Genomic DNA, 288,358 nt, shown 5'->3' with positions numbered 1-288,358 from the left:
GTTTTCCTCCACCTGGAAGTGTGGATTTTAAAAGTGTCTCCTATTTTGATCTCATTAGTAACTTTAAAACCCGCGATCCGGGAATGACGATCAGTCGTCCTGAGTGACTCAGCTGGTGGGGGAAAATGTTCAAAGCCGTTTCAATCTCACTGCTACAGCCAGAAGTTCCCACCTGCTTCAAAAGGGCCGCAATCATACAAACTGTGTGGTCGTGAATCTTTCGGAGGGTAGGCCTCAAAATCCCTGGCCTTGGCTGCTTTTGGCGACCGAGAAGGAGGTCGAATCATTCGGACAGAGATGGCACTCAGTACTCGGTGTCAGAGAGCTGATCAGAGCTCAAAGTTTTCGGATGACTCAGAGTCAGATTGTGGTCGGGTATGGCAGGGAGAGTTTTTCTTCCTTCTCCCATCTGCGTGAGATGTGGGACATTTGAGAAACTTTGAACTTTACTGTGCTCACGGACTTCTTCATCAAGTTATGGTATTGTTGCACTGTTGTAACTATATGTTATAATTATGTGGTTTTGTCAGTTTTTTCAGTCTTGGTTTGTCCTGTGTTTTGTGATATCACACCAGAGGAAATAATGTATCATTTCTTAATGCATGCATTACTAAATGACAATAAAAGAGGACTACGTGTCTTCATAATCATAACCAAGAGCAGGGTGAGCTGCCATAACAATGACCATCCAGTAGCACTCACATCTACAGTGATGAAATACTTTGAGAGGTTGGTTATGGCTAGAATTAAATACCATCTCAGCAAGGACCTGAACCTACTACAATTTGCTCATCGCCACAATAGGTCTGCGGTGGATACGATCTCATAGGCTCTTTACATGGCCTTGGACCACCTGGATGCTGTTTATTGACTACAGCTCAGCATTTAACACCATCATTCCTACAGTCCTGATCGAAAAGCTCTAGAACCTGGGCCCCTGTACCTCCCACTGCAACAGGATTCTCGACTTCCTAACAGGAAGACCCCAATCTGAGCAGATTGGAAATAACATCTCCATCTCGCTGACGGTTAACAGGCACACCTCAGGGATGTGTACTTAGTCCACTGCTCTACTCTCTCTACACCCGCGATTGTGTGGCTAGGCATGGCTCAAATGCCATCTATAAATTTGCTGATGATACAACTAATGTTGGCAGAATTTCAGATGGTGTTGAGAGGGTGTACAGAAGCAAGATTTATCAGCTCGTTGAGTGGTGTCACAACAACAACAACCTTGCAGTCATCAGTAAGACCAAAGAACCAATTGTGGACTTCAGAAAGGGTAAGACGAGGAACACATACCAGTCCTCAAAGGGATCAGAAGTGGACAGAGTGAGCAATTCCAAGTTCCAGGGTGTCAATATCTAAGGACACATCCTGGGCCAACATATCAATGCAGCTACAAAGGCACGATAATGGCTATATTTCATAAGGAGTTTGAGGTTTGGATGCGTTACCAAAGGCACTCACAAATTTCTACAGACGTACCGTGGAGAGCATTTTAACTGGTTTTGTCACCGTCTGGTGTAGGGGAGCTACTGCACAGGATCGAAACAACCTGCATAGCATTGTAAGCTAAGTGAGTTCCATCATGGGCAAAGGTCTCAGTGGTATCCAGGACATCTTCATAGAGCAATGCTTCACAAAGACAGCGTCCATCATCAAGGATCCCCACCATTCAGGACATGCTCTCTTCATACAGTTACCATCCGTAAGGAGGTTACAAAAGCATGAAGCAACACTCATCGATTCAGGAACAGCTTCTTCCCCTCTGCCGTCCAATTTCTGTATGGACGCTGAACCCATAAACACTACCTCACTACTTTTTAATTTCTATTTTACACTACTTATTTAACCATTTCATATATATTGTAATTCATGTTTTTTCTATTATGTATTGCATTGTACTGCTGCAACAAAGACAACAAATTCCACAACAGATGCTGTTGATATTAAACCTGATTCTGATTCCAAAGGACTGCCTCAGAAGGAGCAGCAACAAGATTAAGTTCACTTGTGTAAAAAATATCAGAAATAATTAACCAGGGGAGCTTAATTTACCCCTGTAATGCAAGGCTGCTCCCTGCTGTAATCATTGTAATCAATCCCATAGTACTCAGTGGGATTATGAAGGAGAGAGGTGCATATCCACAAAGAGGATTTCAGTGAAAAGTCAATTACCACACTAAGCCTTTAAAATCATGACACCCACCCCCCACTTTTGGCTCTTCTAGGGACATCTGAGGTGGTTCAATAATATGGCAGGCATCAGTCAATCCTCAAGGGTGTCATTGATTGGGTGGGGGGGGGAGGTATGGAAGGAGTAGTGGGAATGAGCTCCCTATCTGTTAAATGCTCTCAAAGGCATGTGTCTCAAACAGCCTCTGACAACCAAGTCCAGCTCCTGGCCTTCACCCTTGGCCTAGCTACTAGGCCTGACAGAACCATTTCTACAGAAAGAAGAGGGCAAAGGCAGGCTACTGGCACCTTAAAACCAGTTGCTCTGGACAGATGGTGCCCGTCAGCTGTGGTTGGCAGCTCAGCTCGGAGAAGAAACACTAATCTGAAACCTTGGTTACCTTGTGGCTACACCCTCTCATGGGGGAGGCTTCAGGAGTTAACCCTGAGGAAAATTCAAGAGCTGGAGTCACTATGGTAGTCCTACATTGAGTGTGACGCTGACTGACAACTCCTGAGACATCACTGGTGGCTAACTGTATCAGTCTTGACTGTTCCTTTAGCTTCATCAGCTCTGTAGGAGAGGGGGAGCCTGCTGCATGGGCAATGGTTTGCTCTCCATGTCGTGCTTCCATGACTTGCATATACAGCTAGGATGCCACATCCATGGTCAACCTCACTGGAGTGTCAAAGTTTTCCATTTGCAACTGTGCTGAGTGTTCATCTAGTCAAATTAAATATAAATTTTAAAAAGTGAACTAGCACATCTTTATATTAGCAACGCAGCTTGGTAAATAAGCAGCTATTTCTTGCTGTGATGAGATTTTTGGAAAGAGAACTATTCCCTTATTGCCAAATTATAGCAAAAAATACTTAAAATGATCAAATATCATGCAGTCATAGCAGTGGTGTGGTGATTCTCCACATTTCCCTTTACAGTACTACTGGAACTTCAAAGCTTGGAAAAAAAACACTGAAGAAAAGATTGGATTTGGAGGCAGAGCGATAGAGCACAAAAAACAGGCCCTTCAGCCCACCAAGTCTGTGTCAAACATCCACCACCCATCTGCACTAATCCCACACCATTCTCAATTTATTCTCATTAACTCTCCTCAAATCTTCCACTCCCCTAACTCTCCATCCTCCTCCTTGGTGAATACTGATGAAAAGTATTAATTTAGGATCCCACTCATATCCCCTGGCTGTCAAGAATGCATGTTGCTTCATAAGAGCTCCAAGATGTTCCTACGCGTGAAAAGTCTAGAACTAGGTGTCACAGTTTAAAAACAAACAAACAAAAAAAAACAAAACAGACTTCAGAGATGTAAACCTGGATCCATCTGCACGAAGCATTTTTAACCTTGATGTTACTTCTACTTTCAATTCAAACAAAATACTTTATTATATGCAAGAATAAGACAAACTCCAACATTAACATGTGACATTCCAGTTTCTAGGCTTCCACAAGATAATTCTGATAATTATACTTAACCCTTCAGTTAACAGATTTTAAAAAAATCAGATCTTTCCTTGATGACTCACTAACACTTGTGCATAATCACTCCATAAGCAAATTGCATAAAACACATGTATAAAATCACTTCTAAGAGCAGATTTGAATACCCCGAAATAAATCACAGTTCTCCAGGGACACCAGACATTTAAAATTAACTCTTGGAATGGTACTTCAAATGAACGTATTGTGCGTATATTTAAGCACAGATGCATTGTGTTCAATATCATGGGGAGAATTGTTTGCTTGGACTCCATTAACTCCGATTAATACATGTTTGTGAACATTTATATTAACAATGAAATAATTATCAGATTATTTAAGATTGCATGTGGGCATTTAATGCATTTTAACAGCTGCTCGATTCTTACTTGCATTCACTTATGTGGTGTATAGTTTACCAGCATGACCCACAGAGTACATGCTGACCATCAACACCAGTTCCATTTTATTCCCCCCACAGTCGATCAGTTTCCACCACACACCCTCATACGAGAGGCAGTATAAAGCAGACAATTACCTACCAACTTTGGGACGTGGGAAGCATCTGGAGCACCTGGGGAAACCCCACACAGTCAAAGGGCATTGATGTTGGCCGTGGACAGTGTTCTCAGCAGTTCTTTTCAATTTCTGCTTCTCTTATACAGGGAAAAGTTCATATTTGAAAGCAGAGGAGCAGGTTGGCCTTTCAATTAAATGCAGAAGAACCTGTGGCAACAATACACGGCAGAAAATTCCCTGCCCTACACCTTCAGTTCTACCCTGCATGGGACTGAGAACAAATTTTGATGTATAACCACCAAGCTCTGCAGAACATGCACACGTATTCTAATGTGATTGTTTTTGGAGGGAATTTTTAAACAGATATCACTCTCCATACAACACGCATCAAAGTTGCTGGTGAACGCAGCAGGCCAGGCAGCATCTCTAGGAAGAGGTGCAGTCGACGTTCAGGCCGAGACCCTTCGTCAGGACTGCACCTCTTCCTGGAGATGCTGCCTGGCCTGCTGCGTCCACCAGCAACTTTGATGTGTGTTGCTTGAATTTCCAGCATCTGCAGAATTCCTGTTGTTCACTCTCCATACATTTTTTTAAGATTATGAGGACACTCAGTCCTCTTTTATTATTATTTAGAAGTGCATGCATTAAGAAATGATATAATGTTCCTCCAGAGTGATATCACAAAAAAAAAGGACAAACCAAAGACTAACACTGACAAGACCACATAATTATAACATATAGTTACAGCAGAGCAAAACAATACCATAATTTGATAAAGAGCAGACCATGGGCACAGTAAAAAAAAGTCTCAAATTTCCGATTGACTCCCGATAGCAGGCGCCAAAAGGGAGAACTCTCCCTGCCATAAACCTCCAGGCACCGACAACTGCCGATGCAAAGGAAGTACCCGACCACAGCCGACTCTGAGTCCATCCGAAAACGTCGAGCCTCCGACTAGCCCCTCCGACACAGCCTCTCTGAGCACCATCCTCTGCCAAGCGCTTCGACCCTGTCCCGGCTGCTGAGCAACAAGCAAGTCGATGCCTTCTCCTCTGGAGATTCTGGATTACACAGTAGCAGCGGCAGCGAAGCAGGCATTTCAGAAGTTTCTCCAGATGTTCCTCCGTGCTCTCATGTCTGTCTCCATCAAATCAGGATTGTGCATGGCACCCTACTTGACAGATAACAGATATCATTCATCGGATATCACGCCACCATCTTCTCCTCCTCCTATTTAATAGTCCAATCAAATTATAGCAAAATGTTAATACATTGGAAACATTTGGAGGCTTACCAGACTAATACCTGGGATGGGCCAGTAATCTTTTGAGGAAGATCAGATTGACTAGGTTTATAGCTGTTGGAACTTTAAAAGAGGGCATTTGATTTAAACATGCAAAAATCCCAAAGGGTCTTGACAGGGCTGATACAGAGAGGACATGTCCTCTCATGGGAGAACCTAAAAGGGTTCACAGTTTAAAAAGAGGTCACCAACAGACAAGATGAAAAATATTTTCTCTCACTGGGTTATGAATCATTCAAACTCTCTTCAAAGGGCAGTGAAACAACCTTTGAATGGCTTTAAAGACAGAGGTAGACAGATTGCTAATGAAGATATGAAATGTTGCCACCAGTAGACAGGAACACCAAGATGAAGTTAGTCAGACTTTAAAGGGGAGAGCAGACTCAAGGGGTTGAAAGTACTCATTTCCATGACGTGTATGTTCAAATGTGAAAACTGGTTCATAATTTGCTATTGTTTCATCAACTGAGACCAGATACATTATGCCAATGAACATTTAGAATTGAAGCTCCATCTGCACTCTTTACTGGGTCAGAAGAACTGTGCATTATATCATGACACTTACATCCTATCAGAATATATCAGAGTAAAAATGTTGGTTAGCTGATCTCAGAGAAATTTTAATCCCAGAAATTACATCAATTACATCAGGGGAGGGGAGGAGAAGATGGCAGCGCAACACAGCACGCGCGGCCGCACCGAAATGATATCGTATTTATAAGTAGGTACCATGCACAATCCTGATTTGATGGAGGCAGACGTGAGAAGCACGGAGGAACATCTGGAGAAACTTCTGAAATGCCCGGTTTGCTGCAGCTGCTACTGTGTGATCGGGAATCTCCGGAGGGGAAGGCCCCAAATCCTCGACTTTGCCTGTTGCCTGTTGCCGGGGCCGGGGTCGAAGCACTTGGCAGAGATGGTACTCGGTGTTGGACAGCTGGTCGGAGGCTTGAGGTTTTCGGACGGACTCAAGAGTCGGCTGTGGTCGGGTGCTTCCAGGGTGCTGCATCGGCAAGTTTGCGGTGCTGGAAGCTCATGGCAGGGAGAGTTTTTCTTCCTTCTACCATCTGCGTGAGATGATGGAACTTTCGAGAGACTTTGAGACTTTTTTTTACCGTGCCCGTGGTCTGTTCTTTATCAAATTATGGTATTGCTTTGCCCTGTTGTAACTATATGTTATAATTATGTTGTTTTTGTCAGTTTTTCAGTCTTGGTTTGTCTTCTGTTTCTGTGATATCATTCTGGAAGAACATTGTATCATTTCTTAATGCATGCATTACTAAATGGCAAGATGACTGCGTGTCCTCATAATCTAATCTAATTCAATTCCATTTTCCTTTTTCCCAGCATATTGATACTAATAGACAAAGACAGTGATCTGCAGCACAGAAATAGGCCCTTCAGCCCAATTGATCCAAAGGTGCCTACCTGAACTAGTCTCATTTACCACCTGCATTTGGCCAATATCCATCTAAACCTTTCTTATATTATCAAGGGAAGTGATAAAACTACACACAAATATCTCAAACAAGATGCTGGAAATCCAAGCAACACACACAAAATGCTGGAGGAACTCAGCAGGCCAGGCTGCATCTATGGAAAAGAGTACAGTCAACATTTCGGGCCGAAACATCAACTGTACTCTTCCTAGATGCTGCCTGGCCTTCTGAGTTCCTCCAGCATTTTGTGTGTGTTGCACAAAAGAGCTCATGCTGTCACAGCTGACTAGGTAACTTCTTTAGTTTTAACTTCCTTCACGCAGAATAGCGGTGAACCCCATTGCAGAGAAAAGTCACTCAAAATTTCAGGAAAAAATCTAACAAGGCTTTACTGGATGATGTTGGAAATGGAAGCAACGTTTTCAGTGCTTTCGTGGCTATCTCAGGATATTCAGCCTTGACTTTGATCCAGAATGCCGGCAGAGATGTTATGTCAAACATACTTTTCAGCCCACCGTCATTTGCAAGCTCAAGGAGTTGATCTTCTTCCCGTGCTGACATGGATGACGCGTGGGTAATACCCTCGTGTGTGTTCAAATTCCAACAGTGGGCATGACAGGGAATGAGGAAAGGTGCAGCTGACTCATATCGTTTCGTATCGCCAAATCACATCGTTTCCTCATTTGGGGACCACTCTTAGCACGAAGAGAGACCAATCATGATGCACGCTCTCCCTCTCCCTCTCCCTCTCAAAAAATTGATTTCCAGGATATTGTATATAATTTCCGGGCGTCAGGGAGCCACTATCGATACGCGGGAGACTCCGAAACTTCCGGGAGAGGTGGGATGTCTGCCATGCCACCAGGGTCTCAGTCTTTTTCCTGTACTCTGGAGAACAGCCCACAGTGGTGGTGTCATCTGAAACTTGCAGATGGAGTTAAGAGTAGAATCTGTCCACGAGTCGTGAGTGTAAAAGTACTAAAGAAGGGAGTTTGAGGACGCAATCTCATGGGGCAGCAGTTTTGAGAATAATCACAGTGGATATGGTGCTGCCTGTCCTTCCTGTTTACAACCCATTGGTCAGGAAGTCTCGGATCCACGGAGGTGTTGACTCCCCAGACTAGGAGCTTGGAGGTGGGCTTGTTTGGAAATATAGTATTTAAGGTGGGCCTACAGTCATTAAATAGGAATCTGATGTAGGTGTCTTTCTCATCCAGATATTCCAGAAATGAGAGCAGGGCCAGGGAGATGGCATCTGCCAAAGGTCTATTTCCATGCTGGGCTAACTGCAGTGAGTCAATATTGTCTAGGAGGTTGGAGCTGATGCGTGCCATGAACAGCCCCTTGAAGCACTTCATGATAATGGATGTCATAGAATCATACAAAGGTACAGCACAGAAGCAGGCCCTTCAGCCCATCTAGTCCATGCTAAAACCATTAAAACTGCCTACTCCCATTGACCTGCACTGGGACCGTAGCCCTCCATACCCCTACCACCCATGTACCTATCCAAACTTCTCTTAAACATAGAAATCAAGCTCACACACCCCACTTGTGTGAGCTCTATGTCAGAGACACCAGGTGGTAGTCATTAAGGGACAATATCTCAATTTTCAGAAGCACTGCGAGACACGCAACCCACATCCAGTAAGTAATCAGATGGCATCTTGTTCATCCAGGTCTATCTACAAGACCAAGGACACAGAAAACAGATTCATGGACAGGTTCCCAACCTGGCATCCATAGCATAAAGAGAGGTTGGGAACCCCTTGTTTAGAGAGATATGGGTCAAATGTAGGCAATAGCTCTAGCTTGGAAAGGCACCATTGTCGGTTTAGATGAGTTGGACTGACAGACCTGCTTCATGCCGCATAACTCTATAAATAGCAATGCAAGATCTCCCCTGAATGAATTACAAGACCAAAGTACTAGTCTGCATTGTGCCCCTTGGTTTCTCATGTTAGAGGCAAATGCCTCGTCTCTTCTCCCAAACAAAATTTCCAATGAAGCCCTTGCCAACTGTTATTCCCCAGGTAGCTCTTTGAGTTGTTTCTAGCCATGATTGAGTTACAGTGCAGGCATTGGCCATTCAGTAAACTCTGCTTGTATCATGGCTTTTCATAAGAAAGGAGTTACTTACAGGCTGTTTACAAACTAGACTTAATAACCTCTAAAGTAGGCTATTTAACAACTAAAGTGGCCAAAGTCTGTTATGAACTCCCCAATTCCCTTTAGTGTGAACCAGACTGAGCTTTTAACTGAGGCATTTTGTAAATAAGATACAGTATTTTGGAAACTGAGTCTCAGCTAGTTGTTCAGATTCACAAATCTATCAAGATTTATCACATTCCCTGCAGTTTCAGTATACACATTCTGCTTTGAACTTATGATCACACTGTCAAAAGCAAAATACTACAGATGCTGAAAACCTGAAGTCTGATTTTCTAGTTTTATTTCACAATCACACTATTCCCAGTGTTATAAACAGGGCATACATTACAAATAATCTTACAAGTACCCTTAGGCAGTGTATAAACAGGACACATTTTACAATCAATCAAACTGTTACCAATCACTTGAACAGCATTAAGTACTGTCTTCCTGTCCCTACTGAACTTGCTATTCCTTTCAGTTGGAACAACATTCTGAACAAATTGGACACTGCTGATAAAAATACTGCACTGAGTTTTTGGAATTACCCTATCAGCTGCCTTAGTGTTACTTAGGATTGCCCGACAGCCTGATATCTCAGAGCTATTACAAACATAGAATATGTTTTTGAAAATCATAACAACTCTAGCGATATAATCACAAGCTTCAATCATCACAGCAAAAGTTGTACACAGAATGAGGATTAGTCTCAGTCACTGCTGGATATTTCAAACCAAAGGGAGGCATCTAGCTGATCTCTCTGTGTCCTGCTCACTGTATTAACAAACAGTTGTGTTGGTGTATGGATAACCACACCCTCTCCTGGTCACTGTATTAACATATAGTGTGTTGGTGTATAGATAACCACACTCTCTCCTGGGCACTGTATTAACAAACAGTTGTGTTGGTGTATGGATAACCACACCCTCTCCTGGTCACTGTATTAACATATAGTGTGTTGGTGTATGGATAACCACACTCTCTCCTGGGCACTGTATTGACGGACGATGTGTTGCTGTACAATTGATCTCACCTCCTGGTCACAGTATTAACTGTTGGTATATAGTTAATCTTGCCTTCTTAATGGATGATGTGTTTGTGTACAGATGATCACACTGTGTTTCGGTCTCTGTATTCACAGACGATGTGTTGGTGTACAGATGATCACACAGTCTCCTATTCTCTGTATTCACAGACGATGTGTTGGTGTACAGATGATCACTCTGTGTCCTGGTCTCTGTATTCACAGACGATGTGTTGGTGTACAGATGATCACACTGTGTCCTGGTCTCTGTATTCACAGACAATGTGTTTGTGTACAGATGATCACACTGTCTCCTATTCTCTGTATTCACAGACGATATGTTGGTGTACAGATAATCTCACTGTCTCCTATTCTCTGTATTCACAGACGATGTGTTTGTGTACAGATGATCACACTGTCTCCTATTCTCTGTATTCACAGACGATGTGTTTGTGTACAGATGATCACACTGTGTCCCAGTCTCTGTATTCACAGACGATATGTTGGTGTACAGATGATCACACTGTGTCCCGGTCTCTGTGTTCACAGACGATGTGTTTGTGTACAGATGATCACACTGTGTCCTGGTCTCTGTATTCACAGACGATGGGTTTGTGTACAGATGATCACACTGTGTCCGGGTCTCTGTGTTGAGAGACGATGTGTTGGTGTACAGGTGATCTCACTGTGTCCTGGTCTCCACAGACGATGTGTTGGTGTACAAATAATCTCACTGTCTCCTATTCTCTGTATTCACAGACAATGTGTTTGTGTACAGATGATCACACTATGTCCCGGTCTCTGTATTCACAGACGATATGTTGGTGTACAGATGATCACACTATGTCCCGGTCTCTGTATTCACAGACGATGTGTTGGTGTACAGATAATCTCACTGTCTCCTATTCTCTGTATTCACAGACAATGTGTTTGTGTACAGATGATCACACTATGTCCCGGTCTCTGTATTCACAGACGATATGTTGGTGTACAGATGATCACACTGTCTCCTATTCTCTGTATTCACAGACGATGTGTTGGTGTACAGATGATCTCACTGTGTCCTGGTCTCTGTATTCACAGACGATGTGTTTGTGTACAGATGATCACACTGTTTCCTATTCTCTGTATTCACAGTTGTACAGTTGATCCAACCACCTTCTGATTGCTGTGTGAGCTGATAAACAGATTCCAGGAATGTATGGAATCGATCTTCCTGCTTGCAGTCACTGTAATAAACAGACAGTACGTGATCACACTCCTCTCTTTGTATAACTGCATAAATTTAAAAAGACTGCATTTGTATAAAAAAGCCAACACTGATGCCAATGACTGTGACACATGCTGCAGCTTAGAATCAGATGTAATCACTTTTATTTTTAGATTTCATAAACAACAGGCTCAGATTTCAAAGATGGCCATCTTAACTAACAACTTTAAAATAGTCTTCATTAATTAGTTATTTGATATACACATGAAATTGTTCTCTAAAGGACTGTAGAAGCCCCTCCAGCTCAAAGCTTTAATACAGGAGACGGTGCATTGCAAGTCACTGAACTGATCATTAACCGTTCTATTTTTTTCAGAGTTTAAAATAGGTGCTACTGAGAAGTTGCCTTGGGACATGGCCAACTCGTCCCCTGCACAGCTGTTTCACCTAGTCTGCTCACTCAACTGCCCGTGTGTTGTAGGGCCGCAGCTTGCTAGCAGATCTGTTGGAGGATGAGGAGGTGGGCCACAGAGACAGAGAGGAAGGGAATGGAGGTGGAGAAGCAGGAAGGTGCAACCAAGAGCCAAAAGTCAAAGGCTTCTTTCGAGAGGGTGTCCATGGACCTTCTCCGCCATAGGATTGGCAGGTATAGTATAAGTCGTAATAGTCACTTTGCTCGGCAAGCAACAGTTCTGTGAGGCAGAGGGGGGGGGGCAGGGGAAGTGTCTTCTGGACATGGTTCACTTCTTTGGATCTTCTAGACCTTCTGTGGAATGACGAGCTTTGTGAATCAAAGCTCTCTGATCCAACCAGCAAGTCAATGCCACCTTAAACTAGAGGATTGATATTGGGGGAGGGGAACTGTGCCAAATTGAAGTAATCAGAACTTCAGAGTCAGCAGTTTATGAGATTTTTGAGAAGTCAGGACTCGTGGACACTTAACTCTGGAGCATCCGTGTGGCATTGTACCAGAGGGGGTTGATTGACAACTAACTGCAGAGTTTGTTTACTCATAGTAGTTACCCCCAAAATTAGAACAGAATGAATTTTAACATAAATGGAAGCAGGAGTAAGCCATTCCGGCCAAGCTACAGCAGAAAACAAGTGCTGAGCTGCCGAGTCCTTCCAGCAGTCTGCTCGTCGCTCCTGGTCCCATCATCTGCAGTTTCTGGTCCACACTGCTTCACCTTTCACACAGAGACACCAGGCCAACAATTAACCTGGTTCATCTTAGCTGAACATCCTTTTTGGGTAGGAACAGGCACAGATCCTTCCAAATTACCATCCGTCCAAACGAGATGGGAATATCTGTATTGGTGATGGGATGAGGACAACGGGTGAAGGTGTGTCCTTTGGAAGGATATCTATCCCCTTATAACTTCAGGAGATTTGTTGTTTTCAAGAAAGGCCTCGAACAAAGGAGGTAGTGTTGGGATGGTTCAATGTTTGTATGTAAAAAGTTTCACCACCAAAACAGAGGATTTGAAGATTTAAAACAAAAAACAGAAAATATTGGAAATACTCAGCACGACAGGCCACAGCTGTGGGAAGAGGAAGAAAATTAAAGTTTCAGATCAAAGACTCTTCATCAGAACTAGGAAGGAGACAAATGAAGTGTTAAACAGGGAGAATGGGAGAGGGGGGAATGTCTCCGATAAGACTGTCTGATCTGCCTTCTGCTGCAGAAGGTTTTAGATTATGAGGACACGCAGTCCTCGTTTATTGTCATTTAGTAATGCATGCAGTAAGAAATGATACAATGTTCCTCCAGTAGATATCACAGGAACATATCCGTGAAATTCGTGCAGCGCGGCAGATTTAAAAGGGCAGACATCCTGCTTCGGGTTTGATTCGAAGAAGGAGTCTGAGAGTCTGAGTGGGAGTGCCGAGAAAGACATTTTTGAAATTTTCGTTATTTTTTTTCTCCAACGGCGTTCTGAGAGGCGGGACTGCGCAGGCATGTGACGTCGGGCTGTGCAGTGCGGCAGATTTAAAAGAAACAGAGCCTCATAGAGTGGGCAGCGTAGTTTGCGGGCTGCGGAGTGAGCCGGGAGCAGAGTGAAGACTTAAGGGCTTCGGCTCAACGGGCTTAGGCGGAAACAGGCGAGGAAGGTTTGGCATTCATTTTCTGTTGTTATTTGAGGAGAGGGGCAGTATGAGTGTGAGGGCAGTTTGCTGTTCTCGGTGTCGGATGTGGGAGGCCCTGGAGTCTCCAAGCCTCCCGGATGTCTACATCTGCGCCAAGTGCATCGAGATGCAGCTCCTAAGGGACCGCGTTACGGAACTGGAGCTGCAGCTCGATGACCTTCGTCTGGTCAGGGAGAGTGAGGAGGTGATAGAGAGGAGTTGCAGGCCGGGGCCACGGGAGGCAGACAAGTGGGTCACGGTTAGGAGGGGGAAGGGGAAAAGTCAGGTAATAGGGAGTACCCCGGTGGCTGTGCCCCTTAACAACAGGTACTCCTGTTTGAGTACTGTTGGGAGGGACAGCTTACCCGGGGGAAGCGACAGTGGCCATGCCTCCGGCACAGAGTCTGGCCCTGTAGCTCAGAAGGGTAGGGCAAGGAAGAGGAGGGCAGTTGTGATAGGGGACTCAATAGTAAGGGGGTCAGATAGGCGATTCTGTGGACGCAGTCCAGAGACCCGGATGGTAGTTTGCCTCCCTGGTGCCAGGGTCCGGGATATTTCTGATCGAGTCCAAGATATCCTGAAGCGGGAGGGTGAGGAGCCAGAGGTCGTGGTACATATAGGTACTAATGACATAGGTAGGAAAAGGGATGAGGTCCTGAAAGGAGAATATAGGGAGCTAGGAAGGGAGTTGAGAAAAAGGACCGCAAAGGTAGTAATCTTGGGATTACTGCCTGTGCCACGCGACAGTAAGAGTAGGAATGCGATGAGGTGGAGGATAAATGCGTGGCTGAGGGATTGGAGCAGGGGGCAGGGATTCAAGTTTTTGGATCATTGGGACCTCTTTTGGCGCAGGCGTGACCTGTACAAAAAGGACGGGTTACACTTGAATCCTAGGCAGCGGGGTCTACTGAGGTGACTTTAAACTAGAATGGTTGGGGGGTGGGAATCAAATTAAAGAGGCTAGGCGTGAGGAGGTTAGTTCACAACAGGGGGATGGGAACCAGTGCAGAGAGACAGAGGGGTGTAAAGTGAGGGTAGAAACAAAAAGTACCATGGAGAAAAGTAAAAGTGGCAGGCCGGCAAATCCAGGGCAAGCATTAAAAAGGGCCACTTTTCAGCATAATTGTATAAGGGCTAAGAGAGTTGTAAAAGAGCGCCTAAAGGCTTTGTGTGTCAATGCAAGGAGCATTCGTAATAAGGTGGATGAATTGAAAGTGCAGATTGTTATTAATGATTATGATATAGTTGGGATCACAGAGACATGGCTCCAGGGTGACCAGGGATGGGAGCTCAACGTTCAGGGATATTCAATATTCAGGAGGGATAGACATGAAGGAAGGGGAGGTGGGGTGGCGTTGCTGGTTAAAGAAGAGATTAACACAATAGAAAGGAAGGACATAAGCCGGGAAGATGTGGAATCGATATGGGTAGAGCTGCATAACACTAAGGGGCAGAAAACACTGGTGGGAGTTGTGTACAGGCCACCTAACACTAGTAGTGAGGTCGGAGATGGTATTAAACAGGAAATTAGAAATGTGTGCAATAAAGGAACAGCAGTTATAATGGGTGACTTCAATCTATATGTAGATTGGGTGAACCAAATTGGTAAAGGTGCTGAGGAAGAAGATTTCTTGGAATGCATGCGGGATGGTTTTTTGAACCAACATGTCGAGGAACCAACTAGAGAGCAGGCTATTCTGGACTGGGTTTTGAGCAATGAGGAAGGGTTAATTAGCAATCTTGTCGTGAGAGGCCCCTTGGGTAAGAGTGACCATAATATGGTGGAATTCTTCATTAAGATGGAGAGTGACATAGTTAATTCAGAAACAAAGGTTCAGAATTTAAAGAGGGGTAACTTTGAAGGTATAAGACGTGAATTAGCTAAGATAGACTGGCAAATGACACTTAAAGGATTGACGGTGGATATGCAATGGCAAGCATTTAAAGGTTGCATGGATGAACTACAACAATTGTTCATCCTAGTTTGGCAAAAGAATAAATCAAGGAAGGTAGTGCACCCGTGGCTGACAAGAGAAATTAGGGATAGTATCAATTCCAAAGAAGAAGCATACAAATTAGCCAGAGAAAGTGGCTCACCTGAGGACTGGGAGAAACTCAGAGTTCAGCAGAGGAGGACAAAGGGCTTAATTAGGAAGGGGAAAAAAAGATTATGAGAGAAAACTGGCAGGGAACATAAAAACGGACTGTAAAAGCTTTTATAGATATGTAAAAAGGAAAAGACTGGTAAAGACAAATGTAGGTCCCCTGCAGACAGGAACAGGTGAATTGATTATGGGGAGCAAGGACATGGCAGACCAATTGAATAATTACTTTGGTTCTGTCTTCACTAAGGAGGACATAAATAATCTTCCAGAGATAGTAGGGGACAGAGGGTCCAGTGAGATGGAGGAACTGAGCGAAATACATGTTAGTAGGAAAGTGGTGTTAGGTAAATTGAAGGGATTGAAGGCAGATAAATCCCCAGGGCCAGATGGTCTGCATCCTAGAGTGCTTAGGGAAGTAGCCCAAGAAATAGTGGATGCATTAGTGATAATTTTTCAAAACTCGTTAGATTCTGGACTAGTTACTGAGGATTGGAGGGTGGCTAATGTAACTCCACTTTTTAAAAAAGGAGGGAGAGAGAAACCGGGGAATTATAGACCGGTTAGCCTAACGTCGGTGGTGGGGAAACTGCTGGAGTCAGTTATCAAGGATGTGATAACAGCACATTTGGAAAGCGGTGAAATGATCGGACAAAGTCAGCATGGATTTGTGAAAGGAAAATCATGTCTGACGAACTTCATAGAATTTTTTGAGGATGTAACTAGTAGAGTGGATAGGGGAGAACCAGTGGATGTGGTATATTTGGATTTTCAAAAGGCTTTTGACAAGGTCCCACACAGGAGATTAGTGCGCAAACTTAAAGCACACGGTATTGGGGGTAAGGTATTGGTGTGGGTGGAGAATTGGTTAGCAGACAGGAAGCAGAGAGTGGGAATAAACGGGACCTTTTCAGAATGGCAGGCAGTGACTAGTGGGGTACCGCAAGGCTCAGTGCTGGGACCCCAGTTGTTTACAAGATATATTAATGACTTGGATGAGGGAATTAAATGCAGCATCTCCAAGTTTGCGGATGACACGAAGCTGGGTGGCAGCATTAGCTGTGAGGAGGATGCTAAGAGGATGCAGGGTGACTTGGATAGGTTGGGTGAGTGGGCAAATTCATGGCAGATGCAATTTAATGTGGATAAATGTGAAGTTATCCACTTTGGTGGCAAAAATAGGAAAACAGATTATTATCTGAATGGTGGCCGATTAGGAAAAGGGGAGGTGCAACGAGACCTGGGTGTCATTATACACCAGTCATTGAAAGTGGGCATGCAGGTACAGCAGGTGGTGAAAAAGGCGAAGGGTATGCTGGCATTTATAGCGAGAGGATTCGAGTACAGGAGCAGGGAGGTACTACTGCAGTTGTACAAGGCCTTGGTGAGACCACACCTGGAGTATTGTGTGCAGTTTTGGTCCCCTAATCTGAGGAAAGACATCCTTGCCATAGAGAGAGTACAAAGAAGGTTCACCAGATTGATTCCTGGGATGGCAGGACTTTCATATGAAGAAAGACTGGATGAACTGGGCTTGTACTCGTTGGAATTTAGAAGATTGAGGGGGGATCTGATTGAAACGTATAAGATCCTAAAGGGATTGGACAGGCTAGATGCAGGAAGATTGTTCCCGATGTTGGGGAAGTCCAGAACGAGGGGTCACAGTTTGAGGATAGAGGGGAAGCCTTTTAGGACCGAGATTAGGAAAAACTTCTTCACACAGAGAGTGGTGAATCTGTGGAATTCTCTGCCACAGGAAACAGTTGAGGCCAGTTCATTGGCTATATTTAAGAGGGAGTTAGATATGGCCCTTGTGGCTACGGGGGTCAGGGGGTATGGAGGGAAGGCTGGGGCAGGGTTCTGAGTTGGATGATCAGCCATGATCATAATAAATGGCGGTGCAAGCTCGAGGGGCCGAATGGCCTACTCCTGCACCTATTTTCTATGTTTCTATATCACAGACCAAGACTAAAAAACTGACAAAAACCACATAATTACAACATATAGTTACAACAGTGCAAAACAATACTGTAATTTGATAAAGAACAGACCATGGGCACGGTAAAAAAAGTGTCAAGGTCTCGAAAGTCCCATCATCTCACGCAGACGGTAGAAGTAGGAAGAAAACTCTCCCCGCCATGACCCTCCAGCGCTGCAAACTTGCCGATGCAGCACCCTGGAAGCACCCGACCACAGCCGACTCTGAGTCCGTCCGAAAACTTCGAGCCTCTGACCAGCCCTCCGACACCGAGCACCATTTCTGCCGAGCGCTTTGACCCCAGCCCTGGCAGCCAACAACAGGCAAGGCTGAGGATTCGGGGCCTTCCCCCCCCCCCACCGAGATTCTCGCACAGTAGCAGTGGCAGCGAAGCGGGCATTTCAGAAATTTCTCCAGGTGTTCCTTCACGCTTCTCACATCTGTCTCCATCAAATCAGGATTGTGCACGGCCTCCTACTTCACAGATACCGATATCATTCATCAGAGAGGCCGCGCATGCTGCGTCGCGCCGCCAGTTTCTCCTCTCCCAGGGAATGCAGTGGGAAGACACACATGAGAACATTTTACAGGTACAGTATGTATTCTCTATTACAGAGAAAATCAAGTTGAGTTTATGCACGAGTACATGTCTGCCCAGGTGTAATAGCAATGCAGCATCACAGATGCATATAATCATACAGTGACCATTCACAAAAAACACAGTAAATTAAACACAACTTTTACAAGAAAACAACACTAAAGTCATTTTAGTGCAAAATGGTCAGTCATCATAGTGTTGCTAGACTGTAATGATTAGGGGTTTTGCTGGTTGGTTGAAGAGCTAAATGATTGAAGAGATGTAACTGCTCCTGAACCTTATTAACATTGCCAGCATTTATTTGTCCATTCCTATCTGCCACTGAACAGAAGAAGTTATGAGTCAACCAAGTTGGGAGATTAAACATGATAGATTACCTAGCAACACACACAAAATGCTGGAGGAACTCAGCAGGCTAGGCAGCATCGATGGAAAAAAGAACAGTTGAGGCTTTGGGCCGAGACCCTTTATCAGGACTGGAGGAAAAAAGATGAGTAGATTTAAAAGGTGGGGGGAGGAGAGAAAGAAGCACCAGGTGAAAGGTGAAAGCAGGAGGGGGAGGGGTGAAGTAAAGAGCTGGGAAGGTGATTGGTGAAAGAGATACAGGAGTGGAGAAGGGGAAGTCCAATAGGAGAGAACAGAAGGCCATGGAAGAAAGAAAAGGGGAAGAAGCACCAGAGGGAGGTGATAGACAGGTAAGGAGATAAGCTGAGGGAGGGAAAAGGGAATAGTGAAGGAGAGGGGTGGGGGCATTACCGGAAGTTCGAGAAATCAATGTTCATGCCATCAGTTGGAGGCTACCCAGGCAGAATATAAGGAGTTGTTCCCTTAACATGAGTGTGGCCTCATCATGACAGTAGAGGCCATGGACAGACACATTGTAATGGGAATGAGAAGAGGAATTGAAATGGGTGGCCACTGGGAGATCCCACTTCTTCTGGCAGAATGAGCATAGTTGCTCGGCAAAGTCTCCCAATCTACGTTGGGTCTCACTGATGTACAGAAGGCCACACTGGGAGCACCAAACACAGGATATGACTAAAAGATGAAGTCTTGCCTCACCTGGAAGGACTGTTTGGGACCCTGAATGATAGTGAGGGAGGAGGTGTAGGGGCAGGGTAGAACCTGCTTGCTTGCAAGGATAAGTACCACAAGGAAGATCAGTGGGGAGAGACAAATGGACAAGGGAGTGGTGTAGGGAGCAATCCCTGCAGAAAGCAGGAAGAGTGGGGGGGGGAAATGATGTGCTTGGTGGTGGGATCCCGTTGGAGATGGGGGAAGTTCCAGAGAATTATGTGCTGGATGCGGAGGCTGGTGGTGTGGTAGGTGAGGACAAGAGGAACCCTATCTCTGGTAGGGTGGCGGGAGGTTGAGGGTGAGGGCAGACATGCGCAAAAAGGAAGAGATGCGGTTGAGGGCAGTGTTGATGGCGGAGGAAGGGAAGCTCATTTCTTTCAAAAAGGAGGACATCTCCCTCATTCTGGAATGAAAAAGCCTCGTCCTGAGAGCAGAGACAGAGGAATTGAGAGAAAGGAATGGTGTTTTTACAAGTAACGGGATGGGAAGAGGTGTAATCTGGGTAGCTGTGGGAGTCTGTGGGTTTATAATAGACATCAGTAGATAAGCTGTCTCCAGAAATAAAGACAGAGAGATCGAGAAAGGGGAGGGAGGTGTCAGAAATAGACCAGGTAAGTTTGAGCACAGAGTGGAAGTTGGAGGCAAAGTTGATGAAGTCGACGAGTTCGGCATGGGTACAGGAAGATACCGGTACATGCTTAACATGGACTGTTCCACATAACAGAACTTCCAGTAATATGTCCCCCTTTTCCCCCCCTCTCAATTATCTCCTTGCCTGCCCATCGCCTTCCTCTGGTGCTTCTCCCCACCCCTTATCTTTTTTCCATGACCTTCTGTTCTCTATCAGACTCCCCCTTCTCCAGCCCTGTACCAATCAACTTTCCAGCTCTTTACTTCATCCCTCCCCCTCCAGGTTTCACCTATCACCTTGTGTTTCTCTGTCCCCTCCCCCCACCTTTTAAATCTACTCCTCATCTTTTTTTCTCCAGTCCTGTCGAAGGGTCTTGGCTCAAAACGTCGACTGTATACTTTTTCCACAGATGCTGCCTGACCTGCTGAGTTCCTCCAGCATTTTGTTTGTGTTGCTTTCATTTCCAGTACCTGCAGATTTCTTTCATTTATGATAGATTACCTTCCTTGAAAGTCGATGAAAACCAGTTGGGATTTACAACAAACCAGTAGTGACTATTATTGAGATCTGCATTTTTATTTTCTTTTAATTCCAAGCCCTTATTTATTTGAAGTTGAATTCTGCAGCTGCAAATATGGGGTCCAAGCTCATGGCTTTGGTTCAATGGTCTGGACTTTGATATTACTTGGCCACGGTTCCTTAGATAAGACCTAATCAAAACAAAACAAAGATACCTTTATTGAGCAATCTGTAGACACCAAGAGACTGCAGATACTGGAATCTTAAGCAACAAACTTGCTTCCTGATACAAGGTTTCAAACTGAAACATATACAGTTCCTTTCACCACCCCCATCCCCAAAGATGTTGCCTGACTCACTGAGTTCCTCCAGCAGATTGTTTGTTGCTATTTAAGAAAGGAAAAGGGAACAGTATAGAAAGTCTTACAATGCCTGCCAGATGGAAGAAGTTCAAACAGATGATTTCATGGGTGTGTATTGTCCTTACAAATGCTTGTAGCTTTCCATAGGCAGCGAGAACTGTTGATGTCCTCCAGGGCTGGGAGCTGCATCCCGATGTTCTTCTGTGTGCTAGAGACGACCCGCTGAAGTGCTATCCTATCAGCTGCTGTACAACAGAGATACCACACAGAGATGCAGTATGATAAGATGCTCTCCATGAAGCAGCGGTAAAAGATCATCAGCATCTGTTCAGGTAGACCAACTTTCTTCAGCGTCCTCAGGAAAAACAAGTGTTGCTGTGCTTTCTTAACTATTGTTGTGGTGTTAGTGGACCATGTAAGTTCTTCTGAGATGTGTATTCCCAGAAACCTGAAGCTGGACACTCTCCACTATAGTCATAGTCATAGTCATACTTTCTCGATCCCGGGGGAAATTGGTCTTCGTTACATTTGCACCATAAATAATAAACAGTAATAGAACCATAAATAGTTAAATAGTAGTATGTAAATTTGCCAGTAAATTATGAAATAAGTCCAGGATCAGCCTATTGGCTCAGGGTGTCTGACCCTCCAAGGGAGGAGTTGTAAAGTTTGATGGCCACAGGCAGGAATGACTTCCTATGACGCTCTGTGCTGCATCTCGGTGGAATGAGTCTCTGGCTGAATGTACTCCTGTGCCCACCCAGTACATTATGTAGTGGATGGGAAACATTGACCAAGATGGCATGCAACTTAAGACAGCAGCCTCTTTTCAGACACCACCGTGAGAGAGTCCAGTTCCATCTCCACAACATCACTGGCCTTACGGATGAGTTTGTTGATTCTGTTGGTGTCTGCTACCCTCAGCCTGTTGCCCCAGCACGCAACAGCAAACATGATAGCACTGGCCACCACAGACTCTTAGAACATCCTCAGCATCGTCCGGCAGATATTAAAGGACCTCAGTCTCCTCAGGAAATAGAGACGGCTCTGACCCTTCTTGTAGACAGCCTCAGTGTTCTTTGACCAGTCCAGTTTATTGTCAATTCGTATCCCCAGGTATTTGTAATCCTCCACCATGTCCACACTGACCCCCTGGATGGAAACAGGGGTCACCGGTACCTTAGCTCTCCTCAGGTCTACCACCAGCTCCTTAGTCTTTTTCACATTAAGCTGCAGATAATTCTGCTCACACCATGTGACAAAGTTTCCAACCATAGCCCTGTACTCAGCCTCGTCTCCCTTGCTGATGCATCCAACTATGGCAGAGTTATCCGAAAACTATGTCTCCGTTAATGTAGACTGGAGCGTACTCGTCATCCCGTGACTTTCCAAAGTTGATAATTAGCTCTTTAATCTTTGCTGTATTAAGAGACAGGTTGTTCTCTGAGCACCAGCTCACTAAGTTCTGTACCTCCGCTCTGTATGCTGATTTGCTGATGGATTGATGCTGGATCCGGAGAGGGAGAATTTCTGGAAAGCCTCTGAGATGGCTTTTTGGAGCAGCTTGTGATTGAGCCTACTAGGGGATCGGAAATTCTGGATTGGGTACCACGCACAAATTGCTGGAGGAACTCAGGAGGCCAGACAGCATCTATGCAAAGGAGTATAGTAGATGTTTTTAAAAACGCAAACAACAGGAATTCTGCAGATGCTGGAAATTCAAGCAACACACATAAAAGTTGCTGGTGAACGCAGCAGGCCTGGCAGCATCTCTAGGAAGAGGTGCAGTCGACGTTTCAGGCCGAGACCCTTCATCAGGACTAACTGAAGGAAGAGTGAGTAAGGGATTTGAAAGTTGGAGGGGGAGGGGGAGATCCAAAATGATAGGAGAAGACAACAGGGGGAGGGATGGAGCCAAGAGCTGGACAGGTGATAGGCAAAAGGGATACGAGAGAGAGTCTTCCTTTTTTCAAAGAAAGGGGCTTCCCTTCCTCCACTATCAACTCTGCTCTTAAACGCATCTCCCCCATTTCACGTACATCTGCTCTCACTCCATCCTCCCGCCACCCCACTAGGAATAGGGTTCCCCTGGTCCTCACCTACCACTCCACCAGCCTCCGGGTCCAACATATTATTCTCCGTAACTTCCGCCACCTCCGACGGGATCCCACCACTAAGCACATCTTTCCCTCCCCGGCCCCCTGCATTCCGCAGGGATCGCTCCCTACGCGACTCCCTTGTCCATTCGTCCCCCACATCCCTCCCCACTGATCTCCCTCCTGGCACTTATCCGTGTAAGCGGAACAAGTGCTACACATGCCCTTACATTTCCTCCCTTACCACCATTCAGGGTCCCAAACAGTCCTTCCAGGTGAGGCGAGACTTCACCTGTGAGTCGGCTGGGGTGATATACTGCGTCCGGTGCTCCCGATGTGGCCTTTTATATATTGGCGAGACCCGACGCAGACTGGGAGACCGCTTTGCTGAACACCTACGCTCTGTCCGCCAGAGAAAGCAGGATCTCCCAGTGGCCACACATTTTAATTCCACATCCCATTCCCATTCTGACATGTCTATCCACGGCCTCCTCTACTGTAAAGATGAAGCCACACTCAGGTTGGAGGAACAACACTTTATAGTCCGTCTGGGTAGCCTCCAACCTGATGGCATGAACATCGACTTCTCTAACTTCCGCTAATGCCCCACCTCCCCCTCGTACCCCATCTGTTACTTATTTTTATACACACATTCTTTCTCTCACTCTCCTTTTTGTCCCTCTGAATATACCCCTTGCCTATCCTCTGGGTCCCCCCCCCGTCTTTCTTCCCAGACCTCCTGTCCCATGATCCTCTCGTATCCCTTTTGCCTATCACCTGTCCAGCTCTTGGCTCCATCCCTCCCCCTCCTGTCTTCTCCTATCATTTTGGATCTCCCCCTCCCCGTCCAACTTTCAAATCCCTTACTCACTCTTCCTTCAGTTAGTCCTGACAAAGGGTCTCGGCCTGAAACGTCGACTGCACTTCTTCCTAGAGATGCTGCCTGGCCTGCTGCGTTCACCAGCAACTTTTATGTGTGTTAGTAGATGTTTTGGACTGAGAACCTTCAGCAGGACTCGGCCCGAAACATCGACCGTACTCTTTTCCATAGATGCTGCATGCTGTGTGTTGCTTGGATTTCCGGCATCTGCAGATTTTCTCTTGTTTGTGATTCCGGATTGGGTGTTGTGTAATGAACCGGATATGATGAGGGAGCTTATGATGAAGGAGGACATAGATAATCTTCCAGAAATAAGGAGGACATAAATAATCTTCCAGAAATAGTAGGGGACAGAGGGTCCAGTGAGATGGAGGAACTGAGCGAAATACATGTTAGTAGGGAAGTGGTGTTGGGTAAATTGAAGGGATTAAAGGCAGATAAATCCCCAGGGCCAGATGGTCTGCATCCCAGAGTGCTTAAGGAAGTAGCCCAAGAAATAGTGGATGCATTAGTGATAATTTTTCAAAACTCGTTAGATTCTGGACTAGTTCCTGAGGATTGGAGGGTGGCTAATGTAACCCCACTTCTTAAAGAAGGAGGGAGAGAGAAACCGGGGAATTATAGACCGGTTAGCCTAACGTCGGTGGTGGGGAAACTGCTGGAGTCAGTTATCAAAGCTGTGATAACAGCACATTTGGAAAGCGGTGAAGTCATCGGACAAAGTCAGCATGGATTTGTGAAAGGAAAATCATGTCTGACGAATCTCATAGAATTTTTTGAGGATGTAACTAGTAGAGTGGATAGGGGAGAACCAGTGGATGTGGTATATTTGGATTTTCAAAAGGCTTTTGACAAGGTTCCACACAGGAGATTACTGTGCAAACTTAAAGCACATGGTATTGGGGGTAAGGTATTGGTGTGGGTGGAGAGTTGGTTAGCAGACAGGAAGCAAAGAGTGGGAATAAACGGGACCTTTTCAGAATGGCAGGCGGTGACTAGTGGGGTACCGTAAGGCTCAGTGCTGGGACCCCAGTTGTTTACAATATATATTAATGACTTGGATGAGGGAATTAAATGCAGCATCTCCAAGTTTGCGGATGACATGAAGCTGGGTGGCAGTGTTAGCTGTGAAGAGGATGCTAAGCGGATGCAGAGTGACTTGGATAGGTTGGGTGAGTGGGCAAATTCATGGCAGATGCAATTTAATGTGGATAAATGTGAAGCTATCCACTTTGGTGGCAAAAATAGGAAAACAGATTATTATCTGAATGGTGGCCGATTAGGAAAAGGGGAGGTGCAACGAGACCTGGGTGTCATTATACACCAGTCATTGAAAGTGGGCATGCAGGTACAGCTGGCGGTGAAAAAGGTGAATGGTATGTTGGCATTTATAGCGAGAGGATTCGAGTACAGGAGCAGGGAGGTACTACTGCAGTTGTACAAGGCCTTGGTGAGACCACACCTGGAGTATTGTGTGCAGTTTTGGTCCCCTAATCTGAGGAAAGACATCTTTTCCATAGAGGGAGTACAAAGAAGGTTCACCAGATTGATTCCTGGGATGGCAGGACTTTCATATGAAGAAAGACTGGATGAACTGGGCTTGTACTCGTTGGAATTTAGAAAATTGAGGGGGGATCTGATTGAAACGTATAAAATCCTAAAGGGATTGGACAGGCTAGATGCAGGAAGATTGTTCCTGATGTTGGGGAAGTCCAGAACGAGGGGGCACAGTTTGAGGATAAAGGGGAAGCCTTTTAGGACCGAGATTAGGAAAAACTTCTTCACACAGAGAGTGGTGAATCTGTGGAATTCTCTGCCACAGGAAACAGTTGAGGCCAGTTCATTGGCTATATTTAAGAGGGAGTTAGATATGGCCCTTGTGGCTACGGGGATCAAGGGGTATGGAGGGAAGGCTGGTGCAGGGTTCTGAGTTGGATGATCAGCCATGATCATAATAAATGGTGGTGCAGGCTCGAAGGGCTGAATGGCCTACTCCTGCACCTATTTTCTATGTTTCTATGTTTCTAAATGGTTCAAGTTCAAAGTAAATGTATTATCAAAGTACATATATGTCACCATATACAACCCTGAGGTTCATTTTTGACAGGCATACACAGTAAATCCAAGAAACACAATAGAATCAATGAAAGGCATTACCCAACAGGAGGGACAAACAACCAATGTTTAAAAGACAACAAACAGTGCAAATATAAAAACCAAAAAATTAATAAGCAATAAATAACAAGAACATGCAATGAAGAGTCCTTGAAAGTGAGTCCTTACGTCGTGGGAACAGTTTAGTGACAGGGCGAGTAAGGTTCAAGAGCCTAATGGTTGAGGGAAATATCTGTTCCTGAACCTGGTTGTGTGAGTGCTGAGGCTCCTGTATCTTCTTCCTGATGGCAGCAGCAAGAAGAGAACATGTCCTGGGTGGTGTGCTTTATGGTGAGAAGGGCTTTGCCTGTGATGGACTGAGCTGTATCCACTACGTTTTGTAGGAATTTTCATTCAAGGGCATTGGTGTTTCCATACCAGGCCATGATACAACCAGTCAATATACTCTCCACCACAAAGCTATAGAAATTTGTCAAAGTTTTAGATGTCATGCCGAATCTTTGCAAACTCCTCAGGAAGTAGAGGCACTGCCGTGCTTTCCTTGTAATGGCACTTAGAAAGGACAGATCCTCTGCAATGAAAACACTGAGGAATTTAAAGTTGCTGACCCTCTCCACCCCTGAAGCCCCAAAGAGGACTGGCTCATGGACCACGGTTTCTCCTTCTAAAGTCAATAACTAGCTCCTTGGTCTTGCTGACATTGAGTGAGGGGTTGTTCAATCTCCCTCCTATATGCCGATTTGTCACCACCTTTGATTCGGCCAATGACAGTTGGTCGGCAAACTTAAGTATGGCGTTAGAGATGTGCTTAGCCTCATAGCCACAAATAAGTAAAGTGATTAGAGCAGGGGGCTAAGCACACAGCCTTGTGGTGCACCTGCGCTGATGGTGGTTGTGGAGGAGATGTTGTTGCCAATCCGAACTGACTGGTGTCTGCAAGTGAGGAAATTGAGGAACCAGTTGTACAAGGAGGAATTGAGGCTTGGGTCTTTAAGTTTGTTGATTGGCTTTGAAGGAACAAGAGCACTGAACGCCAACCTGTAGCCAATAATGAGCATTCTGATGTATGCCCCTTCAACGTCCAGATGTTCTGGGGTTGAGTGAACAACCAATGTAATTGCATCTGCTGTGGACCTGTTCTGAGAGTAGGCAAATTGGAGCGGATGCAAGTCACTTCTCAGGCAGGAGTTGATATGTTTCATCACCAACTTCTCAAAACACTTCATCACTGTGGATGTCAGTGCTACTGGATGATAGTCATTGAGGCAGGTTACCACGTTCTTAAGCGTCAGTATAATTGAAGCTTGCTTGAAGCAGGTGGGTAACTCAGATTGCCAAAGTAAGGGGTTAAAGGTATCAGTAATAGGGGTCTTGGAGAATAACAAGTCACAGAGTCATACAACATGGTAACAAGTTACTTGGGGAATTTAGTCTATGCTGACCATCAACCACCTATGATATCTCCATTGACTCAATTGTATTTTCCCCACATTGCCAGCAACACTGCCTAGATTGTTCTACCACTCACCTACACCACATGGGAAGCCTACTGTGTCCAACTAATCCACAACCCACATGTCCTTTGCAAGTGGGAGAAAATAGGAGCACCTGGGACTGGTATAATGGAATGGTCAGATTAGTGAGTGTGATGTATTTGGGTTTTCAAAAGGGTTTCAGAAAGGTAAAGACTAGTAAATGGAATTAGACGACAGGGTATTTGTGGGGAAGATATTGTTGTGGATTGCAATTTGCTGAAGGACAGAAAACATGGTTGAAATAAATGAATAAATTTGATAGACTGTGACCAGTCATGTGCCACAGAGATGAGTGCTGGGGCCTAGATGATTTGGATGCAGGGAACAAGTGCAATATATCCAAGCTCGCTGGTGGTATGAAATTAGGCAGGAGTGTGGACTGTGAGGAGGATTGATGCTTTGGGAGCAATGGATAGGGTAAATGAGTGAGGGAGGGCAGGAGAAATGGAATATAATGTGGAAACGTGAGGTTTATCCACTTTGGTAGAAAGAACATGGGATAAATGATGAGAGATTGAAGGTATTAATATTCAGAAGGACCAAGGAATTCATGTACTCTTATTACTAATATGAGGTTCAGCAATCATTTAGAAAGCAGTTTAATAGGTGGGCCTTGTTGTACGAGGATCTGAGTACAGGAGTAGAGATGTCATACTCAAGTTAAATAAAGCTCTGGTGAGACTGCTCATAAAAGAGCTCACACATGGAGCTTAGATCTAGTGTAGAATCAGGTTGACTGTCAACCAAAGAATACAGTACATCTGGAATAGGGTGTACAGGTCTGGTCTCCCTACTTAATGAAAACTATCCTTGTAACAGAAAGAAAACAGCAAAGGTTCACTATATTGATCCTGGGAAAGATTAAGCACACCAGACCTACACTTCCCAGAAATTGGAAGGACGAGAGGTGATTTCATGTAACATACAACATTCTTAAGAGTAGATGTGGAATTGATATTTCCCTTGGGTAGATACCCAGGTCCAGGGTTCACATCTCAAACTAAGGAGTTGGCCAAAGCAGACAGGTGAGAAGAAATTTCCTTACTTAAGTGGATTGTTGTTGTGGAAAAACAGGTTCACAGGTTCGGTGAGTGGGGTCAGAAGACACTCACTACTAGTAAGCAGGTTAACTATTTATTTACTAGACAGAGCAGACACTAAACATTCGGTATTCAGTAACATTCAAGCTAAACTCAGTAACAGATACTTGTCTAAACTGAGCGTCCAAAGAGCAAGACAAATGGACATCAAACATACACACAGTGGCAAATACTTATCAAAAGCACCCAGGCCCTCTTTACTGCAGCACTGTCTAATGTTTCCGCGGCACCCTCATCTACCTGGTCCACAGCGACACCAGAGCGAAGGGACCGCATAGTTACTGCGCGCTAGATTTAAACCCTACCAACGCCTTGACATCATCAGCTAAATGGAAGCTTGTGGGAGGGGGCTGCAATGCTCCCTACATGGGCCAGTTCCCGCCTCCCACTGGGGGGTGGCTTTCGGTGAGAAACATTCTGTGGAATTCTCTGCCACAGGAAACAGTTGAGGCCAGTTCATTGGCTATATTTAAGAGGGAGTTAGATATGGCCCTTGTGGCTAAAGGGATCAGAGGGTATGGAGGGAAGGCTGGTACAGGGTTTTGAGTTGGATGATCAACCATGATCATACTGAATGGCGGTGCAGGCTCGAAGGGCCGAATGGCCTACTCCTGCACCTATTTTCTATGTTTCTATTCCATCTCTGGAAAGCCATTACACAGTGACAGTCAGCCTACAGGCAAGTACAACCCCTGGGAGCATCCCACTACACAATAATACCTAGAGTTATCAGCACACCAGTTGCTACCCAGTGATCCACCAGCCTCCCAATGCCCCCAAAATCGACTTCCTGACGTAGTTATGGAGCTGCCCACTACTTTGCTGATCTTAACTGACTGCTGAGCGTGATCAGCCAGCTGGGTAAATGTTTCCACACTCCTAGGGTTGTAGGTGCAGCACTCCTGACCAATCACAGGAGAGGTGGCAGATTTCTCCATCGGCACGTCGCCCGAGTTTGCAAGGCCGTCAACTCAGCTGACACTCTGGTCAGGACATCAATGGTGGAGCGCGGTGGCCGTCTCGTTGGCATCACAGAGGCCACATGCATCAGGATAGCTTGGCCACACCGTACAGGGGAAAGGCCACCATACAGGATCTTCCTGCCTCTGCGATGTGCCTCTTACCACACCAAACCTCACGGCCAGGCTACGATAAAGAAGCAGGAGCATCATCCTGCGAGAGGCCACAGGTAGGTCCGGGCGCCGCATATCCATTCGGTTCTGTTTAAACATCCGGGGAGCGCGCACATTGACGCTTTTCGGTGACGATACGGTCATCCCAGCACACTGCCCGTTCACACTCGCTGTGCCGCACTGACTGGTCGGACCTGTGCTCATTGAACTGCCTGCATCGACACTCCTTCCACTGCCCTGCTGGCAGGGGTTACCCTCAGACCTGGGACATTGGGATTAGACAAACCACAAGGAGTTAAAGCACTTACTCCGCCGGAGGTTACTGAGATTTAAGATTGATGATGAAGCGTGGTTCGGGAGGGGCAGACGCGAGTCTGTCTGTTCGGGAGCCCGAGTTGCATCAATCTCGTCCACAGCCGTTCCGACATGGGTGGCCTGAGTTGGCATCGCCTGCTAGAGCCCTTGAAGCGCGCAAACCTCCACTCGACGTCAACGATGAAATTACACACCAGACCTCTGTTTTGTAACAACTGTTCACTTGAACCTCTCCAGAAGTCTTTGGCGATTTTCCTCACAGTCAGCACAGGCCGGCGCTAATAACGATTGGATCCCAAGTACCCACTCGTCTCTCTATCCCGATCCCCAGATGGATCTTCAGAAAAGCATGAAAAAAAATCACCTCGCAAATCTACAATATGTGCAGAATACCATCCACCGATATCATAGACTTATGCTAAAGTTCGCCAAAGAGGGAACGCCTAGGGGTCCTCAACGTGAATGTATTCCTTGTTGGTCTAAAGAAAGCAATGATGAGTTTAAAACAACAGGTGACACAACTACAACTAATGATTTCCTCAAGTTGCTCCACAACGACAACCGAAGTTGATGGAAGAGAACTGCCGAAAAGGTGGACTTCACTCACTCCAGCAAACCTGCATGGACCATCCTCAAAAACTTTAGACCCCAACACAACACCAAAGTAACAATTATCCAGTCAGTGCAGACAGAGTAGCAAAATACATCAGGCAAAGAGGAATGTACCTCCCAATCATAAATTCGAAACAAGTCAAACACGAATACCAAAAACTTTACAATAGCGCTAGAAGATGATGACACACTTACATCTGCGATTGCACCTGCCGAAATTAGATCGGCCTTGCAAAGCATTAAATCAGCAAAGCCGCCGACATCGACGGTATCTATCCAGAAGTGCTGAAACATCTCGAAGAAGAGAGTACCAAGTGGCTAACTAGCGCTTTCACTGTTGTCATAACAAATGAAAAATACCCCAACACTTGGAAACGTGCCAAAGTCATTTCGATACTGAAACCCGGAAAGCCCGTGGACGACCCTGCAGGTTACCGGCCAATTTCTTTCTTCTGCTGTATTACAAACTTCTTGAGCGTATTATTTTATCTAGAATATTACCTCTGGTAGATCCTTACATACCGATTGAACAAGCTGGCTTCGGACAACACTAGAATTTCAGCGAGCAAGCTCTCGCACTCACGTCATGCTGTACATCGAATCAGGTACACACCAAAAATAAGCACAACAGCATCTCTTCCACCTCAGGCGACTGAAGAAGTTCGGCATGGGCCCCCAAATCCTCAAGACCTTCTACAGGGGCACCACTGAGAGCATCCTGACCGGCTGTATCACTGCCTGGTATGGGAACTGTACCAACCTTGATCGCTGTGCACTGCAGAGAGTGGTACAGACAGCCCAGTGCATCTGTGGATGTGAACTCCCCTCCATTGAGGACATTTACAGCAGCAGGGGCAGAAAGAAGACCTGGAAGATCATCGGGGACACCAGTCACCCCAACCATACTGTTTCAGCTGTTTCCGTCTGGCACACAGTACCACAGCATTAAAGCCAGGACCAACAGGCTACAGGGCAGCTTCTTTCTACAAGCAATTACAGACTTTTAAATTCGCAAACACGAGGAAATCTGCAGATGCTGGAAATCCAAGCAACACACACAAAATGCTGGTGAACGCAGCAGGCCAGGCAGCATCTAAAGGAAGAGGTACAGTCGACGTTTCGGGCTGAGACACTTCGGCAGGACTAACTGAAAGAAGAGATGGTAAGAGATTTGAAAGTTGCTGCCTGGCCTGCTGCGTTCCACCAGACTTTTAAATTTACACGTCTGTACATTGCGACAGAGTCATAACACAAATATTTTTACTCCCTCACGTTGTGGGACGGATGTAAAGTTTAAATAAATTCAGTTGAAATTCAAACATCACAACTGCCGTGAGCAACCACCGCTTCGCCATTCTGGGATGTAGGGTGATACAACTCTCTCCCTCCTGCTGAGTCGCTGGGTATTATAGCGGACACCCTTTTCCACCAGTAACGCCACCCATCGCGCATTCCCTACGCCCTGGTGGCCCGTGCGGTTGCTGCATCCAAAACTTCTTCGATTCCTCCTCCAATTCCACTTCTTCCACTTTTGGAGGATCCGACATTGCCAGGTTCCGGGACATCGAGGAGCAACCCAGGTCCGCCGCCCGCAGCAGCACACTCAACCCCTCTGAAAGTGTGGGTGGGGAGTCAATAACTTAATCTGTTGTTTCAGCAGGCTGTTCAGGCGCTCGATCAGCCCTGCCGCCTGTGGGTAGCATGGGACGTGAAAAACACTCAGAACGCCGGAATCAGCTCCCTCCAAAAACTAACTTGATCCATGCCTGAACTTTCTTCAGAGTTTACGCAAGTAACTGCAAAATTTAGAGCAAACAGTTATTTTCCACAGTGGAAAACGTAACACATTTCCCAAGAAACAAAGTGCGGAAAAAAGGATTGGATGGGACCCCCAACACATTCACGCAGCCACTTAAAGGCACAGCCCTCTTAAAAGATAAGAGCTCCTGCAAATTCAATTCACCGAGTAGCGAAATAATTCAGTCACCTTTTCTACTTAATTAGGATTAATTCAAACACCCTTCCAATACAGATTTAACAAACATATGAGAGACTTCGCACACACCCACTCGCCTAAGTATAGCCACATCTCACTCAACATTTCTCGAACTCAGACCATTCACACTTTATTACAGGGCAAATTATCCCTCCTTATGGGAGTGGGGCAGAGAGGCGCCACCTACCGTCCAATCTCTGCTACCGCTGAAGGACCACCGGTGCCTTTCGCAGAGCCTCCAGCAAGGGATATCGGGTAGATTGCGAGAGAACCTGCGGCAGTCGGAAGGAGCTTTAATTGGGGACGGGTTTGGAGAATGACCTTTCTCCTTGCTTGTTCTACGCTGTCACTATTCCCTTCACATGGCAGAGGGTAGGAGTGAGACTCCACCTGTCTGCCAAAAACATTACGGTTCACCCGCGGGGCTCGCCACCTCAAGGCCGCTTGTCTAATTTGCGCACCCGACAACAGGGACCTTCCCGCACATACTCTAATCCCGCCAATACTGTACTTTGATGGCGGCGTCTACAGTGCCCCCTATCGAGGGCCCCAACAAGGGCAGCACCACTAATGACCGTCCGGTGGGATGTCGCTCGGGTCCCTTCCTCCATTGTGCTCCACTCTACCCGAGACCGCAAATCCCACTGGAAGAGTGAGGGATACCTGACTTTAACCACCGCTGTCACTGCCCCATCGCGATTCATCACCCCAGTGGAAGCAGGTGGCACTCTCAGGGCGTTGTTCGTCGGTCGCCTCCTCCCACCCCTGGGACACCCAAATCCCTGTTAAACAAACTCATCCCAGCACTCCTGCATCTTAGTTCCTCGACAACCACGTGGGCATTGAGCACCCTGGTTTCTGCCTATAGCTGTCTCCCGATTCTGCCAGTTCAAGAGTGGAAATTATCTCCCTGGCGGTAATCGTCTCGACAAGAGCCGCCTTGTTATCGTTCTTAGGTCCCCCTCCCTCAGCCTGCTGCTCTTCCTCACCCTGTTCCATGGAGGCTGGGAGAGGCTTTGGGTCAGCAGACCCTAGACGGGTCCAGGACTACATGGCTACCAGTCAGGCCTGTACTGGTGCAGCTGCATAGGGGGAATATGCACACAGTTAGAGAAGGAACCACAAGTCTCTCTTCCCCATCCTCACCATTTAACCAAATGTCCCCATCCCCTACCCATGTGTCGGGGTCACATCCCCGTGACATCAGGGCTGGGACCTTAATGGGGTCTGGTTGCCAATTAGCCCTGCGGACAGCCTCTGACTGCTGCACATTCACTGGTCAACAGGCCATCTCTGTGCCCCTATCTTCTAACTTTCTGGCTCGGATCTGTGCAAACTGGGCAACCTCCCCCGTGGTAACACATCACTGGTTTAATAATGCTGTTTCATTCCTCAAACCATCTACCTCTTTCTCCTTTTGTGAAATTATCTCACACTGCTGCCTTACTGCAGCAGCCAGAAGGCATTCCACTGGCTCCCCTTGCCCTGCCTTATTAAGTACAAACCCAATGTGGTGTTCCAATTTCACCTCCTTGGAGTCCAACTTGTCTCACTATACTACGGGCGTCCTGTAGTCTGCCGGTAGTTGGCGAGACTCCCAAATCCCACACTGATGTCGGTCCACCCCGGGACTTGGCCCTCCTCATATGGAAGGAGCGCACTCTCTCCTATTTTACCTTCTAAGGATATTCATCTTCCTTTCAATCGCCAAACCCTGATACGGCGCCAATTGTGTGGGAAATCAGGTTCACAGGTTCAGTGAGTGGGGTCAGAAGACACTCACTAGCGGTAACTTGGTTAGATACTTATCTAAATTTTGCACCTGGATTAGCAGGATAAAACAGACACTAAACATACACACAGTGGCAAATACTAAATGTTCTAACTGTGTGACTGCAGCATTGTCTACCTGGTCCACACAACACAAGAACTAAACAACTGTATAGTTACTGCATGCTTGTTTTAAATGCCACTGGTACCATGATGCCATCAGGTAGTGGGAGCTACTGGGAGGGGCTGCAATGCTCCTTACACGGGCCAGTCCCTGTCTCCCACAGGGTGGTGGTTTTCAATGAACAGGTAAGTTAAGACTCTTACTGCAACAATTGTGGAAGCACTCTTGCAGAGTATATTCAAAAGAGAGACTGACAGATGTTTAGATACTAAGGAACTGTGGTATTAGTGTAAGTCTATCCCATCAGTGAGTTGCTCATTAGCAAAGGAACTGGACTTGGTGCAGGCTGTGTTGTTGCCTGCTACAGAGAGGCGTTGGAGTCAGTGCGTGAAAGCAGTGTGTAGTCCAACAGCAAATGACTGTTTAGGATGTTTGTCTTTTGATCGCAAGACCCTGTTGGACACTGGTAATGTAGAATACTGCTAGTCTGGTTCACTGATCTATTGCCGAGACTGATGGCAGGGGAGCTGAGTGGCCTCATTTGTAGCACAGACTTTGCCTTTTTCTACGGTGTCAGCCCCGCAGGAGAGTTAATGTTGGAGGCGGTGTAGCACAATGCCCACGCTGGATTTGGGGAATGTCCTTCCCCTCGGTGCTGCCCTCCAGTTTTGCTCGGTGGATGACAAGCTGGATTGCATTTGTTTATGGACTGCTGTGGGCTTGTTCTTGCCAACAACATCCATGGACTCAGCGATTGGTCTGTATTATGTTTTATCGTGTGACTATATTCCACTGCTATTTTATATGTACCTTGTGCTGTGTATGACTGTTGGTGTTGTGTTTTGCAGCTTGACCCTGGAGGACCGCTGTTTCATTTGGTTGTATTCATGGGTATTCACGTATGGTAAATCTCAATTAAAGTTGAACTTGAACTTGAAAGTGTGCTGAGTAGCAGATAAACTGTAATCTCATTGAATGACAGATCAGGCACAAGTGGCCAAGTGGCCAAATGGCCTCTTTTTGCTTCTGTTTATTATGAGGTAACTAAGGAAGGATCCATGAGAAGAACCTGAAGTTCACATCAGGGACAAAGTTGGGAACAGAGAACTACAAGTAGAAAGGTAAAGTGGACAAGCAGAAGATAAAGTGAATAGAGGGAGTCAGTTAGCAAGTTGCTCCGCATGGCCTTGTATTAAATGGTGAGGAAGGATGCACAGCAGTGATCATGGCTAAAGTTAAAACTGGTTATCTGTCCTCTTCTCTGATTATTATGAGAAAAGTAGTCAATCTCCTTTTTCAATGGTTCAGGTTTTGGGGTGATGACCAAACTACTGATTTTTTCTGTCATCTCCAAGTAGGCTGTCCATGGGAAAATTGCTCACAGCAACAGCTCCAAAACCTAAAGACACTTTCACTGATGAGAAGAACTGGGGAAGAATAATGAACCACAATGAATTGTTATGTACTCCTGGGGTTCCTGCTTGCTGTGGACTGTCACTTTAAGGCACAAGAGAGAACTGAGACTAATTTTTGGATTTCTGCTGAGAGAGAGAGGGACAGAGTCTGCCTTTACACTTTTACAGGGACACTGACTTCTGCTGTCAGCTTCTGGGTTGCCAAGGAAAGACAGAGAGAGAGGTGGAGTTATTTGATGGACAATCGATGTTATAGTTTCTCTGTAGTGTGCTTACTTTTTACAAGGACAGTTACAGACACAGAGAAACACATGCTCAGAGTCAAGATGGATTCAATCAATGAAAGGCACCAATGAGTGAGGCCCTGGTTTAAACTTTCAGTAGCCCAACAGGGGTGAGTTGAGATCGATCCTGACTAGTGATAAATGACTCTCACAAGTTTTCTGCAACTAGAACAAGTTTGCAAGAAGAAAAGAGCGGAGAGGAAAGTTTGAAACTGAAGAAACCTAATGACAAAGAGATCACTGTTTGGACTCTCTCCTAAGTAGCCCATAAGGGTGAGTTTAATTCCATTCGAATACGAAAGTGTGACTGTCAAGTGGTTAATCCACAGGAGTGGGTTCTCTGGTGAGGGGAGTACCTTTGTGAATACCACTTGTGTGTTACCCTTCTTTGGGTGTGGTAGTTCACTGAAGAAAGGCAGCCCTGTGGCAAATCACTGTTGGAGTTATTTTGTATGTCGTGGAACTGGAAAAGTGGCTATCACAGTTGTGTGTTTGGGGTACCCTACCCCAGACACACAACTGTGATAGCCACAGGTGGAAACTACCTGTGTGTGATAATCCTTGCCTGGGTTGGTAGTTTTACCACTTCAAGACAGTCCCTCAGTAATAGGCTGCTGTTGATAATAATCCATACATGGATTCTGTTGGAATATCCTGTGGCCACCACCTTGGGATGACCTATAGCGGAATTCGGGTGTGGTACCACTTGTGTTGAAAGGATATTCGTTGAAGATCACTGTCGGTGATATTTCGTGTGTGGGGTGGAACAACTTCGGAGATAAAACCTACTGCTATTGTTACTTTGTATTGCTGTCGTGGAATCTGTGGAATTTCAATGTAATTGCCTTCTCTTGACATTTACCCTGGATTACAAATACCTCTCTCTCATCACCTATTCCGTGGATGAACTGAACTTTCATACTTTACCATCTCAAGACTCTAGGCCTTGTTTCCCCCAAGCTCAATAGTTTGGGACTTATATTTGCACATATATATATATATATATATATATATATATATATATATACACACTTAACCCTGCTAACCTGTTTGATTTATCTGGTTATATATGACTGTATTATGTAGTTGCTAATAACAATAGCATTAGTTAAAAGCAATACCAGGCTAAAGGTGTTTTCCATTTCTGCTGGTTCTATAACCCGTTGAGGGGTACCTAACAGAATGTAGCAGTTCTTTAAACATGGCTGAAATGTCCAGCTTTAAGACTGACTAAAGTTGGGTGGACTATCCGTGCAGTACTGACATTATTGGGTGGGGTGACAAGTCTATCAGTCAAATTATAGTGTGACACAGCCATTAAAATTCCTTTGATACCTTCCCTCAGCAATGACCCCATTCCTGAGTTAATAACATGTCTCTCACCACATGGGGAAAACTTAATCTCAATCAACTGGAAATCAGCAATCAGATCATCCTCATAATTTACTGCATAACAGTCCACGTAACAAAAAAAATCAGTAGTTAATTGGACTGTCTCAGGAAATAAAATTATAGAATTATCATGGTGGACAATGTTCCATCACGGTCTTACAGAGAGTCTCTAATGTCAGGAGATCAGGAGATTAACAACATATAATTACTCCATCTGTTCTCAGAACCATGTTATTTTGTGGTTAGTCTGGTGGTCTCTGATCAATGGTGACTCTCAGGGAGATGATCATCAAGGCAAGGTGGTTTATGATCTTCTATCGTGCACTCTCTCATGGTAAGCGCCTGTCATGTTTCTTAAAGGTTGCTTCCAGACAAACATTGACCATTACTTATTTCTTAACAACCCAAGCCTGTGTATTGCCCAGGTGTGTGTGAAATAAGTCAAAGCACTTTCAGATACAGACCAGGATCAAAACATCAAATGCAGGGCAGTTGAGATTACACAAAAACCTTGCACAAAAAACCAAACCTTTTTATTGGAGACACAAGAGATTCTGCAGATGCTGGAAATCCTGAGAAACACACACAAAACGCTGGAGAAACTCAGCAGGTCAGGCAGCAACTATGAAGGGAAATAAACAGTTGACACTGTGTGTGTTCAACTTGTTTTACTGTCTTCAGACCAGATAGAAAAACATTAATCTAACTATGATAATCATTAGCTGACAATTAGCCATTAGGAAGTGCAACATGCATTAATGTCCTTACCAACTTTTTTTCTGAAACTAGGTGAGAACAATTGCAAATTACTTTTATTGTTCAAACTATTAATCGGGGGGGGGGGGGGCGTCACGTGATGACGTAGGATTGAGACGTGTAAATCCAGCTCTCCCGTAAAAAATAGCATTAGTTAAAAGCAATACCAGGCTAAAGGTGTTTTCCATTTCTGCTGGTTCTATAACCCGTTGAGGGGTACCTAACAGAATGTAACAGTTCTTTAAACGTGCCTGAAATGTCCAGCTTTGAGACTGACTTAAGTTGGGTGGACTATCCGTGCAGTACTGACATTATTGGGTGGGGTGGCACGTCTATCAGTCAAATTATAGTGTGACACAGCCATTAAAATTCCTTTGATACCTTCCCTCAGCAATGACCCCATTCCTGAGTTAACAACATGTCTCTCACCACAATGGGAAGTGCAACATGCATTAATGTCCTTACCAACTATTAATCGGGGGGGAGGGGGGCGTCACGTGATGACATAGGATTGAGACGGGTAAATCCAACTCTCCCGTAAAAAATCAGCAAAGTACCGTTTAAACAAAGTAAAGTTAATAAATACTTTCCGAAAACTATTAATCAGGGCAATTGTACACAAACTGAGGAGTATGTTGTTAAACCAAGTAAGTGATGTATTTCTCTTGATTTGTTCAACAAGTAAATTATCCACTATCTACACCCTAAGGAGAGGTAGCTATATTTTCTGTTTATGACACTCTGATAAGATTAACGTTGGCTTTAAATACAATTTGCACTATTTGCAAGCTTCAAATGTTAATGAGTGGCTAGAACAAGTCAACTTTTTAGAACTTTACTAATTCTTCACATGCAAAGCTAATGATACAAAAGACCTCATCTAGTTCACTCATTGTCCATGTTTCAAAAGCAACTCATTGCCTCTACACCTCTCAGCTGGCTAATCATATTAGAGGAGAGAAAAGACGAATTTGAATTTACTTAATCTTACATCCATCCCACAACGTGAGGTAGTAGAAATCTTTTCTTAATGACTCCATCATCAAGTACAGACATGTGAATTTATAAGTCCAATGGCTTGTAGAAAGAAGCTGTCCTGTTGCCTGTTGGTCCTGGCTTTTGTGCTGTGGTACCATTTGCCAGGCGGAAGCAGCTGAAACAGTTTATGGTTGCGGTGACTGGTGTCCCCAATGACCTTCCAGATGTTCTTTGTGCACCTGCTGCTGTAAATGTCCTCAGTGGAGGGAAGTTCACGTCCACAGATGTGCTGGGCTGTCCGTACCACTCTCTGCAATGCCCAGCGATCAAGGATGAAATATGAAGGAAAGTTAGCCAATAATAAAAAAGGAATTACCAAAACTATTTCCAGATATATAAAGAGTGAGAGGTGAGTGGATATTGGACAGCTGGAAAATGACACTGGAGAAGAATTAATGGAGCACAAAGAAACGGCAGACAAGCTCAATAAAAATTTTGTGTCAGTCTTCACTGTGGAAGACAACAGCAGTATGCTAGAAATTTGAGTGTCGGGGGCAGAAGTAAGTATAGAAGCTATTACTAAGGGGAAGGTCCTTGGGAAGCTGAAAGGACTGAAAATAGATAAATCAGATGGTCTACACCCCAGGGTTCTGAAAGAGGCAACTGAAGAGATTATGGATGCATTAGTAGTGATTTTTCAAGAATCACTGAATTCTGGAGTGGTTATGGAGGACTGGAAAATTGTGACTGTCACTCCATTCTTCAAGATGGGGGGGGGGGGGTAAAAGAAAGGAAATTGTAGGCCAGTTAGCCTGACTTCAGATGTTGGCAAGATGGGAAGGAGACAGAATAAAGGAAATTATAGGCCAGTTAGCCCAACTTCAGTTGTTGGTAAGATGTTGGATCTCCATTAGTAAGGATGAGATTTTGGTGTAATGGAGGCACATAGAGTTTGAAGAGATTTGTTATATCAACAAATACACTGAAAAACTTCAAGGAAAGCATTCTAACAGGCTGCATCACTGTCTGATATGGGGGGAGGGGGCTACTGCACAGGACTGAAAGAAGCTGCAGAGGGTTGTAAACTTAGTCGGCTCCATCTTGGGTACTAACCTACAAAGTACCCATGACATCTTCAAGGAGTGGTGTCTCAGAAAGGCAGCATTCATTATTAAGGATCTCCAGCACCCAGGGCATGCCCTTTTCTCACTGTTACCATCAGGTAGGAGGTACAGAAGCCTGGAGGCACACACTCAGCGATTCAGGAACAGCTTCTTCCCCTCTGCCATCCGAATCCTAAATGGACATTGAACCCATGAACACTACTGTACTTTTTAAATATGATTTCTGTTTTTGCACAATTTTTAATCTAGTCAATACATGTACACTGTAATTGATTTTCTTATTTATTATTATTATTTTCTTCTTCAGTATTATATATTGCATTGAACTGCTGCTGCTAAGTTAGCAAGTTTCACAACACATGCCGGTGACAATAAACCTGATTCTGGTTCTGATAAAAATAAGCAAAAGTCAGCATGGTTTCCTTCACAGCAAATCTTGCCTGACAAATCTGTTGGAATTCATTGATGAAATAACACAGGATAGTCAGTGGATGTTCTGTACTTGGATTTCCAGAACTCCTTCGACACGGTGCCACACATGATGCTACTAAACAAGATAAGAGTCCATGGTATTACGGGAAAGATACTGACATGGATTGAAGATTGGCTGACTGGCAGGAGACAAAGAGAGAGAATAAAGGGGTCCTGCGCTGTTTGGCTGCCCGTGTTCCGCGGGTGTTGGAGTTGCGATCACTTATTTATTTATTTGGAGATTAAGTGCAGAATAAGCCCTTCAAGCTACACTGCCAGCAACCCACTGATTTAACCCTAGTCTAATCGTGAGACAATTTACAATTAACTTATTAACTGGTATGTCTTTGGACTGTGGGAGGAAACCAGAGCACCTAACTGCTACACTACCATGGCGCCTTTTCACTTTTCACATTACTGTATATGTGTAATGCCCTGGTTAAAAACATGATTTATTTTATTTCTACTATTATGCTGTTAAGTATTTTCTTTTCTGTAAAACACAATGTGTACTGTTAATTAAGTTTTACAGTCCAGTATTTTGGTTTCTGCTAAGATTTTTTTTAAGCCTGTCGTTCCAGACATTCAGCCATTCTTGTCTGGCACGTGGTGTCAGGATTAACCGGGTCACGTTATGAATGTTCCTGACTCGACCCTTGTATTTTTTACGAGGCTGAGTGGCTAGCTCGACACTCAACCCAGCGTGGATGGAAAGCGTACTCGGGGGTGGCCCAAGCTGGAGTCGAATTCCGGAACCTTCGCTCCGGAGTCCAGCGCTGATCTCACGGTGCCACCACCCGGCCTCTGCTAAGATAAAGAGTCATTTACTCAGCTATAAGAATGTTGTGTCAGCCATTCGGGTTTTGTCTTAATGACATTGTCCAGTGGGATGCCCTGGAACATTCAAGAGAACTTGGCGGCATCAGATTTCAAAGAGCCAGCGGGTTGGTTTTGGGTCTTTTGTTGGCAGGTGTTGGAAGAAGAAGGAGGTGCAGAGAAGAACAGAAGGGAAGAGGCTCACAGAACCCCAGCCGAGGGAGGGACACTGTTGTAAGAAGTGCTTTGTGCAAACAAATGGTTCCAGAGAGGAAGTGCTAATACTCCTGAGTTAGCCAGTCTGTTCGAAATGGTCTTTGAGGGAAGTTCGAACTGTGGCTGGTGTCTTTCACACAGAACATGGGTCCAGCACCATGTAACTAAAGTGAAACACCCGACAATCCAGAAATGAGCTCCAACGTCTAGGTGCACATGTAGACTGGTTTAATTGTAGTGGTTCCTTTTTTTCTGCTACTGTTTGTTAAAGTTGAAGTACCTGTACATATACTTCCACTTTAAGTTTATGCTGGTGTAAGTTCTGTTATTTTCTAATCATAGTCATAGTCATACTTTACTTTATTGATCCCGGGGGAAATTGGTTTTCATTACAGTTGCACCATAAATAATTAAATAGTAATAAAACCATAAATAGTTAAATAGTAATGTGTAAATTATGCCAGGAAATAAGTCCAGGACCAGCCTATTGGCTCAGGGTGTCTGACCCTCCAGTGGAGGAGTTGTAAAGTTTGATGGCCACAGGCAGGAATGACACACTCTGTGTTGCATCTCGGTGGAATGAGTCTCTGGCTGAATGTACTCCTGTGCCCAACCAGTACATTATGTAGTGGATGGGAGACATTGTCCAAGATGACATGCAACTTGGACAGCAGCCTCTTTTCAGACACCACCGTCACAGGGTCCAGTTCCAACCCAACAACATCACTGGCCTTCCTGATGAATTACAACTTTGCATGGGGCAGTATTTACACAGCATTTACCATAGTTTCCGTTCCCTCAATGGAGCATTCCAACTTTCCTGTCTGGTTGAACCTGAATCATACCGACCTAGACGTGTGCTGCTTATTGATTATGGCCGTCTCACTATTACCCACGCAATACTGAGTCACATGGCTGTTAGCCAGAGCTAGCTAATGAACCTGGTTTATTATGAGCCATGGTGAGAGGGTTACATATGTCAAAGATTTGGATGATGGAATTAATGTCTTTGTGGCCAAGTTTGTGATCAATACAAAGATAGTTAGACGTGCAGTTAGTATTGCAGTGGTGGGACCCGCGTCCAGGGCTCATGACCAGCTGCTTTTCGAATTCCCAAGGAAGTGACCGAGAAGACAAGCGCGCCTTCGGGGTTCTAAGGTTTTGCAGCCCCGTGGACTCTCGCGGGAGAAAAACGGAACCTCAGGAGCAGTGGATCAGCTGCCGGAGGCTCTGTACTTGGTGAATTGAGGTCTCTCTTTTATCTCTGTCCGTGGTGGGAGGAGTTTGTTGCCGATTCTTGGGTCAAAAAACTCGGACAAAAAACTGCCACGACAGACTTTTAACACCGTAAATCAGCGAACTGTTTTGCTGTATGATTCAGAGTGCTGAACACAGGTGGATGAAAACTGCATAAACCATAAAGCTGTTATAAACATGAGATTCTGTGGATGCTGGAAATCGAGAGCAACAAAAAAACAATGCTGGAGAAACTCAGCAGGTTAGGCAGCATCTATGGAAATGAATAAACAGTTGTTGTTTCGGACTGAGACCCTTCTTCAGGACTTTAGCTAGAAGGTGATAGGTGGGCGGGAAAGGTCAAGGGCTGAGAAGAAGGAATCTGATAGGAGAGGAGAGTGGACCATGGAAGAAAGGGAAGAAGGAGGGAACCCAGGGGCAGGTGATAGGCAGGCGAGGAGAAGAAGTAAGAGGCCAGAGTGGGGAATAGAAGAACAGGAGAAAAACATTTTACTGGAAGGAGAAATTGATGTTCATGCTATAAGTTTGGAGGCTACATACCTAATCAGAATCTGAGGTGTGGCCTCATTGTGGCAAAAGAGGAGGCTATGAGCTGACATGTCAGAATGGGAATGGGGATAGGGATTAAAATGGCTGACAGGTCAGAATGGGAATGGGGATAGAGATTAAAATGGCTGACAGGTCAGAATGGGAATGGGGATAGGGATTAAAATGGCTGACATCTCAAAATGGGAATGGGGATAGGGATTAAAATGGCTGACATGTCAAAATGGGAATGGGGATAGGGATTAAAATAGCTGACATGTCAGAATGGGACATGGGGATAGGGATTAAAATGGCTGACATGTCAGAATGGGAGTGGGGATAGGGATTAAAATGGCTGACAGGTCAGAATGGGAATGGGGATAGGGATTAAAATGGTTGACATGTCAGAATGGGAATGGGGATATAGATTAAAATGGCTGACATGTCAGAATGGGAATGGGGATAGGGATTAAAATGGCTGACATGTCAGAATGGGAATGGGGATAGGGATTAAAATAGCTGACATGTCAGAATGGGAATGGGGATAGGGATTAAAATGGCTGACATGTCAGAATGGGGATAGGGATTCAAATGGCTGACAGGTCAGAATGGGAATGGGGACAGGGATTAAAATGGTTGACATGTCAGAATGGGGATAGGGATTCAAATGGCTGACAGGTCAGAATGGGAATGGGGACAGGGATTAAAATGGTTGACATGTCAGAATGGGGATAGGGATTAAAATGGCTGACAGGTCAGAATGGGAATGGGGACAGGGATTAAAATGGCTCACATGTCAAAATGGGGATAGGGATTAAAATGGTTGACAGGTCAGAATGGGAATGGGGACAGGGATTAAAATGGTTGACATGTCAGAATGGGGATAGGGATTAAAATGGCTGACAGGTCAGAATGGGAATGGGGACCGGGATTAAAATGGCTGACATGTCAGAATGGGAATGGGGACAGGGTTTAAAATGGCTGACAGGTCAGAATGGGAATGGGGACAGGGATTAAAATGGTTGGCTACCAGGAAATTTCACTTTTGGCAGATGGAGTGGAGGTGCTTGACGATCTCACCAATTTAGAGGCTGCATTGGGAGTACCAGATGTAATAGATGACCCCCAACAGATAAAGTGTTGCCTCGCCTGGAAGGACTGTTTGTGGTCCTGAATGGAGGCGAGGAAAGAGCTGTTGGCTTCCTTTCAGCAGTGGCAAACAATCCCTGGATAACAGCTGTAGTACTGAATTACTAGAGTAATCTGAATACAATTGATTGGATCAACACAATAATGAGCTAGATTTATTGAGATGATTAGTTAGCTAAATCACCTCGATCTACAGAGTTGCTTTACAATAACTGGGGCGCATAGTGTAGTGGTTATGGTGCTATGGAGAATAACGTGCACAAATTCTCCCTTGGTCCATTGGGTTTATGGCACTGTGCATTGTGTCTTGCTGAAGTTTGATTGAACTTTTGAAAGTGGAGGTAGAATACATGGAAGCACCAATGAATTCTGTATTTAACATGTCACCAGTGACGCACTCCCAGCCATGGCAGTTGGATTACGAGGTATCTATTGCTCAGTTATTTTAAGTCTGTAATATTGTTGTGTAAACCCATCGGATTCACTAATGCCCTTCAGGAGGGATATTCTTCTGCCCACATTTGCTCTGGCTGAAATGAGACTATAGTTCCTACCCACCTAGACAGACAGGTACAAGTGGTCTAGTATGACTTGCATCTCTATCAAACCACTCCTCCTAGCTCAGGAACTAAAGGCAACATCATCTCATCCAAGAGATCAAAATAGACACAGGGCTATTTCGAAACATTTTATGAAAATATTGTCACAGAGCTGGGAATCAGTTGAGTTCGCAAGTGAAATCATTGAAGATGAGTGTCTGGGAATGAAATTCTGCACAAGGCAAAGTGTACAGTTATGGCAATCAGGTGTAGTCAAGGCCAGTGTTGTCCTTGGGAGTGATGGACTGTGACTACCAGGTGTTCGATGATTGGCAGGTCATGTGGTCGAAGCCCAGGATCGAGGCAGGGTGGTCAAATTGGAAGACCGGAAGTCAGGGTCCATTGGTCAGAGCTCCAGGTCTGTGAATCTCTGCATGTCTGCTGCTGTAGTCGAAAGCTCAATGTCTGCGTGTCAGATTCTGAATCCAAATCTTAGTCCGAGCCTAAGTCTAAGCTTGTTTTGCTGTTGTTGCTTTGTCGCTTGTTATGTACTGTTTCGTTGTGATCTTTGTTGTTCTGCCGAGCATTGTCAGCATGCTGTGTTGGCACTGGAATGTGTGACAACACTTGTGAGCTTCCCCCAGCACACCCCTGGGTGTGTGTTTGTTGCTCAGATGATGCGTTTTACTGTATGTTTCAATGTACACATGATAAATAAACTTGAATCTTGAACATAGAACTACAACCCACTTTGTCTGTGCAGACCAAACTAAATGAATCTCATCTGCCTGTATATGATACATGTCCCTCCATTCCTATGTTTGTCGAAATGTCTCTTAAATGTCATTATCATGTCACTGTCCACCATGCCCAGCAACACTCTCCAGGCATTTACCACACTCAGAGTAAAACGAAAGCTTGCTCTACATACCTTCCTTAAGCGTTGCTCCTCAAACCATAAAGACAAGGCTTCTTGTATTACACATTTCTACCCTGGGAATCAGACAACCCTACTTGTGCCTCTCATGATTTCGTGAAGTTCTATCAGGTTGTCCCTCGCCCTCCAAAACCCTCCTGCAATGGGTGATCAGACTGCACACAATACTCCAAAAGTGGCCTAACCAAAGGTTTACGCAATTATAAAGTGACTTACTGACTCCTATATTCACTGCCCCAAGCAAACCATGTACCCTCTTTACCACTCTATCATTTTTGTTGCCACTTTAGGAGCTGTGGGCTTGGTCCCAAAGTTGCTCTGCCCAATGTGGACCTTGACAGATTTTTCAGTCCCTGTCACCTTGTAAATGGCAGGTGCTGATAGGGCAAATTGTGAACTGGGGACCTTGCTGAGTCAACAGGAACTTTGCCCATTTTCCACCTTCAGTTGTTTCTTATGGAGCCACAGATTTGCTGGAACAGTTGTTTCTTCAATACAATATTTTAACAATATAGTACTGGCCTAATGACATTTTGTTTCAAGTTGCAGGGACAATCTTAATAATTATCCCCTGCAATTTAAATGATCACTGTTGCTCAGCACTTAAGGGGTACAGTGAGAGGACTTTTCAATAAATCTTATACTTTCTTGATCAAGATTGAAGTCAGTGGATGGATAGAGGTGTGTCTATTTTATGTGAGATGTATCAGTAAAAGGGTGATGAATGTAGAACATGGGTCAGTGCATGTAACCATGATGTTGTGGCCATTACGGAGACTTAGCTGTCACAAGGGCAAGAATGGCTATTGAATGTTCTGGGGTTTAGATGTTTCAAATGGGACATGGAGGGGGGTAAAAGAGGTGAGGGTGTGGCTTTGCTAATCAGAGATAGTATCACAGCCGCAGAAGGGAAGGAAGTTGTAGAAGATTTGTCTACTGAGTCAGTATGGGTGGAAGACACACAATCACTCTATTGGGAGTAATCCATAGACATTGAAAGAGGTAAGAGCAGATGGTATGGAGAAGTATTTAATTGAGGGAGGGTGAATTATAATGTTATTTGGCATGAAGTTGGGAGCGCAAATTGGGAACAAATGTAATCAGGGAAATGTACAACAGAAATGTGGAGGTTGTTTAGGGAGTACTTGCTGGTGGTTCTGGATAGGTTTGTCCCATTGAGGTAGGGAAAGGATGGTCGACATCTAACTCAGAGGAGAAAAGAAGCATACTTAAGTTTTAGGAAGCAAGGATGAGGCAGGACTCTGGGGAGTTACAAGGTAGCCAAAAAGGAACTTAAGATTGGACTTAGGAGAGCTAGAAGGGGGCATGAGAACGCCTTGGTGAGTAGGATCAAGGAAAATCCTAAGGCGTTCTACACATATGTGAAGAACAGGAGAATGACTAGAGTGAGGGTAGGATCATTCAGGGAGAAGAGGAAACATGTGCCTGGAGTTGAAGAATGGAGGAGAGGTCTTTAATGAATACTTTGCTTCAGTATTCATTAGTGAGAGAGATCTTAACAATTTTAAAGACAGTGTAGAGTAGGTTGATATGCTAGAACATGTTGATGTTAAGAGACTTGAACAATTTTGAAGACAGTGTAAGTAGGCTGATATGCCAGAACACATCCATGTTAAGGAGGAGAATGTGCTGGAACCTCTGAAAAACATTAGGATGGATAAGTCGCCAGTACTGGACAGGATATGCCCTAGTATTACTAGAGGAAGCAAGGAAAGAGATTACTACTCTTTGGTGTTGATCCTTACAACTCCAGTGGCGCTTGATAAGGTTCCCCATGGTAGGCTCATTCATAAAGTCAGGATGCATGGGATCCAGGGAAACTTGGCTATGTAAGTTCAGAATTGGCTTGCCTGTAGAACACAGAGGGTTGCTGTAGATGGGGCGTTTGCTGTCTGGAGGTTGGTGTTCCACAAGGATTAGTTCTGGGACCCCTGTTCTTTGTGATTTTTATAAATGTCCTGGATGAGGAAGTGGAAGGATGAGTTAGTAAATTTGCAGATGACACAAAGGCTGGTGGTGTTATGGATAGCATAGAAGATTGTCGAGGGTTAGAATGGAACATTGATACGATGCAAAGCTGGGTTGAGAAGTGGCAGATGGAGTTCAACCTTGAAAAGTGTGATGTGAATCACTTTGGAGGGTCAAATTTGAAGCTGGAACACAGAGTTAATGGCATGATTCTTGGTCAGTAGAGGGACAGAGTGATCTTGATGTCCACATCCATAGATCCCTTGAAGTTGCTCTGCAAGTTTATAGGAAGGATGTGGAGCATTGGAAAGGGTACAGAGGAGATTTACCAGGATGTTGCCTGGTTTAGAGAGTATGCATTATGATCAGAGATTAAGGGAGCTAGGGCTTTACTCTTTGGAGAGAAGGAGGATGAGAGGAGACATGATAGAGGTGTACAAGATAATAAGAGGAATAGATAGAGTGGATAGCCAGCACCTCTTCCCCAGGGCACCACTGCTCAATACAAGAGGACATGCTTTTAAGGTAAGGGGTGAGAAGTTCAAGGGGGATATTAGAGGAAGGTTTTTTACTCAGAGAGCGGTTGGTGCGTGGAATGCACTGCCTGAGTCAGTGGTGGAGGCAGATACACTAGTGAAGTTTAAGAGACTACTAGACAGGTATATGGAGGAATTTAAGGTGGGGGCTTATATGGGAGGCAGGGTTTGAGGGTCGGCACAACATTGTGGGCCAAAGGGCCTGTACTGTGCTGTACTATTCTATGTTCAATGATTGCTAAGAAGGCATACCTTTTATTGAGTTCAAGAGCTGCAGTGTAGTGTTGCAGCTCTATAAAACCCTGGTGAGAGCACACCTAGAATATTGTGTTCAATTACGGTCACATCAATATAGGAAGGAATCTGAGTGCTAAATACACTGAGATTGCATCTGCTGTACACCTAGTGTGGTGATAGGAAAATTGCAGTAGGACCAGGTCCTTGCCTACGCAGGAGTTGATTCCGGCTATGACCAACCTCTCAAAGCACTTCATCAGAGTAGATGAGAGTGCACTAGGAGATAGTAATTGAAGCGGCTTATTTTGCTCTTCTCTGGCACTGGTATTGTCATCGCTCTTTAGAAATAGGTGGAAACAACTGTATGTAGTGGTGAGGTCCTTGAACATTCCCACCAGTTGGTTGGCACAGGTTTTCAATGTCTTACCAGGTACACCACTGGAGCCTGACGCCTTGCAAGGGTTCACTGGTTATTCTGCTTTCGGATGCATTCCAAGCACATCTTATTAATTTTTGTATGAAAGAAGGTGAAATATCATTATTATCACATTGAAAAGCCAAACCAACAAAAATAGAAAGAGGTCTGTGGGATCTGTTTTCAGGGGTTCAAAGTTCATAAGAAGTTCAAAGTAAATTTTATTATCAAAATGCATATTTGTCACCATATAAAACCCTGAGATTCATTCTCTTGTGGGCATACTGAATAAATCTACAGAATAGTAACTATAACAGGATCAATGAAAAATCAAACAGAGTTAAAGATAATGAACTGTGTAAATGCAAATATAAATAAACAGCAATAAATAACAACATGAGATGAAGAGTTTTTGAAAATTAGTTTGTTGGTTGTGGGAAACATTTCAATGATGGGGCTAGTGAAGATGAGCGTAGTTAGCCTCTTTTGTTCAAGAACCTAATGGTTGAGGGGTAGTAACTCTTCCTGAACATGGTGGCGCAAGTCCTGAGGCTCTTGTACCTTCTACCCGATGGCAGCAGCAAGAAGAAAGCATGACCTGGGTGGTGGGGCTCCCTGACCCAGGATTAGCAGAGGATGAGGATGTAAACCTATTCCTGCAGCTGTAAAGGAAACTATTGCCAACGTGCACCACAGAGCCACTCCTCTACCAGAACCAGACTGTTATAGCTTCAGTTTTCTCCTCCAATTTCCTTCATAGACTCTTCAATATTAATTAAGGTGGTATCTTAGAGTATCACCTCATAAGGATCGACTGTTGCTCAGGGAGGGGTCAAATAAGAGTTGACACGGGTTTTCCATTACTTGCCTTGCAGTTATTGGCCTATCCTTTCAGGTTTCTTTCTACTTTTCCTCGTCATATCTTGACATTAGAGCCTTTGGCAAAAGCTGCCAATATCTTTAAATTACTCGTCTTTCTCCAGAGGCTTTTAATTTAGGGTTTTCACAATGATTACTGTGATTTCAACAATCATCCAAGATCCACAATATTTAAATACAAGTATTTGAATACTGCCAGACCATTACCACCATCCTCGTTGAACTGCCATCAGTTCATAATCATGGTTTTTCACTAGTATATAGTAAATGATCCAAACATTGTCCATTTTTAAAATTGCATTTCTCTTATTTCAATTTCTAGGCTAGAAAAGACAATAAAGGAACTGACACTTCAGTATCAGAAATTGGATCAGAGTGCAAAGATTCTCATGCAGTCCTTTGACCCGCACTGTGCAAACATTGCAGAACAAACTGGACAGGATGAGATGTGGTCAATGCTGCTAGAGGAGAGGTGAGAATAAATATTAGTGAAAGCTCGTAAGGACCTTGTGATCCTGGAGATTGGGAGATTTGGGGAGGAGTTCTGGATTTTGTTTTTTTTTAAATTAAATTGGCCAATGGATATCAGAACATTAGGGAAAAAAAAGTCATTTTATTCCTATGTTACAAGAATCACCCCTTGGGATAATGATCAGGGAAGCACAGGGAGAATCTGTAATCCCCAATGAGTGCCTTTATTGTCTCAACAGATGAACATGTGAACTTACACAACCAATTACCTGTGTGCACACCTACTAAGTTTTCTTGACCTTGCATGAACTGTCAAAGATCAGAAAACATACCACCAGTTAAAAAGGAGTTTCTGCTGCTGGCCACATGTTCCTCGTGGTCCCGTTTCAAATCTTCACGTGTCTGTGGGGTCTGCAATGGTGAACCTCCTACCGAGTCATCACTGTCTTCCATGTGAAAATCTTTACTCTTATGCTCATTTCTTACCATTCAAACATTGCATTCCAATGTCATTGGCTGTAGGTCATGTGTCTGACCTTTAACACCTTTTCATTGGCTCAGCTCCAGGCCAGCACCCATTCCCAGCAGGTGACAATCAGTTGTTTATGGCTCTTCATTCTCAACTAGCAACCAGCTAGAAACACACAGGGCAAATACAGACCCCGACAGTCACAAACCAGCTTGTTATATCCAACCAAAGGACACCTCACAAATAACTTCTTGTTTGGAAATGATCCCTAGTTCAGCAGATTATCTGAGACATCATTGTGTCTCTTCATAAAATGGCAGCCTCCATCTCCCTCCTCATGGCAAGAACAAAGGCAATTGGTCTGTCTGCTTCTACCATCCTTGGTTCATTTGAATTCAGTGATTTGTACACTGTAGTTCTTTTTGGCCAAACCTTAAAACAAAAACAAAACAAAGACTTTTTGGTTCGATTCAACTGATTCCAAATGGGATTTTCAATCTAGCCAGAATCTAGATGCAATAAGTTTCACAATTAATGAATTCATGCATAATTCAAAATAAGACAACATATTAGAAACAGGAAGAGGTCAATAACTCTACTGGGTATTTTTTAAAGACCACCCAATAGTAACACGGTCATCGAGGAGCAGATAGGGGGACAGATTCTGCAATGGTGCAATAATAACATGGTTGTCGTGATTGGAGATTTTAATTTCCCCAATATTGATTGGCATCTCCCTAGAGCAAGGGGTTTAGATTGGTGGAGGGTGGAGTTTGTTAGGTGTGTTCAAAAAGGTTTCTTGACATAATATGTAGATAAGTCTTCAAGAGGAGAGGCTGTACTTGATCTGGTATTGGGAAATGAACCTGGTCAGGTGTCAGATCTCTCAGTGGGAGAGTATTTTGGAGATAGTGATCATAATTCTATCTCCTTTACCATAGCATTGGAGAGGGATAGGAGCAGACAAGTTAGAAAAGCATTTCTTTGGAGTAAGGGGAAATATGAAGCTATCAGGCAAGAACTTGGAAGAATAAATTGGGAGCAGATGTTCACAGGGAAATGTACAGCAGAACTGTGGCAAATGTTCAGGGAATATTTGTGTGGCGTTCTGCATAGTTACGTTCCAATGAGACAGGGAAAGAATGGTAGAGTACAGAAACCACGGTGTACAAAGGTAGATATAAATCTAGTCAAGAAGAAAAGAAAAGCTTACGAAAGATTCAAAAAAATAGGTAATGATAAAGATCTAGAAAATTATAAGGCTAGCAGGAAGGAGCTTAATAATGAAATTAGGAGAGCCAGAAGGGGCCATGAGAAGGCCTTGGTGGACAGGATTAAGGAAAACCCCAGGGCATTCTACAAGTATGTCAAGAGCAAGAGGATAAGACATGAGAGAATAGGACCAATCAAGTGTGACAGTGGAAAAGTGTGTATGGAACTGGAGGAGGTAGCAGAGGTACTTAATGAATACTTTGCTTCAGTATTCACTACAGAAAAGGGGCTTGGCGAATATAGGGATGACTCACAGCGGACTGAAAAGCTTGAGCATATAGATATTAAGCAAGAGGATGTGCTGGAGCTCTTGGAAAGCATCAAGTTGGATAGCTCAGCAGGACTGGATGAAAAATACCCCAGGGAGCAGGCAATAATCTTTGCATCATCAATGGGGATGGGAGAGGTTCAGGAGGATTGGAGAGTTACAGATGTTGTTCCCTTATTCAAGAAAGGGAGTAGAGATAGCCCAGGAAATCATAGGCTAGTGAGTCTTATTTCAGTGGTTGGTAAATTGACGGAGAAGATCCTGAGAGGCAGGATTTATGAACATTTGGAGAGGCATAATATGATTAGGAATAGTCAGTATGGCATTGTCAAAGACTGGTCATGCCTTACAAGCCTGATTGAATTTTTTGAGGATGTGACTAAACACCTTGATGAAGGTAGAGCAATAGATGTAGTGTATATAGATTTCAGCAAGGCATTTGATAAGGTACCCCATGTCAGGCCTATTGAGAAAGTAAGGAGGCATGTGCTAGGCCCAGGACAGATAATCCAATATGTTAATGCACAGGAGTTTAAAGCAGCCGACACTCTCCACTGCCAATTCTCCAATGTAGATGAGACAATTGTGAGACAATGGGACAATTGTGTTGAATGCCAACAGCAGCATGACGTGGGTACTTGTTGTCGAGATGGTGTAGAGCAGAATGAAGAACCATGGAAATCGCATCTGCTGTTAACATTTAGTGATGGGCAAAGTGAAGCAGATACAGGTCAGCTCTGAGGCAGGAGTTAATTTGCTCCATAACCAACCTCTTGAAGCACTTCATTACAGCTGGTGTAAGTGCAACTAGACAATAGTCATTGAGGCATATCCTCATGCTGTAATTGGACACCAGTACAATAGATGCCTTTTTGAAGTAGGTATCTCAGATTGCGTAAGTCAGAGCTCATTTCCGTAAATACTCCAGCCAGTTGGTGCACAGAGATGTTTTGTATTTGGCCAGGTACGTTATCTGGATCAGCTGACTTTCTTGGGTTCACCCTCTTGAAGGATGCCCGGACGTCAGCCTCAGAGACTGAAGTTATAGAATCATCTGGAGATGTGAACGCTCATGTGGTGTGTCATGTCATACCCTATCACAATGTGTATGAAATGTACTGAGATCATCTGGATCATTGCCACATGCTTCCTGATCTCACCTTGTAGGAAATTATATTGTGGGGGCCCTGCCACAGCATCCATCTCAGATTCCAGTTTAGTCTCAAATAAAAACAAATATCATGTAATTAAAAGTCTTGGTCCATGTGTTAAATTTGATCCTGGAAAATTGAAGATGTGAACTGATACTTTCAAACCAGTTCTTATGGCTTATTTAACAATGTTCATTACTAACATCCACCAAGATACAGCTTAACCTGTTCTTTATATTGAATAGGTTCACACAACTGGAAATCAACCTGTTCTTCAGTTATGTTGTGGATATGCTTCAGTCTTTGCATTCTCGTGTATTGGAGAAACAGCCAGGATCTTCCAGCGTTCTGCCCACTTTGTCTTCTATCTTGAAGAGGAAGGTTTGGGATAAGGAACTTGAGGCCACGTGGACAAGTGCGCTTTCAGAACTTGGTCTCACTGACTCTGATGAAAAGGCTCTGTGCACATTCTTTGTGACCTATTACAATGAGGCCGAGTATTACCCTCCTCTTGCAAGAAAGAAGTACAATCAGAACATCCAAGAGGTGTTAAAGAAAGTTGTGTCCAGCCATATTCTACACCACTGTCTCCTCCACATTGTGCAGTTGTTAGATAAAGAAAATGACACGGTGGCAACTGGGAGTCATTAAGCCACCAAGACAGCTGCACCACATCTGCTTGCATCAGAGTGAGAAGCAAGGTCCACGTACAACTGGAAGCTACCCGACATGGGAATGGCATAATTGTTCACATTCTCATGCCTACACTTTACACTAATAAAGCCTGATCCTTTGCAAAACTGACAAACATGGAAAGTACAAAATAAGGAAAAGCAAAACTTCTGCTGGAATTTTAACAAGGATTGGAAAGCGAAATAAGTTACTTTGTTTGACATGTACAGTAGATTCGCTGAAAAGTTATCGCAGTTTAATGAATCAAGGTTTCTTTTCAAATGACGCAGTAAACCCTGGGAAATTAATCTCTCGTCATTGAAATCTCTGCAAGTTTCTTCTCTTGTTTCCTAACCTAGTTGTTCACTGTGACACAGTTGGTAGCATTCTTAAATTAGAAGGAAGTAGGATTTCCACTGGCTGTATGCCACTTACTCCCTTTTGACCAACCCCTTTTTCCATGATACCTTAGTTTTATGCAAGGTTTTCTACTTCCAAACTATTATTATGTTTAATATTCTGGGTATTAAATACACATCAATTATGTAAACATTTTAGACAACTTTTGGACTGCTCTTCTCTAATCTCTTTGAAACAGATGTCATCTTGCATATTTGCTCTGTAAGTGACTGTATGGGAAACATTCACAAAGGTTTCCAGCCTTCCAAATATGATGGGATGTATTACGTGGAGTTGAAGCCCAGTAATAGACAAGCCTGACCAAAATATCAGAGACTTCCTATAGTTGTGGTTATCCACTGGGAGGGCTGATGGCATTTCTGTTAATGGTAGATCTAACAGTTCACACTTCTGAAGGTGCTGCGACAATACTTTGGTAAATCACAACACAACAATGCCTGCAACTGCTGGGAATCCAAAGCAATGCACACAGAGCTTTGGAGGAATCCAGCATCTACAGATAAGAGTGAACTTTTGAGACCTGAAGAAGGGTCTCAGCCCAAAACGTTGACTGTTTTACTCTTTTCCATAGATTCTGCCTGACCTGCTGAGCTCCCCCAGTGTTCTGTGTGTATTGCAATACTTTGATGCAGTGTTGAGGAATTGGCTCAAGTCACTGGACTGGGATCTGAACCCATGCACTTGGTTCAAATGCACAAGCATAGGTACGAATTTAAATTAGTTCACTTTTGGAAGAGTATGCAGGAGTGTCATGGACCTTATGTGTTGAATATTGTGATGGTATTGGGTTTGCTGATCACGAAGTTCTAATTCAAATGAAGACCTTAAGCCCTATAAGATGTAATTAGCCGGAGTACCCTCACCAAAGGGGGTTATACTGTAACTATTCGATCTTCAAAGACTAGTTCACTTTCCTGTTTATTCTCCTTGGCAATTTTAGCTGCCAATACCCACTATTTGAGCAACAGGACCCTCCCTCCCTGCCTAGGAGAACATATCTGCAACTATCAAAGCAGTTTAAAACACAGTTCATTTATTTTCAGTGATACACGGTTAAATCCAAACAACATTCTTTTTTTTGTAATTTATTTTTATTGAATTTCATCATCAAACAAACATTTCCATAAGATGTATTTCAGATACTGTACATATAATCATATTTGTCACAAATCTCCACATAATATTTATCTGAGGTTTACACTTATAGAAAGGAGAGGAAAGAACAATCGAAAGAAGAAAACTATGCACAGAGTAGGGAGTGATCTTTTTTTTACAACATATTCATTGACTTGTGAGAATAAAATCAGGCCTATGAGGTGTTAAGTAGTTAAACTATTTTTTCCAGTATGAATCAAATTGTTCATACTTATGATTAACAGATGCTGTTATCTTCTTCATTTTGTAAATGTCCATTGTAATTTCCATCCATACATTTAAAGTTGGGCTCTCCTGGTAAGAGTCTTTTTACCAGCCACCAGCAGTACATTCATTAAATATTTATCTCTTTTCAACCATTCTTCAGGTATATACCCAAAATATATGGTCTTACTCTCCAAGGGTATTTCACTTTTAAAGATGTCTTGTAGGGCATTATGTACCCCACTCCAATAGTCTTTGATAACGGGGCATTCCCAGAAAATATGATAATTGTTTGCATTTTGATTTCCAAGTAACATCCTTAAAACACATTTAAAACTCAAAGGATTTATATCTTATAAAAGACTTCCAAATTACAAATAATATCTAACGCAGGAAGGAATGTTTTGGAAACATGGAATGAAGCTAAAAAGACATACCCATGAATCACAGATAAACTATTCATCCATTGCAGAAATCGAAGCCAGATGAATGGATTCTAGTTCACCCTGTGTTTCTTTCATGCTTCTCAATATTCCTTGGTCTGTTCCTAATAAACCTGAACTGCTCTCTTCACTTATAGTTTCCTTGCCACTTGGGTGACTTCACACACGTTATATTCTTTCATATACCTTTTAACACAAATGGTCCAAAAGCTTCCTGGAGACACAGATCCCAGGTACCCACAATTAATGGTGTGAAGCTAACTTCCTTGAGTACATAAACCTTATTAATACACCAGTTATTGATATACTAAATGATTATCTCCATCTGGTCTGCAAGCTTCCTCGAAATACGCAACTTTGCCAGTGTTGACTGTTTTGAAATAAGCCCCATTAAATAACCCATTGTTTTATACTACACCTCTTCAGCAATAAAACAGATGCATTGGCCAACATCTTGTGCTATAAACAGTGTTGGTTTGCAAAACTGTTTTTTCCAACTTTGAGCTGATTACTATTTTCTGTTTACATTACGAAATGAAAACAGACTCCTGTTTACAACCGGAAGCTAAGCAATGAATATTAGCTGGAAATTTAACTTACAAATGTTTGGTCTTTAAAGTGGCAGCTGATGTGTTTAGAAAGCTAAGCTTGGCAAAAAAAAAAACCATCCTAGGAAGCAAATATCCGTTACAATATATTGTATGTGAAATAATAACTTCCTATCTTTTCAGGTTCTTGCTGAAAGAGGGTTATACCACTGCTTGACCCGTTTGGTACATTTCTTTGAAATGTTACGATACACTTTAAAACTCTAAGCACTTTATTAAATCAAAGTCAGTAACTCAAAAGATATTTTAAGAATATTGAACATTTTAAAACTAAGAGCCCAATAAAAATCCATTCCAGAGTGATGTTTAACTGAGCATATCTCAACTAATCTCTCCCATGTAAAGCAAGGGGGGTGGGGGGAGTGGCTGAGCCTCCTCCAACTTGGCTAAGAACTCATTCACCTGAAATCTAAGTATTGTGCACAAGACTCTACTCCCAGACTAAACTTCTTGAAGGGTACACTGCAAGAGATGCAGGCTCATTGGGCCGGAGGGGCCCATTACCATGCGATACCCAACTCTTATGTCAGAATGCTGTTCATTGACTTTAGTTCGGCATTCAATACTGTGATCCCCTCCAAGCTGATCGCCAAACTTCACCAGCTTGGAATCAGCTCATCCCTCTGCAATTGCACCTTGGACTTTCTGACTAACAGACCCCAATCAGTTAAGTTAGACAACCTCTCCTCCTCCACTCTCACCCTGATCACCGGCGTGTCTCAAGGCTGTGTGCTGAGACCTCTTCTGTACTCCCTTTTCACCTATGACTGCATTCCTGTACATGGTTCTAACTCCATAATCAAGTTCGCAGACGACACCACGGTGGTTGGCCTGATCAGAGGGGATGACAAGACAGCCTACAGGGACGAGGTCCAGCGCCTGGCCGTGTGATATGCCAACAACAACCTGGCCCTTAACACCCAGAAGACCAAGGAAATCATTGTGGACTTCAGGCATGCTAGGAGCCACACTCATGTCCCCATCTACATCAACGGAGCTGTAGTGGAGTGTGTATCAAGCTTCAAAATCCTTGGTGTCCACATTTCCAAGGATCTCACCTGGTCCCTGAACTCCTCCATCCCAATCAAAAAGGCGTGACAGTGCCCTTATTTCCTGCAGAGCATCCAGAAAGCTCACCTCTGTCCCAGGATACTGACAAACTTTTACCGCTGTACTATTGAGAGCATACTCACCAACTGCATCTCGGTGTGGTATGGCAATTGTCCCGTATCGGACCACAAAGCACTCCAGCGTGTGGTGAAAACCGCCCAGCGGATTATCGGCACCCAATTGCCCCCCATTAAGAACATCTACCATAAACGCTGCCTGGGCAGGACGGAAAGCATTATCAAGGATGCATCTCACCTTAACCATGGACTTTTTACTCTCCTCCCATCCGGTAGGTGCTACAGGAGCCTCCGCTCCTGCACCAGCAGGTACAGGAAGAGCTTCTTCCCTGAGGCTGTGACCCTGTTGAACCTCACATCACAGCGCTAAGCAGTATTGCATCCATATTGTACTGTCTCAGTACTTTCATATTTGTGTGCTGTAGCACTTCCTTTTTATTTGCAGTTATTTTGTAAATAACACTATTCTTTGCATTTCTGGTTAGATACCAACTGCATTTCATTGGCTTTGTATCTGTACTCAGCACAATGACAATAAAGTTGAATCTAATCTAATCTAATATCTTTAAACCAAATTTTAAAAAACTGCCATTCAATGGCAAGATGTATGGGCAAACTTGAAAGTTACTGTCAGTTATGCGGGGTAAATCAGAGAACGCTGCCAGAATTATAGGCATTTCTGAGTCATTTCTGTCACATCTGAGTCAGTATTTATAAAGGGATTTCAAAATAATAAACTGCCATTGAAATGTACTTCATATTTTAAATTGTAAAATTTAACCTGTGCATTTTGTATCACTGTTGAATACCATAAGACCTTAAGACATAGGCGCAGAATTAGGCCATTTGGCCCATCGAGTCTGCTCTACCAATGAATCATGGCTGATCTTTTTTCCCCTCCTCAGCCCCACTTCCTGACCTTCTCCCCGTAACCTTTGAGGCCATCCAATCAAGAACCTATCAAGCTCTGCCTTAAATATACCCAACCACCTGGCCTCCACAGCTGCCTATGGTAACAAGTTCCACATAATTCACCACTCTCTGGCAAAAGAAATTTCTCCACATCTGTATTAAATGGATGCCCCTCTATCTTGAGGCTGTACCCTCTTGTCGTAGACTCACCCACCATGGAAAACAACCTTTCCACATCTACTCTGTCTAGGCCATTCAACATTCAAAAGGTTTCAATGTGATTTCCCCTCATCCTTCTGAACTCCAGTGATTAGAGAGCTAGAGCCATCAAACATTCCTCGTATGATAACCCTTACATTCCCGGAATCATCCTTGTGAACCTCCTCTGAACCCTCTCCAACACCAACAAATTTTTTCTTAAGATGAGGAGCCCAAAACTGTTCACAATACTCAAATCGCAAACAAGAGAAAATCTGCATATGCCGGAAATCTGAGCAACATACGCATAATGCTGGAGGAACTCAGCAAGCCAAGCAACAACTATGGAAAAAAGTACAGTCGACTGTACTCTTTTCCATAGATGCTGCCTGGCCTGCTGAGTTCCTCCAGCATTTTGTGTGTGTTGATCATAATACTCAAGTTGAGGCCTCACCAGTGCCTTATAAAGCCTTAGTATCACATGCCTCTTGAAATGAATGTTAACATCGCACTGGCTTTCCTCACCACAGACTCAACCAGCAAGATAACTTTTAGGGTGTTCTGCACAAGGACTCCCAAGTCCCTTTGCATCTCAGATTTTTGGGTTTTCTACCCATTTAGAAAACAGTCTGGTCATTTATTTCTGCTACCAAAGTGCATGATCATGCACTTTCCAGCACAGTATTTCATTTGCCACTTTCTTGCCCAGTCTCCTAATCTGTCTAAGTCCTTCTGCAGCCTACCTATTTCCTCAACACTACCTGCCCCTCCACCAATCTTTGTATCATCTGCAAACTTGGCAACAAAGCCATCTATTCCATCATCTAAAGCATTTATACACAGCATAAAAAGAAGTGGTCCCAACCCTGACCCCTGTGGAACACCACTAGTCACTGGTAGCCAACCAGAAAAGGATCCTTTTATTCCCATTCACTGCTTCCTACCAATCAGCCAATGCTCTAACCAGGCCAGTAACCTTCCTGTAATACCATGGACTCTTAACCTGGTAAGCAGCCTCATGTGTCAAAGGCCACACTTCTGAAAGTCCGAATATATAACATCCACTGCATCCCCTTTATCTATCCTACTTGTAATTTCCTCAAAGAATTCCAACAGGTTCATCAGGCAAGATTTTCCTTTAAGGAAATCATGTTGAATTTGTCCTATCTTGTCCCGTGTCACCAAGTACTCCATCACCTCATCCTTACCAATTGACTCCAACATCTTCCCAACCACTGAGGTCAGGTTAAATGGTCTATAATTTCCTTTCTGCTGCCTTCCTCCTTTCCTAAAGAGTGGAGTGACATTTGCAATTTTCCAGTCCTCTGCTACAATGCCAGAGTCCAATGATTTTTGAAAGATCATTACTACTGCCTCCACAATCTCTACTGCTATCTATTTCAGAACCCTGGTGTGCAGTTCATCTGGACCAGGTGACTTTTGGATACCCTTAGGTCTTTCAGCTTTTTGAGCACCTTCTCCCTTGTACTAGTAACTGCACTCACTTCTCTTCCCTCACACCCTTCAACATCTGGTACACTGCTAGTGTCTTCCACAGTGAAAACTGATGCCAAATACTCATTTAGTTCATCTGCCATCTCCTTGGCCTCCGTTATTATTTCTCTGGCCTCATTTGCTAGCTGTCCTATATCCACTCTCTTCTCTCTTTTATTTTTTATATACTTGAAAAAGCTTTGACTATCCACTTTGATATTGTTTGCTAGCTTGCTTTCGTATTTCAACTTTTCCTTCCTAATGATTCCTTTAGTTGCTCCTTGTAGGGTTTTAAAAGCTTCCCAATTCTCTATCTTCCCATTAATTTTTGTTCTGTTGTGTGCCCTCTCTTTTGCTTTTACAATAGCTTTGACTACTATTTTGTCATTTGAGTATTTCTTTGTTTTTGGAATACATCTATCCTGCACCTTCCTCATTTTTCCCAGAAACTCACGCCATTGCTGCTCTGCTGACATCCCTGGCAGCATCTCTTTCCAATATACTTTGGCCAACTCCTCTCTCATACCACCGTAATTTCCTTTACTCCACTGAAATACTGCTACGTCAGACTTTACTTTCTCCCTATCAAATTTCAAGTTGAACTGAATCATATTGTGATCACTGCCTCTTAAGGGTTCTTTTACCTTAAGCTCCCTAGTCACCTCCAGTTCATTACATAATGCCCAATCCAGAAAAGCTCATCCCCTAGTAAGCTCAATGACAAACAGCTTCAAAAATCCATTTTTTAGGCATTCAACAAACTCACTTTCTTGAGATCCATTACCAACCTGATTTTCCAATTGACTTACATGTTAAAATCTCCCATGACTATTGTAACACTACCCTTTTGACACACTTTTTCTATTTCCCATTGTAATTTGTGGTCCCTACATCCCCATTACTGTTGGAAGACCTGTATATAACTGCCATCAAATCCTTTTACCCTTGCAGTTTCTTAACTCAACCCACAAGGATTCAATACCTTCCAATACTATGTCACATTTTTCTACTGATTTGATGCCATTCTTCACCAGTAGAGCCACACCACCCCCTCTGCCTACCTTCCTATCTCTCCAATACAACGTGTAACCTTGGACATTCAGCTCCCAACTACAACCATCCTTCAGCTACAATTCAGTGATGGCCACAACATCATACCTGACAATCTGTAATAGTGCAACAAGATCATCCACCATATTTCTTATACTCTGTGCATTGAGATATAACACTTTGTGCATTGTATTTGATACCCCTTTTGATTCTGCATTCATAATGCACTGATACTCACCCAGCTGGCTGCAGTTTTGTCCTATCACCTGCCTGCCCTTCCTGACAGTGTGTCCGCACGCTATCTATGCTTTTTTACATTCAGTCCTATCCTGAATCCCTTCACTCCGGTTCCCAACCCCCTGCCAAATTAATTTAAACTCTCCCCAACAGCTCTAACAAACCTGCCTGTGAGAATATTGGTCCCCCTCGGGTTCAGGTGCAACCCGTCACTTTTGAACAGGTCATACCTCCCCCAGAAGAGATCTCAATGAACCTAGAACCTGAAGCCCTGCCCCCTGCACCAGCTTCTCAGACACACACTAATAAGACCATAAGAGAAAGGAGCAGAAGCCGGCCATTCGGCCCATCGAGTCTGCTCTGCCATTTTATCATGAGCTGATCCATTCTCCCATTTAGTCCCACTCCCCCGCCCTCTCACCATAACCTTTGATGCCCTGGCTACTCAGATACCTATCAATCTCTGCCTTAAATACACCCAATGACTTGGCCTCCACTGCTGCCCATGGCAACAAATTCCATAGATTCACCACCCTCTGACTAAAAAAATTTCTTCGTATTTCTGTTCTGAATGGGCGCCCTTCAATCCTTAAGTCATGCCCTCTCGTACTAGACACCCCATCATGGGAAACAACTTTGCCACATCCACACTGTCCATGCCTCTCAACATTCGAAATGTTTCTATGAGGTCCCCCCTCATTCTTCTAAACTCCAAGGAATACAGTCCAAGAGCGGACAAATGTTCCTCATATGTTAAGCCTCTCATTCCCGGAATCATTCTAGTGAATCTTCTCTGTATCCTCTCCAACGTCAGCACATCCTTTCTTAAATAAGGAGACCAAAACTGCCCACAGTACTCCAAGTGAGGTCTCACCAGTGCCTTATAGAGCCTCAACATCACATCCCTGCTCCTATACTCTATTCCTCCAGAAATGAATGCCAACATTGCATTCGCCTTCTTCACCACCGACTCAGCCTGGAGGTTAACCTTAAGGGTATCCTGTACGAGGACTCCCAAGTCCCGTTGCATCTCAGAACTTTGAATTCTCTTCCCATTTAAATAATAGTCTGCCTGTTTATTTCTTCTGCCAAAGTGCATAACCATACACTTTCCAACATTGTATTTCATTTGCCACTTCTTTGCCAATTCTTCCAATCTATCCAAGTCTCTCTGCAGACTCTCCGTTTCCTCAGCACTACCGGCCCCTCCACCTATCTTCGTATCGTCAGCAAACTTAGCCACAAAGCCATCTATTCCATAATCTAAATCGTTGATGTAAAATGTAAAAAGCAGCAGCCCCAACACGGACCCCTGAGGAACACCACTGGTAACCGGCAGCCAACCCGAATAGGATCCCTTTATTCCCACTCTCTGTTTCCTGCCAATGAGCCAACGCTCTATCCATGTATGTAACTTTCCTGTAATTCCATGGGCTCCTATCTTGTTAAGTAGCCTCATGTGTGGCACCTTGTCAAAGGCCTTCTGAAAATCCAAATATACAACACCCACTGCATCTCCCTTGTCTAGCCTACTTGTAGTTTCCTCAAAAAATTGTAATAGGTTTGTCAAGCGGGATTTTCCTTTAAGGAATCCATGCTGAGTTCTGCCTATCTTGTCATATGCCTCCAGGTACTCTGTAACCTCATCCTTGACAATCAACTCCAACAACTTCCCAACCACCGATGTGAAGCTCACAGGTCTATAATTTCCTTTTTGCTTCTTTGCTCCCTTCTTAAATAGCAGAGTGACATTTGCAATCTTCCAGTCCTCTGGAACCATGCCAGAATCTATCGACTTTTGAAAGATCATCGCTAATGCCTCCGCAATCTCCACAGCTAATTCCTTCAGAACACGCGGGTGCATTCCATCTAGTCCGAGAGATTTATCTAACTTTAGACTATTCAGCTTCCTGAGTACTTTCTCTGTCGTAATTGTGACTGCGCACACTTCTCTTCCCTGCCACCCTTGAGTGTCCGGTATACTGCTGATGTCTTCCTCAGTGAAGACTGACGCAAAATACTCGTTCAGTTCCTCCGCCATCTCCTTATCTCCCATTACAATTTCTCCAGCATCATTTTCTATTGGTCCTATTTCTACTCTCACCTGTCTTTTACTCTTTATATACTTGAAAAAGCTCTTTGATATTATTTGCTAGCTTCCTTTCATAGTTCATCTTTTCCCTCTTAATGGCCTTCTTAGTTTCCTTTTGTAAACTTTTAAAAACTTCCCAATCCTCTGTCTTCCCACTAATTTTTGCTTCCTTGTATGCCCTCTCCTTTGCTTTAACTTTGGCTTTGACTTCTCTTGTCAGCCACGGTTGCATCCTTTTTCCATTCGTAAATTTCTTCTCTTTTAGAATATATCTGTCTTGCACCTTCCTCACTTCTCGCATAAACTCCAGCCACTGCTGCTCTGCCGTCCTTCTCGCCAGTGTCCCTTTCCAGTCAACTTTGGCCAGTTCCCCCCTCATGCCACTATAATTCCCTTTACTCCACTGAAATACCAACACATCAGATTTCGGCTTCTCTTTTTCAAAAATTTCATAGCGAACTCAATCATGTTATGATCACTGCCTCCTAAGTGCAGTGATAATCTGCCAGATCATTCTGTTTCTACCATCACTGGCGTGTGGCACAGGCAGCAATCCAGAAATTACTACCCTTGAATACCAGAGATTCCTTGGTGTTACAAGTGCAAGTCACATCAGGAAATGGGAAATGTACATCGCAAATAGCATTCATTCTTTCTGGAGTAGGTTTTTTAAGGTGTACAATTAATACAGTTATTTTGTCAATACGAGGATAAGCTGGAACAATGTGCACTGTAAATTAAAGTGAAGCACCTGTTCACTTCTGGTAGCTGTGCTATTAATTTATGGCCCTGCCTCAATTTCTGAAAGCAGTTTTGACTAAATAAGCAGGACACCTTTTGTACGCCTTTTTCACCATTGCTGAAGCATGCAAAACTTTTATTCATTCCACCCCTAAATACACAGGAACACCTGTGCTTCCAAGGCACATACAATTTTCTGGATGGGAATATGCGACCACTTAATCTAAGATGAAATATTATTTTTAGATGCTATCACATCAACAACAGTCATCTTCTTTTCTAAAGGCAACTGAAAACTATCTTGGGGATATTCCTGCCCCCAGGTCATGTGTTAACAGGTGCTAGCCAGCCTGTCCAGTATTTCAAGGGATGTTATGTTCACATCTCAGACTTCTACCTTTCATAGTGTTTTGCCCAGTTAAATTTCAGGAAAGCTTTGATTGGAAACTTTTTAAACCGAAATACTTCTGGAAAACCTGATAGCTCAAAGATAAATCCATCACATGAAAAGCTCTCCTGTGGAGAAACCGGTCTATAAGAGAGCAACATCCTTCAACAAGGACCCCTATCGTCCAGGCCATGCTCTTTCTGCTGCTGCCATCAGGGAGGCGGTACAGTACAGGAGCCCTAGGTCCCACACCACCAGGTTCAGGGAATTATTACCATTCAACCATCAGGCTTCTGAACCAGTGCGGTATTTTCACTCACCTCAGTACTGAACTGATTCCACGACCTATTGCACTCTGCAACCAGTGTTCTCTGTATTAAATATTTACTTATTTAGGTAAACACGAGGAATTCTGCAGATGCTGGAAATTCAAGCAACATACATCAGAGTTGCTGGTGTTATTTATTTAGGTGTTTTTTTGTAATTGTTCATTTTGCCTTCTTATAGACATTGCTTATCAATTTTTGTGAGTAGTTTGTAATTGATTCCATTTGTATTTCTTTGTTCTACGGTGACAATGATCACAGGACAGTATATGGTGACAGAGGGATAAATAGATCGACAGTTTATTGACCGCAAAGGAAATCAGTGTCACAGTAGCATTACAAGTGCACAGATATTAGAGGAGAAGTAAGAAAGAGTAGAAAATAAGTTACCTCAAACAGTGTAACAGGTGAGGGTCATTACTTCCCCGGCTGTAGGTTGACTCATTATAGAGAGAACTCATAAAATGCTCTTTGGAGCAGCGCAATTGTCTATTACTAAAAGTGCTCCTCCGTTCAGCCAAGGTGAGAAACATTGTCCAGAATTGCCAGGATTTTCGGTAGGGTCCTCTTTTATACGCACTTTGACAATAAATTTACTTTAAACTTTTGACTAAATGAAGTCAGCCACGAACCTACGAGTTCCCGACTCCAATGAGAGAGTTGGCACTACGGCACAGTCGCCGTTCGAAAAGCTGAACGGGAAGGACGCAGCGGCACTGCGCAGTCGCGCAGTACGGGAAGGACGCAGCGGCACTGCGCAGTCGCGCAGAACGGGAAGGACGCAGCGGCACTGCGCAGTCGCGCAGTACGGGAAGGACGCAGCGGCACTGCGCAGTCGCGCAGAACGGGAAGGACGCAGCGGCACTGCGCAGCCGCACACGGTTTCAGCGGGCGAGTCGGTTAACCGAAGTCCTGCGCAGCCGCATTGCGAAGTTACGCGCGCAGGCGGGGTATTTCAAAGCTATGAGGTAGAGCTCTTGAGGAGAATCGTTTGGCGCTTGCTGTGAGGGGAAAAAAATCCCTTCGCTGTCTTAAATGGAACTAGGCGTAACAGCCGCGCGTTGAATCCCACATCGGAACTACATGGAAGCCCGATCGGTCACAATGAGACACAACAAACAGGGCTGCAGCGCTGAAACGGAGGCCCGGGGCCCGCCTCCAGTCCTCAGTCTGGCCGAGTGTATCTGCCCGGTATGCCAGGAGCTGCTGGACGAGCCGGTCACGCCGCCGTGCGGCCACTCGTTCTGCCGGAGCTGCTTTCAGCAGACGGTGGAGATCAGCAATCTCAACTGTCCAATGTGCCGTCGCCGCCTCTCCAACTGGGTGCGGGCCCAGGTCCGGCGCGGCGGCCTGGTCAACACTGAGCTGGAGCAGCGCATCCGCCAGCAGTTCCCGCGGGGCCACGTCCAGGAGCCGGCCGAAGGTGAGCGGCTGTCGAAAAATTAAAAACAACGGCAATATGGGCGAAATAAATAAACTCCCTCCCCTTTCCCTCACTGTTTATTGTTTTAAAAAACTTAATACAGTACTAATAATTCAAGTCTTGTGCAGCTGATAAAAGTGCGATTATTTTAGACCCGGTGACGTGCATGAGCCAAAATTTTTCAATGGTCTTTATCTGAGGTCCTATTCGAACTACTTTGGCTTTCCCTGTTCTGATGAAAGATCTCTTGCGTAAATTGTTGTTTTCCTTACAATATAACACAGCCTGCTGTACTTTATTTCATAACTGTACTGGTGACTGTTTTATATTGTAACTTGCCATTTACGTGAAACATAATAGGGCTTTGTGTTCTATATTTGGGTTAGTATGTGCCAAGTTGTCCTCGTATTTTCGTCTTTCTCATGAATTCTCCCACTATACCCCCGTTATGGCCTCTACTTTGTTTATCTGCAATGCAGATTCTCTGAAACTGCAGCAACATATTTTGTTGTATGCATGGCAGTTTTTCCATTATATTTTTGTACATGTGACAATAACATTCCTATACTTACCACCTCATTTATCAGATTATTGTTCTGGTAGCATTTGTGTTCTACTTATCACCAACCAGCAACTTTCTCCACTTTTTACCCTCCCCTGGCTCCATCTGCTTTTTATTGCTGTCTCCATCTATCACCTACAAGAGAAAATCTGCAGATGGTGAAAATCAAAGTAACACACACAAAATGCTGGAGGAACTCAGCAGGCCAGGCAGCATCCATGGAAAAGAGTGAATTGTTGTCGTTTTGGGCTGGGACCCTTCATCAGGACTGGAAAAAAGAGATGAGAAGTCAAAGAAAGAAGGCGAGGAGAGGAAGGCGTACAAGGTGATAAGTGAAACTGGGAGAGGGGGAGGTGGTGAAGTAAGGAGCTGTGAAGTTGATTGGTGAAAGAGATAAAGAACTGCAGAAGGGGAAACCTGATGGGAGAGGACTGAAGACCATGGAAGAAAGGGGAGGAGCACCAAAGGGAGGTGGACACTCTCCAAGGCCTGTGCATCCTCTCTGATGGTGGTGTCTGAAAAAGAGGATGCTGTCCAAGTTACATGCCATCTTGGTCAATGTCTCCCATCCACTACATAATGTACTGAGTGGGCACAGGAGTACATTCAGCCAGAGACTCATTCCACCGAGATGCAACACAGCGTCATAGGAAGTCATTCCTGCCTGTGGCCATCAAACTTCACAACTCCTCCCTTGGAGGGTCAGACACCCTGAGCCAATAGGCTGGTTCTGGACTTAATTCATAATTTACTGGCACAATTTAGATATTACTATTTATGGTTCTATTACTATTTATTATTTATGGTGCAACTGTAACGAAAACCAATTTCCCCCGGGATCAATAAAGTATGACTAGGATATGAGGCCCAAAACTGCTCCTCTTTCCTCCCCCTTGAACAAAACCCCACCAAAGATCATGGCCCTCAACAATTTCTCTTGGCTCCTCCCACTTTCTGCAGACCCAAGGTGTAGCCAAGGGCATCTACACAGGCCCAGGCATGCAGGGCTCTCTTTTTCAGGTGTAGAACAGTCCACATTCCAAACCTTCACTGGTAGTGCTCCCCAATGCTTTTTGTGCTACATTGATGTCTGCATTAGTGCTACTTCCTGCAGCCATGTTGAGCTGACAATTTCATAACTTTGCTAATAAATTCCACCCTGCCCTCAAATTTACTTAGTCCATCTCTGACACCGCTGTCCCCTTTCTTGACCTCTTAAGACAGACTATCTGCTGATATGTTTTACAAACCTGCTGACTCAGTTATAGAACATAGAAAACATACAGCACAATACAGGCCCTTTGGCCCACCATGCTGTGCTGAACACGTACTTGCTTTAGAAATTACCTAGGATTACCCATAGCCCTCTATTGTTCTAAGCGCCATGTACCTATCCAGGAGCCTCTTGAGAGACCCTATTGTATCTGCCTCCACTACCGTCGCCGGCAGCCCATCCCACACGCTCACCACTCTCTGCGTTTTAAAAAAAAACACTAACCCCTGACATCTCCTCTGTACCTACTTCCAAGCACCTTAAAACTGTGCCTTCTGTCCACCTTGCCACTCGATATTCCCTATTCTCAGTTCCCCTGTCTCTGCTGCATCTGTTCTGAGGATGAGGCTTTCTGTTCTAGAAAATCTGAGATGTCCTCCTTTTTCAAAGAACGGAGTTCCCCTTCCACCACCATTGATGCTGCCTCTTATTTTCCTCTCACTTTCTCCACATCTGCCCTCACTCCATTCTTCCACTGTCATAACAGGGATAGGACTCCTCTTGTCCTTACCTACCACCTCATGAGCTTCCCTGTCCAGCAAAGACATCATTTTTATGTAATTTCTGCAATCTACAATGGGATCTGACCACTAAGCACCTCTTTCCTTCACCACCACTCTCTGCTTTCTCTAGGTATCGCTGTTTGTGACTCCCTTGTCCACTCATTCTTCCTCACCGATCTCCCTCCTGGCACTCCCTATAACCGTGACAAGTGCTACACCTGTCCCTACACCACTACCGTTCCTAAGCAGTCCTTCCAGGTGAGGCTGTCAGGATTGGGGTCGTAATTGTATGAGTACTCCTCCCCCCCCCCCCCCCCACCATGTGGCCTCCTGTACATCATTGAGTCCCAATTTAGATTGGGGGACCTTTTATTGAGCACCTTTGTGCTGTCAACTGCAAAACACAAGATTTCCTGGTGGACAGCCATTTCATTTCCAGTCCCTCTCTAACATGTCTGGCCACTTCTGCCTCTAGAGCCATAACGACGCCAAAGACTGGAGAAGCTATACCTCATACTCTATCTGTGTAGTCTCCAACCTGATCTCATGAACATAAATTTCTTTATTTTGTGGTAATTTCTTCCTCCCTTCCCCCATCCCTCCTGTCCATACTAGTATCTTGTCAAAGGCCTTCTGAAAGTCCAAATAAGCAATGTCCACTGACTCTCCTTTGTCTCTTGCCTCAAAGAATTCCAACAGGTTTGTCAGGCAAGATTTCCCCTTAAGAAAACCATGCTGACTTTGGCTTAATATATCATGTGCATCCAAATACCCGGAAACCTCATCCTTAATAATGGACTGCAACATCATCCCAACCACTGGCATCAGGCTAAATGGCCTGTAATTTCTTGTTTGTTTTTTTTTTTTTGCCTTCCTCGTTTCTTACAATTTTCTACTCGAGCACCATTGCAAAATCTAGTGATTCTTTAAAGATTACTGCTAATCTCTTCAGCAGTCTCTCTCAGAATCTGGTGTCTAGTCCATCTAGTCCAGGTCACTTTTCAGCTTCCCAAGCACTTTAGTTTTAGTGACTATATTCAATTCTGACTCCGACACTCAGATTTCTAGCATACCGGTGTCTTCCACAGTGAAGATTGATGCAAAATACTTATTAAGTTCATCTGCCATTTCTTTGTTTTCCATCACTACCTTTCCATTGTCATTTGCCTATGATCTGATATCTACTCTCACCTCTTTTACTCTTTCGGTATCCTGTTTTATTGGCAAGTTTGCCTTCATATTTCATCTTTTCTCTCCTTATTGCTTTTTAGCTGCCTTCTATTGATTTATTTAAAGCATCTCAATCCTCTGACTTCCCACTAATTTTTGCTCTGTGGTATGCCTTCTCTTTTGCATTTTTTTTTTGTTTGGTCCCTCATCAACCATGGCTGTCTCATTCTCCCTTAGAATGCTGCTGCTTTGGAATGAATTAATTCTGTATTTTCCAAATTACTCCCAGAAACTAGTTATTACTGCTGTACCATCATCCCTGCTACTTTCCCCTTACAATTAACTTTGGCCAGCTCCTTTCTTGTGCCCCGTAGTTGCCTTTACTCGACTGTAATACTGATACATCTGATTTTAGCTTGTTTTTAAACTGCAGGGTAAATTCTATAATATAAAGATCACTGCCTCCTAAAAGGTTTCGTTACTTTAAGTTTGCTCATCAGCGTGGTTCATTACACAACACTTAATCCAGAATTACCTTTTCCCTAGTGGGCTTGACTGCAAGCTGCTCTTAAAAAGCGATCTTGGAGGCATTCCACAAATTTCTTCTCTTGAAATCCAGCACCAGCCTGATAAGTTTTCCCCAATCTACCTGTGTTTTGAAATCCCCCATGATCATTGTAATGTTGCCCGCCCTCTCATTTGTAACCCACATTCTGGCTACTGATAATTCCCATCAAGGTCCTGAATTCTACCCACAAAGATTCTACAACTTCTGATCCTATGCTGCTTATTTCTGAGGATTTAAATTCTCTTTTTTTTTTTTAAACCCAACATTGCGCCCACTGCCTCTGGCCACCTGCCTGTCCTTTTGATATGATGTGTATATTTGGATGCTAAGCTCCCAGCTGTGATCTTCTTTCAACCACGACTCCGTGATGTCCCTACATCTCATATCTGCCAATTTGTAACTGTGCTACAAGATGATGTGGCTACACTAAATATTGTACCAAAGCCAAACAATACATTAAATAAGATTTGGTTTTCAGCTTGTGCTTGGATATTGGATAAATTGTCTTGTCACAGATTTTTTTTTTAAACTTAAGTTGTTGGACGATGGTCCCTGCTTGTCTTTCGAACGTGTATGACGAGTATTGTCTTGAAGTATTCCTGTTCACCTCTCTAGTAAGAAGTAACAATTATCTGTATCAATGAGTAATACAGTAGACATTACTGATCAACCTGTTGCATTTTTTTTTACAGTTAACAGATTGGGCCCACCACCTCAACTATGCAAACCTGGTGAGCTGCGCCAAGAATATGAAGAGCAGATCAGTAAGGTGAGAAGCAGGGAGTTGCTTCTTGAGTCCATTGTAATGTCTTCTGATTTTAAAAAAAATCAATAAATTTGTGTGGGTGCAATGCAATAATAGTACTCGTATGTTCTCAGTTATGCAATAATGAGAAATGAATGCTAGTGTTCATGATTGATTGTATATTAAAGACCGTTTCCACATGAGTAAATGTACTCGATTACAGCTGAAGGAAGAGCGTCGTGCTCGTGAAGAGGAGGAACACAGAGCAAGTGAGGATTTTATTCAGAAGCTTTTGGCAGAAGAACAAGAGCAGCAAATGTATCTGACACAAAAGAAGAAAGAGATGGAAGATCAACTAAAGAGAGATGAACAGCTAGCTAAGTTATTGAGTGAGGAAGTGGTAAGTAACTATTTATGGAGAAGCCTATATGTATTTATAGTTTGAACTAATTGGTCTCAATTGATTTATTACTTTTAAGGATGGAAGTGTAAGTTTTGAATGCTAGAAAAGTCTAGTACACCATGCAGCCGTTAACCTTGGAATAAATTGCTGGTTGTATATAGCTGGAAGAGAACCTAAGGTTCATGTTATGTATGCAGAATACCATTCTAAGATTCATCTTCTAATGAGCCAACAAATACAGAAAAACCATCGATGAAAGAAAAGACATCTTAGCCCTTCTCCCCCCCCCACCCACCGCATGAAAAAGAAACAAACTGACAAACCACAAATGCTCCTACCCCTTTTTTGCACAAAATCTAACAGATTGCCCACCCAGAAAATGGCAGTTAGAACACCCGCCCTGTGCTTCTGGAAGACAAACTTAATAGGTTCTCCACATGGAAAAACACCAACAAGAACACCAGACCCCAAAACCCCATACCCTCTCTCACACAAAAACTAACACAGGTGTCCCCCGTTTTTCGAACGTTGTCTTTACAACATTTCACTTTTACGAAAGACCTACATTAGTACCTGTTTTCGTTAACCGAAAGAGGATTTTCACTTTTACAAAAAAAGACGCTCGCTTTAAATTTGTGTTTACCCCGAGAAAGACTACCAGGACCATGAATCCTCGCGCGGGCAGGCGTGTGCGCATGCGTGACGTGTGAATGCGTGTACATGACGATTTTTTTTGGACAAATTGATTTTGGCTCAAACTTCCCAATTCTGTTAAGTGAAACTACACTGTACATTATTTCAGCTTTATATAGGCTGTGTATTTATCATGTCATTCCTGTTTTTACTATATGTTAAAATGTTATTTTAGGTTTTATGTGTTATTTGGTATGCTTTGGTAGGTTATTTTTTGGGTCTGGGAACACTCAAAAAATTTTCCCATATAAATTAGTGGTAATTGCTGCTTCGCTTTACGCCATTTCGGTTTACGAACAGTTTCATAGGAACGCTCTACATTCGGATAGCGGGGGAAGCCTGCATATCACAAATAAGAAAGAAAACAAAAAACTGAAGGAGACTGATATAAACTACAGTCCACACCAATAATCACATAAATTTTAGAATTTCAAAAACTTCTTCCGTCAGCATGGAGCAGAGTGACTACTTGAATTTTGTCCTTTCACGGAGAGCGTCTGCTGACCTGTGGCCTCCCATGATTTTGTGGCTCGGGTGCATAAGCACTGAATGGAAAAACTTACATAGTCTTTCAGACGGAGAAATGTCCCAAAATATTTGCCCTCCTAATTAGGTCTAAATCATCTGCTATGCTTGAACTGTACCCCTTCAGAATAACATTTCAATATGATTGCGTCTATTCTTATCAACTCATTATGGAAATCCTCCATTTTAGAAATTAAACTAGTAGCCTTAATTGCCATTGCAAGATATGCATATCCTTTCTTAGATGCTAAATCATAGCACAGTATTCCAGTGCAACAATGGAAGAATTGTTTGTGGGTAAAAGTGCTATGAACAAAGAAGGAAAATAATTGCCCTTAATTAATTTTATTTGGTGTTCTTTTTACCTTTTATACTTTGCAGAATTTGATGTATGGGACTGCTTCCAAAACCATGGGTGGATACACAAAATCTGTTTCTTCAAAGTTTAATTCATCCATCTCCAAAGGAATCAAATTGACAGCACATAACCCAAGTAATATAGAAAGTATACAAAGGCAAGTAGAGGTGTAATGGGGTTAACCCAATCACATGGATCACTTTTGCACACTTCTGATTCTTCTGTTTTAATTCAAGAGGAACTTTGGGTTCTGAATTGGGCAGCTCACTTGCTGTTGATTATGTAGTAGATGTCTGCTGTGTTTTTTTTAAACTTTGAGATTATTTATATTAAGTTTTCAATTTGTTATATAAAATAGTAAAGGCAGATGCAATGTGATTGTACAAAAAGGACAGGTTGCACTTGAATCCCGGGGGATCAGTATCTTGGCGGGGAGGTTTGCTAAGGCTATTGGGGAGAGTTTAAATGTGGAATAGGCTGCTGGCGAAGTTAGTGGAGGTGGATACGATAGGGTCTTTTAAGAGACTCCTGGACATTGTACATGGAGCTCAGAAAAATAGAGGACTATGGGTAACCCTAGGTAATTTCTAAGGTAAGGACGTGTTCGGCACAGCTTTGTGGGCCGAAGAGCAGATTTTCTATGTTTCTATGTGATGTTTTCATTGCATCTATGTAAGTATTCTTTATAAATCTAACATGCCTTTAAACAGCTGTGGTTTAAAGATCATTGAATGGGCAGTTCATATATGTGGGATTATCTTTGACTAAGAGCAATCAAAGAACAAAAATGTAATTAGGATGCCGTGCACAATTCTGATTTGATGGAAGCAGACGTGAGAGCACGGAGGAACATCTGGTGAAACTTCTGAAATGCCTGTTTCGCTGCCGCCGCTACTGTATGATCCGAAATCTCCGGAGGGGAAGGCCCGGAATCCTTTGCTTTGCCAGTTGCTTGGCGGCCAAGGTCGAAGCACTCGGCAGAGATGATGCTCGGTGTCGGAGGGCTGGTCAGAGGCTCGCAGTTTTCGGACGGACTCAGAGCTGGACTGTGGTCGGGTGCTTCCAGGATGCTGCATCGGCAAGTTTGCGGCGCTGGAAGCTCATGGCATGGAGAATTTTCTCCCTTCTACCGTCTGGGTGAGATGATGGGCTGTTGGGACTTTGAGACTTTGTTTTTTACCGTGCCCATGGTCTGCTCTTTATCAAGTTACGGTGTTGCTTTGACTGTTGTAACTATATGTTATAATTATGTGGTTTTTGTCAGTTTTAATCTTGGTCGGTCTTGTGTTTCTGTGATATCATACTGGAGGAACATTGTATCATTTCTTAATGCATGCATTACTAAATGACAATGAAACGAGGACTGAGTGTCCTCAATCTAATTATTTGGGTGCCATTTTATTTTAACCTAAGTATACATCTAATTCGATAATAAAATAATTACAGTAGTTTGCTAAGAAATTCTGATGTTATAGAAATTCACTTGAAGTACCAATTTAAGCAGATTTTCCTGGTTGTGCTATAACCAATGTGGCCTGCGTAATGCAAACAATGTTCCCTGCCAGTTCATGTTATAGAAATGTGTTTATTGATTTAGAGATACAGCTAAATGAATAAACACATTTCTGTCCCAATGAGTCCATGCTGCCCAATTACAGTCGGCCCTCCTTATCCGCGAGTTCCGCATGCGCGAATTCAACCAACTGCGAATTGGGGACGTCATGTGATGATGTAGACTTGAGACGTGGAAATCCAGCTGTCCCGTAAAAAATCAGCAAAGTACCATTTAAACGAAGAAAAGTTAATAAATAGTTTTTGAAAACTACTTATAAACTAATCATAAAATAGTCTTGACATGTCTCATAAACAGAAACAGAAGAAGACTGCCATTTTGATGACACCACGAGATGGGAAGCAAAAAGGGCCTACTACAGCGATGGAACCTCGGGCTCAGGTTGGATCTCCTTCGGAGGAGACATTTTATCCCTGGCATTGAAGAATGGGGCAATGGCAGTGGTCTCTGGGAAGAAGAAGCGGGAATTGCACATGCGTAAAGAAGTAGGCATGCGCAAATCGGTACAAGTTGAACTACAGGAACCGACTGCCACTGAAAGTGAAAGTGACTTGGAGTCAGAATTGGATTCCCCGGAGAATACAGATGAAGAAGAGGAGGAAGAAGAACAAGAAGAGATTAAAAGTAAAGGATATCGTGGAGACAAGGGAGACTTTAATGCTTGAATTAAAAAGAATAAAAATAGGTTAAAAACATGAAGATTAGGTATGATAAAGCTATGAAAGGACAGGAGAAAACGGATAAGAAACTTCAAAAGTTGGAAAGAACAATGGAGGATACCAACGATAGAGTGGAAAAGACAGAAAATGATGTTCTTGCCTGGAAAATGGAAAGAAATCGGTTGTGGGGAAAAAGTGGATGTGCTGTAAAATTTTAGTAGGCAAAATAATATTAAGATTGTTGGTCTTAAAGAAGGTATAAAGGGAGATAATCCAATAGAATTTTTTCAAAGATGGATCCCGGAAAATTTGCAAATGGAAGAGGGAGATCGGTCAATTGAAATTGAACGGGCACATAGAGCTCTAAGATCAAAACCACAACACAACCAAAATCCGCAATCAATTTTAATAAAATGTTTAAGATTTCAAGGCAAAGAAAGAATTCTACAGACAGCTGCTCAAGCTGCCAAGTATAGAAAAGGGCCATTGATGATAGAAGGGAACAAAATTTTTTTCTACCCTGACATAAGTTATGAGCTTTTGAAGAGAAGAAAGAAATTCAACCCAGTGAAAAAAGTCCTATGGGATCATGGTTATCAATTTACACTGCGCTATCCTGCAACCTTGAAGATTTTTTTGGCTGGCAGAGAAAAGAGATCTAATGATTACCGGATGGTGGAGGAGTTTGTGCGAGAATCTTTGAATATTCACCAGACACAAGAAGAAATCTAGGAGAGCGAGATGGATTAAAGATGAAGGCTGGGACAGGGAATAGACTTGGTGGATTTTTAAAGGTGGAAGAATATATAAATATATTATTAATTATATGATAGAGGGGAAGAAATGTAAAAGTTTGAGGAATATTAGTTGGGAATAGTGACATTAATTTTTTTATATATATATAATTTTTTTTGTTAGGGGGGCGCTGGAAGAAATACCAATCGCTACGGGATTCATGTGTGCAATTGTGGCGACAGCCATGACCAGCAAAATAAAGGGGGGTAATGTTGTGGTTTTTTTCACTCACAACATTAGTAGGGGGGTATTTTGTTATTTTTCTTTTCATATTTTATCTATCTTTTATTTCTTTCTGCCTGGATGACTGGGGGGAAACACATAACAACATGGTGAAGTTTAAAGGAACTATGAGAGTTGAGATGTTAAGTGATGTTTTAGATTGGAGTAATTTTGTTAAGAATAATGACTAACTTATTGAGTTTTTTGAGCTTTAATGTTAATGGGTTAACGGACCGGTGAAAAGAAAATGCATTTTAACACACATTAAGAAAATGAAGGTAGATATAGCCTTCTTGCAGGAAACACACTTAACAGAAACAGAACGTCAGAAATTAAAGAGAGACGAGGTGGGAAGTGTTGTTGCAACTTCATTTAATTCAAAAGTGAGGGGAGTAGCAATTTTGATCAATAAAACGTTACCAATTACAATACAAAATGTACTAACTGATTCTGTGGGGAGATATGTGATTATACACTGCCAATTTTTTTCTGAATTATGGACTCTCATGAATATTTATGCACCAAATGAAAATGATGCAAAATTTATACAAGAAGCCTTTTTGAATTTGGCTGATGCACATGATAAAATATTAATAGTTGGAGACTTTAACTTTTGTCTAGACCCAGTCTTAGATCAACCAAGGCTGTTACAAAATCGAAAGTAGTAAAACTAACCTTATCATCAATGAAAGATTTAAATTTGATTGCTATATGGAGAAGAATTAACCCCAAAGAAAGAGACTATTCGTTCTATTCTAATAGACATAAAACTTACTCAAGGGTAGATTTTTTCCATTATCAATGAATATTCAAGACAGTGAAAAATATGGAATATAAAGCGAGAATATTGTCAGATCATTCTCCTTTATTGATGACAATAATAATGACTGATAAGGAGATTTAATTCAATATTATTAAAACGTCAAGATTTTTGTGATTTTATGAAAAAACAGATCCAATTTTTTTTGGATACAAACTCTCATTCAGTTGATGATAAATTTGTAATATGGGATGCGATGAAAGCATATTTGAGGGGTCAGATAATAAGTTATATGTCTAAAATTAAGGAGGAATATATGGTAGAACTAGACCAATTGGAAAAAGAGATTACAAAATTAGAAAAAGAATCTCAAAGACATGTTAGAAGAAAAACGAAGACAACTTGTCAATAAGAAGTTACAATATAATACGCTTCAGACATATCGAACGGAAAAAGCAATCATGAGAACTAAGCAAAGGTATTATGAGTTAGGTGAGAGATCACACAAGATTTTTGCTTGGCAGTTGAAAACAGAACAGGCTTCCAAAACGATAAGTGCAATTAGAACAAGTGCAAATAAAATTACTTATAAAACTTCAGAAATTAATGAAACATTTAGAAGTTTCTACTCTGAATTATATCAATTGGAATCACAAAACGATGTTAATGAGCTTTTTATCACAAATAACTCTTCCAAAATTGAATTCGGAAGAACAGAAGGGATTAGATAAGCCTTTTACATTAAAAGAGGTTGAAGAAGCTTTAGGGTCACTTCAAAGTAATAAATTTCCAGGAAAGGATGGTTTTCCACCTAAATTTTAGAAAAAGTTTAAAGATTTATTAATTTCTCCTTTCTCCAGAATCTTTCTCGACGGTGATTATAATAGTATTGCCAAAAAAAGAGAGATCCTTTAAAACCAGCATCATATAGGCCTATTTCTTTGTTGAACACGGATTATAAAATAATAGCAAAAATTTTATCGAGTAGATTATCTAAATATTTACCAAAATTAATACATATGGTTCAAACAGGATTTATTTAAAATAGACAATCGGCAGACAATGTAACTCGGCTACTTAGTATAATTCATTTGGCACAAAAGAGGGAGGAAATGAGTATGATAGTAGCCTTGGATGCAGAAAAAGCATTTGATAGATTGGAATGGGATTTTTTATTTAAAGTATTAGAAAAATATGGGTTACGAGTACCTTTTATAAACTGGATTAAAACCTTAAACACTAGTCCTAACGCTAAAGTAGTGACAAATAGTCAGATTTCAACACCATTCCAGTTAAAAAGGTCAACTAGACAAGGTTGTCTATTATCACCTGCTTTATTTGTATTGGCGATAGAACCATTAGCAGAATTAATTAGAATTGATTCAGATAGTAAGGGTTTTAGAGTTAATCAGGAGGTATATAAGATTAATTTATTTGCTGATGATGTTTTAATCTATTTAACAAACCCACTGCATTCGTTATGTAAACTATCTTCTAGATTGGAAGAATATGGGGAAGTATCAGGGTATAAAAGAAATTGGGATAAAAGTGAAATCTTACCTCTTTCTGAAGGAGACTATAGTCAATATCGTTTAGCAACCCAATTTAGATGGCCGATAAATGGTATAAAGTAATTAGGTATAAGACTTGATAATGATATAAAGAATTCATATAAATTTAATTATTTACCACTATTGGAAAAAATTCAAGAAGATCTTGAAAAATGGATGATATTACCAATAACATTAGTGGGTAGAGTCAATGCTGTAAAAATGAATATATGTCCTAGATTACAGAATTATTTTCAAACACTACCAATACAACTGCCACAGAAATTTTTTCAAGAGTTAAATGTGTGAGGAAATTTCTTTGAAAAGGTTAAGATGTCAAGAATATCGTTGGAAAAATTGACATGGAAACTTGAGTTAGGAGGGTTACAACTTCCAAATTTTAAGAATTATTATAAAGCAAATCAACTTTGATGTGTGTTGCTTGAATTTCCAGCATCTGCAGAATTCCTGTTGTTTGCGTTTAGATTTATTGCATCTTTTTTTTGATGAACGAAAACCAGCATGGATTAGAATAGAATTAGATAAGATAGGAGAAAATGCACCCGAAGATTTTATATATAAATGGGAATCTAAATGGCTATGGGAAAAGAAAGAATCTCCTATATTAAAACATTTGATTGATCTATGGAATAAGATAAATGTTGATGATGAAATAAAGAAATCTTTATTAGCAAGGAGACCTTTGATTCAAAACAGACTTATTCCTTTTACAATGGATAATCAACTTTTACATAATTGGTACCAAAAAGGGATTAGATGTATAGGAGACTGTTATGAAGGAGGTATATTGATGTCATTTGAACAATTAAACATAGAAACATAGAAAATAGGTGCAGGAGTAGGCCATTTGGCCCTTCGAGCCTGCACCACCATTCAGTATGATCATGGCTGATCATCCAACTCAGAACCCTGTACCAGCCTTCCCTCCGTACCCCCGACCCCTTTAGCCACAAGGGCCATATCTAACTCCCTCTTAAATATAGCCAATGAACTGGCCTCAACTGTTTCCAGTGACAGAGAATTCCACAGATTCACCACTCTCTGTGTGAAGAAGTTTTTCCTAATCTCGGTCCTAAAAGGCTTCCCCTTTATCCTCAAGCTGTGACCCCTCGTTCTGGACTTCCCCAACATTGGGAACAATTTTCCTGCATCTAGCCTGTCCAATCCCTTTAGGATTTTATACGTTTCAATCAGATCCCCCCTCAATCTTCTAAATTCCAACGAGTATAAGCCTAGTCGATCCAGTCTTTCATCATATGAAAGTCTGCCATCCCAGGAATCAATCTGGTGAACCTTCTTTGTCCTCCCTCTATGGCAAGGATGTCTTTCCTCAGATTAGGGGACCAAAACTGCCCACATTACTCCAGGTGTGGTCTCACCAAGGCCTTGTACAACTGCAGTAGTACCTCCCTTCTGTACTTTAATCCTTTTGCTATGAATGCCAGCATACCATTCGCCTTTTTCACCGCCTGCTGTACCTGCATGCCCACTTTCAATGACTGGTGTATAATGACACCCAGGTCTCGTTGCACCTCCCCTTTTCCTAATTGGCCACCATTCAGATGATAATCTGTTTTCCTGATCTTGCCACCAAAGTGGATAACCTCACATTTATCCACATTAAATTGCATCTGCCATGAATTTGCCCACTCGCCTAACCTATCCAAGTCACCCTGCATCCTCTTAACATCCTCCTCACAGCTAACACTGCCACCCAGCTTATCGTGTCATCCGCAAACTTGGAGATGCTGCACTTAATTCCTTCATCTAAGTCATTAATATATATTGTAAACAACTGGGGTCCCAGCACTGAGCCTTGCGGTACCCCACAAGTCACTGCCTGCCATTCTGAAAAGGTCCCGTTTATTCCCACTCTTTGCTTCCTGTCTGCCAAGCAATTCTCTATCCACATCAATACCATACCCCCAATACCGTGTGCTTTAAGTTTGCACACTAATCTCCCATGTGGGACCTTGTCAAAAGCCTTTTGAAAATCCAAATATACCACATCCTCTGGTTCTCCCTTATCCACTCTACTAGTTACATCCTCAAAAAATTCTGAGAGATTCGTCAGACATGATTTTCCTTTCACAAATCCATGCTGACTTTGTCCGATGATCTCACCGCTTTCCAAATGTGCTGTTATCACATCTTTGATAACTGACTCTAGCATTTTCCCCACCACCAATGTTAGGCTAACTGGTCTATAATTCCCTGGTTTCTCTCTCCCTCCTTTTTTAAAGAGCGGGGGTTACATTAGCCGCCCTCCAACCCTCAGGAACTAGTCTAGAATCTAAAGAGTTTTGAAAAATTATCACTAATGCATCCACTATTTCTTGGGCTACTTCCTTAAGCACTCTGGGATGCAGACCATCTGGCTCTGGGGATTTATCTGCCTTTAATCCCTTCAATTTACCTAACACCACTTCCCTACTAACATATATTTCCCTCAGTTCCTTCATCTTACTGGACCCTCTGTCCCCTACTATTTCTGTAAGATTATTTATGTCCTCCTTAGTGAAGACAGAACCAAAGTAATTATTCAATTGGTCTGCCATGTCCTTGCTCCCCATAATCAATTCACCTGTTTCTGTCTGTAGGGGACCTACATTTGTCTTAACCAATCTTTTTCTTTTCACATATCTATAAAAGCTTTTACAGTCAGTTTTTATGTTCCCTGCCAGTTTTCTCTCATAATCTTTTTTCCCTTTCCTAATTAAGCCCTTTGTCCTCCTCTGCTGGACTCTGAATTTCTCCCAGTCCTCAGGTGAGCCACTTTTTCTGGCTAATTTGTATGCTTCTTCTTTGGAATTGATACTATCCCTAATTTCCCTTGTCAGCCATGGGTGCACTACCTTCCCTGATTTATTCTTTTGCCAAACTGGGATGAACAATTGTTGTAGTTCATCCATGCGATCTTTAAATGCTTGCCATTGCATATCCACCGTCAACCCTTTAAGTGTCATTTGCCAGTCTATTTTAGCTAATTCACATCTCATACCTTCAAAGTTACCCTTCTTTAAGTTCAGAACCTTTGTTTCTGAATTAACTATGTCACTCTCCATCTTAATGAAGAATTCCACCATATTATGGTCACTCTTACCCATGGGGCCTCTCACGACAAGATTGCTAATTAACCCTTCCTCATTGCTCAATACCCAGTCTAGAATAGCCGCCTCTCTAGTTGGTTCCTCAACAGGTTGGTTCAAAAAACCATCCCGCATACATTCTAAGAAATCTTCTTCCTTGGCACCTTTACCAATTTGGTTCACCCAATCTATATGTAGATTGAAGTCACCCATTAAAACTGCTGTTCCTTAATTGCACGCATTTCTAATTTCTTGTTTAATACCATCCCCAACCTCACTACTACTGTTAGGTGGCCTGTACACAACTCCCACCAGCATTTTCTGCCCCTTAGTGTTATGCAGCTCTACCCATATCGATTCCACATCCTCCTGGCTAATGTCCTTCCTTTCTATTGCGTTAATCTCCCCTCTAACCAGCAATGCTATCCCACCACCTTTTCTTTCATGTCTATCCCTCCTGAATGTTGTATATCCCTGAATGTTGAGCTCCCATCCTTGGTCACCCTGGAGCCATGTCTCTGTGATCCCAACTATATATTCATTAATAACAATCTGCACTTTTAATTCATCCACCTTGTTACGAATGCTCCTTTCATTGACACACGAAGTCTTCAGGCTCGCTTTTACAACACACTTAGCCCTTATGCAATTATGTTGAAAAGTGGCCCTTTTTGATTTTTGCCCTGGACTTGCCTGCCTGCCACTTTTACTTTTCACCTTACTACCTTATGCTTCTACCCTCATTTTACACCCCTCTGACTCTCTGCACTTGTTCTCATCTCCCTGTTGTGAACTATCCTCCTCGCTCCTAGTCTCTTTAATTTGATTCCCACCCCCCAACCATTCTAGTTTAAAGTCACCTCAGTAGCCCTTGCAAATCTCCCCGTCAGGATATTGGTCCCCCTAGGATAAATAAAGAATAAATATAAAATATCAAATAACACTTTCTTTTGTTACCTTCAATTAAGGGCTTATTTAAGAGATAAACTGGGTCAAACAATGCTTTTGCCGAAACCTAATGAAATTGAAGCTTTAATTCGAAAAGGAAAAATTTAAAAATTTATTTCTTTTATGTATAATCTGATTCAAAAACAGACACTTAAACAAGGAATCCACAAGTCAAGACAAAAATGGGAAATGGATTTGAGTATTAATATTGATGAAACAAATTGGTCAAGACTGTCTTGACAGTATGACAAATACAATAAATGTTTCAACTCAATATAATTTTTTACATCAATTATGTATTACACCGCAAAAAATAAAGAGATTAAATTCAAACTTATCTGATTAATGTTTTCGGTGTAATCTGGTCCTGTTCCAAAATTCAACCTTTTTGGATAAATTTAAGGGTTCTATTGGAACAAATTACTGGGACTCAACTTCCACATAACCCTGTATTATTTCTATTAGGTGACATTGAAGGGATAAAACCGAAACTTAAATTGAATAAATATCAGAAAGAATTTATAAAAATTGCATTGGCAGTAGCCAAGAAGGCTATTGCAGTTACTTGGAAATTGGATTCATATTTAAGTATGGATCGTTGGAATAATGAAATTTTTAGCTGTATTCCACTTGAAAAAATTACTTATAATTTAAGAGATAAATATGATACATTTTTGAATATTTGGCGCCCTTATTTACAAAAGATAGGATGGTGTATATATAGGTGCTCCGAAGATAATGATGTTGGTCCTTTGGGGAAAGAAGCAAATAAATATTAAATTTATTTTGAATCCCATGGAGCATGTGGAAACCTTCCAATATCCAGGCAGTCTTTCTTTCTTTTTTTTTCTTCTTCTTATTTCTTTCCTTTTAGGTAGGGGTATGTATCGGAGGAAAGGGTTAAGGGGAGGGTAGATATTATTCCATGTAACCAAGTTTGAAAACTCAATTAAAAAATTATATTTAAAAAAAGGCAACCGCGAATCGAGAAAACTTGGAAGTGCTCTTCCAGCACTTGTTGTTCGAGCATGTACAGACTTTTTTTTCTTGTCATTATTCCCTAAACAATGCAGTGTAACAACTCTTTTACATAGCATTTACATTGTATTAGGTATTATAAGTAATCTAGAGATGATTTAAAGTATACAGGAGGATGTGCGTAGGTTATCGTGGATCGGGGAAAAGAAACGGAAGTTCTCTTACTAAGTAAGTCGGAACAGGTACATCCAGTATTATTTAGCGTCAGTTAGTCAAACGTTTGTCTTAGTATATGTTTCAGTGCCAGGTTCAGGAACAGAAGTTCCCGAGTTCGATCCAGTGACAGAGTGCTCCTGAGCGCACTGTCCATCCGTGCCGGGTTGTTGTGGAGGATCAAAAACCCAAAACCCCAAAACCCGAATAATTAAACCACTGCGTTGCTTAGTAATAATTGTAGCTTTAATCGGGCCGATGGAGTTTCACCTCTTTCTGATCGCTTTATTATTTCTACTTCATTTTCAGTCATGATCGTGATTATTTTCGTGAGCAGAAACACTGCGGATTCAGAGCTCCGCTGCCGGGTCCTAATGCCCACCGCACTGAGACAGGTTAAATAAGGTCTGGGGTTCTGCTGGGTCCTAAGATCCACCGCACTGAGACAGGTTGAATAAGGGACTCGAGCATACGCATTTTTTGGTATCCACGAGGGGTCCCAGAACCAATCCCTCGCGGATAAGGAGGGCCAACTGTACACTTATGTGACAAATTAAACTACAAACCTGTACATCTTTGGAACTTGGAAGGAAACCCATGTGGCCACGGAGAGAATGTACAAGCTCCTTACAGACCCTCAAAACCAATTGAATCCAGGTCACTGCCACAGTAATAATGTTGCGCTAACTGATACACTACTGTGCCTTCTGTTAGACCTTGTTATAGGCAGAATGACCCGTATTACTGGATGTAAAGTCAATGGTGATAACAGTGTGATTGATATCTGCATAATTAAATTTTGACTGAATATACCCCGGACTATAGAAGGACTAAATAAGTAATACATTTTGGATGTGAATGGTTTTGAGGAGAATCTTAATGTTTTAAGGATGAATGTTGTAGGTCCAGTAATACCTTAAATGTGAAAGTTGTACAGGAGGCTAATCTTGGAAGAAATCAGATCTGTACAGGTTGTGAAGATTACTAGTTTGTGAGGATACTTGCACATGAGGGTTGAGAATTTTAAAGTAAGCTCTAATGCCCAGCATCCTTCTCCAGCATAGATTAGTGGAACATAAGTCTCAGATCAGAAAGAAGGATCCATGCTGCAAAGTTTTTTTTTGATGAATCAAAGCTAACAGAGGAGCCAAGTGAATCATGGAAATTAAGTCGAGTTAGCAAGAATATATATGGGGGTTGGCAGCATTTGTACTGAGATGGTAAGGAGCAGTCTAACGGTTTGAAGAAGTCTAATTTGCAATCAAAACGAGCACCCTAATTAACAATTGGCTTTGATTAAGATCTAAAACCCTTGCACTTTTTAAGAACATTGCTCTCCTATCACTCTTGTTCTTGTTGACCTATGTTGGTTTCCCAGTTTCCTCAATATCAAATTTTCAGTTATCATGTTCAGATTGCAAGAGATTCACAGTTGCATCCTTGCTGCTTTAATCACTATTGCCAGTTTTTGCATTCTTCAGTTCTAGATTTGTAAGCACCTCATTGTTTAATCACTTCATTGTTAGTGACAATGCCTCCAGTTGCCTACAATTAATCTTGGCATTCTGTCTTCAAATTTGTCTTATTTCCTTGGCTAAAATGGTGATTGCCCTGCCAGATTATTCCTTGAGTGCTTTGTAACAAATTTTATGAATGCTCTTAAATCCTAGTTCAAGAATGCAAATTGCGCATCTAATAAAGCTTTTTGTAAACCATTGCTTCCGTAACTACTTTAAAGTGAATGCAAATGTAAATTTGAGTTGCTTGCACCTCGGTTTTGTGTAGAAGTAATGTTTATAGCCACATTTTGTATGATTTTGGTGAACTGCACTTAATCACAGATACTGTTTCCGAAGCTGTTTGGAAAGGGTGTTTGAGACTGGTAGCTGGGATGGGCAGTGTGTGGAAAGGTTGCCAGCAAAGTCTTGTACGTAGCAGAGTTCAGACGTTGATAGGTCCTAAGGGGTCTTGACATATTGCATATTGAGTTGAGGTTTCCTGTGGAGAATTTACAACTGAAACTTAATGTCTGTTCTACATATTGAAAACTCAAAATTTGAGGTACTCAAAATTTCAGGCTGGGGGAAGAATGTAACTAGTGGAGTGTTCCAATGATTAATCCTTGGCTCTCAATTATTGACTTGCTATGTTAATGATTTGGTGGAGAGTGCAAGTAAACAAGTTTGTCAATACTGTGAATATAGATGGGAGAGCATGCTGTGAAAATGATATTTGTAGCAGGACCTGGATTGATTGGGAGAATGGGTGAAAAATTTGAGGAATGGAGTTTAGTATAGGAATCAGAAGGCATTCAATCTAAATGAGGAAATTGGAAGTACAGTAAGTGAAGTACAGAAGGTCTGAGTTTTGTGCTTGAACCTTATTGCTGGTAGGGAGGTTTAGCAAACAGGTAATAGTACATATGACAATAATAAGGCAAATTTGCTATGCTTGTGTTAAATCCTGGAGTAGGCCTGAGCATTCAGGTGGCTTGCTTCTTTTCTTTTGTTCTAGTAGTCACTGTTTTAAAATGAGGGGATACCCATTTAAGACAGATGAGAAACAACCTTTTGAAACTCAGGCTTATGGAGTTTTAGAATGCTTTATTACAAGGTAAAATCATTTTTGCTAAGCGTGTGGGTAAATGGTAATGGGCAGTCGGGTATGTAGGGTTGTGTTTATAATCAGATCAGGTTAATCTTGTTAAATAGCAGAGTAAGCTTGAGTGGTTGAGTGATCTGGTCCTAATTTGTATAGCAATTTATTTATTCCATGTTACTAAGTTCATTAACTGCCATTAGACCATGACGAGCATCAACCTAAAGTCATTGAATTGTTATCCTGAAATGTCCCCTTTTTTTTCATCCAACACAGGTATTTATCACCTACTGTGCCAAAGTATCAAACTGCTGAGATAAGTACACTGGGAAGCAATCTCACCAGTGCAGTAAGTATGAAATTGATCATTTCTGTTTTGTATTACATATACCTTGTATGTGCAGTTTAATTTTATATTAAAAGTGCCCTAACATTGCTTTAGTTAATTGCTGTTATATTTCAGGTCTGCTGCAATTGACCTCCTCCCTAGTAGTCTAGAAGAAGTTGATGAAAATGTGGGGTACTAATACAGAGATGGTCATGTGTAAATGGATGGTTAATGGTCAGTGTGGATTTGTTGGGCCAGAGGGCCTTTTTCATGTTCTAGCTCTGACTGACAACATCTCCCTTGTGCAATGATCCAGTCATTGACATTTTCTTCTTTTCTATTAGTTTTACCAGAAACACACCTCTCTGTCAAATGCTGCCTTGATGGCTTAGGCAGTTGCTCTTGTGTCTGGAATTTGGATCTTTGGTCCATGTTTGAATCTGACTGCAGTGAGGTCTGAAGCAGAATAGCTGTGGTGAAATCTAAACTGAGCATCAGTAAGCAGAATTTGAGAGCTTTGATGACTCCTTCATTATTTTGATAATTGAGAGTAGACATGTTTGGATATTAATCAGATTAGTACTTTTTTATGAATAAGACATACCTGGGTGATTCTTGTTTTCTCCTCTACTCACATTGAATACATGTCACTGATGTAACCTTACTCAGTCACCTTAGCTAGGGCTGTAGCTAGCTCTGGAATGCAGGTCTTCGGTACTATTTATCTGGTAGTTTGGCATTCTTTCCATTTCTGCACGGCATTTTTTCAGTTTGAAAACTATGGGGTATGGATTGAATTTTTGGACTTGTGTTATGGTAGAGTTTGTGGAGGAAGCCGATGTGGATCATCTATCCAGCACTTCTGGGTGAACTTGGTTGTGAATGTTTTTTCATTTTCCTTGCCAGTGAATGAGAACATCCTTGGAGCTGCCTTTCCCCTTTTTAGCCTTTTAATTGAGCTCTTTACACTGGAAGAGCAACTATTAGGAAGAAAGAAGTCTATGGGACAAAGGTTTGGAAAGTTGATGAGCAGATACAAAGGAGAGAAATGCAAATTCAGTGCTTAAATGCTTTGAGAGGTTGGTCATGACTAGACTAAACTCCTGCCTCAGCAAGGATCTGGACCCATTGCAATTTCCCTATCGCCACAATAGGTCAATGGCAGACTCAATCTCAGGCTACGTCCACACTAGACCAGATAATTTTGAAAACGCCAGTTTCACATAAAAACGATAGGCGTCCACACCAGGAGTTTTTGAAAATACCTCTGTCCACATTAAAACGGGTATTTAGGTGAATCTGCTCCTACTGGGCATGTGCAGGACACACAAAAAAAACAAGCAAAGAGGAAGCGGTGTACTTGTGCGCGCTTGTCCAGTTATAGACTAGAAAAACTTAAAAGGAAATTGCCAAACGAAAGACTTGGTGCATGTTTGTCCAGAAACATTTCCTACAGCCATAGTCTCTTCACCAATGAAAGGGACGACAGCTACAACTAAATGCAATAAGGCTTGTTACTAGGCAAAAGTGAAATTTGCTGTTACCTCATTTGTTTGCCTTTACTTTTGCCATGTCTTTGTATTATTTTGCTGTATTTAACATGTACAATAAAATGAGTTACTGGGCAAAAATTGACAATTGCATCTATTGAATGTTTGCACAAGCAATACATTAATAAAGCACCTTGTTAAATGTATAAAACATGTCTGCATCAGTGTTATCTTGTATTTCCATACAGTGTTACATTAGGCTGTTACTCATCTATTGTCAGATATTGTTGTGGTGTTGGAGGTTGTGTTCAAGAAAACAATGAAGTGCCGCGCTGCCACCGCTATTTGTTCCGGCACGTCATGACAGCGTTTTTAAAATCAGCCGGTTACCCTGTACATACTACAATGGCCAACCAGGGTTTTCAGATTTAAACACTCTGGAGTGTTTTAGAAAAGCTCCATTTTCGGGGGAGGAAAACGCTGTTTCAGTGTGGACAGAAGGTCAAAACGAAGAGAAAAAGCTTCAGTTACGGATTTATCCGGTCTAGTGTGGACGTAACCTCAGTGGCTCTCCTCACAGCTTTAGACCTCCTGGACAACACAAACACGTATGTCAGGATGCTGTTCGTCGACTATAACTGAGCATTTAATGCCATCATTCCCCCAATCCTGATTGAGAAGTTGCAGAACCTGGGCCTCTGTACCCCTCTCTGCCATTTGATCCTCAACTTCCTAACAATCTGTGCGGATTGGTGATAACATATCCTCCTTGCTGACGATCAACCCTGGTGCACCTCAGGGGTGTGTGCTTAGCCCACAGCTCTACTCTCTGTATACCCATGACTGTATGGCAAGGCATAGCTCAAATACCATCCAAAAATTTGGTGATGATACAACCACTATTGGTAGAATTTCAGATGGCGACGAGAGGCTGTACGGGAGTGAGATATGCCAACTAGTGGAGTGGTGCTGCAGCAACAACCTAACACCCAAAGTCAATAAGACGAAAGTGTGAACTTCAGGAAGGGTAAATCGAAGGAACACATACCAATCCTCATAGAAGGATCAGAAGTGAGCAGTTTCAAGTTCCTGGTTGTCAAGATCTCTGAGGATCTAACCTGGTCCCAACATATTGGTGCAGTTATAAAGAAGGCAAGACAGTAGCTTGCTTCATTAGGAGTTTGAAGAGATTTGGTATGTCAACAAATTGTCACGTACCCCGTAACGGGTTAAAGAACCAGCAGAAATGGAAAACACTTTGGAGTCCAGTATGCTATTAACTAATAATATTTATTAGTAACTATGCAATACAGTAATACAAATGTAGGTAAATCCAACAGGTTAACAATGGTTATATTTAAGTGTGGAAGTATGTATGAAAAACCGAGCTTCTTCAAGTCTAGGGGTAAATAAATAGTCTTACAACAATGAGTAAAGTTCAGTTCAGTTCATGGTGTTGAGTTGAGTAGTGATAGAGAGGGAGAGATTTGAGTCTTCAGTTGAGCTGACGCCGTCGATCTTCCCGTTGTCCTCCGAAATCCTTTAAGGTCACCAACTGTGACCACAACAGAGGGGACCGTTTTTCTGTGGTAGAGTCATCAACCCAGGCAAGGGTGGACATGTGGACAACTCCCCACCGGTCAATCCCTTTTCGTACTGCAAGAGCCACTGATCAATCCGCCTGATCGATCCTCCAAAAACCCACTTTTTCTGTGGGCACAACAAAGCTCATTCAGTGTCCAAAAACATGTGCCTGAGGTCTATATCATCTGACCTCCTATTTATCTCATGGTACCGTGTACCAGCTGTCATTCAAATAACTCCTCCTTCCTTTGACTGTGTAAGAAATGTACAAGCAGGCAAATGTCCTTGGAAGTATAAACACGCTGCCGAAAAATCATAACATCGATTGTCCATCAAATAATGCTGCCCTCGGTCATCATAGCGACTTACGAGCTGCTCGGTTCCCCCTCCCCCTGTGCCTTAAAGTGACAGTCCAAAAGTTAGTCTTCCTCTCTCTTTCAACAGCACAGTTCATAGGGGTAATTCAGGACCCCGTCACACCCCCTTCCTTCAGAGAGAGGAAAACATTTTTTTTTACTTTAAATGTAAATTAGAGTTTCAAATAATACATTTATGATCATCAGATGACAGAGCAAAAACATGTACAATTTCCAGCTTAACATTTGGATAAATAATCGGCTATAATATTGTCAGTATCTTTCACATGTTTGATTTTTAAGTCACATTCTTGCAATATCAGACTCCAATTTAACAACCTTCTATTCTTATCTTAGTTAGAAACACCAACGGATTATAATCCATGTAAACCAGAAGTGGTCTCTGGGCAACAGAGATTTTGGGGTCTCTGAACATAGACCTCAAAATGTTGTAAGGCCAGAACAAGTGCTAGTACTTCCTTTTCAACCGTTGAATAATTTTTCTGGTGCACATTAAATTTCTTTGAGAAATAAGCTACTGAGTGTTCAATGTCATCCACACCCTTCTGTAACAGTACTGCCCCAGCAGCTTCATCACTAGCGTCTGTTGCTATAGAAAATGGTTTGGAAAAATCAGGTGCTTTGAACGTCTGAAAACCATCCTGTGTTGTCATCCTGTGCTCAAATGCCCCTTTGCAAAGGTTATTCCATACAAATCTTTCACTCTTCCCCAGGAGTTTTGTTGGGGGAGAGTGATGTCAGCAAAGTTCTTACAAAACTCACGATAATACCCAACCATTCCTAAAATCCTTCCCAAAGGTTTCTTGCCTGTCGGAACAGGAGCCTCAGCAATCGCTTGAAGCTTGGCCTCGACAGGAGCCAGTTGGCCCTGGCCTACCACATAGCCCAGATATGTAACTGTGGCATGGCCAAACTCACTTTTAGCAAGGTTCACAGTAAGATTGGCCTCGGAAAGTCTGTCAAACAGTTTTTCTACCGCTGCAATATGCTCTTCCCACGTGTCATTCCAGACCACTAAATCATCAATCTAAGCTTCTGTGTTTTCTAAACCTCTAATCACAGAACTGATCATTCTTTGAAATGTCCCTGGAGCATTTTTCATCCCGAAGGGTAAAACAGTGTACTCATACAGTCTAGATGGTGTCCCAAATGCTGATATTTCTTTAGCCCTCTCTGTCAAAGGAACACCCCAGTATCCTTTTAACAAGTCAATGTTTATAAAGTATTTAGCCTTCCCCACTCTATCAATACAGTCATCCATTCTCTTTCCTTGTTCTTTCTTGTTTCTAATTGCTTGTTCAACCATTTTACTTTTCTCAAAGTTCGCTCTGCACCAATGCTGTTATATGGGCTGGGCTGAATTTACAATGATGTGATGCACTGCACCTGTGCACCGCTGTCGAACATCAGAAAATAAATCTCCATGCTTGCCAATTAGTTCTTTCACTTGTTTTTGCAGTGTAGGTCCAACTGATGGACCTTATCAGTTATATTTTTCAAAACAATGGAATTCTGACATCTTGGCGAGACTAGATTCAGTGGGTAAACATGTTTTTTCATCCCATTATCAGATTCCATGACTCCATTTTGTTCCATAACAATTCTCCCAGGTGCCATTCTAACAAACAAGTGTTTTATTTTGATACGACCATTCTGTAAACTTACCTTTGCAAGGCCACAAATCTTATTAAATCCTTTCCAGAGTTCTAAAACATAATTAAGCACACTGACACGTTTCCAAATCAGACCATAGTTCTCTGAGTAGGGTCAAAGGTCCAACTGTAACCAAACACAGGTTCCAATAGACTACACTCCAATGCCTTTTGAATCGAATCTCCAACAATAAATAAGAGGAGGGGAACCCCGTGATCCCAATTTTTCCCCTTTCTCACACAATGTTTTAATCATGCTCTTAAGAGTTGAGTTGTACAGTTGCAAGGCTCCCTTGGACTCTGTGATATGCAGATGACACCATGCGCTTAGCTTCCAATTCTCTAACTATCCCCTGGAATGTTCTCAAAGTAAAGTTACTGCCCTGGTCAAATTGAATTTCTTTGGGCAGACCTACCAGTGTGGAAAAACTTACTGAACAACTTCACCACAGTCTCGGCCTTGATGTTTTCAAAAGACACTGCTTCAGGGGACCTAGACACAGCACACATAATTGTTAACATGTACTGATACCCAGCTGCAGTTCTTGGCAATGGGCCTACACAATCCACTATGATCCTAGACAAAGGTTCACCAAAAGCAGGTATCTCACTGCAAGAGCCACTGATCGATTCTCCAAAAACACACTTTTTCTGTGGGCACAACAAAGCTCATTCAGTGTCCAAAAACATGTGCCTGAGGTCTATATCATCTAACCTCCTATTTATCACACCGTACCGAGTACCAACTGTCATGCAAATAACTCCTCCTTCCTTTGACTGTGTATGAAATGTACAAGCAGGCAAATGTCCTTGGAAATATAAACATGCTGCCGAAAAATCAAAACATCAGTTGTCCATCAAATAACACCGCCCTCGGTTACCATAGCGACTTACGAGCTGCTCGGTTCTCACCTTCTCCAAACTGACAGTCCAAAAGTTAGTGTGTGTGTGTGTCTGTCTGTCTGTCTCTCTTTCTCTCTCTTTCTCTCTCTTTCTCTCTCTTTCTCTCTCTTTCTCTCTCCCCCTCCCCCTCCCCCTCCCCCCTCCCCCCCTCCCCCCCTCCCCCCCTCCCCCCCTCCCCTCTCCCCCTCTCCCCCCCTCCCCCCCTCCCTCCCTCCCCCTCCCTCCCCCTCTCTCTCTCTTTCAAAAGCACAGTTCATAGGGGTAATTCAGGACCCCATCACAAAATACACTGAAAAACATCTATAGTTGTACAGTGGAGAGCATTCTGACAGGCTGCATCACTGTCTGTTATGGAAGGGCTACTGCACAGGACCAAAAGAAGCTGCAGAAGGTTGTAAATCTAGTCAGCTCCGTCTACAAAGTACCCAGGACATCTTCAGGGAGCAGTGTCTCAGAAAGGCAGCGTCAATTATTAAAGACCTCCAGCACCCAGGGCATGCCCTTTTCTCACTGTTACCATCAGGTAGGAGGTATAGGAGCCTGAAGGCACACACTCAGTGATTGAGAAACAGCTTCTTCCACTCTGCCATCCAATTCCTAAATGGCCATTGAAACCTTGGACACTACCTCACTTGTTTTAATATACAGTATTCCTGTTTTTTGCATGTTTTCCCAATCTTTGATTTTTGTATACTGTAATTGATTTATTATTTTATTTTTTTTCTTTTCTGTGTTATGTATTGCATTGAACTGCTGCTGCAAAGTTAACAAATTTCACATCACATGCCGGTGATAATAAACTTGATTCTGATCTGAAATTGGATAGGAAAGGCATAGTCAAGGCAGTAGACATTTGTGGAGTTGTTGGACATTGGATACTATTTCCTGGCTTGAAAAAAGCAAGACTAGGATGGATCATATAGAAGCTATTAGCAGGGTGATGACCCGTTCGCATTCTACATAGTGCTGGATCAGCTATCCAATATATTAATCAGTGACTGAGAAGTGGAGGGGGGTGGGACTGGCAATGTGAGGATGTTGTCTGAATTTGACCGGTGCGTGGACTGTTTTGTATATCTCAAAAAAGGCATTGTTAGGACCCATGTGAATTCCCATTGTCTACACCTTCCTGATTTGTAGAAACTGGTGTCCCGAGAAGTTGTTCAATGTAAGAATTATTTTAAATAGGTTGTGACAGAAGGAGCTAGTGGGACTTTCTGTGGGATGGAGGTGTAGAAAGAAGCAACGTCCATTGGTATTGCTTTTAAAGCAGGGAACATTTGTGCTGGAGTTCAATTCAGTAGCGTGAGGAGAACAAACCAACTGTTGATTTTACCCTGTGCTTTCTCCTTGTGTAATTGACTGGCTGTTCATCTACATTCATATTAAGGCTGGTTTCCCAAAAGCCTGTTCTGTTGCTCCTAGATTTTGTAGTAGTTACAATTAACACTTTGGAGTCCAGTAAAGTTTGGCTCCAAGTTCTTATTTAAAGGTGACATTTAATTTTCTTGGAGGCAAAGTACAATTTTATATTCCCAATTAGTTCCAATCTCAGCAGTTACTCAATCTGCTTTCACTTTAAAATATTTTAAATTGTATAAACTTAAAGATGGTCATGAGAAGGCAAACTCTTATGTAGTTGCTTTCATTTTTAAAGTGAATATTATCCTGTATTTGAAGATGTTTGAATAAGGGTAAATTGTTGATGTTATTTTTTTTCCTTCAGGAGAGCACAAGTGAGGGTGATGAACTAATTACAAGCAGTAGCTCTACAAAAATTCGTCTTTTTCATTGTGATAAAGATGGAGAGCCAGACTCCAGTTCACACCAGTCAGAATTGATGCAGGTCATTGAAGGAGCTCCTAATGAAGAAATCACAGATCTGCAGATGGAGTATATCAGTCAGCACAGCCCAGAATGCAGAGAAAGTGTGATGCCACAAACTTGCAGCAGTGCACAGGATGGTTCTGAAAAGTCCATGGAAAGTGTACCACTTAAAGAGTTGAAGATGAATTCAATTAATTGCAATGATGAACAGCTAGATTCCACATTTATGCCAATTTTAAATCATAGACTTGAGCACGCATGCACTAGTGCAGACTGTTGTAGTTCAGTTAATATGGACCATATAGCAGTCCAAAATTTGATACAAAATGAAGCTGCAGAAGATGAAATTTTGAGCCAAACTCCCTCTAAAATGTCAGCAGTTCTGAAAAGAAAAGTATGTAATTCCTCTGATGTTTCTACACTGACTTGTGTCATGGTTAAAAAGAGAAAAATTTGTCCCGATGTCCATGATAAACCCAGTGCGAACACTGAACTTTTCCATGACGCATTCAATCATGAGCAGCTTGCAGACTGGGAGAAACAACTTTTTGAAAAGCACAAAATGGAAGAGCAGGATCGATTGCTAGCCTTAAAAATACAGAAAGAGCTTGATAAAGAGATGCGGGCTATTAATAGAACAAGGGGAACACCTGATGCATACTTACTTCGGGCAAAGAAATTGCCTACAAGTGAGAAAAACATGCTTACAAAAAATAAAACTCCACTAGCAACAGCAAAGGGCCATCAAACTTCCAGAAGTTCAGTGAGATCACAGTCCAGAAATAAGCAAGCCATGCTCAAGAATATTTCTTCTGAACCGCGAAGACAGAAAAGTAGAATCTTGCAGGATCCAACACAATCCTGTAATAAGCAACGGGCTAAAGGTCATAGACCACTCGCCTCCATGGATGCTAACTCTGCTGCACTGATGTCTCTCAGTGAACCAAGAAATGGTAGAAAACAACAGACTATTGATGATATGTTCCAGAAATGCAACACTAAATAAGGGTTGTCGAGAATTCAGCCATCATTTTGTCCTGCCAATGTGGGTTTCCTCTGTACAGTTTAGAATTTAACATTGATTTCTTGTCTGAAACAATTTTCCTGCTTTTCTGCAGATTACATGCAGTATTTCAAGTTGCTGTTTAAAGTTCTTGGAGTTTCAAATTGGCATGATTTTGTTCACTTTTTCAGGTTGTACTTTCTCAACATTTAAGTGTTGTCAAATTCATTAAAACAGTGTTGCATCTTGTTAATAAAATGGCAAAATAAAAGTTTGACAGTTTTTTGTAAATAATAAACCATGAGAATCAGTGATTGTTTCATTACTGAACCACACCACCATACATCAGTATTGTTTCTTGTACTTGATAATTTTAAATAGCTGTAACAGCTTGGATATTTCTGTAGACTACAGAAAAGGAACTGGGCAGAAAAATGGCATTCTGGCGGTCTTAAAAACAAAAATTACTTCCCTAAAGTTGCAATGAATTACAGTAGACAATAACGTTTTCCATATTGATTCTTACTTGCACTGGAGGGTGCTGCAACTGAACATGAAAGGAAGAGAGAGCTGTATTCTCATTCATCAAGATGGTCTATTTTCTCGTTCTTTGCAAGGCTGAAGATGAGTGGTAGCTCTCTTTAGTACCATTCTGGAGCCTTGAACAGATAATTTCTGTTATTAGTGGTTTTGAATTCAGAACATGATTATTCTTTAACATCAGACCATTCCTTTCCACCTGTTCCAGTGGCCAGGATATACAAGGAAGGGAATGGTCATATTGAAGTTTGGGTGCTTGGAGGCAGTCGCCAGAAGGTGAATGTAAGGGCGATATGTGGGCATGCATGCTTTGAGTTAAGATGGTAGAATGGAAATGGTGAGGGATGTGAATGATTGGGTATGGAGGGTAAGGAATAAAGACCATCAGTTTACTTTTTTTGGGGGGACAGGTAGTCCGAATAGTTGGAAAATGGTTACCAGTGTTGGGAGCGTGCTTTTTGAAATGATCTTAAATCTTTGAAAACATTAACATTTTTAGTTTTAATAATTTAAACAGCAGATGTTGATTTCTCAAGGAAGACCTTTGTGGAATCCAGGTAACTTCATCCTCTGCCTGAAAGCGAGAAGAAACTTCCTAAGTAACCTTGTAGTCAATTTGGGAATACATAGTGACAGATCTTTGCACAGAGAAATTTAAGATGTCCTGCATTTCTCTAGTTTAAAAGAGTATTTTGCTTCTTGTAACCTTTTAAATTACTTACTGCCACATATCATTCTTTGAAATGCATCTGTAATTGCTGAAGGCAGTCAACTTTTTGGAGATCTAGCAATATGATGAAGATCAGAAAATCTGCATATTATTGAAGGATAAATATTGGGGCACAAGGGAAAGGGACTGGTACCGCTAAGGCAGTGAATGCTATTATGTCCAGTAAAATGAGAAGTTATGGGTTGGCACAATTGAGGAGAGTGTTCTACAAACCAGACAAGGTGGATGTAGTGACTACCTCATTAATGCCAACAGAGATTAGTGAATTTGCAGGGACTGAGAAAGAAAGTGGCCTCATTTAATTAAACACTTGTTTTTGGTAGGATTCAATTTGAAGAACCAGATTTCTATACCACAAACCATTATTACCATGACTGTATTTTCTTTAAACTATATCAAAATTAAATAAACCTGTTATCTGTTTTCCGCAAAGTAGAATTTGCATACTTACGGTGATTGTAATCCCCAAGAACAAAAAGAAACATAGATTAGATCATTCAACAAGATTGGTTTACCTCAACACCATTTTATTGCTCCATCCTCATCTTTCTGGATGCTTCTAACATCCAGAAATGAGCCATATTGACCAAACGGCAAGTCCATTGATTCACAAAAGACCTGCTGTAGTGACAATTTGGCTAAACATGTCTGATATTTGTGGATGGTTTGGCATTCACTGCAAGCAAGAGTAATATCATCATCATTACTTTTGATGAAAGCACAAAGATACATGGCAATTCTGTACTTGGTCTGTCCCTGCCCCCTTCTACTTTCGCTTATAAACAAAAAATTGAGGGTTGCAACATCCTAAAATATATATATTTTTTAAATCCTAAGCAAAACTAAAACTAAATGTAGCAGGTAACAGAAAGCTTGATCACTCCAGCATCATAATGCTCATGCTTTGAATCATTTTGTGGGCTACCTGCGTTCAATCAACAGCAGTGACCCTGAACTTCTGGTTGTTTGCCCCTTTAATTCAACATCCCAGTCATTCTGACTTATCTGACCGTAGCCTCTCATGTTGTTGCAAATGCACACAATGTAAGGTTGACAAACTATCGTCTTCCATTTGGACATATTGCATCTTTCAACCTCCGTATCAAACACACCAACCCAACATCACATGCACTTTTTTGTCTGTTTCCGAATTAGGTCATTTCTGCCAATCATCTACCTCTGATTGCATTTTTTGTTAGACTTGCCTTGCGTCAATTAAAGCCCTACTATTCTAATGTATAACAGGCCAAGAAACCTCTCATCCAAGAAAAAAAATATTTTGTCCTGTCCATCCATCTTTTCTACAACTTAAATTAATCAATTTTCTATTTTTCCTAGTTTTTCTGCAGATGACACCTGACCTGTGTTTCCAGTTTTCTGTTTTATTGGTGCCCCATAACTATTGTCTGCTAGAGGTGTACAATGACAGCACAGTGAACTATCTTGCTTGCCCAGCCTACTCCAATAGCATCTCCTGAGTTAGAAATCGACTGCCAGGAAAAAAATACACCATTAGCCTACAGATTCTTATCTGAATTGTAAATCATTGTAACTTTAGAAAAACATCTTAGATATATCGTTATCATCTCATCTAAATTTTGGAGCTCCCCACCCAAAAGTATAATTAACAGGGTTGCAATGGTTCAGGATGGGTGCTCATCAGCATCTTCTCAAGGGCAATTATAGACAGTAAATACTGGTCTTATCAATTATATCTGAAACAATTTTGTTTCATTCTTGTGATGAGAAGAGACTTGGGGGAGTGGCTTTTGAACGTAGAGGACACAAAATACTCTGCAGATGCTGGGGTCAAAACAATACTCACAACACGCTGGAGGAACTCAGCAGGTCAGGCAGCATCCGTGGAAACGATCAGTCAACATTTCCACTGATGCTTTCCAACCTGCTGAGTTCCTCCAGCATGTTGTGAACATAGAGGATATTGGTATTTTGAAACACAATGTGTGAAAAGATGGCAAAATGCTCATTTAAAAAAGTACTTGGATGAGCACACCACAGAAGTAGAATCCAAGAAGTAGAAGTGGAATCACATTGGAATTATTCTTTAATATTTTGTTTGCCAGCATAGCCTCAATAGAACATCATGCTGAAAATTTATTGATCATTAAATTATCACTGAATCTAAGTTACAATGCTTCACAGATGCAGCAACCTCTGGCAAAAGAAATCCTTCCTAATCTCTTTAAAGACTCGGTTCTATTATGAGGCTGTACTCTCCGGTCCTAGTCTCCCCCACTGTTCTCTCTACATCCACTCTATTTAGCTCTTTCAGTATTTGATAGGTTTCAATGAGACCCCACCTGCCCCATTCTTCAAAACTCCAGTGAGTGCAGGCCCAGAACTATCAAACTCTCTTCATACATTAAACCTTCCATTTCCAGGATCATTCTCATGAATTTCCTCTGGACTCTACATTGTTAGCAGATCTTTTCTTAGATAAAAGGGCCAAAACGGCTCACAATACTCCCAAGTGCGGTCTAATTCCTTGTAAAGCCTTTGCATTACATCCCTGCTTTTATATTCTAGTCCTCTCAAAATGAATGCTAACAATGCATTACCATATTTGCCACCTGCAAGTTAACCATCAGGGAATCCTGCATGAGGACTCCCTTTGCACCTCTGATTTCTGAATTTTTCCCCGAACTTGTACACCTAATTGTCAAATGCCAACGGTTCTATTTCCCTGTGGCGTTCTCCATAATTCTGACTGCAGTTCACATGCCAGTAGCGGCTGTTGATAATCAAGTGCTTGAGACACTGTATAATGTCGTCTCCAAACAAGAAACAGTCCATCTTGACGCACTGCAAATCATAGTTGAGGACTTCAACCAGGTTTGAAGTAAACTCCGCCCAATTACAATTAGCATATAACCTGTAGCACCAGGGGCCCGGAACACACCAGTCCACGCAAAGTTCAAAGTGCATTTATTATCTAAGTCTGTATACTTTATACAACCTTGAGACTTGTCTCCCAACAGGCAGCCACAAGACAAAGACACCTAGAAGAACCCATTTTAAAAAAAGGATACTAAGATAAGGAATGCCTACTATTCATGCCCAGACTGCATTTCAGTAAATCAAATCTCTTGGTTGTCCTGCTACCTGCATATATGCAGAAGCTAAAGAGCAAAGCTCCACAGAGATTAGGACAACAGAGATAGTTTTAGGAGGCAGTGGAGTGGCGGTGGACTGGGCTGTGTTCAAGGACTCCTGTGTGAATCTGAATGAATACACCGTGGCTGTCGTGGACTTTATTAAAGCAGTTGTAGACGATTGTGTCTCCACAAAATCATTCAGACTCTTCCCCAGCCAGAAGCCCTGGATGAACCATGAGAGATCTGCAATCTGCTGAGGGCCAGGTCAGAGGCATTCAAGTCTGGTGACCCAGAAAGTTACAAGAGGTTCAGGCACAATTTCTGGAAAGCCACCTCACAGACAACATGGTAATTCTGGACTAAACTTGAATCAACAAAGGATGGTCAACATTTGTGGCAGGGCTTGAATACTATCACCTCTTAAAACGTAAATCAAGCAACATAGGCAACAACAGAACTTCGATTCCAGATGAGCTCACTGCCTTCTATATTCACTTTGGCCATTGAAATATGGAGGAATCATCAGGAACTCCTGCAGACCCCGATGATCCTGTGATTTCAGTCTCAGAGGCCAACGTGCAAGCAGCCTTCAGGAGAGTGAACCCATGAAAAGCATCTGGCCCAGACGGGGTACCTGGCCAATTACAAAGAACTCTGCTGATCAACAGGCTGGAGTATTCATTGAGATCTTCAACCGCTCACTTCGGCAGTCTAAGGTACCACCTGCTTCAAGCAGCCTTCATTTATATAGGTGCCTAAAAAGAGTGTGGTAACCTGCCTCGTTGACTATCAAATAGTGGCACTTTTATATCCACTGTGGTGAAGCACTTTGAGAGGTTGGTGATGAAACATATCAACTCCTTCCTGAGAATTGACTTGGATCTGCTCCAATTTGCCTAGCGGAGCAACAAGTCCACAACTGATGGCATCTATTTGGCTATTCACTCAACTCTGGAACATCTGAGACAGCAAAGATGAATACATAAAGGATGCTCTTTGTCGACGATATTGTGGCCTTCAATACAATCATCCCTTCAAAATTAATCAATAAGCTTCAAGGCTTTGGCCTCAATACTTCCTTGTGCAATTGGGTACTTGATTTCCTGACTTGCAGACCCCAGTCAGTTTGAATCGGAAACAACAACTCCACAATTTTCATCAGCACAGGTGTATCACAAGGCTGTGTGCTGAGCTCCCTGCTTTACACTTGTGACTGTGTGGCTCTTCACAGCTCCAACACCATATTCAAGTTTGCAGATAACACCACTGTTGTAGGTCAAATCAAAAGGTGGTGATGAATCAGCATATAGGAGGGAGATTGAAAATCTGGCTGAGTGGTGCCAGAACAATAACCTCTTACGCAATGTCGGTAAGACCAAGGAGCTGATTTCTTCATAATTGCACTTAAGTACTGAGCCCAGGACATTCACCCCGAAATAACACCAAGTTCCCAAGTTCTCTCACTCAACTGCCTCAACTTCCTTAGGAGATTGTGAAGATTCAGCATGATATCTAAAACTTTGACAAGTTTCTATAGATATGTGGTGGAGAGTATATTGACTGGCTGCATCACAGATTGTTATGGAAACACCAATGGCCCTGAACGGGAAATCCTCAGGACTCATACCACTAGGTTCAAGAGCAGTTATTACCCCTCAGCTATCAGGTTCTTGAACCAAAGGTGATGACTTCACTCAATTTCACTTTCCCTATCATTTGAAATGTTCCCACAACCTATGGATTCACTTTCAAGGACTCTTCATCCCATGATCTCAATATTTTTCCTTATTTATTTATTCATATTTCTTTTTTGTATTTACAGTTTGTTGTCTTTTGCACACTGGTTAAACACCCAAGTTGGTGTGGTCTTTCATTGATTCTATTATGTAAAGTAAAACTTTATTATCAGAGTATATACATGACACCACATACAACCCTGGGATTCTTTTTCCTGTGGGCATACTTGGTAAATCTATAGAACAGTAACTATAAACAGGATCAATGAATAATAAATTGTACAAATGCAAATATAAATAACGAGACCATCGGTTGTGGGAATACCAGAAATAGAATAAGCGTAGTTATCCTCTTTCGTTCAAGAGCCTGATGGCTGAGGGGTAGTAATTGTTCTTGAACCCGATGGTGTGAGTCCTGAGGCTCTTGTACCTTCTACCTGATGGCAGCAGCGAGAAAAGAGTGTGAGGATCTTTGATGATGAATGCTGCTTTTCTATGGCAACGTTTCATGTAGATGTGCTCAATAGTTGGGAGGGTTTTACCTGTGATGTACTGGGCCAAATCCACTACCTTTTCTAGGATTTTCTGCTCAGAGGCATTGGTGTTCCCATACCAGGCTGTAATGCAGCCAGTCAATACACTTTCACCACACATCTGTAGAAGTTTGTCAGGGTTTTTAATGACATGCTGAATCTCCGCAGACTCCTGAGGAAGTAGAGGCGCTGCTGTGCTTTCTTTGCAATTACATTTATATGATGGGTCTAAGACAGGTCCTTTGAGATAGTGACACCCAGGGAATTTAAATTTATTGATCCTCTCCACCTCTGATCCTCTGATGAGTATTGGCTCATGGACCTCTGATTTTCTTCTCCTGAAGTCTACAATCAGTTCCTTGGTGTTGTTGAAATTGAGCGAGAGGTTGTTGTTATTACACCACTCAGCCAAATGTTTAACCTCATTTTGCACGTGTAGAGTAGAACCAAGTTTTAGAGAGAACGACGTTGGAGTGCTTTTCCCAGGTTTGGTGAGGAAGGTTTTTCGTGAGTAAATTGATCAGCGCTGGAATAGCGTGGTTGTGCAAAGTTCCTTATTGGCTTAGTATATAAAGGTCAGCCAGTGAGAACAGCGAGAAGAGTTCAAAAGGTGACAGCTATTTCTTCAGCGGTTTGAACGGGGCATGACTGAGCAAGCGCGTGGAGGTTGGCCAGTGAGAACAGCGAGAAGAGTTTAAAAAGAAGACAGATTTATAGAGCGGGCGGCGAGTAGAGGGAGACAGAGTAGGAAGGCTTTGGCTCAACAGGGCTTCGGCAATAACGGGTCGAGGCGAGGTAGGTTATCTGTGTAGAATACAGACAGGAAGAATGTGTGTGAGGCCAGTGTTCTGTGCTTGGTGTCAAATATGGGAGGTCCAGGAGACTCCCAGCCTCCCGGATGGCCACATCTGCACCAGGTATGTCGAGCTGTAGCTCCTTAGAGACTGTGTTAGGGAACTGGAGATGCAGCTCGATGACCTTCGTCTGGTCAGGGAGGGTGAGGTGGTGATAGAGAGGAGCTATAGGCAGTGGTCACACCGGGACCATGGGAGACAGTTAAGTGGGTAACAGTCAGGAGAGGGAAGGGCAAGAGGCAGATGGTAGAGAGTACTCCAGTGGCTGTCTCCCTTAACAATCAGTACTCCTGTTTGAGTACTGTTGGGGGAGACAACCTATCTGGGGGAAGCAACAGTGGCTGCGCCGCTGGCACAGAGTCTGGCCCTGTGGCTCAGAAGGGCAGGGAAAGGAAGAAGATGACAGCTGTGATAGGGGACTCTATAGTTAGGGGGTCCAACAGGCGATTCTATGGACACAGGAAAGAAACGCAGATGGTAGTTTGCTTCCCAAGTGCCAAGGTCCAAGATGTTTCTGATCGCGTCCACGATATCTTGAAGTGGGAAGGAGAACAGCCAGAGATCATGGTACATATTGGTACCAACAACATAGGTAGGAAAAGGGAGGAGATCCTGAAAACAGACTACAGGGAGTTAGGAAGGAAGTTGAGAAGCAGGACCTCAAAGGTAGTAATCTCGGAATTACTGCCTGTGCCACGTGACAGTGAGTATAGGAATAGAGTGAGGTGGAGGATAACTGTGTGGCTGAGGGATTGGAGCATGGGACAGGGATTCAGATTTCTGTTGGGGCAGGTGTGACCTGTACAAAAAGGACGGGTTGCACTTGAATCTCAGGGGGATCAATATCCTGGTGGGAATGTTTGCTAAGGCTATTGGGGAGAGCTTAAACTAAAATTGCTGGGGGATGGGAACCAAACTGAAGTGACGGAGGAAAGGGAGGTTGGCTCACAAATAGAAAAAGCTTGGAGACAGTGCAAAAGGGAGGATAGGCAGGTGGTAAAGAAGGAATGTGCTCAGACCAATGGTTTGAGATGTGTCTATTTTAATGCGAGGAGTATTATGAATAAAGTGGATGAGCTTACAGCGTGGATCAGTACTTGGAGCTATGATACTGTGGCCATTACAGAGACTTGGATGGCTCAGGAGCAGGAATGGCTACTTCAAGTGCCAGGCTTTAGATGTTTCAGAAAGGATAGGGAGGGAGGCAAAAGAGGTGGGGGCATGGCACTGTTGATCAGGGATAGAGTCACGACTGCAGAAAAGGAGGAAGTCATAGAGGAGTTGTCTGCGGAGTCTCTGTGGGTGGAAGTTAGGAATAGGAATGGGTTGATAACTCTACTGGGTGCTTTTTTATATACCACCCAATAGTAACAGGGACATCGAGGAACAGATAGGGAGACAAATTCTGCAAAGGTGTAATAATAACAGGGTGGTTGTGGTGGGATATTTTAATTTCCCAAATGTTGATTGCCATCTCCCTAGAGTGAAGGGTTTAGATGGGGTGGAGTTTGTTAGGTGTGTTCAGGAAGGTTTCTTGACACAATATGTAGATAAGCCTACAAGAAGAGAGGCTGTATTTGATCTGGTATTGGGAAATGAACCTGGTCAGGTGTCAAGGGGAAATATGAGGCTATCAGGTAGGAACTTGGAAGCATAAATTGGAAACAGATGTTCTCCGGGAACCGTAAGGAAGAAATGTGGCAAATGGTCATGGGATATTTGCGTGGCGTTCTGCTTAGGTACGTTCCAATGAGACAGAGAAAGGATGGTAGGGTACAGGAACCATGGTGTACAAAGGCTGTTGTAAATCTAGTCAAGAAGAAAAAAACTAAGTAATGATAGAGATCTAGAAGTTTATAAGGCTAGCAGGAAGGAGTTTAAGAATGAAATTAAGAGAGCCAGAAGGGGCTATGAGAAGGCCTTGGTGGGCAGGTTTAAGAAAGACCCCAAGGCATTTTACAAGTAAGTGAAGAGCAAGAGGATAAGACATGAGAGAATAGGGTCAATCAAGCGTGACAGTGGAAAAGTGTGTATGGAACGGAGGAGATGGCAGAGGTACTTAATGAATACTTTGCTTCAGTATTCACTACGGAAAAGAACCTTGGTGATTGTAGGGATAAACCTGCAGCAGACTGAAAAGTCTGAGTCCATAGGACACTCAAAACTGCCATGCAGGTTGACTCTGTGGTTAAGAAGGCGTACGGTGCATTGGCCTTCATCAACCATGGGATTGAGTTTAAGAGCGGAGAGGTAATGTTGCAGCTATATAGGACCCTGGTCAGACCCCATTTGGAGTACTGTGCTCAGTTCTGGTCACACCACTACAGGAAGGACGTGGAAACCATAGAAAGGGTGCAGAGGAGATTTACAAGGATGTTGCCTGGATTGGGGAGCATGCTTTATGAGAATAGGTTGAATGAACTCGACCTTTTCTCCTTGGAACGACGGAGCATGAGAGGTGACCTGTGTTACGTACCCCATAACTGGGTTGCCAAACCAGCAGAAGTGGATCACTCAGTTGGAGTCTGGATTACTAGAACTAAGAAAGTTTTATTAAAGAAACAAGCAACACAGTAATCGAAAGGATAATGAATGCAACAGTTCAGCAATGATAACCACACATGTACACAGAATTAAGATACCAGCATCAATCAAGCTCTATCGTTGCCTAGGGGTAAATGACCAATTTCAAAGTGACACAAATTTCAGTCCAATTTAGTTCAGTTCGCAGTAATCGTTGCCATGGCGATGGACAACGTGGGGAGAGAGAGAGAGAGAGAGAGAACGAGAACGACTGATCATTCAGACACGGCTTCCACTCACAGACTGGCGATATTGCTCACAAGCAGCTTTCCGGGCGGGTCCTTTGTGATGTCACCTGAGGTCACCGACTGTGACCCCTCCTCCAGATGCGGTCGATCCTCTGCAGTGAACCCGGCACCCAAGCGAGGGCGGACACACTCCGGGTTCCCGCTGATCGTACCTTTCCACCCTGTGCGTTTAAGGCTGATCCCCCGATCAGCCGTCCAAGAGCTTCCCACCGACTCGTGAGAGGCGCACCGCTTCCAGGGTCTCGTTACCTCGAGTGTCGTGTGTGTCCTGCCTTAGCGAACCTGTCCCCTTTTATCCCCCTGCTGGGGTATCGCCTGTCCATCACTTCAAACAGTTCAGGGTTCAAAGGGGGAGCCGCTCTAGACAATACCCAGACTGATGGCTCCTTCATTAACACCTCCAAATGCTGCTTCATTGTTCCTTATCTCTCCTTCCCCTGAGGACAGGTGGCAGACCAACTGCTGATGCCACTGGTGCTAGCCCAGGCCAGCAAACATCTTAATTTATGTGTATTCTCGTCACACCTGATAGAGGTATACAAGTTAATGAGAGGCATTGATGTGGACATACTGGCCAGCGGAGACCGCTCAGATACTCGGCTGCCCGGGACCCAGCGGAGACCAGCGGCCAGCGTGGCAGTCAACCAATGTGAACAAGTCGGAGCAATGGAAATACTAGCACCCTGCGGAAACAACACTCAATTGCACACTGATGATATCACCGATGATGACGTTGTTTGTGTGGATAGTCAGAGGCTTTTTCCCAGGGCTGAAATGGCAAGCACAAGAGGGCATAAAGGTGCTTGGAAGAAGGTACAGAGGAGATGTCAAGCTAAGTTTTTTACGCAGAGAGTGGTGAGTGTGTGGAATGGGCTGTCATCAACAGTGGTGTAGGCAGGTACAATAGGGTCTTTTAAGAGACTCCTGGATAGGTACATGGATCTTAGAAAAATAGAAGGCTATGAGTAAAGCCTAGGTAATTCTAAGGTAAGGCTGTGTTCAGCATAGCTTTGTGGGCCGAAGGGCTTGTATTGTGCTGTAGGTTTTCTCTGTTTCTATCTCCCTGCAGCATGCTGATTCGTCACAGTGGTGTCATCAGCAAACTTGTATATGGTGTTGGAGCTGTACTTAGCCACACAGCCAGATGTGTAAAACGAGTAGAGCAGGGGGCTAAGTACTCATCTAGGTGGTGCTCCTGTGCTGATGGAGAATGTGGAGGAGATGTTTTTGCTGATCTGAACTGACTGGGGTCTGCAAGTGAGGAAATCCAGGATCCAATTGCACAAGGGGGTATTGATGCCCAGGTATTGGAGTTCACTGATTAGTTTTGAGGCAGTGATGGTGCTACATGCTGAGCTGAAAATCAATAAAGAGCATCCTGATGTACACACCTCTGCTGTCCAGATGTTCCAGGGTAGAGTGAAGAGCCAATGAGAAGGCATCTGCTGTGGACCTGTTGCTCCGGTGGGCAAGTTGGAATGAATCGAAATCACCACTCAGACAGGAGTTGATGTGTTGGAACACCAGCTTCTCAAAACACAATCGCTGTGATTGTAAGGGCCAATGGGCTATAGTCATTGAGGCAGTTACCACTGTCTTCTTGGGCACTGGACCAGTATGACTGAAGTCTGCTTGAAGCAGATGGGTATCGCACACTGCCAGAGCGAGAGCCTGAAGATGACCATGAACAGACCAGCCTGTTGGTCAGTACAGGTCTTCAGTACTTGGCCAGGTATTCCATCCGGACCAAATGTTTTCATTGGTTTCACTCTCTTGAAGGCATATCCTGAAGCACATCATCTCCAGATACTGAGACCGAAGGATCATTGAGAGTCTCGGTGGTGCACGGTTGTTCCTCACTGTTCTGGTGGTCAAAGCTAGCACAGAAGGCATTGAGCTCATCTGGAAGTGAAGCTCTGCTGTCCCCTATATTGCTAGATTTAACTTTGTAGGAGTTATGGCATTCAAACCCTGACAAAGCTGTAAAGCATCCCTAATTCCAGCCTACTCCGGAATCTCCACCACCCATGAGATGGCTTTCTGGAGATCATAGCTGTACCACCTGTAGCATTCTTGTTCTCCAGATTTGAATGTCTCTAATCTGGCCCTCTGCCATTTCTGGATTTCATGGTTCATCCAAGGCTTCTGATTCTGATAAATCCTGAATGATTTTGTGGGGACACACTCATCTAATTCTATTATTTAATTTATTCAGAATGCCTGCAAGAAAATGAATCTCAGGATTGTATATGGTGACATATATATTCTTTAATAATAAATTTACTTTCAATACAGTTTACATCTGTATTCCTTCTACACTATATTCCATTTGAAACTTATTTGCCTATTCTAATTTGTCCAAATTCTCCTGCAGACTGTTTCCTCGATATTATCTGCCCCTCCACATATCTTCATTTCGTCTGCAAACATTTATAAGTTGTAACACTCAAAACACGCTGGAGGAACTCAGCAGGTGGGGCAGCATCCGTGGAAAAGATCGGTCTACATTTCGGGCCGGAACCCTTCGTCAGGACTGTAGGGGGAAGGGGCAGAGGCCCTATAAGGAAGGTGGGGGGAGGGTGGGAAGGAGAAGGCTGGTAGGTTCCAGGTGAAAAACCAGTAAGAGGAAAGATAAAGGGGTGGGGGAGGGGAGGCAGGGAGGTGATAGGCAGGAAAGGTGAAGAAAGAATGGGGGAAAACACACTGGGTAGTAGAAGGAGGCGGAACCAAGAGGGAGGTGGTAGGCAGCTGAGAGAGGGAGCAGAGTGACATAGGGATAGGGGAAGGGAGGGGGAGGGAATTACCGGAAGTTGGAGAATTCTATGTTCATACCAAGGAGCTGGAGACTACCTAGACAATATATGAGGTGTTGTTCCTCCAACCTGAGCTTAGCCTCATCATGGCAGTAGAGGAGGCCATGTATGGACATATCTGAATGGGAGTGTGAAGCAGAGTTGAATTGGGTGGCTACTGGGAGATCCTGTCTGTTTTGGCGGACGGAGCAGAGGTGCTCGACGAAGCGGTCCCCCAATCTGCGTTGGGTTTCACCGATGTAGCGAAGGCCGCACCGGGAGCACTGGATGCAATAGATGACCCCAACAGTCTCACAAGTGAAGTGTTGCCTCACCTGGAAGGACTGTTTGGGGCCCTGAGTGGTGGCAAGAGAGGAGGTGTAGGGACAGGTGTAGCACTTACGCTTACAGGGATAAGTGCCAGGTGGGAGATCCATGGGGAGGGACCGATCCCTGCGGAAGGTGGAGAGGGGTGGAGAGGGAAAGATGTGCTTAGTGGTGGGGTCCTGTTGGAGGTGGCGGAAATTGCGGAGGATAAGTTGTAACAATTTGTTGCAGGAGTGAACTACCTTTGTGGACCAAAACTTTGTCCTAAAGAGATACACAGGACTTCCATCAATGTAAAGGCCTATTCCAAATGAAATATATAACAAGAAACATTTTATTTCTAACAGCAAATCGATTGGAACCAAAGTGCTCAGTTTCTCCATTGTCCTAAGGTGCTAATTTTGACACATACACTGGTCTCGTTCCTTTTTGCCGGCGCCGATCTCTGTATTTGCATAGAATATCCTGATTGGCTTTTACTGTACGTGGACTTAATATTATAATATGGTCTGTCTGATGTCATCACGTACACGCAAATCTCCTGGCGCCAGTAAACCTTTCCTGCCTTGAAGAAACATGTCGACAGGATTCAATCCAACCGGCAGAAGTTGTGTATGCGCAGGCGCACAGCTACGCCCGCCAATGGTCCCCGAGGTCCAGCGCGCCCTGCTCACTCGCGTTCGATGGCGGTGCCGCTCGCCATTGTCCAATCGAATGCGAGCATTTGATGTCAAGGCAGAGGCGGAGGTGAGAGGTTGTGTTTGTTGGAGGGAATGCGCCTGCGTGGGCGCTCGGTGTAAGATGGCGGCGGTTGGTGATGGAACGGGGTCAACTGGGTCGGCGCTGCAAGGGTTAATTCGGCAGTTTACAGCCATTACAGGTAAAGGGCTGAAGGGCCGGCCGTACTGGCTGGAATGGGGCGTGCGGGAACGTCCAGAGTGCCCCTGCCAGAACAGTGGAGCCTGGAAGAATTGTGGGGGGCAGGAGAGAGGAGGGGTTGGCGCCTGGGCCAGGGAATAGGCCAGGTCTCCGATGTACTGCAGCTCCGAGTGTTGCTGGTGCACGGCGACGGTGTTGGAGTAGGGCAGCTGATCCTTGGGCGGGGTAAACGACTTTCAACGCATGCTCTACTTTGCATGACGACCCTTCATAGTTTTTGGTGCTCCGGTCCCTTTCCCTTACGATTTCTGGGCTTGATGTGTGAGTTTGGATTTGGTGACCACGCCCACCCTGAGTCTGGCATTGTATTTGGCAATTCTGTTATCTAAGTCTGTTGGAAAATACATGCCCCTGTTATCTTCTTTCCCTGAACCCCCATCACAACAGCCACTTGGACTTATTGTAGAGTTCTTTCTCTGTAGCTTCTATTGTGGAGTTGCGTCCTGACTCCACTTTGTGGCCAATGCCAGCCTTCCGTTTCTCAGCAATTAAAAATGCTGCAGACATGAAATCAAACAGAAAAATGAAGTTACTCTGGAGCATTTTTTGAATACCCGCTGAGTAACTCCATGAACTTTGTTCTTATTACAGCTTCTTTCTCATGTGATCTTGCCCCATTCCTCTTCCATTGGATGGATGCTGTTCACCCAAACTCTTATTCCTTGGCCCTCTGCAGAACTGATGGCCTCTTTACCTTCACGAGGCACTCTAGGCTTGAGCTCTTTTTCCTCTTTAATGCTCCAAGGCCAATGCTGGAATGGTGCCTTTGGATGCAGTGCCTATTTGGTTGACAGTCTTTGTCTACTCTTGGGTTTTGTATAGGGTTAGTGTACTGCCATCTTCCAATTCCTTACCCCTGTATGATGAGGATTCTTTCCCCCTGAATGTCCATTGTGCCATTTTGTACTGCTGCTATTTCATATTTTCTGGTTTCTCTGATCTTGTCTTTTCCCATTCTGTGACCAGTGCAATGTTGTGTCTCTGCTCTCTCCACAGCTTATTAAGGGAGTTTTTCCCCTGTTATGTGTCAGTCACCCTGTTTAATGGCTGTGGTGTTGATTTTCCTATTTTGTGGGTCTATTACAGAATAAGTACTCCGCTGCTTACTCACTATTTATTTGAAACACAGTTTATGGTTGTTTGCTCACAGCCCCTGGAGCCCTGAGTGTGATCTTAATTTAGTCTTTTGTGGTGCCCATGATGTGTTAGCTTAGTTCTGCAACTTTCTAGCTTAAAGACCAAAGTTACTGCTTCTGTAAATTTCCTGCTTGTCGCTGTAAACATTTCATTTTGGGGTGCAGCAGGTTTGTTCTGTGTATAAGTTAAACAGGCAGCAAGAGCTTGTTTTTAACATTTCCAAGTATTATGATCATCGTACTATTGCTCAACATTTCCTACACTAATACAGTGTTGAAATCCCGGGAGAACCAAACACCCAGTTCCAATGAAGACTGGATACTGGGGAAGGCATTTTTAAGCTCTAGCATTCTTATTAGACCACTCAGAAACAATTTCGTATTTAAAAGTCATTTTCTTCCCTGCTAAGAACCAGCCCTGCTGTTGGGTTTAATTGTTTTCAGTAGATACTACTGGTAAACCTTTTTCCAAAGTGATCCATGTTTCTTAACTGTAACTCTGTGCCATGAAGGTTGACACCAAATAGTAATCTAATCTTATTAATTTACAAATGATCCCATTTCATTTCTGATTTTGAAATAATGTCAAGATATTTTGTCTAAAGCTTTCTAAAAATTCAGCTGGATATTGTCAACTATTTACACTGAACCTCCAATGTGGTAATTTCAGAAAACTCAAATCAAAGTTGAGAGTCAGAGACTTTCTATCTCTCAGGCGTTGCTACGTGAAATTCAATGTGTGAATCCAGTTCACTAGAACCACCATTTCCCAAGTTCAAATTTATTGTCATGGGCATACATATAAATGTCGTGAAAATAAGCATTTTTTTTTAGCAGTAGCACATTACAAACATGAACAAACAGAAGTTACATAACAATGAATTATACATAATTTACCCAAAACAAAAAGAACATGATAGCATTAGTGCAAGTTGAGGGTAAAATAGTCAAAGTAGAATTAGGTTGGTTAAAAAAAAAACTGATGGCAGTGGGGAAGAAGCTGATGTTGAACCCTGAGGTGTGGATCCTTCATTGTTTGAGTGGCAGTAGGTTCTGGACTTGTGCCTGTGCTGTCAAAATGCAGAAATGTTGTACTCACCCTTGGATGTGGAAGGCTGAATTTGTCCAATTGCTTCATTAATATGCTCTGCTTGGAGTCTAGCAGTAGAGTCTCATCTGTGATTTCTTAATAAAAATGCCTTCTCCAGCATTACAGGCTCTGACTTTGCTGAAATTGATTTCTGGTCAAAATAATTGTTCCATGATTAAAATCTTGCTGATCCATTCAAGGTAAGATCTAAAGGCTAAAGGTTTGTCAAAATTATGATGAAAGGCAAATAAATATCCCAAGTTTCTCATTCAATTTTTTTTGTAGACAGAGTTAAGTGATAGCCCTTGGTCCTGTGTAAAATAGCCAGTGCAGATTATTGATTGTATGTTATTGGTTATACAGGTTTCCCCTGCCATCCGAAGGTAGAGCGTTCCTATGAAACGGTTCGTAAGCCGGAATGTCATAAAGTGGAAAAGCAATTACCATTTATTTATATGGGAAAAATTTGTGAGCGTTCCCAGACCCAAAAATAACCTACCAAATCATACCAAATAACACATAAAACCTAAGATAACAGTAACATATAGTAAAAACAGGAATTATATGATAAATACACAGCCCATATGAAGTAGAAATATTTTTCCACAATCATTGCCTGAACTGTTCTCCGTAGCGAAAATCTCACGCAAGCGCTTTGGGCAGAAACACGGCGCAAGCGCTCTTGGCAGAAACACTCTCTCCAGTAACCCTTAAGCTATGAAGCTGCCAAATCATACCAAATAACGCATAAAAATACACAGTCGATATAAAGTAGAAATAATATATGTACAGTGTAGTATCACTTACAGGAATCAGGAAGACAGCGCAGAGCACACTGATGATAGTGTGTTAGGCTTAGTCGTCGGAAGTTGGGGTGGTGTAGTGGCCCCCACCCTCCAGGCAGCGAACCAATACCAATCCGCGAAGCATGCAGGGGTACCACAGTGGCTGGGACGCACCCAGCACATCTTTAAGAAAAAAGCAGAAATAAACAAGCCGATTAATTAGGTGCTGCCTGGCACGTAAATGTCGGCCCAGGTCAGATCCCATTGCTGATTGCATCGCCTCTGATCTGGGCCGACATTTACGTGCCGGGCGGCACCTAGTTAATTAGCTTGTTTATTTTGGCTTTTTTCTTAAAGATGTGCTGGGTGCATCCCGGCTACCGCTTCATTCTCCGCAAATCGGTATCTGTCCGCGGCCCGGAGGTGGGACCACTGGGGTGGTGGGACACTGGGGTGTCATCTCATCTTCGATCAGGGCAGGCAGGTCATTTTCTATGTCTGCCTGCCTCGATGTCAAGGGTCGAGGTTCGTCGTCTGCAGTGGCTGATGTGGAAGGCTTGAAAAACGACAGTATGCTTGACTGCTGGCCTCGCGCATTTTTCTATCATACAGTTCTTTGTAAACCATCGTGCAAATATGCCCTAAGGCGACGAACCCTTTCAAAGTTAAAGTCGTACTTTATCATTGCAGCGAAAATCTCACGCAGTTGCTTCACGTTCAGTTCCTGGATGACTTCACTTTCAGTCTGTTCGCTACTGCATTCGGTTTCAATTGTTATCCTTTCCTCTTCCAATTGCATCAGCTCTTCATCTATCAGTTCTTGGGCATGGGATGCGAAAACCTCTTCAACATCATCTTCGTCAACTTCCCCATGCCAAACTCACTTTGTCCTTACTTCGTTCACCACGATCGAAACACTTAATTATGTCTAGTTTTACACTAAGTGTAACACCCGTACGAGCTCTGTTAGGCTTTTCCGATTCCTTAGAACTCAGCTTGCAAACGGTTGCTCAAAATAAATCGACATAAAGCACAGATGCTCACAGGCACGTGTTTAAGCAATGCTGGCTAGAATGCCGTTCTGAATCCAGGGGAGAGCGGGTGCTCGGGGCGCGCGCTGTTTTGTTCCGCGCACTGCCTTTTTCGTAACAGTGAAAACACCTTCTGTTAGCGAATACAGATAACTAATGTATGTCTTTCGTAACAGTGAGGATTCGTAAAGTGAACGTTCGGAAAGCGGGGGACACCTGTATATAGGTCTCTTTTTATAGAGAGATTATTAACATAAAGAAGAGCTTTATGTTAATCATCTCCCTGTAGAGGTCAGTCAACTCTTGAAGTAGTGCCTATTCTCAAGCAATAAAAAACTGAATTTTGTTTTTCTCATCTCATGAAGAAGACTAAATGAGTCATGTTTTGTATTGTACTATGTGCTCAATGGACCTTCGTACCTCAGTGTTTATATTTTGATATTTCTATGTACTGTGATTGTTAAATACATCAATTGCATGTTCGATATATGACTGGAGTAACTTGCACAGACTAGATTATATTCTTCTAACATGGAAATACAGATTGGTGAATTGATAGAGTACAATGCAGCAGTCATATACCTAAATTTGTTTTTGTCATTTATTGAAGTACTTCTTTATACTAACCATATAGAATGCCATTATTTTGTGTGCTGTTTATGTGCAGTGTACAGGATATGGTTGTGACTTTTCTTCATAAAAGTGTGTTTGAAATGAATAACACAGGTGACTGGGTCTGGACACATTTCCCTTAAGATAGGTTTATGAGTCATGACGTTGGTAATGTTTTTTAATCTGCTGAGTGATCTCCACAATGCTGCGGAGTGAGGGGTAGACCTTTGGCTGAATCTCCAGCTAGATTCATATCATATTTGTCAGGAGGAAATACCATTTGAATTGTGCTGTGCTGGGAACCCATGTAAAATATAGGATATGTTTTATTGAATAGTATAGTGGTGCCATTTGTGAATTTCTTGTTTATCAATAACAGTGAAGTTCTGGATATTAGAGCTATAATGCAAGGAGGTTTCTTCCACGGAGCTGAGCTCCAGCACATCTCTCTGAGGTGCTTTGTCACTTTTGCAATAAAGTAACTTTTCCTAAACTATCCTCATTAACGTGCAAGCTTTCTGCTAGACTTCAATATCAGTGTCCTGCTGTTTTGTTTTTCTTTGCCCTCGTTAGAATAAGACCAAGAGTAGTAAAGGGTGATTTCGCAGAGCTGTGTCGTTTGTGAATTAGACTGTCCAACACTATAAAAAATACTAGTCTCTGTTTTACTCTGTTTCTCTGTTTTGGTAGATTTAATATGTTGCATTGCACAATTAATCGGAAGGACACGGTGTAATGTGCATTTCAATCTTGTATTGCAGTGTTTAAAAAGCCACATTTGTTTGGAGTCAATATTAAAAAGGATACCAAAAATTTCTTCAGATATATAAAGAGTAAAAGGGAATAGATATAGGACCACTGGAAAATAATGCTGGAAGGGTAGTAATGAGGGACATGGAAATGGCAGATGAACTGAATAAGTATTTTGCATCAGTCTTCATTGTGGAAGACACTAGCAGTGTGCTGGATGTTCGAGAGTGTCAAAGGGCAGAAGTGAGTGAGGTTGCCATTACTAGGGAGAAGGTGCTTGGGAAACTGTAAGGTCTGAAAGTAGATGAAATGGATGGATTTGAAAAGAGGTGGCCAAAGAGATCTTTCAAGACTCAGTAGATTCTGGCATGGTTCTGGAGAACTGGAAAATTGCAAATGTCACTCAAAAAGGGAGAGAGGCAGAAGAAAGGAAATTATGGGCCAGCTGGTCTGACCTCAGTGGTTGGGAAGATGTTGGAATTGATTGTCAAGGATGTGGTTTCAGGGTACTTGGAGGCATATGATAAAATAGGCCAAAGTCAGCATGGCCTCCTTGAGGGAAAATCTTGCCTGACAAATCTGTTGGAATTCTTTGAGGAAATAACAAGCAGGATTGACAAAGGAGAATCAGTGGATGTTACTTGGATTTTAGGAAGGCCTTTGTCAAGGTGCCGCATGTGAGGCTGCTTAACAAGTTAGGAGCCCATGATATTACAGGAAAGATACTAGCATGGGTAGAGCATTGGCTATTTGGCAGGAGGAAAAGAGTGGGAATAAAGGGAGCCTTTTCTGATTGGCTGCTGGTGACCTCAGGTGTTATACGGGAGCCTGTCTTAGGACCACTGTTTACCTTTTATGCCAAGTAATTTGAATGATGGAGTTGATGGCTTTGTGGCCAATTTTGCGGATAACACAAAGATAGGTGAAATGGCAAGTAGTGTTGAGAAAACAGAGAGGCTACAGAAGGACTTAGCTAAATTAGAAGATTGGGCAAAAAGTGGCAGATGGAATACAGTGTCAGGAAGTGTATGGTCATGCACTTTGGTAGAAGAAATAAAAACACAGAATATTTTCTAAATGGGGGAAATTTTTTTAAAAATCTGAGGTGCAAAGGGACTTGGGAGTCCTCATGCAGGATTCTCTAAAGATTAATTTGGAGGTTGAGTTAGTGGTGAGGAAAGCAAATGCAACATTAACATTCATTTCGAGAAGATTAGAATATAAAAACAACGATGTAATGTTGAGGTTTTATAAGGCATTGGTGAGGCCTCACCTGGAGTATTGTGAGCAGATTTGGACCCCTTATCTAAGAATGAATATGCTGACATTGGAGAGTGTTCAAAGGAGGTTCACAAGAATGATTCCTTAACTTAACGGGTTACCACGTGAAGACCAAATGATGGCTCTGGGCCTGTACTCACTGGAATTCAGAAGAATGAGAGGGATCTCATTGAAACCCATTGATTGCTGAAAGGTACAGTGAAAGTAGAGAGGATGTTTCCTATGGTGGAGGAGTCTAGGACCAGAGGCCCTCAGAATAGAGGGTTATCCATTTAGAATAGAGATGAGGAGGAAATTCTCTTGCCAGAGAGTGGTGCAACTGTGGAATTTGTTGGCACAGGTGCTGTGGAAGCCAAGTCATTGGGTATATATAAGGCAGAGGTTGATAAGTTCTTGATTAGTCTGGACATGAAGGGTTAGGGGGAGAAGGCAGAGTATTTGGGTTGAGAGGGAAATGGATCAGCCAGGATGAGATGGCGGAGCAGGCTTGATAGGACAAATGGCCTAATTCTGCTTCTATATGTTATTGTATTATATTCCCCAACTCCCCGATACTCGTTCTAATATAATTTTCTGACTTGAAGAAACAATACCAGCAATGAGTTGCTAGGCAAGGAAAAGTGGTTCAAAACTTTAATTTTGACTTAATTTGAAGTGGAAAAAATTATGAAAAGTTTGCAAATTACTGATAAGAAATATGTTCAAATTAATAAGTGTTATCGACATTTCTTTTTGTCCATCCTTCCACTCTCTCTAACTTGTTTTATTTCTAATATTTCCAAATTCTGATAAAAGGTCATTGAACCACTAGATTTGTTTCCTGCTCCATAGATGTTGGTATGGCTCGCAGAGTATTACAACATAGAATGTTGCAGCACAGTACAGGCCCTTCAGCCCACGTTGTTGTGCCAACCCTTGAACCTACTTGAAGATCAATCTAACCCTACCCTCCTACATGACCATCAATTTTTCCCTGTGCCTCTAATGCCCCAAGTGTATCCCCCTCTAGAACCACTCCTGGTAGGGCATTCTACACACCCAACATTCTCTGTATCAAGAACTTACCCCTGACACCCCTCCTATACCTTTCTCTAGTCACCTTCAAATTATATGCTTGTATTTTTTCCACCCCAGGAGAAAGTATGGCTATCCATTCTATTTGTTTCTCATATGATCTTGAACATCTTTATCAGATCATATCTCATCCTTCTTCACATTCTATTTTCATATGATATGCATAAGTATTTCAAACATGTTTTCAATTCACCTCTCTACCGTTAGTTTTATTGACAGCTTTGTTATTAAACATGTGTTTACAAAGGGGCCAAGATTGAGAACTAAGCATTTCAAGATACGGGCTGGTCTGAAAAACTGAGTAGAACAGTGAAAGTGTTTGCCCGAAAGGCAGTGGTATAAGGAAGGTAGTTAGGAATGTTTTGTACTGAGTTTTGGAGGGTACACTAACACTAATTATGGGCAGACCTGAGAAAGAATCGGACACAGGTGATAGTTAAATAGCTTATAGGTCACCTAACCGTAGTGACAGCATAGTATTCCAGAAATATGTTGTTTGCAATGACAGTAATTAGTAATTGTCAATTTTCATGCTTTGACTTTGGCCAGGGAGAAATGGAAGTTATCTAAGAGATTTTCATTGAAAGTATTCAAGACAATTTCTAAAAACAAGACATTGTGGAACTAACCAGAAAAAGCTGTTTTGCATCTTGAATTGTATTTGAAAAGTGGTCAAGTAATAATCTCAGAGAAAAGAATTTTTTGCAGAAGAGAAGCTGCAACACATAATTTACCTGTTGAATTTGATAATGTCATTGGGTTTGAAAATAGAGTATTAAACTTATAGCTGGTTGCTTAAACTATGAGGAGAGTATAGGCTACTGGAGTAAAGAAATTAAAGGTTATTACAGTGGCTAATTAAAGTAATGTCTAATATTATATCAAAGAAAGGATAATGCATTTATGAAGAAGTGCAGCAAAGCTTCAAAGATTTGAAAAGGTCTTTATTAAAAAATATCAAAAACAATAGTAAGAACATTGGGAATTTCCTCAGTTCTAGTCAGTGTGGATTGGGAACATCTCCAAAATAACCATTCAGTATAGGTGCACCACATGGCTGTGTGTTTAGCCCATAGCTTTGCTTTCTTTAGACTTATGACTGTGAGGCTATGTACAGGTCCATTGGCTACACCATTGTTGGCTGAATCAAATGTGGCATATAGGAGAGGTTGAAAATCTCGCTGAAAGGTGCCATGACAACAGTTCCTCACTCAATGTCAGCAAAATCGAGGAGCTGATCATTGATTCGGAAGAAATTGGAAGTTCATGAACCAGTGCTCAGGGGATCGGAGGCGGGGAGGACCAATAACTTTAAATTCCTGTTTGTTATTATATCTGTACTGGGACCACCACATAAATGTCTTTCCAAAGAAGGTGCAGCAGCACCTCTACTTTCTCAGCAGTTTGTGCAGAATTGGCATGTTATCTAAAACTGACAAACTTCTACAGATGCACAGTGGAGAGTATCTTGACTGGCTGTATCTCATCCTACTATGAAAACACCAATGTCCAGTAAAGGAAAAGCCTACAAAAAGTAGTGAATACCCCACCATTGTGCAGATCTACAAAGAGTGCCGCTGTAAGAAACACCAAAGGACCCAGCAATGATCCCTGCGGTACACCACTAGACAGAGGGGCAACCCTCTACTACAATACTGTGGTTTCTTCCACAAAGTCAATGTCTAATCCAATTTACTATTTCCTCCTGAATGCTGAGCGGCTGAGCCTTCTCGAACAGCCTCCCTTGGGGGAACTCGTCAAATGCCTTACTAAAATCCATGTAGGCAACATCCACTGCCTTGCCTTCATCCACTTTCTTCGTAACTTCCTTGAAAACTCTTAAAATTGCTTAGACATGACCTACCATGCATGAAGCTATGCTGACTATTCTTAATCAGTCCATATCTATCCAAATTCTTGTATACCTGGTCCCTTGGAATAGCTTCTGATAACTTTCCTGCAACTGATGTCTGACTCACTGGCCTATAGTTCCTGGTTTCTGTTTAGAGCTTTTTTTAAATCAGCAGAACAACATAATCGATGCCCCAATTCTCTGGTGCCTCTCCTGTCACTAGGGATGTTTTGCATATCTCTGCTAGGGCCCCTGTAGGGCTGCCCTGATGAAGGATCTCGGCCCGAAACGTCGACTATACTCTTTTCCCTAGATACTGCTCGGCCTGCTCAGTTCCTTCAGCATTTTATGTGTGTGTTGCTTAGATTTCCAACACCTGAGATTTTCTCTTGTCTGTCCCAATCCACACTTGCCACATCATTTCTGATGCCATCAAAATTGGCCTCTTTCCAATTTAGAATTTCAGACCTATCTCTTTGCTTATTTACTTTGAAACTAATGGCATTGTGATCACTGGATGCAAAGTATTCCCCTACACGAACTGTCACCTCCCCGTGTTCCCCTTAAACATTTCATCTTTCACCCTTAATCCATGACCTCTAGTTCTAGTCTCACCCAACCTCAGTGGAAAAGCCTGCTTGCATTTACCCTATCTCTTCCCCTCATAATTTTGTATATTTCTTTCAAATCTCCCCTCATTCTCCTACCATCTAGGGAATCAAGTTCTACCCTATTCAACCTTCCCTAGAACTCAGGTCCTCAAGTCCTGACAACATCCTTGTAAATTTTGTTTGCACTTTCAATCTTATTGATATCTTTCCTGTACATAGGTGACCAGAACTGCACACAATACTCCAAGTTAGGCCTTACCAACGTCTTATGCAACTTCTGTACTAAATGTTCTGATTTATGAAGGTCAACGTGCCAAAAGCTGTAATTACCTGTGACACCACTTTCAAGGAAATTGTATTCCTAGAGCCCTCTGTTCAACTGCACCCTTCAGTGTCTTACTGCTCACAATGTAAGTCCTATCCTGGTTTGTCCTCCCAAAGTGTAACACCGCACAATTGTCTGCGTTAAATTCCATCTGCTGTTCTCAGCCCATTTTTCCAGCTGGTCCAGCTTTTCCCTACCTCAGTGAGATATACCTATCCAGAACCTTATGTGAGTGCTCCCTAAAGAATCTCCACATTTTGATCATACATTTCCCTGAGTACATCTGTTCCCAATGAACGGTTCCAAATTCCTGTCTAATAGCAGCATAATTCACCCTCCCCCAATTAAATACTTTCCCATTCCATCTGTTCCTATCCCTGTCCAAGACTATGGTAAAGGTCAGGGAGTTGTTACTGTCGCTGAAATTCTCACCCACAGAGAGACCTATCCAGGTTCATTGCATTGTACCAGACCCAGTATGGCCTCTCCTTTAGTGAACCTTCCTAAGCACACCTCACAAATTCCTGTTGTCCTAAGGAAGTGCCACACCTCACATTGCATCTCTTTACCTCCCTCCCTTTTCTTGAAATATTTAAACCTCCAGAAAATCTAGCATCTATTTCTGCTGTTGTGACAGCCAAGTCTCTGTAAGGGCCACGATGTTGTAGATCCATTTACTGCTCCGTGATCTGAGTTCATCACCCTTGTTCCTCACACTTCTTGCGTTAAAGTAAACATGTTTTAACCCATCCACTGACTGCTATTATGCCCTATTCACTGCCTGTACCTCCTCAGTGTCTCTTTCTACACATTCTATCTACACTCAGTGGCCACTTTATTAGGTACTAGAGTAGAACCTGGTGTCGTTTTTTGCTACTATAGCCCATCCACTTCAAGGTTTGTTGTGTCGTGTGTTCAGAGATGTTCTTCTACACACCACTGATGTCATGAATTCTTATTTGAGTTGCTGTTGCCTTCCTGTCAGCTTGAACCAGTCTGGCCATTCTCCTCTGAACTCCCTCATTAACAAGGCGTTTTCACCACAGAACTGCTGTTGACTGGATGATTTTTGTTTTTGCACCATTCTCTGTAAACTCTGGAGACTGTTGTATGTGAAAATCCCAGGAGATCAGCAGTTTATGAGATACTCAAACTACCCAGTCTGGCACCAACAATCATTCCATGCTTAAAATCACTTGGATCACATTTCTTCCCCATTCTTATGTTTGGTCTGAACAACAACTAAACCTCTTTACCATTTCTGTATGCTTTTACATACTGAGTTGCTGTTTGATTAGATATTTGCAATAATGACCAGGTGTGCAGATGTACCTAATAAAGTGGCCATTGAATGTACCTTTACACCTACTACCCTATCCTCTGACATGCTGGTTCTCATCCCCTGCCAGACTAGTCTAAGCCCTCCTCAACAGCTCAAGCAAACTTGCCCACAAGAATATTGGTCTCCCTTGAGTTCAATTGTATAGGTTATATCTTTTCCCTCCTCTGACAGTCATCCAGCTACCTGCCTCCTGCAACTTAGCTGTGAATGTCTAAGCACTATCCATCACCTCATTATTTTCCTGAATGCGCCATAGGTCATCTAGCTCTAGCTCCAGTTCTCTAACACAGTCTGTACGAGCTGCACCAAGATTATTATTCTCGCAGATGTAGTAATCAGGAAGACTAGAGGTCTTCCAGATCTACCACATCTTGCATGAAGAGCACTACTGGCCTAGGGCTACTCTCCACAAGTAACTGTTGCTGTCGTCTCAAGCTCTGAAGGAAGTCCCAAACAGGCCTTGCTCACTTTTTAAATCCTACCCTACTCTCCACAACCTCCAAGAAGACCACAGCTTTGTTGTTGTGTTTGGAAATTTGCATGGCTCAGTGGCCCAGAAAGCTATGTTGGCTGGAGTTAGGGCTTTGTGCTTTAGCTCTTGGTAGCGTCACCCATGCCATACAGGTCAAAGGGTAGAGGCCAGACTAAGAGTGGTAGAGTGGTCCACCATCCTCTAGTTTTGGGGGTTTAGCCCTGATAGGTAGAACGAAATTGTTATGGAACAGCAATGAAAAATCCTACACCTGAGTGCGTTGGTTTTCCTGAGTCTCCACCTGGGACTTGCATGACTAACAGTAGTGAAAACCGAGAGGAAGGTACCGATACAATGAAGGAAGCCTTAAGCACCACCAGAGAGGGAGGACCTTCATTGCTGACCTGAACAGCAGTGTCATAATAGGTAGTAAGTAAGTACTACTCTCTACAAGTAACTATCCCTGAGCCCTCGAGCTCGGTAACTCTGCACAAGAATATTGAGTGCAGTTTTGGTTAGGAGGGTGTACATATATGTCCTTCTATGCGGAAAGCTTGACTAACATGGTAATATATTTTGCTTATTTTTTGGGGGTTAGAGGATCTAGACATGACAAAGTAAGCATTTATTACTTAAATGTAATTTGTTTCCAGATGTTGGCAATGAGCTGTTACCTTGAACTGCCCCTGTCCTTCTAGTGAGTTTCAGGATTTAGACCAGATTTGTTGCATTTGATACCCGTGTCCTTGCTGGCAGACATTTACAAATTTAGGAGATGCTGTCATGGTAGCTTAGGCTACATTTTAGCACAAGATAAGTGTAGTATGCTCATGGCAGTGAAAGTGCTTCGGTGGTAGATGGGATGTCAATCAAGCAAGTTTACTCATTCAGAAAATGTTATCCATTTGCATTGTTGGAGCTGTACTCATCTAGGCAAATGAAGAGTATTCCATTAAGAGCCTGATTTATATATTTTAATGGCGGAAAGGTGGTCTGGTATCAGGAAGCAAACCACTTGCTCTGGGTTACCATGATTCTTTAGCTATAGTACCTATTTTAGCTAGTCTTACTGAATTTCTGGTGACTCCAGGATATTGATAGAGGTAGGCACTACCATGGTAATATACAAACGTTTGTAAATAAGCAGCAGTCTGAGTTGTTAAAATTTGTTGGAGGTGGTCATTACTAGGCACTTTTATGGTGTGAATGTTTTTTCTTGAGGAGCTTCAAATGGACTTCCAAATTATGTGAACATCTCTGCTTCTAATCTTATGAAAAGGTTATCATTGGTGAAAATGAATGTAGCTTGAACAGTATCCTGGAGAACTTCTGCAGCAATGAAGTTTGGCTGTGGTGATTGAAAATGGCCAGTAGCCACGGCCATTTTCCTTTGTATGAAATGTCCCAACCTTTGGATGTTTTCCCTTTCATGCTTGTTGATTTTGGTTTCAAAACACTGTCTTGATGTTAACAGCAGCCATTCTGAAACTTGGTTTTTCAATATGTTTGGACCAAGCTTGTGATAAAAATCCTCTGCTTTGGTGAAGAAATTACTGGAGAACAAGTGCTGCTTGATAGGACCTTTGAAGATGACTTGCTATGATTTGAAGTAAAGAGTGCAATAATTAGCTTGATTGCATGTGTTCTGCAATTTGTGAACAAGACGTAAACAATCCTATTGGATTGATGCCAGTGTTGTTACTGCTGGAACAATTTGGCAGTTAAGAAACATAACATGATTTTGTTTGATCCCAATGACTTTGTCATAGTTGATATATTCAACTATTTTTTTAATGTAATGTGCTGAAACACATCGATTGAACTTTTATGTTGGCGTGGATCTTCGGGGAAAGCTGAGATGGATTATCCATTTGATGCTTCTGGCTGAATATGGTCACAAATACTCCAGCATGGACTTTCATGAATATAGGTTAGAATTGTTGGGATCAGGATGTTCTTCGGTTTTGTCATTGTCCACCATGCACAGTAAAATGTAGGATTGTAGAGCTTCTATCTTATTTGTTGATTATTTTTGGCTTTAACATGGAATAAGAACTCTAGATTTCCTCTCCTGAATAGTAATGAGCCAAATAGGTATTTATGTTAATCTTGCAAACATGAGGAAATCTGCAGATGCTGGAAGTTCAAGCAACACACACAAAATGCTGGTGTAACGCAACAGGTCAGGCAGCATCTATAGGAAGAGGTACAGTCGACGTTTCGGGCTTAGACCCTTCATCAGGACTAACTGAGAATTATGCTAATCTGTCAGTTTCATAGCTATCATACCTAAAACTATTTCAGATGCCAGATTAATAGCTAAATTTAAGTTCCTCAGTTTAAATTTAGGATTGAATCTGTGCAAAGATCGTCAATCCATGTATTTGACAAAATAGTTTGGTATTATAAAAATCACTCTGTGATTTTTATAAACTACCTGGATGAGGAAGTAGAGGGATGGGTCAGTAAATTTGCTGATGACACAAAGGTTAGGGGTGTTGTGGATAGTGTGGAGGGCTGGCAGAGGTTACAACGGGACATTGATAGGATGCAAAACTGGGCTGAGAAGTGGCAGATGGAGTTCAACCTGGATAACTGAGGTGGTTTGTTTTGGTAGGTCAGATATGATGGTAAAATATAGCATTAATAGTGAGATTCTTGGCAGTGTGGAGGATCAGAGGGGTCTTGGGGTCTGAGTCCATAGGACACTCAAAGCTGCTATGCAGGATGACTCTGTGGTTAAGAAGGCATACAGAGCATTGGCCTTCATCAATCGTGGGACTGAGTTTTTAAGACTCGAGAGGTAATGTGCAGCTATATAGGGACCCTGGTCAGACCTCACTGGAGTATTGTGCTCAATTCTGGTCGCCCCACTACAGGAAGGACGTGGAAACCATAGAAAGGATACAGAGGAGATTTACAAGGATGTTGCCTGGATTGGGGAGCATGCCTTATGAGAATAGGTTGAGTGAGCTTGGCCTTTTCTCCTTGGAGTGACAGAGGATGAGAGGTGACCTGATAGATGTGTACAAGATAATGAGAGGCATTGATTGTGTGGATAGCCAGAGGCTTTTTCCCAGGGCTAAAATGGCTAGCATGAGAGGGCATAGTTTTAAGGTGCTTAGAAGTAGGTAGAGAGGAGATATCAGGGGTAAGTTTTTTCTTTCTTTTTAAATCTTTTTATTAATCTTCAAAATTATAAACTCAATAACAAAGTTGGTACAAAGAGATTGGAATAATGTTAATCAGCATATATAAAATGAATTTTAAGTAACATAGATATAAAAGACTTCCAAACTCAATGAAATTAGTCATTAAAAAAAGAAATAAAAAGAAGAAAAATATATCAACAAAAAAAAACCCAAAAGAAAAAGAGACCCCCCCCCCCAAAAAAAAAGCAAATCAGGGCTAGACCAATAGCTTGTATCAGACAGGTTCAGTAATGTCGTTAGCTCCGCTCCTCTCATCATATAATTTAAGGTTAGAAAAAAGATTCGGAAAGCTCAGATTACATCATATGAAAATGTTGCTTAAAAGGTTTCCAAGTTTCTTCAAATTTAACCGAAGGGTCAAAAATATCACTTCTAATTTTTTCTAAATTTAAACTTAATATAGTTTGAGAAAACCATTGGAATGTAGTTGGAGGATTAGTTTCCTTCCAGTTCAACAAAATAGATCTTCTCGCCATTAGAGTAACAAAAGCTATCATTTGACAGGCTAAAGAAGACAAAGATCTATGTTCTACCATTGGCAATCCAAAGATTGCTGTAATAGGATGGGGTTTTAAATCGAAGCATAGAACTGTTGAAATAATATCAAAAATGTCTTTCCAATATTTTTCCAAAAGAGGACAGGACCAAAACATATGAGTTAAAGAAGCCACTTCAGAGTGACATCTATCACAAGTAGGGTTTATATGGGACTAAAAATGAGCTAGTTTATCTTTGGACATATGAGCTCTGTGTACTACTTTAAATTGTATTAATGTATGTTTAGCACATATAGAAGAAGTACTAACTAATTGAAAATTTTTTTCCCATTTCTGTATAGGTAGGGACAGTTGAAGTTCCCTTTCCCATTCATTTTTGATTTTATCAGATATATCTGGCTGTAATTTCATAATTATATCATAAGTTATTGCTATTAATCCCTTCTGCAAAGGATTAAAACCTAAAATTTTATCAAAAATGCCAGAAGGATTTGAAGTCGGAAAGGTAGGCAACGTAGTATTTAAAAACATTTCTTATTTGTAGGTACCTAAAAAAAAAAAAAAAAAAAAAAATGGGATCTAGGCAAATCAAATTTCTCAGATAACTGCTCAAAAGACGTAAAGCAGTTATCCAGAAATACATCACGAAAACGTATTATACCTTTCGTTTTCCATATCAAAAAGGCTTGAGCCATTACTGAGGGTTGGAAAAAGAAATTAGATATAATAGGGCTTGATAACGTACATTCATTCAGGCCAAAAAATTTACGAAATTGAAACCATATTCGCAATGTATGTTTAACTATAGGGTTGAAAATTTGTTTATTCAATTTAGATAGTATAAAAGGCAGTGAAGTTCCTAAAGTGGAAGCTAAAGAAAACCCTTGTATAGAATTCAGGGTTCACCCAATATGGGCTTGGAGTTGTATTCCAATCTTGTGTCCAAAATATTAAATATCGAATATTAATTGCCCACTAGTAAAATCTTAGGATAGGCAATGCCAAACCACCCTCTTTCTTAGATTTCTGTAAGTATTTTTTACTAAATCTGGGATTTCTATTTTGCCATATATAAGAGGGAATTTTAGAGTCAATAGTATCAGAAAAAGACTTAGGAATAAAAATCGCTATTGCTTGAAATAAATATAAAAATTTGGGTAAAATAATCATTTTAATAGCATTAATACGGCCAATCAGTGATAGAGACAAAGGGGACCATTTAGTAATCAGTTGTTTAACCTGATTAATTAATGGTAAAAGGTTGAAATTGAATAGATTCTTATGTCTCTTAGTAATTTTAACTCCCAAATAAGTAAAATAGTCAGTAATCACTCTAAATGGAGAGTTTCTATAAATGGGAACCTGCATACTTAATGGAAAGAGTTCAGTCTTACCTAGGTTCAATTTATAACCAGAAAAACTACTAAACTGAGCAAGCAAAGTTAATACTGCCGGAATAGATTTTCCTGGGTTAGAAATATATAATAGTAGATCATCTGCATATAGTGATAATTTATGAGTTTCATTTCCACGGGTAATGCCAAATATATTTGGGGAGTCACGAATGGCAATAGCTAGACGTTCCAAGGCAATATCAAATAGTAACGGACTAAGAGGGCAACCCTGCCCAGTACCACGGAATAAATGAAAAAAAGGAGATCTTTGATTGTTAGTAAATACCGAGGCCAAAGGGGTAAAATATATCAGTTTAATCCTGGAAATGAATATCGGACTAAAATTAAATTTCTCAAAGGTATTGAATAAATATATCCATTCAACTCTATCAAAAGCTTTCTCAGCATCCAATGAAATAACACATTCTGGAATCTTGGGTGAAGGCGTATAAACAATATTCATTAATCTCCTAATATTAAAAAAAGAGTAACGGTTTTTAATAAATCCAGTTTGATCAGCAGAAATAATTTGGGGTAATACATTCTCCAGTCTCGTTGCCAATATTTTAGAAAAAATCTTAGAATCGACATTCAGCAGAGATATAGGCCTATAAGATGCACACTCAGTAGGATCCTTATCTTTTTTAAGAATTGGGGAAATAGAAGCTCGATAAAAAGATTGTGGTAATTTACCTATTGACACCGCATCCCTAAAAACACTACATAGCCAAGGAGTTAGTGTAGTTGAGAAAAATTTTTAAAATTCCGCTGTAAATCCATCTGGGCCAGGTGCTTTACCTGAGTTCATTGAAAAAATAGCATTCTTTATTTCCTCTACTGTAATAGGTACATCTAGTTTTGAACGTTCATTAGATGATAATCTTGGAATATTCAGTTTCTTGAAAGGATTTATTAATCTCGTAATGGTCAACTGTCAAAGTGCCATCTTGTTTACAAATCTTAAGAATCTGTCGTTTAACCGAGGCTGATTTCAATTGATTAGCTAAAAGTTGCCCAGTTTTATCACCATGTACATAAAATTGACTCTTAGTTTTGATTAATTGACTTTCAATCGAAGATGATGATAAGAGATTATGTTCCATTTGAAGTTCAGCTCTCTGCTTATAAAGTTCTTGATTAGGAGCTATAGAATATTTCTTATCAACTTCTTTAATCTTGTCCACCAGTTTAAGTATTTCCTTACTAGTTCGCTTTTTTAGTCCAGCAGTGTATGAAATAATTTGTCCACGAATATATGCTTTAAAAGTATCCCAGAGTGTCCCACTGGAAATATCATCCGTGGAATTCGTTGTAAAGAAAAACTGTAAAGAAAAAAAAAATCTGTTCATCAATAAACCTAACAAAATCTGAATCTTGAAGCAAAGTGGTATTAAATCGCCATTGTCTAGAATTAGTAGATGTATCCCTTAAGTTAATAAATAATTTCAACGGTGCATGGTCAGAAACAGCAATGGAATCATATTCGCAACCTGTAACGAAAGGAATTAATCGAGAGTCAATAAGAAAGTAGTCAATTCTTGAATAGTGCTGATGTACTTGTGAAAAAAATGAGAACTCTTTGTCATTCAGATTTAAGAATCTCCAAATTTCTGAGATTCCAGAGTCCGTCTAAAAGAGTTAATAAGGGTAGCCGATTTATATGGAAGTGCTTGATTAAACTTGGATCTATCTATCAAAGGATTTAAACAACAATTAAAATCACCACCCATAATCAGCATATAGTCATTTAAGTTAGGAAGAGATGTGAGGAGATTCTTAAAAAAATCAGGACAGTCAACATTTGGGGCATAAACATTGAGCATAGCAACATTTTTGTTGAATAGCAAGCCAGTAGTCAACAAAAATCTGCAATTAGAATCTGAAATCGTCTCATAGTGCATAAATGTAGAAACGCCTTTTACTTTAGCCTATGAATTCGCATGGTACTGTTGGCCCTTCCAGAATCTAAAGAAACGTTGATTATCCTCTTTCCGGACATGAGTTTCTTGTACAAAAATAATATGAGCATTCATCCTATGGAATACTTTAAAAATTTTCTTCTGTTTAATCAGGTGGTTTAAACCATTTGTATTCCAAGAAACTAAATTGATAGTCTTTTCCATCATAATGAGCTCGAGTATAAAGTATGTAAAGGGTTAACCAGAGTACAGACTCATGACCCTGGAAGAGGGAAAAAGGTCCAAAGAGGAGCCAGAAGTTACGACATTTCAGACATTTTGGTAGTTTTTGGTCAGCCCATTTTTAAAAAAAAATGAAAAAGGAATAAAAAGAAAAATACCACCCGCCTCCCACAAAAACCAAGAAAAAAGTCAGACAGTGGCCAATGCTAAATCTAAGACTAAACCTAACCCCATCTTTCCGGAAGGCAACCCAACAGAAATATGTTTATCAAAAAAAAGACACCACCCATATGGAAAAAAGTAAAAACTAGCTATAACAGTAAAAAAAATCTTAAAGCGATTAAAAGCATCGAATAGTTCCTTCCTACTCATATTTCAAAGAACATCAAACGTTAGATCATGTTACTATATTAATTTTTCATATATAAATGATCGGAAATGACATGAGGAACAGCAAGGATTCTGGGGAGAAGAAGAAAACAATCCATCGTTTTAAAATATAATACTTTAGTAACATTTCAAAAAGAAAACAAGCATTAAACTTATAACTAAATAACTTCCAAAAGGTATTAAGAGTAAGGTATACAGGATCACTAACAGAAAAGCCTAATATCATTTAACTATATAAAACGAACCTACACTGCCAGATCGAGAAAACCAAACCTCGAACTGTACAATCAGAGACGAGAGAAAAAAACCAAATGGTACATTAATCCTCCGCAGAGGGAGGCAGATCATCGAGAAAACTTTGGGCTTCCATCTGATTTTTAAACAGGCTACGCGAGTTATCCGACATAACCACTCACAGACGGGCTGGAAACAGTAGCGCTATTTTATAGCCCTGATGATAGAGTTCTGCCATCTGAGGTTTAAAAGCCATCTATTTTTTCAGTACGTCTTGGCTGTAGTCTTCAACAATTCTGAACTTGAATTCTCGAAATTCGATCATGCCTTTCTTCCGAGCAGCTCGGATAACTCGTTCCTTCTTGTGGACATAATGAAACTGAATAATGATCGGTCTCGGTCTGGCAGGGGTAAGTTTTTTACGCAGAGAGTGGTAAGTGCATGGAATAGGCTGTCGGCGGAGGTGGTGGAGACAGAAACGATAGGGTCTTTTAAGAGACTCCTGGATGGCGACATGGAGCTTAGAAAAATAGAGGGCTATGGGTAAAGCCTAGGTAATTCTAAGGTAGGGACATGTTCGGCACAGTTCTGTGGGCCGAATGGCCTGTATTGTGCTGTAGGTTTTCTATGTTTCTAATTTACATTAGATAACACAGAGTGACCTCATTTATATGCATAAAGCAGTGAAAGCTTGCTAGACTTTGTTGGATCTGGTGATTTCTAATCAGCAAGTTGTTTCCAGAGTCCAAGAATAGGTTGAAACCTTGTTGTTTCATGTTTGTTTATTGAAAGTTTAAAACAAAAAGACAGGCACTGAGCATGTGGCCGTAGTTACTACTAGGAGATGAGCAGGAACTAGAGAATCGAAGAGCTAAGAACAAAGATGGGATTTTTTTTGCGGAAACATACATTTATACTGAGATTAAGGAAAATACATGAGATAAGGGTTATGTATAGGAGGACACACAGGTATAGCATGTTTAACACTTGACCAATGAAAAGTGAAAGGTGATAAATCATTATGTAAAGTTATATCATTTTACCACCAGTAGGTGGAGTCTAACACCACATTGTGAAAAATACAGGTTAAAAATACAAGTTATATGTTAGTGACACTACAACTTCAGTCTTGCTAAAAGCTCATTAAGTCAATTAATACTTCATTAAAAACAAAGAACAACTGATCCCATCAACCATTCCGTTGATTCTAAATCACACATTTAGAATCATTATGTCTGAACATTCAGAGACAGGAAAAACTTGAAGTATCCATGTTACAGAGTAATCAAAAACTTCTTCAGTTGTATAATATCAAACAAAATATACATGTTCTTCAAAGCATTTATAGCATTAGTTCATGAATGGATACATCAGGCACACTTTTACAAGTTTGGATTATTCAATGGTTCAGTTTAATTTCAGAAAATATATACAGTATACATCCTGAAATCCTTACTCTTTGCAGACATCAACAAAACAGAGAGGGGAAAAAACCCAAAGAATGAATAACAGAAAAATATTAGAACCCCAAAGCCCCCCGCCACGCACAAGCAGCAGCAAAAGCATCGACCCTTCCCCTCCCTCCACTTGCTCCAGCAAAAGTATCAGCCACACCCTCCCACCACCCAGCATGCAAACAATAGCAAGCCCATAGAGAACATGATCTAGAGTCCATCAAAAATGACTGTCTATCCACACTTTGACATCTCAACCAGCCTCTCTCTCTCTCACTAACAAGGGAGAGAGATGTCGGTCCTGCCACACCGAGAAGAGAGGGCGTGTCCATCTTCCAATGGACTACTCTGAGCTGCAGATACCTGTTGAGAAGCAGGCTGAACCATTTGGGATAAATTAACACAATAATCAGCTACACCTTCTGCCATACTGTATATATCAGCCTCTCTGAGATCGAGGGCTTCCAGTAGTGACATGGTCATTCTGTTACCACTTCAAGTGGACTCAAGTTTTGTTTTCTTGCTTAGGGTTGCCTGATGTTACATAAAACCGAAGGAAGAGCTGTTGGTCTTGTGATACTTAGTCAGCTGTTGTTTAGTGATTTGCCATTCATTCTTTTGTCTTGATGACTCTGGATGATGTGTACAATGAAAAGACCATTCAATGTTCATCAGTCAACATAATCCTTGACAAACATTTCCAGTGAGATGTGTTCTTTGGTCAGAGTCAATGTGACATGGCAAACCTCATGTAGGAATATAGTCCTTAATCTTTAATCAGAGTTTTGGCTGTGTGTGGCAATAGCTTTTCTTGCTGGGATGGCTTCCACCCATCTTGAAAATTTATCCACTATTACCAGGACATCTAAATATACTTGGTACTTTGCTAAAGTAATGTTGTCCACTTGTAGATGTGAAAATCAACCAGGTGGGGCAGGAGCGCTTAGTTGAGGTTTTTCTGCTGATCTAGTGCCTGTTTTTTGGCATGTCATGCTTCTCTCAACTGTTTGTCATGCTTGCATCCTGAACTTTGGATTCCACCACCACTGGGAGAATCTGACAATCATCTTTTGCACTCCAGTGTGTCCTAGGAAATGTGTCTACTGTGCCTAATAAGGAAGAATTTCAATTGGGGCCACTAGTCTAGTGCCATATCTCCATACTCCATCATTGTTTTAACAACCCACCATTTTTCATTTAGGGCCACTTCTCTTGGTCTGAGCATTGATTTTGTGTTTCTTGATTATCTTGTATCTTCATTTATGATACAGAGTTCAACTTTGTTTGCATAGTTTCAGTTTAAGGTTTTCTTCTATTTTCTTTATGCCTTCCCATGCTGCCCTTTTTGCATTTTCGTTTGTGAATGCAATTCCACGGCTTTCCATTGTGATCCTTATGGAGTGACCTTTACATTTCAATACTGCAACTTCTGAGGTAAGTTGTATGGCTTCCGTAAGTCTTCGTATTAGTTGACCGTTCTTAATTGGAGTTCCCGTGGCTGTAAGAAATCCTGTTTGTTGCCATAATTTTCCAAAGTCATGAATGACACTGAAAGCATATCGAGAATCAGGGTAGATATTGGCTCATTTTTCTTCTGCTAGCTTACAGGTTCCAATCAAAGCTTTAAGTTCTGCCTGTTGTGCAGAGATACCAGGAGCCATGTTTCCTGAGTCCTTCATCTTCTGTGACAATAGCCCAACCAGCCATTCGCATTCCTTCCTCAATGGTTGAGGAGTCATTAGTGTACAGAATCAGATCTGGGTTCAATAAAGGCACTTCCTTACATCTTCTTGGCATGTTGTTGTTCTTGCACAGCCATAATCATCACGGTCTGCCATGTCCAATGATAACAGTGTAGCTGGATTCACTGCTCTTGTTGAATGATGATATTAGGTGTCTCAAGAACAATGGACCACTTGGACCTCTGAGTATCTATCACTAGAGAGGCCCTGTTCATAGTCAGTAGAGTATGCACTGAATGTAGACATTGAACATTCAGAGTCTGATCCAGCACAATGTTAGAAACAGCCATGACTGCCAGGTAGGTTACTTGCACTGCTGGTAGACATGACCTCCACTCTAATGCTACATTTTCCAATTTAGCAGAGTACTAACCAACAGGATGCTGTTCTCCATGTTCTTGAGTCAAAGCTGCTGTCATACAGCCACGCTTCTGTTTGACATACAGAGTCAATGGTCTTTCCTTATCAGCGATTCCTAATGCAGTGCAGTACTTAATAAAGTATTTAAAATTTGAAAAGCTTTTATCTGTTCTTCATTAAGAGTCACAGGGTCATCAGAGCGCTTGCTGTCTTTCAGCAGACTAGTGAGGGGTTGAGCAATTTCAGTATACGAATCAACCTGTGCTCTTGTAGTTGCACAAACCCAGAAGTTGCTAGACTGTTCTAGGTGGTTTTGCTGATGTAATGCCCTTTGCATGATCTTCAGTGATTTCTCATTTGCCTTGGGAAATTTTCTGTCCCAAATAAATCACTTCCTCTTGTTGCAGTTGTGCCTTGTCCAAACTTGCTTTGTGTCCCTTAAAGGCTAGATAATCAAGCAAATAAAGTACATCACGTTCATGCTTGGAGGCAATCAGGATATAAGACTTCAGATATAGGAGCAGAATTAAGCTGTTTGGCCCATTGAATCTTTCCTGCCATTTCATCCTGGCTGATCCATTTTCCCTCTCAGCCCCAATCTCCTGCCTTCTTCCCGTACCCCTTCATGTCCCAGCTTATCAAGAATCTACCAACATCTGCCTTAAATATACCCAATGATTTGGCCTCCACAGCCGCCTGTGGCTACATTGTATCATCCACATATTGTGTGATAGTCAGTACTTGGAAAGCCCCTTAGATGTTGTCTCAAGGCTCTGTGGAGTCCCTGTGGTAGCTTTTTCTACTGATATTGTTGATTATCAACTGTAAAAGCCTACCTCAGTTGACATTCAGGCGCCAGTGGTACCAACCAGAAACTATTGGCTATATGAATAACTGTAAACCACTTATATGATGGGTTCAGGGTGTTGAAGGTAGTTGGTAGATCTGCTACCAGAAAGGTTAACATCAATTGGCAATCCTGTATCCGCTGTCAGTCTCCAAGTGCCATTTGCCTTCTTGACAGGCCAGACTGGACTGATTGATGAATTATGTCTTGACAAGAATTTCTCACTCCTATAGCTGACTGACAATAGGTATGATGCCTTTTATCGATGTTATGCTTGGTACTAGGTGGCATCTTTCCAGTAAAATAACAGGATCTACTTCCAGCAGGCCACAGTCATTTTTGTCTTGTGACCATATGGGATGACTGGTTAATTCAGATTTTTCCAACCACATAAGATTCCACATAATTTTTCCTCCAGGAATTCAAGAGTGGAGTTTAAAATCAATAGGACATCCATTCCAAGAAGAGGTTGTAGGATTTTTCCCACCCAGGACTGTAATTTCTGTAGATGAGGACCAATTGGTCAACTGGTTTGCTTTTGATTAGTTAAATTCTCTGTCCTCCAACACCATATGCATATTTATGGATGTTAGTCAATGGTATGTTGCGTTTTTGGACAATAATATTGGTTATGCATGTTAGCTCCCCTCCTGTATCCAGTAAGAATTCAACATGTTCATTTCCAACTACAAACCCCATTTCCAGAAAAGTTGGGATATTTTCCAAAATGCAATAAAAACAAACATCTGTGATATGTTAATTCATGTGAACCTTTATTTAACTGACAAAAGTACAAAGAAAAGATTTTCAATAGTTTTATTGACCAACTTAATTGTATTTTGTAAACATACACAAATTTAGAATTTGATGGCTGTAACACACTCAACAAAAGTTGGGACAGAGGCATGTTTGCCATTGTGTTACATCACCTTTCCTTTTAATAACACTTTTTAATCGTTTTGGAACTGAGGATACTAATTGTAGTAGATTTGCAAATGGAAATTTTGTCCATTCTTGCTTGATATAAGACTTCAGCTGCTCAACAGTCCGTGGTCTCCGTTGTCTGATTCTCCTCTTCATGATGCGCCATACATTTTCAATAGGAGATAGATCTGGACTGGCAGCAGGCCAGTCAAGCACACACACTCTGTGTCTACAAAGCCACACTGTTGTATCCCGTGCAGAATGTGGTCTGGCATTGTCCTGCTGAAATAAGCATGGACATCCCAGGAAGAGACGTTGCCTTGATGGCAGCATATGTCTCTCTAAAATCCTAATATGTGCCTCAGAGTCAATGGTATCTTCACATACATGCAACTCACCCATGCCGTGGGCACTGATGCACCTCCATACCATCACAGATGCTGGCTTTTGCACCTTTTGCTGATAACAATCTGGATGGTCGTTCTCATCTTTGGTACGGAGAACTCGACGCCCGTTTTTTATGAAAACTAGCTGAAATGTGGACTCATCTGACCACAGCACACGGTTCCACAGTCTTTCGGTCCACCTGAGATGAGCTCGGGCCCAGAGAACTCACCGGCGTTTCTGCATAGAGTTGATGTATGACTTCCTCCTTGCGTAATACAGTTTCAAGTTGTATTTCTCGATGCAGCGACGGACTGTGTTGAGTGACAATGGTTTTCCGAAGTACTCCCGAGCCCAGGTGGCTACAATTGTCACAGTAGCATGACGGTTTCTTAGGCAGTACCGCCTGAGGGCTCGAAGATCACGCGCATTCAACAGTGGTTTCCGACCTTGCCCTTTACGCACTGAGATGTCTCTGAATTCTCTGAATCTTTTCACAATATTATGTACTGTAGATGTTGAAAGACCTAAATTCTCTGCAACATTGCATTGAGAAATGTTCCTTTTGAACTGACTAACAATTCTCTCATAAATTTTGGCACAAAGGGGTGAGCCACGACCCATCCTTGCTTGCAAAGACTGAGCCTTTGATGGACGCTACTTTTATACCCAGTCACGCTACCTCACCTGCTACCAATTAGCCTGCTTAATGTGGAGTCTTCCAAACCAGTGTTACTTGAATATTCTGTGCACTTTTCAATCTTATTTTAACTCTGTCCCAACTTTTGTTGAGTGTGTTGTAGCCGTCAAATTCTAAATTTGTGTATATTTACAAAATACAATTAAGTTGGTCAGTAAAACTATTGAAAATCTTTTCTTTGTACTTTTGTCAGTTAAATAAAGGCTCATGTGAATTAACATATCACAGATTTTTGTTTTATTGCATTTTGGAAAATATCCCAACTTTTCTGGAAATGGGGTCTGTAGTAAATTAACTTATATGCCGTCTGATTTTTTGCTCAACCATCTATTTCTTAATTGCATCCCAACCAGTGGTAAATTCTGTGTATCCTCTCCTATACCATCCTTAACTTGACATGTCAACTGCCTTATTTGCTGGGGTAAGTCGTGACATGGTTGCCAGACCAGTTACCTCACCACAGTGATCATCACTTAAGTTACCTGAGGTCTCTGTTGAGTCAGTGTTATATCCATTTTACATTTCCTAGGAGTTCCTAAGGTGCCACTATGTCTGTGTTGGCTGCATTCCAATGTAAGTGGCATCACTGTTAACACTGTCCGTTGGGTTGGCAGAAATGCCCACCAAAGGCTCCTGCTGTGAGTTGCAGCTTAGTTCCAGTCTGTTCTGCAACTCTGAACAGTGCATTTCGATACGGCTACATTTATCTTGATGCACTCTCACTCGTTTAGTTAACAAGGAGATTTGTTTGTTCGAAGTTTTACTGTCTCTATCATACTGTTACTTCAACATGTTCCACATTCTTCCTTTGCCCCCAGTTGATGAGTTAAATTATTAACTTGCTCAGTCAATTTACCATGTTCTCATTTAGTTGACACACTTGAATCTCTAACTTGGCACATTCACATTTAGTTTTGTTTATTTGACTTCCTAGTTCAGCGTGCTTAAGCTTTCTTAGCTTTATTAATACTGCTAGCGTCCAGCCAGTTTTTTAAATTTCCTGACTTTTTCTGAATCTTATTCTGTGTCTTTTCAACATCATTCATAAGACAATTTCCATTAGACTCGGCATCAACAGCACATTTCTTCTGGATTTTTTTAGTTAATGGCACAAAATTCATATACTTTATTCCAGTAAGTGCTCAGGAAATAGAGGTGCTGGTGAGCTTTCTTGGCTTTTGCATCAGCGTAGTTGGACCAGGACAAGCTATTGATGATGTTCCCTTCTTGGAATTTAACCTCTTACTCAATGTCAGCAACACTAAGGAACCGATTATTGATTTCAGGAGAAGAAAACTAGGGACCATGAGCCAGTCCTCATCAAGAGATCAGAAGTGGAGAAGGTGAGCAATTTCAAATTCCTCAGTGTTATCATTTCAAAGGACCCAGCACGCAAGTGCAATTACAAAGAAAATATGGCGGTGCCTCTATTTCTTGAGGAGTTTGCAAAGATTTGAACTGTTATCTAAAACTTTATTACCCCTCAACCATCAGGCTCCTGAACCAGAGGGGATAACTACACTCATCTTCACTTGCCCCATCACCGAATTGCTTCCAGTATGTGCTCACTTTCAAGGGCTCTTCATTTCATGTTCTCAGTATCTATTGCCTAATTCTTTATATTATTATTATTATTATTATTTCTTTATTTTGTATTTGCCCAGTTTGGTGTCTTTTGCACACTCGTTGTCCACCCTGGTGGTGGGATCTTTCATTGATTCTATGATGGTTATTGGACTTATTGAGTATACCTGCAGGAAAATAAATCTCAGGGTTGTATATGGAGACATATATAGTACTGCTCAAAAGTCTTGGGCATATACAGACTGCCTAAGACTTTTGCATAGTACTGTATTTGTTAATACAGAGTGGAGAGCGAGTTTGTAAATCTGGCGGGAGCAAAGGAGTGGCAAGGGTGGATTGCCGTAGGAGAGGTGTGGGACATGTGGCAGAGAAGGAGTGCCACAGCTTTGGGTGGCGTTGGTGCAGACACACCCAGCCCTGAGACACCAGGCAAAGTCATTTGACTCCAAACAATTGGTTTATTGATCATTACAGAGGCTTCCCGCTCTGTCCCCTCTCTTTCTCCTTTCCCAGCCGTGATTCCCCACTTTTGGCAGTAGTACAGTGCAATATATAAAATTATTATCATACTGTGCAAAAGTCTTAGGCTTCCTAACTATGTATGTGTGCCTAAGACTTTGGCACAGTACTGTATGTACTTTGATATTAAATTTACTTTGAACTTTGAAGTTTTGAACTGTGAATTTGAAGCTTTTAGCAGTATCGACCTCTTCACCATTAATGAAGACGGGAGTATGTGCACCATCCCCTTTCCTGAACTCATCCTGGCTTCTGCACCCTTTCTTTCCAGCCCCGATTATGGATCTCAACCTGAAACCTTGGCTACTTATTCTCCAAAGATGCTGTTCTTGCCTGCTGTGTTCCTCTGGCCTTTTGTGTGTGTTCAGTGACCAGCTCTTTCATTTTGCTGATCTTGAGGGAAAGGTTGTTGTCATGGCACTACATTGCTAATTACTCTTTCTCCATCCTGTACTCTGACTCATCATTATTTGAGACACGGCCTGCTACTGTGTACCATCTGCAAAGTTGTAGATGGTGTTAAGCTGAATCTAACTATCTGGTCAACAGTGTACAGGGAGTAGAGTAGGGGTCTGAGGACTCAACCTTGTGGAGCACCAGTGTTGTAAATAATTGTGGTGCAATGTTGCTGTCTATCCTACTGATAATGAACAGTCAATGTTTTGGGCTTACATCTTAATTAGGACTGGAAAGAAAGAGGGCAGAAGGCAAAATGAAAGGATTGGGGGAAGAGGAAGAGCACAAGTGAACAGGTGATTAGGTGGCCATTTTCCTGTATTAACGCATTGTTAAAATTGTATCCTTGCCAATTAATGCACAGTTCAGGACAGGTCTGTTTTGGTGGGTGACTATCACAGTTTATTCCTTATTGGGACACTGCCTTGAACTATGATCTGAGTGAACACAACTGTAATGCACTATCTATTTTACCATTCTGTGTCTGTTGCAACAGTCCCTAACAAGGTGCCCTGTTTACTAATTAATGTACAAAGCAAGTCCTCTGTGTCCTTGTAGCAGCTACATACACTACAGCTGCCTCTTTTCCCTCTCCTTAAGTCTTTCTTCCTAGCTCATGATACTGCTATGTGGTAGGTTGATCCCACTGCTGGTCAAAGTACATTTATTATCAAAGTTACATATATGTCACTCTATAGAAACATAGAAAACCTACAGCACAATAAAGGCCTTCAACCCACAATGCTGTGCCGAATGTGTACTTTAGAAATTACCTCAGGTTACCCATAGACCTTTCTAAACTCCATGTACCTATCCAGGAGTCTCTTAAAAGACGCTATTGTATTAGCCTCCACCACTGTCGCCAGCAGCCCATTCCACGCACTCACCACTCTGCGTAAAAAAAAAAACAACTTATCCTTGACATCTCCTCTGTACCTACTTCCAAACACCTTAAAAATGTGTCCTCTCATGTTAGCCATTTCAGCCCTGGGAAAAAGCCTGTGACTATCCACACGATCAATGCCTCTCATTATCTTGTATACCTCTATCAGGACACCTCTCATTCTATGTCGCTCAAAGGAGAAAAGGCCAAGTTCACTCAACCTATTCTCATGTCACATACTCAACCCTAAGGAGCCTATATGCAACCCTAAGATTAGATTAGATTATGAGGACCTGTAGTCCTCTTTTATTGTCATTTAGTAACGCATGCATTAAGAAATGATACAATGTTCCTCCAGAATGATATCACAGAAACACAAGACAAACCAAGACTAAAAAAACTGAGAAAAAACACATAATTATAACATATAGTTACAACAGTGCAAAGCAATACCATAATTTGATAAAGAACAGACCATGGGCACGGTAAAAAAAAGTCTCAAAGTCCTATCATCTCACACAGACGGTAGAAGGAAGAGAAACTCTCTTCCTGCCATGAGCTTCCAGCACCGCAAACTTGCCGATGCAGCACCCTGGAAGCACCTGACCACAGCCGACTCTTGAGTCCATCCGAAAACTTTGAGCCTCCGACCAACCCTTCGACACCGAGCACCACCTCTGCCGAGCGCTTCGACCCTGGCCCCGGCAACAGGCAATAAGCAAAGCCGAGGATTTGGGGCCTTCCACTCCAGAGATTCTTGTTCGCACAGTAGCAACGGCAACGAAGCAAGCATTTCAGAAGTTTCTCCAGATGTTCGTCCGTGCTTCTCATGTCTGTCTCCGTCAAATCAGGAATGTGCACGGTACCAATTTAACAAATACGATATCATTCCAGAACGGCTGCGTGCGCTGCGTCGCGCCATCTTCTCCCCTATTTTCTTGCGGGCATTCACAATAAAGACAGAGAAACAATGGAATCAATGAAAGACTGTACATAACAAGATGGACAACCAACCAATGTGCAAAAGATGACAAACCGTGTAAATACAAAAAGATAAAAATTATAACGAATGAATAGGCAATTAACATCTAGAACATGAGACGAAGAGTTACTGAAAGTGAGTCCATAGGTTGTGTTCAGTTCAGTGTTTGGGCGAGTGAAATTGCGTGAAGTTATCCCCTCTGGTTCAAGAGCATGATGGTCGAGGGGTAATAACTGTTTGTGAGCCTAGTGGTCTGGGCTCTGAGGCTCCTGTACCTCCTCCCTGATGGCAGCAGAGCGAAGAAAGCATACCTTGAGTGATGGAGGTTCTTTATGATAGATGCTGCTGTCCTGTGATAGAACTTCATGTAGATGTGCTCAGTGGTGGGACGGGCTTTACCTGTGATGGACTCGGCTGTATTCACTACTTTTTGTAGGCTTTTATGTTCAAGGACATTGGTGTTTCCATACCAGGCCATGATGCAAGCAGTCATTATACTCTCCACTGCACATCAATAGAAGTTGGGCAAAGTTTTAGATGATGTGGTGAATCTACGCAAACTTATAAGAAAGTAGAGATGATGCCATGCTTTCTTTGTAATGGCACTTGTATGCTGGACCCGTGACAGTTCCTCCTGTTTATTCTTCATAAGCCCAGTATTTCTGCTGTCCATAATCCATGACAGGTTCATCAGCTTTCTGAACTACTAACATTATCAGTCCCCAGTTACTCTCATCTTCCCCAAGCCACTGCCTTACTCACCCCTTAAAGTAGTGATATCTCTCCACATTACAGGCACTACTAGTGATAGTACTCATGTACCATCCAACAATTCTGGGCCATACTGTCCCATATGTTCCTCGGACATTTTGCTTTAACCAATATCTGTAAGTTTTCAGGATGTATTCTAATGAAGTTCAATCATACCGGGTATTATACCGGGTATTATCTTTTTGCTGGCATGTTCCTGCCTTTCAACTTCCTGGACCAGTATCTCCCAGTCTTCTTCATAACCTTCCTCTTTGGGTATTCCCATGACTGCTACCTAGTAAGCAATCACCTGCTGGACCTTTCTCCATTTATCTCTCAGCCTATCCAGGTCCTTCGTTGTTGTAGTTCCTCTTTCTTGCTCCTGTCTTTCTCTTTGCATGTGTTCTAATTGTTCCTTGTATCTTTCCTGCTCTATTTGCATCCCACCTAACACTTCTGTATACTGCTATTATACTTGCTGTGCCTGCCACTTATCACTCTCTTGCAAGTATCTCGGCATCTGCTAGTCTCGTGAGACCATGGATTCGCGCCTTGGAAGGTTTCCAGGGCGCAGGCCTGGGCAAGGTTGTATGGAAGACCGGCAGTTGCCCATGCTGCAAGTCTCCCCTCTCCACGACACCAGTGTTGTCCAAGGGAAGGGCACTAGGGCTGATACATCTTGGCACCGGTGTCATCGCAGAGCAATGTGTGGTTGAGTGCCTTGCTCAAGGACACAACACGCTGCCTCAGCTGTGGCTCGAACTAGCAACCTTCAGATCACTAGACCAACACCTTAATTATTTGGCCACGCGCCAACACCTCTTGCAAGTATTTCTATATTATTTCCAGTCCCAAGTACAAGGCAAAGAAGAGAAAAGGATAAAAATGTGCATTCATGAGTTCTCCCCTTTGAGCCATTGCAAAGGTTTTCTGCCGCATACACACAAACATACTCTTGTATAAACAAGTGGAATGTTCTACATTAGGGGTCGCCAACCCATCGATCGCGATCGACTGGTCGATCTTTGAGACTTTCCTGGTAGATCCGAAAAAAAAATCAAAAATAAATACACAAATACTGTTGTAATGTGAGCATTATAAAAGTAAGTAATACTAATTAGGATAATGGTAATACAGCAATATTTTCACTACAAAACTCATTGTAAAGAGAGATTGTTTCTGGGTTGCGGGGGTTTAGTTCCGTTCTTTCTGCCCAGTTCACATGTGTGTAGTTCCCCCGCCATACACCGCATTTTCAGCGTAGCCTGTGCTGCATCAAAGTGACCAATCAGATTCGATAAGAGTACAGACCGTCGCAAACATCAATATACGGCAGTGGTCCCCAACCACTGGGCCGTGAAGCATGCAGTGGTGCAGCGGTAGTTGGGATGCATACAGCACATCTTTAAGAAAAAAAGCCGAAATAAGCAAGATAATTAGGTGCCGCCCAGCACGTAAATGTCGGCCTAGATCAGAGGCGACGCAATCAGCAATTGCTTGTGATATCCTGATAGCATAGCGGAGGCTCCACGAAAGAAGGCAAAAATGTACAAATTCCATCCAGAGTGGGAAGAGGAATTTCTATTTACCTTGGTGTATGTTGTGCCACCAAACACAAGCACTGACTAAAAGAGGGAATTTGGAGCGGCACCACAACCCCAACCACCAGGAATTTAAAGACACCTATCTCTCCCCCCCCGCCCCAAGAGCGCAATTTGTGCCTGGAAAGTTGAGGAGCTGAGATCGGGTTGAAGGCCCAGCAATCGTTTTCCACAAAACATGCTGCTCAAAATAAGACTGCTATTGAAGCATCATTTCGTGTAAGTCACCTTTTGGCTGAACACAAGAAGCCTTTTACAGATGGCGATTTATTCAAGGGAGCAATGGCCATTACCACAGAGACTGTTTTTAATGACTTTACAAACAAGAACAGCATCACAACCGCAATACATAATATACCGCTTGGCTCTGCAACAGTGACAAGGAGGGTAGAAACTTAGAAAATAGGTGCAGGTGTAAGCCATTCGGCCCTTCGAACCTGCACCGCCATTTAGTACGATCATGGCTGATCATCCAACTCAGAACTCTATACCTGTCTTCTCTCCATACCCCCGATCCCTTTAGCCACAAGGGCCTTATCTAACTCCCTCTTAAATATAGCCAGTGAACTGGCCTCAACTGTTTCCTGTGGCAGAGAATTCCACAGATTCACCACTCTCTGTGTGAAGAAGTTTTTCCTCATCTCGGTCCTAAAAGGCTTCCCCTTTATCCTCAAACTGTGACCCCTCGTTCTGGACTTCCCCAACATCAGGAACAATCTAGCCTGTCCAATCCCTTTAGAATTTTATACGTATCAATCAGATCCCCCCTCAACCTTCCAAATTCCAGAGAGTATAAGCCTAGTCGATCCAGTCTTTCATCATATGAAAAGTCGCCATCCCAGGAATCAATTTGGTGAACCTTCTCTGTACCCCCTCTATGGCAAGAATGTCTTTCCTCAGATTAGGGGACCAAAACTGCACAGAATACTCTAGGTATGGTCTCACCAAGGCCTTTTACAACTGCACTAGTACCTCCCTGTTCCTATACTCAAATCCTCTTGCTATGAATGCCAGCATACCATTCGCCTTTTTCACCGCCTGCTGTACCTGCATGCCAACTTTCAATGACTGGTGTACAATGACACCTAGGTCTCGTTGCACCTCCCCTTTTCCTAATTGACCACCATTCAGATAATAATCTGTTTTCCTGATCTTGCCACCAAAGTGGATAACCTCACATTTATCCACATTAAATTGCATCTGCCATGAATTTGCCCACTCATCTAACCTATTCAAGTCACCCTGCATCCTCTTAGCATCCTCCTCACAGCTAACACTGCCGCCCAGCTTCGTGCCATCTGCAAACTTGGAGATGCTGCATTTAATTCCCTTGTCTAAGGTATTAATATATATTGTAAACAACTGGGGTCCCAGCACTGAGCCTTGTGGTACCCCACTAGTCACTGCCTGCCATTCCGAAAAGGTCCCGTTTATTCCCACTCTTTGCTTCCTGTCTGCCAACCAATTCTCTATCCACATCAATACCATACCCCCAATACCGTGTGCTTTAAGTTTGCACACTAATCTCCTGTGTGGGACCTTGTCAAAAGCTTTTGAAAATCCAAATATACCACATCCACTGGTTCTCCCTTATCCACTCTGCTCGTTACATCCTCAAAAAATTCTGAGATTCGTTTCCTTTCACAAATCCATGCTGACTTTATCCGATGATTTCACCGCTTTCTAAATGTGCTGTTATCACATCTTTGATAACTGACTCCAACATTTTCCCCACCACAGATGTCAGGCTTACCGGTCTATAATTCCCTGGTTTCTCTCTCTCTCCTTTTTTAAAAAGTGGGGTTACATTAGTCACCCTCCAATCCTCAGGAACTAATCCAGAATCTAGAAGGGTAGACCCTATCCAGAAGGGTAGAGTCATTGTCCGAGGATGTGGATATTTTTCACTACAGTTCGATGAATCCCTGGATGTAATGCAGACAGCTCAGCTTGTTGTATTTGTCAGAATGGCTTTCCAGGATTTTACAACAAAGGAGGACTTCTTCACTCTTTTGCAATTAAAGGAGAGAACGAGAGGTGAGGATATTTACAATGAGTTCAAAAAAATATGTCCGTGAAAATGACATCCCCATTCATAAACTGGTGGCAATTACTACTGATGGGGCCCCAGCAATGCGTGGTGTGTGCGTTAGTTTTATACCACTAAAAGTCAGTGCCTGCTTCGGGTCAATTTATCTATGTGAAATTGCATTTTCACAGATGAAAATTATTAAATCTAAGTACAGGAGCTGACTTACCGACAGACACCTAACTAGGGTTGCCAACTTTCTCACTCTCAAATAAGGGACAAATGTAGCAGTCAAATCCGGGGGCATTTGTGTTTACACCGAGAAAGACTACCATGACCATGAAGCCTTGCGCGGGCACCTGTGTGTGCATGCACATATGTGCCGATTTTTTACCCCACGAATCAGTTTTGGTTTAACCTTCATTATTTCTACTTTATATAGTCTGTGTATTTATCATAGAATTCCTGCTTTTACTATATGTTAGTGTTATTTTAGGTTTTATGTGTTATTTGGTATGATTTAGTAGGTTTCTGGGAATGCTCAAAAATTTTTCCATGTAAATTAATGGTAATTACTTCGACGTAAAGCATTTCAGCACAAAAGGTTTCATAGGAACGCTCTACCTTAGCAGGGGAAATACGGGACAGTTGGCAACCCTACACCTCACAGACTGTCTCAGACTGGCTGTAGTTATAAGCGAAATTTCAGGGAACTAGCAGAAGAGTATTCAGCCCCAGTCACTACACCGAGTGCAACAGTCAATTTTTATTCATTTATTTTTCATGTTGAGATAAAATTAAATAATAAAACTTAGAATTAAAGGTGTGAAGTATTGTAATATTCTTAAAGAAACACAGCTATGGCCTGTTTAATATGCTAGTTACAGTGTTTTCTTGTCTGAATTAATTTGAAAGTTTGACGAAAGTAGTTTATTTAATTCAAATACAATTAGCCCAAATAAAAGGCCTCAAATTGGAAGTACAATCTGAGCTGTTTCTTCTCTAAATGATTTAGTAGGTAGATCTTGCCTTTCACTAAGGTCGAGGTAGGGGATCTTGGGCTTATAAAGGTTGGTGACCACTACTCTACATTCTCCTGAATAAGTATGCCCACTGGCCATCTAGTGAGTCACGAATCTATCCCAGGTAAACCCCCAAATGTTGTGGCTAAATTGAGTTACACAGAAGCTGTAACTAGGAGATGGAAAACTCAATGCAACAGGTCTTCAGGAGAGGAAACTAGTTCTAGTCTCCTCACACAATGTTGTAAACATTATAAATACAGAGACTATAATAAAAGAGTAACTACAGTTTCAATGGCTATGATTGCCTACTTTAACATTTTGAATATAGACAAGTAACATTGCAACATTACATAATTTTCATAGTACTGCATCCCAAGTATGGAAAGGAGTAAACAGCCGATGTTTTGGACTGAAACCCTTCATCAGGACTGATAGATGCTGCCTGGCCTGCTGGGTTCCTCCAGCATCTTGTGTGTGTTGCTTGGATTTCCAGTATCTGCAGATTTTCTCATGTTTAAGCGTCTCTGTGAATATTGAATATAGGTGACTTGTCAAAAGCTGCTCAGCACAATCTCCAGACATCCAAAACATACCTCTTTTGTTGCAGTGTTGAGGAATGGCTCCCTGACTGTACAACTAACGTACAGTAAATGTTAAGTGACACAATTGACTTGCACTGAACTGTGCATTGACTGGCATGTAAATGGATTCTAAGAGATTCTAACCTAGCAATTATCGGCCTGTGAGTTTGATGTCAGTGGTGGGTAAATTGATGGAAAGTATTCTTAGAGATGGTATATATAATTATCTGGATAGACAGGGTCTGATTAGGAACAGTCAACATGGATTTGTGCATGGAAGGTCATGTTTGACAAATCTTACTGAATTTTTTGAAAGGTTACTAGGAAAGTTGACGGGGTAAAGCAGTGGATGTTGTCTGTATGGACTTCAGTAAGGCCCTTGACGAGGTTCCACACGGAAGGTTGGTTAGGAAGGTTCAATCGTTAGGTATTATTATTGAAGTAATAAAATGGAATCAGCAGTGGCTAGATGGGAGACACCAGAGAGTAGTGGTAGATAACTGTTTGTCAGGTTGGAGGCCAGTGTCTAATGGTGTGCCTCAGGGATCTGTACTGGGCCCAATGTTGTTTGTCAACTACATTAATGATCTGGATGATAGCGTGGTAAATTGGATGGGTAAGTATGCAGATGATACTAAGATAGGTGGCGTTGTGGATAATGAAGTAGGTTTTCAAAGCTTGAAGAGAGATTTATGCCAGTTAGAAGAGTGGGCTGAGAGATGGCAGATGGAGTTTAATGCTGATAAATGTGAGGTGCTATATTTTTGTAGGACTAATCAAAATAGGACATACATGGTAAATGGTAGGGCACTGAAGAATGCGCTAGAACAGAGGGATCTAGAAATAATGGTGCATAGTTCCCTGAAGGTGGAATCTCATGTGGATAGGATGGTGAAGAAAGCTTTTGGTATGCTGGCCTTTATAAATCAGAGCATTGAGTATAGGACTTGGGACAAGGCATTGGTAAGGCCAAATTTGGAGTATTGTGTACAGTTCTGGTCACCGAATTATAGGAAAGATGTCAACAAAATAGAGAGAGTACAGAGAAGATTTACTAAAATGTTACCTGGGTTTCATCACCTAAGTTACAGAGAAAGGTTGAACAAGTTGGGTCTTTATTCTTTGGAGCGTAGAAGATTGAGGGAGGACTTGATAGAGGTATTTAAAATTATGAGGGGGATAGATAGAGTTGACGTGGATAGGCTTTTTCCATTGAGAGTAGGGGAGATTCAGACAAGAGGACATGAGTTGAGAGTTAAAGGACAAAAGTTTAGGAGTAACATGAGGGGGAACTTCTTCACTCAGAGGGTGGTAGCTGTGTGGAACAAGCTTCCAGTAGAAGTGGTTGAGACAGGTTCGATGTTGTCATTTAAAATTAAATTGGACAGCTATATGGACAGGAAAAGAATGGAGGGTTATGGGCTGAGCGCAGGTCGGTGGGACTATGTGAGAGTAAGGGTTTGGCCCAGACTAGAAGGGCCGAGATGGCCTGTTTCCGTGCTGTAATTGTTGTATGGTTTATATGGTTATAAATGCTGTTGAGAAGGAGAAGAACTGAAAGATATTGAGATGAGATGGACTAGGAGAAGACAGTTATAGTGTAGAAACACCTGCATATTACCCTGGTGTATTATTCTATGCTGAGATGAGTACAACTGTTTCCAGTTCCTGTGTGGTAATTCCATATGTGAAACTCTTAATGCCACAAGAATGGTATTTTGTACTTTCCTCATTTTTTTGTGGTAATTATATCCTTGATGTACTGAATACTGCTGTGGCTTATGTTTACATATTTCAGAAATTCAGCTGCATTTATTTTTGGTCATATTAAATTTTCAACATTTTGTGATTTAGGTGCCAGTGAAAGTGTGGGGAAACATATATTAGAAGCATGCAGCAACAATCTGGAGATGGCTGTCACAATGTACTTGGATGGCGGTGGAATAGCTGAAGAACCCAGTACCAGTACAGCAGGGACGTCGAGTAGACTGCCTCCACAGTATGTTCTATGATTCATTTAATCTGGTAAATTTGGTTGAATTGTTTAGATTCTGGGTAGCTATTTTATGGTATTACTTTTATCCCCTTGCATGCCCCATACACAACTATGACCTCAAGAATAATATTACACATATATAATGCTTTATCATATCCTCCAGATTTGGTACGGATTACTCTATTTTTTTTTGCAGTATGGGCAAATGTGACAGCCAACCTATGGGACAGAAACCTAATGAGCCACATGTGTTCCATTTTGTTTTGCGATATTTGGTTAAGAGGGGATATAGGAACTCCAAGACTCTCAAAGTCCTATAATATTGAGCTAACTGGGTCTCAATGGAACCATTGAAAGACTACACCTCTCACAATGGTGTAAATATTGCCAGCAGATTGTGATATATAATCTGCCGTTAACCTGTATACTGAAATATTGATTTATATATTTTAACCTGCATTCAGTTTAAATGTATTCTAATTTTATCTCATGTTTAGATGTTCCAACATTAGGGAGCTGCCTGAACTTGTGATACGTAAGATAATTATAAAAGGTGTTTCATCAACTATCCTTTCAGTCTTGCATCTACTGCTGATGGACTTTCTCCCTTAATTAAATCAGAAATGATGTAGGAATGGGGGGGGAGTTAACTTTTCTGAGCACTCACTTGAGAAATCTCCGTCCACCGCCAGATCTACTACCAGCCAACTCCATTGGGGTGGGGTGGGGTGGGGTGGAGAATGTTATTGGTAAGCGGGAGGTAAGTCAGAGAAAGACTTTGGTGCCTCCTGGTCTATTGTCTTTTAAATTTGGTAGAAAGAGATGGCAATGCAGGTTTTTGATACGTTTTAAAGAAGTCTGTCTGATACCAAATCTTAATATCAGAGCAGAATTTTGCTATACTAGAGGAACATTTGTCCTCTTTCTGCATTATCGGAGACCGCAGTGAGTAGTAATATTAAACAGTTCAGGATGAAGTGATAATATGTGCAGAGAGAAGTGGTTGGAATATGCATTATTAATGTCTCTCATTCAGTGTGGAACTATTCTTAAATTCGTGTTAGTTGGTCCCAAGCCACATTAGGGCATTTTGAAGTAATTAATTACCAAAGCTTAGCAGATTATACAATAGAGTAGGAGAGGGATATTTTCTACAGTATTGACCATTAAACCTGACAGGAGTGGGGAAAAAATCAGAATTGTTAGTTCCATCAGAAACTACAAAATTGAAGGTGTTTAAGGTATTGCAGAAGAACAGACTGCTGGTTTACAGGTAGTAAACCGGTAGTTTGCAGGTAATATATAATCACATTAGTTGAGGAAGACTCAGCAAGGCCACCATGCCTATAGTTTCCTGAGGAATTAGTGACTCTCAAGATAAAGGATTATTATTGTGATGGCCTCTTTCTAAAATGTAGTAGCAGTGTCTGTAGCTGGGGTATAAATTGAGCAATGGAAGAGTGCAGTATAGAGAAATCAGTGGGGGGAACTCTAGGTTTGAGGCTGTAGGTGGAGTTGGACTAGTAGTTATTGTAGTTGAAGTGGAACAATTTGCTGAAATGAATTGAGAGATGTATTAGAGGATAAAGAGAAATGTATTGTTGGAAGATATACAGGCTGTGATGCATATAATTATGCTGCATGGAAACAGGCCCCTCAGCCACCCAGCCCACAACGGCCTCTGTGCCATCTTATAATAAAATGGCATCGGTGCAAGAATATTCTCCCAACATTCCCATCAATTTCCCCACTTTCTTCTACTAACCTATATAATAAGGGGCAATTTACTTATGAAAATCTGAGCAGAAAAACAAGAAATAGATTAACTTTGGCCTTTATTGTTTTTATCTGAATATATAAATCATTTATAAGACAAACTTGGATACAGTTGAAACGATTAAGGAATTGGGTGTTTCTTGGATGATTATCATGATCAATGCTGACTTCACACTTTGTGTTTTTAGTGTTTATGTATGGGCAGTGTAATCTTCAAATGTACACAGGAGTTAGTGGGCAAGTGTTGAAGCAGACTGCAAAACAGGTTCTGAAGATAGTGGTTTTAATGGAATTGGGCAAATCATAGAAACATTCTCCTCAGAAGTTCCTGAGCAGACTCTTTGCAACAGCCGTCATACATAGTACCATCCTTATGTACTCAAAACAAGCTCATTTCTTAAGGTTATTGGTTGTATTGGCTTCCTTTATATCTTTCAAGTGTAGTATTTCATATTCTGCCAGCTACATGGAAAGTATGTCAAAGCCATTAGAGGGGAAGGTGAAATATTTCTGTCATCAGAGGGTGGTTGGTTACTGATAACTGAATTAGAATCAGAATCAGGTTTATTATCACCGGCACATGACGTGAAATTCGTTAACTTAGCAGCAGCAGTTCAATGCAATACATAATCTCGCAAAGAGAGAAAAAAATGATAAAATAAAACAATAAATAAACGAGTAAATCAATTACGTATATCGAATAGATTTTTAAAAATGTGCAAAAACAGAAATACTGTATATAAAAAAAACGAGGTAGTGTCCAAAGCTTCAATATCCATTTAGGAATCAGATGGGCAGAGGGGAAGAAGCTGTTCCTGAATTGCTGAGTGTGTGCCTTCAGGCTTCTGTATCTCATACCTGATGATAACAGTGAGAAGGGGTCATGCCCTGGGTGCTAGAGATCCTTAATAATGGACGCTGCCTTTCTCAAACACCGCTCCCTAAAGATGTCCTGGGTACTTTGTAGGCTAGTGGCCAAGATGGAGTTGACTAGATTTACAACCTTCTGCAGCTTCTTTTGGTCTGTGCAGTAGCCCCTCCATTCCAGACAGTGATGCAGCCTGTCAGAATGCTCTCCACTGTACAACTATAGAAGTTTTTAAGTATATTTGTTGACATGCCAAATCTCTTCAAACTCCTAATAAAGTATATTTTTTAACTTGATTTGAAAAAAAGACTAGGTCAGCCTTTCATTTTCTCAAGGCAAAAGTCTTTAAAATCTAGTAATAACTTGTTAAGAATTTTTCTGAGGCTATCCTGCCCAAAAGATGGAACAAATGATTTATTATATTTAAGCTGAGGCCTGCTGATGATTTGTAAACTGCTAACTTATCTTTCTCATGTATTGTTAACTTTACAAGCTCATGCAAAATTTTTCAACACTTGTATCAAAACACATAGCTAGTTTAGATGCACAAACTTTCAAACAGCAAGCCAGTTTCACATACAACATAAAACAGTAGAACATAGTAGAGGCCCTTCAGCGTCGATCCTGTAACCTACATCAAGATCAATCTAACGCTTCCTGCTCCACTTTTCTTTCATCCAGGTACATATCTACAAGTCTCTTAAATGTCCCTAATGTATTTACCTCTGCTCCCACCCTTGGCAGCATGTTCCATGTACCTATCACTCTGTGTTTAAAAAAAAAACTCTGACCTCCCCCCCCCCCCCAAACAGCTTTCTATCCTTCCTATAATCGCTAAAAAAAAAATGAGACCCTCTGGAATTTCCTAAGGGGGAAATGGAAATTATTCCCATTTCTGCCCTGGGAAATAGGCACTGGCTGTTCACTCTATCTATGCCCTTTATCTTTACACCTCTTTTATATCATCTATCATTCTCCTTTGCTCCAAAGGGAAAAGCACTAGCTCATTCAACCTCTTCTCATACAACATGCTCTTGAATCCAGGCAGCATTCTGATAAATCTCTGCACCCTCTAGAGCCTCCACATCCTTCCTATAATGAGACAACCAGAACTGAATACTCCCAAGTATGGCCTGACCAGAGTTTTATAGAGCTGTAATATTACCTCATGGCTCTTGAACTCAAATCCCTTATTAATGAATGTCAACACACCATACACTTTCTTAATTACCCTATCAATTTGTGAGACAATGTTAAAGGATCTATGGATATGGACCCCAAGATCCTTCTGTTCCTCCATACTGCTAAGAATCATGCCGTTAACCTTGTACTTTGCTTTCAAGTTCAGCCTTGCAAAGTGTATCACTTCACACTTTCCCAGATTGAACTCTTCTCAGCCCAGCTCTGCATCCTATTATTGTCCTGTTGTAACTTATGACAGCCGCCTACATTATTCACAGCACCATGAGCCTTTGTGTCATCAGCAAACTTACTAACTCATCCTTCTACTTCCTCATCCTTGTCATTTATAAACTTCATAAAGAGCAGGGTCCTAGAACAGATCCCTGCAGAACCCCAACCTCCAGGCAGTATTCATTCCATCTACCTCCACTGCTTTCTGTGGATAAGCCAATTCTGAATCCATGCAGCTAAGTTTCCCTGGGTTCCAAGGCCTCTTGATTTTCTGAATGAGCCTACTGTGCAGAACCTTTTCAAGCACCTTTCTAAAATTTATATACACCACATACTCTGCTCTGCCTTTGTTATTTGTTTTGAAACTTCCTTGAAGGATTCATTCAGGCTCATGAGACATGAACTGCCCCTCACAAAGCTATGCTGACTATCCCTATCAGCCTATGCTTCTCCAAATGCTTGTAAATCCTGTTTCTAAGAATCTTCTCCAATAATTTGCGCAACAATGATGTTAGAGTCACTCTATAATTCCCTGGATTATTCTTATTTCATTTCTTGAACAAAGGCACCCTCCAATCTTCTAGTACCACTCTTGTAACTAGTGAGAATGCAAAGATCGTGACCAAAAATGCAGTAAATCTCTTCCATCGCTTCCCATAGTAACAGGCCCAGGAGACTTATCTTTCCTAATTTTCAAAAGTTCCAGAACATCCTCTTTCTTAATGTCAACATGTTTCAACATATTGGCCTGTTCTATATTGTCCTCACATTCTTCCAGATCCTGCTCAATGGTGAATACTGAAGCAAAGTATTCATTAAAGACTTCCCCTACTTCCCTGGCTCCAGGCACATGCTTCCTCTTTTATCTCCGGTCTGCCCTACCTTCGCTCTAGTTGGCATCCTCTTTTTCTTTCTGTTTGTGTATTACGCCTTGAGCTTTTCCTTATTTCTCCTTGCTAAGGCATTCTCGTATCCCCTTCTAGCTTTCCTAAGTCCATTCTTAAGCTTCTTTCTGGCAACCTAATTACTCAAGAGTCTTGACTGATCCTTGCTTCCTAAACCTTAAGTATGTTTCTTTCTTCCCCTTGGCTATATGTTTTATTCTTGTTAACCATGGATCCTTCACCCTACCATCCTTTCCCTGCCTCAATGGGACAAGTAGTGGTTGTCCACCTTATCAAACGATGACAGGAAACCTGTGCGGGAGAGTTTTTTTAAGTGGAAAACCATTGCATGGGGCCGTTCTACTCTCTTGACCTCAAAAGTCTGGGTCCAGTGGTACAAGTAGTCATTACAACTTGATTGCATTATATGACCTTGACTTTTGTGCCTCATCATGCTCTTCACTCTCAACAAAGTGTTGCAGAACTGCCTTTCTGGCCATTGGATCTCACTGTTGATCTCATCCGCCCAGTCCACAGGAGCTGATTTTGCATTCTATAATAGGCATGTCCCTATCTCATTAGGGTATGATGCCACCAGTTACTCTCACCTAGTTTAGCTCTGGACACCCCATACACGTCTTTCCAGAAACCCATGCAAGTTCTTCCTAAATAACTTCCACATTTTCATTGGCAACTTCCCTGAATACCTTTTCAATTTTATGCTCCTGACTTCCTGCCGAATAGCATCATAGTTCGTCCTCCCCATTTAAATAGGTTTTCATACTGTATCAGGCTATGGTAAAGGTTAAGGTTTAGCAGTCACTGTCTCCAATTGGTTCACCGACTGAGAGGTCTGTCACCTGGCAGGTTCATTGCCTAGTGCCGATCCAGTATGAACTCTCCTCTCATCTGTACATATTGTGTCAGAAATTCTTCCTGGACACACTAAACAAGTTCCTCCCCATCTAAACTTTTTACGCTAAGGAAGTGCCAGTCAATATTATGGAAGTTACAGTCATCCATGACAACAACCCTGTTATTTTTGGATCTTTCCAAAATCTGCCTCCAGATTGGCTCACCAGTGTCTTTGTTGCTATTGGGTGTGGTAGTCTATAGAATACTCTTAATAGAGTAATCGCTCCCTTCTTGTTTCTGATTTGTACCCACACTGACTCAGTACATGATTCCTCCACTTGTGATTAACAGTGCCACTTGCCCTACCCCCCACCCCTTACCTCCCTCAATATCCCTTTTGAAACGTCTAAAAACCAGAACATCGTGCGCTAGTGGCAGTCAAGTCTCTGTAAGGGCCATGTACTGATCCATGTTTGAAGTTCATCATCCTTGTTTCTGATAATTCTTGCATTAAATATTTCAAACCATCCAACTGACTGCATTTATACCCTATTCACTGCTTATCCTTCCTTGTCAACTCTACACATTGTATTACCTTCACACCAAACTCTCCATTACCCACAATTTTGTTCCACTTCCCATATTTTACCCATATCCTTGATATTTCCACCCCCCCCCCCCAAAGTATTCAACTGAGAATATTTTTAAAGGCTTCTTTGAATTTGTTTTAATTCCACCTTAACAAATGATAGATTCCCACTTCTAAGCCCTGGTTGCATAATACGATTTCAATCTTGTTGTACTTTCTTTTGCCACTTGTGTTACTGGAAAATACTTTCCTTTCAACACACACAAAATGCTGCAGGAGGTCAGGTACAGTCAACGTTTTGGGCCAAGACCCTTCATCAGGACTGGAGGGAAAAAAAGATGAGAAGTCAGAGTAAGAAGGTGGGGGAAGAAATACAAGATAGGTTAAACTGGGAAAAGGAGAGGGGTGAAGTAAAGAGCTGGGAAGTTGATTGGTGAAAGAGATAAAGGTTTGGAGAAGGGGGAATCTGATAGGAGAGGACAGAAGGCCTTGGAAGGAAGGGAAGAGAGAGGGAGTTGGTGGGCAGGTAAGGAGATAAGGTGAGAGAGGGAAATGGGAATGGGCAATAGTGAAGGGGGGGGGAGCAAATACCAGAAGTTCAATAAACTGGTGTTCATGCTGGAAAGCCTTCCATCTACTTTCTGTTAAAGGCTTGTTTGTATCATAAATAGTCAGCAGGATTCACTTTATCAAGCTCAGAAGCATTACAAAATATTTGGAGCATTGTGGTGCCACAGCTGAAAGAACTGCTTCTAACCTTCGATGCTGTCTGTGTGAAGTTCACGTGTTCTTCCTGTGACTGTCTGAGTTTCTTTCCACGTTCCTAAGCCATCAGTAGATAAGGTAATCATATACCTACTTACCCCTAGTGAATAAGTCAATGGTAGTATCTTGGAGTTGAGGTTAATATGTAGAGGATAAAGAGATATTAATAATAGTGGGTTCTTAAGAGTTGGTGTCGCTGTTGTTCCTGTGTTTGTGATTCGAACTCAAAGTAAAGAAACTCGGTAGTCAATTTCTCCAAATAGTCTAGGGTACTATCACCACAAACTTTTTCTATTCCCATATGTCTGATTTTATTTCAGTGGCCTAACTATTACAACTGATGTGAACTTTGCTTTTAGTCACTTCTGGTAAAATCTGCAACTGAAGCCACATTCTTTAAAAATGCTTTCTCATCAGTTGCAAAATGATTTGATTTTTCTAATACTCTACTGAGATCATGTAAATGGTGGTGGGGAGGAGTAGTTTGGGGGTACAATTAAATACATTTGGAATAAGAAAACTCATGATCATGCACACGTTACCTGATAATTGTGGTACTCTGCTTTCTCTAAATTGGAGAACTATTGAATTAAATCTAAAAATCTTAAAATCCTGTGATTTATCTGAATATTTAACTTTAAATGGAGATATATTTGGGAGGTCCATGAACTACTTCCACCAGTATTTGTGTTCTTGATCCTCACTCGTTGAAAGCACGCATTCTACAAGGCAAGATAATTTGTCAGTTTGATTATATGCCTTTGGTGCTAGTGCTGGCACCTAACATTCTGTTTTGCCTGTTCTTTCTAAATAGGATATCACTGTTCACCATGATTTTGAACCACTAGCTCTGTTCCTCTTTCAAAGTTATGGTTGATGTTGAGTATTTCCAACATGCAGTATTTTTTTTCAGTAATAATTTTTCTCAAGACTGATTGAATCCTTTGGGACTCATGGGCCTGTCATCCATGTTAATATGAATCCTTATTGAACTGTTTTTATCTTTTTTTAAATCTACATTTTCCCTTAATTTTGTGGTTGCTGTCACTTTCTCCTTTACAGTCATAGCTTTCCTCTTTAAATTTGAACCTGATTAGAACCCACCTCCATGCCTTCCAGTAGAATTTGTATTAGGATCTGCCTGAGTCTCCCCAATGTAACATGTGCCACTTGTTCCACTTACTTCCTCCAACCTAGCTCTCGATTCCTGATCAGGTGGAAAATTTCTAATCAAGGCAGTATTGTGAGAAAATTATTTTTATAGCACTTAAAATCAGGCAGATATCACAATGTCATTGTTATACTGTTTCAATAAAAGTAGCAGAATTGCAGTATAATAGAACTAATGATGCTCATTTCAGTCTGCATCCAACCTTTGCTGCATTTGCATCCAAGATACAGTCTAGAAGCTCATACATTACAATAGCTAGCACGTTTTTAATCATCACTTGGTGCTTAATAGCATTATACTTGCAATATGTAGCTAGGTATACCAGTTGTGGCTTCACTGAACATTTAAACTTGTTTCTTGAGAGATGAGTGTAACTTCATTCTCAGGCTCATATCCATTCACTTTGTACAATTTCAGAGATGAAGTACGAGCTCCAATTCCACAAAAGCAAGAAATTCTGGTGGAACCTGAACCATTATTTGGTGGTAAGGTGTTTCAAAGAAAACAGTTTTGTTCAGGTTGTTTATATGTTTAATAGTGTAATTGTGTGTTGCAGGCTTCCAGATCATTTGAAGGATTGAGGAAGCTTTGATGATGCAGGACAAATGTATGTGTCTCTGTCCTCAGTCCTGTTAATTCCTGGTATTTTGCTGCTACATCCTGTTAAATTGTTTGGGTGAGACAAGTAAAATTAATGATCTTGTAGTCAGGGCTCTTCTTGGAAAGTGACCACAGAATGATTGAATTTCTCATACAGATAGAGGGTATAAATAGTTTTATCTAAAAATTGTGTATTATGCCAAAACAAGTCTAACTTGAAGAGGGAGGAGTTGGCTAGGATAGACTAAGGCCCATAGGATATAGAGAGCGACAGTTGAAGAGTTTCACCAAGATTTATCATGGAGCTCAACAGAAGTATATTCCTGTTAAGAGCAAGTAGAGTAAGGGAGGGAAGAGTAGTGGTAAATTGGGAAGACTTTAAAAAGCAGCAAAGAACCACTAAGCAAGCAGTAAGGACAGGGAAGACCCAGAAAGTGCTGGAGGAACTCAGCAGGTCAGGCAGCATCTATGGAGAGGAATAAGGAGTTGATGCTTCAGGTCGAGACCCTTCATCAGGATTGGAAAGGAAGGTGAGGGGAAGCCAGAATAATAAGGTAATTGGAGAGGACAGTGGATCATGAGAGAAGGGGAAGGAGGAGGAACACCAGAGAGGGAGGTGACGGGCAGTTGAGGAGAAGAGGAGGGTAAGGGGGAGCCAGGGTGTGGGGTGGAAAAAAATAAAAGGGGGAGGTGGAGAAATTACCAGAAGTTAGAGAAATAGATGTTCATGACATCTGGTTGGAGACTACCTAGGGAGATATCCACTGTCCCCTTGTATCAGATCCCTCCTTCTTGAGCCCTTTAGCTCTTCCACCTATCACCTCCCAGTTTCTTAATTCATCTTCCCTCTCCCACCCACCAACCGTCCCCCTCACCTGGTTTCACCTTTCACCTGCTAACTTGTACTCCTTCCCCTTCCTTTCCTTATTCTGGCTTCCTCCCCATTCCTTTCCAGTCCTGATGAAGTGTCTCGGCCGAAATGTCGACTGTTTATTCCTCTCCATAGATGCTGCCTCGCCTGCTGAGTTCCTCTAGCACTTTGTGAGTGTTCCTCAAGCTTTCCAGCATCTCCAGTATCTCTTGTGTTTATAAGGAAAGGGAAAATAAATTATGTAAGTAAACTAGCACAACATATAAAAACAGATAGTAAAAGTTTTTTATAATTTTATGAAGCAGAAAAGGGTAGTTAAAGGGAACATAGATCCTTTGGAAGAAAGGGGGGAATTAATGTTGGGTTATTTGGAATGTCTGAAGCCTTGAATGGCTATTTTTTGTTGGTCAGCAGAGGATGTAACTAACATGTCAAAGAGGGATCTTATGGCTGTGATGAGAGGTGAAGAGCTTGATGCAATCACAATCACTGAAGAAGTGGTGCTGAGCAAACTAGTAGGCTTAAAGGTAGACGGGTTGACTGGTGCTGTTGGAATGCAACCCAGGGTATTGAAAGAAAGTTATAACAGAGGCGTTTTAGATCATTTATAACAGTCCTCTGGACATTGGGCAGGTCATGGCCAATTGGAAGACAGTGAATATCATGCCACTGCTTAAAAAAAGGATATAGGAAAACAGCAAGTAACTGTAGACCAATCATCTTAATGTCTGTAGTCAGGAAGATGAAACAATCATTACGGAAAAAATAGTGAGGCGTTTGGATAGAATTGATTCCATCAGGCAGACGCAGTATGGATTCAGGAAGTGCAGGTCCTGTTTGACAAATCTACTGGAGTTCTTTGAGGATATGTTGAGCACAGTGGATAGAAGAGAACGGGTAGATGTGTACTTGGACTTCCAGAAGGCATTTGATAAGGTGCAGTGTAAAAGCCATATCCATAAGATAAGGATATATGGAGTTATGGGTAACATATTAGCATGGGTAGAGGATTGGTTAACCACTAGAAGGCAGAGAGGTGGATAAATGGGCGTTTCTATGATTGTCAGTCATTGGTGAGCAGAATGCCGCAAGGGTCAGTGCTGGACCCACAACTATTTGCAAAATACATTAGATATAGATTTAGGATGGATAAAAAGAGGAACTACTTTTCCTTGAGAACAGTGAATCTATGGAATTCTCTGCACAGGTAAGCAGTAGAAGCTTCCTCATTAAATATATTTAAGACACAGGTAGATTCTTGCATAGTAGGGGAATTAAGGGTTATGGGGCAGAAAGGGAGGGCTTTCATAGTCAGATCAGTCATAATCTTATTGAATGGTGGAGCAGGCTCAACAGGCCTGATGGACTACTTTTTTATGTTCATTCTCTTAATACTTGATAAAGTTTGTATTTAACTACTACATGCCCAAATCACCATCTCAAACATCTAAAGGTTGACACCAGTCTCCCTTCTAGTTTTCATCATTTGTTGGATGCCAAGTCTACCACCTCAGCCACTCTCATCTTTGATCTCCTTCTCCACCTGCTTTCCTTCTCCTCCTCGTCCTTCGCACCCACTTCCCCTTTTGCCTCTTAGAGCTAACTTCCATGTTAATTTAAGTATGTGCTGCTTATTATAACTTGTGTATGTTGCGGTAAATTTGGTCAGCTTTGCCTTTGCACTAACTTTAAACTATTTAGCAAAGTTTTATTAAAATTAAAATTTGCAAACTGTTTTTCATACACTCTGATCATGTTTATGCATTTCGCAGCCCCCAAACGGCGGAGACCTGCACGCTCAATATTTGATGGGTTCAGAGACTTTCAGACTGAAACAAGTGAGTATTTTATTTTTGAATTTGAAGAACTCTAAAAGTGAGAAATAACTTCAACTATTGCATGCATTATTCATGATGTGGAAGTTTGCACGGGAGAAATGCACTCAGTTAAACTTAAAATGCACTTTAGAAATTTCAATGCATGCTGTTCATTACTATTTGCTTGAGTCAGTTAACTTAAAGGCAATAATATTTAAAGCTCAAACATTGTGTTGCTGTGCACTTTGTGAAGGGTCCTTAATTTGGAACTTTTTCTTTAAATTGGCTGTTTGGTACAGTCGAGAGCTACCACAAGTCCTTTAATCTGCTATGCTACTGGTCCAAATGCTTCTGTATGATCATCATTTAAAGGGTCAGATTCTATAACCTAGTGCACCAAACAGTTGTTCCTAAATTTGTGCAAGGAGTATGACCTCCCTAGTACTTTTATCACTTGCGATTTGGTTGATGAGTTGTTGTCTGTAGTTTGGATCGACATTCCTATTTAGTTCTAAATGGTGGAACTTGATTAGTTTGTTTGACATTTATTCAGCAAGCTGCAGACTCATCTCGGTATCAGAACGGGCTGCTGTATAAATCCGATGAATCTTCCTACTCTGTTCTGTTGCCCTGTGATCTTTCAATGTGTTGCTAAAATGAGATGCTTTTCAATACAGTGGATCAGCAAGAGATGGACTTGGTTGACTGACATACAACTCCTAAATCTGATGTATTTGGCTTGGCTAGGAATTTAGTTTGCAGATAGACCACAGCCATCTCAGTTGTAATCCAATTCAAGAAGAGAGCTTGGAAATGAGGTTTCATCTTTGTATTGCCTACTATTACATACTAAAGCATTGGCAGCTGAGTTTGGAGCCTTGGAGAATGGAACTGCAAAAAAAAGCCAGGATACCTTTCTACTTAACTGCTAGATCCTGATTAGCTGTTCTGTCTAACAACCAAATATGTGACATCCTTTTCTCTGCCTTCACCGACACCATGATTTTCCAAACTTGCATCTGCCCCAAATTTTTTTCCTTCCTGCTATATCTCAACACCCCAAAAATAGTTTGATTTCTTGATCCTCAATTCTAGCCTAATGTATTAGACCCACCTGCCATCACTTCGTTAAGCACCTTTGCTCTGACCACCAGAACAGCTAGGATTTCCTGGTGGAGAGAGTGAACAGCTTCAAGTTCCTCGGTGTCAAGATCTCTGAGGATCTAACCTGGTCCCAACATATCAATGTAGCTATAATGGAGGCAAGACAGTGGCTATACTTTTATTAGGAGTTTGGAGAGATTTGGCATGTCAACAAATACACTCAAAAACTTCTATAGTTGTACTGTGGAGAGCATTCTGACGGGCTGCATCACTGTCTGGTATGGAGGGGCTACTGCACAGGACCGAAAGAAGCTGCAGAAGGTTGTAAATCTAGTCAGCTCCATCTTGGGCACTAGCCTACAAAGTACCCAGGACATCTTTAGGGAGCGGCATCTGAGAAAGGCAGCATCCATTATTAAGGACCTCCAACACCCAGGGCATGCCTTTTCTCACTGTTACCATCAGGTAGGAGGTACAGAAGCCTGAAGGCACACACTCAGTGATTCAGGAACAGCTTCTTCCCCTCTGCCATCCGATTCCTGAATGGACATTGAAGCTTTGGACACTACTTCACTTTTTTTAATATACAGTATTTTTGTTTTTTGCACATTCTTTAAATCTATTCAATATACGTAATTGATTTACTTATTTATTATTATGTTTTATTTATTATTTTTTCTCTCTCACACCACACGCCAGTGATAATTAAACTGATTCTGGCCAGCCATTTTCATTCTATTTCCTATTCCCACACCAGCATGTTTGTTCATAGGCTCTTCGACTGCCAAGCTGAGACTGATGCAAAACAGCACACATTCTCCTTGTCCCCAACCTGATAGCATGGCCATCAACTTCTCTACCTTATGGTAACCATTTCTGTCTGTTTCCACATCTCCACTCCATTTTCCCTTGTCAAACTGACCCCATTATCTCTTTCGCTTCACCAGTTCCTTCCCTATATTTCCTGGTTCACTGTCCTATCAGATTCCTTCTTTACCAGCCCTTTGCCACTTGCACCTGTCGTCTCCCAGCTTCTTGGATCATTCCCACTTTCCCCTCCCCCACCTGTCCATTTACTCCCGCCCGCAACCAAAGCTACCAATTCTTCTCCACATCCACCTCCCCATCCTTTTATACTGGCTATCCCTTCTTCCTGGGGAAAGGGTCTCAGTCTGAAGCATCAGCTGTCTTTTTTCCACCTGACCCAATGAGTGTTTTTGTGTGACATTATGTCAGTGTTTGCTGTATTTCGATGTGGGAACACTAAAATTTTCCAGTGTTTTCTTTTTTGCCATTTTGAACCCAAAATTCAGTGAACAACTGAGAAAAAAAGCTTGCTTTCACTTATGTAATTGATTTAGAGGATTAACTCTCATCTCTTTTACCACTGTATATTTATTAAAGCAAATGGCTCAATGTCAACCTTTACAACTGAGCGTGGGGAGGCCCAGGCTTATTCTTGCTACTCATAATCTCATTCTTACTGTTCACAACTCCCCTCATATTTTCTCATTACACTGAGGCGTGCTGCTAGATTCTTTTCTTTGAACAGAAAATTACTCTTCCAAACTTTTTTAGCAGAATTGAGCTGCCATTTATGATTTGGATTTGACTTAAGGGTTGCTAAAATACCCAAATAGGGCTAAGCTACAATTTTGGGCCCTTTCTGCTGTTAAAACTTAAACTGGACAGCATTCCTATGTGTACAATTCAACACTGACATCAAGTTATTGCTGTTTGAGCCACTCTTACTTGCCATAAAGTAGTCTAATGCAAAAATACTGAACTTTCAAATACATTCAGTGTATGTTTGTTTTTATACAATAGGTCCTCACTAAATGTGCCAGTAAAAAATTAGAGCGTTCAAGATTTTCTTATATTCAACTTTTTCTTGCCTCAAATTTTATTTTCCTTCCTGCAGATAATTTTGTATTGATCTAAATATTATGAAACACCAATTATTCTAGTCCCACTGAGGTTGAAAAATAGGCTTGGTCAAATGTTCCAAGTGCTTGTGTGCCAGAATTTGCTTCTGTTTAACTCAAATGAACAGAATTTCATCAGTTTTGTTTAACACACATGCTGTGCTATGTAGGAATTCAGACGTGTGTCTTTGAACATCTGCTCATGTCTCCGAGGATTATTCATGAAAATTTGGTATTACTTGGTCTGCACCGGTGCCAGATCACCCGTAGAGGGCAACAGTCTGCTTTTCCTGTTTTGCAATTTGCAATGTACTTACTGAACTTTTTAGGGAAGTTTAAAGGCAATAATCTGTGAGATCAAAATTGAAGCCGTAATGTACCATACAGATATTACCTAAGTAAATAAGTGTCTTGGAATCTAAAAATCTGTAGGAGCAACCTTACAATCTTCTTTACCCTTGATTCCCTGCACTGTTATGTGCTCAGCTTTCCCTTTTCCATTCATCCTTCTGTCTATAACCTGGATGGGACGGGGGGGTGGGGTGGCGGTGGTTCTTTAATTGCTACTTTCTGAAATTGTCTCACTAATAACAAGGCCATCTGTTATGATTTGACAGCAAGGAAAGTTGAATTAATTGTTTGTGTTTCAGTGTAGAAAAATAGACTTTTCCTGCTGAACATGCAGGAAGTGTATAAGGAATCAACTAATGTTTAATGCTTATATGCATGTGTATTCTATATTCTCATCCAAAATACTGGAGCGAAAACTTTAAACCTAGGTCGTTGACTTCTTTGCACAACTTGATTTTTAAAAAAAAAATTGACTATGAAATAACTTGTTATGAAATGGCAAGAAGGTAGAAGTGATTCTTTAATTACTTGATTAAAATTCTAGTAAACCGTACCTCATGGAAGAAGTGTTTAAGGTTTTTAGAAATAAAATGGGTGAGAATGTGCTCTAAGTATTGTCAGCCAACCTGTAATATGAAAACAAAATTTATTTTTGTTGCAACTTTATAACATCAAGGTAGCCATTCTGAGTGTGAAAATACAGTGCACGCATTAATGGACTAACACTGTGTGGTGATATGTTTGCAGTCAGACAGGAGCAGGAGCTGAGAAATGGTGGTCCAGTGGACAAGAAGCTAACCACTCTGGCTGACCTCTTCAGGCCACCCATAGACCTAATGCACAAAGGCAGCTTTGAAACGGTGAGGAATTGCATGAAATTGCAAATATAAGCATGAATGGAATACTATTGTTAGAGAGCTGCAAACATTATGTTGCCCAGACTTTGTACTAGCCAATTATGATGTGATTGTCAACACCCATTCTAATAAAGGAAAAAGTCTGTCAGCAATTTCTTGAGTACAAAACATTTAGTAGTCAAAATTGTTGTCAGTTGATTCCTGCTTCACTCAGAATGTGGTTTTGAATCATCTCCATTGAAATCTGCATTAGCAAGTTTTACTGAGCATTTCAAGTAGTTATGAAATAGTTTCAACCATTTAAAAAAACTTACTAAAATATGGCGCAAGCTGTACATAAATAAAGAATGCTGTTTAATTCTGTCTTTGGCCATAAAAGGCAAGATTAAAAATGTTTGTAAAGACTTCCTATAGATGTTGCATAAGCTGTATGTAAATAAAAATTGCTGTGTAATTGTCTTTGGCCATAAAAGGTAAGATTAAAAATATTTTTAAAGACTTCCTAAAAATGTTGCATAAGCTGTTAGTAAATCATAATTAAACAGCAATTTTTTACTTGGCTGTAAAAGTGTGTATGTGTGTGTGTATATATAATTTCTTCAAATTTCCTCACATGTTATGAAACTCCACATTAACTTTTCTATCATTTGCTAATTAAGCATCTGCCTTCATACTTTGTAAAATATTTAAAGCTGTTTAAAAATTATGCATTTATTTGGATTGTACTCTTTGGGGAAAATCTTCAGCCCGATTGGCAAACTGCTTGACATCACAGTTGATGGTGATCCCTCCAGATGTGATATTTGGCTGAAGCCAATATTGGGAAAGATCATCTATGTGCCGTTATGATCGGTAAATATATGGCATCTTTCTTCAGAATGCTGCTTTGCATCTGATTGCAAAGCAGGGATAATTATTTTCATTTGTATAGTTTTCTTTTCCAATATAGTCACATAATTGATGATTCTGCTGTTGAAAGTTTGCTTAAATTGGTGCAGTCTTTCATTTTTGGCTTTTTTTGATTTTTGGGAGGGGGCGCGGGGCTCTATTAAGCACTGTTTTCAATGAGAAAGGATATTTTAGTAACTTACTCCCATTGCTTTGAAGTAAATGTCCAGTGCTGGCTAGAAGTCACGTGTGGCCTCGGCAAATGTCCAGAATTTGAAGCCTTGCTGCTTTTAATAGGGATAGCACTAACATTGTTCTATTTGAGTGATGGAATGCCACATAGTGGTATCCTACTTTTCACAGACTTAATTGTGGAAGCGTATAGAATCAGATCTTAAAGTTTTAAAAATACCTATTGTCACTATGTTTAGTCTGTTTTGTTTCTATTGCCTCATCCATACTTTCTACCTTCCCAGTTAGATTATTCCAAATATGTGTTGAACTCTGTAAAGTGGTTTAATATGTAAATTATTTTACATATTATGGTTTTGACTTTGAGTCCATTCATTCATTTAATCAAAGCAAACAATTTTGTAGTTTTTAATTTTAGTTAAATTCTTTAATGTGTAGACAATTAAATTACATTTTATTGAAAATTAGACTTGCTTACAAACCCCAGCAATGGCTTGCACTACCTGATGCAGCCCTGAGCCCCAACTGAATACCACAATACTGTCCAATGTAGATAGCCTTTAAATGCTAAACCATGGGGCAGCTTGTTGCTGCGAGGGCAGAGCAGAAAGCAGGGATTTGCATCAGCTTCCCAGCACAGAAGAGTACAACAGCAGGAAGCCTGAGTCTGTGCCATATTCTTAGTGTAGCATGTGCAGTTGCCTTTTGAAAATACAACAGTGTAAGTATCTGTGAGTGCTTTAATGATCTAGCTCTCTATGGGGTAGTGCTAAGCAGAGCACCAGTGTACTAGCACATCTTCTCATCAAGTTTTCTAGAACTACTTTCCCACCAAGCCTGCATGGTTTGCTTCATTTAAGTCCATGTCTAGTTTCTGATTTGATGGTGTGGTTCTTCAATTAAATGTAGAATTCCATCATACTTTAGTTATTTTTCTTCAAAGATTTAATTTTGTTTTAATCTACAATATGAGAGGGAGAAGGGAAAATCGGAAGTGTCAGTATTACAGTTGAACAAAGGGGACTATGGACCCATGAGGGAGGAGCTGGCCAAAGTTGACTGGAAAGATACCCTAGCAGGGATGACAGTGGAACAACAATAGCAGGTATTTCTGGGAATAATACAGAAGGTGCAGGATCAGTTCATTCTAAAGAGGAAGAAAGATTCTAAGGGGAGTAAGGGGCGACCGTGGATGACAAGGGAGGTCAAGGACAGTATAAAAATGAAAGAGAGGAAGTATAACATAGCAAGGATGAGCGGGAAGCCAGAGGATTGGGAGACTTTTAAGGAGCAACAGAAGATAACTAAAAAGGCAATACGGGGAGAAAAGGATGAGGTATGAAGGTAAGCTAGCCAAGAATATAAAGGAGGATAGTAAAAGCTGCTTTAGGTATATGAAGAGGAAAAAATTAGCTAAGACCAAAGTTGGCCCCTTGAAGACAGAAACGGGTGAAATTATTATGGGTAACAAGGAAATGGCAGACGAGCTGAACAGGTACTTTGGATCTATCTTCACTAGGGAAGACACAAACCATCTCCCACATGTAATAGTGGCCAGAGGACCTAGGGTAACGGAGGAACTGGAGGAAATTCGCATTAGGCAGAAAATGGTGTTGGGTAAACTGATGGGATTGAAGGCTGATAAACCCCCAGGGCCTGATGGTCTGCATCCCAGGGTGCTTAAGGAGGTGGCTCTAGAAATTGTGAACGCATTGGTAATCATTTTCCAATGTTCTATAGATTCAGGATAAGTTCCTGTGGATTGGAGGGTAGCTAATGTTATCCCACTTTTTAAGAAAGGAGGGAGAGAGAAAACAGGCAATTATAGACCAGTTAGTCTGACATCAGTGGTGGGGAAGATGCTGGAGTCAATCATAAAAGATGAAATGGCGGCATATTTGGATAGCAGTAGCAAGATAGGTCCGAGTCAGCATGGATTTACGAAGAGGAAATCATGCTTGACTAATCATCTGGAATTTTTTGAGGATGTAACTAAGAAACTGGACATAGGAAAGCCAGTGGATGTAATGTACCTGGACTTTCAAAAAGCCTTTGATAAAGTCCCACATAGGAGGTTAATGGGCAAAATTAGAGCATGTGGTATTAGGGGTAGGGTACTGACATGGATAGAAAATTGGTTGGCAGACAGGAAACAGAGTAGGGATTAAGGGGTCCTTTTCAGAATGGCAGGCAGTGGTGACTAGTGGGGTACTGCAAGGCTCGGTGCTGGGACCGCAGCTATTTACAATATACATTAATGATTTAGATGAAGGGATTAAAAGTAACAGAAAATTTACAGATGACACAAAGCTGGGTGACAGTGTGAAATGTGAGGAGGATGTTATGAGAATGCAGGGTGACTTGGACAGGTTGGGTGAGTGGGCAGATGCAGTTTAATGTGGATAAATGTGAGGTTATCCACTTTGGTGGCAAGAATGGGAAGGCAGATTACTACCTGAATGGTGTCAAGTTAGGAAAAGGGGAAGTACAACGAGATCTGCGTGTCCTTGTTCATCAGTCACTGAAAGTAAGAATACAGGTACAGCAGGCAGTGAAGAAAGCTAATAGCATGTTGGCCTTCATAACAAGGGGATTTGAGTATAGGAGCAAAGGGGTCCTTCTGCAGTTGTACAAGGCCCTGGTGAGACCCCACCTGGAGTATTGTGTGCAGTTTTGGTCTCCAAATTTGAGGAAGGACATTCTTGCTATGGAGGGAGTAGGTTCACTGGGTTAATTCCAGGGATGGTGGGAATGTCATATGTTGAAAGATTGGAGTGACTGAGCTTGTATACACTAGAATTTAGAAGAATAAGAGGGGATCTGATTGAAACATATAAGATTATTAAGGGATTAGATGCGCTAGAGACAGGAAACATGTTCCTGATGTTGGGGGAGTCCAGAACCAGAGGCCTTGGTTTAAGAATAAGGGGTAGACCATTTAGAACGGAGTTGAGAAAAAACTTTTTCACTCAGGGGGTTGTGGATCTGTGAAATGGTCTGCCTCAAAATGCAGTGGAGGTCAATTCTCCGGATTCTTTCAAGAAAGAGTTAGATAGAGCTCTTAAAGATAGCGGAGTGAAGCGATATGAGGAGAAGGCAGGGACAGGGTACTGATTCTGGATGATCAGCCATGATCACAGTGAATGGCAGTGCTGGCTCGAAGGGCCGAATGGCCTACTCGTGCACCTATTGTCTGTTGATTCTATTTCAGTACCCAAGCTTACTTCCAGACTAATGTCCATTTCATTTGGTCCTGTGATGTGCAGTTGGAACATGGAATGAGTATGAATGGAATTGTATCGAGCTGTTGATAAGACTTAGTCGTTACCTACATACTTTTTCTCCCCATATCATTCAGCCACAACCCTATCTCTGAAATGCCCTTTGAGAAACTGTTGCTTGTCTGTCAAGTGTGGTCCCTACTGGTTTCTTGTTGGCTCTAAATTTGCAGAATTTTGCTGAAAGTAAGTATTTTTCAACAAGTATAGGTGAAGTTTTTGCTCCTTTGTGAGAGAGTTTCAATTTAATGGCTCATCGGAGGGTCAGTAACTGACAGTTGAGGAATCCTTCAGCACCTGCACTGGAATGTCAGCTTAGAACTCATGTTCAGGCATCTGGAGTGGAACATCTACCTTATGATTCACAGGCGGGAACACATTAGGGAAATAATTTGAGACTGGAATTGATTAAAAAATGCTATGATCTACAAATGGAATAAATATGTCTGGTAACAAAAATGCTTCTGTATTTGTGTACTGAGAAGAATTAGACTTATGATGATATGGCAACTGCCATTTGTGTCTCCTCAGATTCTTGACCAAAAAAAAACAAGACTTGATTTTTTTTTATTTTTCATCTTTGTAATGAGACTTGGTAATCTTGCAGTCAACAAAAATTCAGAACTAAGTTCAAGTAAGGTAGACAGCTAAGGAAATTCAGAGAAATTTCTTCAAAGGTTGAAACAAATGGCCTGTACAATTCAGAAGGAAGCCATCGTTTTATAAAGGAAACTGGCAAGATGCCTGGTACTAGAAAAGATTGATTGTATTTAAAAGTGTATAGTGATGCCTACTGGAAAAAGGGGAATGACATGTGTTTTCCAGAAATAAATTGCTCAGCTATAAATGCTGAAGGAAACCCTTTTAAATATTATACGAAACATGAAAAGTTGGCGTTTTAAAATTGGTTTCAGTATTTTTTTTCCCTCCCAATTTGATGTTGAAAGTGGGGGCCTGAATTAAGTTACTTAAAATTTACAATTGGTACAGACTCCTTTCTACTAGACTGGATGTTATAGCAGGTTCTGGATGTGCCATTATGTAACAAAAAGCAGATTTTCATTCATTTTAATTAGCTGCCTCATGGTTTTTGGATGATCCACAAAAGGGTATGTCTTATTTCTATTTAAACCAGTCATGACCTTGTATACATCTGTTACATTTTCACTCATCTTTTGCTCAAAGAAATACGTAAGCACCATCTACAATCCAAGCTCAAAGATGAAACAAGACTTTCCCCGTTTAATTCTTTGTTTTGCATCAGTATTATCTTGAATGCTATTATATTGTCCATATCCTAGATTGCTTTCAAGATGCTTATGTTATCTCCTCTTGTGCTAAAACTGACTATTCCTCAGTGTTTGAAGTTAACCAAATCTAACTCCAGATACAATGCTGTCATAGCTGGAGGACATACGGCTGTCTTCCTGGAGAAGGTGCAAGGAAAAGCTTAATGCTTTGATTGGCTGAGGACTGATTCTGGGTGTGCGAGTAATAGTTCTAGACTCTAAATGTCAGCTAAAATGTAATGTTAACCTGATTAAGTAAACACAATTTAAGGCAGCAGTTGGTATATGAGAGAAGTCCGGGGAAAGAAATTTAATGGTATACTGTCCTTGTGCAAATTCTTACGGTTGCTTAATCATCTGGAGCGCATACATGAAGAGACGTGGTAGTGTAGCAATTAGCATGATGTTATTACAGCTCAAGGTGTCTGAGTTCAGAGTTCAATTCTGGTGTTGTCTATTAGGTGTTTGTGTGTCCTCCCCATGAACGCATGTGTTTTCTCCAGGTGCCCCGGTTTCCTCCTGCATTCCAAAGATGTATCGGATGATAGGTGAATTGGTCATAGTAAGTTGTCCTGTTATTGGGCTAAGATTAAATAGGTGGGTTGTTGACTGGCTGGCTCGTTGGGCAAGAAGGGGCTGTTCTTTATAGCTCTAAATAAATAAACAAATAAAAGTGTTTCATTGGGATGATATGATAATCAAAGATTTTTTTTATTTTTATAGGGTTTTTTGATTTATGCATCAAGTTTCAGAGACAATATTCTCAAAGTTCAATGTAAATTTATTATCAAAGTATATACCGTTGGAAAAAAATTGTTAACCCTTTGCAATTACCTGATTTTCAGCATTAATTATTCTTAAATTGTGGTATGATCTTCATCTAAGTCACAATAATAGACAACCATAATCTATCTAAACTAATAATACACAAACAATTGTATTGCTTGTCAATACTGAGTACATCATTTAAACAACCACAGTCTGGGTTCAAAAAAGTTTGTGAACCTGTGGGGTAATGCCTTGTACAAAAGCTATTTGGAATCAGGTGTTCCAACCAATGAAATGAGATTGGAGGTGTGGGTTGTAGAGGTGCCCTGCCCTAATTTAAAAAAAGGCACACAAACTCAGATTACTGATAGAGCCTAATGTTCTCAAGAAAGATCTGTTTATGCCTTGATCAAAACAACTTTCCGAGGTCCTTAGAAGAATTATAGAGATGCATGAAGCTGGAAAAGGCTACAAAAGTATTTCTAAAGACCTGAGTGTTCATCAGTCCACAGTAAGAGAAATTGTCTCCAAATGGAGGAAATTTAGTACCGTTGCTACTCTCCCTTGGAGGGGGTGTCCTGCAAAGATCACACCAAGAGTACAACATGCAGTGCTGAAGGAGGTGAAAAAGGGCCCAAGGGTAACAGAAAAAGACCTGCAGAAATCTCTAGAACTTGCTAAAATCTCTGTTCAAGTGTCCAGTATAGGAAAAACACTGAATGAGAATATCTATGCTCCAAGCCTACACTGATATCGCTTCCCAACTTCTCCTGTGCTGCATCGATGACTACATTGGTGCTGCTTCCTGCACCCATGTAGAGCTCATAGACTTCATAAACTTTGCCTCCAATTTCCACCCTGCCGTCAAATTTACCTGGTCCATTTTCTCCCCTTTCTGTCTCTGGAGCCAGCTTATATATACTGATGGTCATTATAAAACTCACATTCTCGCAGCTACCTGGACTATACCTCTTCCCATCCTGTTACTTGTAAAAACGCCATCCCCTACTCTCAGTTCCTCCATCTTCGCTACAACTGCTTTCAGGATGAGGTGTTTCATTCTAGAACTAAGAAGATGTCCTCTTTCAAAGAAAGGGGCTTCTCTTCATCCACCATCAGTGCTGCTCTCAACTGAATCTTTTCCATTTTGTGTACATCTGTCCTTACCCCATCTTCTCGTCACCCCACCAGGGACAGGGTTCCTCTTATCCTCACCTACCATCCCACCAGCCTCTGTGTCCACACATAATTCTCCATAACTTCAGCCATCTCCAGCGGGATTCCACTACCAAGCACATACCTCCCTCCCTCCCCACTTTTTGCTTTCCGCAGGGATTGCTCCCTATGCGACTCCCCTGCCCACTGATCTCCCTCCTTGCAAGCAGAGCAAGTGTTACACCTGCCCCTACACCTCCTCCCTCACTACCATTTGGAGCCCCATACAGTTTTTCCTGGTGAGGCGACACTTAACCTGTAAATCTGTTGGGGTCATCTACTGAATCTGGAGCTCTCGGTGTGACCTCTTGCATATTGGTGAGATACAATGCAGATTGGGAGACCACTTTGCTGAGCACATAAACTCCTGTTTGTTAGAAAAACATGATCTCCCAGTGGCCATTCATTTTACAAACAGTTCCACTTCCCATTCCCATTCTGACGTGATGGTCCATGGCCGCCTCTACTGTCGCGATGAGGCTGTACTCAGGATGGAGGAACACCACCTTATATTCTGTCTGGGTAGGCTCTAACCTGATGGCATTAACATCAATTTCTCAAACTTCTGGTAATTCCCCTCCGCCCCACCCACCATTCCCCATTCCTATTTCCCTCTCTCACCTATCTCCTTATCTGGCTATTACCTCCTTCTGGTGCTCCTCACCTCTTCCTTCCATGGCCTTCTGTTCTCTCCTATCAGATTCCTCCTTCTCTAGCCTTGTATCTCTTTCACCAATCAATTTCCCAACTCTTTACTTCACACTCCGCCCCTCCACCAGTTTCACCTATCACCTTGTCTTCCTCCCCTGCATCCACTTTCTTATTCTGACTCATCTTTTTTTCCAGTTCTGATGAAGGGTTTCAGCCTGAAAAGTCGACTGTAGATTTTTTCCATGGATGCTGCCTGGCCTGCTGAATTCCTCCAGCATTTTGTGTGTGTTGCTTGGATCCAGCATCTGCAGATTTTCTCCTGTTTGTGAACAAGAATGGTATTCATGGAAGGATACCATGGAGGAAGACCACTGCTCTCCAAAAAAAAAACATTGGTGCACATCTCAAGTTTGCAAAAGACCACCTGGATGTTTTCATGATGCTTCTGGGACAGTGTTCTGTGGAGAGATGAGACAAAAGTTGAACTTTTTGACAGAAGTGCACACTGCTAACACCAAAACCTCACTTCAACTGTGAAGCATGGGGCAGGAGCATCATGGTATAGGGCTGCTTTGCTCCCTTAGGGCAGCTTGCAATCATTGAGGGAACAATGAATTCAAAAGTGTGTCAAGACATTTTACGGGAGAATGTCAGGGTAGTAGACCGTCAGTTGAAGTTTATTAGAAGGTGGATGATGCAACAAGACAATAATCCAAAAGATAAGAGTAAATTAACAATAGTAGTTTAAAAAGAAGAAAAGTCAAAGTCCAGACCTTAACCCAATTGAGATGCTGTGGCATGACCAGAGATACTGTTCATGCAAGGTATCCCAGAGATATTGATGAACTGAAACAGTTTTGTTTGGAGGAATGGTCTAAAATTCCTCCTCGCCGTTGTGCAAGTTTCATCAGCAGCTACAGGAAACATTTGGTGGAGGTTATTGCTGCTAAAAGAGGCTCTACCAGTTATTAAATACAAGGGTTCGCATACTTTTTCCAACCTGGACTGTGAATGATTAAACAATGTGTTCAATAAAGACATGAAAAGAACAATTGTTTGTGTGTTATTAGTTCAGATAGACTGTGCTTGTCTATTATTGTAACTTAAAAATAAGACCACATTTTATGAATAATTAATTCAGAAAACCAGATAATTGCAAAGGGTTCACAAACTTTTTCTTGCATCTGTATATGTCACCATATGCGTGCCTGAGATGCAATTTCTTGTGCACATACTCAATAAATCCATTATAGAATAATAATCATAATAGAATTAATGAATGACCTCACCAACATGGGCATTCAACCAGTGTGAAAATACAGAAGGAAATAAATAATTTTAAGTAAATAAGCATAACTATCGAGAACATGGAGAGGAAAAGTCTTTGAAAGCAAGTCCATAGGTTGTGGGAATAGTTCAGTTGATGGGGCAAGTGAAGTTGATAGAAGTCATCCCCTTTGGTTCAAGAGCCTGATGATTGAGGGGTAATAACTGTTCCTGAGCCTGGTGATGTGAGTTCTGAGGCTCCTGTATCTTCTTGATGGCAGCAATAAGAAAGCATGATCTGGGTGGTGGGAGACCTTGATGATGGATGCTGCTTGCCTGCGACAATGCTCCATGTGCTCAATGGTGGGGATGGTTTTACCTGTGATGGAATTGGCCATATCCACCACTATTTATAGGATTTTCCATTCAAGGGCGTTGGTGTTTTCATACTAGTCCATGATGCAGCCAGTCAATATACTCTCCACGATACATCTATAGAATTTTGTCAGAGTTTTAGATGTCATGCCAAATCTTCGCAAACTCCAAAGGAAGGAAGGTCACTGCTATGCATTCTTCTTAATTGTACTTACATGCTGGGCCCTGGACTGGTCCGTCGAAATGATCACTGAGGAATGCAAAGTTGCTGACCCTCTGATGAGGACTGACTCATTGTTCCCTCCTGAAGTCAGTAATCAGCTCCACATAAAATTATCAAAGTGTACATTATTTCGGATGTGATTTATATATCATAGTAGTCTAGTTTGACCATGTATAAATCTCATTCGATAGTGATTTTTGGAAGGAAGCAACAGTTAGAAGACACTTGATCCAAGAATATCTGAATTACATTTGCAGTGTTAGAATGTGCACAACTAAAAGGGAAGAAATTCGGGAGGCTGGTAGAATAGTTCAGGACTATTCATTGCTAAATTTGCATTGATTGTATTATTGACTGTTGCACAGTATCAACCTAATTTCTGTAAGCCTTACAGAATCTTTGGTTGAATGTTCTCATGTGTGTGGTTTTGATGTCTAGTTTGTGTGCTCAAACCCAGTTTTGCTCATCTGACTCATCTTACAGAGATTGTGGACAGTACAGCTTCTCCTATTTCCCTGTCAGAATCTCACATCAGTTTGAGGCCAGTTCTTTCTTTTAGTGCGTGTGAATCAGTGGTTATTCTAAGGAACCAGAGGCAGAAATGCTGGAGACTCTGGGTGTGTCTATTTCTTTACCAGTTTGTGTAATGGTTCTACAGAATACATTTGTTTATGCATGCAAATTCCCATACGTTTTATAATTTTGCTTAATATTTATTATAAAATTACAGCATTCCATTCCTTCCTTCTTTGGACAGGCAAAAGAGTCAGGACAGTTGCAGAACAAGTGGTTGATGGTAAATATCCAGAATGTGCAAGACTTTGCCTGTCAGTGCTTGAATCGTGATGTTTGGAGCAATGAGGCAGTGAAAACCATCATTCGAGAACACTTCATCTTTTGGCAGGTACAGGGGAATGAGTGGGTCAAGGTATTACAAGCTTCAGGGAATACATTCAGTATATTCTTTCTCTTGAAATGAAAGTAACACCTCTACCATGATATCTTATACTTCACTTCCTTGAAATTGGTTCCAGTTAAAAGAATAGCATTTTTTTTTCTGTTGCTGTAATTGTTATGGCGAATAATGCTGATATTACACTTGCCTGCCTGCCTGCCTGCAAAGTTAGAATAGATATGCATGTGTGTAAAAGCTTACCTTTCATTACTTACACTTGGGAAATTAGGCATGCCCTTACATAGAGCAATGCAGCATGTGTTCAGTCCCTTTGGATAGAGTGTCCACGTCATCCGCAGTGCCACCCAGCTTGTCCCAGTTTCCTGCATTTTTTTTCTTTTTCGTTCCTATTTCAAAACCATTTGATGCCACCAGTCTTTTCACATGTGCTCCTCATGGCCCAGTTCTGCGCTATGCAGCTCAACTGCTCCTCAACTTTTCCTTCGGCACTGCTCCCCAACTTTTCCTTCGGTACATTGACGACTACATTGGTGCTGCTTCCTGCACCCATGCTGAGCTCGTCAATTTCATCGACTTTATTTCTAACTTCCACCCAGCCCTCAAATTCACTTGGTCTATCTCGGACACTTCTCTCCCCTTTCTCGATCTCTCGGTCTCCATCTCCAGAGACAGACTGTCCACTGACATCTTCTACAAGCCCACTGACTCTCATAACTACCTCAACTATACCACTTCCCACCCCGCCACATGCAAAAATGCCATTCCCTATTCCCAGTTCCTCCGTCTCCGCCGCATCTGCTCCGAGGATGAGGTTTCCAGGACATCTCAAATGTCCTCTTTCTTTAAGGATCGTGGTTTCCCTTCTGCTGTCATCAATGATGCCCTCACCCGCATCTCCTCCATTTCCCGCACTTCAGATCTCACCCCATCCTCCCGCCACCACAACAAGGGCAGAGTTCCCCTTGTCCTCACCTACCACCCCACTAGCCTCCGGATCCAGCACATTATCCTCCGCAACTTCCACCACCTTCAACAGGACCCCACCACTAAGCACATCTTTCCCTCTCCACCCCTCTCCACCTTCCGCAGGGATCGATCCCTCCATGACTCCCTGGTCCGCACATCCCTCCCCACGGATCTCCCACCTGGCATTTATCCCTGTAAGTGCAAGTGCTACACCTCCTCTCTTGCCACCGTTCAGGGCCCCAGACAGTACTTCCAAGTGAGGCAACACTTCACTTGTGAGTCTGTTGGAGCCATCTATTGAATCCAGTGCTCCCGGTCCAGCCTCCTCTACATAGGTGAAACCCGACGCAGATTGGGGGACCGCTTCATTGAGCACCTCCGCTCTGTCCGCCAAAACAGACAGGATCTCCCAGTAGCCACCCACTTCAACTCTGCTTCCCACTCTCATTCAGATATATCCATACATGGCCTCCTCTACTGCCATGATGAGGCTAAACTCAGGTTGGAGGAGCAACACCTCATATACCGTCTAGGTAGACTCCAGCCCCTTGGTTTGAACATAGAATTCTCCAACTTCCGGTAATTCCCTCCACCTCCCTTCCCCTATCCCTGTGTCACTCTGCCCCCTCCCCCAGCTGCCTACCACCTCCCTCATGGTCCCACCTCCTTCTACTACCCATTGTGTTTTCCCCTTTTCCTTCTTCACCTTTCCTGCCTATCACCTCCCTGCCTCCCTTCCCCCACCCCTTTATCTTTCCCCGTACTGGTTTTTCACCTGGAACCTACCAGCCTTCTCCTTCCCACCCTCCCCCTACCTTCTTTATAGGGCCTCTGCCCCTTCCCCCTACAGTCCTGATGAAGGGTTCTGGCCCAAAACGTCGACTCATTGTTTCCACGGATGCTGCCCGACCCGCTGAGTTCCTCCAGCGTGTTGTGAGGGTTGCTTTGACCCCAGCATCCGCAGATTATTTTGTGTTTAAGCTCAACTAGGTATATCTCTATATGCAAAATCAATCATGAATCTTAAATTTAAAAGTGTATGTTTCTATAAAGTTGCATCTTCAGACGAACAGCTGATTAAGAACAGTCCCAATCAAGATCCCTTGGATGTAAATGTTTGGAAATAAACTTTGTTGAACCTTTTAAAGCATAACTGTGTTTCAGAACACACCATTTTGACGTTCAGAATACTTCTTTAATGATAAAATACTTTTGAGATGTAATCCTGTTTGTTTTTTAAACAATTGGCAAAATTTGAACTGAAATTTACTGTGGCGTTAGTAATCTGCCTGAATCTTCAGTTTAGTAACTGCACAGTAAATTTCAGTTTACTGCACAGGATCTTCATAGCTTTTCCATTTTTGACAAGCTATAAACAATTGTGAAATATAGAAAATCTTTGACTGTCTTTTGTCCAAACTAAATTTTGATTTTTAGTCTAACGTACAGAATCTTACAATAATAACATTGACTTTACAGAAATTGAATTTTAATCTAAATTCATTTGCCTTCATATATAAGGGAGTTCCTTAGATGCATGCAAAAAATAATAATAGAGGGAAAAGGACAGCCATGGGACTGCTAGGCTTCTGCTGATTGCTATCATAAGCATGACAGCTGAATAACTTTCTCCTTTATTACAAGTAAATAATCAAACAAGTGAGCATATTGTATCATTTATGACATCACTATTCCCCAGACACTTTGCAGCCATTAAAATACAATGTGGTGTATTCACTATGGGAAGCAAATAGCCAATTTTTCACACAAACATTGATTTTATACTGATCAGATTATCAAATTTAGTGATTGGGAGATAAATAGTTGCCAAAGTAGTAGGGATAAGAACTGTGAACTCTAGGATGACTTAAGCAGATCCATAAAACTCAACAGAAAGAAGCTGGCATCTGTATACAATGCAGAACTTCCTCTGTCGTACCAGAATGTCATCCTGTGTTTCTGTGCTGGGACCTCTACTGTGGAATTTGAATGCAAAGTTTTCTCACTGTGAAGCAAGGATGCTGCTAACTTAGCCATGATCTACATTCGTTAGGTGTTGCCTTCTGTAAATTTTGTGAATACTTTCTCAGATGTTTTTGTTTGATTATTTTCACTTGCACTTTATTGCTAAGTATGTTACAGTTCAATTAGTTAATTTATCATCGTGTCAGTGGTCTTAAAATATTTGAGTCGTAGAACACTACAACACGGAAACTGGCCCTTTGGCCCATCTAGTCCACATCAAACCATTAATCTGCCTGTTCCTATTGACCTGCACCCAAACCATAGCTCTCCATAACCTCCTATTTATATACCTATTCAAATTTCTCTTAAATGTTGAAATTGAACCAGCATCCACCACTTGTGCTGTCAGCTCGTTGCACACTTTCACCACCCTCTGAGTGGAAAAAGCTCCCCCTCACGTTCCCCTTAAACTTTTCACCTTTCACCCTTAACCCATGTCCTCTAGTTCTAGTCTCACCCAACCTCAGTAATAAATGCCCTCTTGCATTTACCATACCTATGCCTCTCATAATTTTGTATACTTCTATCAAATCCCTCCTCAATCTTCTAAGTCCTAAGGAATGAAGTCGTAATCTATTCAACCTTTCCCTATAACTCAAGTCCCAGCAACATCCTTGTAAATTTTATCTGCATTTTCAATTTTATTTATATCTTTCCTTCAGGTACATGACCAAATCTGTACACAATACTTCAAATTAGATCTTGTACAATTTCAACATTACATACCAACTCCTGTACTCAACAAATCAATTTATGAACACTAATGTGCTAAAAGCTTTCTTTACACCCTATCCACCTATGATGCCACTTTCAAAGAATTAAGGATCTGTATTCCCAGATCCCTTTGTTCTATCATGCTCCTCAGTGCCCAACAGTTCACTGTGGAAGACCTGCCCTGGTTGGTACAAAGTGCAACACTTCAATTTGTCTAGGTGCAAAGGGTTCCCCTACGCAAACTTCTGTCACCAGCCCTGTCTCATTCCCTATTGGGAGATCTAGTATCGCAGTCTCTAATTGGGACTTCCACGTACTGATTAAGGAAACTTTCCTCAACACATTAGACAAATTCTTTCTTATCCAGCCCTTTTACTGTATGGGAGTCCCCATCAATATGTGGCAAGTTAAAATCACTGATCACAACCTCATGTTTCTTGCAACGGTCTGTGATCTGTCTACAAATTTGCTCCTTTAAATCCTGTGGACTATTGCGTGGTCTATAATATCCCATTAACGTGGTCATAAGTTTCTTATTCCTCAGTTCTACCCTGAAAGCCACTCTATCCTGACATTTTCCCTGGCTGGTAATGCCATTCCTCCTGCTCTATCACACCTAAAACAACAGAAACCCAGAACACTGAGCAGCCAGTCCTGTCCCTTCTGCAACCAAGTCTCGCTAATGGCTGAAATACTTCCACATGGTGATCCATGCCCTAAGCTCATCTGCCTTTCCTACAATACTCCTTGCATTGAAACACTGTATATGCAGCTTAGAACATTAGTCCCACTATGCTCTTCCTTTTGATTCCTGTCTTTGTATGCAGTCTCAACCGCGTCTTTCTCACAACCACTCCACTATCTGTTCTGGCCCTCTGGTTCCCATCCCCCTGCAACTCTAGTTTTAAACCCCCTCCCTGCAGCACTGGCAAACCTTCCTGCTAGGTTATGAGTCCCCCTCCAGTTCAGGTGCAAGCAGTCTCTTCTGTACAGGTTCCACTTTCCCTGGAAGACAGCCCAATTATCTAAAAATCTGAAGCCCTTTGTCTTGCACCTTCTCCTTAGCCACATTTTAAGCTGTATGATCTTCCTATTTCTGGCCTCACTAGTGCATGGCATGGGTAGAAATCCAGAGATCAGAACCCTGGGGGCCCTGCCCTTTAACTTATACCTAACTCCCTGAACTCATTTTGCAGTGATCTCTTCACCCTATATACTGTATATGCATTATATAATCTCTTCACCCCTCCTACCCGTGTTATTAGTACCGATGTGGACCATGTCCTCTGGCTGATCACCTTCCCACATAGGAATGCTGTGGACTCGATCAGAGATGTCCCTGACCCTGGCACCCGGAAGGCGAGATACCAGCTGGGTATCTCGTTCTCATCCACAGGACCTCCTTTCTGTTTCCCTAACCAATGAATCCCCATTGAATTACAGCTTGTCTCTTCTCCCCCCTTCCTTTCTGAGCTGCAGAGACCTGACCGCTGTAGCTTTCCTCTGCTAGGTTATCTCCCCCAACTGTATCCAAAGCAGTAAACCTGTTGCTGAGTGAAACAACCACAGGGGAACTCTGCACCTCCTGCCTATCCCCTTTCCCCCTCCTTACAGTTGCTCAGTTACCTGTGACCTGCACCTTGGTGTAACTGTCCTGTCTACCAACCCCTCATCCTCCCGAATGATCTGGGTTTTATCCAGTTCCAGCTCTGTCTTAACTCAGTCTGTTAGAAGCTGCAGCTGGATGCACTTCTTGCATGAATAGTCATCAGGGCCACTGGAAGTCTCCCTGTCTTCCCACGTCCCACAAGAGGATCATTCCACTATCCTACCTGGCATCCCCACTGTACTGTATGTGCAATAAGAGAACAGAAAGAATAAATTACAAAAATAATCTACCTACAGCCTCTGTCTCTCTTGGCTGAAGCCTTAGTGAGCCAGAGCCTCAACTGCCATTCACACAATGGCCACATCGCTTAAACCTAGCTTCTTTGTATTGGGCCTTGCCAAGTGCCTTATTATGCATGATCCAAAGTCTCCTTGGAACAGTGGCATGCAAAAATGTGCCAACTACCTCTCACTTCTTTTAAACTTGCTTTCCCTCTACACAATGCAATGTCTCCTTGGAAACTGGCACATAGTACTGACCCTGCTCCCTTCATTTAAACTCTGTCCCTTCATGCAATCCAATATCTCCTCAGAATCTATGGCAGAAAAATTTTAAAATGATTGTCCAGAACTTAAATGTTTGCTGAGCACCAAATTTCAAAGCTTTGCATTTGTAATGATTTAGTACTTTCCATTTATTTTCATTTCTTGAAACTAAATATGAGGTTTGTGATATTAATAAAAATGGAACTGAGGACAAGGCTGTGAGAAATATCTCAAAGCTTTACATTGTTTTGAAAGCATAGATTTCAAAAACACCATGAAGGTTTATACTTCCACCTGACACAATCTATGAATATTGCCAACACACATCAAAGTTGCTGGTGAATGCAGAAGGCCAGGCAGCATCTCTAGGAAGAGGTACAGTGGACGTTTTGGGCCGAGACCCTTCGTCAGGACTAACTGAAAGAAGAGCGAGTAAGAGATTTGAAAGTTGGAGGGGGAGGGGGAGATCCAAAATGATAGGAGAAGACAGGAGGGGGAGGGATGGAGCCAAGAGCTGGACAGGTGATTGGCAAAGGGGATATGAGAGGATCATGGGACAGGAGACTCAAGGAGAAAGAAAAGTGGGGGGGACCCAGAGAATGGGCAAGGGGTATAGTCAGAGGGACAGAGGGAGAAAAAGAGAGAGAGAAAGAATGTGTGTATATAAATAAATAAGGGATGGGTACGAGGGGGGTGGGGCATTAGCGGAAGTTAGAGAAGTCAATGTTCATGCCATCAGGTTGGAGGCTACCCAGACGGAACATAAGGTGTTGTACCTCCAACCTAAGTGTAGCTTCATCTTTACAGTAGAGGAGGCCGTGGATAGACATGTCAGAATGGGAATGGGATGTGCATCAGCATAAGACCATCATTCAGGTGGACATTAATTGTATACTTCATCCTTAGCAATTGAGTGAAAGTGGAACATTTCATTAACAGTTTTCATATTTAATTACCTAGTTATTCTTAAGATGGTGAGAGTGTATAAGATGATGAGAGGCAATGATCGTGTGGATAGCCAGAGGCTTTTTCCCAGGGTTGAAATGGCGAACAGGAGAGGGCACAGTTTTAAGGTGCTTGGAAGTAGGTACAGAGGGGATGTCAAAAGTAAGTTTTTCACACAGAGAGTGGTGGGTGTGTGGAATACACTACCAGCAATGGTGGTAGAGGCAGATACAATAGGGTCTTTTAAGGGACTCTTAGATAGATACGCGGAGTTTAGAAAAATAAAGGGCTATGCGGTAGGGATATTCTAGGCAGTTTCTTGAGTAGGTTACGTGGTCGGCACAATATTATGTTCTGAAGGGCCTGCAATGTGCTGTAGATTTCTATGTTCTGTGTTAAGGTGAGATTGTTCTTTACACACTGCACCTCTTTGAGAGGTGTCGTTGACATGCTGCTGTGAGCATATCACAAAAACAAAATGGAAGCCAGCAGGTACTTGAATTTACTATGCTTGTTTAACACAACAAATCAGGCTGCTTTTTTTTTAGTTTGACGACATACTCATTTACTGTTTGTTTGCAGTAATAATAATTTTACATATATTTAAAATATGTAATCTACAAGTAGCCCATGTTTTTCCTTTCTTCCTAGGTATACCATGACAGTGAAGAAGGACAGAGATATGTCCAGTTTTATCAACTTTCAGATTTCCCTTATGTGTCCATACTAGACCCCCGCACTGGTAAGCATCTTTTTAGATTTAATATTCTAAAGCGCTTTTCAAAACAGGAATTTGTGTTTTATTTGTTAACTGAGACATCTTACAGTCATATTTGCTTTGTGAGTAGAAGCACTTTGTTACTTATGATGAGAACGATGGTTTTATACCTTTTGCAAGATTTCACCTGTGTCTGTGTTGCTCTTCACAATCTCGTCACAAGAGCTCTTTAAAACCTGATGTTATAGCTTATTTTAACTTAACAATTCTTTGAATTCAGTCACAACTGTCATTTCAATCTGAACCCCTTGATGATACTTGGTACTTTGTACTAAAATGCATCATTTATGCAGGATAGAAATAAATATGCAATTTAGCAGAAATTCGAATTGCTAACATTAAGGATGCAGACAGCTCCTCTCCCCTCCTCCCACTGGGAAGGACAGATCACAGCCTGGTGCATCTAAAACCCTGCTATGTGCCTCTGATGAAGAGTAAACCTGCAACCTCAAGGACAGTGAGGAAATGGTTGGAGGAGGCTTATGAGGCGCTCCAGGGTTGTTTTGAGGTGACAGACTGGCAGGCACTCTGTGAGCCACATGGAGAGGATATTGATAGGCTCACAGAGTGCATCACTGATTACATCAACTTCTGTGTGGACTGCAATGTTCCGACAAGAACTGTCCTTTGTTTTTCAAATAACAAGCCATGGATAACAAAGGACGTTAAGGGCATCCTGAATGCTAAAAAGAGGGCATTTAGAGATGGAAATAGGGAGGAGCTGAGGGCAATACAGAGGGACCTGAAAGCCAGGATCAGGGAGGCTAAAGACAGGTATAGGAGGAAACTTGAGTGGAAACTCCAGCAGAACAACATGAGAGAGATCTGGAGTGGGATGAGGACCATCACTGGGTTCTGGCAAACTAGCATCAGAGGAGCTGAAGGCAGTGTGGACAGGGCCAACGAACTTAACCTGTTCTTTAACAGATTTGACGTTGTGGCCCCTGCCCATCCCCCACATGAGTCATCTGTTGTCAGCCCCCAACCAACACATATTCCACTCTCCCCTCCTACCCCTCCTCACAGTCCCCCATCCTCCTCTCATGACTATACCCCTCCCCCACACGAAACCACCACGGTGGGCTTCACAGCTGAACAGGTGAGAAGACAGCTGAAACGTCTCAACCCAGGCAAGGCTGCAGGACCGGATGGTGTCAGTAGCAGGGTGCTCAAAGCCTGTGCCCCTCAGCTATGTGGAGTACTTCGCCATGTCTTCAACCTGAGCCTGAGGCTCCAGAGGGTTCCTGTGCTGTGGAAGACGTCCTGCCTCGTCCCTGTGTCGAAGACACCGCGCCCCAGCAGCCTCAATGACTATAGACTGGTGGCATTGACCTCCCACATCATGAAGATCCTGGAGAGACTTGTTCTGGAGTTGCTCCGGCCTATGGTTAGGCCACACTTAGATCCCCTCCAGTTCGCCTACCAGCCCCGACTAGGAGTTGAGGATGCCATCGTCTATCTGCTAAACCGTGTCTACGCCCACCTGGACAAGCCAGCAAGCACTGTGAGGGTCATGTTTTTTGACTTCTCCAGTGCGTTCAACACCATCCTCCCTGCTCTGCTGGGGGAGAAGCTGACAGCGATGCAGGTGGATACTTTCCTGGTGTCATGGATTATTAATTACCTGATTGGCAGACCACAGTACGTGTGCTTGCAACACTGTGTGTCCGACAGAGTGATCAGCAGCACTGGGGCTCCACAGGGGACTGTCTTGTCTCCCTTTCTCTTCACCATTTACACCTCTGACTTCAACTACTGCACAGAGTCTTGTCATCTTCAGAAGTTTTCGGCTGACTCTGCCATAGTTGGATGCATCAGCAAGGGAGATGAGGCTGAGTACGGGGCTACGGTAGGAAACTTTGTCACATGATATGAGCAGAATTATCTGCAGCTTAATGTGAAAAAGACTAAGGAGCTAGTGGTAGACCTGAGGAGACCTAAGGCACCGGTGACCCCTGTTTCCATCCAGGGGGTCAGTGTGGACATGGTGGAGGATTACAAATACCTGGGGATACGAACTGACAACAAACTGGACTGGTCAAAGAACACTGAAGCTGTCTACAAGAAGGGTCAGAGCCGTCTCTATTTCCTGAGGAGACTGAGGTCCTTTAACATCTGTTGGACAATGCTGAGGATGTTCTACGAGTCTGTGGTGGCCAGTGTGATCATGTTTGCTGTTGTGTGCTGGGGCAGCAGGCTGAGGGTATCAGATACCAACAGAATCAACAAACTCATTCGTAAGGCCAGTGATGTTGTGGGGATGGAACTGGAGTCCCTGACAGTGGTGTCTGAAAAGAGGATGCTGTCCAAGTTGCATGCCATCTTGGACAATGTCTCCCATCCATTACTTAATGGACTGGGTGGGCACAGGAGTACATTCAGCCAGAGACTCATTCCACCGAGATGCAACACAGAGAGTCATAGGAAGTCATTCCTGTCTGTGGCCATCAAACTTTACAACTCCTCCCTTGGAGGGTCAGACACCCTGAGCCAATAGGCTGGTCCTGGACTTATTTCCTGGCGTGATTTACATATTACTGTTTAATTATTTTTGGTTTTATTACTATTTAATTATTTATGGTGCAACTGTAACGAAAACCAATTTCCTCCGGGATCAATAAAGTATGACTGACTAAAAAAAGAAGAGAAAATCTGCAGATGCTGGAAATCCAAACAGCGCACACAAAATGCTGGAAGAACTCAGCAGGCCAGGCAGCATCTATGGAAAAAAGTACTGTCAACGTTTTGGGCTGAGACCCTACGGCAGGACTGGAGAAAAAAAGGACAAGGAGTAGGTTTAAAAGGTGGGGCGAGGGTAGAGAGAAATACAGGTGAAAGGTGAAACTGGGAGGGGGAGGGATGAAGTAAACAGCTGGGAGGTTGATTGGTGAAAGAGATACAGGGCTGGAGAAAGGGGAATCTAATAGGAGAGGACAGAAGACCATGAAAGAAAGAAAAGGGGGAAGAAATACCAGAGGGAAGCAATGGGCAGCCAAAGAGATAAGGTGAGAGAATAGTGAAAGGAAGGATGGGGTCACATTACTGGAAGTTTGAGAAATCGATGTTCATGCCATCAGGTATGAGGCTGCTGACATAGATTACACGGTGTTGTTCCTCCAACCTGAGTGTGACGTCGTTGTGACAATAGAGGAGACCATAGATTGACATAATCGGAATGGGAAGTGGAATTAAAATAGGTGGCCACTGGGAAATCCCACTTTTTCTGGTGGATGGAGTGTAAGTGCTCAGTGAAGCAGTATCCCATTCTATTTCAGGTCTCACCAACATACAGGAGGCCACACCGAAAGCACTGACCGTGGTATGTGACCCAACAAACTTACATGTGAAGTGTTGCCTCACCTGAAAGGACTATTTGGGGCCCTGAATGGTAGTGAGGACGAGATGTAGGGGCAGGTGTAGCACTTGTTCGGCCTGCAAGGATAAGTGCCGGGGGGAGATGAATAGGGAGGGACGGATGGACAAGGGAGTCGCGTAGGGAGCAATCCTTGTGGAAAGCAGAAAGTGGGGAGGAGAGAAAGATGTGTTTGGTGGTGGAATCTTGTTGGAAATGGCGGAAGTTCCAGAGAATTGTGTGCTGGACACGGAGGCTGGGGGGTGGTAGGTGAGGACAAGCGGAACCCTATCCCTGGTAGGGTGGTGGGAGGAAGGGGTAAGAGCAGATGTGCGTGAAATAGAAGAGATGCGTTTGAGGGCGGTGTTGATGGTGGAAGAAGGGAAGCCCTTTCTTTGAAAAAGGAGGACATCTCCTTCGTTCTGGAAAGAAAAGCCTCATCCTGAGTGCAGATGTGGCAGAGGCAGAGGAATTGAGAGAAGGGGAATTACAACTAACCGGATGGGAAGCTGGAAATTCCAGGTAGCTATGAGAGTCTGTGGGTTTATAATAGACATCAGTAGATAAGCTGTCTCCAGACAGTGAGATCGAGAAAGGGGAGGGTGGTGTCGGAATTGGACCAGGTAAATGGTCTAGCTTGTTCCTGCCCCGCTGAACTCATATCTGCATACCTCGGCTCTGTTTTATCCCCCCTAGTTCAGTCTCTTCCTACTTAGATCCATGACACTTCACAGGCTCTGGATCTTTTCAATGATTTCAAGTTCCTTGGCCCCCATCATCTTATTTTCACTATGGGTGTCTAGTCCCTATACACCTCCATCCCCCACCAGGAAGGCCTTAAAGCTCTTTCTTTCTGCACAGCAGGCACAACCAGTTCCCCTCCACCCCCACTCTCCTCCATCCAGTGGAACTTGTCCTTTCTCCTTTGACTCCTCCCACTTCCTTCAAACAAAAGGTATAGCCATGGGCACCTGCATGGGTCGCAGCTATGCCTGCTTTTGTTTTTGGCTACATGCAACAGTCTGTGTTCCAAGCCTACATTGGTGTCCATATCCTCCTTTTCCTATGCTACATCAATGACTGCATTAGTTCTGATTCCTGCACCCATGCAAAGCTCATCGACTTTATCAACTTCACTGCCAGCTTCCACCCTGCCCTCTAATTTACTTGGTCTATTTCCGACACCTCCCTCCCCTTTCTTGATTTCACTGTCTCTATCTCTGGAGACAGCTTATCCACTGATGTCTATTATAAAACTAACTGACTCTCATAGCTACCTGGACTATACCTCCTCCCTTCCGGATACTTGTAAAAACACCATCCCCTTCTCTCAATTCCTCTTTCTCTGCTGCATCTGCTCTCAAGATGAAGCTTTTCTTTCCAGAATGAAGAAGTTCTCCTTTTTCAAAGAAAGGGGCTTTTCTTCTTCCACCATCAACACTGCGCTCAACTGCGTCTACCATTTCACGCATGTCTGCTGTTACCAATCCCCTCCCCATCCTCCCGCCACCCTACCAGGGATAGGATTCCTCTTATCCTTACGTATCATTCCCCAGCCTTTGCATCCAGCACTAAATTCTCCAAACTTCCGTCATCACCAACGGGGTCCCACCCTCAAGCACATTTTTAATTCCCCCACCCCCCACTTTCTGCTTTCTGCAGGGATCGCTCCCTATGCAGCTCCCTTGTTTGTTCATTCATCCCTCCCTGCTGATCTCCCTCCTGGCATACCTTTGCAAGCAGAACACGTGCTACACCTCCCCCTATACCTCCTTCCTCACCACCATTCAGGGCCCCAAACAGTCCTTCCAGGTGAGGCAACACTTCACTTGTAAGTTCGTTGGGGTTATATACCACGTCCTGTGCTCCCAGTGTGGCCTTCTGTATGTTTATGAGGCCCGATGTAGAACGGGAGACGGCTAAACTGAGACTTGTCAGGAATGTAGGTGCAGCGCTCCTGACCAATCACAGCACAGGTAGCACTTTTCTCCGAGAGCATGTAGTCCAAGGTCATCCAATTTTTGCAAGGCCAGTATCCGAATAGCCATCACTCTGATCAGTGCATCATCTGTATGCTTGAGCATGGCAGCATCTTGTTGGCCAGCATCTCCATCACAGAGGCTTGGCTTATCATTTCCTGGGACAGGCTGGCTGTACATGCGAGAAAAAGGCTGTCATCCAGAACCTTTCTCCCTCTGTGATGTGCCTCTTAGTGCACCGAACCTCCTGAGTAGTGTGCTGGTCCAGGCTGTTGAAGTGGTGTGTCTATGGTACTACATACCCCGTATAGCAGCAACCATATCATCCCATGGGAAACCATGAGTAGACCTGGGCACCACATGTTCAGTATGTACCATTTAGTTTCCAAAGAGAGCTCATCTTCACAGCACCATTTTGGCATCAACACAGTCAATCCTGGGTATTGCTCCTCACTTGCTGTGCTTCACTAAATGCTTGGACTGGTGCTCATCAAACCACCTGCACCAACAGTCCTTCCCTTCTGGGAGAGGGATTACTCTCAGGCTTTGGATTTTGGGATTAGACAAATCATAAGTAGGGAAGTACCAACCCTTCAAACACTTACTCCACTAGAGTTTACTAGTACTCAAGTTCTTTAAGGCCATTTCTATACAATTGGACAAGTTCCTCCAACAGTCCTGTTGTTTGTCAATGAGGATCGGTATCAGTGGCATCCCTTCTACAGCATGGGTTGGAGCCCTCATGCAGATTCAACTGTACAAAGTGTTGATGTGGTTTGCGTACTCATACACTAACCGTAGGAACATGTTTTGGGATCTCATACTGACGGCCATCATCCGCACTACCATCGGCATTCCACCACTTCACCACCCTATTCTGTAATGTAGGGAGACATACGTTCATTCCCTCCTGATTAGTGGCTGCCTACTTAGAGAACGATACTTGTTCCCCCGGTATCACGACCTATTGCATATTCCCTGGTCTGTACACCACAATCTCTTTCCGCTCTAGTGAGTGCTGCACCCAATCTTTCCCTGACTCCTCCTCCAACTCCACTTCTTTTGGAGGATACGACACTGGCAAATGTCGGGACATCGGGGACCCTTTTTAAGCCCACAGGTTGTCCACCACCTGCTGCAGAACACTCAGCCACCCTTGGAGGGTGTAGAGTCAATAAATTAATTTGTTGTTTCAACAGCATGTACATTCGCTCGAACAGCCCTGCTGCCTGTAGGTAGTATGGGATGTGGAACACCCACAAAATGCTGGACTCCGCAGCCCATTCCTGGACTTTGGCTACTGCAAAATTGGAGCCAGTGTCTAATTTGATCTCTCAGGGGATCCCATACATGGATGACGAGTGTTGCAAACCTTTTATTGTGCTTTCCTGGTCAGCATGGTTGCATGGCACCGACACCAGGGTCGTGGAATATGTGTGCGCAGTTATGACCACATACCGATTCTTGTTCTGTAGTGGCAGAGGCCCCACATAATCTACTTGCCGTACCTGTCCAGCTCCCATGCCCTTTCAGATGCATCTTGAGGGACCCCCTGTCCAGCATCTGGGCTTAATCTGGAGGCAGGTAGGGCCTCATCAAACATCAATGCCACCTCTTGAGCATCTGCCCATTTCCGTGTGCACCCCTTCCAAATGCCTGCTCTACTGGTGTGCCCGTACTGCTAGGCACCCGCTGTTTTTCTCTTTGGAAAATACTGTGGCTGATGATATCTGTGCTGTTCGATTGGCAGCAGCATTATATATTGCCTCTTCAGTGCCTCGAGAGGTGTGGACGTCTGCACGTTAAACAGTGATTTGGTGTTGATATGCGTCCTCCCAGATGCGTTCCCAATAAGGGTGCCCTCGGAGGGGTTGCCCCTGCACCTCCCACCATGCCAAAGAGGCGTTCACACCACCATGCCACTCACCACTGCCCAGGAGTCAGTGTAGATCCTCACAGGCCCTGTTGCCTTCTGGAAAGCTCAGCTCAGCCAATTGGCTGGATACCACCCCCCCCCACCCCAATTCGCCTTCTTGGGTAATGACCATCCTGATGTATTGTGGAAAACAGCAGCCTTTCACTGCTGTTTACCGCTCCTCCCAATGTTTGGAGCCATCAATATAAGGCCTGCACAGGCAGGCATCTCCTACTCTCCATCCAGCTAACAGGAATCGCCTGCCACTTGTATCCAACTCATCACCTGCAGCCTATGTAAATCCAGCTTTCATCCACAGCCCCTGTTTACTCATAGCACCAGCCAGCCTCAACCAGTTCCTTCAAGCCTTCAGTTACCTTGTTGCCTTGTCATGTTAAGTATCTGTTCTCTCTTTGTGGCTTGTTATTTTGCAGTTTATTAGTTAAAATATCATCTATTTCTAAATTTTATTAGTAAAATATCATCTATGTCTAAACTATCTCTACTGCTTTACTTTTGGATCATACTCCTCTACTTTTCCTGACAGGCAATAAACCAGACTTGCTGCTTCTGCTCAGTGGATTACCCCACTGTATGGGCAAGGGGTTGAGGACCTTAGCAGGGGTGTAATGGTCAAAGTTTAAGTAAATTTATCATCTAAGTACATATATGTCACCATATACAACCCTGAGATTTATTTTCTTGAGCACATACTCAATAAGGACAGTAACCGTAAAAGGATCAATGAAAGACTGCACAAACAGGGCAGACTACTGAGTGCAGAGGACAACAAACTGTGCAAATAACAAAAAGAATAGTGAATGAATTAATATTGAGAACATGAGATGGAGTCCTTGAAAGTGGCTGCATAGGTTGTGGGGGCTGTTTTGGGATAGGGCAAGTGGAGTGAAGTTATCCCCTTTGGTTCAAGAGCCTGATGGTTGAGGGGTAATAACTATCTAAATCTGGTGGTGGAAGTCCTAAAGCTCCCATGTCACCATCCTGACGGTAGCAGTGAGAAGAGAGCATGTCCTGGGAGGTGGAGATCCCTACTGATGGATGCTGCTTTCCTGTGACAGCGCCCATGTAGATGTACTCAATGGTGGGGAGGGCTTTACCCATGAAAGACTGGGCCATATTCACTACATTTTGTAGGATGTGCCATTCAAAGGCTTTGCTGTTTCCATTACCGGGCTGTGATGCATCCAGTCAATATACTCTCCACCACACATCTGTAGAATTTTGACAAAGTTTGAGTTGCCATTCTGAATCTTTGCAAGCTTCTAAGGAAATAGAGGCGCTGCCATCCTTTCTTTGTAATTGCACTTATGTGTTGGACCCAGGACAGTGATAACACTGAGGAAATTAAGGTTGCTGATCCTCTCCACCTCTGATATCTTGATGAGGACTGGCTCATGGACCTCTGGTTTCCTCCTCCTGAAGACAGTAATTAGCTCCTTGGTCTTGCTGACATTGAGCAAGAGGTTGTTGTTGTGGCACCACCAAGCCAGATTTCCAATCTCCCTCCTTTATGCTGATTCATCACCAACTTTGATTAGGCCCACGACAGTGGAGTTGTTAGCGAACTTAAGTATTGCATTGGAGCTACACTTAGCCGCACAGTCATAATTGTAAAGCGAGTAGAGCAGGGGGCTAAGCACACAGCCTTGTGGTGCACCTGTGCTGATGGAGATTGTGGAGGAGATGTTGTTGCCAATCTGAATTGACTGGGGTCTGCAAGAGAGGAAATTGTGGATCCAATTGCACAAGGAGATATTGAGGCCAAAGCCTTGAAGCTTATTGATTAGTTTTGAGGGGATGATATTATTGAATGCTGAGCTATAGTCGATAAAGGGCATCCTGATCTATGCAACTTTGCTGTCCAGATGTTCCAGGGGTGAGTGAAATGGCATCTGCTGTGGACCTATTGTGCTGGGAGAGAAATTGGAGCAGATTCAAGTCGCTTCTGAGGCAGGAATTGATATGTTTCATCCTCTGAAAACACTTCATCACAGTGGATGTAAGTGCTACTGGACAATAGTGATTGAGGCAGGTTACCAGGTTCTTCTTAGGCACCGGTACAATTGAAGCCTGCTTGAAGCAGGTGGGTACCTCAGTCTGACAAAGCAAGGGGTTAAAAATCTCAGTGAGCACTTCACCCAGTTGATCAGCACAAATCTTTAGTACTCGGCCAGGTACCCTGTCTAGGCCTTATGCTTTCTGTGGGTTCATTCTCCTGATGGGTGCTCGCACATGGGCCTCAGATACTGAAATCTCAGGATCATTGGGGGCTGTGCGAAATTGTGATGTTTTGATGGTCAAAGTGAACATCGAAGGCTAGAAGGCATTGAGCTTATCATCTGGAGGTGAAGCCCTGTTGTCACCAATGTCGCTTGACCACAACTGTGACACATCCTTTGACCTTGGAGCATCCACCACTGCTCGAATTTTCTTAGGACATTTTTGTAATTCTTTTGCGTCAAGGGTATGACCATAGTTAGTGATGTTTGGTTGAAAGAATTCACACTTGTTGCATTATTCTCCGAGCCCATAATTTTCAGATCTTTTTAACACTCTTTTGAGATTTTGGAGATGTTCCTTGTCATCCTTACTAATAACAAATGATGTTATCCAAGTAACACTGAGAGCCTGAACAACCTTGCAGCACCTGTTCCATAGCTTACTGCCAGAACACAGTTGCAGATGCTACACCAAAAATTAGACTATTATAGCGATGGCCCTTTGTGAGTGTTTGTGGTGAGAATCACTTTGGATTCTTCTTCCATCTCCATCTGTAGCTAGGCCTCAGCTAAGTCCACTTTGCTGAAATGTTTTCCTCTAGAAAGGTTTGCAGAGGTATCTTCTATCTTGGGCAGAGGGTATTGATGTACTTTCAGTATTGGACTGATGGTAACCTTAAAATCAGCACCGATCTCGATAGACCCATTTTTCTTGGCTACTGGAGCCATTGGTATTGCCCATGGACTGCACTCATCCTTGGAAAGGATTCCTTCAGCCTCCATGCAATCTAGCTCACTGGCTACTTTATCACGGATGGTACAAAGAATTGGCCGGGCTTTGCAAAACTTGGGTGTGGCACTTGATATGTTTGAGTTTTCCAATGCCATCCTTGAACACTGCTGTGACATCATCCAGTGCCTTTCTTAATTCACTTTCAGTTAACTCTATTACAGGGGATGTGGCATGCAAATACTGGATGGATCTCCAATCAAGTTGTAGTTGTCTCAACCAATCATATCCCCACAATACTGGCCCTCATGTTTTTACCACTTATAAGCCCAATGTGGCTTGTTGTTTGTTGTATTTCTCTGTTACAAATATCATTCCCACAGAAGTTATCTTTTCTCCAGTACAGTATAAGTTCTTACTTGGCTACCTGCAGGCTTCAGTTCAGTTGTCTTTGAAATGCTGTTCAAATTCATTTTGTGGAATGACTGAAACAGCCAAGCCATTGTCCAATTCCATTTTAATTAATTTGCTGTTCACTTCTGGTGTCAGCCATATTGCTGGCCTATTGTTAGTTTTCATATTATAAATCTCAATGTTGTCCAATCTAGTGTTACCCTCATCATTATCAGATCTTTTTCATCAACTTCACGTAGATTAGGGGTCTTTTTGAAACTGCAACTTGACTTTTTATTTGTTCATTTATTTGTCCACTTGTCCATTTACTTTTTGTCTGCCAAACATGCTCTTTGTATGTGTGTTATTTTATTGCATCTGCCGCAGGTTTTGCCTTTAAATCTGCATTGGTCTGGTGTATGTGAGCCTCTGCCACAATGGTAACACAATTTGTTCAGCAAGCCTGGTTTCTGTTTAGACATTGCAATTTTGTTCATGCTGACTCTCATTCCTGACTGCAAATCAATTGCATCTGTCTGCTGTTTCCATTGATACAGTTATTTCAACTGCTCTTTTAAATGTAAGTTGTGCTTCAATTAAGAGTCGTTAATTGATTTTTTTTTTGTAAGGTTCCACAAACTAAGTGATTCCTCAGTGCATCATTAAGCCCATCACTGAACTGACAATGCACAGGCAACTTCTTCAAAACTGATACTTGTTTTTCATTGGCTATTCCATTTTAAAAATACTACTCAATTCCTTCAGTATACAAAATCCAGTTGCTTTTTATGTAATCGGACATGTCAATCATACTGATGTAGTCAGCTGTTCCTGCTTTATTGCTAATTTAATATTATTATCACCTGGTATCTGCTGTTTATGAGCCTTTTTTAAACTCTATCGTCTCTATGTCTTTTCTGAAGAGACACACGTTGCACTTTTTTGTTACTTGGCTGTTTCTCACTGCACTTCAACAAGTGTCTTGGGTTCATTTAAAACTTCTTCATCAGTTACTCATTAAGTTTCATAACTCCTAAACAGACAAGCTAATTGGAAGCAAAATGAGCCGGGAGATAAACATGTGTGCTTTGTTTTTACTTTAGCGAGGTACATACATATGAAATAGTTGTGTGACGATGTATGCCATTTCCATGCAGTACTTTTGCATATAACCCACAAGGAATTATATAAACAACAAAGGCTGTTTAAACAATAAGTTTACAGTAATATCACTGAAATATTAAGTACACACAGCAGCTTGAGGCACTACTTTTACAGTGTTGGCAAACAATGCAATTGAAGGTTGTATCTCGATTCTATTGACACATCTGCATTAACGTGTTTATTGCTGCACGAATTCCACACAATCGTCACATTTAATTAAATAGCCCTGACTTATAAGACCACCTGATGTTATCTGCAAGGTGTCATTGTGTATTCTCTCCTTTGCAATCTGTTGGTATTTGCTAGTGTATGCACAACTGCCAAGATTATTTTTGCATTTGGAGAAGCCGGAAGTATCAGTTTTGCACATCTGGTTATTATTTCAGATACATCCTCCCACCTCTGGATTTGTGTACCAACAAAATATGGCAGGCAGATGGTCTATCTGTAATCAGGCATCATAATAAATAGTACAGAAAAGGAGGCTACTCAGCCTATCTTCTTGTGAAGACTGGTCTTCCCTTCAATACTTCCATCATTATCCAGAAGACCAATAGAGGCACTGTCTATGAAATGTGCTTTTCAACAATTCTGATTGTGTTAATCATATATCTCTCTGTAATATACTCAGTGGCCACTTTATTAGGTACAGCTGTACACCTGCTCATTTGTGTAAATATCTAATTGGCCAATTGTATGGCAGAAAATGCATAAAAAGCTGGGAGGCGTGGTTAAGAGTTCAGCTGTTCACGCTAAACATTAGAATGGGGAAGGGATGTGATCTAAGTGACTTTGACCATGGAATTGGTGCCAGACAGGACAGTTTAAGTATCACACACAAAATGCTGGTGGAACACAGCAGGCCAGGCAGCATCTATAGGAAGAAGTACAGTCAACGTTTTGGGCCAGGGTCTCGGCCCGAAACACCAACTGTACTTCTTCCTATAGATGCTGTCTGGCCTGCTGCATTCCACCAGCATTTTGTGTGTGTTGCTTGAATTTCCAGCATCTGCTGATTTTCTTGTGTTGCAGTCTTAAGTATCCCAGTTTTCAGACATAATAGTCTCTAGAGTTTACAGAGAATGCTGCAAAAAACAAAAAAAATCATCCTGAGAGTGGCAGTTCTTTATTTATTGAGGTAACAGCACAGAATAGGCCCTTCTGGCCCTTAGAGCTACGCTGCACAGCAAACCCCCGATTTAACCTAGTCACTGGAGAGTTTACAGTGATGGTACACCTTTGTTCTGTGGGAGGAAACTGGAGCACCCAGAGGAACCCCATGCGGTCACGGGGAGAACGTGCAAACTCCTTGCAAGCAGCAGTGGGAATTGAACCTGGGTTGCCTGTGCTGTAAAGCATTGTCCTTACCACTGCGCTACCTTGCTGCAACTTTTGTCTGCTTGAGGTACGTGAAGAATGATGAATAAGATAACTATAAATATTCATGGTGAAAATTTAGTGTTTTCAATCACTGACAAGACAGTTATTCTTAAAACATAATTTTCCATTGTCCAGCAATGAACTCACCTCATCTCCAATGATTTAATATCATTGGGGTCCTGGGGCGATGCAGCATGTAAATAGGCCCTTTGGCGCACTTGGTCTGTGCCGACTATCAACCATATTTTCCCAGTAATTCTATTTTATGCTCCCCACATTCCCATCAATTTACCCCAGATTCTACCACTCACTTGTAGATTAGGAGCAAATTACAGCAGCCAATTAACCTACTAACAAGGATGTCTTTAGGATGTGGGAAGAAGCCAGAGCATCTGGTCACAGGGAACATGTGCAAACTACACACAGACAGCAACTGGGGTCAGGATTGAACCTTGCTCTCCGGTGCTATGAGGTAGCAGCTCTACTAGCTGTGCCACTGTTGGCAAAGTTTGGAAAATAAAACTTGGCTTGTAATTCTTTAAATTTGCTTTTCACTAGTTTCTCTCTCCTCCCCACCCCAATTCTTCTTTAGGTCAAAAGTTAGTTGAATGGCGTAACTTGGATGTGAATTCATTCCTGGAGCAGGTGACGGGATTTTTAACAGAGCATGGACTATTAGATGGACTCTCCTGTAGCCCACCAAAGAAGCGACTACGATCAGTAAGTGTGCAAAACTGCAGGTGTTATATGGGCATCTGTGTGCAAAAGGCAATGCAGTGAGGGATGGCCAACAGAGACGTCTTTCAAAAAAAAAGAGAAAGCCAATGTCTGGGATGGGAAAAGAAGCACGGTGCGCTTCAGTGTCAGAAGTATAGGGCCATAATAGTCTTATACTTTTTTTTATAATCCTTTGTGATAATCATCTTCCATTTCCTGGTTCCTCTCTTTTAGGAGAGCTTAATAGATGCCAGTGAAGATAGCCAGCTAGAAGCAGCAATTAAGGCTTCTTTACAAGAAACACATTATGAGTCGTCAAGCCCTGAGAATGAGGATCAATCAGAGGATGAGTCGGAGGCAGAAGCTTTTTCAGACAGTGAAGGATTCATTTCTATTAATGGTTCAGATGAAGAAAGGGAAGAAGAAAGTACCACAAAAAAGAAGCAAACACCACGCAAGGATCTAAGCATTAAACAAACACGTGTAGAATTTGCTGAAAGGACTGAGGCAGGAAAAGAAACTAGTTTGGAATTTTCTTGCAAGGACAGATCTGAAAAAAATCGAACAGGGGCGGATGCAGAAACCTCAACAAAGCAGCAAGAAATAGAAGATACAGCAGTCTTTTTTGATAACAGTGGTAAGGACCATTTTCTGATTTCCTTTAAGTTTATGTGTAAATATTAAGGAACAGTTGGACCAACATTTATTTATTGTTTTATGGTATTGAATAATAATTTAGAATTTATTACTGAGTTGTCTCCTTGAAGTGCGGTTCTTCTGAAGATGGTGCTCTCTATATTCTTGGGTGGCAAGTTTCAAGATTCCACATGAAGTAACTATCACAACTATGTGTCATGATTGAATATGTCATAATGCAACCATGAAGTGAGGACATTATCTTTCCAAAAGAAAATATGAAATTTGATGGAAAATTTTCAGTTGGTATTTTTCCTAGGTTCATTGTCCTCATGTTTTCGTGGTGTAGAAATTACTACAGACAGAATAGCCAACAAGAATGCATAGGCCGTTTTGTAAGAGGTACCCACCTCAATCAATGCACTGATGGTGGGGGAGGTGGATGGAATTCCAATCAAATAGGATACTTTGTCCTGGATGGGGTCAAACTTGAAAGTTATTGGAGCTGCACTCACCTGGACAAGTGGGGAGAGTGTTCCATCACTTCCTGGTTTGTGGTTAGTGGAAAGGCTTCAGATCTCTCTTCTTGGCTGCAATGTTACCGTGACTAGTCTATGAGTTTCTGATCAACAGTGATGCAATGATGTCCTAGGGTTGAAATGATTGACCAAAATATGTCCAAAGCCACAAAACTGTATTTGCTGGGAATTTGGAATAAAAACAAAATGAAATCCATGGCAAATCAGGCAGCATTTGTTGGTGAGAGGTAACAGGTTGGAAATGTGCTTTCTGTCTCAAATACTGCCTGACTTGAATATTTCCAGCATTTTCTATTATAATTAATTGTCATGGCACTTTCCATTATTGATTAATATATTGACTGTTATTGGTTAATATAGCAGTAGTTAGCTAGATTATCCTTTAATGGACAGGACATACCAAAACAATTTAGCACATAGGATAGCCACATTATCGTTCTTTTGGAGTAATTCTGATAGTTTCATAACAAGTTTTGCAGTGCCATTCTTTGGAACTCCAGCTGGCGTGTTCTGTTGGCCATATTCTCAGCTGTTGCTTCATGTGTTGAATCATCTTTTCTGAAGATTGTCTTCCATGATGGCAGACTTCAGGAGTAGGCTGACAGGGGCTATCCACGGATCATCTAGCTGAGTCCAGTGATATTCATTGCTCATTCACCTCCTATTAGCTTTCTGATTGTCCTCCAGCAATCATAACTGTATGTGTCACATTTGCAGAGCTGAGATCATGTCAGTGGATGGTAGGACAGCTCATTCTTTACCGTGTGGAGCTTAACATGTATAGGATGTTGTGTTGCAGCTTTATCAGATTACGGTCTCATTTTTGGTGTAACTGGGGCTGTTCAACAATGTATAGTTATTATCTTAGGCCGGAAAAAGAATTAAAACTGGATATTCACAGGGATCTCGGTGTGCTATTTCATGATACAGAAAATGTAAAAAATACAGGTACTGTAAGCAACTGGGATATCAATACAGCTTATTGATACCTTGCTGAGATTGTGCAGGACTTTGAAACCATGTTTTGGTACTGTGTACAGATTTGCTGTCCAGATCTATTTGCATTTAAATCATTGAGCTACAATGAAGTGTTGTCTAAAAAAAGAAAATGAAGCTGGCATGTACCAACTGGAGTTGAGAAGATGTATTATGTTCTGTGTAAGACTGATAAAGTGTTAAATGGCTGCTTCTACTTGAGGAGCTGTAGAACAGTAAAAGGCCCTTCAGCCCATGATGTAGTGCCAACCTTTTAACCTACTCCAGAGTCAATCTAATGCTTCCCTCCTACTTAGCCCTCCATTTTTCTTTCATCCATCCACCTATCTAAGAGCCTGTTAAATTTCTCTGATGTATCCACTTCTACCATCACCCTTGGTGGTGTGTTCCATGCACTTGCCACTCTGTTGTCAGTCTTTTTCAGCACCTCAGTTACAGTGAGTGTCTGTGTCAGAGCCCTACTGAAGGTCGGGAGAGGGAAAAAAGGAGCAGTTTTGGGTAAGACTGGTCTGTTTTTGGCTGCACAGACGCAGTAAGTGGCAGCATCAGAGGGCTAAACTCAGCAGCAAATAAAAGGCAGGCAGGGTTGGAGTGTGCCTGTGATAGAGTGGCAAGGCTTCAGCTTAACAAGCTTTGGCAAGAGCAGTCAGAGGAACAAATAAGGAGAAAAGCTTTTTTTTTTGAAAAAAGTACATAGTCAGGATGGAATGCTACTCCTTTCAGATGTGACAATTTCCCTAATGACTGTATCTGTGGGAATTGCACCCAAATTCAGCTCCTGTTTGACCAGTTTAAGGAGTTGGAGCTGGAGTTCGATGTACTCAAGATCATCCAGGATGCAGAATACATTATAGATGAGATTTTTGAAGAGGTGGTCACACCCAGAGTACAGGCTTCGGACAGTAGATGGGTGACCACCAGGAGAGGTAAGGGAGTAAGCAGTCAGTGCAGGGTTCCCCTGTGGCAACAAGTATACCCCTCTGGATACTGCTAGTGGGGTGTCCTATCAGGGCCCAGCAGCTGCAGCTAGTCTAGTGGCACTGTGGCTGGCTCTGAGGCTCAGTAGGGAAGGATAAAGGCAGGCAGTGTGGTAGTGATAGGGGACTCGATATTTAGGGGCATAGACAGAGATTCTGTGGACACAAAAGACACCAGGATGGTGTGTTGCCTCACAGGTATTAGGGTTCAGGATGTATCAGAGCAGCTGCAGAATATTCTGAAGGGGAGGGTGACCAACCAGAGGTTGTGGTTCATATTAGCACCAATGACATAGTCAAAAAAGGGAAGAGGAGTCCTACGCAGTGAGTGTATAGAGTTAGGGAAAAGGCTGAAGAGAAGCACCTCCAAGGTAGTATTCTATGGATTACTCCCAGTGCCACAGGCTAGTGCAGGTAGGAGTGGGATGATAGCACAGATGAATGAGTGGCTGCGAAGATGAGGCAGGGTTTTAAGTTCTTGGATCATTGGACCCTTTTCTGGGGAAGGGATGGGTTGCACCTGAACTAGAGGGGAATCAATATCTTGGCTGGGTGGTTTGCTAATGTTACTTATAGGAGGGTTTTGACTTGTTTTGCAGGAGGCTGGGAACTGGAGCACCAAGTCAGTAAGTGAAGGATTGGATAGGAAGGTAGGTGTCAGGGAAAGTATTGAAGAACAAAAGTGAAATAATAGGTATGATAGGTTGGTTAGTTTGAAGTGTGTGTATTTTAATGCTAAGAGTATAATGGGTAAAAGTGATGAACTTGGAGCACGGATCAGTACACTGAACTATAATGTAGCCATTACTGAAACTTGGTCAAGAGAGAGACAGGAATGGGTGATTAATATACCAGGTTTTCAATGTTTTAGAAAAGATAGAGAAAGGGGTTAAAGTTGGGGTGGGGGGGGAGAGATGTTGCACTACTAATCAGGCACAATAACACAATACCACAGCTGCACTCAGGGGAGATGTAATGGAGGGTTCAGACACTGAATCCGTTTGGGTAGAACTCAAGAATGGGAATGGTGCAATCATGCTGATGGGATTGTACAACAGACCATCCGATAGCCACTGGGACATTGAGGAGCAGATATGTAAACAGATTAAGGAAATATGTAAAAATAATAGGATTGTGGTCATGAGGGATTTCAATTTCCCTAATATAAACTGGGACCTTCTTAGTGCAAGAGGTTTAGATGGGACAGAATTTAAGTGTATCCAGGAGGGTTTCTTAAATCAATATGTGGATGGTCCAATGAGAGGAGGGGCCGTACTGAACCAGGTGATGGGTAAAGACCCTGGCCAGGTGACTGACCTTTCAGTGGATGAACAGTTACGGAACGGCGACCACAACTTCTTAACTTTCAGGATAGCCATAGATAAGGATAGGTATGGTCCTTGTTGGAATTTTAACTTGGAATAGGGCAAGTTATGATGCCATTAGTCAGGAACTAAGGAGAGTTATTTGGAAACACCTTTGTTCTGGCAAGTCAACATCAGACGTTTGGAGGGAGTTTAGAGATAAATTGCACAGAGTATAAGAAGGATATGTTTCTGTTAGAAGGAAGGACAGGGATGGAAAGATAAGAGGACCTTGATTGTCCAGAGAGGTGATGAATTTAGTCAAGAAGAAAAAGGAAAAGTATCTAAAGCTTCAGAAGTTATGATCAAATGGCACACATGAGGATTATAAAGAAGCCAGAAAAGGAATTAGGAAAGCCAGGAGGGACCATGAAAAGTCCTTGGCAAGTAGGATTAAAATGAATCGCAAACATTCTATACATACGTCAAGAGCAAGAGGATAACTAGGGAGAGGGTGGGACCACTCGAGGATAAAAGAGGGAACATTTGTTATTTACCCAGGAAAAAGTCATGGAGGACCATGAGATCAGTTCTGGGTGTATAAATATCTTGGGGTGTTTAGGGATCAAGGAGGAGGAAATGTTGGGTCTCCTAATGAGTATTAAAGTGGATAAGTCCCCAGAATCTTGACCAGTACCTTTGTGTCCTCTAGGCACAGACAAGGTCCTGGAGGACTGGCAAGTGGTTAATATTGTACCTCTGTTTAAGAAGGGAACAAGGGAAAATCCTGGGAACTACAGACCGGTGAGCCTCACATCATTTGTAGGGAAATTGCTGAAGAAAATTCTTAGGGATAGGATGTATGAGCATTTGGAACCCCACGGCCTAATTAGGGAGAGCCAGCATGGCTTTGTGCGGGGCAGGTCGTGTCTTACCAACTTGATGAGTTTTTTGACAAGGTGGTGAGAGAGATTGAAGAAGGTAGAGCAGTGGATGTTGTCTACATGGATTTTAGTAAGGCATTTGACAAAGTCCCTCATGGGAAGCTAATTCGTGGGGTCTGCAGCAAATTGGGTGTTTGGATTCAGTACTGGCTTGCACATAGAAGAGAGAGAGTAGTGGCCGAAGGGACTTATTAAAACTGGAGCTGTGTAATTGGTGTTCCATAGGGGATCTGTGCTGGGATCTCTGCTGTTTCTGAGGTATATAAATGACCTAGATGAAAATAGAGATGGATGGGTTATTAGGTTTACAGATGATGCCAAGATTGGTGGAGTTGTGGATAGTGTAGAAGACTGGTGAAGAATATGGTATGATATAGATGAGATGCAGTTATGGACAGAGGTATGGCAGGTGGAGTTTAATCCAGATAAATGTGAGATGTTGCACCTTGGTTGGGAAAATGCAAGGAGACAGTACACTGCTAAGGGCAAGACCCTTCAGTGTTGCTGAGCAGAGAGATCTTGGGGTCCAAGTTCATAGCTCCATGACAGTGGCGGCACAGATTGATAGGGTGGTTAAGAAGGCTTATGAAATGCTTGCTTTTATTAGTCGAGGAATTGAGTTCAAAGATCAAGAGGTTATGTTATAATTTTATAGAACTCCGGATTGGTCACATCTGGAGTATTGCATACAGTTCTGGTCATCCCACTATAGGAAGGATGTTGAGGCTTTGGAGAGGATGCAGAAGAGGTTTACCTGGATGTTGCCTTGTGCTATCGTGAGAGATTGGATGAACTTGTGTTGTTGTTTTCTTTGGAGTGGCAGAGGCTGAGGGGAGATCTGATAGAGGTTTATGAGATTATCAGAGGCAGAGATGGAGTACACAGGGAGTATCTTTTTCTCAGTTGAAATATCTAATACGAGTGGGCATGCATTGAAGGTGAGAGGGGGTAGGTTCAAAGAGGATGTGAGCAGTAAGTTTTTTTCCTCAAGAGTGTGGATGCTTCAAATGCGCAGCTTGGTATGGCGTAGAGGCAAATACGTTAGAAGCTTTTAAGAGACGCTTAGATAGGCACATGAATATAATGTAGATGAAGGGATAGGGACATTGTCTAGGAAGGAGGGATTAGCTTTTTTTGGGGGAGGGGGTTACTCCTTAACTGGTTCAGCACAACATTGTGGGCTGAAGAGCCCATTCCTGTGCTGTACCATTCTATATGACCCTATGACTCTTATTTGGCTTAGTGGAAAATTTAGACTATGGACAAAAGAACACACTGCAAACAATGTCAGCAGAATCGAATTGACTTTATTACTTTTATGCTTCAAATAGATGAGTAAAAATTTTTGTTACATCTCCATTCAAATGTGCAATTATAGTAATTTATAATAAATATTATGTACAACAGGATTGTCAATATAACGTAGAAATACAGTAGCTTCAGACTGCTTAATTCATGCTGGTGGCCTGGTGGAAGAAGCTGTCCCGGAGCCTGTTGGTCCTGGCTTTTATGCTGCGGTACTGTTTCCCAGAAGGTAGTGTGGTGATATCATGTGTCACGTGTAAGAACGTGATTGGACAGAGTTGGGAGCATGCGCAGAAATGACAGAATGATCTAGAAAGCATGGCTGTAAGAAACGTGGTTGCTGTTTGCTATTGTAATTAAAAGTTCTAGTTCTTATTCTTCCAGAATATGGTTTGTTCTTAGTAACCCACAGTACGTATGAAGAACACAACAGGTAACAGCTGGAATAATTTGTGGTTGGGGTGACTGAGGTCCCCAATGATCCTTTGGGCCCTTTTTACACACCTGTCTTTGTAAATGTCCTGAATAGTGGGAAGTTCACACCTACAGATGCGCTGGGCTGTCCGCACCACTCTCTGCAGAATCCTTCTACTGAGGGAAGTACAGTTCCCATACCAGGCAGTGATACAGGCAGTCAGGATTCTCTCAATCGTTCCCCTATAGAAAGTTCTTAGAATTTCGGGGTCTGTACCAAACTTCTTCAACCGTCTTGAGGTAAAAGAGGTGCTGTTGTGCCTTTTTCACCATACAGCCGGTACATAAAATCCACGAGATCCTCGATGATGTTTATGTCGAGGAACTTAAAGCTGTTTACCCGCTCACCCTCTTACCCGTTCACGCCCAGATCCATTGATGTCTATAGGGGCTAGCCTGTCTCCATTCCTCCTGTAGTCCACAACTAGCTCCTTTGTTTTTGCGACGGTGAGGGAGAGGTTGTTTTCTTGACACCACACTGACACTGAATCAGAAACTTACCAATTTCCTCCTTGCACATTGCTATGTGGTGCACTCCACAACTAACAACTCACCAGCTATGCTTTTCCAGGGTCGTCCCTTGTGTTTATGCTTGGATCTCCTCAAACCCAATCTGAGAAGGGGTATGCAGGACAAAGAAGGAGGTTTGATGTTTCACTCCTGGACAAGCAGTCCCGGTGAGGGACTACAGAGGTGATCAAAAGTCGATACTTGGAAAGATTAAGAACATACCTGGACAACTCTCCTACACTGTGGAGATTGCGTCTGATATCATCAGGAGACGATACATCGATTAGTCGAGGAGAGCAGAATCAATTGTTAGAGAAGAAAGGTGCTACTGCTGTCAGGGCCACTTCCTGCAGTCCCAGAGTCAACTCCTGCGACCAGCAGAGAGGAGGTCCCGAAACCTGAGATTGTTTTCACACCCACAAGTCTCATCTGCCAAGCAGAGAGATACTCCTTGTCAGGAAGGAAGTTAATCCGCAAGAGTAAGAAATCCTTTACAGAAATTAAATTTTTAGGCCTCAATGGTGCAATTTAAACTTTACTATGCTCTGGATGTCTGTATATAGTAGTTACTTTATATAATGTGTATATAGCCGAGATTCATTCTCTATTGAGTTAGAGTTTATGGCTAAGCAAAGAGGAGTGTGTGTATTTAATATTTCAGTGATATTAGAGTAATCTGGTATATATATTGATTGATTGATTAAGCATTCTTGTTCATTTAGATAATTCAGTACATGAATTGCATACATTGTGATGCGACCACCGATAACGTGTGCGCCTTGCTTAAAGTAAAACTAAGTTAAACTCACATTTTGGACTCCTGTCTTTTCCTTTCAGTTGAATGTTTTGGAGTGACAAAACATAACAGTTGTCACAATTATAATTACTAAAGGGCATATTTCATACACAACACCTACTGTTCGTTCGTCTTCTGAATACTGAAGGGAAGACTAGTCTTCACAAAAAGGTGGGCTGCATAGCTTCCCTTTCTGTACTAATCATTTTGAAGCCTGATTACGAAATGACCAACCTGCCTGCCAAATTTTGTTGGTACGTAAATCCAGAGATTGGTGGATGTACCTGAAATAATGACCAGGTTATTTGAACTGGTGAAGCCAGAAGTATCAATTTTACACACCTGATACACATATTTACACATTAAGGATGCCAAGGTAGCACAGCAGTTAGTGCGACGCTATTACAACTCAGGACGTCGGAGTTCGGAATTTAATCCCACATCATGTGTAAGGAGTGTGTACATCCTCCCCGTGGAATGCATGGGGTTTACTGGGGCACTTCGGTTTCCTCCACAGTCCAAAGAGGTAACAAGTTGGTCAATTGGTCATTGTAAACTGTCCTGTGATTAGATTAGAATCAAGTGGTTGGGGTTGCTGGGTGGTACAGCTTGAAGGGCCTATTCTGTGCTGTATCTTTAATCAATAAATATATAATAAGTAACTAATCAGCCAATCATGTGGCAGCAACTCAATGCATAAAAACATGCAGACGTGGTTAAGGGGTTCAGTTGTTCTTCACACCAAACATCAGAATAGGGAAGAAATCTGATCAGTGATTTTGACCATGGAATTATTATTGATGCCAGACAGAGTGATGTGAGTATCTCAGAAGATGCTGATCTCCTGGGATTTTGATGCACAACAGAATGAGAATGGTGTGAAAAACATAAAATATCCAGTGAGCGGCAGTTCTGTGGGTGAGAGGTCAGAGGAGAATGGCCAGGCTGTTTCAAGCTGACAGGGAGGAAGCAGTAACTCAACCATGCATTGCAACAGTGGTGTGCGGAAGAACATCTCTGAATACACGACACGTTGAACCTTGGAAGTGGATGGCTACAACAGCAGAAAGCCACACCAGATTTCACTCCAATACCTAATTAAGTTGCTCTTGTAGTTTGTTTTTTGAAGAACAACAGTGATATTATTTCATGTTTCTCTTGATGTTTATGCTCAAACGGATTATTTGGTCACTACTATATTAGCATTAATGGGAACTTTGTCAATAATTGGTCACCAAATTTCCTGCAATGGGTGATTGTCAAAATGTCACATCAACTATAAAGTGCTCGGGGTCAACCTGAAGCTAATGAACCACCAATAAAATAGCAACCTCATTTTTTTATGGATAGGTGGTATAGAAAATGGAAAGAGTATTTCTTCTTGCCATCCATTATCATAATAAAATGCTCTTTTCCATTATATTTATCTGAATGTTTTGTAACATACTTTAAAGCATCCGCAGATATTATTTTTCAATTGCAAGATATATTATTGTGCAAAGAGTTATGTATTTCACTGAAAATTCAAAGCATTGGTTTTTGTACTCAGCACCCTGCTGTACTCACTGTACACCCATGATTATGTAGCCAAGTTTCCATCGAACTCAATATATTAAGTTTGCTGATGATACAACAATTGTAGGCTGTGTCTCGGGTAATGATGAGTTTGAGTACAGAGAGGTAATTAAGAACCTGGTGGCACGGTGCTAAGACAATAACCTATCCCTTAACATCAGCAAGACAAAGGAATTGGTTGTTGACTTCAGAAGGAGCAGTGGACTGCACGATCCAATTTACATCGGTGGTGCGCAAGTGGAACAGGTCAAAAGCTTTAAGTTCCTCGGGGTCAATATCACAAATGACCTGACTTAGTCCAACCGAGCAGAGTCCACTGCCAAGAAGGCCCACCAGCGCCTTTACTTCCTGAGAAAACTAAAGAAATTTGGCCTGTCCCCTAAAACCCTCGCTAATTTAATTAAAGTAAATAGTAATATTTAAATAGTAATATAGATGCACTGTAGAAAGCATTCTTCTAGAGTGCATCACAACCTGGTATGGAAGTTGTCCTGTCCAAGACCAGAAGAAGCTGCAGAAGGTCATGAACACAGCGCAGTACATCACACAAACCAATCTTCCATCCTTGGACTCACTTTACACCGCACGCTGTCGGAGCAGTGCTGCCAGGATAATCAAGGACACGACCCACCCAGCCAACACACTTTTCGTCCCTCTTCCCTCCAGGATAAGGCTCAGGAGCTTGAAGACTTGTACGGCCAGATTTGGGAACAGCTTCTTTCCAACTGTGATAAGACTGCTGAACAGATCCTGACCCGGATCTGGGCCGTACCCTCCAAATATCCGGACCTGCCTCTCGGTTTTTTTGCACTACCTTACTTTCCCTTTTCTATTTTCTACTTATGATTTATAATTTAAATTTTTAATATCTACTATCGATTTGTACTCCAGGGAGCACGAAGCGCTGAATCAAATATTGCTGTGATGATTGTACGCTCTAGTATCAATTGTTTGGCGACAATAAAGTAAAGTAATATGCAAATAGAAACATTTTGAGTCTGATATTTAGCTATTAGCTTATTTGTTTATTGTTGATGCTTTTGAACTTGCGCTATTTTGCATCGGCTTGGTATATGATATAACAGATGTGGCTGACTTTGTTTCATGATGTGATGAATGTGGTTGACTACCAGTACCCCAGTTAATTTTTTCAAAGCTCTTTTTGCATCAGAATTGTCTTTCATTAGCCCGCAATTCCGAATGCACAGACCATGCCTTTGAGAAAGCAGTTTTGCTCCTTCACATTCTTGATTGGTTCAAGTATAATTTGAATGATATACAAACCACCTGCAGTATGGATACTGATGCAATAAATTGTGATAAGAATTCAATTTATGGAGCTAACAATGAGCAATGGCCAGCATCTCATTTCAAAATAGACTATCTTAATCTCTTGTAAAATAGCTGTAAAAAGTTTCATGGGAAATGTAGCTTCACTTACTTTATTATTAATGCTATCTCTATACATTTGTATTAATTTTATTGAATTCCAAGAAAAAGATTAAACCCGTTTTTAATCAAGGCCTTGTTCATTATAAGATGATTTTTAAAAATGCAAAATACAGTTATGCTGTTGAACTTGTCACTGTAGACTTTAATAATTTTTTTTGAAAGGTAAATCTGACCAGGTAGTTTACTTGCTGTATATTAATTTGGAACATTTTGTGCTTCTGGTTGATCAGTTATCCAGAGCTCATGGTAATTGTATAGTCATGGTCATACTTTATTGATCCCGGGGGAAATTGGTTTTCGTTACAGTTGCACCATAAATAATTAAATGGTAATAAAACCATAAATAATTAAATAGTAATATGTAAATTATGCATGAAATAAGTCCAGGACCAGCCTATTGGCTCAGGGTGTCTGACCCTCCAGGGGAGGAGTTGTGAAGTTTGATGGCCACAGGCAGGAATGACTTCCTATGACGCTCTGTGTTGCATCTCGGTAGAATGAGTCTCTGGCTAAATGTACTCCTGTGCCCAACCAGTACATTATGTAGTGGATGGGAGACATTGTCCAAGATGGCATGCAACTTGGACAGCATCCTCTTTTCAGACACCACTGTCAGAGAGTCCAGTTCCATCCCCACAACAACACTGGCCTTACGAATGAGTTTATTGATTCCGTTGGTGTCTGCTACCCTCAGCCTGCTGCCCCAGCACACAACAGCAAACATGATGGCACTGGCCACCACAGACACGTAGAACATCCTCAGCATCGTCCGGCAGATGTTAAAGGACCTCAGTCTCCTCAGGAAATAGAGACGGCTCTGACCCTTCTTGTAGACAGCCTCAGTGTTCTTTGACCAGTCCAGTTTATTATCAATTTGTATCCCCAGGTACTTGTAATCCTCCACCATGTCTACACTGACCCCCTGGATGGAAACGGGGTCACTCAAAGCCATCTGTAAGAATCTAGGTTAGAGTTCCTTGAAGACACTCTTATATTTGGAAATTAATGGTAGTTGTGAATATATGATAGAGTTTGGAGAGGATTATAGTGATGGAGATCAACCCCGAACCAAGATGCAATGGATTATACTGGATTATGTTATTTGGTAAACTGACACTGAAGGAGCTTTATGGGCATAGTCTTCATTGCATTGTTTCAAAATACGAGAGTCAGACAGACTTCTTGGTATGCAGTTTGATTGGAAAGCTTTTGATGCTCGTTCAGATGTATTTGCCGCAATAAAACTAGTCGGAACTTTACCTAATAAATTTCATCTGGAATTTGTTCTTGACATCTTTGAAATTGCACTCTTATGTACAATTCATGACTCTGAAGATAGCACAAGTGAGATCTCTTCTGCTTAATATCTTGATAGAAGATTAATTGCAGCAAAATCACAACCTGTACTATAGATTAAGTCCAGCATCAGCATCCACGTACAGTATTTGTAAACGCGGTAACTTTTTTTCATGTGCACCTTAATTATGCATTTAACTGCAAATTAGGAAGTCTTTAAACCAAGGGTGAATTTTTAGAGGCAAGTTTCCGCTTTCAAATGATAATGAATCATGCATGGTTTAACAGCAGTTCAGTAGTTTTTTTTTACCTAAAAAGGAAAGAACTAAATGCTTTAATTTTCCTTAAATTCTGGATTTATTTAGCCCTCGGGATTCCTAGGTTAAGTGCATTGATCCTGTACCTCCTAATCTGCCCTGCTATATTTAAAGTCTTTGTTTTATAAGCTTTTCTATGGCACAAATCTTGGTAGTTGGATAAAATATTTTGCTATTTTGACAGTTAGCTTCTAACTTTTTCACTATTTTAACAGTAAGACTAGTAATCAACTCAAATTATTCAATGAGAACAGAAATTACAATACAGGTTTTCCCTGCCATCCGAAGGTAGAGCGTTCCTATGAAACAGTTCGTAAGCCGGAATGTCGTAAAGTGAAGAAGCAATTACAGTATATGGGAAAAATTTGTGAGCGTTCATAGACCCAAAAATAACCTACCAAATCATGCCAAATAACACATAAATCCTAAAATAACAGTAACATATAGTAAAAGCAGGAATGATATGATAAATACACAGCCTATATAAAGTAGAAATACTCCTGTACAATTACTGCTGCACTGTTCTCCGTAGCGAAAATCTCACGCAAGTGCTCTGGGCAGAAACACGGTGCAAGTGCTCTCCAGTAACCTTTAAACTATGAAGCTGCCAAATCATACCAAATAACACATAAAAATACACAGCCTATATGAAGTAGAAATAATGTATGTACAGTGTAGTATCACTTACTGGAATCAGGAAGGCAGCGCTGATGATGGTTAAGTTGAATTGTTGGAGGTTGGGGTGATGCAGTGGCTCCCACCCTCCAGGCTGCCGGCCAATACCGATGCATCGCCTCTGATCTAGGCCGACATTTACGTGCTGGGCGGCACCTAATTAATTAGCTTGTTTATTTCGGCTTTTTTCTTAAAGATGTGCTGGGTGCATCCTGGCTACCGCTGCATTCTCCGCGGCAAAGTATCGGTCTGCGGCCTGGGGGTTGGGGTGGTGAGACACTGGTATGTCATCTCATTGACGTCTGTTTCCATCAGGGCAGGCAGGTCAGCTTCTTCTGTTTCTGCCTGCCTCGATGGCGAAAGTCGAGGTTTGTCGTCTGCTGCGGCTGATGTGGAAGGCTTGCTTGACTGCTTAGCCTCGCGCATTTTTCTATCATATAGTTCTTTGTGAGCACTCAAACCATCCTGCAAATATGCCCTAAACCGACGTACCCTTTCAAAATTAAAGTCGTACTTTATCATCGCAGCGAAAATCTCACGCAGTTGCTTCACGTTCAGTTCCTGGACAGCTTCACTTTCGGTCCATTCGCTACTGCATTCGGTTTTGATTGTTATCCTTTTCTCTTCCAATTGCATCAGCTCTTCATCTATCAGTTCTTGGTCATGGGATGCCAAAACCTCTTCAACATCATCTTCGTCAACTTCCACATGCCAAACTCACTTAGTCCTTACTTCGTTCACCACGATCGAAACAGTTAATTATGTCTAGTTTTACGCTAAGTGTAACACCCTTACGAGCTTTTTTAGGCTTTTCCAATACCTTAGGACTCATCTTGCTAACAGCTGCTCACAGGCACATGTTTAAGCAAAGCTGGCTAGAATGCAGTTCCAGGGGAGGAGTGGCTGCTCGGGGCGTGTGCTGCCTTTTTTCGTAACAGTGAAAACACCTTCCGTTAGCGAAAATAGGTAACTAATGTAGGTCTTTCATAACAGTGAGGTTTCATAAAGCGAACGTTGGAAAAGCGGGTGACACCTGTACTAAATATAGGTTGAATACCCCTTATCCAAAATACTTGGGGCTGGAAGTGTTTTGGATTTTGGACTTTTTCAGATTTTAGAAAATATAATGAGATAGCTTGGGATTGTCTTCTGACCCTGAATTTGTGTTACTGGTAAGCAGTCATTGTCTTACACTTGTTGATCACACGTATTTACAGCTAAAATGATTACATATCATTAAATGAAAATAATTTCGTCCCCCCCCATCCCTCCCCACTGATCTCCCTCCTGGCACTTATCCGTGTAAGCGGAACAAGTGCTACACATGCCCTTACACTTCCTCCCTTACCACCATTCAGGGCCCCAAACAGTCCTTCCAGGTGAGGCAACACTTCACCTATGAGTCGACTGGGGTGATATACTGCGTCCGGTGCTCCCGATGTGGCCTTTTATATATTGGCGAGACCTGACGCAGACTGGGAGACCGCTTTGCTGAACATCTACGCTCTGTCCGCCAGAGAAAGCAGGATCTCCCAGTGGCCACACATTTTAATTCCACATCCCATTCCCATTCTGATATGTCCATCCACGGCCTCCTCTACTGTAAAGATGAAGCCACACTCAGGTTGGAGGAACAACACCTTATATTCCATCTGGGTAGCCTCCAACCTGATGGCATGAACATCGACTTCTCTAACTTCCGCTAAGGCCCCACCTCCCCCTCGTATCCCATCTGTTACTCATTTTTATACACACATTCTTTCTCTCACTCTCTTTTTTCTCCCTCTGTCCCTCTGAATATACCTCTTGCCCATCCTCTGGGTCCCCCCCCCTTTGTCTTTCTTCCCGGACCTCCTGTCCCATGATCCTCTCGTATCCCCTTTTGCCAATCACCTGTCCAGCTCTTGGCTCCATCCCTCCCCCTCCTGTCTTCTCCTATCATTTTGGATCTCCCCCTCCCCCTCCAACTTTCAAATCTCTTACTAACTCTTCCTTCAGTTAGTCCTGACGAAGGGTCTCGGCCTGAAACGTCGACTGCACCTCTTCCTAGAGATGCTGCCTGGGCTGCTGCGTTCACCAGCAACTTTGATGTGTGTTGCTTGAATTTCCAGCATCTGCAGAGTTCCTGTTGTTTGAAATGAAAATAGAATGTGTGTAGGGTATCAAAAGCAGCACAACAGCATCGGGAATCAGCTGTTGAACAACAACCAACCAATGGCAGGCTTTCTGTGTTTTGATTAAAAGGTTACAGTATTTGTATTTTTTTCATGTTTTGTGTAAGGTATAAAAACAATCAGCATCATATATTTGTTCTGGTGTTAGATTTTCATCAGCAGACACTTAAAAAAAAAATTTAATGCCATGCCTTAAATTTCTGCAACCTGCCTGCTGAATGTTCCTAACTACCTTCAGTTTTCTGTTTGTCTTTCCTTGTTTCATGATCAGTGTGCCATTAAGCGGCATGTATTCACTGCAATGCTGATGATACGTGACCAAGATTTTCATGTTTTACTTTATGCAGTGTTTTTCTATTTTACATTCCATGTGTGAGGTCTCAGAATGGTCTCTGACCTCTGATGCGCAGAGACCTGTGCATTGTCTGGGAACCTTCCCAGCATCTTATGGATTTCCTATTTGTGATGTCTTGTCAGCGCTCAAAAAAATTTGGAATTAGGAGGTTTTCAAATTTTAGAATTTGAACCTGTAGGATTTCAACCTGTACTGGGAAAACTCTACAAGTCAGGCAGCATCTGTGGAAAGAGATCAATGATTTTGATCGCAAATCCTTCATCAGAACAGACCAAAGAATTCTTCACCTGCAGACATTTAATAAGGTTTTGATTTTCTATGATTTTTATATATATCTTTTTCTCTTTTTGCAAAATATTTTTAGTTAACAAAACTAAAGGCTCCTGAGAATTGTTCTCATTGCTGTAGGTGTAGTCTGATCAGAACTTCATATAGATATAATTTTTACTACCTTTTACTTCAGTTCTGCAGGTATAAAATGCCTCAATCTATGTACTTGGACTCCCATCCTTCTATGGCCTTCACTATGTTTGGCTTTTCACCATGTAGAAAGTATTTCTATCCATTTTAAGTGTGAAATGTGTTTGCCTACATTGGAATCCATATGCCATAGTTTAGTCATATTGATATAATTTCTTAATGTAATTTCAGATGCTAATCTCCAAAGCTTACTTTGTGGCCAACCACTGTGTCATTAGCATGCTTTACTGTGTGGCTTTTAGATGATATGATCTCTATATGTCAACATTATTTGTCTGTCACTGAGAAAGATAAACTTTTATCTGATATCCCAAGTTTCTCTGCATTGGGTCTGAAGTTATGGTTTGTGCACATCAGCAGCTGGTCAAGCTGTTGGATATGAGAAAATACTTCAAATGACCATGAATCACAAAGAACGTATTTGACTTGTCTAAAAATTCTTGATGTGCCAAATATTTCTTGTTGTGCATAGCTTCCTTTAAAGATGTGATTCATTGAATGCATTACTATTTCTTTGAAAGTCCTGCCACATTACCTCAGAGATAACCGCTTGTAATAACAGAAGTCGAAGTACAGAAAAGCCTTCTTATTTGAAGGACAGTATTTTGCAATCCTGATTGGGTTCCAGTTATAGCCCAACTGTTTTCAGTGTCACATCCCAGCTTGCTCACTGCATAGTGTGTCCAGCCTGCGTACCAGTTGGGCAATGTGCCTGGAAGGTACTACACAACATATGGAATGAGCTATTTGATAGCAGGAAGAAGGGCTTCCCTATAATGTCATCTTTCACAATCTTAGGACTTGTTTAAAAGCTAATAAATCTATTGTCAATTATAGGTGCTGCTTACATGAGATACAACAGCACCACTGAGATGATGAATGACCAATTAGTCTGTTTCAGTGCTATTTCAATGTGGATAAGTGGTGCTCAAGGTATTATCCTCTTATTCGACAATAGACAGATAGGCTTCGGTTTAATATCTGAAACTGTGAACTCTTCAACTACATTTTATTAGCAGTAATTGTCAAAGTTCAAAGTTATATATGTCTATATGTCACCATGAGATTCATTTTCCTGTGGGCATTTTCAGCAAACCCACAGAATAGTAACTGTAACAGGATCAATGAAAGATCAATCAAAGTGCAGAAGACAAACTTTGCAAATGCAAATATAAATAAATAGCAATAAATAATGGGAACATGAGTGTTAACGTCCTCTTGTTGGGTCTCGTCTAGGGGTGTCGGGAGAGCAACAGAAAAACAAGTGTCGTTCACTACCTGCAATGGGAAAAGGGGAAGGCTGACACAGGTGGTCCTATTTGTAATGTATTTGCGGTATTTACAGAGTGATCAGGGGCAACCAAATGCAAGGGAGTAGCCCAAAAGCCCAGATCTGTAATATGAAAGCACAGGTCAGAGCACGAAGACTACAAGTTTGTAAATATGAAACTAATGCAATTATTTAATGGCCGATTCTCCCCAGCGGCCCTCTTCTCGGATGCCGGCTTTTTTAAATTGCACTCTCCAAATCCTGATTGGAGTGGTCCTGACAAGGGGCAGGTCTAGCAGCGCCCTAAATGGAGATTGACAGCAGCTCGGCACATCTGAAACAATGGAAGCTGGACGAGGAGAGAGAACACAGGCACACGCACGTAACAACCTCACCCACAATAACAAACTTGCCTCGACTTTACAACAAAAATAACAATTACTCATGGATCAAGACTGTGTGTCTGAAATATATTTTTGCTCCCTTAATATTAAACTTCTTGGAAAAGTAAATAACGGTGTGGTTGATACCGTTATAATCCTCCTGCAATAGCACTGGCATCAACCTCCAGCTTGAAGGGCTTGAGAACAGGTGTGTGACACAATAGCATCTTCACAGGCTCGGACGGCGCCTGGCATTCTGAGCTCCATGCAAACTCACAGGAAGAGCTCAGCAGGCTAGTAAGAGGGGACACCACCATGGAGAAATTTCGATGGAAACATTGATAATAACCAGCCATTCACAAAAGCGCTGGAGCTGCCGCTTTGTATCGGGCACAGGGAAGAAATGTATTGCCTCAATCTTCACATCAATTGGACGCACTGGACCCCAGTCAATGACTTTGCCCGTATAAGTGACTGAAGCTTTCCGAAAGTCACGCTTAGCTGAAATATAGGTCAACAAGGCCTCATTTAAACGCATGAAAACACGTTGAAGAATGGCCAGTCAGCAGAATAGACCACTAGGTCATCTAAATAAGCCTGGCAGTTAGGCACCCCCTCTAAAACTAGGAACACAAGTCATTGGAATGTTGTGGGTGTGTTATGCATTCTAAATGCCATGACAGAGTACTGGAGGAAATGGTCCAGAGTAACAAAGGGAGCGATTTCAGTGGCATGAGGAGTTGGCAGGACCTGCCAATATCCTATTAGCAGGTCAGGCTTACTGACAAATTTAGCTGAACCTACTCTGTTAATGCAATCCTCCATATGCAGCAGTGGAAATGAGTCCGGCACCATAACAGCATATACTTTCAGGTAATCTGTGCAGAAGCGGGCAGTCCCATTGCTCTTGGGCACCAGGATTCAGGGGGAACTCCACGGACTAGCGTTAGGATGGGCTGGCCCACGGTTGAGCAGGATTGCTGAATGAACACTCTTTTACTGGGGTTCACAGGACACATGCTGCTTAATAAGCTTCGCACCATTCGCAACAATGTCATGCTCCAACACATTTGTTCTAATAGGCACGTCATTAAACAATGCTCTGGTAATCCTGAATTAATTGTCCGATAGCATACCCCCACCCAGGATTACCCTCCAAAACAATAAGTAGAAAGTAACAAAGCAAAATAACAAACTAGTGTTCCGATGGAAAGAGTAAACACACTCCAGCTGGAACACACTAACTTAACTGGAGAACCCTTAGTATCATGGTGTCCACTCAAAAGAAAAAAAATAACTTAAACTCACCCTTTACAAAAGAAACTGACTCCAACAGGAAGTATCCCGGACAGGCCCCAATTTATGTTGTGTTCCCTTGATGGCTGTTGGCTAGGGGTGTCAGGGGAGCAACATTAAAACAAGTCCACTGTCAGTGCCGTGCACTGTCTACAACGGGAAAAGGACAAGGCAGACTCAGGCTGTCCAGGGCAACCAAATCCAAAGAGTAATCAAAAAACCAAAATCTGCAGTACAAAAACACAGGTCAGAACACAAAGACTACAGGTTTGTAAGTACAAAAACTAACATGATTCTTTACTGGCCGATTCTCCCCAGCTGCTCTCTCCCCTCTTCTCAGATACTGGCTTTTTAAAATTGCACCCTCCAAATTCTGATTGGAATAGTTCTGACAAAGGGGCAGCCCACCAGTGCTCTAGATGAAGATTGACAGCGGTTCAGCACACCGATGTTGAGAGAGAACAAAAACAAGATCATGGGCGAGCAGTGCACACGTACATAACAATGAGACATCAAGATAAAGTGAGATCATTATGCAAACATCTCAATGGATGGACAAGTGAGTGAAAGTTAAAGAGCCTGATGGTTGTGAGGTAGCAACTGTTCTTGAACCTGGTGGTGTAAGTCCTGAGGCTCTTGTACCTTCTACCTGATGGCAGCAGCAAAAAAGAACATGGCCTAGGGTGGTGGGAATCTCTGATGATGGATGCTGCTTTCCTGTGACAATGTTTCATGTAAGTGTACTCAATGGTTGGGAGGGCTTTATCCGTGACGTACAGTGCCGAATCCACTGCCTTTTGTAGAATGTTGCATTCAAGGTCAGATCTACTTTGTGGAGTACAATTCATTCAGCATGTGAATTGCATGTCTTAAAAAAATAAATATCATGGGTCTTCAGAAGGTTAACACAAACACAAAATCGTAAACACAAAATACACAGTTCTGACGAAGGGTTCCAGCCCGAAATGTCGACCGATCTTTTCCACAGGTGCTGCCCAACCTGCTAAGTTCCTCCAGCGTGTTGTAAGTGATCCAGTGTGCCACTTGAAACATGATACCAGCAACATTTTGGCAAAAGTGATTCTGATGCTCTTGAGAAATGCTGACCTGTTTCTCTTTTTTTAGGTTAGATATTAGAACCAATAAATGATAGAATACAAGACAGAAAGGGCCATTTGAAGTGAACTTATAGGGAGTGTATCATGTTAGGCAAGTTGTATTATCTTTTGGAACAATATGCAGAGTTTCTTTCTTCCCCCACCCTTTTGAAATATGCACTTGCTAGCTTATATGTATATGTATCAGAGGTAACGTGATTTTCTAATCAAAGATTGAAATGCATACTGAATTTAATTAGTTTTTGCTTCTGTCATAGATAAAGAAGAACGTAGGAGACCGTCAATCTTATCTCAACTAGTACGCGTTAACTGGACTTGTGCTAGCCTATTAATCAGTATCATGTTCACCCCAGTTGAGATGTACATTAACTATTCTGCTACATGAATTAACCCTTATGCCAGTAGAGTTTGTGTCTTTAATTCTGCTGCAGCTTCATGGGCTAAAGATCTTGTTCTTTTTATGCAAGTTTACAGAGGTGCTGAAGGATTCACCAGATCTGGAATGAAAGGGTCAATAGGTGACAGGGTTGAATTGTATATTGTATATGTTTCCCAAGTTCGTTTTGCATCTCCAGGGTGAAAGTGGCTAATACAGCGTGACAATGGCTAAGTGAATCACAATGTGGACTGAGAGACACTATGCAGACTTGCATGGAGTAATGAATATAATGTTGTCTTCTATGTTATTCTCTTTAAATAGGACCAAAAGCAAGTCTGATGCTGCGATATCCGAATGGACAAAGGGAACAAATTGCACTTCCAGCTCAAGCAAAACTACTGGTTTGTATTTTACTTTAACTAGTCCTTAAGGTAGACTATACTAGTTGACATTTGTAAATGATTTGGTCTTTGCTGTGATGATTTGAGGAGATGCCACATCTGGGTCTGAAAGTGTCTTCCTCTGATCACAGAAGCATCCTGTCACCTTTTTTAATATATGTGACTGTGCAAAGTACCTTGTGCTTTCAGCTTTAATCTCATTCATTTGGACCTTTCTGCTGTTTAGAGATTATAGTGGATTTAAGGTGCTGAAATTATAGCCCAAGTTAGGACCAGAAGATCACTTGAGAGGAGCAATAAATTGGCATTAGCGGCAGACCAATCAATTTGCAGAGAGAACTTTACACAGGTCAGGAGAAGAGTTTAAAAATGGAGCATTTTGCGGGGCTCGGCGTATTAGTAGCAGACCAATCGATTTGTCATTCATTACCGGGGCAAATAAAAGTAAAGCACGGTTAATGCGAGCGGCCATTGTGTGAGTGGACCAGTGTAGAAGTGGGAACTTGAGGCTTTGGCGGGAAGACACAGGTAAGTAGTAGGTAAGGCTTTTGTAGTGGTTGAATAAAAAGTCACTAAATTACAGCTAATTAAATAAAGTAGGGATGTTGCAGGATCATGTGATGTGCTGTAGCTGCATGATGTGGGAGCTGGTGAACCTCATTGTGGTTCCTGGTGACCACATCTGCAGCAAGTGCTAGCTGCTTGAGGAACTCAGGCTCAAAGTTGATGACTTGGAATCTGAGCTTCAAACACTGTGACATATCAGGGAGGGGGAGAGTTACCTGGATTCTCTGTTTCAGGAGATAGTCACACCCATTAGATTAGCTGCCTCAAATTGGGTCTGTGGTCAGGGACAAGAGGGTGTGACTGCAAGTGAGGCGAGTTGTTGGATCCAAGAGACAGTGCTGGAAGAGCCTCAGCCCTTGAGCTTGTCCAACAGGTCTGAGATTTTTGCTCTCTGTCTGGATGAGAATGGGGGCTCTGGAAGAATGAGCAACCTAACTGGCTCCGTAGTTCAGGGAGCCATTCAAGAGGGGGAGAGAAGAGAAATGTAGTGGTAATTGGGGATAGTATAGTCAGAGGAATAAACAGAGCTCCCTGTTGCGAGGATAGAGCATCCCGTAGGCTGTGTTGCCTGCCTGGTGCCTGGGTTTGGGACATCTTATCTGACCTGCAGAGGAATTTGCAGTGGGAGGGGAAAGATCCAGTTGTCATAGTCCATGTGGGAACCAACAACATAGGTAGAATGAGGAAAGAGGTTCTGCTGAGGGAATTTTAGCAGCTAGGACTAAGTTAAAAAGCAGAACTAAAAAGGTGGTAATCTCTGGATAACTAGCTGAGCCAGGTGCAAATTGGCACAGGGTCAAGAAGATTGGAGAGTTAAATGCATGTCTCAAGGATTGGTGTGGGTTTGAATTCATGGGAAACTGGCACCAGTATTGGGGAAGGAGGAAGCTGTACCAATGGGCTGGGCTCCACCTGAACTGTGATGGGACCTGGATCCTAGTGAACCGCGTAACTAGAGCTGTGGGATAGGGCTTTAAACTAAATAGTAGGGAGGTGGGTTCAACAGATTGGATAAAGTAAAAGAGAAAAGTGTGGATAAAGATAAAGAAAAAGCAAAGGACAAAAAAAAGAGAAAAAGTAAGAGTGAAGTAAAGAAAAGTCAATTGCAAAAGAGAAAAAGATTACAAGATTTTAAGAGCACACTGAGTGTAAGGGCACTAGTATTTGAAATGTCAGTGAACTTGTGGCAGAAATCAGTACAAAGGGGTACGATTTAGTGGCCATTACAGAAACATGGTTGCAGGGTGGAGAAGATTGGGAAGTAAATATCCAAGGATATCAGGTAATACGGAAGGTTAGGCAGGAAGGTAAGGGAGATGAGGTAGTGCTCTTAATTAAGGATGCGATCAGGGCGATAGTGAGAGACAATATAAAATCTAAGTGGCAGAATGTTGAATCCGTTGGGGTAAAGATTAGGAATAGTAAAGGGAAAAAAGAATCACTGGCGGGAGTTGTCTATCGGCTTCCGAATAAAAACATTACAGTGGCACAGGCAATAAACAAGAGAAATATCTGAGCCATGTAAGAGTGGAACTTTAACTTGCACATAGATTGGGTGAATCAATTTCGTCAAAGCAGTCTTGAGGAGGGCTTCATAGAATGCATCCCTGATGGCTTTCTAGAACAGCACATTACTGAACCTTCAAGAGAACGTGCTAGCTTAGATCTGGTCCTGTGCAATGAAACAGGTAAAATTAGTGATCTTGTAGTTAGGAATCCTCTTGAAAAGAGTGATCACAGTATGATTGAGTTCCTCATAGAAATGGAGGGTGCAATAGTTCAATCTAAAACCAGTGTATTATGCCTAAACAATGGAGTCTACAATGGGATGAGGGAGGATTTGGCTAGTGTAGGCTGCGAACACAGCCTATATGGTGGAATGTTTGAGGAACAGTGGAAGACTTTCAAAGAGATTTTTCATAGTGCTCAACAAGAGTATATTCCAGTTAAAAGCAAGACTGGGGAGAGCCAGTCTTGGATAACCAAGGAAATAAAAAAGGCATCAAACTAAAACTTGTGCGTATAAATTCACCAAGAGTAGTGGGAAATTGAAAAATAGGGAAAACTTTAAAAAGCAACAAAACACCACTAAGTGAGCAATAAAGAAAGGGAAGATAGATTATGAAAATAAGCTAGCACAAAATATAAAAATAGATAGTTAAAAGTTTTTATAATTATGTAAAGCGGAAAAGTGTGGCTAAAGTGAACGTAAGTCCCTTGGAGAATGAGAAGGGGGAATTGATATTGGGTAGTGAGGAAATGGCAGAGGCTTTGAATGACTATTTTGTGTCAGTCTTCACAGTGGAGGACACATCTAACGTGCCAAAGAGAGATGTTATGGATGCGATGGAAGGTGAGGACCTCGGTACAATAGAGATAGTGCTGAGCAAACTCGTGGGCCTGAAGATAGATAAGTCCCCTGGTCCTGATGGAATGCATCCCAGGGTACTGAAAGAAATGGCAGAAGTTATAGTAGAGGCTTTGGTGATAATTTGCCAAAATTCTCTGGACTCTGGGCAGGTCCTAGTGGGATTGGAAGGTGGAGAATGTTATGCCACTGTTCAGAAAGGATGTAAACAAACAGCAGGTAACTATAGGCCAGTTATTTTAACATCTGTAGTTGGGAAAATGCTTGAAGCTATCATTTTTAAGAAATAGCAAGGCATCTAGAAAAACATGGATCCATCAGGCAGATGCAGCATGGATTCAGCAAAGGCAGGTCCTGTTTGACAAACTTACTTGAGTTCTTTGAGGATATAACAAGTGCAGTGGATAGTGGGGAACAGATGGAGGTTATTTACTTGGATTTCCAGAATGCCATCGATAAGGTGCCACATAAAAGACTTATCCATAAGATAAGGATGCTTTAGAATTGGGGGTGATGTATTAGCATGACTAGAGAATTGGTTAACTAATAGAAAACAGAGAGTTGGGATACATGGGTGTTACTCTGGTTGGCAATCAGTAGTGAGCGGTGTGCTGCAGGGGTCGGTGCTGGGCCCACATTTGTTCATGGTATACATTAACAATCTGGAAGAGGGGGCCAAGAGTGTATCGAAGTTTGCTGATGATAATAAATTGAGTGGAAAAACAAATTGTGCAGGAGAAATGGAAAGTTTGCAGAGACATATAGATAAGTTAAGTGAGTAAGCAGGGGTCTGGCAGATGGAATACAGGTTTCCCCCGCCATCCGAAGGTAGAGCGTTCCTATGAAACGGTTCGCAAGCCGGAATATCGTAAAGAAGCAATTACCATTTATTTATATAGGAAAATTTTGTGAGCGTTCGCAGACCCAAAAATAACATACCAAATCATGCCAAATAACACATAAAACCTAAAATAACAGTAACATATAGTAAAAGCAGGAATGATATGATAAATACACAGCCTATATAAAGTAGAAATACTTCTCTACAGCGATTGCTGGCACAGATCTCCGTAGCGAAAATCTCACACAAGCGCCTTTGGCAAAAACACTCTCTCCAGTAACCTTTAAGCTATGAAGTTGCCAAATCATACCAAATAACACGTAAAAATACACTGCCTATATAAAGTAGAAATAATGTATGTACAGTGTAGTATCACGGGAATCGGGAAGACAGCGAGCACGCTGATGATGGTGTGTTAGACTGAGTCGTCACAGGTTGGGGTGGTGCAGTGGCCCCCACCCTCCGGGCAGTGACCCGATACCGGTCCGTGAAGAACGCAGCGGTAGCCGGGAGGCACACAGCACATCTTTAAGAAAAAAGCCGAAATTAGCATGTTTATTTCTGCTTTTTTCTTAAAGATGTGCTGTGTGCCTCCCGGCTACCGCTGCATTCTCAGCGAATCGGTATTTGTCCGCGGCCTGAGGGTTGGGGTGGTGGGACACAAGCTCTTCTCCGATGACTGCCTGCCTCGATGTCGAAGGTCGAGGTTCGTCATCTGCTATGGCTGATGTGGAAGGCTTGCTTGACTGCTGAGCCTTGTGCATTTTTCTATCATACAGTTCTTTGTAAACACTCAAACCATCCTGCAAATATCCCCTAAACTAACGTACCCTTTCAAAATTAAAGTCGTACTTTATCATTGCAGCGAATCTCACGCAGTTGCTTCACTTTCGCCACTGCATTCGGTTTCGATTGTTATCCTTTCCTCTTCCAATTGCATCAGCTCTTCATCTGTCAGTTCTTAGTCATGGGATGCCAAAACCTCTTCAACATCATCTTTGTCAGCTTCCACAAGCCAAACTCACTTTGTCCTTACTTGGTTCACCACGATCGAAACGCTTAATTATGTCTAGTTTTACACTGAGTGTAACACCCTTACAAGCTCTTCCAGGCTTTTCCGACACCTTAGAACTCATCTTGGAAACGGCTGCTCACAGGCATGTGATTAAGCAATGCCAGCGAGAATGCAGTTCCGAATCCTGGGGAGAGCAGCTGCTCGGGGCGCGCGCTGCCTTTTATTGCACGTTGATTTTTTTCATGACTGAAAACACCTTCTGTTAGCGAAAACAGGTAACTAATATAGGTCTTTCGTAACAGTGAGGTTTCGTAAAGTGAACGTTCAAAAAGCGGGGAACAGCTGTACCATGTCGGTAAATGCAAGGTCACCCACTTTGGAAGGAAGAATGGAAGATTATTATTTAAATGGTAAAAAATTGCAGCATGCTTCTGTGCAGAGGGATTTGGGAGTGCTTGTGCATGAATCACAAAAGGTTGGTTTGCAGGTGCAGCAGCCTATCAAGAAGGCAAATGGAATGTTGGCCTTCATTGCTAGAGGGATTGAATTTAAGAGCAGGGAGGTCATGCTGCAACTGTATAGGGTACTGGTGAGGCCACATCTGGAGTACTGCGTGCAGCTCTGGTCTTCTTACTTGAGGAAGGATGTACTGGCTTTGGAGGCAGTACAGAGGAGATTCACCAGGTTGATTCCAGAGATGAGAGGGTTAGACTATGAAGACAGATTGAGTTGCCTGGGACTGTACTTGCTGGCTTGCTGGAATTCAGAAAAATGAGAGGGAATCTTATAGAAACACATAGAATTATGAAAGGGATAGATAAGATAGAGGCAAGAAAGTTGTTTCCACTGATAGGGGACATAGCCTCAACATTCCTGGGAGGGGGGGGGGTAGATTTAGGATGGAGATGAGGAACTGCTTTTCCCAGAGAGTGATATATCTGTGGAATTCACTGCCCAATGAGGAAGTGCCTCAATGTGGAAGTTGCCTCAGTAAATATATTTAAGACAATGTTGGATAGATTTTTGCATAGTTGGGGAATTGAGGGTTATGGGGAAAAGGCAGATGGGTGGAGATGAGTCCATGGCCAGATCAGCCATAATCTTATGGCGGAGCAGGCTCAACAGGCCAGATGGCCTACTCCTGCTCCTATTTCTTAATAAATTTTGAGAATGAGGTTACAAGTATATGGACTGTAAAAGCTCTGCAAATATTTAACAAGAACCAAATTAATGAAGATAAACATGGGTCATTTAGTCAAAAATTGCAGAAGCTATTGTGGGAAGCATATGATAAAAGGGCAGAGTATTTAAACAAATATTTTGTCCTGTTTCTGAGGAAGAGGATGTAACATTTTCTAGAAATGCTAGGGAACTGAGATTCTAATGAAAACAACATTTAAGGAAATTAGCTTTAAAATTGCTTAAGAAATTTATGGGACTAAAAAAAGTACTCATGGATATAATTGGTGATCATCATCCGAATTTCTATAGACTGCGGGGTAGTTCCTGCAGATTTGAACATGGCAAAATGTATATTAAATTATAACTAAATTATAATTTAAAGCTTCTAACTTTTTTATATAATTCATTATTCTTTATAATTGTTGAATGGAGTGGGATTTGATGACTGTGCTTCCACTCACTGAAGAAGTTTCATATCCATGAAATTCTCTAGCATAGAAGGTATGAGTGCCAAGTCACTGAATATGTTAAAGGAGTTGGGTATGTGGAGACAATCACATCAAAGAATGTGGGGAAAGTGCAGGGATATAGAAGTGTGGTAGATCAACCATTTTCCTATTGATTGGCCAAGTAGAGATAAATCTCTGCTTTCTATAGTTATGAGCAATTAACCTTTTTTTTCCTTCTATATATGAAGTGAATGGTTCCAAATTTAAATAGGAAAACCACTTTAACACTGACTCTTAAGATTTCAATATAGAACAACAACATTCTCATAAAATATTCATGATGTAATCAAGTCAAGACTGCAAGAACACCTGGCAAAACAGTGATAGAAATCAGGCAACACACACAAAATGCTAGTGGAACACAGCAGGCCAAGCAGCATCTATAGGAAGAGGTACAGTCGACGTTTCGGGCCCTGACCCTTCGTCGGGACTAACTGAAAGAAGAGCTAGTAAGAGATTTGAAAGTGATCATTTTGGATCTCCCTCTCCCCCTCCCACTTTCAAATCTCTTACTTTCTCTTCTTTCAGTTAGTCCTGGCGAAGGGTCTTGGCCCTAAACGTCGACTGTACTTCTTCCTGTAGATGCTGCCTGGCCTGCTGCGTTCCACCAGCATTTTGTGTGTGTTGCTTGAATTTCCAGCATCTGCAGATTTCCTCGTGTTTCTGTATAGAAATCAGGTTTTGTTTAAGGCGAGACTTGACTTTACCTCCAGTGGTTATAATTCTATTACTCTATAGAGCTGATTTGTTTGAGCTAGGATTACTGTATAAAGTCAAACTGACAAAACATTGAATATTAACAGAAGTATAAATGTTCATACCCTGGCTGGCTGGAGTGGTTTGGTGAAGTTTGTTTTATGTGCAATCAATGATTCTGCACAAATTGTGAGAAATCGGTGCTATTTGATCAAATGATTTAACTTCTTCATCCACTCCCTAGTTTCTACTCTAACTTGCTTGTTTAGTGTAATATGGAAGTTCTCTCATGGAACAATACATTTGTTTAAAAAAAAATAAACTTTTTCTTCCAGAATACTTTTGAAAATATTTCTTGAAAAATTTGTGGTAATGATAGAAAGTTTGATTTCTACTGTGAAAATGAGTGTAACCAAAAAATAAGAATTTAACATCTCAAAGTCATTACACCAGCTGAATAATTACTGAATCACTTTCTTAAAAAAATCTGCTAGTTTTGTGATGCATTGTTGAAAACATTAAATTATTCCATTTTGAATAGTAGTTAGTGATCCTTGCATTCAAATATCCAGATTAATCTTGTAGCTTCCAAGGCTGAGCAACCATTTCAGTGTAATTGGCCACTGTTCGAATAGAACATATGATTAGCATGACTGTTTATGCCCTTTAATGGTAATACCTTCACTTCCTCATTTAGTTTAGATGTTTTACTTTCAAATAATTTTCGAAAGGATGGTAGTCTGTCATTCTGCAAGAGCATAAGAAGCAATAGCACTTCAGCCTGTTCTGTCATTTCACAGGATTGTCACCTCTCTTCCAGCATCTTTCTTCCCCACCCCTCACCACCACCACTTTTGGAATCCAAAATCTATCATTCCCAGGCTTGAATATACAAATTAGGAGGTGACCCTTTAGTACCTGAATTGCCACTTAATACGTCTGTTTACCTGCAGTACTTTTGTCCCCTCACTTACCAGGAATCTATCTACCTCTGCCTTTAAAATATTCAAAAATTCACAATCCTCATCACTCAAAAGGGCAGCCAGTTATTTTCAAACAGTGTTTCCTAGTTCTAGATTCTCCCATGGTCATTCTGTCAAAACTCTTGTTCCTTATTCTTCTAGTCTTCAAGAAATACAAGCTTTTCCTGCCCAGCTTTCCTGCCAACCAATTCCCCTTGGGATCAATAAAGTATGACTATGACTATAAAGCAAGCAGGCCAGAGTAGTAAATAGTCTCTGATATGTTTCTAATGTACAGTGTACTTTGTTAAATGTCCAAACGTGAGTAAATGAGCCTCTTGGTTGGTTGGCATGGATGAGTTGGCTGAAGGGCCTATTTCTACTTTGTACTGCTCTGCCTTTAACAACTTAAAATATTTCTCATACTAACTTCATTCAAGTTATACAGTAGGACACAGAGGGAGCTGGGTGTTCCACCATATAATTGGATAATATGCCTTTCATCCTGCTAAAACAGGCAATTTCACATTTCCCCAGATCACTTAACATTATCCTTGAGTCATCAGAAAATTTAGCAACCTTTGACACTTTCATCCAAATCATTTATGTTTTTAAAATGGTAGAATGTGAGGCCCAGCACAGTTCCCTCTGCATCTTAATAAGCAGAAAAAGATTAATTTATTCCTCATCCAATTCCTGTCACCTGGCTATTTTTCATCATTTATGTTACTTCTTATACAGTGACCTATTTTTCACCATAACCAGTGACTAAATACCGTATCAAATGCTTTCTAGAAATCTGCATAATATAACACCATAAGACCATAAGACAAAGGAGCAGAAGTAGGCCATTCGGCCCATCGAGTCTGCTCCGCCATTTTATCATGAGCTGATCCATTCTCCTATTTAGTCCCACTCCCCTGCCTTCTCACCATGACCTTTGATGCTCTGGCTACTCAGATACCTATCAATCTCTGCCTTAAATACACCCAATGACTTGGCCTCCACTGCTGCCCGTGGCAACAAATTCCATAGATTCACCACCCTCTGACTAAAAAAATTTCTTCGCATTTCTGTTTTGAATGGGCGCCCTTCAATCCTTAAGTCATGCCCTCTCGTACTAGACTCCCCCATCATGGGAAACAACTTTGCCACATCCACTCTGTCCATGCCTTTCAACATTCGAAATGTTTCTATGAGGTCTCCCCTCATTCTTCTAGACTCCAAGGAATACAGTCCAAGAGCGGACAAACATTCCTCATATGTTAACCCTCTCATTCCCGGAATCATTCTAGTGAATCTTCTTCGTACCCTCTCCAACGTCAGCACATCCTTTCTTAAATAAGGAGACCAAAACTGCCCACAGTACTCCAAGTGAGGTGCCTTATAGAGCCTCAACATCACATCCCTGCTCCTATACTCTATTCCTCTAGAAATGAATGCCAACATTGCATTCGCCTTTTTCACTACTGTCTCAACCTGGAGGTTAACTTTAAGGGTATCCTGTACGAGTACTCCCAAGTCCCGTTGCATCTCAGAACTTTGAATTCTTTCCCCATTTAAATAATAGTCTGCCCGTTTATTTTTTCTGCCAAAGTGCATAACCATACACTTTCCAACATTGTACTTCATTTGCCACTTCTCTGCCCATTCATCCAATCTATCCAAGTCTCTCTGCAGACTCTCCATTTCCTCAGCACTACCGGCCCCTCCACCTATCTTCGTATCGTCAGCAAACTTAGCCACAAAGTCATCTATTCCATAATCCAAATCATTGATGTACAATGTAAAAAGAAGCGGCCCCAACACTGACCCCTGTGGAACACCACTGGTAACCGGCAGCCAACCAGAATAGGATCTCTTTATTCCCATTCTTTGTTTCCTGCCAATCAGCCAACGCTCTATCCACGTATGTAACTTTCCTGTAATTCCATGGGCTCTTATCTTGTTAAGTAGCCTCATGTGTGGCATACATTGACTGGTTCCCCCTTTTGTTACATCTCAAAACAAATCCACCTAATTTGTCAACCATGATTTCCATCTTACAAAACTATGTTGACTTAGCCTTATTAAGTTGAATACTACTTAAGTTCTGTGCTAACAGGTCTTTGAGTAATAGCTTCTAACATTTTGCTCGTGATAGATGAGAAGCTAACTGGTTAGTAGTTTTCAATGTTCTTTCACTCCTTTCTGAGTATGGGATATTGCTGCTTTCCAATCTAATCTAATGGAACTTCCCAAATACAGGAAATTTTAGAAAAATAAAACCATCCCACATCAACTATCTTCTAATCTACTTCTAAGATCTGAGAGTGAAGATGTTAGAAACATATCAGCCTTTAGATTAACACATACAAAATGCTGGTGGAACACAGCAGGCCAGACAGCATCCATAGGAAGAAGCACAGTCGACGTTTAGTCCTGACGAAGGGTCTCGGCCTTCACCTATACTGATAGCGGCCTGAAACGCCGACTGTGCTTCTCCCTATGGATGCTGTCTGGCCTGCTGCGTTCCACCAGCATTTTGTGTGTGTTGGTTGAATTTCCAGCATCTGCAGATTATGATTATTGTTATGATTATGAAGACATGTAAGTCCTCTTTTATTGTCATTTAGTAATGCATGCATTAAGAAATGATATATTATTTCCTCCGGTGTGATAATCACAAAACACAGGACAAACCAAAACTGAAAAAACTAACAAAACCACATAATTATAACATATAGTTACAAACAGTGTAACAATACCATAACTCGATGAAGAAGTCTGTGAGCACAGTAAAGTTCAAAGTTTCTCAAATGTCCCACATCTCATGCAGACGGGAGAAGGAGGAAAAACTCTCCCTGCCATGCCGACCACAATCCGACTCTTGAGTCATCCGAAAACTTTGAGCTCTGATCAGCTCTCCGACACCGAGTACTGAGTGCCATCTCTGTCCGAACGATTCGACCTCCTTCTCGGTCGCCAAAAGCAGGCAAGGCCAGGGATTTTGAGGCCTACCCTCCGAAAGATTCACGACCACACAGTAATGACAGCAGCGAACGGGCGTTTCAGAAGTTTCTCCAGATGTTCCTCTGTGCTTTCACGTCCATTCTCCATCAAATCAGAATTGTCCACGGCCCCTATTTAACAGATCGATATCATTTTCACTGGAGAGCTGCGCACACGCAGTGCGTCGCCATCTTCTCCTCCTGCCGGTTCGTTTTCCTCCTGTTTGAGCCTTTAGATCAATCAATTTGCTCAATACTGATTCGCTGGTGGTTGTATTTTTTCTGAGCTCCTTTCCTACCTTCCAATTCATTTACAGCTACTTCTGGGATGTGGCGAAAACTGAGGAAATGTTAACACGAGAAATTCTGCTGATGCTGGAAATTCAAGCAACATACATGAAAGTTGCTGGTGAACGCAGCAGGTCAGGCAGCATCTCTAGGAAGAGGTACAGGCGACGTTTCAGGCCGGGACCCCTCGTCAGTCCTGACCTGCTGCATTCACCAGCAACTTTGTGTGTTGACTGAGGAAATGTACCTGTTTAATTCACCTGCATCCTGTTTGCCTTATTCATTTCTCCAGATTTACACAAACTAATGCTCATCTTGTTGACTACTAATTTTGAATACATTTTTAGATCAAGGATTCACAAACCTTTGTGCAAATTCCTCACAGATGTGTCCTTAAAGACAATTCCTTTCCCTGAAATTATTTCTCTTAGTCCTGGACGCTCCATCTTCCCATATAGGTGAAACAGGAGGAAATCTGCAGATGCTGGAAATTCAAGCAACACACGTAAAATGCTGGTGGAACGCAGCAGGCCAGACAGCATCCATAGGGAGAAGCACAGTTGACGTTTCAGGCCGAGACCCTTCGTCAGGACTAATACAATCGACGTTTCTGGCCGCCATCAATATAGGTGAAAGCTGAGACCCTTCGTCACGACTTTGTTAGTCCTGACGGGTCTCGGCCTGAAACGTCATCTGTGCTTCTTCCTATGGATGCTGTCTGGCCTGCTGTGTTCCACCAGCATTTTGTATGTGTTGATGTAAAGGCTGTTATGTTTCTAGCATCTTCACTCTCAGGTCTTAGGATCTTCTATATTTCAATGTGATCACGCTCATACTTCAAAAAATATAAGACCATTCTACTCCATTAAATCACAGCGTAGACCACTTGCGCCAGGAATCTCTGGTAAACTCTGATTCCACTACCAGCAAAGCCCTTGTATACTTGGTGAGATAGACCAAAACTTCAGATCGTACTTGGATATAGGTATTTCAGAATTCTTGTATGTATTGTAGTAGTGTAATTTCCTCGTATCCAATCCCATTCCAGTAAATGCTAATACACCGGTCTGTCTAATTGTTTGTTGACTTTCTATGTGGCGTGTGTGAGAGCAACCATTATTCAGTGTTTTTTTTTCCCTATTTAACAAATGCTTTGAATTTGAATACAGTATCTGCAAATTAATCTTCTGTTTTCTGAGAATCACACCACCCTTAAATGTTCCACTGGTAATTCCACAAATGAGCCACACTCCACACTTGTACATTCATAGCTTCGTGAGGAAAAATACTGGGCATTGTTCTGAAGTGTGCTGTTTGCTGCTCCAGTATTCCACGGAGCACTCTTCATCAGGGATAGCTGGATTTCAGTAGCATTTGTCCAGTCTAGTTTCCCATTCCCTGATATCAAGTTACAGCCCTCCAGTGTTTTGAATTTGCTGATTTGAGGTTCCAGTTCCTTTTTACTACCACCCCTCTCTAACTCACCATTGAGCCCATGTCTTCACCTTCAATGATAAATCCACCTCTCTGGTTCAGTTGTACATTATACCTATGCTGCTCCTTTTAGGGCAGACATTTCATTTTCTTTTTATCTAACTGAATTGCTCATTACCCCAGCTGCCACCTTGCCCACTCACAGTGGGTCTGTACTATCCTTTTAATTTATATGAAAATAAATGATCCATGATGGAATGGTGGAACAGACTCGATGGGCCAAATGGCTTAATTCTACTCTTGTGCTTTAACTTTTAAGTTAAAACAATAACAATGTAGAATAAAGTATGAAAGCTACTGAAAACATGCAGTGCGGGTTAAAGTGCAAGATTGTAGAAAGATTGTGAGGCCAAGAGTCCATCATATCGTTCAAGAGGCCTGTTCAAAAGTCTAATAACAGTGGGATAGAAACTGTCCTTGAGCCTGGTGATGTGTGCTTCCCTAGAATGTTTCCTGTTTCCTGCAGTGCATCAGGTAAAATTTTTGATTAAAGTTTCAGTCTTGTTTATGCTTGATGCACACTAAGTCAGAGTCGGTTGAACAGTCATGTTAGTTCAGCTTCTGAGGGCTGAGATATTCTTGTTGATGCTAGCAATGACTTCCTTACCAAGCTAAGTTTGCAATAACACAAACTTATTTAAATTTTATCCTTCTTATATCAGCTATTATTGAACCATTTTCCTATAGAGCTTTTATTTCTCAGAGAGATGTAGCTGTTGACAATTTGAATGTTTCTTGATTCTTCATCATCATATATTTTGTGTAATTTCCACAGCCATATTTTCTGGTTCACCCTTAAGTCAATGTAATTGACCTTATTTTTGTTAATGACTTTATGTAGACTTAAGATTACTGTTGTATACTTGGTAATAAGAAACTATTATGATCATTCTACCCCTGATGATTGGAGGTGACCTAATGATAGATAATATCATTCTTCTACTGTATATAAGGAATTTTATGTATATCCAGAATATGCCCTCGGGTTAGGGAATTTGCATTCTTGAGAAACACAGTCTTGCCATTGGGGTATAACTGTTCAGGACAGTGAATATGATGAAATTCTTCACTCAAAGATCTGTGGTTTCTGTTTTCTGAAGCTTTAAGTTAAAAGCAGTAAATAGATAATTGAAGCAACACACATCAAAGTTGCTGGTGAACGCAGCAGGCCAGGCAGCATCTGTAGGAAGAGGTGCCTTTTAAAACAGGACGAACTGAAGGAAGAGTGAGTAAGGGATTTGAAAGTTGGAGGGGGAGGGGGAGATCCAAAATGATAGGAGAAGACAGGAGGGGGAGGGATGGAGCCAAGAGCTGGACAGGTGATTGGCAAAGGGGATACGAGAGGATCATGGGACAGGAGGTCCAAGGAGAAAGACAAGGTGGGGGAGAAACCCAGAGGATGGGCAAGGGGTATAGTCAGAGGGACAGAGGGAGAAAAAGGAGAGTGAGAGAAAGAATGTGTGTATAGAAATAAATAACGGATGGGGTACGAGGGGGAGGTGGGGCATTAGCGGAAGTTAGAGAAGTCAATGCTCATGCCATCAGGTTGGAGGCTACCCAGACGGAATATAAGGTGTTGTTCCTCCAACCGGAGTGTGGCTTCATCTTTACAGTAGAGGAGGCCGTGGATAGACATGTCAGAATGGGAATGGGATGTGGAATTAAAATGTGTGGCCACTGGGAGATCCTGCTTTCTCTGTTGGACAGAGCGTAGATGTTCAGCAAAACGGTCTCCCAGTCTGCGTCGGGTCTCGCCAATATATAAAAGGCCACATCGGGAGCACCGGACGCAGTATATCACCCCAGCCGACTCACAGGTGAAGTGTTGCCTCACCTGGAAGGACTGTTTGGGGCCCTGAATGGTGGTAAGGGAGGAAATGTAAGGGCATGTGTAGCACTTGTTCCGCTTACACAGATAAGTGCCAGGAGGGAGATCGGTGGGGAGGGATGGGGGGGACGAATGGACAAGGGAGTTGCGTAGGGAGCAATCCTGCGGAATGCGGGGGGAGGGGGAGGGAAAGATGTGCTTAGTGGTGGGATCCCGTTGGAGGTGGCGGAAGTTACGGAGAATAATATGTTGGACCCTATTCCTAGTGGGGTGGCGGGAGGATGGAGTGAGAGCAGATGTGCGTGAAATGGGGGAGATGCGTTTAAGAGCAGAGTTGATAGTGGAGGAAGGGAAGCCCCTTTCTTTAAAAAATGAAGACATCTCCCTCGTCCTAGAATGAAAAGCCTCATCCTGAGAGCAGATGCGGCGGAGATGGAGGAATTGCGAGAAGGGGATGGCGTTTTTGCAAGAGACAGGGTGAGAAGAGGAATAGTCCAGATAGCTGTGAGAGTCAGTAGACTAATAGTAGACATCAGTGGATAAGCTGTCTCCAGAGACAGAGACAGAAAGATCTAGAAAGGGGAGGGAGGTGTCGGAAATGGACCAGGTAAACTTGAGGGCAGGGTGAAAGTTGGAGGCAAAGTTAATAAAGTCAACGAGTTCTGCATGCGTGCAGGAAGCAGCGCCAATACAGTCGTCGATGTAGCGAAGGAAAAGTGGGGGACAGATACCAGAATAGGCACAGAACATAGATTGTTCCACAAACCCAACAAAAAGGCAGGCATAGCTAGGACCCGTACGGGTGCCCATAGCTACACCTTTAGTTTGGAGGAAGTGGGAGGAGCCAAAGGAGAAATTATTAAGAGTAAGGACTAATTCCGCTAGACGGAGCAGAGTGGTGGTAGAGGGGAACTGATTAGGTCTGGAATCCAAAAAGAAGCGTAGAGCTTTGAGACCTTCCTGATGGGGGATGGAAGTATATAAGGACTGGACATCCATGGTGAAAATAAAGCGGTGGGGGCCAGGGAACTTAAAATCATCGAAAAGTTTAAGAGCGTGAGAAGTGTCACGAACATAGGTCGGAAGGGATTGAACAGGGGGTGATAAAACCGTGTCAAGGTATGCAGAAACGAGTTCAGTGGGGCAGGAGCAAGCTGAGACAATAGGTCGGCCAGGACAGGCAGGTTTGTGAATCTTGGGTAGGAGGTAGAAATGGGAAGTGCGGGGTGTGGGAACTGTAAGGTTGGTAGCAGTTGATGGGAGATCCCATGAGCGGATAAAGTCGGTGATGGTGTGGGAGACAATGGCCTGGTGCTCCTTAGTGGGGTCACGATCGAGGGGTAAATAAGAGGAGGTATCCGCGAGTTGTCGCTGTGCCTCGGCAAGGTAGAGGTCAGTACGCCAGACTACAACAGCACCCCCCTTTATCGGCGGGTTTAATAATAAGGTTAGGATTAGTGCAGAGGGAGTGGAGAGCAGAGCGTTCCGAAGGAGTGAGGTTGGAATGGGGACAAGGTGCGGTGAAGTCGAGACGGTTGATGTCCCGTCGGCAATTAGCGATAAAGAGATCCAGAGCAGGCAGAAGACCAGAGCGGGGTGTCCATGAAGAAGAGGAGGGTTGAAGACGGGAGAAGGGGTCATCGGTGGGGGTGGAAGAGTCCTTGCCGAAGAAGTAGGCTCGGAGACGGAGACGGCGGAAGAAAAGTTCCGCATCATGGCGAACACGGAACTCGCTGAGGTGTGGGCGAAGGGGAACAAACGTGAGGCCCTTACTGAGGACCAAGTGTTCTGCCTCCGACAGTTGAAGGTCGAAGGGGATGGTAAAGACCCGGCACGGATGAGAGCTGGGATCAGAGGGGTGAGGGGGGAAGCTGGGGGTGTCAGTGGAGAGGGGAGGGTTGGGGTGAGAGGAAGATGGGGCCTCTGAGGGCCCAGGAGCTGACGATGGGATCTGAGGAAGACGGGGCTGCGGAGTGGTGGTGGGGGAAGGGGAGACGGGAGTCACAACAGCAGCACATGAAGACCCGGCCTGGAGTTCAAGGCTGGCGTCGCAGTTGGTGGGTGCGCAATCGCTGTGAAGGTGTCCATGGTCGTTGCTGGAGTCCGGGTTTTGAATATGCCCTGAGGTGTTGGAGCCGCCGAGATCAATGGCAGAGGCCGCAATCTGAAGTTCATGCCTGCTAGTTTCATGGCCAGCAGGATCTGGAGTCCGTAGATGTAGGATCTTGCGATCTTTGCCTAACATGAAAAAGTAAAAAAAACGGCGACTGCAGGCATGAATCCGACGGAGGATGAAATAATGGGTAGGACCATTACAGATGGCGAAGAAAGTGTCCCGAAGGTGTGGAAGGGTCTGGGATAAGGACACCAAATACCTCCTCATGGCGGAGAGAGTCGCCTTCAGAGCTTGACGGGAGAAGCGGCGAGAGGCAGAGTCAATAAAATGTGAGTACCTGGGATCCTCAGAAGGTCCAAATTGAGAGGCTTGGAAACGAATCCTAAAGCCAACTGGAGTAAGTTGGCAACAGAGGCACGTTCCAAGAAAGGATATATGGCTGTGATAGCGAGTCTGAGTCAAAGTGTGGTCGAAAAGTTGAAGAGCTGAAGAAATTACAGATGGGGAGCAGTGAGAGATGGTTTCACTGAACTCCCGTCGAAGAGAGGATCTAAACTTCTTCGGTGTAGGCATCACTGGAAGAGGCTTCGCAGTAGTGAATTTAAATGCAAACAACAGGAATTCTGCAGATGCTGGAAATTCAAGCAACACACATCAAAGTTGCTGGTGAACGCAGCAGGCCAGGCAGCATCTGTAGGAAGAGGTGCCAGGCCAGGCAGCATCTGTAGGAAGAGGTGCCCAGGCCAGGCAGCATCTGTAGGAAGAGATGCCTACCCCGGTCTCCCGCGTGACAGGCGGGGATACTAACCACTATACTACCGAGGATGCTCTTCCTACAGATGCTGCCTGGCCTGCTGTGTTCACCAGCAACTTTGATGTGTGTTGCTTGAATTTCCAGCATCTGCAGAATTCTTGTTGTTTGAAATAGATAATTGTGTGAATTCCAGTTGGCGATCAATTGATTGCTGGAAAACTAAGGGATTAATGGAAGTGGGCATAGTTCAGGAAGGTTGAGTTGATGTAAACAATGAGTGATAGAGCACTATAGCAACCACAGGTCCTTCAGCTCAGCTGTTATCATCCCTACTCCCATTTACCCATCCCCGAACTGTAGACCACCATATCCCTCCCATCCATGTACTTAACCAAACTTACCTTTAAACCTTTGGGAGAGTAGGAACGAAGGCTGGTATTATTTTTACATTTGTCATTGAAAATCTGGGATTGAATTGGAATGAGAGTTGTAGAGTCCTGTGGGTCCATATTTTTTCAAACAATAAATATGATCACAGCTGCATTTGACAAAGCTTGCACCAATATCTTTTCATTTAAAAAGTTGAAGGTTGCAAAGTTGACATGTTAATTACAGGATTCGTACAGCAAAATATAGTTCTTGCATTGGTTGTGCGGCTGGTGGACAGTAGATCCTGATAGGTGGTGAACCTACGGCATACACAAAAATTTTGTTGGCACGCAGCATGCACTGCTACCCCTCGATTCTTTAAACTCTACCAATAATTTTTTTAAAACCATAATGTTTATCTTTACGGCCAAATGAAGCTGCAAATGACTTTCTGTAACTAAGAACAGTGAGAAGTTTTCACAGAACATGTCTCACGCCGCCTTGGTGCAAGCTAGATGGTTGCAAGAACATGTGACTTTGAATGATATGTTTTGAAATCCTTACAGACTTGGTGTGCATATCAGTAGTTGGATAGTAAATGTTTGCAATAAGAATGCTATTTAGAAATCGTTATTTTTCAAAGTTTTAAAAGATTAATAATTTTTAAAAAGTTAACAGCTATATTTTAATTTGTTTCTGTTATATTTTAATAGTAAAACCATGAATACACGTAAATAAGCAAAAGGACTCAATCTTTTTTCCCTTAAAAAGTCCATTATTGTTGTTAGTAATCAATGACAATCTCTGTTCACAATTATGACATGCGAGAGAATTTTTTAAAAAGATTATTGCCAATTTGGGCACTCATTCTCAAAAAAAGTTTTCCGCCCATCTCCAAGTAAATGTATCCTCGGGGGGGAGATAAGCTATATGACCCAACTGAATGAATTTGGGTTTACTCTGGAGTGGAAACCCTAACCATAGCCCAAAGCTGTTTGAAGTGAGATTTAAATGCCTAGCATTGAACTCTATAATGGAGATAGCTATTACTCTGAGTAAAGCTTCTCTTCTGTGTCATTCAGTAATCTCTTTTGCCTTGTGTTTCTCTCAGGCACTGGTGAAGCACATCCAGTCAAAAGGATACCCAAATGAGCGGTTTGAGCTGGTCACCAACTTTCCACGCAGGAAGCTCTCCCACTTGGACTATGAAATTACACTGCAAGAAGCTGGACTGTGCCCTCAGGAAACTGTCTTTGTTCAGGAGCGAAATTAACCTGGGAGTGCAAAAAAGATTTTATACAAATGTTGCAAGATCTGGTTGGTTGGTGATAACCTGGCTTCAGCCTGAACAAGGAGAACTATGTATTTTCATCTTTTTACTGGACCTAGTGAGGCAACTGATGTGAAGAAATTTGGTGATCTACACTCAATTCTTAATACTTTTTGATTCCCAAACGAAGAACTCTTTTTACTGGACCATAGAACACTGGATATGATTTATGTTTTGTTAGTCATAAAGTGTCCATCATTCTATGCTTGACCCATTACATTTGGACAATGCCAGACATCAGTTTCATTTGTATTTGTCCCCCTACACCTGCTGGTCTTGGCAATGCTCCAAGTTGCCAAAACCAAAATCTACAAGAGCCTCGCATTTTTACTACTAGGAGGAAGCCTTCCTTGCACTAAGAGCAGTTCACTACAGGAACCACTGGGGAAGCAGGATGCGAAATGACGGATTGGCATCCAAAAAGATTTGATTTTGTCTCTTGGTAGTGTTGCATATTTAGGCTGTAAGTACGTGATAGGAATTTGATGTTGTTCACTATGATGCATCTTCAGTTGCCCTGATATCTTCAAACAACCCAACTCAGGCCTGTGCTGGAATTCGTGACCTTATGTTATGGGTGGAGTTATTTCAGCATAGCCTGGGGTAATCTCATAGGTCTGGCATGCTGGGTCTAAAGCCACCAACTTTTCTTTAGTCTGCACTTTTGAGGCACAAGTTGCTGTGGAATGATTATTTAATGGTTTAGTGCATCATTCCAAGATCAACAAGCTCTAAAACAGGGGTTCTCAACCTTTTTTATGCCATGGACCCCTACCGTTAACGGAGGGCTCCATGGATCCCAGGTTGGGAACCCCTGCTCTAAAGGGACCCGAGGCAATCTAGCCCACCTGACTAGAGCAGCGAGTCCTGTGAATACACATTTGATCTTTGACATTAAGCTATCAGGGTGAAGCTTCTATGTTCTTAAAGCAAGGTTAATACTGAGGGATTTTACACAGTTCATTACTCCATATAGGGTCAAGAATTGAGTGATTGTGCTCATTTCTGTCATCACCAAACTTCAAGGTTTTACCTGGTTCCTGACATGAATTTCTTTGTGATCCTGCTTATCATTCTGGTTTGTGTCATGTTACAAATTTGAGGGGTTGTATGAAGCAGGATCCTTCATGGTAAACTTTGGAGATGAGCAACCTACCCATTGAGAATGGTTTGAGCCCCAAACTGTGATGGGTGAGGGTTGGGATAGGGATGTGGTGGTGATGGTGGTGCTAATGTGTGATTGATGCACAGTTTTGGGGTTTAATGAAGGACAGTAAAGAATTATGTATATCTGCCACAGAGCTGGTACCATGGAGGGAGTGAGCAATGTTAGTGTGTCCTGCTGGGAACAATCAGTGTTTTATGGCTGTATTCAGGCCTGGTCCTTCATATTCAGAGGAGGGGAGGAATTTGAGAAAGTATATTGATAATAAGTATCTTTGGCAAATTTGTATGAACACAGCGAGCAGATCTTGTATGGTTCTGCAGGCATTTGTACATACATGGAAAGAGCATGAAACACATTGGAAACTATGTGCTAGGGGATGGTTGGTATTGAATTATTGTTTGGAACAGTTGGGGCCCTTTGGGTGGGTGGGTGAGGGTTGGCAAAGGAGGAGATCAGACCCAACAGGGAGATTAGGGGTGGGGGTGGGTGGGAGCATTGTGCATTAAAGGGAAGGTGAACACCAATGAGAACAGTTGAGTGTGTGTTGGGTCAGGTAACTGTAAAGTAAGAATGTGTGAGACTGACTAAGAAAAAATAATTAAGTGGGAGGAGCTCTGTCACTTCGGAAAGAGCCATATTGGAAATAGACTGTTACTGTGTGTGATTAAGTATGGTGAGCATTGCATCATAGCAGAATAAGTCCCTTGTTCATTTTTTTTCTGCCAATTAAGGTTTTTGATCCCTGTAATTATCAATCATTTTTTCCAGCAGAGGCTATGAACATTCTGTATTCTGTGAAAGGAATAAACATTAGCAATTAAACAAGATTTTGATTGATGAAATAATGTTCAAAATTAGCCACTTTCAAGTCCACAGATATGGAAATTGTTGGGCTGTGTTATAAACATGCTGGTGATAATGTAACTGGACAAGAGAGATCAGAAATTTAATTGCGAAAAAAGATGGTCAATAATATTTGGATTCTGTCCACTGATTTTCTGCATTTAATCTGTAACCATCAGATATATGATATGATCTTGATCAATTCTTTGAAAACGTGGGAGAAAGGGTTACAATGGGGGAAATTAGTGAGGAATAGGATTGCTTTGTGAGCTGGCATGGACTTGATGGACGGAAATGGCTCCTTGATTGTAAGGGAAGGTGGTACTACATACAAAATGCTGGAGGAACTCAGCAGGCCAGGCAGTATCAATGGAAAAGAGTACAGTCAATGTTTTGGGCCGAAACCCTTCAGCAGGACTCAGCCCGAAACGTTGATTGTATTCTTTTCCATAGATGCTGCCTGGTCTGCTGAGTTCCATCAGCATTTTGTGTGTGTTGCTTGGATTTCCAGTATCTGCAGATTCTGTCTTGTTTGTGAAAGGAAGATGGTAAATAGCTAAACAAAGCAGATCAGTGCAGACTATAAGACATCGTACACCCAGGTTCTGCAATCAATTCTTCATCCAAATCTCAATGAAATATTAAATCATGTCAGATTACTACTTGTTTTTAATAGTACTTCAGTTATTCAGTTTGTGAAACATGAGTTTATACTCCCAAGTAGACTGCCTGGATAAGATCTCCAAAGACTAGGCGGTTCCCACACATCTGACCAAGTGAACCAGTAAACTGAATAATTTGAACATTACAGGACTGCGGCAACCAATATCACATTTTGTAAACCTCAATCAATAAAATTTATAGTTTGCTTTTTAACAGAGCTGTATAGGTGTATTTTTTACCCCGATTTTCAAAGATCATCTGGTTCTTGGGTTTATGAGGCCAGTTAAAGTGTTACGAAGTATAGGAAAAGCTTGAGACAAGAACAGATACAAAACTAATAATACAAACAAAGGTGTGAAGAATGGTGGGGTTTTGAAATGTACACAGCAGGTCAGACTGTATGAGTGGTCAAAGAATAACAAACAATATTCTGCGTAAATAATTCGTATTCTTTCCTCCCCCATCTTCACTGTTACTTAAAACTAACTGGTTTTCTCTTTTTCTCAACTGTTTGCTCTCTATAGTAGATGCCTGACCAGCTGAGTGTTTCCCGTAACTTTTTTATTTCAAACTTCCAGCATCTTCAGATTTTCAGGTAAGGGGAGATCGGGGCAGATGACAAAAAGCTTAGTCAATATGCTTATGTAACACCTTGGAAGAGGACGGTGGAAGTTGAGAGGATAAAAATGAAATAGCGTAACTTTCTTATCAGCTGATGACATGACTATTGTCATAGAAATTACAACAAGAGTTCCTCAAGTGCTTAGGCTTTGAAGACTGTAGGACTGGAAGGAGTTACAGAAATAATTTGCAGAATTATAGCCATGGTAAGTTTGAGAGATACAGAGTTAAGAATATTAAAAACTTTGAGGCGAGTTGAAATGATAGGTCTTTGGATAGTTCAAGTTATGACACGGGCTGACACTTATGAGTAGGTATGACATGTGGCTAGGGATGTGTTTGACTCAAGTCAGGATGACAGGGTTCCAACAGTGATTGGGTTTGAGCAGATATGCTGTTAAAAGTAGAAATAATATTTTTTTCTTTGTGCTGTGGGTGTGTGTAAGCTCGTCCTCAGGTCCCACATCAGTTTGTAAGCAGTTCATTTTGGCTGCAGGTGAAGTTGATGGCCAGTGAAAAGTGTTTGTGTCATGAATCAATGACTTCAGCATTCCCTCTATGTGCCTGTACTGACTATCAGATATTAATTCAGTGCCTAAGAACATTGAAGAGATGGAGAGAGTGAGAGTTGGGTATCATGGGCATGGAGGCGTTTCTTTTGTGCGTTTTGCTGAGAGATAGGATGTAGAAGACAATAGGAAAGCAATCCAGGATCTGTGGAGGGTGGATAATAGTGACACAAATGTAGTTGGTTTTCTGGGTCAATTCGATAGATGAGATTGGAATTGGACAAGTGCATTCTCGCCCAGTCAGACAAGGATGGAGAAAAGTGGTGTAGTTGGCACCTCCTTAATGCAGTATGTTTAGATGGGACAGAATATGTTAGGAGTGTCCAGGAAGGATTCCAGACACAATATGTGGACAGGCCAAACTGGTTCTGGTGCTAGGCAATGAACCTGGACAGGTGTCAGACCTCTCAGTTAGTGAGCATTTTGAAGACAGGGATAGGAGCAAACGGCATGGGAAAGTATTTATTTGAGGGACGGGGAATTATGGAGCTATTAGGCAGGAACTTGGGAGCATAAATTGGGAACAGGTGTGCTCAGGGAAATTCACAGTGAAAATGTGGACCTAGTTTAGGGAGCACTTGCGGGTTCTGCGTAGGTTTGTCCCATAGAGGCAGGGAAAGGAATGTAGGATAAAGGGACCATGGCTGGTAAGTGGATTACACAGGGTTCTAGAGGGTTACAAAGTAGCCAGGAAGGAGCTTAAGAATGGACTTAGGAGAGCTAGAAGGGCACATGAGAAGACCTTAGCGAGTAGGATTAAGGAAACCCCCAAGGCATTCTACACATATGTGACAACAGGTGGATGACTAGAGTGAGGATAGAACCGATCAGAGATAGAAGAGGAGCCATGTGGATCAGGGATAGAAGAGGAACCATGTGCCTGGAGTCAAAAGAGGTAGGGGAGGTCCTTGGTGAATACTTTGCTTCAGTATTCATGAGTAAGAACCACCTTGACATTTGTGAGGACAGCAGACTGATAGCTTGAACATACTGGCTATAGGAAAGGATATGCTGGAACTTCTGAGGGAAAAATTAAGATAGCTAAGTCCCTGGGGCCAGATGGAATATACCGCAGGCTACTATGGGCAACGAGGGAAGAATTTGCTGCTCCTTTGGCAATGGCCTTTGCGTCCTCACTGGCCACAGGAGTAGTACTGGATGATTGGACAGTGGCAAATGTTATCCCTTTATTCAAGAAAGGTTATAGGGATAACTCTGGGAATTATAGACCACTGAGTCTTACTTAAGTGATAGACAAATTTTTGGAGAAGATTCTTAGAGGCAGGATTTATAAGTATTTGAATAATCTGGTTAGGAATAGTCAGCAATGCTTTGTTCGGGGCAGGTCATTCCTCAAGAGTATGATTGGATTTTTTGAGGATGTGATAAAGCATATTGATAACTATGGATTTTAGTAAGTCATTTGATAAAGATTCCCCATGATAGGCATATTCAGAAATTCAGGAGGCAGGAAATCTAGGAAAACCTGGCTGCTTAGATTCAGAATTTGCTTGCAAGAAAACAGAGGGTGGTAGTAGATGAAGCACATTCTGCCTGGAAGTTGGTGTTCCACAGGGATCTGGTCTGAGATCCCCGCTCTTTGTGATTTTTATAAATGACCAGGATGAGAAAGTGAAAGGATGTGTTAATAAGTGCAGATGACACAAAGATTGGTTGAGTTATGGATAGTGTAGAAGTTTGTTGTATGTTACATTAGGACATTGATGGGATGTAGAGCTGGACTGAGAAGTGGCAGATTGAGTTCAACCCAGAGAAGTATGGTCTGATTCACTTTGGAAGGAGGAATTTGAAAGCAGAATACAGAGTTAATGGCATGATTCTTCACAGTATAGGGGAACAGAGGGATCCTGGAGTCCACACCGATAGGTCCCTCAAAGTTGCTATGCAAGTTGATAGGTTGGTTAAAAAAGTGTATGGCGTGTTCATTAGGTGGGGAATTTAGTTCAAGAGCAGCAAGATAAAGTTGCAGCTCTATAAAATCCTGGTCAGAAAACACTTGGAATATTGTGTTTAGTTCTAGTCACCTCATTATAGGAAGCTTCCGGAAGTTTCCATGAGGGTGCTTCATGGAATGGAGAGCATGTTCTGTGACGATAGGGCTTTCTGTGATCTAGGGCTTTTCTCTTTTAATGAAAGGAGGATGAAAGGTGACGATAGAGGTATAAAAGATGATTGGAGACATAGAGTGCATAGCCAGAGATGTTTTCCAAGGGAAGAAATAGTTAATACCAGGGGGTATCATTTTAAGGTGATCGAAGGAAAATATAGGAGGGGTTTTAAATATTTTCACACAGTCCTGCCAGAGTGGCAGGTACATTAGGGGCATTTAAGAAAATCTTAAGACAGGTGAATAATAGAAAGATGTAGGGTTATATAGGAGAACAGGATTAAACTGATCTTAAGAGAATGTTGAAATGTCAGCATGACATCATTGGCCAAAGTGCCTGTACTGTGTTGTAGTGTTCTATGTTTTACTCTCAAAGGCTGCAGGCAAGTTGAGTTGAGTTGAAAGTATGAGGGGATGATGGACTTAACCAAGAAGAGGCAATGGAGAAATTACCTTAGAGGTGATTTTAAGAGCATTGAAGGGTTGTGGACTGCTGGTGCCGTTTATTCCATAACAAGGTCTTTTAACCTTGAGTTATAGTAACATAGTTAAATTGAAAGAGAAAGCCATCATTTTACATCCATGTGTTAAGAGTCTTGATAGACTTGAAAGTGATACCTCCAATTGTAACTTATACCTTTTTGTTCAGGATGGGTCGTCCGTCAGGTTAAATAAAAGGCTAGCCCGCTACTGATTGATTTTAAAACTCCTAATTGGCAAATCATCTTTTGTGGAGGGGATACAAAATGAATCTGCCCTCATTGAACATTGTGTCCAGGTTCTGTCAATTAATTACTCATGTTTGGGCGATCCCTGCGGAAAGCAGAAAGTGGGGGGGAGGGGGGAGAGGAGGGAAAGATGGACTTGGTGGTGGGATCCCGTTAGAGATGGCGGAAGATACGGAGAATTATGTGCTGGACTGGAGGGTGGTGAGGTGGTGGGTGAGGACAAGAGGGACCCTATCCTTGGTAGGGTGGCAGGAGGATGGGGTGAGGGTAGACGTGCGCGAAATGAAAGATGCTGTTGAGAGCAGCGTTGATGGTGGAGGGCGGAAAGCCCCTTTCTTTAAAGGAGGAGGACATCTCCTTCGTTCTGGAATGAAAAGCTTCATCGTGAGAGCAGATGCGGCGGAGACGGAGGAACTGAGAGAAGGGGGTGGCATTTTTACAAGCAACAGGGTGGGAAGAAGTGGAGTCCGGGTAGCTGTGAGAGTCCGTGAGTTTGTAATAGACATCAGTAAATAAGCTGTCTCCGGAGATTGAGAATGTGGAGGTAGGTGTCGGAAATGGGCCAGATAAATTTGACAGCAAGGTGGAAGTTGGAGGCAAAGTTGATGAAGTCGACGAGCTGGGCATGGGTGCAGGAAGCAGCACCAATGCAGTCGTCGATGTAGCGTAGGAACAGTGGGGGTCCGACACCAGAGTAAGCAATGTATGCGCGTTAGAATTTCCAGGATTTCCTAAGACGAGCCGGATATGACGTGTCAGAATGAGTTTTTACTGTCAGCTTCAACTTGAGGCAACAGATGAGAGTTCGGTTACGAGGTGGTGTGGACAGAGGTTTAGTCCCATCCCTTTCCTGTCTGCAGTGAATCCACAAGAAAGTATAGAGGCCTGCATAGAGCAGAACACCCCGGCAACGACTTCATTTTCCAAGAGTTACCTTTGGCTTGGGAGGCACAGGCAGTATGGGCGCCGGCTACTGCGCTCGTTGTATAGCCATATCTCTGATACCTCTGGCACTTACCTCCATGGTAGCCAGTATCGCTTTGCTCTTTCCAAATGGAGAAACTGTCTACTTAACAGAGAAGCATATCACCTGGACGGCCACGGTTCAGGCCGGACTTTGGGGAAGCGGATTATTGGTAAGACCATTTAACTAGAACGTGCGGTTACATTGAAGGAACGAAGGGACGTAATACCCAGCCTTAAACCTGTAGGAGTTCGTGCCCGAGTTAGCCAACTAGTGTATGCAGTGATATACGGGAACAGTTGTAATTTGCATCAAATGATGCTTAGGGAAATTGCTTTTACGACGGTGTAACCCGAAGTAGGAAAATAGAATCCCGCTAAATCAGAGCGGGGTATTTGCGATCAGTGGCGTAGTCTTATAGGGTACCGGTATACTGGAACAGCTTGGCGAGGGATGTACCCTTTTTGTGACTTCCGAGGTGTTTTTCTACGTTATCAAATCAGCCCATTTGTTGAGATAATTTGTGCATTCATATCATGGCAGGCGATATGCGCTTCAGTGTAGAGACATTTGGACAATATCTGTCCTTTCTCACAAGCTTGTTTGCGACTTCCAGAGGCTTTCTTTCTGTCTGTCCTGTTCAGTTCCTGTATTCTCATCTGGAAAATCCCAACATTTTGTTTATTGTTTCACAGCAAACTGCTTGCTCAATCCTGCCTCCCGCTTTATCTTTACTTGTCACGCTTACATCTAAACTTGGCCAAATGCATCCTCAACGACCAACACAGTCCCGGGATGCGCTGGGCAGTCCGCAAGTGTCACCATGCCAACGTAGTATGCCCACACACTTGCTAACCCTAACCCGTACGTCTTTGGAAGGTGGGAGGAAACCTACAGACCCCGATCGGTGGTGACTGCTGCTGCAGAGCATTGCGCTAACCGCTAAGCTGCTGTGCCGCCGCAACCTTTCGGAGCATTAACCTTGGTGTTAAGTTTCTCGGTGCTGATGAGATCAGTGGCACAGTCAGTGCTGGTCTCGGACAACGGCTTGCATTCCATGCCGACCAGGGTGAAGCCCGAGTCCTACATCTCAACAGTGGAGAAGCCACATGCTTCACCACAGGCCATCAAACACCGTTCCGTACAGGCAGCCTCTGTACATTGCCGCAGCGGCAAAGAGTTGTTTCATTGCTGTGGGAGCAATAAATATGAAATAAGTTGGTTTGCAAACGCAATAAGGAATCAGCGTTTAGTAGCATAGTCTTGCGGGGATACCTGTTGTTACGTACCCCGTAACTGGGTTGCCAAACCAGCAGAAATGGATCACTCAGTTGGAATCTGGATTACTAGAATGAAGAAAGTTTTATTAAAGAAACAAGCAACACAGTACTCTAATCAAAAGGATAATAAATGCAACAGTTCAGCAAAGATAAACACACATGTACACAGAATTAAGATAACAGGATCAATCAAGCTCTATCGTCGTCTAGGGGTAAATGACCAGTTTCAAAGTGACGCAAAGTTCAGTTCAGTTCGCAGTAATCACTGCTGTGGGAGATGGACAGTGGGGGGAAGGAGAGAGAGAGCAAAAACGAATGAATATTCAAATGGCTTCCACACAGACCTTCGATATTCTTCGCAGTCAGCTGTCGGGCGAGTCCTTTGTGATGTCTTCTGAGGTCACCGACCGTGACACCTCCGTTTCCAGATACGATCGTTTCTCTGCGGTGAACCTGGCACCCAGGCAAGGGCGGACACACACCAGGTTCCCGCTGATCGTGCCTTTCCACCCTGTACGTCTATGGCTTGGTCCCGCGACCAGCCTTCCAAAACTTCCCACCGACTTGTGGGAGACGCACCGCTTCCAGGGTCTCGTTACCTCGGGGTGTCGTGTGTGTCTTGCCTTAGCGAACTTGTCCCCTTTTATCCCCCTGCTGGGGTATCGCCTGTCCATCACTTCAAACAGTTCAGGGTTCAAAGGGGGAGCCGATCTTGACAGCTCTCCTTCCGTTACTCTCTCCCATCCCTTCATTAACATCTCCAAATGCTGCCCCATTGTTTTCCTTATCTCTCTTTCTCCTGAAGACAAGTGGCAGACCAACTGCTGATCCCACTGGTGCCAGCACAGGCCAGCTAACATCTTAATCTATGTGTATTCTCATCACACTGTACATTGGAAGAGCTTGGCGAGAGACGTACCTTTTTTTGTGAGTTCACGGGTGTTGTATTTGTCTTTACTGTGTTGGGTGTTGGTCCCAGTTTACACTGCGGTAACTGTACCTCTTCTCTAACCATGCCTGTCTTCAACCCAGCACTCCAGATAGGTTGTGGAAATGGGCAAACAACCAGTGTTACTGACCACCTGGCGGGACCCATGTTAACCCTACAGGTACAGGAGAGGAGGGTTAGGTCTCACTGCTAGATGAAGACAAGGGAAGGCAAGGGTCAAAGAGCAAGGGAAATGGAGGGAGAAGAACTACAAAGCGGAGATAAACGTAGATAAACGAGAAACTCTGTAGATGCTGGAAATCTGAACAACACACACAAAATGCTGGAAGATCTCAGCAGGAAAAAGTGCAATCAACGTTTCGGGACAAAACCCTTCGCAGAACAGAGATAAAAGCGTTTTGGGATAAAAGGTGCATTCTCGGGGTTCAGCAGTGGGGGAAAGATTAGGTTACAGTGTTGTGCGATCAGAGAAGGGGCAGCACAGTACAGGATTTCACTCAGGAAATCCGGACACACTCAGCAGGTAAGGCAACAGCTCTGGGGAGAGAAATAGGTCAATGTTTTAGGCCTGACTCCCTTCGTCAAAAATAGCCCTCTAATCTCTCCCCACTCCTCCCCCTCCAACTGAATTTAAAACAAAATCTTTTCCCAGTTCTGATGTCGTTTCTCTGAACCGAAACGAAAGCGTTTCTCTCTATACTGTACAGACGTCAGCCGAAATGCCGAGCGCTTGGGTATTTTGGGGGTTCATTTCTCCTTTCCTGAAGTTTCCAGGGTGATTACGGTAAACATCTCCTCCACAAAAGTTTTTTTTTAATCTCGCCCTTACAGCACCAAGCTCCAAATAAAACTATGATCACAACTTGGTTATAATTATTTTACCGTCGTGCAGGAGAAGGCGTGAGTATTCCCGCCACAGGTATCAGACATGGATGTTTCCGAACAGGAGATTCGATAGATGCTTGAATGTCAGTGTAACAGACACAGAATGCTGCAGGAATTCAGCAGGTCAGGCAGCAACCATGGAAATGAATAAGCAATCGGCGTTTCGGGCCGAGAACCCGGTTTTCCTCTACGTTGTACTATAGGTGAGGACGATGTAGGCCAGTTGGTTATAATATAGTAACAGCTACACGACCTTGTTATATTTCCCGAATTAGTACTGCTTCCATTTCGTCTGGTGACTGAGTATAGGCAGTTATTAAGAATGTTTCAATATGTAATGATACGCAGTTGTGAAGCTTGGGTTTGACGTTGTTTCGACAGCATATTATAGACCCTTCGCCCCACAATGTTCTGCCGACCATGTAACCCACTCCAGACACTGCCTCCATTTTTCTAAGCTCCATCTACCTAAGAGGCCCCTAAAAGACCCTATTGTATCCGCTTCCACCGCCGCTGCCGGCAGTGCATTCCACCCACCCACCACCCTTACCCCTGACATCCCATCGATACCTATTTCCAATCACCGTAAAACTATGAAAAACAATGGTTGGTCGGGGGCTCTTGTTAATTGCCGAATCCGGAGTGATAGAGATATACGACATAGAAACGTACAACGCAGGAGAGGCTCTTCGGCCCACGATGTCTGTGCTGACCACGGTACCAAATCTAACAAATCCCTCTGCCTGCACATGATCTATATCCCTCCATTCCCTGTCAGTTCGTGTCCCTACCTACCTCTTAAACGTCACTATCACCACCAACCTGGGCACCCACCACTCTCTTGTAAATTCAAACTTACACATATTTTCTCAGTTGGAACAGTAGGGGGCGCCAGGCAGGATAGTGGAATGCTCCTCTTGCGGGCTGTGGGATGACCATTGTCCCTGACCACTACAACTGCAAGAAGTGCATCCAGCTGCCGCTTCTAACACTCCACGTTAAGGCGTTGGAGCTGGATCCGGATGAACTCCAGGTCGTTCAGAAGGCTTGAGGGGTGATAGACAGGGCATATAGAAAGATGGTTACACACAATGTGCAGGACACAGTAAATTGGATGACAATCAGGAAGGGGGAAGGGTTCTACAGCCAGTGTAAAGTACACCTCTGGCCACCCTGCTCGACAACACGTATACCACTTTGGATACGTGTGGGGGTGACCTAGTAGAGGAAAGTTACAGTAGTCAGGTCTCTGGCTCTGGCTCTGACTCATAAGGGAAGGGGGAGAAGAGGCGAGCTGTGCTGATAGGGGATCCGTTAGTTAGGGGGATGGACAGGAGGGTCTTTGGGCAAGAACGAGATTCCCGGCTGGTTTGTTGCCTCGCGGGTGCCAGGGTCCCGGACATCTCGATCGAGTCCTCAGCATTCTCCAGTGGGAGGGTGAATAGCCAGAGGTCGTGATCCAATGGCAAAGGTAGGAAGAACTGTGAGATTTTGCAGAGTGAGTTCAGAGTGCCGCAACAGATAGTGGAGAGGTTGTGGAGACAGATGCTGTTGAGACCTCAGACGAAGACAGGGATCAAAAGATCAAGCATGGTGCGACTAATACTGTATCCTGAGCTCTGTGTATTTCAATGCAGGAAGTATCGTAGGAAAGGCAGGTGAGTGTTGTATGAAAGGAGAGAAGGTTAGCACTCCCCTTGATAAGGATGGAAGGGGCCCTAGTGGCCTTACAACACACAAATGGTTAAGGCATTGCCATCTACTTAGTGGCATCTAACTATGCTTTTCCAAATCCTGCAGGACAAACATGGCCTAGAACATAATGACTTTTTTAGGTACCTTCAAGTACGAAACTATGTTAACCAGAGTTGTAGATATACAGACCTATCAACAGTAGAATTAGAATTTTTCAAGATTCTGAATTCGGCTTGCAGTTCAATACCTAGTAAATCAGTTTCTCGATTATATAATGCACTCTCCCATGCTAAAAATGTAAATACACTGTATATTAAAGAGAAGTGGGAGAAAGAAGCGGGGTTGGTGCTTTCAGAGGAGGCTTGGGAGAAAATCTGCAGCTTTCAATGGTCCTCGACTAATTCTTTGACTTGGACAGAACATTGTTGGAAAAACATTATAAGATACTTCAAGACCCCATATCAGGAAAAATATAAAGATACAAATGTGATGTGTTGGAGAAGGTGCGGCTCCAAGGAGGCAAATCATTTTCATATTTTTTGGGATTGCCCTAAATTAAGTCTATTTTGGGAAGGTATTCATAGAACATTAGTTAAGGTGCTTAGGTCCCAGATACCTCTGAACTTTGAGACGCTCTATTTGGGGCATGTATTGTTTCTTGAACAGAAGGAAGATATAAAGTTGCTGCAGGCCCTCTTAGCGGCAAGTAAGAAATCAATCACTAGAAAATGGCTAAATCCAATACCACCTACATTAGAAGATTGGTATGAAATTATCTTGAAAATATTTAAAATGGAAAAGTTGACTTACTCCCTGAGAACTCAAAAAGAAAAGTTTTTATCAAATCTGGAATAAATGGATTGAATATATAACCCCAATGCGAGCAGACTTTAGATGACTATCCTAATGATTTATACTGCTCTTCTCATCAACACAGTAATATTACTAACGTAAGCACCCCTAGTCTAAATGTTTGTTTTTTTTTGGTTTTCTTTTGGAAAATAGAGAATTAACACAAGTAAAGGGAAAGATTTGGGAAAGGGATAAAAAAATGAAAAAATTAAGTAAATAAGTACATAGGGATTGGATAATTATGTCTGCGGGCAGGAGCAAGCATGAACAAATTAGGATATAAACACCTACAATGGTTGATACATAGGCTTATATACAACATTTTGGACCAGTGGAAATGGTCCAGAAGGGTTATATGGAAACTATTATTACCATTTTTCTTAACAACTAATTCCATTGCTTAGCCTAATAGGTTAGATTTACCACAGTACATAATTACCTATTTAAAGGTTTATTTTCCTTTTATATCATCTCAATGTGTACTTAAGAATGTATAAATAATTGTAGTTTTATACATATAAAAAAATGGAAGAGGTTATATGTGTGAAAAAAGTACATGATATTTGTGAATTCCTTATCCAAATAAAAATAAAATTTAAAAAAAAGGAAAGGCAGGTGAATTCAGGGCACGGATGAACACGTGGAATTAAGATACAGTATTGTAGCTATTAGTGAGACTTGGTTTCAGGAGCGGCAGGACTGGCAGCTCAGTATTCCGGGATCCCGATGTTTTAGATGTGAAATGTGGGAGCGATTAAAGGAGAAGGGGTGGTATTACTCGTCAGGCGAAATGTCACGGCAGTGTTCAGTCAGGACAGACGGGAGAACTCGTCTCGTGTGGCGTTATGGGGGAGGGGAACTGATAAATAAGAAAGGTTAATGGGGTTATATTACAGATCACCCAACAGGTATTTAGAGGAACAAATTTGTAGAGAGATCGCGATTTTAACTTTCCACATATTGACAGGGACTCCCATATTGTAAAAGGACTAGATGGGATTGAATTCGTTAAATGTGTTCAGGAAGGTTTCTTCAATCAATAGGTAGAAGCCCCAACGACAGAGTGTGCAATATTTGATCTGCTATTAGGGAATGAGATATTAGACAAGTGACGAAAGTTTGTGTAGGGGGACACTTTGTATCTAGTGATCACAATGTCATTAGTTTCAAAGTAAATATGGAAAAAGATAGGCCTGCTCTGCCGGCTGAGATTCTACATTGGAGACAGGCCAATTTTGATGGTATCTGGCAAGTGTGGATTGGGACAGACTGTTTTCTGGCAAAGGTGTGCTTGGTAAGTGGGAGGCATTCAAAAGTGGGGAGGTTGGTCAAGAAGGTTCAGTTGCTTGGAATTCAAGATGAGGTAGTAAATTGGCTTTCTGGGAGGAGCCAGAAGGTGATAGTAGATGGTTGTGTCTCTAACTGGAGGTCAGTGACCAATGCCACAGGGATTGGTGCTGAGTCCAGTGTTGTATGTCATCTATATCAATGATGTGGATGAGAATGTGGTTAACTGGATCAGCAAATTTCTGGATAACACCAAGCTTGGGTGTGTAGTGAAAAAGGGAGGAAGACTATCAGAGCTTACAGTGGGATCTGGACCAGATGGAAAAATGGGTTGAAGATGGCAGATGGAATTTAATGCAGACAAGTGTGGCGTGTTACACTTCAGTGGGATAAACCAGTGAAAGGTGGGGCACAGAGGAGTGCTGTAGAACAAAAGGATCTGGGAATATAGGTCCATAACTCACGGGAAGTGGCGTCACAGGTAGCTAGGGTCCTAAAGAAAGCTTTTGGCACATTGGCCTTCATAAATCTAAGTACTGAATAGAGGACATGGAATGTTACGTTGAAGTTGTAAAAAATGTTTGGCAAGGCCTAATTTGGAGTACTCAGTGAAGTTTGGTCACCTACCTACAGGAAAGATGTAAACAAGGTTGAAAGAGTGCAGAGAAAAATTAGAAGGATGTTTCCGGAACAGGAGGACCTGAGTTATAAGGAAAGATTAAGTAGGTTAAGACTTTATTCCTTTGAACGTAGGATATTGAGGGGAAAATGTGATGGAGGTCATGGGTTTAGAGTGAAAGATGAGAAGTTTAAGGGGAACATGAGGGGAAACGTCACTCAGGGGGTCATGGGAATGTGGAACGAGCTGCCAGCGCAAGTGGTGGATGCAGGCGCGATTTCACCGTTTCAGAGAAGTTCTGATAGGTGCATGGAGGCGGGGGCAAGGATGGCTATGAACCCGGTGCAGGTCGATGGGAGCAGGCAGTTCAAATAGTTAGACGTGGACTAGATGGGCCGAAGGCCTGTTTCTGTGCTGTGCTTTTTTTTTTGACTTTATGACTCATACAGCTACTTTCAACTTCTCTCGACTTAAAGATATGCTCACTGGTATTTAACGTTTCCACCCTGGCAAATTGATTATCAACCGTATTTCTGCCTTTATACAATGCAACATTGTCCAACCTTTTTCCTTGGTGGCCTACTGATTCCACGAGGTCCATGTCAATCTCTTTGCCCATAACTTCTACCCAACAATTGCACAATACAAGTTACCGATGCAGACAACATTAGAGATTGCCAGGAGGTGGACACCGGTTTGCCCTTCTCTCCACAGACAGCAGTTTGCGGGGATGCCGGTTAAATTCACTTCGGATTTCATGTTGATGGTTCTGTGCTGAACCACTGCCTGATCACAATGCATCTGCCGATTGTGTTGCGAGCCTGCGTTGCAAGTTGGAGGTCGGAGAATCGGGCGAGAGACTCTTCATCCGTACAAGCATTGATGAATACTCTGGCCAGATGCTGGGCATTTGGAATGCAGTTATGAAAAAATAATTTCTGGGTGTGGATATCCTCTATTGATGTCTATAAGCAAGTGTGCAAGAGAAAGGCAAGTTTATCCAAACACTTGAGCATGGAGAAAGAATCTCAAAGTCCCACCACTCTCGTCCCGGGATGCTGGGGGAGGGTAATATTTGAAAGGTTAAAACACAGCAGCTGAAACAATAGCATACTGCACTGGTCTGACTGTTTAGCAAGATGAGCGGTCGCCATAAATGGTCTGGAGGAAACCATATCCGCACAGAAAGTCCCAAACGGAGTACGGGGACGGAACCCAGGCTTACTGGGACCCTGCTGAAGCAACAGCCGGAGAGGACTCGCCGGACACGCGTTCAATTCAGTCCTGGCTTCCATCATCAGAAGGTTTTGTTTAAAGTATTACATTACCATGGTATAAGGTTTTTAATTAATTTCTACTTTTGAAATGTGCATGTAGTTAACACAAAGGGAGTTAAGTTCACTGTTCCAAAGGGGTTGAGGGGTAGAGGGATTTGGATAATGGAGCACAAATCATTCAGGGTAGCCCCAGAAGGTGGTTCATAACGAACGCATATACATTGTGGACTTTATCGATGACGCTACCGATGGGCCGAGTGGCCTAATTCTGCCCCTACGTCTTATGGTCTTAACTAAATCTTTATAAAGCACTAGTTCAGCCTCATCTGTGTTGTGTTGAATTATGGTCACCACATTATTGAAGAGATGTGAAGACGCTCGAGAGGACCCATAAAGTTTACGAGAATTGGTCCTTGAGCCTAAGGGGCAGCGATAGATCAGTACCGAGTTTACCTGGGATCCAAGACGACCGAGCCCGTCGGATCACGTTGCATAGGGGCCTAGAAAACGAGGGCAAAAACATACTCAACTCTGCCCGCGACCTGATGCCCACCTTCGTGTCGGGCAGCGTGTGAACCGAGAGTAGCAGGGCAGCACGCGCCAGGGTCGTACCTATCCCTGGTGTTGTGGAAGGTGGGTCTGGCCCCTTTACTGCAAAACGTCCCAGTGCTCCCTCTAGTCCTTTACTGAAGAATTCATCCAATCAAACACCTTGGCCACAAGTCCATTAGCCAGTATGGAACACAACGGGACAGGGGCACTATGCATATGGTGGAGTAGTTGCCGGAGCAGACTGTCCACACTGTATGGTTAGATGCCTCTTCGCCAGATCTCAATAATAAAAAGCACGAAGGTCCAGTTTGATTGACGGTGAGTGGGACCCTCTTGTCAGAGCTTTCCTGTACATATCACTAAGGACGGCTGCGGTGGGTGGGGAGAGACTTCCACCCACCTCTTTGCAAACCGGATTTGAAAAGAGGGCGTGGAGGCGAATGCAAGGGTTTGTGTCCAGCAACCATGTATCAGAGACCAAGCACCGTGAGCTTCAAAACCGCAACCTCAAGCTCGGAGGCCCTCTACCAGGAGGAGGAATCAATGGAAGAGGAATGGCAAGTGGTGAAAATGAAGAAGCCGCCCTAGAGACAATGGAAGGAAAAAAACAGTTCTACAGGCAGGTGCCAGCAACTTCTCCTCGTCGATGATAAAGATGTAAAGTTGTGCGACGTCTTCAGCTGTAGTACACTCGCACCGCATCAGCAGCTCCGGCCGGTCCCGCATGGACCTCGTCTTTGTGTGCAAGGTAGGCGTCCAGCACAACGAGGTGTCTGTAAGGGAATGCTGTAGACTGGCGCATTCCAGGCTTCAAGACAACGCTGAGGACACACTGAAACTTGCTGTAGTCAGCGCAGGAGTGTTGTGGGGAAAGACTACAGTCCCCCCGCTACGGGAAATGGAGGAGGTGAGTCGGGCAAAGAAACCCATCGAACAGTGAAAGGGTGAGGGATTACATGAGCTGCCATGGTGCTTAGCGTACACTACTGTATGGGATGCCCATGAATGTACAAGTTTTGCAGTTTGTAAATACAGTATATGGTTATTATGAATAAAGTCTTTTTTCAATAAGAGCTAAGGATACATTAGATGGTGCGGAGAAAGCTGAGCGTGAATTGACGGAGGGCTATAAAAGGAGAAATCTGGATGGAGTTGACAGCGGGAAGCTCTTCCAGTTGGTGGAGCTGAGATCACAGGTGTATCGATCGTTGATATGTTCAAAGTTACTTTCCTCATTTAAAGTATTCACATCACTTTTAGAAGACTTCAGGCATCAGAAGTATTTCAGAAGCACATAAAGAGCCCAATGCAGTCTCAAACAGAAGCCTTCACTATATCTTCGCGTGACCGGCTGAGTTTCTGTAGATTGTAACATCAGAATTTTCTTGCGCCTCCACGTGAAGACTGCCCCCACCCGCCCACCCCGGCATTTGACGGGCCCGAGCCTCCCTTCGCTCGGACTGGTCCGGGGTCCAGCGAGCAGCGGGAACCTTGGTTTTTTTAAACTATAAAAGTTTATTTACACGAGGTACATTCCGTATTTACAAGACAGTGAGTCCACTCAAATAAAACATTGTTACTACCGTCTATTAGACAATCAATACCCGGGGGGGGGGATGGCACCGCTCCCGGAAGTCTCCCAATGTACCCATTGCGACCGCATGCTCCCTCTCCAAGGACAGCTAGGCATGAACATTTCCTTGGAGAAGGGCCAGGCAGTCGGCCTTCCACTTCCCGCCACCTCGACTCGTCAATGGCCAGTCCCGTGGGCAGCAGCAACCTGTACAAGAAACGCTTCGGAACGGCACGGTGAGCATCCCGGCGAGGCGGCTCACAGTATGTGGGACCCTCCCCCGTGGTCTGGGTCCGAAGAGCACATCCGGTGGTGGTGCAGCCGGGACCCCGCGCCCTCCCGACACAAACCCACCGTAATGGGATCAGGATCAGGATCGGGACCAGTCCCCCCAGCAGCCAGAGCACCGTCCAACAACGCAGGAGCACGCTGCCCGGATGAGGCCAGGCCCTATGCCCTCCACAGTACCCGGCAGTAGCGGGGTAGTTCCCTCAGAGCGGCACGCCTGCAGGCAGTGTCCCCGGCGGAGAAAGTCCGTCCGCAGCGCAAACTGTGCTCGCTGTACAGGTATCTCACCGTTCAGCGGGAGGGTGCGGCGGCTCCTGGGCATGGGGCAGGGGCGGGTCGTTTCAAAGACATCTGACTCAATACTAAACTTTGTGTTCACCGTCTCTGGCGTTCGCAGATCATTGTCGTGTCTTGGCAGATCAACGCTGCTGCTGTTGGCGATGGCTGTTGCTGTTTCTGCGCAGCCTCCAGGCTGAAGGTAAGTCCGCCTTGACAGCGTCTCCTTTGTAAATGAACCACTGACGCACCACAGGTCAGAGTTTTGTGGAAAGTTCCAAGCGCTTTCTTCCATATCTATTCCACTGTACAGCCCACTTTGGTCGTATCATCTGCAAACATGTAGATACGATTAGAGCAGAATCTGTCCGCGTAGTCGTAAGTGTACAGGGTGTAGAGTAGGGGCTGAAGACCCACCAAAATGAACCACCTCACACTTATCTGGGTTGAACTCCATCTGCCACTTCTCAGCCCAGTTTTGCATCCTATCGATGTCCTGCTGTAACCTCTGACAGCCCTCCACACTATCCACAACACCCCCAACCTTTGTGTCATCAGCAAATTTACTAATCCATCCCTCCACTTCTTCATCCAGGTCATTTATAAAAATCACAGAGTAGGGGTCCCAGAACAGAACCCTGAGGCACACCACTGGTCACCAACCTCTATGCAGAATATGACCCAACTACAACCACACTTTGCCTTCTGTGGGTAAGCCAGTTCTGGATCCACAAATCAATGTCCCCTTGGATCCCATGCCCCCCAACCTTCTTAATACGCCTTGCATGGGGTACCTTGTCAAATGCCTTGCTGAAATCCATATACACTACATCTACGGCTCTACCTTCATCAATGTGTTTAGTCACATCCTCAAAAAGTTTAATCAGACTCGTAAGGCACTGACAAAGCCATGCTGACTATTCCTAATCATATTTTGCCTCTCCAAATGTTCTCCATCAATTTACCAACCACTGAAGTAAGACTCACTGGTCTATAATTTCCTGGGCTATCTCTACTCCCTTTCTTGACTAAGGGAACAACATTGCAACCCTCCAATCCTCCGGAACCTCACCCATCCCCATTGGTGATGCAAAGATCATCGCCAGAGGCTCAGCAATCGCCTCTCTCACCTCCCACAATAGCCTGGGGTACATATCATCCGGTCCCGGTCGCTTATCCAACTTGATGCTTTCCAAAAGCTCCAGCACATCCTCTTTCTTAATGTCTACATGCTCAAACTTTTCAGTCCACTGTGAGTCATCCCTACAATCGCCAATATGCTTTTCTGTAGTGAATACTGAAGCAAAGTATTCATTAAGTACCTCTGCTCTCTCCTCCGGTTCCATACACACTTCCCCACTGTCACACTTGATTGGTCCTATTATCTCACGTCTTATCCTCTTGCTCTTTACATACTTGTAGAATGCCTTGGGGTTTTCCTTAATCCTGTCTGCCAAGGCTTTCTCATGGCCCCTTCTGGCTCTCCTAATTTCATTCTTAAGCTCCTTCCTGCTAGCCTTATAATCTTCTAGATCTCTATAATTACCTGTTTTTTTTAACCTTTCATAAGTTTTTCTTTTTTCTTGACTAGATTTACGACAGCCTTTGTACATCACGGTTCCTGTACCCTACCATCCTTTCCCTGTCTCATTGGAACATACCTACGCAGAACTCCATGCAAATATCTCCTGAACATTTGCCACATTTCTTCCGTGCATTTCCCTGAGAACATCTGTTTCCAATTTATGCTTCCAAGTTCCTGCCTGATAGTCTCATATTTCCCCTTACTCCAATTAATAGCTTTCCTAACTTGTCCGTTCCTATCCCTCGCCAGTGCTATGGTAAAGGAGATAGAATTACGATTACTATATCCAAAATGCCCTCCCGCTGAGAGACCTGACACCTGACCAGGTTCATTTTCCAATACCAAATCAAGTACAGCCTCTCCTGAAAACCTTCCTGAACACACCTAACAAACTCCACCCCATCTAAACCTCTTGCTCTAGGGAGATGCCAGTCGATATTTGGGAAATTAAAATCTCCCACCTCGACAACCTTGTTATTATTACACCTTTCCAGAATCTGTCTCCCAATCTGCTCCTTGATGTCCCTGTTACCATTGGGTGGTCTATAAAAAAAACACCCAGTAGATTCACTTAAATATTTTTTTATTATCGTTATTATTTGTCATTTTGTAATTGCACAGCTGGTCTTTTTATGCACATTGGTGGCGTGTCTGCCTTTGTGAGTATTTTTTCAACAATCCTATTGTCTCTCTTTGTAATTACTGTGAATGTCTGCAAAAATTAAATCTCAAGTGTAGTATGTAGTGACATATGTACTTTGAACTCTTGCTTACACTTCTATCACAGTTGGAGGGTTTGTATCTTGGAACATTGTGCTGCTAAGTCCTGCCCATCTCATGGCCATATTTCTGTTATGGCTATAATATCCTAGTGCCCTGGGTCAGTTCACACCCTGAGATCATATGCCTTACCTGTTAACCCTCTGGCATTGAAATAATTGCAGTTTATGCCTGCGGTCTTTCCTGTTTCTTTGCTACGATTTTGACAGTCCTGTCTACCAAACTTGCTGTCATTGACTATGGTATTTTCTCCCAAATTTCTATACAGCCTCATTTCTGCTCAGGGACCTCCCCTGTCAATCTCTAGGTTAAACCTTTCTGAGTAACACTAGCAAATCTCTCACCTGGATGCAGGTCCCCCTCCAGTTCAAGTCCAATGATCTAAGAACCTGAATCTCTGCCCCTTGAACTAGCTCCTCAGCAACAAATTACTAAAGATGAGGCATTAGCAATCCTAAAGTACATTAAAGTGGATAAATCCCCATGGCCTGGCCAGGTGCATCCTTAGACCTTGTGAAAAGGTAGTGAAGAAATTATGGGGCCTTTGCAAAAATATTTGCATATTCGTTCACCACAAGTGATGTTCAAGAAAACTGGAGGGCAGCTGATATTGTGTCATTATTTAAAAAGGGCAGTAAAATAGAAGGAGAAGGTGAGCCAGACATCAGTGGTGAATACATTACTGGAAAGGGTTCTGAGGGACAGGATCTACCAGCATTTGGATAGATATGTTCTGATTAGGAAGAGTCAGCAGAGCTTCGAGTGTGGGAGATCATGTCTCACAAATTTGTAGGACTTTGTTGAAAAGGTAACTAAGAGGATTGATGAGGGAAGGACCGTGAATGTTGTCTGTGTGAACCTTAGCAAGGCCTTTAACAAGGTCCTGCATGGAAGGGTAGTGTGGAAGATGATACCACAATGGATGAAGGGAGAGTCTTGATGGTAGGAAGCAGAGGTTGATGATGGAAGGTTGTTTTTTGCACTGGAGTCCTATGATTAGTGATGTGCCCCAGAGTTTGGTGCTGGGCCCATTTTTCTTCATTTATCTAAATGATTTGAATGAAAATGTACAAGGCATGGTTAACATTTGCAAATGACATCAAAATAACACCGTAGATAATGAAGAAAGTTATCAAATGTTGATCAGCTAGATAATTGGACTGAAGAACAGCAAGTGGAATTGAACCTAGTTAAGTGTAAGGTAACAACCAATCTGCTGGAGGGACAGCAGGCCGAGCACCAAGTGAAAGAAATTGTCAATGTCTTTCTCTCACAGTTGCTTCTCAATCTGCTGAGTTCCTCCAGCAGATTGTTTGTTGCTCCATTTTCCAGCATCTGCAGTCCCTCATGTCGTGAAGTGTGAGGTGTAGCATTTTGGAAAGTCAAAATAGGGTAGGGCTTTCATAGTGTAAACAAGTTTCATGTCTCTCTCACGACTCTGATGAAGGGCCTTTGACCTCAAGTGTTCGCTCCATTTCTCTTCCCACAGATGCAGCCTGATCTGCTGAGTGTTTCCTGTTCTTGTTTCATTTCTGAAAGTCATGTCTCTCTGTATTCCTTATCACTGGGCTTCCCAGGCTTAAATCTTAAATCTTAAATTTATGTAACTTCAACATTACGAACATGACAACCATATGTGAATGTAATGTACTGTGCTGCTGCAAAAAGCTAATTTCATGGCATTTACACTGTGGATGTATGTTTATGACAACAATAACCTTAAAATTGAATTTCAAACCCCTTTCTCCACAAAATTCCAGTAATCTGCTATTTGACCATTTGGGAATTCTCATCGTTCAGTGTCCAGCTGACTGAGTGTTGGCCCTCGTACTCCCTTTAACAAACTCTCCACATTCCCTTTAAACTATCAGGTTCTTTGGAAATTGTATTTTCCTACTGTGTGACATATGTTAAACATGATGAATTATATGGTTATTGGAGTATTAACATACAACAGTTAATAATGCAGAAAATCAGCTGATGTGACACCTCCAGTTCCCAACATGTTGGTTACTGGAGTTCTGTATCTACCCGTAGAATTTGCTTGAATATTTTGTAAACTTTAACCAAATTAAGGTGCTAAATTCTACAGAACACAACTTTAAAGTTTCTAATGAAAACGGAAACACTCAGCAGGTCACGAGAAGTCAGAAAACAAGTTGGTTGTAATCATTCTCACTTTTCTGATAAAGGGCCTTAGATTAAATGTTCATTTCGTTTCTGTTCCATTGATGGTGCTTGACCTGCTGGGTGTTTCTGATTTTTCTGTTTTTATTTCTGAATTGTTCTACCTCCATCTACCGTCCACCTGCTCTTGTGTCCCATCTTCAGCCGTTCCCCTCCCCTACTAGTTTATCATCCAACCACCAGCCCTCAGTCTATCAGTCACCCTGGCTCCTGTCTCAACTCCTCCCCCCAACTATTATACTGGCCAACTTCGCCCTTCATTGTCGGCCCCGAAGCAGGATTTCAACCTGAATCATTAACAATTCCTTATCTCTCCTAGATGTTATTTGACCCACTGAGCTCCCCCAGCAGATAGTTTGTTGCTGCAGATTCCGGCATCTGAAGTCTCATGTGCCTGCACAATTGACCCTCATCTGAAACTTTCACATACAAGACCAAGACATTGCAAAGCATGTAGAGATATCATATTTTGCTCTGTGTGACTTAAAGGTATTTTGGCTAACTTTAGCACTCCAAACATTGTCACAGCCTGGATAGTATCTTCAATGCAGGTTTGGGAGTCCCAGTTATGATAAGGCACCAGCACATTGGGAGAAAATGGAGCTCACTAAAACAGAATTCAGGAGCAATATTAAGGGAAGTGGAAGGCATATTATGGGTTGAGTAACTGTCTTTTATTCCTTGTCTACAGATGTTTGCCTCCATCTTTTACTCCTTATTAGCAATTGTTGGCTCAGCACTTTGTTTTGGTATATCTACCATTGGACTTGCAGAGGGACCTCTTTGCTTATTTAATGTCACCTTACCCAACAAGAGCCATGTTCAGCTGTGGGATTACCCATTCCAGGAGAGGAATGTCAGGTAACACTTGGTACTTAATCTCTAAAAACCTTTGCCCGTAATTAGTGTGACTTTTTTGTAATTCATAATTCAAAGAAAACTTCATTTTCTTTTATTGTAAATTAATTCAAAAAGTGTTGTAACATCTCCTTTCTCTTTAACCCAGAGCATTGGTATTGGGGGGTAGCGTACTCTCAGTGTGGTCAGAACAGACCATGTTCTCATCTCTCTTGATGAGTTTCTGTTTCTTCCATGTGTGATATGAGATCTGACTGTGTGGTGTGTTTTGTATCTTTTGCCTGCAGTGCTGTAAGCTACCTACATGACTCTTCACGCTGGAGAACTTGTGAGGAACCCAAGAACATTGTGGTCTGGAATATAACATTCTTCTCCATACTCCTTGCAGTCAGTAGCCTGGAGGCTCTTATATGTAGCTTTCAGATCATAAATGGATTTTTTGGTTGTATTTTTGGTAGATAGCAGCTTGTTGGTGACATATTGACCTCCCGAACATCACAGGCTTGTTTCATTGGTTGGAACCCTCATATAATTGAAACTAATCAGCTTGCTTGTTACTTGTTACATACACCTGTTAGGGTGCATTCTCCAGATACGTTATAAAGTAACCGTAGCCTTCAGCCAGGAGCAGATGTCGTCAGGTGGTCCCCAGCCTTCATCGAGTGTTTCGATCCTTAACCACGACACTCTCCAGTTGGTGGGCTGGCAGTGGTGGCCAAATCACTGCCCATCTGCTCCTGGCTTCCAGCTTCCCTCCTCTCGCCTAATCCAAATCCAACAAGAGGCTCGTTCTGCCTCTTCCCCCATCCTACGAGCTGCTTGTTTTTGCTTCTTTTGCCCAGGCCCAGATCTGACAACAACCGCCATACTGATTTGACTGGGAAATCTCTGCCGCTGATCTCCACAGGGAACAACCATGCCTGCCATCCCTTGTCTTTACTCTCCTGCACTAAGGGCTGGTACTTCAAGGCCTTTCTCTCGTGGTCCTCTTCCCATCCCTCCTCCCACGGCACAGTCAGCTCCACCAGAATTATTTTCCTGTCTTCAATTGACCACAGTACAATGTCCAGGCGTAGGATTGTATGCACCACATCTGGGAACTGCAGCCTCCTTCCCACATCGACCTTCATCTCCCAGGACCTGGCCGTTAGCAGCAGATTGGGCTTTGATTGTTTGGTTACGAAAGGCCTGGCTCCCTCTTTGATGAAGGTGATGGCCTTCCTCAAATCTGTGCCAGCCATCCTCTTCTTGCATCTCTCCCACTCTAGTGTGTCAGTGAGAGCCAGAAGCAGCTTATCATGGCGCCACCTATATTGTCCCTGAGTTAGAGCTGTTTTACATCCGGACAGTATATGAGCCAGTGTCCCCTTTTGACCACAGAGCTTACAGTTCAGGTCCTCTCTCATCCCCCATGTGTACAGATGTAATGGGGAAGGAAGAGAGTCATACACCGATCGCAAGAGGAGGGAAATACGGAAGGGCTCCAGTCTCCATAACTCTGCCCATGAGATCTTGCGCTTGGGCAGATCTAATTTTGTCCAATTTTTATCACACCCAATGGATTCGTGTAGCTTCTTCAATCCTCCACTAGACCAATGTTATTAAATTAAACACAAATAAACTGTGATATTCCTCTAAATGTTAATGTTTGTCTATTACTTCAGTCTTGATCTGGCCACACAACTAACAATAAGTTTAACTGGAACTCAAAAGAATGAATGCCAATACGGGTCGACCTGTACCTGTGGTATTCTCGTACACTGAATACAAATGCTTCATCATTACACAGGGTATAATGAAACTCTGAAGCTGCATTACTATCGTCAGCACCACTGTTTACAGTGTTACACAGTGCTTCACCTTATCCATCACAACAATTCATGTTCATTCAGTTTGCTGGGGGAAACCCACTGATATTCTACAACATTTCTAGCTTTATGATGTAGGAAAGATGGTGTAATATTGGACTTTAAAATTTACCACAATGTTCTGCTGAGACCAGAAGACATCGGAGCAGAATTAGGCCATTCAGCCCATTAAGTCTGCTCCACCATTCCATCATGGCTGACCTATTTTCCCTCTCAACCCTATTCTCCTGTCTTCTCCCTGTAACATTTGACCCCCTTCCTGATCAAGAACCTATCAGCCAATGACTTGGCCTCACAGTTGTCTGTGGCTGATGAGATGAAATGATCAGTATGGATGGCATGCAAAACAAATTTTTTCACTGCCCCTTAGTATATGTGACAATAATAAACTAATTAACAATTTTCCAACTTGGCCACAGCACAGTCAATTCAGATGATTTTGCATCTTAATTAAGTCCAAGGACATGGGTGATGATAGTAATAGATTATGTTCCATTTGAAGTTCAACTCTCTCTTTGTAAAGCTCCTGATGAGGGGCTATAGAATATTTCTTGTCAATTTCTTTAATCTTGTCAACCAGTTTAAGTATTTCATTACTAGTTCACTTTTTTAATCCAGCAGTAGATGAAATAATTTGTCCACGAATATATGCTTTAAAAGTATCCCATAGTGTCCCACTGGAAATATCTTCTGTAGAATTCATTGTAAAAAAAAAATGAATCTGTTCCTCAATAAACTTGACAAAATCCGAATCTTGAAGCAAAGTGGTATTAAATTGCCATTGTCTAGAACTAGAAGATGTATCCTTTGATTTAATAGATAGTTTCAACGGAGCATGATCAGAAACAGCAATGGAATCACATTTGCAACCAATAACAAGTGGAATTAATCGAGAATTGATAAGAAAATAATCAATTATTGAATAGTGATGATACTCGTGAAAAAAATGAGAACTCTTTCTCATTTGGATGCAAGAATCTCCAAATTTCTGAGATTCCAGAGTCAGTCATAAAAGAGTTAATAAGAGTAGCCAACAACAGGAATTCTGCAGATGCTGGAATTTCAAGCAACACACATCAAAGTTGCTGGTGAACGCAGCAGGCCAGGCAGAATCTCTAGGAAGAGGTACAGTCGACGTTTCGGGCAAAGACCCTTCGTCAGGACTAACTGAAAGAAGAACTAGTAAGAGATTTGAAAGTGGGAGGAGGAGAGGGAGATCCAAAATGATAGGAGAAGACAGGAGGGGGAGGGATGGAGCCAAGAGCTGGACAGGTGATTGGGAAAGGGGATATGAGAGGATCATGGGAAGGCCTAGGGAAAAATAAAAGGGGGAGGGGGGAAGCCCAGAGGATGGGCAAGGGGTATAGTGAGAGAGACAGAGGGAGAAAAAGGGGAGAGAGAAAAAGAATGTTTGTATATAAATAAATAACGGATGGGGTACGAGGGGGAGGTAGGGCATTAGTGTTCCAAACCTAATGCCCCACCTATGTTCCAAACCTATTCTGGTATCTGTCCCTCACTTTTCCTTCGCTACATCGACGACTGCATTGGCGCTGCTTCCTGCACACATGCTGAGCTCGTTGACTTCATTAACTTTGCCTCCAACTTTCACCCTGCCCTCAAGTTTACCTGGTCCATTTCCGACACCTCCCTCCCCTTTCTAGATCTTTCTGTCTCTATCTCTGGAGACAGCTTATCCACTGATGTCTACTATAAGCCTACTGACTCTCACAGCTATCTGGACTATTCCTCTTCTCACCCTGTCTCTTGCAAAAATGCCATCCCCTTCTCACAATTCCTCTGTCTCCGTCGCATCTGCTCTCAGGATGAGGCTTTTCATTCCAGGACGAGGGAGATGTCTTCCTTTTTTAAAGCAAGGGGCTTCCCTTCCTCCACCATCAACTCTGCTCTCAAACGTATCTCCCCCATTTCACGCACATCTGCTCTCACTCCATCCTCCCGTCACCCCACTAGGAATAGGGTTCCCCTGGTCCTCACTACCACCCCACCAGCCTCCGGATCCAACATATAATTCTCCATAATTTCCGCCACCTCCAACGGGATCCCACCACTAAGCACATCTTTCCCTCCCCCTGTCTCTCTGCTTTCCGCAGGGATCGCTCCCTACACAACTCCCTTGTCCATTCGTTCCCCCCCTCATCCCTCCCACCGATCTCCCTCTCAGCACTTATCCTTGTAAGCAGAACAAGTGCTACACATGCCCTTACACTTCCTCCCACACTACCATTCAGGGCCCCAAACAGTCCTTCCAGGTGAGGCGACACTTCACCTGTGAGTTGGCTGGGGTGATATACTGCGTCAGGTGCTCCTGATGCGGCCCTCTGTATATTGGCGAGAACCAATGCAGACTGGGAGATCATTTCGCTGAACACCTACACTCTGTCGCCAGAGAAAGCAGGATCTCCCAGTGGCCACACATTTTAATTCCACATCCCATTCCCATTCTGACATGTCTATCCACGGCCTCCTCTACTGTAAAGATGAAGCCACACTCAGGTTGGAGAAACAACACCTTATATTCCGTCTGGGTAGCCTCCAACCTGATGGCATGAACATTGACTTCTCAAACTTCCACTAATGCTCCACCTCCCCCTCGTACCCCATCTGTTATTTATTTATTTATATACACACATTCTTTCTCTCTCTCCTTTTTCTCCCTCTGTCCCTCTCACTATACCCCTTGCCCATCCTCTGGGCTTCCGCCCTCCCCCTTTTCTTTCTCCCTAGGCCTCCTGTCCCATGATCCTCTCATATCCCTTTTGCCAATCACCTGTCCAGCTCTTGGCTCCATCCCTCCCCCTCCTGTCTTCTCCTATCATTTTGGATCTCCCCCTCCACCCCTACTTTCAAATTTCTTACTAGCTTTTCTTTCAGTTGGTCCTGACGAAGGGTCTCGGCCCAAAACGTCGACTGTACCTCTTCCTATAGATGCTGCCTGGCCTAATAAGAGTAGCTGATTTATTTGGAAGTACTTGATTGGACATAGATCTATCTATCCATCAAAGGATTTAAAGAACAGTTAAAATCTCCACCCATAAACAACGTAATCTATTACTATCATCTTCGATTGAAAGTCAATTAACCAAAACTAAGAGTCAATTCTATATACATGGTGATAAAACTGGGAAACTATTGGCTAATCAATTGAAATCGGCCTTGGGTAAGCGACAGATTGTTAAGATTCATAAACAAGTTGGCACTCTGATGGTTGACCATGACGAGATAAATAAATCCTTTCAAGAATTTTATACCTCCCTATAACAATCAGAATTTCCTGATGACTACACTATAATGCATGAATTCTTAAAGAAATTGAATATTCCAAAATTATCATCTAATGAACGTTTAAAACTAGACGTACCTACTACGGTAGAGGAAATAAAAAATGCTATTTTTTCGATGAACTCAGGTAAAGCACCTGGCCCAGACGGATATTCAGTAGAATTTTTAAAATTTTTCTCTACTACACTAACTCCTTGGCTATGTAGTGTTTTTAGGGATGCAGTGTCAATAGGTAAATTACCACAATCTTTTTATCGAGCTTCTATTTCCCTAATTCTTAGAAAAGATAAGGATCCTACTGAATGTGCATCTTATAGGCCTATATCTCTGCTGAATGTCGATTCTAAGATTTTTTCTAAAATATTGGCAATGAGATTGGAGAATGTATTACCCCAAATTATTTCTGCTGATCAAACTGGATTTATTAAAAATCGTTACTCTTTTTTTAATATTAGGAGATTAATGAATATTGTTTATACGCCTTCACCCAGAATTCCAGAATGTATCATTTCATTGGACACTGAGAAAGCCTTTGACAGAGTTGAATGGACATATTTAATACCCTTGAGAAATTTAATTTTAGTCCAATATTTATATCTTGGATTAAATGGATATATCTTACTCCTTTGGCTTCGGTATTTACTAACAATCAAAGATCTCCCCTTTTTCATCTATTCCGTGATATTAGGCAGGGTTGCCCTCTTAGTCCACTACTATTCGACATTGCCTTGGAACCGCTAGCTATTGCTATTCGTGACTCCCCTAATATATTTGGTATTACCCGTGGAAATGAGACACATAAATTATCACTGTATGCAGACGATCTACTATTATATATTTCTAACCCGGGAAAATCCATTCCGGCAGTATTAACTTTGCTTGCTCAGTTCAGTAGTTTTTCTGATTATAAATTGAATCTAGGTAAGAGTGAACTTTTTCCATTAAATATGCAGGTTCCTATTTATAGATTTTCTCCATTCAGAGTGATTACTGACTATTTTACCTATTTGGGAGTTAAAATTACTAAGAGACATGAGGACCTATTCAATTTCAATCTTTTACCGTTAATTAGTCAGGTTAAACAACTGATTACTAAGTGGTCCCCATTGTCTCTATCACTGATTGGCTGAATTCATGCTAATAAAATGATTATTTTACCTAAATTCTTATATTTATTTCAAGCAATACCAATTTTTATTCCTAAATCCTTTTTTGATACTATCGATTCTAAAATTTCCTCTTATATATGGCAGAACAAAAATCCCAGATTAAGTAAAAAATATTTACAGAAGTCCAAGAAAGATGGTGGTTTAGCACTGCTTAATCTAAGATTCTATTATTGGGCAATTAATATTTGATATTTAATATTTTGGATGCAAGATTGGAATATAATTCCAAGGCCACATTGAGTAAACCTTGAAGGTTACTCTGTACAAGGGTTCTCTTTGGCTTCCATTATAGGAACTTCACTTCCTTTTGTATTACATAGAAACATAGAAAATAGGTGCAGGAGTAGGCCATTCGGCCCTTCGAGCCTGCACCGCCATTCATTATGATCATGGCTGATCATCCAACTCAGAACCCTGCCCCAGCCTTCCCTCCATACCCCCTGACTCCCGTAGCCACAAGGGCCATATCTAACTCCCTCTTAAATATAGCCAATGAATTGGCCTCAACTGTTTCCTGTGGCAGAGAATTCCACAGATTCACCACTCTCTGTGTGAAGAAGTTTTTCCTAATCTCGGTCCTAAAAGGCTTCCCCTCTATCCTCAAACTGTGGCCCCTCGTTCTGGACTTCCCCAACATCGGGAATAATCTTCCTGCATCTAGCCTGTCCAATCCCTTTAGGATCTTATACGTTTCAATCAGATCCCCCCTCAATCTTCTAAATTCCAATGAGTACAAGCCCAGTTCATCCAGTCTTTCTTCATATGAAAGTCCTGCCATCCCAGGAATCAATCTGGTGAACCTTCTTTGTACTCCCTCTATGGCAAGGATGTCTTTCCTCAGATTAGGGGACCAAAACTGCACACAATACTCCAGGTGTGGTCTCACCAAGGCCTTGTACAACTGCAGTAGTACCTCCCTGCTCCTGTGCTCAAATCCTCTTGCTATAAATGCCAGCATACCCTTCGCCTTTTTCACCGCCTGCCGTACCTGCATGCCCACTTTCAATGACTGGTGTATAATAACACCCAGGTCTCGTTGCACCTCCCCTTTTCCTAATCGGCCACCATTCAGATAATAATCTGTTTTCCTATTTTTGCCACCAAAGTGGGTAACTTCACATTTATCCACATTAAATTGCATCTGCCATGAACTTACCCACTCACCCAACCTATCCAAGTCACCCTGCATCCTCTTAGCATCCTCCTCACAGCTAACACTGCCACCCAGCTTCGTGTCATCCGCAAACTTGGAGATGCTGCACTTAATTCCCTCATCCAAGTCATTAATATATATTGTAAACAACTGGGGTCCCAGCACTGAGCCTTGCGGTACCCCACTAGTCACTGCCTGCCATTCTGAAAAGGTCCCGTTTATTCCCACTCTTTGCTTCCTGTCTGCTAACCAATTCTCCACCCACACCAATACCTTACCCCCAATACCGTGTGCTTTAAGTTTGCACACTAATCTCCTGTGTGGGACCTTGTCAAAAGCCTTTTGAAAATCCAAATATACCACATCCACTGGTTCTCCCCTATCCACTCTACTAGTTACATCCTCAAAAAATTCTATGAGATTCGTCAGACATGATTTTCCTTTCACAAATCCATTCTGACTTTGTCCGATCATTTCACCGCTTTCCAAATGTGCTGTTATCACATCCTTGATAACTGACTCCAGCAGTTTCCCCACCACCGACGTTAGGCTAACCGGTCTATAATTCCCCGGTTTCTCTCTCCCTCCTTTTTTAAAAAGTGGAGTTACATTAGCCACCCTCCAATCCTCAGGAACTAGTCCAGAATCTAACGAGTTTTGAAAAGTTATCACTAACCCATCCACTATTTCTTGGGCTACTTCCTTAAGCACTCTAGGATGCAGACCACCTGGCCCTGGGGATTTATCTGCCTTCAATCCCTTCAATTTACCTAACACCACTTCCCTACTAACATGTATTTCGCTCAGTTCCTCCATCTCACTGGACCCTCTGTCCCCTACTATTTCTGGAAGATTATTTATGTCCTCCTTAGTGAAGACAGAACAAAAGTAATTATTCAATTGGTCTGCCATGTCCTTGCTCCCCATAATCAATTCACCCATTTCTGTCTGCAGGGGACCTACATTTGTCTTTACCAGTCTTTTCCTTTTTACATATCTGTAAAAGCTTTTACAGTCTGTTTTTATGTTCCCTGCCAGTTTTCTCTCATAATCTTTTTTCCCTTTCCTAATTAAGCCCTTTGTCCTCCTCTGCTGAACTCTGAATTTCTCCCAGTCCTCAGGTGAGCCACTTTCTCTGGCTAATTTGTATGCTTCTTCTTTGGAATTGATACTATCCCTAATTTCTCTTGTCAGCCACGGGTGCACTACCTTCCTTGATTTATTCTTTTGCCAAACTGGGATGAACAATTGTTGTAGTTCATCCATGCAACCTTTAAATGCTTGCCATTGCATATCCACCGTCAATCCTTTAAGTGTCATTTGCTAGTCTATCTTAGCTAATTCACGTCTCATACCTTCAAAGTTATCCCTCTTTAAGTTCAGAACCTTTGTTTCTGAATTAACTATGTCACTCTCCATCTTAATGAAGAATTCCACCATATTATGGTCACTCTTACCCAAGGGGCCTCTCACGACAAGATCGCTAATTAACCCTTCCTCATTGCTCAAAACCCAGTCCAGAATAGCCTGCTCTCTTGTTGGTTCCTCGACATGTTGGTTCAAAAAACCATCCCGCATACATTCCAAGAAATCCTCTTCCTCAGCACCTTTACCAATTTGGTTCACCCAATCTACATGTAGATTGAAGTCACCCATTATAACTGCTGTTCCTTTATTGCACACATTTCTAATTTCCTGTTTAATACCATCCCGACCTCACTACTACTGTTAGGTGGCCTGTACACAACTCCCACCCGCGTCTTCTGCCCCTTAGTGTTACGCAGCTCTACCCATATCGATTCCACATCTTCCCGGCTTATGTCCTTCCTTTCTATTGCGTTAATCTCTTTTTTAACCAGCAACGCCACCCCACCTCCCCTTCCTTCATGTCTATCCCTCCTGAATATTGAATATCCCTGAACGTTGAGCTCCCATCCCTGGTCACCCTGGAGCCATGTCTCTGTGATCCCAACTATATCATAATCATTAATAACAATCTGCACTTTCAATTCATCCACCTTATTACGAATGCTCCTTGCATTGACACACAAAGCCTTCAGGCGCTCTTTTACAACTCTCTTAGCCCTTATACAATTATGCTGAAAAGTGGCCCTTTTTAATGCTTGCCCTGGATTTGTCGGCCTGCCACTTTTACTTTTCTCCTTAGTACTTTTTGTTTCTACCCTCACTTTACACCCCTCTGTCTCTCTGCACTGGTTCCCATCCCCCTGTTGTGAACTAACCTCCTCACGCCTAGCCCTTTAATTTGATTCCCACCCCCCAACCATTCTAGTTTAAAGTCACCTCAGTAGCCCCCGCTAATCTCCCTGCCAGGATATTGGTCCCCCTAGGATTCAAGTGTAACCCGTCCTTTTTGTACAGGTCACGCCTGCGCCAAAAGAGGTCCCAATGATCCAAAAACTTGAATCCCTGCCCCCTGCTCCAATCCCTCAGTCACGCATTTATCCTCCACCTCATCGCATTCCTACTCTCACTGTCGCGTGGCACAGGCAGTAATCCCGAGATTACTACCTTTGCGGTCCTTTTTCTCAACTCCCTTCCTAGCTCCCTATATTCTCCTTTCAGGACCTCTTCCCTTTTCCTACCTATGTCATTGGTACCTATATGTACCACGACCTCTGGCTCCTCACCCTCCCACTTCAGGATATCTTGGACACGATCAGAAATATCCCGGATCCTGGCACCAGGGAGGCAAACTGCCATCCGGGTCTCTGGACTGCGTCCACAGAATCGCCTATCTGACCCCCTTACTATCGAGTCCCCTATCACAACTGCCCTCCTCTTCCTTGCCCTACCCTTCTGAGCTACAGGGCCAGACTCTGTGCCGGAGGCACGGCCACTATATTATCTATATTGAATAAACAAATGGTTAATCCAATAGTTAAACATACATTATGAATATGGTTTCAATTTTGAAAATTTTTTGGTTTGGACAGATTTATATTATCAAGCCCTATTATATCTCATTTTTTTTCAACCCTCGGTTATGGACCAAGCCGTTTTGATATGGAAAACGAAAGGTATAACATGTTTTCGTGACTTATTTCTAGATAACTGTTTCATGTCTTTTGAACAGTTATCTAAGAAATCTGATTTGCCTCGTTCCCATTTTTTTTAGATATTTACAAATAAAAAATTTTTTAAATACCATGCTGCCTACCTTCCCGACCTCAAACCCTACAGATATCATCGATGAAATTTTAGGTTTAAATCCTCTTCAGAAGGGATTAATAGCATCCATCTATGATATAGTTATGAAATTACAGGCAGGTATATCTGATCAAATTTAAAATGAATGGGAAAGGGAACTTCAACTTTGCCTACCTATAGAGAAATGGGATAAAATTTTTCAGTTAGTCAGTACTTCCTCTATATGTGCTAAATATACATTAATACAATTTAAAGTAGTAAATAGGGCCCATATATCTAAAGATAAATTAGCCCATTTTTATTCCCATATAAACCCTTGTTGTGACAGATGTCATTCTGAGGTGGCTTCTTTAACTCATATGTTTAGGTCCTGTCGTCTTTTGGAAAAATACTGGAAAGATATTTTTGATATTATCTCAACAGTTCTGTGTTTTGATTTACAACCCCATCCTATTACGGCAATTTTTGGTTTGCCAATGGTAGAACATAGATCTTTTATCCTCCTCAGCCTGTTGGATGATCGCATTTGTTACTTTAATTGCCAGAAGATCCATTTTATTGAACTGGAAGGAGACCAACCCTCCTACCACATTTCAATGGTTTTCCCAAACTATATTATGTTTAAATTTAGAAAAAATTAGAAGTGACATTTTTGATCCTTCGGTTAAATTTGAAGAGACTTGGAAAACATTTATTCAACATTTTCATATGATGTAATTTGACCTTTCCGAATCCTTCTTATTAACTTAAAATATATGAATAGAGGAGCAGAGTTGACGACATTATTGAACGTGTTCGATTTAAGATAATGGTCTAGCCCTGTTTTGTTCCGTTTGCTTTTTTGGGTTTAGTATTTAGTTCTTTTCTTTGTTTCTTTTTGGGGGTTTTCTTTGTATTTTTTTTTCTTTTTATTTCTTTTTTCTCTATGATTAATTACATCATGAGTTTGGAAGTCTATTATACTTGTATTATTTGAAATCTTTTTTGTATAAGCTTATTAACAATAAGATTATTCCAGTCTGTGTATCAACATTGTTATTTTGTTTATAACTTTGGAAAATTAATAAAAAGATTTAAAAAGAAAGAAAGACATGGGTGATGGTAATATGGCTGGTTTTCAGTGCCTTATCTCTTCCCGCCCTTGATGGTGAGATGCCTTTCCCAGTAGGAGTGGTGGGTGCACAGGTCTGGTTGGCACCACTGTCTCATGGTTTCAGAGACCCAAGTTCAATCTTGACCTCCAGCACTGCTTTCTCCCTGCGACCATGTGGGATTCTGCTGGAGGCTCTGGTTTCCTGCCACATCCCAAAGATGTGCAGGCTGGTTGGTTAATTGATCATTGCGAGTCACTCCTTAGTGTAGGAGAGTGGATGGAGAATGGGAGAGGGGTCACATGTGAGAGTACAGGTCAGAGGGGTTTATTCAGGAAGTGGGGCTGATGGCATTGCTCTGAAAGCTGGCAAAACCTCAGGGGACTGAATGACCTATAATTGATAACACCATGTGAAAACTGATTGCAGTGAATGGTCTGCTGGACACTCCTGGGATAGAAAGGTGAATGGGGAAGGTATGATAAGTAACCCTCTCTCACTGCTCCCCCTCTGTGATCTCTGTCCTTCAACTCTTCGACCATGTACTCACCCAGACCTTTCCCACCCACCTGGTTCCATCTATCCTCTTTCCCCTCCACCCATCTTTTTATTCTGGCATCTTCCCCCTTCTTTCTCAGACCTGAAGAAGGGCCTCGGCCCAAAACATCGACTATCTATTCATTTCCACAGATGCTGCCTGACCTGAGTCCCTCCAGCACTTTGTGTGTGTGTGTTGATAGGTATAGTAAGTAGCTCAGTTTATTGTCAAGGCCTTCATGGGCAAATAATTATTTGTTAAGCAGTTTTTGTTAAGCATTGCCATTCTGCAGCACTTCTTCATCTCCCCCTTCCTTCCTATGGAAGATCCAGTGGGATTTCTCCCTTTTTTGGCCATTTTTTCATTCCTTCATCACTGGGCATTAGCTGTCCAGGCCCTGAATCCTAACTGCAACCGTTCCTGTCCTTTCAAACCTATCTGAGGATTTTGTTACCTGTCCCAATATTAGCTTGTCTTATTTTAAATATTAAAGTACAAACAGATTTTGATCTTTTGACCACTGCCAGTTGGACCATCGATCTAAGTGTTGGCAATAAAATAGTGTTACAACGGCTGGTGCGTTTTCAGGGAGAATTCTCAACCAAATATTTAGCCCAGGAATTGATTTGCACCAGAATCCCAGTCCTGGTTCAGGATGGTCAGCTGATGACACCTGTCCAAATGCCCGATGACAGATAATTGGTGTGACTATTCAGGGTGTAGCTTATGTGTGAACCTAACCGGTTTAGCAGTCACGTATATGATTTGGTCATTTTGACCCACGTGTGGTCACTCACAGATCTGTTTCACAATTATTCTCAATGAGCTACCACAAGTCTGACTTTTCGCATACAGGAGATTCAATTCCTGCATTTTCCTCCCTGTAGCATCCCCCACCTTCTTCCCGTTGTATCTCCCCCAACCTCTCCCTCTGTGTCTCCCCCTAATATCTCCCATTCTATCTCCCCTCCAACCTCTCCCGTTGTATCCTTCACCACACCTCGCCCCTCTGTGATCGCGCTATATCTTACGCCGGAAGCCTGCGGTGAGGAGGGAGTTAACCCGGTGGTAGCGCGGGTTTGCACCGTCTTGTGACCGATCGTTGTCTGTCGCGCTGATATTATGGCGGTTCTCTCCAGTTCCTATGACTTCCCACAGCCTGAGAGACCCTTCCCGCTTCCCCCTGCTTGTTCCCACCCCTGGGCTTGCTCAAGATGCTCTCCCGCTACCTCCTGACGAGGATTATTCTGTTAGAGCAGGGGACGGGTGAAGCCGGATACTGGATCCCGGCTCCACTCTACATGCCTGCCTCGGGGATCCTCCTCACGTTCGCCGAGAAAGGACGCGGGCTCTCTGATTTGGGCGCTGACGTGATGGGCGTGTGACCTGGGGAAGTGTCCCGGAACTGCATGGAGGTGAACAGACACCGGGGTGATGGTCTGGGTGAGTGCAGGTAGCTCCCCTCCACTCCTTTTTGTTAAATCATGTTTCTCTGCTTCTCACCGCCACCCCCCCCCCCCGCCTTTCTCTCTCTACTTCCATCTCCCACCCTCATGGTTTAAAAGAGACCCGATTAAAATTCTGACCGTGGCACAGGAGGTGAGTGCGGTCGGAGGCGCGCGGTGCCCAGGTTTGTAGAGTTAAAGGTTTATCAAAAACGATGAGAAATGTTTTTATGCACACTTAATGAAAAGTTAACAATTGAGCCCAGGAGTGGTAAAAAAAAAGGTACACGGTACGCCAGCGTACCATTATTTGCGAAGGGTTCCGAGCTTAGAAATGACGAGGCTTTGTTAAGACTACATTAATACTTGTTGAAGCAAGGACGGTAAGATTCCACTAACCTACTGCCGGTCAAATGAAAATCGTAATGATAATGTGGAGTGGGAGCACAATAAACTGGCCTGACACCAGCTCTTGGAATCTTCCAACTGTACTTAGTGCGAAGCTCTTGACTGAAAATTCGTTGGGGCTTCATTAACATGCAGTGGTTAGAGAATTTGCTGATTATGCAGCACTGGAGATCCGTGTGTGCCAGTTTCTTGGGGCTTGAGGTTTGGACTTCAGCAGAATGAGTAGGTGACCTTGTGAGCCAGGACCACCAGACTCTAAAAGTTACTTCCCCCAAGAAGTAAGATTGAATAACACCTCCCCCACTTTATTATTTCCCGTCAGCCACCTTATGTACAGTCTTGCATCACTTTAAGATCGTACAATCAATCTACGTATGTACGTTTCAAGTTTCAGAGTACGTTTATTATCGAAGAATGTATCAAGTGTACAACCTTGAGATTTGTTTGCTTACAGGTAGCCACAAAGCAAAAAAACCTGAAAGAACCCATTTTAAGAAAAAGACCAACCCCCGATGTGCAAAGAAGGGAAAAAAACACAAATCATGCAAACTATAGAAGCGAGCAACAACATTCTGAACCAACCTGAGTTCTCAAATCCGAACCCTGGAGCAGCCCAGAGTAGGCCCAAAGCATCAGTGTCAGCCCATCATATTAGCCGGCACGGAGCCCAGCAGCCCAGCACCATGGACAGAGCAGGAGAGCGAGTGAAATTGGCTCTTGCCTCCGATCCCGATACTCTGTCTTTCCAGTCTATCTCATGTATTTATATTTATTGTGTGTTTTATTATTATTGTGATCTTTATCTTTAGTGTTTCTTTGTGTCGGATCGGATCTGGAGTACAAATTATTTCATTCTTACACTGTGTACAGGAACTGACATTAAACGATCTTGAGATATGATGGGATAGATGTTGAGATATTATCAATAGTGACACAATCTTGAACAAGATACTTCTCAGAATGGGGAGTGAATTTCTGAATTCTCTCTGTGGAGATTGGATCACTGGGAATATTTAAAGGGAAAGTAGATGCATTTTATTTGAAATACCAGATGAGATGAGATCTGAGGGGATAAGCAGCTATTTCTTTGATGTTCTAGTGTTCAGTTCACTGCCTCTTGCAAAATAAGTGTGAAGTGTTGCGTTATGGAAAGTCAATTCCAGGTAGGACTTCCACAGTAACATGGTCGAGCCCTGGGAGTATTATGGAACAGAGGGACCAGGGAGTTCAGGTACATGGTTTCTTGAAAGTGGCATTAAAGGTAGACAGGGTGATGAAGAAGTCTTTTGACCACTATCCTTCATCAGTCAAGGCACTGAGTATAGAGGAGGTGATGTTACTGTTGTACAAGCTGCTTAGGGGCTTGTGCATGGGCTGTTAGTCAGTTTTGTTTGCATTGCTGTAGGAAAAGTCTTATTAGACTGGAAAGATTGCAGAAAATATTTTCAAGGATGTTGCCAGGACTTGGTAGAGTTAGTTAAAGGGAGCAGCTATTTCATTGGTGCATCAGAGACTGAGATGTTAGAAGTTTTAAAAAAATCAAGGGGCATAAATATACTCTAATAGACTCTATTCTTGGTGCAACTATAATGAAACCGTTTCCCTTGGGATCAATAAAGTATGTCTATCTATCTATCTATGAATGCACTCAGTCTTTTCCCCAGTTCAGGGGAATAGAGAACTAGATTTTAACAGAACTTGAAGGTTTTTTTTAAACATAGGATGGTATGTATATGGAATGAGCTACCAAAGGAAGTGACAAGGCTGGTACAATTACATATAAAAGACAGTTGGATAGGTACATGGGCAGGAAAGGTCTAGAGGGATATGGGCCATATAGGTGCAAATGGGACTGGCTTAGATGGGCACCTGGGGTTGCCTGGACCAGCTGGGCCGATTGGCTTATTTCGGTTCTCTATCCGAGTTTCTCTGATATTTGGAGGTGTTGTTTCTGGGAAGACAGATGTTTGTTCTATTGGTCTTTTTGGAGAACTGTCAAGGCATTTTGGTGACACGATTAGGGTCACTATTAGTTTCATCTGTGATATACCGTGCCTGACTTTATGTTCCAGTGGAGGGAATGTGGAGGTGCTGGCCTTGGCACAGCTGCAAGACCACAGGGCTGTGAACCTGTGACCCATGTACAACAGGGTCAGCCATGCTCTCTTCCTCTTCTTCAGCACGGTCCCAGGCGGGATCTCAGTGACGCACCAGCTGCACACCGAACTCAGCATGATCCATCTCTGCATGAGCAGCTCCAACCAGGCAGATTTCACGCTGGGCCACGTTCGGACTCTGTCCTGGCCACAGACTCCAACTGTAGTGCAGGCAGTTCCTTGTGCCAGTCTACACATACTGGAGTGCTTCAGAAGGAGGTGTAGGAGCAGCCCACACTACTTTGCCTTTTACAGTGACAATCAGGACAAGCATTGGGGTTTTGCAGAGTTCATTAGCAACCTGGAGACAGTGGAGTGCCAACTGGTGGTGCTGGATGGAGGTCATGGACACAGTGCCTAAACTTCAATGCCAGGACAACAGGCAACTGCTGAACTCAGGCGCCAAGCATGGACCTAGGGTCTGTCTTCCAGGAGGAACCCTCATCAGCAAGCTGGTGGAACCACGCAATGGTCACAATGGCAGGGTGGCTGGTTTCCCAGTTCCCATTCTGGGGTGGGCTGAAGAATCCAGGGCTAGTGATTGTTCCTCTTTCCCAGACCTCCCCTCTACACCTCAGCACCAGAGCTGGGGACTTGCTGCCGGCCGCCCATGCCTACCTGGGTGCTTTAATACCACCTGCCAGCCCCACGTCCCGGCTGCACCTCCCCACAGGGACCAGGCAGCTTGTCAGAGCCCAGGGTGATTCACCCTGGTCCCAGTACCTACTCAGACCTGGTCCACATCCAGCCACAACACACCAGGGGACTTGCTCCACCATGTCTGTCTGCCTCTATGAATCTGGGTCCAAGATACTGTATGAGACCATAGCCTTCTATAAGTCCACAATGCAGGAGAAGCTTTGCAACATCCTGCACTCCCCTGGGGAGACCGAGGATGAGTCCGGCACTGCATCTGGAGGTGTCTGTTGTGGCACTACCTGAAATGTATGTGTGAGCGTGGAGCAATGATGGTTGCAAGTTGATGATATACAGTTGGCTAAATAGTTTGTATAACCTGCAAAATATCGCAGGTCTTATTATCTGGAGGTGTAGGCACGGAATCTGGGCACACAAGTGTGACACAAAATACAGCATCTGTGGAGAGAAACAGTTGACATTTGAGGTCAGTGTTCTTTTTGGAAATAGGAACAAACTCAGATGAGATGTCTTCAACCTGAACTCTTAATTGTTTCTCCATCCATTGACACTGTGTTTCCAACATTTTTATTTCAGATTTTCATAAGACCATAAGATATAGGAGCAGAATTAGGCCATTTTGTCTATCACATCTTTTCTGTCAATTTCATCTTGGCTGATCTAATTTTCCTCTCAGCCCTAATCTCCTGCCTTCTTCCCACATCCCATCATGCCCTGACCAATCATGAATTTATCAATCATTGCCTTAAATATACATAAAGACTTGGTCTCCACAGCTGCCTGTGGCAAAGAATTCCACAGATTCACCACCCTCTGGCTAAAGAAATTCCTCCTCATCTCCGTTCTGAAAGGACATCCCTCTGTTCTGAGGCTGTGTCCTCTAGTCTTAGACTCTCCCATCATAGGAAACATCCTCTCCACTTCCACCTTATTAAGGCCTTTCACCATTCAATAGGTTTCAATGAGGTCACCCCACTCCTTCTGAATTCTACTGAATACAGGCCCAGAGCCATCAAATGCTCTTCATATGACAAGCCATTCGATCTTGTAATCATTTTCGTAAACATCCTTTGAACCCTTTCCAGTTTCAGCACATCCTTTCTAAGATAAGGGGCCCAAACCTGCTCACAATACTCTGTGAGGCCTCACCAGTGCTTTATAAAGTTTCAACATTACATGTTTTCTTTTATATTCTCGTACTCTTGAAATGAATGCTAACATTGCATTTGCCTTCCTCACCACAGAATCAACCTGCAATTTAACCTTTAGGGAATCCTGCAGAAGGACTCCCAAGTCCCTTCGCACCTCATTTTTTTGTATTTTTTTCTCCATTTAGAAAACGGGCAAACCTTTCATTTTTTCTACCGAAGTGCATGACCATACACTTCCTGACACTGTATTCCATCTGCCATTTCTTTGCCCATTCTTCTAATTTGTCTAAGTCCTTCTGTAGCCTCTCTACTTCCTCAAAAATACCTGCTCCTAGACCTATCTTCATATTATCTGCAAACTTTGCAACAAAGCCATCAATTCCATCATCCAAATCATTGATATATAATGTAAAAAGAATCAGTCCCAACAAAGAATCCTGCGGAACCCCACTAGTCACCGGCAGCCAGCCGGAAAAGGCTCCCTTCATTCCCACTCTGCCTCCTGCCAATCAGCCAGTGCTTTATCCATGATAGAATCTTTCCTGTAATACCATGGGCTCATAGCTTAAGCAGCTTCATGTGTAGTTTCTTGTCAAAAGCCTTCTGAAAGTCCAAGTACACAACATTAACTGATTCTCCTTTGTCTATCTTGCTTGTTATTTCTTCAAATAATTCCAACAGATTTGTCAGGCAAGATTTTCCCTTGGGAAAACTATGCTGACTACAGCCTATTTTATCAATTGCCTCCAAGTACCCTGAGACCTCATCCTCAATAATCGATTCCAACATCTTCCCAACCACTGAGGTCAGTCAAACTGGCCTGTAGTTTCCTTTCTTCTGCCTCTCTCCCTTCTTGAATAGTGGAGTGATATGTGTAATTTTCCAGTCTTCCAGAACCATTTAGGGATCTGATGATTCTTGAAAGATCATTCAGCAAGATCTTCAGCCACCTCTTTCAGAACCCTGAGGTGTACACCATCTAGTCCAGGTGACTTACCTGCCTTCAGACCTTTCAGTTTCCCAATAATCTTCTATCTAGTTGTGATAACTTCTCACGCTTCATGCCCCCGACACCCAGAACTACCACCATATGGCTAGTGTCTTCCACTGTGAAGACTGATGCTCACAACACATTGTGTGGTCTGACGAATGCCTTATAAAGCCTCAGCATTACATCCTTGTTCTCTTGGAATGCACAATGGCATTGCATTTGCCTTCCTTACATTGACTCAGCCACCAAGTTATCCTTTACAGAATCCTGCACAAGAACTCCCAAGTCCTCGGATTCTGAGTTTTCTACTCATTGATAAATGTCTACGCCTTTATTCCATCTACTGAAGTACATGACAATACACCTCCGTACACTGCATTCCACCTGCCATTTTTTGCCCATTCTCCTAATCTAAGTTCTTCTGCAGACACTGCTTCATCAACATTACCTGCCCCTCCACCTATCCTTATATCATCCACCATTTTGACCACAAAGCCATCAATTCCATCATCCAGATCATTGACATATGACATGAAAAGAAGCAGTCCCAACACTGACCCCTGTGAAACACCATTAGTTACTGGCAGGCAACCAGAAAAAGCCTCCTATATTCCCATTCTTTGCCTCCTGCCAGTCAGCTAATCTTCTTGAGAGCAGGTTTGGGCCCCTTACCTAAGAAGAGATGTGTTAGCACTGGAGAGTGTCCAGAGGAGGTTCTCAAGAATGAAAGGTTTAACACGAGGAGTATTTGATGGCTCCGGGCGTGTGCCTGCTAAAGTTTAGAAGAAAGGTGGGGGGGGGAGGGAAGAGATCTCATTGAAACCTATTGAATATTTAAAGGACTGGTTAGAGAATAGATGTGGAGAGGATTGGTGGGGGTGGTCAGTTTCTGAGACCAGAGGGCACAGTCTCAGAATAGAAGGATGCTCCTTTAGAACTGATGAGAGGAATCTGTGGAATTCATCATCACAGATAGCTATGGAGGTCAAAGCACTGGGTATATTTAAAGTAAAGGTTGATAGGTTCTTGATTAGTCCGGGCATCAAAGATCATGGGGTAAAAGCGGGAGAATGGGGTTGAGAGGGATAATAAATCGGTCATAATGGAATGGCAGAACAGACTCAGTGGTGAGCCTGTTTCTGGGCTGTATGACTCCATTGCCTTACAGGCAGAGTCTGGGACTTACTGCCAGACTTCTGGGTAGTGATGTTCACCAAAATTCTTAGTCATAGTCATACTTTATTGATCCTGGGGGGAAATTGGTTTTCGTTACAGTTGCACCATAAATAATAAATAGTAATAGAACCATAAATAGTTAAATAGTAATATATAAATTATGCCAGTAAATTATGAAATAAGTCCAGGACCAGCCTATTGGCTCAGGGTGTCTGACCCTCCAAGGGAGTTGTAAAGTTTGATGGCCACAGGCAGAAATGACTTCCTATGATGCTCTGTGTTGCATCTCAGTGGAATGAGTCTCTGGCTGAACGTACTCCTGTGCCCACCCAGTACATTAGGTAGTGGATGGGAGACATTTGACCAAGATGGCATGCAACTTAGACAGCATCCTCTTTTCAGACACCACCGTGAGAGAGTCCAGTTCCATCCCCACAACATCACTGGCCTTACGAATGAGTTTGTTGATTCTGTTGGTGTCTGGTACCCTCAGCCTGCTGCCCCAGCACACAACAGCAAACATGATAGCACTGGCCACCACAGACTCGTAGAACATCCTCAGCATCGTCCGGCAGATGTTAAAGAACCTCAGTCTCCTCAGGAAATAGAGACGGCTCTGTTCCTTCTTGTAGACAGCCTCAGTGTTCTTAGACCAGTCCAGTTTATTGTCAATTGGTACCCCAGGTATTTGTAATCCTCCACCATGTCCACACTGACCCCCTGGATGGAAACGGGCCACCGGTACCTTAGCTCTCCTCAGGTCTACCACCAGCTCCTTAGTCTTTTTCACATTAAGTTGCAGATAATTCTGCTCACACTACGTGACAAAGTTTCCTACCGTAGCCCTGTACTCAGCCTCATCTCCCTTGCTGATGCATCCAACTATGGCAGAGTCATCAGAAAACTTCCTGAAGATGACAAGACAAGACAGTCCCCTGTGGAGCCCCAGTGCTGCTGATCACTCTGTCGAACACAGTGTTGCAAGCACACGTACTGTGGTCTTCCAGTCAGGTAATCAAGAATGGTGGAACTTGGTCATACAACTGGAAAATAACCCTTTAAGACCTCGCATCCATCAAAATTAGCCAAGTCCTGAAACCTTGGAATGTTATAGTCAATGTTATTTTTCATGGTTTTAACCATTTTTAATTGCTTGCTTCAAATTAGTAATGTTTCTCTGTCTGCATTTTGCTGGCCATAGGAGAAGAGAGGAGCCAGTGTCCAAGCTCTAATCGTTGTTCAAATCTTCCAGCTCAGATTGTAGTTAACACAGCTGGCAGCCAGTATGTTACTGGAATCCTGGAGTTCTGAAGTGATAAAACTGCATTGTCTGGTTTAAGTAACATTATCACCTAACGATGTGTACTTGCGTTTCCCACCGGGTGCTTGGGTTTTATATTTTTGTGTGCAGGCAGATAATTCACTTGTGAACTTGAATGTCAAATTTGGGCTCAGGAAGAGAAATAAAGGTTGAACAATTAGTTTAAGAAGAGCACCAGCAAGAACATGCTTTGCACACTTGCATTTTAAAATCACTAACAATGGTTGAATATCCACATTTGCAATAATTGTTCCTACATTGTGTGCACTGTGCGGACAGATAGCAAACTAATAGAAAGATGGTATAAATTCTAGAGGTAAACAGAGATAATTACCAAGGAAATGGTCAATGAGGGAGAATAATTCGATATTGACACTTGCAATAATTGTTTCAGTGAGTGATTAACCATGAGTAACTAACAATTATCAAGTCATGGGTAAGTTGTAATCACCAGGGACAAAAAAAACCCACCAACAGCCACCTGCTGGAGACATTCAGTAGGTCAGCAGCAGCTGTGGAGGCAAAAGAATAGTTCTTGCTTCCCTCTGTCTTCACAGAGGCTGCCTGACTTTGAATTCCTTTGGTAGTTTGCAGATGTTGCAATCTGGAGCGAAAGTCTTATGTGTCCAGTCTCTGACAAATTTGGTTGCAGTCTTTGGTTGGTCATGCACATTTCTTTGGGTCATCACCACTACCAGTGCAAGTTCTGTAATTATGTTTGCTTTTCTTGTGAATGCTGCTTATGAGCCTGTAATGCTGCTGTAATTTTGCATTGCACTGGTGCCTACTTGTACATCTGTCATTTTTTACTTGCAAATTTATTCCATCATAACCTCAGAGCCACAACACACACAGCCTGTCTTATTTACCATCACCGAGGATAAACGCTGGTTTATTGCAGAAAGGTACACCAGGAGCAGGTATGGGTGTTGCTAGAAGGAAAGGTGGTCTTGGGTAGAGCTACATAGCAATGGCTCATAGATTAGGCTAGGTGCTCCCCCTAACAACGGATCAAATCCCTGCTCTGTTGTTCCACCTAACGCAGATGCAAATGTGATAAGTTGAACATCAGTAAAGTTCATAGGAATCACTCTAAAATGTTTGCTTCCTTGAATGTAGACTAACATAGGAAGCATTTCAGCCCATCAGGATCATGCTGGCTCCCAGGTACCAATCCTATTTGTCATATTCATTTTCTCCTTTGTTGTCTCCCTTATATGCACATATCAGTATTTTTGCCACTATATGTACAAAGGGTCAAGTTAAAGCAACCAAGTAACCCACCAGCACAAATTCAGGATGTAGGAGGAAACCAGACATCTAGCACATGCTGGCGTGGTGGAAGTGTTTTCAAACTGCACCAACAGACCTGGGCTCAGATTCAAAGCCAGTCAGCTCGAGCCATGAGACATTTGTACTACTGTGCCGAAGGTTACAATCCTAATATTCTACCTACTAGCCGTGGTTCAAAAAGGTGATTCACTAACGGATGCAACTTGCTAGATTTAATGCATCAAAAAGTGCTAATACAGATTTCATCATGGCTTCTGTAACACGCCACCTACTAGCATTTGCCATTTTGAAATATCCAACTAGCTTTCGGTTTAAAAAGCACCCAGAATTGGGGAAAGTAGTTTGACTATTTCCCCTAGCATATCTTAAACGTCCACTTATAAGGGCAGTGTATTGATTGGGTGGATGATTTTAGCAAAGAGACAAATGACAACTTATCAAATGAGGACTGCAATAGGTAGAATATCAACAACACATGTTGGTGCGTCACAAAGAAAAAATCCCTGGTCTCATAGATTAGGAAGTACAATCAGGTGGAAACAAGCAGCAATGCAGCCCAGCTCAAATGGATTTCATTGCCAAACCGTAGTCAAAGTGAAGCGACCGAGTCCATGCCACCAAACACCCATTTATTCTCCCTACATTCAATCAACTACCCCCTGCCCCCCCCCCCCCAAGTCCACCACTCACTTACACACTTGGGACAATTTGTAGCAGCACAGCAGCCCAGCACAACCTAACAAAACACATGTATTTAGGATATGAAAGGCAACTGGATCACCCAGAGGAAACTCATGTGGTCAGAGGGAAAACATGGAAGTGATCCATAATCCCACTCATCCCCTTCTCTCACTTTGTCCAAGGATGAGTAATCCATCATCACTCAGCTCTATAAAAGGCATAAAAATACCTTTCCACACCTCTAAGATTGAACACTACTTCTCAACAATTTCCTTATTTCCAACTGCTCTCCGGTGAAAATCTCCCTAACACCTGGGATTTGAACGGTTATACACCAGAACAGTTATGGTAGATAACAAACACAGGAGTTTACCACCAGACTGAGCTGGAAAACATCAAATCATGTCCTTCAAGCTGAAGGGAGAACTTTGCCAGTGATTCTGTTTTGTTCTGATGCCTTTGAATCTGCTTATGAACACCCGATTTATTTTTATTTATAGCCCATAGGAACTTGGCTTGTGACTGCACTTATGAGCTGTACACTGTTTGGATTGTGAACAATTCAGAGGAACCAAACCCTGCCATAACCGGGGGGGGGGG

General features: G+C 42.5%; 4 protein-coding genes and 1 non-coding gene across 6 annotated transcripts; all 5 read left to right on the top strand.

Annotated features, from left to right (window-relative positions):
- The first annotated feature begins 11,681 nt into the window (after nt 1-11,681).
- LOC140196478 (single-pass membrane and coiled-coil domain-containing protein 1-like) lies at nt 11,682-54,957 on the top strand. 2 transcript variants are annotated; one of them, XM_072255754.1, is made up of 3 exons: nt 11,682-11,965; nt 50,627-50,776; nt 54,181-54,957. In XM_072255754.1, exons 1-3 carry the CDS (start codon nt 11,832-11,834, stop codon nt 54,584-54,586), a joined length of 690 nt encoding a protein of 229 aa, XP_072111855.1. In that variant the 5' UTR covers nt 11,682-11,831; the 3' UTR covers nt 54,587-54,957. The 2 variants fall into 2 exon arrangements, with proteins under 2 accessions (XP_072111855.1, XP_072111857.1); XM_072255756.1 differs by lacking the exon at nt 11,682-11,965 and adding an exon at nt 17,988-18,116.
- Nucleotides 54,958-66,895: 11,938 nt separating this feature from the next.
- Nucleotides 66,896-97,093, top strand: rnf168 (ring finger protein 168). Its single transcript, XM_072255753.1, has 6 exons — nt 66,896-67,425; nt 72,194-72,270; nt 72,470-72,646; nt 74,249-74,382; nt 87,908-87,980; nt 95,692-97,093. Exons 1-6 carry the CDS (start codon nt 67,086-67,088, stop codon nt 96,796-96,798), a joined length of 1,908 nt encoding a protein of 635 aa, XP_072111854.1. The 5' UTR covers nt 66,896-67,085; the 3' UTR covers nt 96,799-97,093.
- A 13,934-nt stretch (nt 97,094-111,027) lies between these two features.
- ubxn7 (UBX domain protein 7) lies at nt 111,028-241,175 on the top strand. Its single transcript, XM_072255752.1, has 11 exons — nt 111,028-111,134; nt 150,098-150,242; nt 158,978-159,045; nt 161,804-161,869; nt 165,976-166,088; nt 176,988-177,134; nt 184,602-184,692; nt 198,474-198,601; nt 198,833-199,235; nt 220,171-220,250; nt 239,341-241,175. The coding sequence occupies exons 1-11, from the start codon at nt 111,056-111,058 to the stop codon at nt 239,500-239,502; spliced, it is 1,482 nt and encodes a 493-aa protein (XP_072111853.1). The 5' UTR covers nt 111,028-111,055; the 3' UTR covers nt 239,503-241,175.
- Nucleotides 241,176-247,090: 5,915 nt separating this feature from the next.
- LOC140195982 (transmembrane 4 L6 family member 1-like) lies at nt 247,091-265,806 on the top strand. The gene is made up of 4 exons (XM_072254667.1): nt 247,091-247,415; nt 258,898-258,978; nt 264,020-264,189; nt 264,474-265,806. The coding sequence occupies exons 1-4, from the start codon at nt 247,239-247,241 to the stop codon at nt 264,646-264,648; spliced, it is 603 nt and encodes a 200-aa protein (XP_072110768.1). The 5' UTR covers nt 247,091-247,238; the 3' UTR covers nt 264,649-265,806.
- LOC140197147 (U6atac minor spliceosomal RNA) lies at nt 252,020-252,146 on the top strand. Its single transcript, XR_011885866.1, has one exon. It is a non-coding gene; the product is annotated as a U6atac minor spliceosomal RNA (small nuclear RNA).
- Nucleotides 265,807-288,358: the final 22,552 nt, after the last annotated feature.

Source organism: Mobula birostris, chromosome 4, assembly GCF_030028105.1.
Source record: "Mobula birostris isolate sMobBir1 chromosome 4, sMobBir1.hap1, whole genome shotgun sequence".
In the NCBI taxonomy this organism is placed as follows: Eukaryota; Metazoa; Chordata; class Chondrichthyes; order Myliobatiformes; family Myliobatidae; genus Mobula; species Mobula birostris.
Note: the sequence above shows the minus strand (reverse complement) of the source record. Positions and strands in the feature narration are given on the sequence as shown.

Coding starts and splice junctions, on each gene's coding strand:
- LOC140196478 (XM_072255754.1), top strand. CDS start 11,832: ATGAGGAGGTGGGCCACAGAGACAGAGAGGAAGGGAATGGAGGTGGAG. Junction 11,966..50,626: donor CTCCGCCATAGGATTGGCAG/GTATAGTATAAG, acceptor TTCAATTTCTAG/GCTAGAAAAGACAATAAAGG. Junction 50,777..54,180: donor TCAATGCTGCTAGAGGAGAG/GTGAGAATAAAT, acceptor TATATTGAATAG/GTTCACACAACTGGAAATCA.
- rnf168 (XM_072255753.1), top strand. CDS start 67,086: ATGGAAGCCCGATCGGTCACAATGAGACACAACAAACAGGGCTGCAGC. Junction 67,426..72,193: donor CGTCCAGGAGCCGGCCGAAG/GTGAGCGGCTGT, acceptor TTTTTTTTACAG/TTAACAGATTGGGCCCACCA. Junction 72,271..72,469: donor ATGAAGAGCAGATCAGTAAG/GTGAGAAGCAGG, acceptor ACTCGATTACAG/CTGAAGGAAGAGCGTCGTGC.
- ubxn7 (XM_072255752.1), top strand. CDS start 111,056: ATGGCGGCGGTTGGTGATGGAACGGGGTCAACTGGGTCGGCGCTGCAA. Junction 159,046..161,803: donor ACCTGAACCATTATTTGGTG/GTAAGGTGTTTC, acceptor TGCATTTCGCAG/CCCCCAAACGGCGGAGACCT. Junction 220,251..239,340: donor CAGCTCAAGCAAAACTACTG/GTTTGTATTTTA, acceptor TGTTTCTCTCAG/GCACTGGTGAAGCACATCCA.
- LOC140195982 (XM_072254667.1), top strand. CDS start 247,239: ATGGGCGCCGGCTACTGCGCTCGTTGTATAGCCATATCTCTGATACCT. Junction 247,416..258,897: donor TTTGGGGAAGCGGATTATTG/GTAAGACCATTT, acceptor TGGCGTTCGCAG/ATCATTGTCGTGTCTTGGCA. Junction 258,979..264,019: donor GCGCAGCCTCCAGGCTGAAG/GTAAGTCCGCCT, acceptor CCTTGTCTACAG/ATGTTTGCCTCCATCTTTTA.